Here is a 269,374-nt window from a genome sequence, read left to right on the forward strand (position 1 = left end):
CTTTTAAGGTACAGAGTGGAGTGGTTTTACTGTGCTCAGAGCTGTGCGGCCATCACTGTATTACAGAACGTTCCCACCGCCCCGAAGCGAAACCCCACACCCACGCGCTGTCACTCTATTCTGCCTCTTCCCCAGACCCCGTCGACCGCTAATCTACTTTCTGTTCCCATGGATTTGCCTATCCTGGAGGTCCGTATAAACAGAATCACACACACATGACGTTGTGGGTCTGACCTGCATGTTGCATGTTTTCAAGTTTCCTCCGTGTTGTCGCACACGTCCTGCTGCACCCCTTTCCGTGGCTGAACGGCATCCCACTGGCATGGGTCCACCACCATTTGTCGACCTGTCCGTCAGCTGATGCACATGTGTGTACAGACTTTTGTGCGGATATATGCTTCCAATTTTCTTGGATATACACCTGGGAGAGGAAGTGCCAGCTCATAGGTTTAACGTCTTGAGGAAATGCCGAATTGTTTTCCCAAGTGGCTCCACCGTTTTACAACCGCCTGGCAAATACAAGTTATAATCTCCACATCCTCACCGACCCTTGTTATTACCGGTTTTACTTTAGCCATCCTACTGGGGGATGAAGTGGTTATTAAAACCTAATTTGCATTTTGCTAATAACTAATGAAGTTGGGCATCTTTTCATGTGCTTATTAGCTATTTGTATGTCTTTTTTTGAGCAATGGCCATTAAAATTCTTTGCCCATTTAATTGGGCTGCCTTTTTGAGTTGTAAGAGCTCTTTATACATTCCAGAAGCAAGTCCCATAGAAGATGGATAATTTGCAAGTATCTTCTCCCTTTCTGCAGGTTTTTAAACTTTTCTTGAAGGTGTCCTTTGAAGCAAAAGTTTTTTAATTTTATGGGGTCCACTTTATCTAGTTTTTGCTGTTTGTGTCTCTGGTGTCCTCAGAAACCATTGCCTGATCGAAGTCATGAAAATTTAGGTTTTCTTGTAAGAGTTTTATAAGAGTTTTGGCTCTTACATTTTGGTCTATGATCTGTTTCAATGTTTGTATATGGTGCGAGGTAGGGGTCCAGCTTCATTCTTCCCTATGTGGATATTCAGTTGTCCCAACACACATTTGGTAGAAAGACCATTCTTTCCCCATTAAATGGTCTTGGCAACCTGCGCATACATTTTTGTTGTCAATTGTCCTCCAAAGAGATTGCACTTCCCCCCAGAGGAGCTGAGTGCCCGCATCTGATTGGCTGCCGACGGTTAGGAAGACCCTGATGAATGGACGCTCATCAGGGACCATCAGTAGGGTTGAGCAGTGGGCTTGAGAGAGAGAGTGGCATGAGAGCGTGGGCTGAAGGAACTGGAAATCTTTGTCTCAGAAAAGGCAAAAATGTGGGGGAATATCAACTCAGACAGGGTAGGCCCAAGTTTAAAGCCCTGCTCTGCCCCTCACTGTGGTGGCCTTGGTCGGTCACCCAAACCTCGGGGTCTCAGTTACAAAGGAGAGGCGGCTTGGCCTCGTGGGGTTGCAGTGGGGGTAAGTGCACATAAACACCCCAGCCACGACAGGCCCTCAAGGACAGTAGCTACTGTGACGTTTCAGTACGCAGTGTACGTGGCTGAGACTGTGCGATCACCGGGCAGCGTCACAGAGGGACGGTGCTGGAGGCTTTTGGTGAGTGTGAGATTTCCAGTGATGACCGATCATGTGTAGAAACCTGGATGCGCTACGTGTCACTGTCACCCAGAGCACGGTCGTACTTGGAGTCTGCTGTGACATGTCACGGGAAGGAGAGGATGTGACAGCGAGACAGATCCGAGTGACAGGGAGGCAGGCTGCGCCAGGCAAACTTGGGCGTGCCCACTAGGGGCTTCTCAGGAGTTCAGAGGTCAGGGCAGGTGTCTCTGTACCGTCCCCTCCTCCCCAGACTTTGTCCTGTTCCCTGAGAGCAAGGAGGAAAGGAGGGGGCTTTTGTCACGGAAAGGGGATTTTTTTTTTTTTTTAAAGATTTTATTTATTTATTTGACAGAGAGAGACAGCCAGCGAGAGAGGGAACACAAGCAGGGGGAGTGGGAGAGGAAGAAGCAGGCTCCTAGTGGAGGAGCCTGATGCAGGGCTCGATCCCAGAACGCCAGGATCACGCCCTGAGCCGAAGGCAGACACTTAACGACTGCGCCACCCGGGCACCCCGGAAAGGGGATTTTGATCAGAGTGCAGAAGCTACGGTACAGTAAGGAGCTGCGGTGAGAGCACCTCTGGTGTCGCCCAGGCGGGGGGAGCACCTGCTGGAAATGAGGGCAGGGCAGGGAGGGCGGAACTCGGACTGGGTTCTCCTCTCAGCTTTAGTCTTCGGAGTGCAGCCACTGTGCATCGAAACCTAAATTCCTTCCTCGTCTCTGTCCCCTGGGGGAGCGGACATAGGTGGACAGGCCACATCTCGGGAAGCGTCGAGCGCAGGCAGGCAGAGTGGCCCATGTGGGAGGCAGGCGGGCGCAGGGGCTGCAGGGAGGACACCCCTGCGTGCTCAGGGAGCAGCTGTCCCAGAACTTGGGGGCCTGCTCTGCACGAAATAAAGCCAAGGGTTAAGAGCAGAGGTGGGGTGATAGCTGCTTTTATTCAAATGCCATCAGGGGCAGAGGGACAGGAAATCGGGTGGATGTGGGGACAAGAAGGCACAAGGACTGAAACTGCGCAGAAGAGAGCTGACTCTCAGGCCAGAGTCCGGAGGGGGAGAGACGCTCCCTGTACCGTAGGAAGTGGACCGACTGAATCTTCAGCGCGCAGGGGACCCTTCCTGGCCCTGACCCAAGGTGCCTGATGCACACGCCGTGAGGCGCTGGCAGGACTGTTAGTGTGCTTATGGGAAACGACAACTCTGAGCTCAAGAAGGTACAAGGATGAAAACCATGATGAAAGCCGCAGAGTGACGCGAGGTGCGTGCTGGGGGAGAATAAATACCCGAGGGGCCGACAGACCAAACAGACCATCCGCAAGGCAATGAGATCTGAGGTTGACGGGGTCATCCTGACCAAGCCGCCACCGAGGCCAGCATTGCCGCCTGTCCCGGGATTGAGGAGCAGAGGCTGGAGGGCGTGTGGCGTCTCAGCAGCACAGCGGCCCGAGGACAGCGGGGGCCGGAGCACCCACTGCCAGCGGGAGGAGGGAGAGGGCGCCTGGCCCTGGCTTGGGCGTGTGCAGGGAGAAGGGAGGCGGAGGGAAGTCGCGCTTGCAGCACGTGTCATGCTGGGGTGACCACTGGAGGGCAGCAGCAGACACGAGAGCACCAGCCTTCCCAGCCAAAGGGCAGGCCCCCGCTTCACGCCCTACTGGTGGGAGACGGGGGGATTCTTAGCCACACAGCCAGACTCTGGGGCGAGGCTCCCATTAGCTGGACACCCTACCTGTGGCCAGGTGGGCAAGCTCTTCCCAGCTGGGGGAGGGGAGGGACTCCCGGAGCTCAGCCCCATCCTGCGCCCTCGGGGTCTGCAGCAAGGAGTGGCGAGTGTGGAGACAAGCAGCGAGCAGGGTAGGAGGGCCTCGGGGAGCCCACTGCCTCTGTCACTGCCGCAGAAGTTTCTTGTTGAGGAGGAAGATGAGAAGGTTGACGTTGACCTTGGCCTTGTTGAAGAGTTTCATTACCGCTACACCTTCGTACTGGAGCTGCAGGAGGTCCTGGGGAGAGGGCAGGGGCAGGCAGGGGTGAGGCGGCGGGTGGCGCCCAGCCAGTCTCCAGAACGCTCTCACCCTGGAGCCTCACGCACTCATCCAGTGGCACTGGCCACCGAGACCCCACTTCACAGAGGAGGACGCCAAAACCAAGAGAGGACAGCGACTTAACCAAACGTCAACTCAAGCACAAGGAGGGCTTGAAATCTGTTTTCTTGTCCAAAAGGCCGAAGAGCAGAACCAAAAAATTGGGGTTTAAAATCACTACTTCCCGGGTTGCCTGGGTGGCTCAGTTGGTTAAGTGTCTGCCTTGGGCTCAGGTCATGATCTCTGGGCCCTGGGCTCAAGCCCCGCGGCGGGTTCACTGCTCGGTAGGGAGCCTGCATCTCCCTCTCCCTCTGCCCCCTCTCCCCCTCACCCCGCTGATGCATGTACATGCGCTCTCTCTCTCCTCTCAAATAAATAAAATCTTAAAAAAAAAAAACACCGCTTCCTGAACGCTGGCCTGTTACAGGCCAGCTTCCTCTGTGTCAGCCTCAGAGCCTGTAAAATTGGGGGACCGCCGTGGGGGGGAGCGTGCGCAGTCAAGGGCACGGGCTGGGGCTTCGAGTGCTGGTCCGGCTCTGACATCACCAGCCCTCGGCGCAGCCTGCTGCTTGGCACTGGGGTCTGTCAGGGCCTGGGGACGGAGGGGCTTGGGCTGGGAGACCCTCGCCCTTCTGTTCAGGAACAGAGAATACCGACTAGGTGGGGAGTGGAGCTGGTGTCCCCTGAGGCCTAGGGAAAGGACGAGGGCCTACCGTGCTCGGGTCAGCACCCGGGCCCCATTGGCGGCTTGCGGGCCCACGGAAGGCCCCTCACCTGGTAGTGAAGCTGAAACCGCTCCATGTCCACACCCAGGAACTTGGCGTTTACTTCGAACTTTCCTGCCTCGTCTCCAGGGGTGATGTCAAAGATCACGTTTCTGAAGCTGTCAGGGACAGGATTTGAAATGGGGACTCCGTGCCTCCTTCCAGGACCCAGCCCTGTTCCTCCACTTCCTGAGGCTCGGCCAGACAGCACTGTGGGTCACTGAGCCCAGAATTACCCTCGGCGTGCCCGCGGCCATGGCGGCCTGTCTTGCCTGCTCACCACGCCGCGTATCTGCCATCTACCCGCCCTTATCAGCTGTCCACTCCTCCAGGAGGCGTCCCAGTGTCCCCTGCCGTGGGCTGTCTCAGACTGTGCTGGGCCATGTGCACTGGCCTCAGCTTTCTGCCTGGAGGCATCCCGTCTCCCCAGCATCCCCACGGCCCCTCGTCCCTCTGGCACAGCAGGGGCATGACACATACTGAGAGGTGGGAAGATGGTCAATCTCCACCAGGACACCCTTCTCCAGGAGCTGGGCGGCCGTGTAACGGAGCGACGGCTGCTTCTTCCCTTTCCCAGAATTCCTGCTTCAGAAAGGCCGCAGAGAATTCGTCTAAGACATCTTCAACACCAAACACACTAAGCCTCCGTGTCTACAGGAAGGGAATCAGAGCCCGAGGACCCTCCCTCGTGGAGGACAAGGGCTGCACCTGAGCCTGAGGCTCCGTGAGAGGCTGAAGGCCACGCTCAGACAGGGGCCGTGCTGTCCTGGGACGGATCCCTTTCAAAGCTGGTGGAGTGGGGCAAAGGTCCCATGGGTGGGGCTGAGAGGTCCCAGGGAGCCTTGGGAGTACGTGCACCTACCTGGAGCGGGGGTCCAGGTGGCCCAGGCAGGTCCGGATGTACTGGCTGTAGTAGTCGTCCTGCTCCTGGTAGAAGGCCATCTTGGCGTCCAGGCCCTGGAGTGTGGCCCGCAGCTTGCCCAGCTCTGCCTTCCGCCGCTGCCGCTGCCTACGCTGGTTGCGGATGTCCTGGGGTCAGGGGACCAAGGCAGGGGTGAGCTGGCCCCTCTGACAGGAGAGCCTCAGGCCCTGAGCAAGCCCGCGCACGCCCGGGGAGCGTCTTCAGGAAAAGCAGGAAGAGGCCGATTTCACAGCTGCTTCTCCTGGGAGGAGGACAAGCTCAAGGACTCCATCTCCAACCCTCAAGGGACAGTGTCGGGGCCTGGCCTGCACTGAGGAGTAACTGTCTCAAGGCTCCTTGCTCTTTAGGAAGAGTGTTGCAAGAACAGGCCCCTGCCTGAGACCTTCCCTCCAGAAAGGACCCTGTGGAGGCCTGTTGGCTTCTCCCTGCTGGTGACAATTTTGGGTGGACAATTGCCAGGGAGAGGCCTGCCTTCGAGGTCCCTGTGCGCCCACCCCTGCCCCGCCCTGACACACCCGCCCCCAGCCTGCCGTGCACCCCCCACACCTGTCTGTGTACCCACACCCACGCGGGCCCCCTGAGTCCCGCCTCCACACCCCACTGCGCTGGCACACCTGCACACGCCCCCACCTGCCTGCCTGTGCACCCATGCCCACCCCCAGAGCCACGCCCCCACCCCCCACACTCCTGCGCGCATGCCCACGGACGCCAGCCCCGGGTCGCTACCTTGGCCAGTCCGTCCACCAGCGCCTGGTAGCCGTCGCGGGCACTGACCAGCCCCAGGCCCTCCAGCCGGCGCAGGTTCCGCAGGACTCGCCGTCGCTTGTCTGCCAGTGGCAGGAGGGCGTGCGCGGTCAGTGAGCGGTGCCGGCGCAGGGGCTCCGGGGTCTGGCTCTCACAGGCCTGGCGCTGGCACGTCAGCCGCTTATGGGCCACTTCCTGGGGGAACAGAAGAGCTGGCGAGATGGAGCAGGCTCTGCCATTCTGCTCCGCCTCCACCCCGTCCCCGGGGCGGACCCCAGCTTCGGGGGGTGGGGGTGGGGGCAGGCGAAGCGGGTGCCTTGGGGAAGAACAGCATCACAGACACAGAGGGGCCTGTGGGTCAGCACAGGGGGACCTGGTCGGAAGCCACAGCACAAAACCTTGTGGTCGCACGATGGCAGCCACCTGCCAGGGTATCGGGGGGAGCTCCTCTCCTTTGTCCTGTGTCTAGGGACAAGCCTCTACCTGCCGGCTGTCCTCACCTTTTCCCTGGGAAGCCCTGGTGGCTTAGTCCTTCCCGCTGCTGGCCCAACGGGACCTCCACCCACTCACTACTTTCTCCTGCCTCCAGGCCTCCCGGACTGCTCCCCAGCCGGTGCCAGCCCTCCAGCGCTCTCCACGGCAGCTGCACAGACTGCTGCTCGGCCGCCCGCAGTGCCCAGCACGGTTGTCCCGGGCTGGGTCCCTGCAGAGCTCACGCTTGTTGCGGGGGCGGGGGGGCAGGGTGCGGAGGACAGGAATGCAGGTGGAGCCCCAGGGCTGTTTCCGGTAAGCACAGCTGTCTGCTTGTGGTGGGCTGTGGGTGGGGCCAGGGGAAGGAACGGGCAATGCTGGTAAGCTGGGGGGATGCATACACTGGACTGGTGAGCAACCTGGCCACGCACCTGCTCTCTGGATACGGGGAGGGACAGTATCTCCTCCAGGGAGTCTCCAGGCTGGAACTGCATGATGTCGGCCAGCATCTGCTTGGTGCTGCAGGAGGAGGGGAGGGACAGGGAAGGGTCTGGATTATGGGGCTGGCCAGTAGCTGAAAGGGAGTGGACCCTGCCCTGCGTCATGGCTGCCAGGGACGCTTGGGAGGTCTGGAGAGTGAGCAAGGAAGGAGACGCCAAGGCGGGCTGAGGGATCTCAGTGTACACACACCGTGTTGCCTCACCCCTGCCCTCCACCGACAGTCCCACAGGCTGTCGTCGGAGTCCTTGGGCTGAAGGACGCGCTTCCTCCTCTGGGAGACCTTCCCCAGCTCCGACATCCCTTCTGCTGACGGCCACCTTCCTCCTGGTGGCTCTGGCTGTGTTCTCACCTGGCCCCACCCTGCTAGAAGGCCTTCAGTGGCAAGACAAAGCTGACCACCCGGCTCACTGGTTTACTGGGTAAATGCGTGAGGGGAGGGGACTGCCCTAATGGCGTGGGATAGAGGTGGCAACTTGGCTCCTCTTCTGCCCAGATGGCTGGCCAGGCCTGCTGGGTGCCCCCCTTACTCTCCTAGAATGGGGGATGGGAAGCTCCAGGCCCCTCTCCTGACCATCACTTCCAGCAGGCCACTTACCCCACGTGTCTCTTGACCACAAAACAGGGAAACCATCCCCAACCTCGCAGTTGTCGCTCAGGTCAAATGGTAACACGTGAAAAGGCATTTGGTGAACAGCGCGCCAACACGCCAGCACCAGGTGCTACCAATGTCCCAAGTCTCCCCCAGCCATTAGCCGAAGCACAGAGCAAAGGCCAAGGGGGACACAGAGGCCCGGCGAGGGCAGTGCCAGTGAGGCCGCAGGGAGAGCTGCCCGAAGGACAGGAAGACGGTGGAGGGGCCGAGTCACCGGCCGAGGCTGCCTCACCCACCTCAGAAGCAGGCTCTGGGCACTGATGTCCCCGGCGTCTGTCTCCAGCCCTTCGAACTTGTTGGCGAGCGTCAAGGACACCTCCAGCTTGCTCAGGTCTGGGCTCCCAGCTGCAGCCACGCCCTCTCCTGAGATGGGGCGCAGGATGAGACCAGCATGCACCGCCGTGCCCGGACAGCCATGCTAGCTGCCTGCTCCGCGCACCCCCGTGCCAGGAGAGGCGGTCCACACTGCCCACGGCGCCCCAGTCCTCGGCCCTCAGCACCGAAGGGAGGGCTGTTGCCCAGAGCTCAGCCTCCGCCCAACACCCTCAGCCCAGGGGCGTGGAGCGCTCGGCTCCCAATCTGTCACCACCCCCACCCTGACCTTCCGCCCCTGGGCCGCTCCTCTCGTTTGGAAGCTCCCGGCAGAGAAACCCTTAGTGACTCAGAACAGACCCGCATCCATCCACATCTCTCTCATGCGATTTGATCGGCCATTCACACGATGGCACTGGGTCCCCCTACTGTCTGTCCCCTTTCCTCCCATCAGTCCATGTGCACGTGTCCCTCTTAGGACCCGGGGAAGAGAGGACAGGCGCGTGCAGACTGGCTTCCTAGCACACGTCCCCCCCCTTGACAAGACTCCAGATAGGACGCACTCGCCCGCCTGCCATCTTCTCTGCAGGCCCCCCGGCCCCCCGGCCCAGCACCGCACGCACCGATGAGGTCGGGGACGGTGGGCAGCTCCCCGAGGTCCTCCAGGAGCTCGTGCAGGGGGTCACCGTGGTCGGGGGCGACCCAGTCCTGGTGCTCCAGCAGCAGCTGCGGGTCAGAGCACAGCGGCGGATGCAGGTCCGAGCGGGGCCTTCCTCCAAGTGCCAGCCCCCCATCCCAGCATCCCCCAGCGGCACCCCTCACCCTGTGCGTGTTGACCAGCTCCTCGACGGTGATGTACACCACGGGCTTGGCCACAGCCACCATGTCCGAGTACTCGTCCATCGCAAAGCGTTCTTCTGGCTCCGGGACCTGGCAGGCTCGGCACACGAACCTCCTATCTCCAGAGGAAGGGTGTGGGAGGGGCGGGGCGGGCAGCACCCCCACATGTTCTGCTCCCGACAGACCCCCCCCCCGCCCCTCCAGGGTCCCCTCCAGCCCACCGGGCAGTCCTTCCAACAATCCACCCTCCGGCTCGGTAACTACGCCCTTCACCTCCGTGCAGCGCTTCCCCCAAGGACTCCAGAGAGGGAGGCGGGGCACGACAGAAGGTAAGAGGAGGAGGGGACAGGAGGGACAGGGTGCCGGGACCCAGACCTGAACTTGAGGTGTGTCTCCTCCAGGTAGTCATTCAAGACCCGCAGGTGCCGGCTCTCCCCAGAGAAGGCCTTGCCCGCGGCAGCATGCTGCAGGACCTGAGCCACAGCCCCGAGCGCGTGGCGCTGGGAGGTGGCCAGGGCGCCACCCGCTGCCACGGCCACAATGTCGAAGGCGTCGGGGGCCACAATGGCTGGGTTCAGGAAGCGGTAGTACAGGAGGTTCCCGACCACCTGAGGGTAGAGAACACCATCCCAGAAGCGCCCTGGGGTCCGCGTTGGCACCCCGCCCTGCTCCCCAACTCCCGCGGCTGGAAGGGACCACGTGGGCCAACCCCGTCATCTCACAAAAAGCACCCGCTCAAGGCCACACCGCACAACATGAGTGGGAGCCAGGACGGGAACCCAGATCTCCTGACAAGTGCAGGGCTGTCCGCCCTGTTCGCTCATGGCCCAGCTGCCTTTGCACCTGCCAGCAGAAGGCCTGCTGGTGAGCCGGCGCGGGGACGATCGTCCCACTAGGCATTTCACAGAATAGGGTTTTCTATCCTTTTCTCTCAGTCCGGGGGTTCACAGGCACCAGGACGACAAAGGAGAGCTCTGGAGTCTGGGGAGGGCAGACGGCACTTGCCTTGTAGACCTCGTTCTCCGAGGCATCAGGGAACTTCTCTGCCAGAGCGGTCTTCAGAACCTTGGCCACATACCGCATCCCGTACCTGGGGAAAAAGCGTGCGTGCACTGTGGTCCCGCCATCCCCCCCAGAGCTCAGCGCACGCGAGCGCTGCCCGCTGACTTGCCTGGGCGTGGCGCACTGGCCTCCCACTATCCACAGCCAGCTCCCTGCCGCCCTTCGGGTCAGCACCCGGGGCCAGGCCCTGCCACCCGCTAAACTGGCGTGCAACCTTCAGCCTGGTTTGAGGGCCTCGGCTTTGCCTCTCTCCAGTGTCCCCTGGGGACACCCCGGTGCCCAGGATTCGGCCTGCCTTCCCCCACAAAGGCACCTTCAGCGTGTCCCCTGGGCATGTCCCAGGACGGCCTGGGAGGCTCTGAGGAGGCCAACCTTGTCTGTCATCACAGAGCACATGGGAGGGGCGGGGCGGGGCTGGAGGCAGGACCCGAGGAGAACCAGAGATCCGAGTAGGAGGTCCAGTCCCGCCTCTACCGCAAACCAGATGGCGGCTTACGTGATGCCCTCCCCTGCGGGTCAGCCCCCCATTCTGGAAATCGGAGGCAGGGGATCTTGCCCTCTCTCTAGCTCAGGATTTTTGTGAGAATCTAGTGAGATGATGTCTGTGGAACTAGCGCTGAATGGTACCGTGATAGCCAGATGTGCTAGACTTTATTATCGCGGTTCCTACTGTGGACGTGCCACCTACAAATGCCATCTCCTTCCCCCTCCTAGGGCTCAGCGACTCAAGGTTACGGCTGCCGGGGGCCCGGCTGGGGCGGGGCTGACGCACGTACGGAATCTGGTCCACAGAGGACATGATGGCCACGACGAACTTGTCGGTCATGGCGAGGAGGCTGCGGAGCGAGATGTCCAGTCGTCTCTGGACCTCGGGGTGGCTCAAGGCCTGCTCTGGGGTGACATCGTAGGGGAGGTGGCTGTGGACAGAGAGTCAAGGTATCAGCCAGGGCCCCTCCCATGGCCTCCCCTCCCCGAAGCCCCAGACCCTGAACTCTTCACCTAACAACAGGACCCCGCCACACACACGTATACGCGCGCACACACTAGGGCAGCCCCGCATGCTCAAGGGGACCAGGCCAGAACATAAGAAAGGACTCAGAGGGAACGGAGCAACATGGGTGGACAGTGAAGAAAGGGCTGCAGGGCCCAGGGCGAGTGGGTGAGTGTGGGACAGATGGACAAGCCGCAGTCCGTAGAGGACTCCTCAGGGGAACAGGAGGCCACAGCTGTCCTGTGTCTTTGGCCGTTGGGGCGATCGGGAAGACGAGGTATAAGCCCATTGCCACGGGAGAAGCCACCAGCAGTGGCTGCTCCTCGGAGGCCCCGCTTCCTGAGCAACGCCCCGTCTACAGGGCCAACCCAGCTCTCGCTGCCCTATTGGTCTATTCATCTGGAAATCTGAGTATTCGGCTATCCCCTATCAATAAGGAGTCCATAACCCAACTCCGGGCCAATCGGACGCATCACCTGCAAGCAGGACACAGCAATTAAACACACAGCGCAATCATCTGTGTTCGTCCTGTGTCAAGCACACTAGGTCCGTGTTAATACCAGAGGGGTCGAAAAGCCTACTTCATTTCATCCGATAGGGCCGCTGGATCTGAACGGTCAGCGTGCTCGCCGGTGCGCTGCGGGGAGGGGGCGGCGAGCAAGCCCATCCAAGGGCGCTCTCCCTCCGCCGCTCTCACCTGCGCTGTCCCGTCTGGGCCTCGCTCTGGTTGACCCAGCTCTTGTAGAGGTGAACGGGGTCTGTGCGGATGCTCAGCGTCTTGTCCTCCAGCACATCCTGGATGACTCTGCCCAGGATCTCCCGCAGGGCGCTCTGGCCCCGCCCATTCCGGTAGAATCTCACCACCAGCCTCACCACCGTGGGGCTGCCGGTCACCATGTCCTGGGGCCGCTCCACCTTTGACCTATGGTTCAAGAGGTCACGGAAGCTGCTCTGCCTCCGTGTAGGACAAAGAGCTGCTTTTCCTTCTTGAGATCTTGGCCTCGAAGCCTGCTCTGGGATGGCTCCTCTGCAGGCAGGTCCCCGACCTCAGGCTGTGCTAACCCTCCGCACTGTCCTCCCATGGAGGCTGAGATAAGAGGTCTCCGACTCCCTCCACCCTCCGCGAGGAGCCCATGCAGCCATCTCGGCCTGCTCCCTTCCCCTTCCTCCGCAGGCGGGGAGCCCACCTGATCTCCTCCTGGAGCGCGGTCTTGAACAGCTGGAGCAGCAGGTAGGCCTCGCGGCGGGTGGAGGCGTAGTTGTACAGGCTGAAGATGACGGACTCCACGAACCTGGTGGTCTTGCTCTGTGGCGTGTGGAAGACCAGCCTGGCCAGGTAGGTCGGTTGAGTCTGCAAGCAACGGGGACGGGAACGGCTTACGAGGCCCCTCGAGGACTAGCGATCGAATAAAGAAAGACTCTCCTGCCAGAAGCCTCCTCGGAGGATGAACAGGAGGGGGCAGTCCGCCTGTCTGGGGTCAAGGCATTAGGGTTGGGGAAAGGACACCGTACAGGGAGAGAAAGGCCTGGGGGGGGGGGGGGGTCCTCTGCGCACCTGCAGCAGGTAGAAGAGGTGTTGGTAAGCTTCGAGCTTCTGCCTTTTCTCTTTGCTCAGTGACTTCAGTCCCTTCTGCTTGTCCAGAACCATCATGCCCGCCAGCTGCTCCTTGTTCTTCTTGGTCAGCTTCTTGAAGTGGGAGACCACTTCCTGCAGGCGGGGGGAAGGCCAGCGCTGGTCAGAGCTATGGTCAGAATCGGCGCGGCTTTCTGCTGTGTGAGGCCTTCACGGCGTGAGCGAGAGATGAACAGTTCTAGGGTGTGCAGGGCCCCCCACCCCAGCCACCCGACACTCCGTCGGGCTCCTCCACTCTCACAGGGGCAGTCCCCACAGAGAACTGGGCTGCCGGGCCCTGACGTCGTGGCCGTCTTCTGAGCCGGAGCTGTCCCTCCTCCCCATCGCTGCATGTCTGCCTGCTCATTCGCCGTCTGGGGAGCCTTTGTATCTACCCCTACGCTGGCCCGGCAAGGGGCACACTCTGACTCTCCCTGCTCCCCAAGATTACACGGGCAGCCGGTACCCACCACGAGGAAGCAGCAGAGGCTGCTTCACATTTCACATCCAGGCTTCTGTCGCCTGTCACCTGTCCCCACCGATCTCCGAAGGGCAGGGGACCGCTGGAGCAAGGACCTGATCCAGATGGTACGGTCCGGGCAGGTGGACAACATTCTGAGCAGCCGGCAGACGGTCAGCCCCACCTCCCCAGGAGTGGCCGGACGTGGCAGCAGCGCGCGGCCCCTCACCTGCAGGGTGATCCGGTTCTTTACCAGCAGGCCAATCTTGATGTCCATGAGGTTGAGGTCCTGCTGCAGCTGCTGATTGGACCGGATCTTCCGGACCACCTCTTCTTGGAGCTTCAGCAGCTCGGCCTCAGCCAGGAAGTCCTCCTGGCTTTGATTCAAGAGGTGGGCAAATCTGCATACCACGCTGAGAGGAGGATGGGGTGCATGGACTGGCGGGAAGGGAAGAAGCGTCAGGACTAGCCGTGCACTCCCAGAGGCTTCCTCGCCAGCTCCCTGCCTGTTATCAGCCCTTGGTCCCCAACCTGCTTGAGGCCAACAGGCCCCCAACACCCAGCCCTTTTCTAACTGGTTCTGCTTGTGGCCAGGGGGGCAGCAAGCTGCCTCAAGCCAGTCCTATCCCTAGCTCCCCAGGTGATATACAGGTATGATGGAAGAGGGGTCCTTCCCTTGCTCACCCCCAACTGGGGCCCATGGCAGGGACCGCCTGCCGCCAGGTCAGAGCCCTAGCTCCCTCTGATGAACCCCCTACTCCAATTTGCTGCTCAGATTGGCTCAGTGCCCGCAGTCAGAGAAGGACCAGTGGCACCCCTGTGGGCAGGACAGGCACAGAGCGGTAAAGGACATGTGGCCAGTGCCGTGCATCCTACTTGAAGCCCAGGAGTGTCACCTCAGGCCTGGAAGGGAAAGGGCCCACATCTCCCAGAACCCAAGGACTGGAGGTCAACTTAGAAATGGACCCTGGGTCCACCTCACAAAGACGAGGACCTCCAAGGCTGGGCTTCTGTCTTTAAGAACAGGACAAGAGCGGCCCAAAAGGACTTGAGTGAGGCTTTAGATGCGCACCCCACTGAGGGGACCAAGGGGCAGGACAAGGGCGCGCCGTCCGGTGCTGGCACTCAGGTCCCAGCCCCGTACAAGGCTTCACGCACAGGTTCCACAGAGGGCCAGAGCTGGGGGAGCTCCAGGCCACATGAGAAGGCAAAGTGCGAGGAGGCGGGGTCTCTAGGGGGAGAAGACCCTTCCCTTGTTTGCTCTGGTGGCAGCAAGAGGGAGATAATTGTAGCCTGGGACAGCAAGCACCTCCTGAGAGGAGCCTTCCCTGCGACCAGGCTGTTTCTGGGGCGGCGGGGGCTTTGGCTACGGCCCCTACTCGATGACACAATCTTGTTCCCTGCTGTGTGGCCCCGGGAGGGATATCTAGGGGAGTTCCTGTCTCTCCCTCCAGACTGGGAGATCCCCAAAGGCAGAGCACATGTCCTCACTCCCACATGCGCCCTGGGTCCGGAGACACGCTCAACGTTGGGGCATCAGCGGTCGCTGAGGAAGGGGCTCAAGGATAGACAAATTCTCCAAAGCCCAATTTGTAAGCCATGGGGTGACATGACTTCTGCCCCACTGACTCTCAAAAGCCACGCACTCGCACAGACAGAGGGGGCAGCACGGGCAGTTTACCCACGGCGAAGAGAGGGGACCAGGCCGCGTACCTAACATCCTGTAGTCATCCCGGGCCTTCCGGGCGCGGAAAAACGCCTGAATCTTCACAACGGACTCAACCTGCCACGAACGCAGGTGGGGAAAGGCTTGCTGGCTGCCCTCGCCTGGGTCTCCTGGGTGAAGGCTGGGCATGGGGACAGGGCAGCAGGGTACACTCACATTCTTCTGGAAGTATCCCAGACGTCTCCGGTATCGCCTCCGAGCTGCCCACATCCGGGCCCAGGCCTGGATCTGAGGATACATGCCGCCTCAGAGCTGCGGGCTTGGGCACCAGGCCTCGGAGCCAGGCCAGGACCTGGGCCGGTCCAGCCGTCTCCAGAGGTGGCGAGGTGAGAGGACAGAGGGCCCTTCAGGAGACAGGAACCCCCCTCCCCAGCGGTGGCAGCTACCTTGATTACAGCATCTGAGTTTGCTCTGAAATACCGCAGCCGCTCCAGGTACGCCTTCCGCAGCCTGTAACCCCGCCAGTGAGCCTGTGCGTCAGGACAGGAAAGGGGGCAGACCCGCTGGTCCCCGCTGGCCCGAGAGGCTGTCCAGGGCCGTGGGAAGTCGGGGGAGGCCAGAGGGGGAGGCGGAGGGGAAACCAGCCCTGTTCTCAGAGAACGTCTACCCTCACGGGGAGACCAGACATCCGCACCAGTCAAGCACACCCTCCCTGGTCCCAGCACGCACGCGTGCACACACAAACACACACGCATGCGATCAACCCCACACACCCAGGCTAGCCAGCCCCTCCCCACGGAAACCCAACTGTAAGACGCAAGCTGTGAAAACATTACCGACGTCTACGCCAACCTCACCCCACACACTGTGCCCCCCCAGACGCACTCACACGCAGCCTGGGGAGGCACACAGGGCACGGACGGGAGGCGTGTGCAGGCGCAAAGCTACGCAGCCCACCTCTGCCAATGCCACGTGGGCCGCAGGCCACGGAGGCTCCCCTAGCTCACACCCGTTTGCCAAGCCAGCACTGCACTCCTGCCTCCACTGGCCTGCCCTCCCCGGCCCTGGCTGGTCTGCCGTGAGGGGCTGGCATGACCGCCTCCTCTGTAAACCACACGCTCTCTGGTCTCTAAAACATAAACCCGGCAGCTCCCTTCCCCTTAGGGCCTCTCCCCTCTCACAGCTAGCTTGTGCAAGATCAGTTTTCCTTAAGAACCACCTGGACTAGGTCTCTCAGCCCCAGAGTTTCCAGAAATTCTCAACCACCTGACCCTACACAACTCTCCCGTGGTTCCTTCCAGTGACTCCAGCCGCTTCAGACAGGATACTTCCTTCTAAACATGCGTGGTGAGGCTCTGGCCCCAACCCTTGTTTATGCCTGATACCCTGACCCCTGAAACCTCTCCTGTCTTTCAGGGCCCCCGTGACACCTCTCCTGGGCACTCAGGCCCTGAACAATCCTCCAGCACGGACACTGACGCGGGCTGGTGTTTTCAGAGCATCCCCTTTCGACCAACTGTCCTCCCAGCCCTTCCTAAAGCCAGCTCTGTGGGCAGGTTCCACCCCCATGGCAGACCCCGCCGCTCTGTTAGGACAGGATGTGAAAGAGGCAGCGTGCCCCGGGATGGCGACTGTGCACCCTAGAGCCTGGAGGCCAGGAAGCCCCCTGCCCCCACCCGAGCCTTTCCTCAGCACTGCTTCCTCTCCTCCAGGTGCGGCTGTCCCTCTGGATAGCTGCTGTGGTGAAGAGCAGAGGGGCCCCCTCTCGGCTCCTCCCCCGCCTGCCTACCCACGGCTCCCCCTTAGAGAAGGTGCCTGCCAGTCTGGACTGGTCAGAAGTCAGGACCTGACCTTCAGGCTCAGCCAGGCTCAGAGCTTCCGGGAGCCCCATTTCTGACTCTTACTTCCCTACAGCTGGAGGACAGGTGGCCTGAGGCTCTGGGTCACCGCTCCTTTCCCTGTCTCCTAGGACCCAGGCCAGAGCCTGCACAGCTCCAGTGTTGCTGGCACACGTGCCCTCCGACCCCGTCCCCTCTCCTGTCACTGTGGCTTTTTAGGTCTTTAGTTTGTGTGTGAAATTCCAGTCCAGGCTCAGGAGGGAGGAATCCCCATGATCAGACCACTAAATGCGAATTGCTAAGGTTCTGTACTGAGTTCTGGGATCAGTGCCCTGCAATTTAACACATTCTAATGGCTGCCACCCACAGAGGGCTCACTGCACTCAGGGCCCATGTACTTTCCCGCTGAGCCCGCACGATCCACACACGAAGGGGGGGCTGTCGTTCCCCACGAATAAGAAATGGTGTTGTAGCGGGCTTAGGAGAGGTGCCCAAGGTCGTATGACCCAGAAGTGGGAGGGCCAGGAGGCAAACTCCAGCCTCTGATTCTAAAGCCTGATGTGTGCTGGTTCATACTCATGGGCCACGTGCCCGCCCCACCTGTGCACTGTCCTCCCACCCCCGGGCTCTGGGGGCTGCCTTTGCGTCCCCGCCATCACAGCATCCAACATCAGCTGTGCTCCAGGTCCTGCCAGGGGACCTGTGGTCACTCATCTGTCCCATCCGTCTCTGCCCTTGCCCCAGCCCAGGGGGCACCCTTGCAGCCCGGGCATGCAGATGTTTAGTCAATAAAGGACCCTCACACTGCACACAGCTCCGTGCAACCCGCAGGTCACATCTACCTGGGGAGGCCTCTGTTTGCTCAACTCCCATCTTCACTGGCTTGTAAAGCTGGCGGGCCCGAGCCCATCTTCCCAGTTAGTCATGGGTCCTGCCCCTCGACCACACTGGACTAGCCACAGGGCTAGCTGGAGAGAAGACAGGAGCTCTTCCCCTCGGAGCTGGTCCACCCTTTCCTGTTTACCCACCTCAGGAGGTCCTCATGTCTGGACCCCTACGGCTTACTAAATCTCACTCCCACCTCCCCGCAGGGAGGCGACAAAGCCGCTCTTGCCCTGGGGACGGTGATGGTGACGACAGTGAGCGCCTGCCAGCCAGGCACTGTTTGGATGCCCTCACGACACCCCTACACAGAGATGCTACGACGTTCCCATGCCCATCCCGCAGGTGGGGAAACCGGCCGAGAGTAAGCGCCTGTCGGGGTCGCACGGCTACCTGTGGCCGGGATTCAAATCCGGGCACTCCAGGCTCTAGATGGCACGCTTGAACCCCTCTACTCAGCAAAAGCAAGTAAGAAGAACACCCTGAAGCCCAGCTATGCCCGGCCCTGACGGCTTCGAAGGCCAGAGCCCGCCACCTGGATCTTGATGACCGCTGGCAGCCAGGTCCTCAGAAAGTGCGAGCGCTCCGCAAACTTCTGCCGGACCAGGAAGCCGCGCAGGCGGGCCTGGAGCTGGATGATAAAGCCAACATTGGCCTTCCAGAGCTGCTGGCGGTCGTGGGCAGCGGTGACCTTGGTGACGGCTGACTGCGGGTGGGAGAGAGAACCTGTGGCACCTAGTGGGTGGGAGCCCCCTCCTCGAGCCCCTCCCCCGCAGGGGCTCTGCCGACCTGGATCTCCTCCCGAGTCAGGTGGGATGTATTCAGGCGGCAGCCGGAAGGCTGCTCCCAGGTCCCCTGGAAGGTCTGCAGGTGAAAGTAGTAGGCGGAGCCGTCCTTCATGTTGTGTCGGACCCAGAGCGCAGTATCTCCTAAGCAGAAGCCAAGTAAGGAGAGGACACTGGGAGGAGGCACAGGACACGGGAGGTGGCTGGGGCGGGCGGAGACGAGGAGGGTGAGGCTGGGGCCTTACCTGGCTGCTGCTTCTTTGCCATGGCACCTTCCAGGACCCGCTGGTAGCTGTCAGCACAGTTGGGAACCACCCCTCGGAGGGCCACGGTGGGGTTCCTCAACACCCGCTCTGTCTGGGCTGCCTTGCCCTCCTTGATGGCCTGATTGATGGCGGCCACACCGAGAGCCACTGACAGGGGCGTTGGGAGCCAGGGGTTGGTCCTTACCCCTTCCCCAAGTCCCTCCCATGGGCCCTGTCCTATCCACGGGGGAGGGATTCAAATAAGGGGGACACAATCCCCCCATCTGATGGAAGGGACAGAGAACATCTGAGCATGGATGCAGACACAGATGAGAACAGCAGCATGCAGCTGTGCCTGGAGGAAAGGCAGGAGTCAGGGAAGGCTTCCTGAGGGAGGCAGCATGGGGCCAGCTGGGGATGGGTCAAAGGACAGCCCCAAGTCTCTTTACAGAAACTCAAAGGCAGAATGCGGGCAGAGAACCTCAAGACAGTTTCTTCAAAACAGAATAAAATCTAAGAAGTGTGACACCTGCCTTCATGTCAGACAGAGAGACAGACAGACGGACAGAGGGACAGCAGACACTACCAGCACCCACCACAGACACCAGTGTCTGTCTGCACCGATCCTGCCAACTTGTCCTCAGAGCCGGTCCTTCCCTGCCCCCCATGACCTGAGCTGACAGCGGGACCCCAAACTCCAGCTACTAGCACAGGACGGGATGGACCTTTGGCCACCACCTGATTTCACGGGCTCACACTTCGGGGGCGAGTACCCGTGGAAGGCGTGGACAGAGGCACGGGTGGATTGTGGGCTCTCAGCCCCTAAGACTTTCCTGCTGGGCTGTGGCTAGGAGACCTAGCGTCCAGGCCAAGCGGCGAGGCCCTGCTCTGTTTCTGGTCCGCCTCCCCACAGAGGTTGAAAGGGAGAGGGGGTGAGTGGGGAGCCCACATCCCCTCCCCCCCCAGCCCTCCCCTGCCTCCTGCGGGGACCCCAGGCCCATGTACTTCTCTGCGCGGCGTCTGTGTCCTGGTTGGCTCTAACCACGCCCTGGCGGATCTCTTCCAGCCACAGCACTGCTCCGGGGTCCCCCGTCGCCTAGAAGTTGAGATGGGGATTATGAGAGCCCGGGACAGCCGCCCCAGGCCCCCGGCTCAGCTGTACGAGGACCAAAGTACAGACAGGCAGCAGGAGCCCCAGGGAGAGCCATGCCCTTGCCTTCCGCCTGCCGCGTGCAGGCATGGCCTTGCGCTCCCTGGGCTCCTTCCCGGCCTGCTTTCAGGCTGGCCAAGCCTCGGCTCAGCGGGGCTGCAGCGCTCAGAGAGCACTCAGAAGCCCTCAACATCCTCCACCCTCCCAGCAGCTCACTTTCCTGCCCCCGGGGCCCAGCCACAGCCAGGAAAAGCCCACATCAGAGGCTCCCCCTTCCTGCCCCTGCTCCCCACTCCCCTGCGCCTCCATGCACACCTTCTCAGTCCGACCCTGACCCCGAACTCCATCCTGTCCTGTCCATTCCCGCTCCAAGCCTTTCTACTGCCCCTGTGCTCACATGTAACCCAGACTCACTCACCACAGGTCAGGCTGGGTCCCTCCGCCCCCGTGCCTCACCCAACCCCAACCCCAGACTCTGGTCCCTCCCAACGCTCCTCGTTAGCAGAGGGAAACATCTAAACAGACATTTGCATGAGCACTACGTTCCAGGCAGCGTTCTAAAGCATTTTCCAGGGGCGCCTGGGTGGCTCAGTCTGTGAGCGTCTGCCTTCAGCTCAGGTCCTGATCCCAGGGTCCTGGGATCGAGCCCCGCCTCGGGCTCTGCTCAGTGGGGAGCCTGCTTCTCCCTCTGCCCCCGCTCATGCTCTTCCTCTCAAATAAATAAATAAATACAATCTTTAAAACAAATAAAAATAAAAGTAGAGCACTTTCTTCGGAACCCCATTTGCCATGCACACAATCAGCGCCTGGCAGGGAAGCGCCCACTCCACGTTAGCTAGTACTGTCCTCATGCTGCTCGCCGACAGCCCTGACCCGGAGAGGAGCTCGTTATCACCGAACGCTTGCAGGAGAGCGACGGTGTGAGACACGCGCAGGGCCGGCGCCAGGATGCAAACCCAGGCAGTCCAGCCCAGCTGACCCAGCCCTTGACCGTGCGCTGCTGCGTGCTCAGGGCGCCACCACTCAAAACCCCGCCACACGCCCCAACGCGGGCCGGAGGGCCAGGGCACGTAGTATTTACAGATGAACAAGCAGAGCTCAGAGACACTAGGGATTTGCTGGAGGTCATGTGGTCACTACACGCCAGAGCAGGAAGTCCAGCCTGGTTCTCTGGCCCCGGGCCTGCGTTCTTGCCACACACAAGGCCCCATCATTCTCTACATGCTGGTGACTGGAGCTCAGTGCGGGGCCTGGCCCGACGGCCCCTTCCCCCATGGCCCCTCCTGCCCTCCACCCCCAGAAGGGACTGTGTCATCAGCCCTGGCTCTCCTGGGGTGCACCCTGGGCACAGCTCCACCCACAGGGGTTGCTCTTCCTGCTCTGGTGACCAACCCAGCCCACTCAGACCTCACCTGGGCCTTCTGCCTCTTGGCCGCCACGAGGAGGAAATGGTACCGAGGGGCGACAGGAAGGCTGATGTCGTCCAGGCCAGCCGAGGGAAGCAGGAGGGCAGACAGGGTCTTCTCAGGGCTGCCCTGGTCCAGAGCCTCGTTGATGAGGCTGACCGCGAGGACCTCTGGGAAAGAGAGATCTAGGTGGGCAGAGGGCCTGGACCGACGGTAAAGGACGGGCAGTGCACGCGGAGCTGTCTCCGTCTGCCCTGGACTCCACTCACGGTCGGTCTCTTCCTGGACCTGGGCGTTGACCCGGTGCACGGTGGTCTGCAGGTCGTTCCAGCTCAAGACGGCCCCGTCCAGTGCACGTCGCAGCTCGGCCAGGGCATCAAAGTAACTGGCAGTGGGGGAGGGGCGGGCGAGGAGCAGGGGCGTCGTCAGCCGGCAGTCGGCACACTTCCGAACGCTGCGCGGCCTCCCGCTCATCACATTCCTCCGGTTCTCTTCTCACCTTGCGGGTTGTTCTTTCAGAGCCCGTTCTGGCTGCTCCCTGACTTCTACACGCCCGAGCCTCCCCCGCTCAGGCGCCACACGCCTGTCCTGACCTCCTGGCTCGAGATGCCGTATCCTAACGACTTCCCAGAGGACACCCGCAGCCCACTTGTGAGCGCCAGCTGCCCCCTCGCACCTCCCCGTGAATGCCTGATGAGCACCCCAAACCCGACCTGAGCTCCTGACCCCCCGTCCAGCCTGTGTCTCCCAGTCCTGCCTGCTTCAGCCAACATTCACTCCACCCTCTGAGGACAAAGATCTCTGTGCCACATCGGACCACACTGTCTCCCACAGCCCATATCCACAGACAACCAGATCCCATCAGATCCGCTTTGGGAACAGACCCAAAACCAGACTCCCCCTCGCCACCTCCACGGCCACCGCCCTCAGCCAAGCGTGCCTCACACCTGGCCCGGAGGCTGCCTCTTGTCCCATCCAACCCAGGAGCCCGTCCTCAGCGCAGCAGGCACGGTGAGCCTGCCAAACGTAGCTCGGATCACCCCCTCCACGCCGAACCCCCGTGGCTTCCTTCTCGCTCAGAGGGAAAGCCAAGGCCACAGCGTGGTCTGCTCTGCCCTGCCGCCACTCTCCTCATTCTATCCTGCCACGCCGGCTTCCTGGTGCTACCCGGACTCGCAGAGCACACGTCCAGCTCTGGGTCTGGGCCCCGCACGCCCCCCCACAATCACAGAGGCCCTGAGGTCTCTCTCAAAGCCCCCTTGTCAACGGGGCCTTCCGAAACCCGCAGCATAACCCCACCGTTCACCCCCTTGGCCCAGAGTGGTTTGGGCCGTGGCGTCCTCCCTTCTAGTCCTGGCACGTTGGTTTCTGCCTGTCCCCCTCCACTGGCATGTCGGTTGGATGAGAGCAGGAATTTGGTTTTGTTCACTGCTGTTTCCCAGTACCCAGGGCAGGTCTGGCACTGGGGATACTCTAACCTCTGCTAGGAAGCACGGAACACGTACGAAGGGGGGAAGACTGAGCCCCACTCTCAGGACGAGTCAGGGGCTGAGGAGCTGCGAAGAGACCGAGGGGCCGGGCCCAGGAGCAGGGCAGCGCTGAAGGCGGGTCTCCACACAGAACAGAGTCATGCCTCCACCCCCTCCCTCTGGACACAGGGTTAAACCTTTCTCACCGCTGAGCGTTCTCTCCTTCCACCTCAGCCAGGCCCGTGGCGGGGTTCATCAGACTGCGCCAGAAGCCACCAACATCCCCGGCCTCCAGGGCCTGGTCGATCAGGACCACGGCTGATAGCATCTCCACTGCCACAAACAGCTCCTCGTGGCCGAGCTCCTACAAGGGCGGAGCGCCGATTCCCACGGGGCTGGTGAAGGGCTTGAGGCCACCGCTATCCTGCCCTCAAGCGCCCCTGCATTCCAGTCCCTAATCCAAGCCCCGGTGGCCTCATTCACTCACTGACCCACCATGCCCGATGCCTGAGAGCGCTCCCGCGTGCTCAGAGGGGAGTGCCTCACACATTATCACTAGTCTTCATAACAGGCCAGGGAGGGAGGGGCCGTTAAGAGCGCCCTTCCCCCGAGGAGCCCACAGTCATGGACGTTAAACCCAGCCCCCCAGTTCCAGGGCTCACGCTCAGCCCATGAGCGCCACGGGCTCCTTGCTGGTTCCTAGCACGCACCGGGAAGTGCGCCAGGCCCCGGGGGACCGTGAGGAGGACAAAGCGGCCCCTCCATGCCACACCAGACGCCTCGGAGGCCCAGGTCTCTCCTTCCAAACCCCAGCGTGTGCTGCTCCCCGTGTCTGGAGCACCGCCCGGTCCTCCAGACGGAAGCCCGGGAGAATCCCAGCACACGCCAGGCTCATAGTGAACGCATGCGGGGACTCGTTTCATCCCAATCATCCCACGTGCTAAGTATGCTACTGCTCCCACTTCACACACGAACTGAGAGGCACACAAGTAACTCACTTGCCCAGGGTCACACCACAAGGAGGCACAGAGCCCGAAGTTACCGCGTGCTCCGGCGTCCGTGGCCGGGGCGCTGTGCTTTACCTCCCAGCACGCGGCAACCCTGCACACAGCCACCAACGTGGAGACCGCGCCCTTCCTCAGGGCCACGACCAGGGTCCTGATCTAAAAATCCTGCTGTGGGACTGATTCTCCATGGGGCTCCCCTCTTCCAGGAAGGCTTCCCAGACTTACTCCCAGCTCTGCTTCCTCCATTTCCTAGTCTAGAATCCTCCGCCCCTGACATCATCCACTTCTCCCTCCCCGTGACAGTCTAGACCCTTGGGTGTATTCCAGCTCCCACAGGGACTGGGAAGTCCGTGCAGGAAGCCACCCCACTGTGGGAGGAGCCGTCTGGACACGCAGGGTCGGGGGCGGTTTGCACACAGAGCCGTGAGCAGCACAGGCTTCCGTGCATTTGCATTCACTCCCAGCGCAGCGGGCTACAGCCGTGTCAGGAGCCGTGTCTGCCTCTGCATCTCACTCTCCTGTCTCTAAAATGGGAATCGTACTTACCCGATTGGGTTCTTGCAAGGATTAAATGAGCGTGTAGAGCACCCTCTGCTCAAGAGTGCCAGCACCTAGGATCAGCTCAGGGCGGCAAGGAACGTGGCCCACCTCCCTCCCCGAACCCGCTGAGGGTACTCTGCACGGGGGTATGGTCTGGGCCTCACCCCTCCCCGCTGCTGCTGGAGCGCTGTCAGCTCCTGCTGGTACACAGCCGGGGCGCGGGGGTACACCGGAGGCAGCTGGGCTTCGGGGCACATCAGCTCCTTCACGGTAGCAGCTGCCCCTCCCCTCTGGATGGCTCTGTTGATCCTGCCCACAGCCTCGAGCACTGCAGGGAAGGAGGGAGAGGGCTGCGCAGGCTGGCCACCCAGGGCCCATCCCACTCTCCAGGCTAACTGGCTTCTGCTGGGGTCTCTGAGACGAAACGGCTTGGCAGCCGCTCTTCAAAGTTGCTCTGCCTTGGGGGCGCCTGGGTGGCACGGTCACCTGAGTGTCTGACTCTTGGTTTCAGCTCAGGTCAGGATCTCAGGGTCCGGAGATGGAGCCCTGGGTCTGTGCTCAGCAGGGAGTCTACCTGGGATTGTCGCCCTCTGCCCCTCCCCCCACCATGCACACGTGCACTCACACGCTGTCTCTCAAATAAATAAATCTTAAAAAACAAACAAACAAACAAAAAAAACCACGCAAGTGTCCTGCCTACGTTTCTAAGTGTTTGGGAGCCAGAGGTGCTGGGTCGCTTCCGGAAGAAGCAATCTGTCAGGCCCAGAGAAGGAGCAGCATGGCCGGTAACGGAGCCACCACTTCGGCGGAGAGGAGGCGCTGGGGTGGCAGGGACAAGACTGGCAGGAGGCTAAGGAGCGTGGCTGAGAAGAGGTCAGTCAAGGTGCTCCAGGGGCCAAATCTTACCAAAAGCACAGAGGAACAAGCAACCAGCCCCAAAGTGGAGCCATTTGGGCCACAAAGGGCAGGAGTAAGCTTAACGGGGACGTGGGGCATCAGTGGGGTCTCCAACGCCAGGGCTTGGAAAATACCAGGCAGATCTGGGCCCTGGTGTCAAGGAGGTGGACTATGGGGAGAAATGAGGATATGAAGACCAGCCACTCCATGCCAGCTCCACCTTCCGTCCCCCAGAGCTCCAGCCCTTGGGGGAGCACAGAAGCGATAAAGGCCACACTGGAGGACACCGTCGCCCATCCTCCACGGGTGACAGCGTGCAGAAACCCAGATATCAGAGGCCCGGCGGTGGGGCAGGCCGGGCGGCTGGGGAAGAGCAGCCCGTTTGGGCAGCTGGAACAGGTGGACGAGAAGGGAGGGGAGAACTGCAGGTCTCATCTGCCTGGCTGAGCGGATGGGACCGAAGTCTAGGCTGAAGCATGGAGGAGCCCAGGAAGGCCTGCGACGGTCAACAAAGATGTGAACGGCAGGCCTGTACACCGGCAACGGGAGAGCCGAGCGATCGCAAGCGGCCAGGCCAGCGGCCAGCACACGTGGCTTTAACAGGCCTGGTGGCCACGGGCTACAACTCAGGCCCCCACGCTCAGCTTCATCTCGCTCCTGCTGCGGGTGGGCTGACCCCCGGGAGGGACATGGTCACCAACCCACTCCTCCAATAGAGAATTGTATTTGTACACCGTGGTTTTAAGGGGAACCTTAAACTTTAAGTGGGATCACGCGTTTCCCTCTCATCTGGGAAATCGCTACATTGGAGAAGCCAGCACGTTCAAAGTGTCCACACGCAGGGGAAGTACCCTACAGACAGCCGCCTGCCAGGACCCAGCCAGCCCCACAGGACCATCACGACCCCCATGGCCTTCATGAATCTAGCTGTCCTGTGCCTCCAGGCAGCCTGGGCGGGGCACAGAGGGGGAGAGGCCGCTGCCGGCTCCACGGAAGCCAGCCAGGGTCAGAGGCGCAGCGTCAGCCCCGCCAGGCCTCGGCCTGCAGGTGACTTACTGGCGTGTTCCAGATCACCCTTCACATTGGCTGCAGCCACACCGGCCTGGACCTCCTCCTTTTCCAGAAGATCCAGCAGGCCCAGCTCCTGGGGAGGGGAAGGAATAAAGCTGAGGGGAGCCCTGGGCTGTGAACGCCCACAGGAGCTGCCAGCACGGGCTCCCAGCATCCCCCGACTACCCTGTGTCGAACCTCTGCCTCCTTCTTACCCAGCACGCACTGACATAACTACCCAGACAACACGGACGGCGCGTCCGGGAAATGCCAGCAGCCGTGAAGACAAGACTGCTGAGCAGATGCCCCGCTTCGGCAACAGGGGAGCTGTCGGGCTGCCCCTGGGTACCCCCACCCCCGCCAGGCTAGGCCGTTAGGCCTTGGGGTGATGTAATCATCTACACATGTAGTTGGCACTGCCTGAATACCAGCAGGTGACAGAGGTGATGCCCAAGGAAGAGGCGGGCATGTAGTGGGGCCTGACCTGTGCTTTCTGTTCTCTGTCTGAGCTCAGCTGTTCCAAGTACCAGTCAGCAAAGTCTCTCCTGACCCCTCGCAGGGCCAGCGCAGGGTCCAGAAGGGCCTCCAGCAAAGCGTCAGGGCTCTTTCTTTCTAGCGCATCATCAACAGCTTCTAGAGCCCCATGGACTGCAAAAGACCAAGACTCACGGTGGACAACACGTGAAAGCCCAGCCCTATTCTTCTCACCGGCCCAGAGCTCCTCGACCCTGCTCCAGCCCCAAACCCGCAGTGGGATCTTCGCAGCCTTCCCACCACACCACCCCAGACACTGAGGACGTCCTGCCCCAAACAGGCGGATGCCCCCGCTGTCCTGAGTCTTCCAGCAGCCCCTCCCGCCCCCGCCCCCCTCCCCCATCCATTCCTCACACCTCCTTCTCAAGAAGGACCCCGGGCTGGCTGCCCCTGCCCCAAGAGCTGGAAGGCCTGCCCTTGCCTCCACCCTCCCCATGGATCTCCATCCAAACAGAAACACCCTTGATGGGGCCGCATCTCTAGACACAGACGGCCGTACAGCAGGGCACACGCTTCTTCTTGACTTGGGATCTTTTCCTGAGACATGAGGGCTGGCCCAAGTGAGAGCCACCCCCAAACCGCCCGATGCAGGGACGCGCTCACTCCCAGCCCACTTCTCTCACCGTTGACGTGGTTGACGTTGCCTTGGATCTCAGCCTGAGTCAGGAAGCAGTCATAGACATCCCGGCTCTCTCCGCCACCCTGCACCGAGAGAGAGGCCTGGGACACCAGCTCCTCCTTGTCTGTACCTCTTTCCTCCCCCGGGGGCCTTTCCACCCCAAGGGCAATCTGGCCAGAAGGATTCTGGGGAACCCAGGATTCAGGCCCGCCTTTGGCAACTCCTGCACGGTCTCATCCAGTCCTACGTCCCTATCTCAGTCTGCCCCGAACCTCCAGGCCCCAGAACCCCCTCCTGCCTTCTCTGAATCCTCATTCTCCCCGGTGCCTCTCCTGTCTCTCTATGATAACCCACAAGTGACAGTTCCTCTCAGCAACTCTGGGATGTGGGACTGGACAGACAGGAGTCCTGTCCACTGCAGGTCTTATGGGCCACCTGGCTCTCAGCGACCGAGGCTCCTCCTTACGCGGGTCTGGGCACTGGCAGCCTTCTCCGCCTTGGCCTGGGCCAGCAGCTCCTGGTAGATGGCCGCCAGAGGCTCTCGAAGATTCACCAGGAGAGCACTGGGATTCTGCAAGGCAGCCAGGGTGTCCTCGACCACCCCTCGCTCCACTGCCTCGTTGATGGCAAGGACAGCTGCGTGGACTGGGGAGGGTACAGATACAAGGTCAGGAGGCCAGACTAACCCCAGACTGCTGCAGCACGGCCAGCCACAGGCACTCTGATAGCAGTCCCTCCTCCCACCCAGGAGGCCTGGCAGCCCTGCCTACCGATGAGAGGCACCCAGAATCCATCTGAGGCCCGGAGCCCTCCTGATCTCACTGAGCCCACCCCTTGCAGGGCAGAGCCCAGCGCCTACCTGCGGCCTCATCCACCGACAGCTCATTGGCCAGAATGCCCCCGATCTTGCTGAAGGCAGGCAGCTGGAGGCCGTATTTGGCCAGTTCCGAGGCCATGTTGCTGAGTTCCTCGGCTGCAACGACACCACAGGCGCTCTTCCTCAGGGCCAGAGCCCCCGAGACCCTGCCCACATGAGCAGCTGGGGAAGGAGCTGGGCTCACCTGAGAATTTCACTTTCCCATACAGATCATGTATCTGAGGGGCCAGTCCCAGCCGGAAGAGGAAGAGACTGGAAAAGAAGGGAAGGCATGGGGGCCTATTTATGTTGGTGTGCTGGACGCATGGGTCTGCACGAGATGCCACGGGGACCTGGACGTGGGGACCAAGCCCCCCGGTTCATGGGACCTTGGAAGTGAGCCTGAGACAAGTGCTACAGAAGAGAAACAGGATGCTTGAGAGGTGGGGGCGGGGGGGGGCGCGGACTTCTCAGAGAAGTGCTCAGAGCCGGGGGGGGGGGGGGGGGGGGGGGAGGGGCGGCATTGTAAGCAGAGACCTGCAGGGCCAGGCACACGGACGTGGGACATGAAGTCAGGAGGAGGTGACATGGCAGACACAGGGACAGGTCGGTCACTCTGAGATTCAGCTGCTTGTCGCTAATGGCTGGCCATGGGTAGAACCAGACAGCCGTCACCACTCACACTAAGTCACTTGCTCGCGACATTCTTGGTGGAGCCTGTTTTGACTCCTCTGTGCCCGTCACAAGCAGAAGACCCTTCCTTCCTGCCCTTTTCCTTCACCCCCACGCACATGCAAACGTGTCCACACACATGCACGTGGGGCGCCTGCGCGGCTCCGTCGGTGACGCATCTGCCCTCAGCTCGGGTCAGGATCCCAGGGTCCCGGGATCGAGCTCCACGTGGGCTCCCTGCTCAGCGGGGAGTCTGCTTCTCCCTCTGCCCCTCCGCCTGGCTTCTGTGCGCGCTCTCTTGCTCTCAAATAAACTCTTTTAAAAACATGCATATAGGGGCGCCTGGGTGGCTCAGATGGTTAAGCGTCTGCCTTCAGCTCAGGTCATGATCCCAGGGTCCTGGGATCGAGACCCGCATCGGACTCCTTGCTCAGCGGGGAGTCTGTTTCTCCCCCTCCCTCTGCTGTTCCCCCTGCTTGTGCTTTCTCACTTTCTCTGTCAAATAAATAAAATTAAAAAAAAAACAAACCATGCATATAAATCTGGACACAACTACAAAAATCTAAAGTCTCCCTCTCCTGAGCGGGGCTCCTTGGGGCCTACCCGCCGTCCTCCCTGCTCCAACATGTGTTGCTGACCGTTGTTGCATGCACGGAGAGGAAACGGGAGGACGGCAGTGTAGGGCCTCTCACCTGAGCGCGTGGATGCAGTAGACCACCCGGGGCATGTTTTTCTTGTCGTAGATGTCTGTGGTCTCCGGGAAGAAGGTCTGGAGGGGAAGCCAGCTGGTTACTGCCGTCGGAAACGTGACAGCACCAGCTAGAGAGAGAGGGGCCGGGGAACGGTCTTCCTCTCCCGCCTGCGTGTGTGATCCTTTGTTGACTGGGGCATCTAGGTCAGTCTCACCAGCCATTTACACCCAGCACCATACCCATACACTCAGTGTTAAAGAAAGGCCCTGGGGCCACATACGGAACCAAGGTCCAGCCACAGACACACAGCCCTGGGCTCACCCGACACAGGCAGGGCTATCAAGGTTATAGGACGCAGACCATACCCTCCAGGAGAAAGAGGCCCCCATCCATCCCAGAGACACAGCGAGCCCGGTGCTCCTCACACTGGACTCTCACCAGATAGATGGCCACGCTCCCACAGAGGGACCAATGAGGCACACGCTGTCAAGGACCACAAAGCGGGGAGAGCACACATCCCTGACTCTAAGCCAAAGGCCTCTGAGCAGCGGGGGCCCCTCAAAGAATCGAGTCCTCGGAGGATGGCCTCCCGTGCCCCCTGGTGACTAGTGAGGTCTAAACTCAAAACCTCTTGGCCACTTTAGATGCCTAGGAGACGGCACAGCGTTCCCGCCTCACTGAGGACAGATGTCTCCATTGCCCCTGCCTCCCACCTAGTCTTCCTTTACTGCCGCCTCCTCGTCTCACAGCTCCCCAGAAGAAGAGACACACTGTAGAATCCTATCGTGCCCTAATGTGTCCAGTTCTTTACAGTTCGCGAAGGGAACCCGCGCAGCGCCTCCGGTCCTCCCGACAACCGTCCACGATCACCACGCCCCTTTTACAGTCAAGAAATACATAAGGCCCACGGAGCCAGAGGACATGCAGCACGTGGCCGGCGGGGGTCTTGGGCCCAGGCTTCCAGGTCCACCCCAGGGGACAGGGCCTGTGGCCTCCCCTTGCTTTATATCCTCAAACTGGCGGGAAGAAGGCTGGCTAACACGAGCCCGTCTCCTGCACCACATGGGGGCCGCGCTCACTAGTGGGGACACTGCAGCTTGGGTCAGGGACCTTCACCTCCCTCCACTTGCCTCCCCCACAGGAAGAAGAGGCAGGACCAAGTAACACGGCTGAGAGACAGGCAGCCGCCATCGAAACCCTCTGATTAAGCTCGTTCAGGAGACAGGAGGGCAGGGACTGAAGGGTCCCAGGGAGACAAAGCCTGCATGCAGGGGGTCCAGGGCTGGTAGAGAGCAAAGATGAACCCCAATCTCGAGGCCCAGTATTACCGAAGGCAGGCCGATGTGGGCTATCGCAGACAGCCAAAAGTTGATGTTGTCTGTGTGCCGGAAGTGCAAGCCGGTTGCCTGAAAGGGAAGGGAAGAGATGAGAATCTATTTCCACAGTTCTCAGGGTTCCCCGTGGGCAGAGCCCAGACCACGGCTTGGAGGCCTGAAGGCCGGGAGGAGCCAGAGGACCCTGACCTATGGGTTTCCCATATTCTGTCCCCCTGCCCCACAGGACAGATGGAAACCGCCAGGAATGGCTGACCCAGAAGGACATTTGGGAAGGAAGATGTGGGATTAACAACCCAGGAAGCCTTCTGAGAAAAGGGGAGTCCAGAGGTAAGGCGGGAAGGAGACAGGGGTGGGCTGGCCAGGGCACAGGGAAGGGGCAGAGGGCCCGGGAGTACCATCATGGTGGCAAAGCCCACAAGCCTCTGAGCGTCGACTTGCGTAGAAAAGTCTGCTCAGACATCTCCTACCAGGGACATCTCAGGGCCCACCTAGCAAGAGTCCCTTGCTGCCCGCACGCTGAGTCTGGCCGGGCGGCCTCAACGGCTCCTGTTGGCAGTGATTGGTAGCACCCCCCTTCATCCTCAACCATGTCCAGGTTTGGACAATACATTATACGGTCGCCCTCCTGTCACAGCCTTGAGGAGAAGGGCAAGTTTGAGAGGAGGGAGCGGAAGGTCAAGACCTCCCTTCCCCACCTGGTACCGCAGCTGCTCCACGTCATAGATCTTCTTCCAGGGGACCACGGCAGGCACAAAACGGTGGCCCAGCTTGGCCAGCAGCACTCCGTTCCGGAGGCTCTCCTCCAGCTCCACCGGCGAAGGAAGCTCCTCCTTCAGGCAGGCCTCCATCCAGCTGAAAGGGCAAGAGCAGGACAGCGCCTGCCACCCACTCTGGCCCCAGCGCCTGCCCCTCCCCCCTGGCGCAGAGGGGCCTCGGACTCCCGCCTCCCGTCCCTGTCCTACTCCCAGCTCCCCTCTCAGCCTGTGGTCTGGCTGCTGCCACCTGATCCCCAGCTGCGCCAAGCACTGGAATGGCCAGTCCTCAGCCCCTGCTCACCCCTGAAAATCTTCCCTGACAGACCCTGAGACTGTGCGTCGCGGGGAGGCCCATGCCCGTCACACGCTAGACCCTTCCTCTCAAGTGTGGTTAGCACGACTGCCGCACCGCACCACACCTCTCCCTGCTCTCACTCTGCGTGTTTTCTAAGAACCCAGGCTTGAAGGGTCACGTCTACACGGCTCAGAACCCAGCTTTGATGAAGGGAACCCCCAGGGTGATGGAAGCAGCACAAAGGGACAGAAAGGCCAGAGCGCTTGGACTCGGAAGACCTGGTTTGCACACCATCTCCCCCCTCCCCAACCTCTCGGAGGCTCACTGTGTAACCCGCACACTGAAGAAAGCGTGGCCTGCACGCGCTGTCTCGGGGGCAGCTGCCAGGGGTGTGTGAGGGGGTGCGCGAGCTATTGAGTGTGAACACCCTGGGAGAAGGCACGTGAAGCATGTTGTTACTGATGGTGGCATGAGGGGGTCATGGGACCTCCAAACTTCTCCATGCACGGACAGCTACAGGAAAGCCTCCGTCTGCAAAGACAGCCAGTCACGCCTCACTCTATGCCCTCCCGGCCACAGACACCTGATTTCCTGTCTACCCACGCTACCTGCTTTTCTGGAGAACGTTAAGAATATACTATTGATTAAAAGGAAAGGATGGAGCATTTTACGCTGCCTTTAGAGCCAACACCCATTTGCAGGACATGCGGGGTACAGAGGAACAAGCCAGTGGACACAAGGAAGCAGAGACAAACCCAGAACATAGGGTGTCCACACGACAGACGAGCCGGTTTCTTCACCAAGTCGGTGACATAAAGAGCTGCAAAGGGGAGGTGTGCTATTCTGGGTTAAAGAAGATTTCAGAGACACAACCACCAAATGCAACATGTGAGCTTTGTTAGATCCTTATTTGAATAAGCCAACTGAAAAATAGGTTATTTTTCTGGAATATCAGGAAAACTTGAAAATGGCCAGGTGTTGAGCTTCCAAGGATTAATGGGTAACTTCCCTGGGAATTAGAATGGCGCTGTGGTTATTATGTGAGCAAATGTCCATACATTTAGAGACAGGCACTGAAGAATGTAGGAGGATAGAAGGATGTGGTGTTGTCTTTGCTCACAGATGGCGTGACCTTCTACGTGGAGAATCTGAAAGGAGGCGACAGAAGCCTCACACGAGGCTCTCAGACACAAGGGTAACACACACAAGTCAGTCGCTGTCTTATGTACTACACTGAACAAGTGGGATTTGAAATTAAAAACACAATACGGTTTCCGTTAGACCCCAAAAATGAGGTACTTAGGTATAAATGCAACAAAATACGTACAAGATCTCTGAGGAAAACTATGAAACCCTGATGAATGAGATCAAAGGAAAAGCAAGTGGAGTGGAAAGAGACCCCACACTCCTGGGCAGGAAGGTTCCATACCTGCCAAGATGTTGGTTCGTCCCAACGGGGTCCACGGATTCAGTGCAATCCCAAACAGACGCCCAGCAAGTTATTTTGTGGGTATCAAGATGCTGATTCGAAGGTTTGTATGGAGACAAAAGACCCAGAATAGCCAACCCCATATTGCAGTCAAAGAACAAACCTGGAAGACTGACATCGCCCATCTTAGCCACCGTTATCGAGACAGTGTGGTCTCAGAGATAGAGCAACGGAACAGAATGGAGAGAAACAGACCCACACATCGCTCAGCTGATCTTTGACTAAGGAGCAGAGGCAATCCAAGGGAGCAGAGCGTCTCTTGCACAAACGGCGCGGATCAACCAGACATCCACATGCAAAGGAAATAAATCTAGACACTAAATCAACTCGAAATGGATCATCAGGGGCGCCGGGGGGGCTCAGTCGATGAAGCATCTGCCTTGGGCTCAGGTCATGATCCCAGGGTCCCGGGGTAGAGCCCGGCATCGGGCTCCCTGCTCAGTGGGGAATCTGCTTCTCTCTCTCCCTCTGCCCCTTCCCCCCACCCTGCTCCTGTGTGCTCTTTCTTGCAAGTAAATAAATAAAATCTTAAATAAATGAATGAAATGAAATGAAAAACTTCTGCTCTAGAAAAGAGAACGAGAAGACAAGACACACTCTGGGAGAAAATATTTGCAAAACACATATCTGATAAAAGACTAGTATCTGAAATACACAAAGGACGGGGTTGCTGGGCTAGCTCAGTCAGTGAAGCATGCGACTCTCGATCTCGGGGTCATGAGTTCGAGCCCCACGTTGAGCATAGAGCTTACTAAAACACACACCTCAAAACTCAACAATAAAAGAACAAACAACTGATTAAAATATGGGCCACAGCCACCCATTCACAGACACCTCCCCAAAGAAGACACACACATGGGAACTAAGCATCTGGAAAGATGCTTCCCACCACATGTCATCAGGGAAATGCAAATGAAAGCAATGAGTTTCCACTGCACACCTGTTAGAATGACCGAAATCTGGACCCTGACAACATCGGACGCTGACGAGGAAGGGCGCACTAGGAGCTCCCAGTCATGGCTGCTGGGAACGCAGGATGCGGAGGCCACTTAGGAAGATAGTTCTGCGGCGTCTTACAAAACCAAACGTACGATCCAGCATCGTGCTCCTTGCTAATTACCCAAAGGAGTTAAAACACACATCCGCACAAAAACCTGCTTGCAGATGTTTATAGCGGCTTCATTCATAACCGCCAAAAGTTGGATGCAACCGAGATGTCGTTCAGTAGGTGACAGATTAATAAACTGTGGTCCATTCAGACAATGGAATATCATTCAGCGCTAAAAAGAAATGAGCTGTCAAGCCCTAGGAAGACATGGAGGAAACCTCAAAGGCATATTACTAAGTGAAAGACGAAAAGGCTCGTACTGCACGATTCCAACTATGGAGAAACTATGGAGACAGGAGAAGAGAGGAGTGGTTGCAGGGGGTGGGATGGGGAACAAAGAGGCAGAGCACCCTGAAACTACTCTAGGACAGTGAAACTGCTCTAAGACACTATAATGGTGGATACATGTCATTCACCGTTTGTCCAAACCCATAGAACGTGCACCACCAAGAGTGATCCCTAAGGTCAACCGCGGACTTTGGGAGACCACATGTCCAGGTGAGTTTCTCAGTTGTAACGAATATGCCACGTTTGCAGATGTCGCCCGTGGAGGCTGTATGTGTGGGGGCCGGGGATACCTGGGAAATCTCTATCTTCCTCTTAATGTTGAACCCGAGACGGCTCTAACAAAATACAGTCTTAAAAGAGAAGAAGGGGCCCCTGTCCTTTTGCATCTGCTGGGTGCAGGTGCCTGGGGTGGGCAGGATGGGAAACGGGGACCAGAGGCGGGCGGTCCCTCTGCTCACCGCTTGGCTTCCTCCAGCCGACACAGGTACTGATAGGCAACATTCTGCCGCCTCTGCTCATCCATTTCCTCAGCTGTGAGGCGTTCGTCTGAGGAGTGAAGGGGGACAAGGCCGAGGAGGAGTGTTAGACAAAGGGCCATAGCACCAAAGCTGCTTCTCAACAGACTTTCTTGGGTGACTCTGCCCAGAGACCTGAAGCACCTCTCACAGTCCACCCCCCTCTTCTTGACACCTCTGGCTCCAACCTTCGGCCCCCATCCCGTAAAGTTGCCCTGGTTGGCACCCCTTAACAGGGGGCTCCCCTGTGTCAGAGGTGCTCCCTCCTCTTCCCCTCCAGCCATCTCCTGACCCCTCCTTCCCATCTATTTCAAGCCCTTCCCTCAGGGCTCCCAGCACGGATGTCCAGACTCCTCCACAGCTGGGAACGTAGCCCCTTGTTTTACCCCTAATAGCCTCTGAGTTCTCCAAGACCTGGACCGGTGTCACCCTCCTCAGGCCCGCTCCCAGGGGCTAGGCTAAGAGGACCAACTGGGACTCATCATTCAACGACCATTCATTCGTGCGCTACCTTCTGTCTGTCAGGCCCTGGGCTAGGGCATCCTTACTCTCAAGAAACACAGATTAGTGCTAGAAAAGAAAAATGTGTAAGTGAAAAATTCCATCCTAAAGTGACAGGTGTGATTATAGCCACATATGATGCAAGCAGCAGACAAAACAAAGGGTTCCACCCATGAGTAGAATCTTAAAGAACGAGCAGGGAAAGTGGGGGAAGGTAGTTCAACAAAGGGAACCATGTGGAATAGGGCACTCACTAGGGATTAGTGGAAGGACAGAGAATCTTAAAAGATCGCAAAGATATCTTTACTCTCCTTTTTGGTATAAGTCCCCTGAGAAAGAACATAATCTCCAAGCTAAATAAAATGCAGACAATACTCTGACCCTCAAACTTGAGAGCAGGGAATGCCTTAGATGAGACAGCACATAGTCTGCTTTAGCCTCAGCCTCCCTTTCTCTTCCCGTTCTCCCGTCCGCCACCTCTTGAGTCTCCTTAGGGAAGACAATACAAAATCGGACAGGGCGAGACAAAGTTGTACACATACACACACAGGAAATTAACATAGAGGGCTTGAAGAGAGACAAGTCTTTGCCCCAACACTTAACGTTAATCCTACTCTTTACCGTATGTCCTTATATTGCATATCCTGCAACATGATTTGGACGAGGGGCAGGGCTTACCGGAATTGGCAGTTAAGCAAGTTCACACACACACACACACACACACACACACACACAACGTCCTCGTTCAGATCCGAAAGCACCAGCCAACTGTAGGAAATCCATCAGTTCCTTCAAGGGTGTGTACAAGGAACAAGCACTGGTTGCTAAGCACGGAAACTAAACCAGTAAGCAAATGACATCACCTCGGAGTTATGAACTGAGGGCTGTGTGAGATGGGCAGGGCTTTGCGTACACACACACACACACACACACACACACGTCTTGAAAAAAGTCAGTCCTCCTGCGCTTCTCAGGTGTGGAGCTAGCTTTCCTTCAACAGATCCGAGAACATGGACTTTGTTTTTTGAATCCCGCTGGCAAGAACGGGGAAGGGGTGGAAGAAGGAGATGCTCCCTGTCATTCAGAAGGTCAGACAGCAAGCTTTCTGCCGGGCAATCCTCCCGACCCCGGCCTCTTTCTAAAGCAGTGTCTTTGCAAGTGTGGCCCGAGGACTAGCTGCATAATTACCTGGGGCGAGGGAAGTAGCACAGCAGTGCTGGTTACAAATGCAGAGGATGGGCCCCACCCACGGGAGCTGAAGCCGCGGGCCAGGGCCGAGGAGTGTGCATTTGAAACAAGCTTCCCGGCTAATTCCCACTGGCGGCACGGTCTCAACGCGGCACCGAAAGCCAAGCTCTCGGGGCTGGGCAAGCACGCCTGCCACCTGTAACTGCTGCCTTCTTAAGGGGCCATCCAGACCACCCCCACTCGCCCAGCCCCAGAATTTGGGGACGAGGGAGAAAACTCTGGAAGCTTGAAGCGCAGCGGAGACCCGACAGGGGACTTCCTCCCCGCGGGGCTCAGGCCCACCGCCCTCCTCGGCCCCCTCTGCACTCACACAGCGCGGCGTCCGCGCCCGCTCTCCGCCGCTCCATGTTCCTCCTCCTTCCAGGTTTGAATCTCCCGCCGCCGGGCCGCCGCCCTCACCGTCGCCGCCGCCGGACAGCACTTCCGGCCCGAGCCGCGGAGGCCGCTGGGATTTGTAGTTCCAGGCGGCGCAGGCCCAGGAGCGCGGCCAGGTGCGGAGGAGGAGGCCCAGGAGGCAATAGGAGTCGCAGTCCGTTTTCTGCGCAGTGGTGGGGTGCTGCTGTTCCTCCAAGTCTCGTCGGCTGCCCTTGCCTCCATCATTTCCCCCTAGTGTTCCCACGAACCCCGCGCCGCCGCCTGTAGCGTTCTTGGCTCCCGCTAAGTGGCGGACCGGCTTGCACTGAAGGAGATGGTGCGGATGCAAAGAGAAATCAGTATAGTTAGGGGCACCTGGCCGGGTTAGTCCGCAAAGTAAAGCGTGCTACTCTTGATCTGGGGGTTTAGGCTCGAGCCCCACGTTGCGTGAAGAGATTACTGAAAAAAAAAAAAATCTTAAAAAATCAGCATAATTAAGGCCCTAAAGCCTGCTGTTCTGGAATGAGAGACACACATGAAGTCAAATATGTTAGAGGTCAGCGATATTCAGAGGGATGAGGTCACCGCTGTCATGAAGTTAAGGGCAGTGAAGGACAGGAAGACTGCCTAGTGGAGGTGACAGCTGATCTGGGTTGGAAAGGGAACAAGAATTCATCAGCCTGAAGGAGAGACATTTCAGTCCGCGGAAACAGCACGTGTGAGAGCAAGGAGGAAGGTCAGGACTGGGGCAGATGATAGACAAACAGCTCAGTCAGGGAGAGGCAGGAAGAGAGGCTGCAGGGGCCCGGCCAGCAGGCTGAGGAGCCGGGATGCCGTCTGGGGAGCAGCCACAAGCCAAAGAACACTTCACACGTAGGTCAAGGCCAGGTCTATATGTTATAAAGGTCCTTTTGCAGCAGGGGCTTGGAACAGGGTGAGGCTAGGAACAGAGGCCGACTGAGAGCTCATGGCAGCAGCGCAGGCGAGAGACAGTAAGGTCTGAACTAGTACAAATAATTATGACACCTGTCCTAAAATTTGTTTTGCTATATTATCTAATAGGCTTCCCCCATCTGGCACTTCTTCTTTTGCCCTCCCTCCCACCCACCAATGCCCCAGTCAAGAGGCAAGGCAGCCTAGGCTCCTAGCCTCAGGGGAGAGATTTGAAGGGGTAGAAAACCAAAAATATCCAAACCTTCAGAGGAACAGAGGGGCCTCAGAGCTGAGACAAAACAGTGGGAGATGTGCGGTTTGAAGAGAGTAGGCATTCCCTGAGACCAGAAGGGGTCCCCTTTGCTCTCCACGCAGGGAAGTAGAATCTAGATTCTTGGTGATAGAGGTCCCACTCCCTGCTTGCTGGGAAGGACCTGGGCAGCCCAGGGCCCTGACAGGGAACAGTTGCATAATGAGGCCCTTATGTGCAGAAACCCCCAACCCAGCCAGAAAGGAGGAACCTGGATGAGCTACCCACACTTCTGCTTGGGACGAGGGCTGCTGGGCCTGAGAGGGTAGGTGGATTGTAAACAGATGGCTGAGGACCCGGTGGGCCTTTCCTCTCGAGTCTTAGCATCCCATACTCTCTACAACTGGGGCTCCCCCGTGGGAGAAAGGAGGGGGCAAACCCAGCTGACTCACACTGTCTCCTCCATGCCAGGGCAACAGGGGCCGGACACAGGGCCCGAGGAGATGTATTTGTCGCATACGGGCGTTAGGGACCGCACAGCAACGACAGGTGCACAGTGTGAATGGTCCGCTGGAGCCACATTTAGCATCATCTTGTTCGATCTTCATAATACGGATACGGGAACTGAGGCTCAGAAATGTCACACAGCTAAAAACCAGTGAAGCCAAGACACAAAGTCCGTGCCACTCCAGGCTTGAGTTCCCACAGCTGTGCCACCTCCAAGGCCGTGGCTATGACACCGCACGGGGGAGAGGGCTCAGAGGTCAAACCAGTAGGACCGAGCATGGGAGCAGTGGGGGTCATGGATACCTCCCGCAGTTCCAGCTGACAGACTGGGTTGGTGGTGGACCAGTGAACACCGGGAACAGGGAGTGGGTAGATAGGGGGGAACGGGAACTTTGCTCGGACTAGCCAAGTCTAGAATCTACATTTAGAATAGAAATTACTGGCTTATCTGTGGTGGGAAAATCAGAGGAGTGGATGGAACATTCATGGAAATGTCTATAAAGCAAGAAGAGAGCAAAGGGCAGAGGGGTGGGGACTGTTTGCATTCAAGGGGTATACAGAGGGCCCAGCAAGGAGACGGGGAAGAGATGGAGCCAGGACACAGTGGATCCTGGAAGTCAAGTAGGGGGACAGTTGCAAGGATATGTCACCTAAAGTGGGAATCGAACAAGCTGGTGATTCAGAAACAATCCCTAGGTCACTGAGAGGTCAGTGGAACCTTGCCAGCATAGTTTCAGTCCCCGCCCCCTCCCCAAACCTCTCCCCTTAAGGGAAGCCGGCTGAGCTGCCTGTGCAGCCCTGGCCAGGCCCTGGTGGTGTCCTGGAGGCCAGGCCGTGGGCAGGCACAGTGGCCGCCAAGAAAGCCCGCCATGGGTATGGGCCCAGTGTGTGGCACCCAGCGCTATGCGGGCCCACGGCAGGCACTCGGCAAAGGCTGCCCAGTGCAGGGGGCCCAGCGACTTCCTTGTAATTTTGTTTCTGGCAAAGGCCTCTTTACTTAAAAGAGACCTCTCTGCCAGCAAATGAGGACATCTGCTTTCGGCTGCACGCCACCTGCGTGAGTTCACGCCGTAGGTGCCCGGCGTCCTGGGGCCTGCCGTCCTCTCATTAGCAGAACGTGGAGGCTGCAGATCGGCGGAGCTGGGAAAGGGATTTGGGGGCAGAGAGACTCCTCTGATCTCCAGGCCCTTCCTGACGTCAACCTTTAACCCCATTCCCAAATGTGGAATGTACCACACAGAAGCACAGAGCGTAGGTGTGTGCGTGTGCGTGTGTGTGCGTGCGTGTGTGTGTGTGTGTGTGTGTGTGTGAAAGCGTTCACTTCTAGGACAGCCCAGGCCTCATTAAAACTTGCAGTCACAGTGCAGTGGAAGGAACCCTAGGCTAATTAGCCCAGAATCAGAAAACCCCGGGTCTGATCCCAGCTACACGCACTCTGTGACCTCAGGAAGGTCCCACCTGCTTCCTGAGCCTGGTCCCCTCCTCTGTAGAATAAGAGTATGGGACAGAAGACCCCTGAGGTTCTAACTAGTAACAAGCCATCTTGCTTGATTCCTTGCTTGCAGTGAAGGACTGGGGGGAGGTGTGCAGGGGTGGGGGGTGAGTGGGGGGCAGGAAGGGCAAGGGAATGCAGGTAGTGTGCCCGCCCACTCTCAGTGATGCCACACTAAGATAGGGCATCCGAGGTGTCCATCAAAAATCTCCTAGGAGTAGAGGGTGGTACCTGGTCCTCTGGTAACCCCGGGGCTCTGAGCTCAGAGCTTGGCGAGGTAACCCAAGCCAGAGGGACCATTCTAGAAAGCCAGGTGCGGAGAAGATGGAGGGAGGTAAGGTATCCTGTGGCTAGGGCCCCAAGGCCTGGGGTGGGTAGCCAGGAATGCCCCAGGGATGAGGGCCTGGAAAGCAAGATTCCTAGGTATTCTTAGTTGCAGGGGGAATTTCTTTAAAAAGAGAATCACCTCTGACTGTCTCTCCTATAAAAGAGGCGGAAGGACAGAGGGAAGGGGAGGGGCTGAGAGCCCAGGCCTGAGGCTTTGCCACCCCTTCCCGGCTCCTGGGAGGAGAGCTCGGGAGAAAGCTTTGCCTTTCCAGGGGAGAGGATCCTAATGGGGAAAAGCACATTTGAGACCAGAGCAGGTTGCTGGGGGACCAGAACCAGCCAGCCATGGAGAAGGAGGTCCCCTGAGATAGGGCGTGGGCAGCGAATGGGGAGACAGCACCCTCTTTCCTGAAAGCTGACTCCTTGCCAATTCGAGAGCCTGTCCAGCTCTGTGTCCCTAGTGTCCTGTGGCTCCTGGTACGCAGCAGGCTGGCACCCAGCGTCTGCTGAGCTGACTTGATCGACACCTTGGGATCGGGCAGCGGGAGCACCCATCCTTGTGAGTGTATGGGCGTCCGTGGAGGAACAGCGTGAAGGGGTGATGGGGAGAGGCCCTGCATGTGCTCTGTTTGTCTGTCTGTTCATTTACTCCTTCATGTGGGATTTTGGACTCCAGTAACATAGATGTAACGTGCCTTCCGCCAGCCAAGCCGCTTCCAAGTGCACGGCTCAGTGCCGCACGGTACACTTGCGTCATCCGGGTCCCTCTCGTTCGATGAACATTTATGGAGGACCTACTATGTGCCAGCCCCTTCACGCTGCTCCAAATCTAGTAGGAGAGATAGACAAAAAGTCAGCAACTTCAGCCCGGCGTGGTCAATGCTGTGAAAGACACGGGCATAGGTGCCCTGGGAGTCCAGAAGGACCCAGACGGTGGAGGGAGGAGGCTTTCTGGAGGGCAATGTTACTTGAACTGGGGCCTGAAAGACTAAGAACGAGTTGGGACGTTGGAGTAAGGGTTGATATGGCCCCAGGAGGACCGATGAAGCAAAGTAAGGTGGCAGAGAGAAGTCCTTGAAACTCTGAGGTCACAGCAGGGCAGGGGTGGGGCTGAATCACCCCTGAGGGATCCTGCTTTGGAGGAAGCCAAGGGTGACATACTGACCGCTCTGCTCCCCATTGTCAGCACTATGTCTTTCTCCAACCCTGAGGATGCCCCCCAAGAGCTGGAGCCTGAGCCCTCAACCTCCAAGAAGAAGAAAAAGCGGCCACGGCAAGAGCCTGGCATCCAAGCCCTCACCAGGGCTGGCCACAGAGCCCTACTGGCTGGCCGGAACCACGAAGCCTTGACCAGCTTCCAAAGGGCCTTCATCCTGGCCTCTGAGGCCCCACAAACTAGGGGTACCCCTGTTCTCCAGGCCTGTGCCTTCAACCTGGGGGCCGCCTATGTGGAGACTGGGGACCCAGCCAGAGGCCTTGAGCTGCTCCTGAGAGCCCAGCCTGAAGAGAAGGCACAGGGCAGGTGTCATGGCGACCAGTGTTTCAATGTGGCTTTGGCCTACCAGGCCCTGGGCAACCTGCCTCAAGCTTTGGCCTGGTACCACAGGGCCCTGGGTCACTACCGGCCACTGGGTGACCAGGGGCAAGCCCAGGCAAAGATGGGAGCCTGCTACCAGGCTCTGGGACAGCCTGAGCTAGCAGCCCACTGTCTGCAGGAGGCAAGCCGGGCCTACGCCCAAGCAGGGCAGCCCCAGGCTGCAGCCCTGGCCTCGGGGGCTGCGGCGGGCTGTATGCTGAAGAGCGGGCGGCACGGGGTGGCTGAGGTGCTGCAGGTGCTGGAGGAGAGCCGGAGGCTTGCGGAGAGGAGCCCTGAGCGGGGACTGCTGGGTGAGGCCTTTGGGCAAAGGCGGCATGGGGTCTGGGGACATTCAGACCAGGTGATGCTCTGAGAGCTGGGGTGCAGGCAGAGGCTCCTCTGAGGGCCGGGGAAAGGGATGGAGGACCCTGGGAGAGTGGGACAGGGGCCGTACCCATGCAGCTTCAGCAGCATCTGACCTGGCTCCTGGTGACCCTGCCCATGCCCTCCAGGGCAGCTCTATAATGACCTCGGCCTGAGCTACTCCCAGCTCCAGCTGTTCCCGCTAGCAGCAGAGGCCTTCCTGCGGGCCCTGCCCCTGTGCCGGGGGCCAGGAGAGGATGCCACGGTGCTGAGAAACCTTGGGATGGCCCACAGTGCCCTCGGCAACTATCAGGAAGCCCGGGACTTTTACCAGAAGGCCGCTGACCTGCACGGTGGGTACCAGGGCCTGGGGAATGGGATAGGGATCAGAGGGGCTCCAGCTGGGGCGCAATGCTGAAGAGTGGACAGACCTTCAGGACGGGGTATAGGGCCGGGAAGCCCAGAACCGGGGGTGAGGGCTGGGGGTGCAGGAGATGGGGTAGGCAGACAGAACAGGGGGGTGAGGGTTCAGAGGCGAGGCCTGGGGCTGGGAAGGTGGCAGTGGGCAGCGGAAAGAGCCCCTGCTAGGAGACAGGCCTCCTCCAACTGAATGGTTGTGTGACATTCAGTGAGTGGTTCCGGGTTTCTGAGCTTCAGTTTCCACACGGGTAAGAAGGGAGCTGGTGACACCTGCCTGGCCGGCCTTTGTCCATGTCTCCAACTAGCGGGGGGCGGGGGGGATGCATTCAGGCCAAAACTCAGGCCTGTGGAGAGGCTGGCTATTGAGAGCGCCTGGAGGTGTGCTGGGGCTGAGCGCCAGGACTCCTGGGATCCTGCCCCTGGTTGCTGGGGGACGCCTCCGCAGCCAAGGTCCCCTCTTAGGATGGGGCTGGCTCTGTTGTCAGGCTCTGTGGGGCAGCGGCGGGAGCAGGGACGGAGCTTTGGCAGCCTGGCATTCGCACTGAGCCAGCTGGGGGACCACAGAGCAGCCCGAGACAACTACCTGCACGCCCTACAGGCTGCCCGGGACACCGGTGAGGGCTTAGCAGGTGCCCTGGCAAGGGGCCAGGCCAAGGGTCCTGGGGGCTAGCGGCGAGACCTCTGGACGGGAGGGTCAGTGGTGCGGGCACCCATGAGAGGACCTCCCGGGCTCTCTTCCCCAGGGGACACGAAGGGGCAGTGGCAGGCCTGCGAGGGGCTGGGGGCTGCGGCGGCCAGACTGGGGCAGCACGACCAGGCCTTACGGTACTATAAGGAAGCGCTGGCCCGGAGTCAGGTGAGATGGGCCACCCCAGGACCAAACTCTTCCTGCTACGCCTCCAGGAAGCCTCGTCTGTTGACCAGCCTGCCTTCTGTCTTCTCCTTGCCATCCATCCACTCACCAAACATGCATCGGGCACATCGTGTGCTAGGTCCCAGGACACTGTTGTGAGGAAGAGCTCGTCTCTTCACGGTTCCGGGCAGGTGGTAGCAGGATCCTGGCAAAGGCGCGGGGATGGGGTAGAAGAGAGGGGAATACAAAGCCCCCTTCCCTCCTGCCTATCCAGTTTCTTGCTTCCCCAATCCCCAGAGGACCGCATAGCCCAGATCTCCCCCATTCCCCCATTATCCACCCTCTCCCCAGAAGGAGCCAGACTCTGTGCGGGACCGGCTGGTGGCCAAGCTGGCAGACGCCATGAGGACCCACTTGGCCCAGGCTGGGCTTGTCCCGATGTACACCCTGGTGAGGTGACCCCTGAGACGGGGAGCTGGGGGTGGGGAGAGGTGACCCAGAGAAGGAGGTGGTAGCAAGCAGAGCTGACCCCCTAGGGATGCTGCACTGGAGCCTGCGTAGGGGACACAGATCATTCTTCCAAGGACACCGGGGCGGGGGGGGGCATTCTGGCATGTCTCCCAGTGCTAGGCTGTGCCGGCTCTTTGCCTGAGTGGTAACCAGCCTAACAGTGAGCACAGGGATGCAGTCAAGGGTGGGGAGCCCTACTCAGAGGGGACAGAAACCAAGTTCTTGGCTGCAGTTCTCCAAAAGGCCACAGGGTGGGGGCAGTGCTCCAGGGAGGGTCCTCTCCCTGGCCGCCTTGTCTGGGGACTTTCTCTGTGTGTCTCCACTGCCCCCTCCCTCTCTGGCTCCCCCCAACCCTCTGTCTGCCTCCCAGCCTCTCAGCTGGTCCATGTGCCTCACACTCTGAGAGACCCTCAGGCAACCAACCTCCCACCCAGGAATTAAAATTATACTTAAATATTTATTCTATTTATTTAGTGGGGTTTATGTCTTCTCTTAAAGACCAGGACACTGTACTTATAATTTGCGAGCAAAATTAAATTAGTCTGGTCCAGGCAGAGGACTGGTGGCCATCACCTTGCTGGGACTTTGCCCCTGGAGGCGCCAGGCAGGGTGGGGTGGAGGCCAGGCTCTGGCCAGGCCTGATAGTCAGGAGCCTGATTCTAACTCGAGAGTCACTAACAGAGACCTCACCACGGATTTCCACTCTCAGATGGGTGGCACGCCCCAGTCTGACTGTAGCACGTCTGTGTCTCTGTGGGGCCATAGCGTGTGCAGAGAACATACACTCGTGGATACACCCCTAGCTGGTTTCCTTTGCTCCCCACCATTCCCAGACTTCGGCGCCAGGGAGGCCCCAGGCTCAAGGTGGGGCGGCTGGGCACCCAGCCCAGGCAGGAAGGGGTGGAGCAGAAGTGCCGTACAGGTGAGTGGAGCAGGGCTGGGGCTCCAGGGTTGGGCGCACTGAAGGTGCACAGCTGCCAGGTGGGGGGGTGGGGGTGGGGCTGGGGCCTGCAGCCACCCCAGGGAGGAGAGGGTGGCCCGGAGCCGCCGCTCTCCCCCTTGCTCCCCGCCCCTCCAGGTCTTCGGGTGGGTGGAAAGAAGAGTGCGTGGAGGGCCAGGAGGAGAGAGAGGACCAGCCGCTGGCATCTTGGGCACAGAGACTGGAGTGTGAGTGGGAGCAGACTGTCCCCAATGGTGCATCTCCTCCCTGAAAATGGGAGCGCTCTCCCAGCCCCTTCCCTTCCCAGATGCCCCTGCCCCAGTCTGCCACTGAGGCTGCCCAGCCCTCTCCCCTGTCCCGTTCGCGTCTCAAGACCCTGGCCAGTTTCCCCAAACCCTTCGGCAGTCCCCTCTCCTCCTGGCTTGCGTGGCTTCGCTAGCCTCTAGAACTTTGCGTCATAGAGCACCAAGTTCTACTGAAAGCCTGCTACATGCCAGGTACCGGTGCTATCTTGCCCCAGCTGTTCACCAGCTTCTCCTGAGGCTTCAGCCTCTGGGGCCAGAGCTCCCGGCTACTTGCTTTTCCAACTGGAATCCTGTTCTGTTTGTAGTGTGTTTGCCTCCAGAAAGCAGTGAGTTGTAGTCGAACGCCCGTCCTGTACGAGTGTAGGCTTTGGTGCACCCTCTGTGTCCGTGACCGGTGCACGCATCCCGGCACCCACCACCCTCGGTCTTCTCCCAAAGCTTTCTCCTTCCACCATGTGGTTCTTGGTGCAGAGAGGCCTATGATGGATGTGCCTGTCCCTCTCCATCTAGGTCCAGGACCCGGGGCCCACCTCCTGCTTGGAGGCCAAGGCTCTCTCCGAATGCAGCAGCCTGGCATTCTGGTACCCAATGGCCCCCAAGCCAATAGGTGAGTCCCTGGGGGAGAGGAGGAGGCCTGGAGAATGGATACAAGGAGTAAGAGAGGATGTGGCTTTGGATGGCTTTAACGGAACGTGATCACCACCATTCAGACTGGGGGAAGATGTGGTCCAGTGCTTGGGGGTCTAGTGCTTGGAGCCTCTCTGTCTTTGGCCTTGAGCAATCTGAACAGCGCTCACCTGGGGCGTCCCCCGTCTCCTGAACAGCCTGACTGGAGGCCTCCCAGAGACGGAAAATCCTGCTGAACGAACAGGGTCCAGGGTGGGGGCATGCGCTCAAGCCTCCCCCTCCTGCCCTGGGGCCCAGCAGCCAAGGTGAGGGCCAGGGACGGCCACAGGAACTACAGCCAGAGCAGACTGCCCTCTGTTCTCTCCCTAGGCACCCCAAGGGCAAGCCCCTCCCTGCCTCCCGCAGGTCGTCCATCTGGCCCAGGGGAACCCCCAGCAGGAACCCTCAGAGGAGACCCATGGAGTCTGGCTTCTGTGTGATCATGTGACCCCACTCCGCTGGCCCTGAATGTGGCCTCTGTGTGACCCCCCCCACCAACACACAAACGTTAGGGGTTTCTGCGACTAAGCCAGTTCCCTGTTGCTCAGTGCCCTACAGACACATAATGGAACACCACCGACAAGTGGGTCAGCTGGACAGGGCCTTTGCAGTCTGGGCACTGAGGTGTACAGTTTGCTCCTTGTTGGGAGTTTTGGACTCAATGGGCAAAAGCAAAAGGGAAAATGAACAGTGAATTTCCCCTTTTTCCTTCTGGATCCAGCCCTCATGATTGCTAAGGCCCTTGCCAGTTCTAAAAGCTGTGACATCTTGGTCAGGAGGCTTTGCAGTCATGGACTGTCTCCAGACCTCCACCTTCTCGAAGGGGAAATGGGCATCTAAACTACAGAGGACACATCTTAACCCCCTGATGGATTCTACCGCAAGTCCCAGGCTGGGGAGGCAGCCCCTCGAGCCTGTAGGATGCCGCTGCCTGCGGCCACATTTTGTAAGGGGTACTGACCACTCGGTGCACACCACATAGTGCTCTGAGCGCTTCCCGAGTGTTTTCTCCTGCAGTCCTCGCAGCAGATGACCCCCTTTCACAGACGCTGGAAACGAGTGCGTCCTCTCTGGCCACGCAACTAGTAAGTGGGGAAGCCGGGATTCGAACCCGGGCAGTGAGCACCTTCCAGAATGCCGTGCCGTTCTGCTCCCCCACTGATGCTAAGGAGTTGATTGTGTTGGTACCAAATGTGCTTGTGCCGGGTGTATGTGTTCTTGTAATTCGTGATTTAATTAAATATTACATAAATTGATGAACTAAGTGTGAAAACAAGCACTGTTTGTATGAAAATAAAGTTGAATCCTTGGAAGTCTCGATTAAGGTGAGTCAATTCAAAACCATTTAAATAGATGTGAGCAAGATAATTATCACATTTTGGGGCAAAACAGTAAAAATCTAGATGGATTTTGCACTCGGACTGCTTCAAATGCGCCATTAACTGTTCCACGTCAAGGAAGCAAACTGGAAATCGCAGGTGGCCCGTGCCGAGGTCCACGAGGAAGGACGGAGAGCTCCAGTCATGGGCTCAAAGAGAGACCCTGGCCCCACTTCGACAGATGGCAAATGAATGCGTTTAAGTTGAAATAAGATAACCCATAGAAGAGGGCTTGTACTACACTGAGAACTACTTTGATGAAGGAACAAAAGGCAAGCTGAGGACAAAGCAGAAACTGACACCACGCAACCCCCCCCCCATGGGATGTAGGTGACATTCCTCAGGCACTCCTGGTTGCCCTAAAGGAAAAAGAAGTACTTAACCTATAGAGACCACAATCCTGCAAGATTTCAATCTCCCGCAGTTTACAAATGTCCTGGTGGCGATCTACATGAACAAAGCATTTCTTTTCTTTTTTTTTTTTTTTAAAGATTTTATTTATGTGACAGAGAGACAGCCAGCGAGAGAGGGAACACAGCAGGGGAGTGGGAGAGGAAGAAGCAGGCTCCCAGCGGAGGAGCCTGATGTGAGGCTCGATCCCGGAATGCCGGGATCACGCCCTGAGCCGAAGGCAGACGCTTAACGACTGCGCTACCCAGGCGCCGGGAACAAAGCATTTCTATCAATAACCTAGCTTCCAGAAGGAAATGTAGATACAATTAAATGTCCTTATAATCTGCAGCCTCCAGGAAGTTCCCAACGATCCTCATGTTAATGCCTTACTAGAGGGGGAAACAACCTAAACTTGACAAAGGCCAGGCCTCCAGTATCCTGTGAGTCTTTAACATCTAAAAGAATTTTCTCAACCTCGCTTTTCCTTACCTCCCCCAACCCCATAGTGTATTATCAGCCACCCCTCACAACCCGGGGCAGCAGCTCTTTCTGCCCAGGGGTCCTGTCCCCGTGCTCTAAGAAACCACCCTTTTGCACCAAGGACGCCTCCAGAATTCTTTCTTGGTCATCGGCTCCGGACTCCACCCCAGTGAACCTCACTGATATCCCACAACCTCATCATACTTCGTGAGAATTTGAGGATTCATTAAAATACCCGAAGAGGCCCTAGTCTGTGCCGAGCCCAGAACTAGCGGCTGGGGACACAGCTGCTCCCCTTCCTTAGCATCTGGTCAGGCATTCAAGAGGTTTGACCGGGATGCAGGTTCCCTAACCAAGGCCAATGGAGCCCTGCCTTTAAACAGAGACAACTCTGTTCCTCTCTCATGAAAGCAGACCCGTTCACGGAGCTCAGGGAATCCGCAGGGCGCTCTGCAGTCCTCGACACGGGATTCCCACACCCTGGTCTAAAATGGCTGCCCGGCCACAGCAAGGCGCCTTCCCTCCAGCGGGGAAGGGGGAAAGAGGAAGTGCAGGAAAACAAGCTTTTTTACCAAGGGGAGGAGCTGGCAGTTTCACGTCATCCCTGCTCAGACCTCATTGGTCGGCATGTAGTCACATGTACAAGCCTAGCTGCTGCAAGGGAGAGTGGGAAATGTAGTGTTTGGCTTGGGCAGCCACGAGGCCACATACAACTCAGGGTTCTGTTGCCAAAGGAAGAGAAGAGAATGGATTTTGAGGGACAGGTAGCAGCACCTGCCACCGGGGAATATTGCCACAGGGTCAGGCCAACTCCATATCAACCGTCACCGGCTCTACCGTTTAATAGCTGTATAATCTTTGGAAAATTACTTGACTTCTCTGTGCTATAGGGAGAGGATAAAACTACATCATAGGACGGACAGGATGAAATATGTAAGCATCTGGCACTCAGCAGGGGCTCGATCCCTATGCCCTTCCTACATTGGTTTTAAAGGCATTTCCCAAAGAAAACTGGAAGTCTGAAAGGCAGCAATAAGATGGAGGAAGTCTTCAGCTCCACCTTCCTGGGGACAGCCCTCGGGTGGTTGTCTTATAAATTCTGGGGGCATGTGATGGGGTATGTGTGTGTCACTGTTTTATTGTCACATCTCGTCAGGATGAAGTCAGCTGTGACAGCACTTTACCTATTTCTGCACTTGCAGAGAGCAGTGCCTTACAGAATAATGCTTTCGAGTACAGACGCTAGCTCAAGCTGCTTGGACCCTAGCTCCGAGGACGGCTATCCCTATGCATGTCAGTCAACATCTTGGAGCCTTTGTTTCCTCATCTGTAAAACGGTAATAATAACAGCGTTGCCACAATGATAAAATGAGCTGATTCATGTTAGCACGTGGCACATGCTCAAAAAAACATGCTTCAGGGGCACCTGGGTGGCTCATTCCTTAGATGTCTGCCTTCAGCTCAGGACCAAGCCCCCTGTGGGGCTCCCTGCTCAGCGGGGAGGCTACTTCTCTGTCTCCCACTCCCCCTGCTTGTGTTCCCTCTCTTGCTGTCTGTCAAATGAATAGATAAAATCTTATTACCCCCCCCCAAAAAAACATGCTTCACATTGTGTTTTAAAAATGAATCTTCAGTGGGCTGGATGGCTCAGAAGAGCGTGTAACTCTTGATCTCAGCGTCGTGAGTTCAAGCCCCATGTTGGGTGTAGAGATTACTTAAATAAATAAAAGTTTAAAAAAATGAATCTTCAAAATATCCCATTTAATGTTCTCTAACAGGCCTGCAGGGAGTCTTGACTAATAAATATACACAAGTAGAACTACCTAGGGGTACCTGGCTGGCTCAGTCCAAAGAGCCTGTGACTCTTGGTCTCGGGGTTGTGAGTTCAAGCCCTACACCGACTATAGAGATTATGTAAAGTAAAATCTTAAAAAAAAAATAAAAGTAATCTCTGCAGCCACAGTGGGGCTCAAACTCATGACCTGGAGTTCACCAGCTGCGTGCTCCTCCCACTGAGCCAGCCAGGCGCCCCACCATGGGTATTATCTTGATAAAGGGGGGTAAATATTACATATGATCAGGGAAATGCAGCACGCTATCCTGGTAAGCAGAGGTAGGTAGAGGCAGCTAAGGTACTTGGGACAGGGGTCCTAAATTACGCTGTCGACAGCAGTCCAGCCGGCCTTGGGGTTAACTTACTTCAAGCTTCTGCGCTCCTTGCTTGCTGCCCTAAGTCCCTTGGTCTGTAGCAGAACACCAGACTCTCCCAAGACTAGGCCTGCTCAGGGTCATGTGCGCAAACGATTAACTGCCTGAGCACCAGCTTCTCTGGCATGGAGCCCCCACATTCCTTGCGCCCCCCCTCAAAACGGTCCAGCCTCGCCCAGATCGAAGATGGCTTTGCGGTGTTCGTCCACCCCGTTCCCAGGTCGCCCGCTTCCTGAATAAAGCCACCCCTCCTTTCCCACCCGCGCTTGTCCCTCTAGTATGGACGGGGCAGCGGGAGCCGCCCAGCCTGAGAGGGGAACCGCCGGCTGCGTAAACCAGGACGCGCGCTCCGGTCACCGCGCGTGGCTCGCGGGCGCCGGGCCGGCTTTGCGAGCGCTGGCACCCGTGAAGCGCGTGCTCGCAGGACGCTGAGACCAGGGGTGCCCCCGTCCACTTAGCCGGGAAGCGCAAGGGCAGGAACCCGTGGCACCCCCCAGAGCGCTGAGCGATTACTACCCAAGCGGCCGGCGGCGAGGCCCCAGCCCCCTGGAACTTGCGGCCCGACGTCCGCACGCTCGCGAAGGGGCGGGGCAAGCCCGCGGCCCCGCCTTCGGGGGGGCGGGGCGGGCGCCGCACATGCGCGGGGCGAGCTCCATGTCCGCGTTGCGGGCGCTGCTGGGGCTCGGGGTGCTCGCCGCTGGCTCGCACCTGCGGCGCGTCCCGGGCCAGGCCGGCGCCTGCCGCGCGGGGCCCGCGTGGTGGGGGACGTGGCGGCCGCACTCGGGCGGCCCCGGGGAACCGGCAGGCATGGCGAGCCCGGCGGTGAAGTACCTGAGGTAGGCGAGGCTGGGGCGGGCTCGCTCGGGGGCGGGAGCTGGGACGGGCCGCGCGCAGGGCGCCGGGACTGAGGCTGTGGGTGTCCGCAGCCAGGAGGAGGCCCAGGCGGTGGACGAGGAGCTGTTTAACGAGTACCAGTTCAGCGTCGACCAACTAATGGAGCTGGCTGGGCTGAGCTGCGCCACAGCCATTGCCAAGGTCAGTGGCCTGGGCACAGACGAGTGGCGGGGACAGCGGGCCAGGGTGGCCCCGGGCCGCCCAGAGCCCCTCTGACGGCCCTCTGACTCCGCCTCCAGGCCTATCCCCCCACGTCCATGTCCCGGAGCCCCCCCGCGGTCCTGGTCATCTGTGGGCCCGGGAATAACGGAGGAGACGGCCTGGTCTGTGCGCGGCACCTCAAACTCTTCGTGAGTATGTGGGCGAGGGCCAGGGCGGCGGGGCTCCTGGGATCCGGGCTTGGACGACCCCTCTCCTGTCCTCTAGGGCTACCAGCCAACCATTTATTATCCCAAAAGACCGAACAAGCCACTCTTCACCGCACTGGTGACCCAGTGTCAGAAAATGGACATCCCTTTCCTTGGTGAAATGCCCCCAGAGGTAAGTGACTCCAGTGGGGTGCCTTCCTCCTCCCCAACCACCGCCTGTGTCCTGCTCTTCCTCCTGTCCCCAGGGTGAGCTCACTTTGCAGTGGGGCGGGGCGGGGAGGAGGTGCCTGAACTGTGCTGAGTAGGGGGAGCCCTTGCCAGAAGCCATGCTCCATCAGTGCTGCCCCGCCGCACAGCCCTTCAGGCCCAGGGTCACTCCTTTCTCCCCGAGGTCAGGACCTGTCCTGCAAGCAGTAAACACTATCCACTCTTTTCAGAGACTTCATTGACTGCCTCTTCCTAAACCATTTCTGCAGGGACAGGGACAGGGACTGAAGGATGGGAAATGAGATTTAAGTTTAACGCATTCTACAGACGAAGAGACTAGGACGGTACAGAGAAGGCAGGTGGCTAGTCCTGACTCCCAGCCTCAGGCGGTCCCACACGGTGCTTCCCCAGTGGCAAGCAGGCACTCAGAACAGATGTGTCTGGACTCAGTCTGGCCTAAGTCAGTGACCAACTTGCATGGAAGTCTAGGCCCCAGAATGCCACCTGAATGAGATGAAATGATGCTTGTGCCTCTGCGAGTGGTGTGTGCAAAGGATACCCTTCTCCCGTTGAGGGCCTTCTATGCAGCTGCTGGCTCTGAAGTGCTTTTTCCTTTCTGCCCCACCACAGCCCATGCTGATCGACGAACTCTATGAGCTGGTTGTGGATGCCATCTTTGGCTTCAGCTTCAAAGGTGATGTTCGGGAGCCGTTCCGCAGCATCCTGAGTGTCCTGAATGGGCTCACCGTGCCCATTGCAAGCATCGACATTCCCTCAGGTGCCGGGTCCAAGGAAGTTGGCTGGGGCAGGTGGGCAGGGGGAGGGGGAGGAGTTGGAGCTGGGACCCTGCCCTGTCTTGAGACAGGTACCTAGCAGTCCTTGTTCTTGACCCAAGGCTCAGACCAAGCTTAAAAGTTGAGTCTAGAGAAGCAGAACACAGCTTTATGGATTCCACAAAAGGGCCAGGGAGCAGAGTTCAGGACCTCCCTTACATGTTGGATCCAAGAGACCAAAGCCCAGGAGTACACAGGGGTTCAAGGATGCAAGTTCCTCAGGCGGGGACATAGAGGGCCTCCCACTCCTTCAGGACTAGGGTAGGACAGGGCATGGAAGAGGAATAGACATCTTCCTCTCTTCCTGAACACCACCCTCTTTTCAGGATGGGATGTGGAGAAGGGAAACTCTGGAGGGCTCCAGCCAGACTTGCTCATCTCCCTGACAGCACCCAAAAAATCTGCCACCCAGTTCACCGGCCGCTACCACTACTTGGGAGGTCGTTTTGTGCCACCTGCCCTGGAAAAGAAGTACCAGCTGAATCTGCCACCCTACCCCGACACTGAGTGTGTCTACCGTCTGCAGTGAGGGAAGATGGGTGGCCATTCTCCCCAATAAAGACTTAGTGCCCCTCTCCAGAGCTGTGGAGTCTGGGAGCTTTCCTGGCAATGGTTGTTCACAGGTGGCAGGAGCCACAGAGCCGCAAGGCAGATCCAGCACCACTTCTCCAGGGGAACAGGACGGGCAAGGGAGGCGGCTGTGGCATTTAGGGGCACAGACTTTCGGTTTGTGAAAATGGACTTCAGACACTGAAAAAAGCCTCCCAAGTGAAGTTCTCGGAGCTTTCCCCTTCCACTCAGCAGTGTAGCAAGACTATGGAAGCTTAACAGAAGGAATTTCTTTGGAGGCATCCAAGAAAATTCTAATTTGTATTCAAGATGTTCCCAGGCTGGGAGGCCGCATCTGCAGCTGTGTCCCTCCAGAGGGCATGTGCACGCCCCTTCCCACAGCCCCAGCGCTCTACATCCCCCCGCTGCCTGGCTCCCACAGGCACCTGAGCCCTCGGTCGCTGGGTTAGAAGCTGCCAAGGACACTCCACACCCAACTCTGACCAGCTGGAATTCAGGGGTCAGCTTCCTCCTTGGGAGGGGCTCCTCACTGAGAGGGTGCAGGAGACCCATCGACTTAGGTCTGAGGCTTCAACTCCTCAAAAGGGGTGCGTGGAGCCCGACCTTCAGGCTCTCTTCTTCTGTTTCTTCTTTCTTGCTCTCTGGTCAGGGCTGACTCCAGCTCTTTCCCGCTGCCTCCTCTTTGCCTTGCTGCTTGAGCTGGCCTGCGCCCTGCTCTCTGCCTCCCTAGTCCTGCCGCCTTCCTCATCCCCGTCATCCCTTACATCCTCCTCCTCCTGAGGCCGCGGTCTTTTCTTCTTGCTTCTGCTTCTCCTGTCAGCATGCGCTCCACTTGCTGCTTCCCCAGCCCCACCGTCTACAGCAGCCCCCTCCACTGATTCCTCTGTGTTCAGGTCCCCCTCCTCTGGCTGCCGCCGCCTCTTGCGTCTGTGGCATGACTCCGTGCGTGCCCCACTCTGCACCTGCTCTGTCCCGGCACTGGCCGCAGCCTCCTGGCCTCCTGCCCCTCCGTCTGGGCCCCCCGTCTCCTCTGCATGGTGCCGCCTTTTCTTCCTCTTCCTGCGGGGCTGATCAGCTTGCTCCCTGCTCTCCCACTCTCCCGATCCACTCGTTCCTGCAGACTCTCCATCCACATTCCCGACAGCTGCTCCCTCCCGCTCCTCTGCCACTGTTTGTGACTTCTGTCTCTTCTTCTTCCTGCTTTTCCCACTGGCCTGGCCAGCGTCTTCCGGCCACTCCTCTTCTGCACTCCCAGCGGCTCCTGCAGCCTCACTCTCTGTCTGCTTCCTTTTCTTTTTCTTTTTTTCGGGGGGCTTGCTCTCAGAGTGCAGTTGAGGGGTCCCAGGGTCCTGGCCTTTGAGGCGAGCCAGGAAGGCCTGCTCCTGGGCCTCCAACCGAGCAAGCTTAGCCTTCATCGTGATCCCAAGTCGAGCAGCCCTGAAACAGACGGGACCCAGGTCAGAGGAGGTAAAGGGAAAACAGGTCTAGTCCTTGCAGTTTCAGGCAACAACAGCAGGGGAGGTGGGCAGGGGGATCCCTCCCCTGGGGTGAGAAGCGTACAAAGGGGCACAGAACATCCTCAAGGGCTTGTGATGGGGAGGAAAGAAAGGACCCCCAAGGAGTGAACCACTACTTACTTGTGTGCTGTGCGCCCCTCACAGGCTTGGAGCAGCATCTCATCGGTCAGACTGTTGGGGGGAGATCAGGTTTCACAAATAGCTCCTGCAAAGGCCTGACCTCTCCTGCCCTCTAAAACATCCCTTTAGCACGTTCAGGACCTGGCACTCTCCAGGTGCGAGGGAAGCACAGATTAGTACAACACGGCCCCAGTCAGGCCTGACACTTGGTCCTTTCTCTTAAGATTCAAAGGCCTCTCCTCCCACATGCCCACAGCACTAAAATGAGGTCTCACATCTTTGGAGGCTTGGGCCCCTGGTTGTCGTCATCACTGTGGCTCTCCAAGTCCTTGTCTGGCTTCTCCCCACCCGAGGTCAGTATGGCCATCTAGAAGGAGCAATCATGGGGGCGAACAAAGCCCACTGAACACCACTGTCAACCCCTTTCCTCCCGGAACCCCCCAGAAATTGGTAGCCACAGGCACAAATTTGCCAGCCCCCGACACAGTTCCCCGCAGACCCACAGAGAGATGGGCCTCTGTGTATCTCCAGCTGGGCACGGGGGGAGCCACCAGTGGGCAGTACAAGAAGGGAGGGGGGAGTGCTCCGGGTCATCAGGTCCTCCTTGTATCCCCCGTGTTCATCCCATGGTGCTTCTCACCACCCTCCCCCACACCGACCCGCAGTGTTTGTATTTAAGCAGACTGAGAAGCTACTCTGGGCCAGTGGGCTGGGATACAGAGTGGGACTGGAACAACCGGTCACCCCAGATGGAATCTACACGTGGGGCAGAGGCTCACAGAACACAGGCAATCGCAAAGTGTTGCCTGCACTGGAGGAGGGATACTGATCTGACTTCAGGGTTTGGGGACGTTTCGGGAACGCAGTGAGCTCTGGAAGACCACCAAAAGTGGGCAGGGAAAGGGGGAAAGGCAGCAGAATACTGCAGGCGTGAGTGGGGAGAGAACATGCAAAAACCTGCAGGTGAAAGAAGGTGGTACCTTCCAAACAGTCCGATCCCATCTGGTTTAAAGTGTAGAGGCCCTGAGCGGGGTGAGTGCAGGACAAAGCCTCACGGCCCTGTGAGCCAATCTGACACATCGGGACGGTCAGCCTCGGTCAGGGACGAGCCAGAGCCCCAGTGAAATGTGTTAGAGAGCTCTCTGGCCGCTGTGGCGGTGAACTGAGTGAGACGGGGCAGGAGGCTGTGAACAAAATCCGGCAGGAGAGGACAATGGCCACAGGGATGGGGAGAAATGGGAAAGGCTTGCTACAGAACATGGAGAGCCCTTAGCACGCAACAGATGGTCCCTGGATGTGAGCTCCCTTCTACTTACGCTAGAGAGTGCGAGTCTGAAGACCAGGATTCTAGTCCTGTCTGCAAGCCACTTTTCCCTGCTTGGGGCCACAACCACGAAACAGAGGATGGGTCAGATAATCTGTCCGGTTTCCTCTGGATTCTAAGTCCTTTGCACTGGACCTCCCCTCCTGCCCTGCTCTGGCGACACCTGCCCGTGCCCCACCACCCACTCCCTATCCCCACACCCACGGGACCTATTCTGGCCGAGGGTCTGGGCAGTCCAAGCAAGCGAGAGCAAAGCTGCCCACAGGATCTGACAATGTTAGGATGGTTCTAGACTATGTAAGGACGGGTAAGGCATGTGAAGCAACTGTTCTGGCCCTGGGGGAGGCCAGGAAAGGAGAAAGATGGACTCTCCCACCCCTGGCCCCTAATACCTTCACAAACTTCTGATACAGCATGTTGGGCTTGGGATGGTGACGACGGGTGGTCTCCTTAGAAAGATGCTTTATCCGTACTCCATCCTGTGGGGAGGTACCAGTGAGTGGGAGACATGGCGTGCCCCTCACCCTCACACATCCCAGGCCCTCGTGGTCCACACACCCATCGATTAGCACCCCATACCTGCCCAGTTTCCACAACCAAGCTGGCCGCAGTCTTGTTGAAGAGCTCATTCCACCAGTGGTCTGTGAACTCCTTGGCAGGGTCATGTCCCACCTGTCAGAGGAAGAAGTATGAACTCCGAGGACCTGTCCCTGCCCTGTCCCCGGGGTCTCCTTCTCCATCCACATGGACCTCCCTCAGCCTGCCCAGTCTTACCCCGTGAGTGTCCTGCTTCAATGTCACCCTGAGGGCCTGGGTAATGCCATTCTCCTTCCGGCCCAGGCCTTTGCCTGCAGGACAGTGAGTTACTTGGTTTATTCTGCCGCCTGTCCCAAGCCCTCACAGGCACCAACACACGCCACTCCTTGCCATGCCACACACCGAGGGTTGGGTCTACACCATCCCCGGGGACGCCCTCCAGTCCCCTTTCCATGCGGTGTCACTGCCTTTGAGTCCAAGCTGTCTCCTTCATGATTCTCTCAGAACATAGGTCGTGACCCTTCCTCCCTCCCCCAGTCCTCCCAACCACTTATTTCTCATGACCCACTGTCAAATTTCTTCCACTCATCCATTTTCTGGAAAACTAAGAAATTTTCTTCTGCAAATTTCCCTTTATTTTATTTTTTAAAGATTTTATTTATTTATTTGACAGAGAGAGAGAGACAGTCAGTGAGAGAGGGAACATAAGCAGGGAGAGTGGGAGAGGAAGAAGCAGGCTCCCAGCGGAGCAGGGAGCGCGATGCGGGGGCTCGATCCCAGGATCCTGGGATCATGACCTGAGCCAAAGGCAGACGCTTAATGACTGAGCCACCCAGGTGCCCCTGCAAATTTCCCTTTAAACTGGCTTTTCTGGCTTGTGTTCCCTCTCTCGCTGGCTGTCTCTCTCTGTCAAATAAATAAATCAAATCTTAACTAACTAAATAAAATGAACTGGCTTTTCCTCCTCCAGCTGAATGGACTACATACAGGTAGCCCAGGATGACACTGCTCCCCTGGACACAAGGTGGGCAGGGAGCTGGGGGGACATGGAAGCCCCCCCCCCCCCGGGATGACCTTGAGTCCATCCATGCTTTAGCAGCTGCTCCTCAGCAAACTTCATCCCACGACTCTTGACCTCTGGGGTGAGGCTCATGGTGAGAGAAGAGTCCCAATCCTCAGGCCCTCACCAGAGAAGAAGACGCCGTCATCATCCCTTTAAGAGAAAAGGAGAAAGTGCCCAAATCATCCATCAGATCCAACCTGACTGCTCTCATAAAATTCTTTTCTGAACCTGGGGCAGAGACAGAGGAAGGAGGCCTGGTCTTTCGGTGGAGGGGGAAGGGTCCTCTGACCACAGAGGTCATCAGCATGTCCAAAGGTCAAGGAGGACTGGTGTTACTACACCTAAATTTACAGACAGCTCACCACATGATTATTTCATTTAATTCTCCCAGCTCAGGAGAAGTTCCTGAACGTTCCATTCGGAAAATATTATCCCTCCTTTACAAATGAGGAAACAGGACTTGCTCTGGGTCACACAGCTAATATGTGTAAGAACTCAACAAGACGGCTTGTCTGCAGAACCCCGCTCTTTACCACCACATGGTAACAGCTCCCGCGATGCAATGCCTCGCAAAAACAGAGCGATAACCGGGTTTTTAACCGAGTTATGAGAATACTCGACGGAGCCCAGGTCTCACACCCACACTCCAGCACTCTGTCCTCTGAGGTGTGGGAGCTCAGCACCTCTTCCCCGTTGCTGCTCTTCAGTCTTGTTGGTACATCCCTTTTGAAACTGTCCTGCTTAGGAAGGGCACCCTTACTGAGCATTTTATGCATAACAGGTTGATCACACACATTGTTGTACTGTCTTATTTAATTCTGATCGTCCTGTGGACAGCTATTATCTTTAATTTACAAACAAAGAAAACAAAGCCTGGGTCACATAGCTAATAAGAGACGGAACTGGAATACAAGCCCAGGCTGCCTGCCTCCCAAGTGGCCTCTTTGTATCACATCAGTTCCTATTTGCATTTCTTTATAGTCACGCAGGTGCTCCTCCCTTTGGAGCCCAGGATAGAATCATCCAACTTATACTCAATCTGCCTCTGAAATGGCTAAGCTGCCTTATCACACAAGACACAAAACTAAGACCACCACTGCTGACTTAACTCACTAAAGTTAACTGTATTAAGATAATTTCTTATAGGGGCCTGGGTGGCTCACTCGGTTAAGCGTCTGCCTTCCGCTCACGTCACGATAGTAGATCTGAGCTCAGGGATTGAGGGCTCCCTGCTCAGCAGGGAGTCTGCTTCTCCCTTTGCCCCTCACGTGGCTCATGTTCTCTCTCTCTCTCTCCCCCTCTCTCTGTCTCTCTCTCAAATAAATAAATAAAACTTAAAAAAAAAAAAGATAATCTATTACAGGGATTGCAGACTCTTTTTAAAGATTAATGGCACTACTGGAGTAACCCTACGCCTCCCAAAGTGACAACTCTTCATGGTAAAACTTGCATTTGTGTTTAAGAAGGCCCAGTAAATATGCTGTTAAAAAATCAGGCACATCACGAAGTCACCCCTCCTACAAATATATGTGTAGACTTAGGAATGATGACCGGTCTGGTTAGGTATGAAGAACAGCAAATTCAGGATGACTTACATTACTGTTCACACTTCTACTGTGAAGGACGATTACCCCAAAACCTGATACCTTGAGAGTCCCGAGAGAAAAGAACTGAGTGAAGAAATGGCTCTATCTTGCTTCTTGAATTTGGAAGAAAAGTAAAATTCAAACACTGGGGCCTTCAAAAGACCACCTCAAAACCTGGCCTCCTCCCGGAAGTTATCTCTGATGTATCAGTCCCCAGATTTTAATAACAACAATAACGTCTAACACTAAGTCATTTTCTCGATGCCAGCCCGCTAATTGCTTTACACAGACCATCTTATTTCATCCTCCCAACAATCCTATGAGAAAGTGTTATTACCGACATTTGCAAACAAAGAAATCGCAGAGTTTATTCCTTGCCCAAATCCAACAGCTGGCAAGTAGAGGACTCAGGATGGCAGGCATCCCAGAACGGGTGTGTGTGTGTGTTTTAAGATTTTATTTATTTATTTGACAGAGAGAGACACAGCCAGCGAGAGAGGGAACACAGGCAGGGGGAGTGGGAGAGGAAGAAGCAGGCTCCCAGCAGAGGAGCCTGACGTGGAGCTCGATCCCAGAACGCTGGGATCACGCCCTGAGCCGAAGACAGACGCTTAAGGACTGAGCCACCCAGGCGCCCCCAGAACAGGTGTTCTTAGTTACCCTTCGGCCTCTTACAGCTTTTTGTGCTTCCCGACCTAACGTTCACCATCGCAGTCGTTCGAAACTACACGCCCTGGAACTGACAGTCGGGCTTTCTTCTCCAACCCCACGCACTTACTGCAGGAATGAGAACGCGCTCAGTCGATATGACACGGGTGCTTTCACCGACTGACAATGGTAACTGTGCACAGAAGCAAAAAAGCCCCAGGCTGTGCGCCGCAGTCTCGTGAAGGCTGCGAGCGCGTTTTCTGGAACCAGCTCCTCTCCGGTCAACCTGAGCTTTCTAATGTTAAAGCGTACCGGACCACTCTTCTGACAGCGGTTCCAAAGGGCCAGTACCCTGCCTCGGGCCTCTGTCCTCATGAGATCTAAATGCCAGCCCTCCTGCCGCAGTTCCAGGGTAAAGCCACTGTCCTGCTCCTGCCTTCACTCCTGAGCCCGGCCTCCGACTGCCACCGTCCTGGGGGCGGTAGCCGCTTACCGTCACCGCTGGGCCCTCTCCGCGTGAACACGTGCATTCTCCGGCCTGCGCGCCGCCATCTTCCCGGAAGTTTCGGATCGGTCCCTCTAGGCTGCCAACACCATAGAGGCGCACGCGGACCCGGAAGTGCATGTAGGGGGAGGCTGTCTTGCCTGCACTGTGGTCGCGGAAACTCGCCCGCGCGCTCTTGTTTCCGGGGGTTCGGGGGTGTTCTGCTTCCAGCCGTCCTGCAGCCGCCGGGCGGCCGAGGGACTCGTCCTGAACAGCTTTGGCTGCGACGCTGCGCTAGTCCCAGACCCAGAGATGGGGAAGGAAGCTCCCGGCAGCGCTTAGGGGCGGCCTGAGCTGGGCGTGGGGGCGGCGAGGAAGGAGCCCCTCGGGGGTGGTTTGCGGGGATGAATACTCAGCCGGGGGACAGTCGTTTGGTGGTTTCAGTAGGTTCACCAAACACTGTGCGGGCACCTATCGCGTGGAACCTTTGATGCGAAGATGCGGAAGACTCGCGCCCGCGGGGAGCACCTGCTCTGGCCGGGTCCGCAGAGGCGCTGTGTGGGGCTGGAGGGGTGGGGGGGCACGGAGCTGGACGCGGATCTGGCGCGGGGCTGGGGACCTTGCACTTGCCTGGTAAGTGTGAGGCTCTTTGAGCAAACTTGGCTAACTGCAGAGAAAGAGAAGTTGCACGTGCCCCATCCACACAAACTGTGCCTAGGCCTCTCCGAGCCACCCGAGAACTAAAACCTGAACACCCCCCACCCACCTCCCTGTCTCAGTATTTACGGTAACTCAAGCGCGCACCTCCCCCAGGAACCGCAAAGAGAGAAACCAGCATTTCCCGGTAAAGCTTTGTCACATTGTTCAGCTTATCACACTCATTCATCAAATTTTTACCGTAAAATTAACTTTACTTTTATTTATTAACTTATTTACTTTTAGGGAGGGGGTAAGGTCAGAGGGAGAGAGAGAATCCCAAGCCGGTTCCTCGCCCAGCGCCTGCAGCCTGGGGCTCCATCTCCCCATCCTGAGATCATGACCTGAGCCCACATCAAGAGTCTGAGGTTTAACCAATAGAGCCACCCAGGCGCCCCTAACTTTACTTCTACAATATGCTACATGGGGACACAGGTTTAAACAATGGATCTTGCTTAGTGGAATCTAGCGGTATCGGCCATGTGGGATGCTTGGAAGGTACTCCTCAGAGGCTGCTTCAATAGGGGAACGTTCTGTGAATGGGAGTCCCATCTGAGCCCTTTTCCCATTCCGCCACTGACTGTGAGACTTTGAACAAGTCACTTCTCAAGAGCACCCTTTCCCTGATCTGGAAAATTGGACTAGTTGGATCATTTTTTTACAAACTTGGCCTTATTGTGGTAGTTCGGGCTGCTGAGGGAATTCCACAGACCTGGCTTCAGTCTCCACCATGTACCCCTCCATCACTTCTGTCCCCTCCACCTCTTCTGTCCCCTCCACCTATCCAATGTCATGTATCATGTTGTGGTCATGGCAGACGTCTGAAAGCTCGGGAATGAGGCAAACTCAGGGGTGCTTTCCAGCTCACAATTTGTGTGTGGCACACTTTGCAGGCCTCACCACAAGCCTAGTGGACACAATCTTCTGACTCAAGGTTCCTAATCTGGCCTGGGGTCGTGAGCTCCTTGTTCTGCCTGAATCATTCATTCCAGAAGCATTTATTAAGGGTCTGCTGTAGACCAAGGGCTCGAGGTATAAAAATGTCCAGCCCTTGTCCTGTTGGGTCTCACAGTCTTGTGGGGATATAACAAGTTACCAAGCATTTATGGCACTGAGAGCTCTGGCCAGTTTAGGCCACAGTGCTGGGGCTCCGGTGCAGGGCCCCTGGGAGGAACTTTCTGAAGGAGTACCCCTTAAGGGTGCAAGCCTGGCCCTGGGGATTGTGTGGAATTGCAAGAGAAATGGGCCTCAAGGAGTTCCAAGTTGTTTGGGTCTCACGCCTCCTTACAAGGGTGGGAATGAAGGCCATTAGGATGGAACAGCATACATGACCACGTTCATGATCTGGTATGCAGACGGCAAGATGCATAGAGATACTTACTGCAGTAATAGTTAAAAATGGAAAAATTGTAAAGAACCTAAATATCCCGCAACAGGAGAATGACTAAATCAGTGTAACTGTACAATGGACTAATACGTAGCCTTAAAAAAGGATGTTGAAGAAGGACTTTTAATAACTCCTATGTTAAAAATCCACACGTAATAACATAAATTATAAATACAGCATAGGGTAAAACACGTAAGAATTTGATAAACTATAACAAAAGAAGTGTAAGACTTGTGCATGAAAACTGCAAAATGACACTGAAATTAAGAAAGATCTCAATCAATGGAAAGATGCCTGTGTTCATGGATGGGAAGACTTAACTGATGTTTTGGGTCACAGTACTCTCCAACTTGGTCTCCAGATTCCATACAGTCTCCATCACAATCCCAGCTGGCTTTTTTTTTTTTTTTTTTGCATAAATTGACAAGCCAATCCTAAAATTCATATGGAAATTTAAGTGGCCCAGAATATACAAAATAATCTCAAGAAAGAACAAAATTGAAAGACTAACGCTAGGGGCGCCTGGGTGGCACAGCGGTTAAGCGCCTGCCTTCGGCTCAGGGCGTGATCCCGGCGTTACGGGATCGAGCCCCACATCAGGCTCCTCTGCTATGAGCCTGCTTCTTCCTCTCCCACTCCCCCTGCTTGTGTTCCCTCTCTCGCTGGCTGTCTCTATCTCTGTCAAATAAATAAAATCTTTAAAAAAAAAAAAAAAAGAAAGACTAACGCTTCACTCTTTCAAAATTTACTACAAAGCTACAGTAATCAAGAGAGTGGTTCTGGCACAGGATAGATACATAGATCAATGGAATAGAATTCAGAGTCCAGAAATAAACCCATACATTAATGGGCACTTAATTTGCAACAAGAGTCCAGGACAGTTCAGTGGGGAGAGAATACTCTTTTCAACAAATGGTGCTGGGGGCCGCTTGGGTGGCTTGTCTAACCGTTTGCCTTCAGCTCAGGGCGTGATCCCAGAGTTCTGGGATCAAGCCCCACATCAGGCTCCTTGCTGGGAGCCTGCTTCTTCCTCTCCCACTCCCCCTGCCTGTGTTCCCTCTCTCGCTGGCTATCTCTCTCTGTCGAATAAATAAATAAAATCTTAAAAAAAAAAAAAAAAGGAACCAGAAACGAAGGCCACATACATGCCATGTCCAGAAAAGGCAAGTCCATAGACACAGGTCAGTTTGGGAGGGGGTGATGGGGAGTGGCTGATACGGGTACAGGGCTTCTTCTTGGGTTGATGAATTTTCTGGAATTAGTGGTGGTGGTTAAATTTGGGGATATCCTAAAAATGACTGAATTGTACTTTAAAAGAGTAAATTTTATGATAGGTGAATTGTATCTTTAAAAAATGCATCAGCACACTAGAACAAGGGAAGAACACTGACTTGTATGCAGTGATTCCCAGGTGAAGGAATTGCAGGTAAGTGTTTCCTCTTTGTACCTTTTCCCTTAGTTAAAAAAAAAAATTAAAATCTATTTATTTATTTGGGGAGAGCGAGAAAACACGAACAAGGAGGGGCGGAGGGAAAGGGAGAGAGAGAATCTCAAGCAGACTCCGCACTGAGCAGCACTGAGCACGGAGCCCCAAGCCGGCTGCATCCCAGGACCCTGGGATCATGAACTGCGGGAAACCGGACGCTTAACCGCATGAGCTGCCCAGGCGCCCTAAGCTTTTCTGCAATTAGCATATATTATTTTATCAGGGAAAAGAGTGTAAAACAGTAAATGGGTACAAGTCAGAGTTAGTGCTGAGGAACTTGGGTGGAAAAGAGAAGAAACGTCATCTGCCGCAGGAGACGTGCGGAAGGAAGTAAATGTGGCCCTGGCATCACCGGCTCCGGTTCCTTTCTGCCTTCCTGGGGCGGCATGAAGTGCGCCAGGTACCCGGTTCACTGTCGTGCTGGGTTTAAATCCCGGCGCCGCGTTCCCACAATCACAGCGCCGGCAAGGCCTGTGGCCGGAACTGTCCCCTCCCCTTCCCGCGCTCCTCGCCCCGCGCCTCTTCTCGGGTCTGTTTTTCTGCGGGTGAAACGTGAGGCTGAGCCACAGAAACTAGTCTGTGGTCGCACCTACGACGAGCGGCTTTCAAAAGCCTGTGTCACGAGCACTGGTCGCTCCGTGTAGAGAAGAAGGCGCCTGCGCGCAGACTGTTCCGAGACCCGGGCCACTTCCCAGGGCTCCGCCTCGGCCGCCGCTCCTTTTCCTGCTACGTTGACCGCACGGTAATAGTACAACCCTCTGTGCGCGGTGGTTAGAACCGCGGCTTACGGTTTAAAATCTCATCCTCACAAACCCTCCTGCGTGATCGTCACCGAGATCCCGCGTCCTATGCAGTTGTCCCTACTCGGAGAGGCGTTCGCGGGGGGCCAGACGGCGCACAACTGGGGGGGGGGCGGGGGAGGGGGAGGATGCGGGGGTGCGGATGCGGGGACACAGTCCCAGCCACGGCCCGTGTGCGGGTTCGGGCCCCCCACGCGTGCGCCACCTGCGCTTGCTGCCCCCTTCCTCTCCCTTTGGGGTCAAGGCTTGAGTCCCAGTCTCTATCCCTCCAGCGCGTGTGTCTGTCTCTCTCCGGCCTCGGTGTCCCCCTTGAAGGGCTCGAGGCCGCGGTGGGGATGCGGGCCACGGCGGAGGGTGGGCGGCAGGGTCTCCCGCCACCTCCAGAGTCACCCTGGAGGAGGACAGTCCTCAGGGTAGCAGACGCATCCATTTGGGTGGCTTCTTTCCCATTTTTAAAGAGCAGTACATGCAGATACTTCAGTAGAATTGCCGTGGGACCGTCTCTGCCCCGACGCGAGTGGCGGCGGAGGAGCGCGCTCCAAGGGACCGCCCGGACCCCGGCATCGCGCTTTCTTCACGCACTGCCGCCCGGAACCCGAGGAAGAGGCTGCGAGAGGTCGAGACCCCGCGCCTTCCGAACTAGAGCCCAGGCGAGCACCCGAGGGCCGCCCGGGGTCCCCGCCGCCCAGCGCCAGCCTCTCCGAGCAGCACCCGCCGCCCCGCGCGCGGCGGGCTCCGCGCGCCCCCTGCTGGACCTCGGGCGCACTGCACGTCACCGCCGCAGTCAAGGCTCCAAACTCCACCCACGTTCCCAGGTTCTTCAAAGTTGGAAAGGACAAACAACGAAATGTTAAAATTTGCTCTGTGTGGTGGGACTGAGGGAGATGTTCACTTTGTGATATTTTCATGTTAGTTAAATTGTCTACAATTAAGTATATCATCCTGTAATTGAGCTTATAAAAAGCAATACAAGTTGACTTCAAATTGAACAAATTATTGCTCTGTGATTCATTTTAGCTTCATTTTTACATTTCCATCTCTAGATTCCTGGAATTTATTTAGTTGATGGGAAGGGTAATGGATCGCTTTTTGCTTTTCTTTTTTGGGTTTTTCCCCCCAAGATGTCTAACTACTTGTCCCAACGTCTCGCACCCTGAATATCCCACAACAGGCGTCTGGTTACATAAGGTGCACGGCAGACAGACACGGGAATGCTACGCAGACGCAGAAGGGAATGAGCAAGCTGTTCGTCATGTGCTCATGAGACAGAGGCTCACCACATATTATTAGGTGAAAAGAGCAAAGTAGGGAACAGCTTGTATGTTATGATCTCAACTGGATTAAGAAAGAACATGGGGCGCCTGGATGGCTCAGTCAGCTAAGGGTAGGATTCTTCATTTCAGCTCAGGTCATGGGCTTAGGGCACCCTAAGGGCCCCTGCCCCCCATCACGCCCTCAGAATAGAGATGGTCAATGAACCTCAACACTGGCTGGCTTGAGATGAGGACAAGGTGACCCCCCCCCCATTCCACTGCTCTGACACTTTGCAGAGCCAGGAGGAAGCTGCCCACACAGACAGCCAACTCCTTCCTCTGGACATGTTCAGCCCCAGTTTCAAGGTCCGGTTAGTCCTGAAGTGGGCACCGTGATGCCCACTTCTCAGGAGCCCCAAGTAAAGGGACTGGAGTGAAGGCCAGGAGGCGGAGCTCTGTCCAGGACCTCCAGGCAGGGCAGGGGCCCGGGAGGCACAGTCTCCTTCCGGAGCTCCGTGAGGCATCTGAGGCACGGGGGTGAGTCCTCATACTCCGCACAGAGACAGTAACAGTGGGAGAGAGAGGGAGCAGTCCTGAGTGCAAAACGTGCCTTTCCTAAAGGCTGCCTTCCCCAGCCTCACCCCACATCCTCCTGCAGTGACGCTGGGATCCAGCCCCAAGGATGCCTCAGCCTGGGCCAGGAAGAATCATGGCCTGGGGCTTGCAGGGAGGAGGAGAAGCTGAGGCACCTCTCCCTCCTCGGGGAGGCAGGACGGTGGCTGAGGCAGCTGTGTGTGAACTTCATGAGAAGGAGAGGAGGTCCTGCCAGTCACCCCCAGCCTCTCCCTGCACCCCCCTAAAGTGCCATTTTGCCAACCTTCCCCATCCCCATTGCAACAATCCCAATAGTAAACTGGGACCAGCTAGCCATCAGCTGGGATCAAGAAGATTGGTCAGCTGACCCTGCCTGGAGGCCAAAGCCGAGTCTGGGTATTAGAGGAAGAGAAGTCAGGACTCCATGCTTGTGCCAGATCACCCCCGTACCCCGCGGTAGCCGCAATGGTGAAGACCTCCACTCAGAAGAGCAGGCCCAGCAGCCTACCCTCCCTCTCTGTTGAGTCTTGGGGGGCGGGGGGATGAAAGTGCCCTTGATCAGAGTGAGTGCAGCCTGGCTGCCTGGCACACATTTATTCCTGGTCCTGGTCCTGGTCCTGGTCCTTCCCAGCTCCATTCTCAAAGCGTTCTTTCTGCCTCTATCAAATAGTTCCAGGCCTTCCCCCTTGCCACACTCAGCCTTTTATGGATTCACATACCTGAGACTTCCACACCTGAGTTCAGAAGCGACCTGGGGAGAAAGGAGGGTGGGAGTGAGCCCGGGGGGGGGGCGGTGGCAGAGCCTCTGCGCCCCCCTCTCTGTGAGAGGCTGTTTGTCTGCGTTGGGTGGAGGCCAATCAGATGCACGGGATCAGGGTGTCCTGGCCCTGAGACAGGGGCTGTTTGTCTTCTCTCCTCTGGGAGGAGGAGGGAAGGGCTCGGGGACAGTGATGGAGGAGGGGGAAGACAGTCCATCAAACCCCAGAGGAGCACATGCAGGTGGGGTGGGCTCCCTGTTATGACATGTGGCCCCAGCGAAAAACCCTGCAGCTCGGTGACTTGGAGAATCCAGGAGAGACGCTGACAAGGGATGAGTGGGAACAGCGGCAAGTTCCAGGCATGACCGCACAGCAGCCTTCTCTGTGGGCATGTCCCTCTCCCACCCGGCTCCTCCTTGTCCTCGGGAGCCTGAAAAAGCTAGGTGTCCCCAGGGCCCCTCCGGTTCCAAAAGGGCATGATCTTAATGACGTGAAGCTACTGATGTGGGGCTGCTGGGTGGAGAAAAAGGAAGGTTAAGAGGCGATTGGAAGCTGGAACCGTTTCTAAATGGTTATTCCCTATGGGAGTCCTCCCTCTGCGCTGACAGCAAGCAAAAAAGAAACAGGCTTATCCTGGGTGTTGAAATGTGCTGTGTAAGGGGTGCCCGGGTGGCTCAGCCGGTTAAGCGTCTGACTCTTGGTTTTGGCTCAAGTGCTGACTTCAGGGTGGTGGGTTGGAGCCCCGTGTGGGGCTCCGTGCTCAGCAGGAGTCTGCTCGAATATTCTCTCCCTTTATCCCTTCCCCTACTGCTCTCTCTCAAATAAATAAAAAATCTTTTTAAAAAAGACTTTATTTATTTGAGAGACAGAGAGAGCACACAAGGAGGGGGAACAGCAGAGGCAGAAGGAGAAGCAGGCTCCCTACTGAGCAGAGAGCCCGACAGGGAGCTCGATCCCAGGACCCTGGGACCATGACCCGAGCTGAAGGCAGACTCTTAACAGACTGAGGCACCTGGGCGGTCCAATAAAAAAAAAAAAATCTTTAGAAATGTTCTGTATGTTGATCTGGGGGTTAGTCCCATGTTGTGTACACATGTCGATATTATTGAGCTGTCTGCGTAAGATCTGTGCTCCTTGTATGTAAATTGTACCTTGGCAGAAAGGTTTGAACCATGAGTGTGAGCTCCAGCAGGAGCTTAGACGCCAGGGGAGACTGTGGAGAAGTGTGTTCCCACTCAGGGAGGTTAAGGACCTCCCTTCTCTTGAGAATTTACACTAAGAGGAGGCGGGACAAATAAGCTGTCCTCTCTGTTGGAGAGCTTTTCAAAGTCCTTCTCAGAAATTCCCATTTTCCTCCCAGGCACAGAGACCCCTCCTTGTTGCCAGCCCGTCGTCTCTCCCACTGCAATTCCAACCATGCACTCTGCCCTCCGCGGAGCCCAGCCATCCCTGGCCTCACACCAAATCCCTCCCAGGCTTGAAGCTTGGGGATGGAAGGGGCCCCATTTCACCCTTCTCACCAACAGCTCCCGCACCCCACTCTTTTCCTTAGGGATGTCCATCCTGTTCGGAGCCTGCCCCTACCCAGGCCCTTTTTCCGGTGCCGTGTGCCAGCCGGTCCTGCATCCCACATCCCCAGCTGTTGACATTTCGTTGCCATTGCCCACGGGATAAAGAAAGGGCCCCTGTTATTCAACAATAGGGGGAAAGACAGAGACAATGGGAAATTGTGCTTCCGATGGGGTGGTGCCAGAGAAGGAAAGGACAGACAGACGGACAGACAGGGGGCTGGACAGAAGGGGTCCGGTTTCTTGAAGCCGCTGGAGGTCCTGAAAGCTGGTTCCCTCATTAAAAGCCTCTTCCTACAGGCAATGCGCACCCAGGCTCCGGAGGACAGAGGTGAGGACTCTGTGGGGCAAGGGGTGGGGGTGCTGCTTGGATGAGGCCCATGTGGAAATGCCGAGACCGCGGGAGCTTGACCATGGGTCTGTGAGCTCATCCGCCGTTCATCCCCACACACAGCGGCCCAACGTCTTCATACCCACCAGTCCATCTGCTCCTTCTCCGGGCCAAGAGCATCTAGAAGAAACGAGGCACCCCACCCTCCACATTCCTCCGGTAATCCTTCCTGGGTGCCTCCTTTCCTCCACCCCCTCTCGGGGTCCCCACGCCTGGTCCCAAGCCCCACATCTTCCCCAGGCTCAGGACAGCGAGCAGGGCAGATATAGTGCCAGGTCACAGGCTGGACACCGGTCGTGTAGCCTGGCCTAGTGGACTGACAGGTGGAAACATTCTCGTCACCTTGGCTGCTTCAGTGAGTTCAGGGCAGAAGCCTTTCCTCAAAGGTGCAAAAGGAGCGACCCCACTCATCAGGAGCCCAAGTCCCAGGGCTCAAAGGTGCTTGCACCTGCCAGGGGCCCAGGCAACTCTGTCACCGGAACCTCTTCCTGGAGCAGGAGAGAAAGCAGCCAGTCCCCGTGGCTCCCATCGCTGTGAAGAGACCGGCTTCTAACAACAGGTGGGCACCGGGGGCTGCTGGCTCTCTCGTTCTCTGCAAGGGCTACAGAGAGGTGTGTGTGTCCGCTCTGAAACACAGAAAGCAGACCAGCGGGTAGGAAAGAGCATGAGCCTGCGGTCAAATCCGGGTTCAGATCCCAGCACAGCCTGGTCTTACCAGCTATGTGACCTTACTAGCTTTGCGCATCTTTGAGCAGGAGTAAAAGGGGACGCGTGATCATTCCTACCTCACGTCATTGCTGAGAGGAGTGAATACAAGATACACGTGGGAAGTGCAGGGCCGGTCTCACATCGCCAGTATCACGGGGTTCCCACCGCCTCTCCGCTCACCAGGCGGGCCTGCACAGGGGCCCAGGTACTTTCCCTGAAGCCCCTGGGAAGCCCTCGGCGCCCAGCCCCCAGTTCTCCTGCCGCCAGCGGGGCGTGGCCTTCAGTTGGAGCAGGAGGGGCTCAGCCCCTGGGCTTCCTGCTCTCCCTGGCTCCCAGCTCTCCTTCCCAGAATCCTTAGTGTGGGCTCATTCATTAAAATGCACACACATTTATTTAGCACCTACTGTGTGCCAGAAACTGTGCTGGGTGCTGCAGATAATAGCCGACACATACACGGCACTTACTACCAGACACGATTTTAAGCATTGCACGCATGTTCCTTTGGTGAGATACGTGGGAATTATTATCCTCATGTTTACTGATGAGGACACTGAGGCAGAGAAGTAAATAACTCGTTCAAAGCCATACATTTGGCACGTGCAGGAATCAGGGTTAGAAAACGAGTAAAGCTAGGTTAAGGGGCCCTCAGTTCAATTTTTTAAAAAATGGTCAAGTTGATAAAGAACAGATAATAATAAAAAAGGGAAAAATCGGGGCACCTGACTGGCTCAGTCCACAGAGCCTGCGCCTCTTGATTTCAGGGTCGTGAGTTCAAGCCCCACATTGGGCGTGGAGCCTACTTAATAAAATAAAAGAAAAAGAAGGGGGAAACCCACTACTGAAATAGACAGCTGTGTTTGGAATTATTCTATGACTGTATAATCACCGGGAACCCCCTGATACAGTCGACACATGCATGGGTATTACTTTCAAATCCACACTCCTAGTTCAGCTGCTAATAAAAGTGCTTCCAAGAACGAGTGCCCAGACCGGTGCAGCAGGGGGCCCAGAAGAGCAGGTCAGCGTGCACTACAGTGCGGCCAGCCAGGGCAGAGGAAGGCTTTCCCAGAGGAGGTGAGGCCCACAGTGATGCCTGGGAGAAGGAGGTGAGAGTGAATTTGGACTCCTTTGGAGCCAGAAGCGCAACGTGTCTGGGACATAGTGCTGAGGGCACAGCAGGTGGGGGCGATGTGGAAGGCACAGGGAGAGGCAGGATCCCAGAGGGCCCTGGAAGCTGTGGTTAGGAGACCAGACTTTATCCTCAGGGCAAAGGGAGCCAGTGCGTTAAGCAGGAGAGTGACAAGATCGCATCTGTTCTGGCTCCCCTGGAGGACGGTGCTGGGAGATGAGAGAGACTGCAGGGGCCATCCGAGTGGCAGGACTCTGTGATGGGAAGGGGAGGGGAGGCCGGCCAGCTCTGGACCTGAAGGGAGGGGTGGAAGAGGGACGACCCAGGAGGCCTGGGGGAAGGGAGTTTGTTACTGCCCCTTCCCCCACCACTTTCCTTTTGCCCCCCTTCAGCCCCCTGCTCTGCCCGCATACTCTCCAGCTGGACAGTCCCCTTTGAGGGATCCCTGAAGGAGGGGAGTTCATCTCCAACCCTGCTCCCTCCCCCCATTCCTAGTCCCAAGAAATGCCTGTTCTTTGTGCCCTGCAGACGGCGCTGGGTTGACTGGCCATTATGCCAGGCCTGCTCAGTCTCCCAACACTCTGCCACTTCCTTCTCCCTTGGGCCTTCGCCATCTTTCACAAAGCCCTGGGGGACCCAGGTAAGACCTCAGCCCCACCCAGAATTGGGGGAACAGGGGGGGGGGAGAGGCTCCAGGTGTGGGGAAAGTGGATGGGGCAACTGTTGGAGGTGCTCAGGGAGGGCCATTGTTGAGTGCGCAAAGGAGGAGAGGGTTGGGGGAGTCTGGATGGGCACTTGCAGTGAAGGTCAGGGGGTTCCTGCCACTGTGGCCCCCTCTGCTCAGCAACCCACCCCGGCCCCCACTACCTCCTGCCTCCCATCCACGAGGTCATTCACTCTCGTCGTGGGGCCACGGCCACGCTGCCCTGCGTCCTGGGCGCCCCGCCTCCCAGCTACAAGGTTCGCTGGAGCAAAGTGGAGCCCGGGGAGCTCCGGGAAACGCTGATCCTCATCACCAACGGCCTGCAAGCCCGGGGCTACGGGCCCCTGGGGGGGCGCGCCAGGATGCGGAGGGGGCATCGGCTGGACGCGTCCCTGGTCATCGAGGGCGTGCGCCTGGAGGATGAGGGCAGGTACCGCTGTGAGCTCATCAACGGCATCGAGGATGAGAGCGTGGCGCTGACCCTGCGCCTGGAGGGTGAGACCCTTGGGTTCCCGGACCCCTCCTCTCCTGCGGGGCTTTGGCCGCCCCAGCTCGAGTCTCCCAGGGCTCCCCCCGCTCGCCGCTGGGGTCCCCCAGCCCTCTGCCCGGTCAGCCGGCCCTCTCCAGGATGGATATCCGCCTCCCGGCAGGTGTGGTGTTTCCGTACCAGCCCAGCCGGGGCCGGTACCAGTTCAATTACTACGAGGCGAAACAAGCGTGCGAGGAGCAGGACGGGCGTCTGGCCACTTACGCCCAGCTGTACCAGGGTGAGTGACCGGCCCGGGCACGGCCCAGGCCTCTCCGGGATGAACCCGGCCCCGCGGGGGCGAGCTCGGGTCAGGCTCCTGCGGGGACCCCTCTAACCCCCGACCCTGTGTCCCCCTGCCGGCCAGCGTGGACCGAGGGCCTGGACTGGTGCAACGCGGGCTGGCTGCTCGAGGGCTCCGTGCGCTACCCGGTGCTCACGGCGCGCGCCCCGTGCGGCGGCCCGGGGCGGCCGGGGATCCGCAGCTACGGGCCCCGCGACCGGAAGCGCGACCGCTATGATGCCTTCTGCTTCACTTCGATGACCGCAGGTGAGGGCGCGGGGTGGCAGGCGGGCGGCGGGGCGGGGATGAGAGCCCGCGCCTGCGGCTCGTACTGGGACGTGGGGCGGATCTGGAGAACCGGGCACGGAGCGAGATGCGCGCGGCCGGAGGGGTCCCGGCCTCGCGGTCGAGACGGCGCGTGGTGCCCTCAGTCACCGCGCCTGCCAGGCTCCCCTCACCCTGACCCCCGTACGCCTGCCTCGGTCCCGGGGAGCCTTCGGCCTGGCGGGTGGTGACGCGAGCCTCTTCGCAGGCCACGTGTTCTTCGTGCCCGGGCGGCTGACGCTGTCTGAAGCGCACGCGGCGTGCCGGCGGCGCGGGGCCACCGTGGCCAAGGTCGGGCACCTCTACGCCGCTTGGAAGTTCTCGGGGCTGGACCAGTGCGACGGCGGCTGGCTGGCGGACGGCAGCGTGCGCTTCCCCATCACGTCGCCGCGGCCGCGCTGCGGGGGCCTCCCCGACCCAGGCGTGCGCAGCTTCGGCTTCCCGCGAGCCCAGCAGGCGGCCTTCGGGACCTACTGCTACTCGGAGTAGGGCCTGCCACCGTGCCTTTCCCGCTGCCCGCCACCGCCCGGGGTCCTGGGGTCCCGGCGGGCCGGGCGTGGGAGGGGAGGTGGCGGCGCCGGGCGGGACCTCGGACGCGCGGATGTGCCCAGGCCGGCGGCCGTTCGCGTGCTCCCGCGGCCGCTGCTGAGGGCGGGTGGGCGCCCGGGGCATTAACCGACTTCTGTGCCTAGCAGCCCAGTAACCTGAGGACTTTTGGCGTCGAGGCGTCGGGCGGGGGTGTCTCCGGCCCAGCCGGCCGACCTTGCGCCTAGGGAGACGGTCAGAGGTGTGGCTCCTGCCTTGGGGGGCGAGCCTGCCGGACGGTGGGGATTGCGGGGAGGGGACCCCACAGGCAGAGGGGAGACTGCAGGCACCGCGGGCGGCCTAGCCCCGGGTGGACGCGGGAGAACGCGGGTGCTATTGCGCCGGAATCCACGCGGGGGCGCCACGCACCCACCTGAGACTGTGGTTCCTGTCGCCCGGAGCGCTCGACACCCGCAGGCTTACCCGTGGGGCACAACAGAACCAACAAAGATGGGCCTAAACACACTTCAGAGTGTGTTTGTATCCTGCCAGTCTCCTGTCCTGTATAGGAAACTCAAACCCCTGTTCAGCTGACGGCACACTGACCCTGCGCAAGGAGGAGGCGGCCAGCCCGGCCACGGAGCCCACCGCGGGGCTGGCACCTGACCTGCGCTCGCCAGCCCCGAGGCGAAAGGGGGACTGGACGGGGCGCATGAACATCTGGCTAAAGGAAACAGTCCAGCAACTCAAGAGACAAGCTCAAATGTCATTAGTTCGTTTTCCTTTACTATATATATTATTTTAACTAATTACGTAGTTTGTTTATTCATTTTACTGTTCAAGCAATGTAACCGCTCCACAACAAGCCTGGGCTAGTGAACGATCACTGGAGCAAAGGGCACGAGCTTTCTAGGGGTGCTGGATACCTGTCGTGACATTGCTTTCCACGAGGGTTCTTGCGGTAATTACTATAGAGAATTCATCCGTGGGGTCGTATGGAAAGGAACCAACGGCATCTTCAGGAACTCCCACACCGCCAGTGGAGTCGTGTGGGAGCTGCTAAGCTCGGCTTTCCTCTCCTTGGCTGTGGGATGCGAGTATCTGCCTCCGGAGTTTGCTCGGAGGGGTAGCGGAGACGAGCGTGCGGGGTGCCACTGCCTGGCGCACGATAAAGGCGCTGGGTGAATGGTACCTGTAATAACGGATGATTATTATGATAACACTAACGGAAACAGAACGTCGACAATAATGATTATCCCGGTTCTTCCCAGGTAGCCTGTGGGATTGGTTGCCGTGCGGCGCTGTGTCCATCAGGATACGCTCAGCCGTGCTGGGGTGACGGACAGCCTCCAAACAGCAGTGGCTTAAAACAAGATTATTTCTCCCTTACGCTACCTGCGCCTTGTGGGGGTCCTTCTCATCTTAGTTATTCAGGGATCCAGGCTGATAGAGCAGTCACCATCTCCAATGCTGCCAGTCGCCACCAGAAGGAAAAAGTAGACAGAGCTCTGGAAGGTCTTACACCCGCAACTAATAGCTGCCGCCCAGAGAGACCCCTGTCCTGTTGACAACTGTTTTCTAGAACTAATTGCATTGCATCGCTCCTCCGCAAGGGGGCAGGAAAGAGCAACCCTCCTCGGGCCCCGACGTAAAACCGCAACTGTGTGTACCGGACCAGCCCCAGCGCCACCACAGGCACCAGGGCCGGCAGCCTAGATTCTGGAAGATGCTGGCAGCCACCTCCTCCCCCTCGGCCCTTCTGAGTTTTCTAAGTTCTGGTCTGTTATGGAGTGAGAGCCCCGCAAAGCCAAGAAGCTGGGCCCAGCTGCTTCCCCGAAGGAAGATGGCTTTCCTTTCCTACGATGCCCTCAACTTTGTCAAGAGACCAGATGCGAAATGGTCACAGGACTTTCCATTTGCTGCAAAGCTTCGTTTTTTCACCCACGAAAACACATGCCCACTACTTTTTACAACTACTCTCCACATTGCTATTACAATTTCTTTTTATTACAGAGAATATGCAAACACATGCAAAAAGAGCGAGAATAGGATAGCAGACCACTTCACCATCCAGCTTGACCATTTCAAAACCCCACCCTTCTGGTTTCATGAGTTCCCTCACTTGTGTTCCTTTCTGCTGGAGTAATTTAAAGCAAATCTCAGACAGCCTATTATTTCACCTGTTAATTCTCACTATGTATTTCTAACATATAGTGACTTTAAAAAAATAACCATAATTCCATTATCACACCCCCCCATTGGCATTATTTAATACATACTTCATGATTGATTTCCCTTGAATGTCTAAAAAATATAATTTTATAGTTGGTTTGCCCAAACCAGGATCCAAGCAAGGGCTATACACTGCATTTGATGAATTCTTCTTGGTTAATATTTATTTTTTGAAGATTTTATTTATTCATTTAGAGAGAATGAGAGAGAGTGAGCGCAGGCAAGCAGGGGGAGGGGCAGAGAGAGAATCTCAAGCAGACTCCTTACTTAGCTCAGAGCCCCAGGCAGGGCTCCTTCTCAGGATCCTGAGGTCATGACCGGAGCCAAAATCAAGAGTTGGACGCTCAACAACTGAGGCACTCAGGCATCCCTTGCTTAATTTTTTAAAAATATCATTTAGGGGCACCTGGGTGGCTCAGTCGGTTGAACGTCTGCCTTTGGCTCAGGTCATGATCCCAGGGTCCTGGAATCAAGTCCCGCGTTGGGCTTCCTACTCCACGGGGAGCCTGCTTCTCCCTCTCTCTCTGCCTCTGCTGCTCCCCCTGCTTGTGCTCTCTCTCTCTCTGTCAAATTAATAAATAAAATCTTTAAAAAATATCTTTTAAACTGTAATACTTCTTCTTCCTTCATGTTTTCTATGTCGTTTTGTTTGTTTAGGAAACAGGGTTGTTTTCCTGTCGAGTCTCCCACATTCTAGATTGGGCTGAGTGTATCCTTGTAGTGTCATTTCACATGTTCCTCTGTCCCCTGTCATTATGTTTAGGAGTTTGGTTAAACATACGTTCCCTTTTTTCGCAGGAGGATTACATAAGTAAGACTGTCTGTTTCCTCTTTCATCACATCGGGAGGCGTCTGGGTGTGGATGGCACGGCTGACCAGTAAATCCTGCCTGATCCATTCAGTACAGAGCTCCTCATTGTGCCTGTTGCCTGTGGCTGTTGCAATGGACGTGTGATGGCTCCCGACAGCAGAAATGTATTCTACTGTCCTGGAGGCCGGAAGTCCAAACTCAGGGTGTTGGCAATGTGGCCCTCCCTCTGCAGACTCGGAGGAGAATTCTTTCTTGCTTCTTCTGGTGGCAGGCCGCATTCCTTGGCGTCTCTGGCTGCACCGCGCCTATCTCTGTGTCTGTGGTCACGTTGCCTGCTCCTCTTCGTGTGTCTGGGTCTCCTCTTCTTCTGTTTTTCCTGAGGACGCTTGTCATTGGATTCACCCCACTGGCTAATCCAGGATGAGCTCATCTCAAAACCATTGACTGAATTTCAGGAATAAATTTGTGTAATGAGTTCCATCTACGAAGACCCTTTTTCCAAACAAGTTAACATTCATGGGTTTCAGGGATTACGATGTGGACATATATTTTTGTGGCCACTGCCTGACCCAGTATACCCCTCACCTTTTTATCTAATGGCTACTGGTGTTCACTGTCTAGATGCATTATTTCATTAGAAGCACAAAATGGAGACATTCTGATGTTGTCATTCCTCCTTCCTTCATTATTAGCTGTGAACTCTTCCATAAAGAAAAATGTCCCTCATCGATGATTGTCACCCTGACTTAGAACCCATTCAGGAAAGTTAGGATTAATGTCTGAATCTCTCCCATTTGTCTTAGACAGGTGCCTATGGAATGAATGTTTGCATCCCCCCAAATCCATATGTTAAAGCCCTAATACCCAGTGTGATGGTTTTGGACATGGGGCCTTTGGGAGGTAATCCCATGATGACATTAGTGTCCTTATAAGAAGGGATTCTGGAGAGCTTTCTTCTCTCCCCATGTTCCCCCACGTGCGACTCTGATGAGAAGGCTGCCGCCTGCAGGGCAGGAAGCGAGCCCTCACCAGACACCAGTCGACTGGCCTCCAGTGCAGAGAGAAATACATGTTTGTGGTTTAAACCATCCAGTCCGTGGTAACTTGTTACCGCAGCCTGAGCTACTAAGACAGTGGGGTTCCCGAAAACCAGATGTGAGTCAAGGCTTTTGGTGAGAGCAGTTTATTTGGGGGGGTCATGCTAAGAGGCTCCTGAGGGGGTCTGGAGAAGCGAGGCAGGAGGGGAAAGGAAGCCAATGGAGGGTGTAAGGCAGAGCGGGGGGGAAAGATGAGCCCCATCCTGCCGGGGAGCCTTGGAAGGCGGTGTGAAGCCTGTCTCAGAGAACCCCACCTTACGGGCAAAGACAGCAGGGTCATATGTGTCAGCCTGCTGTCTGAAAGTTGAGGGCTGGCTGCCTCTGGGAGCACTGACCCATCAGCCTTTCTGGCTAGCTCAGCGCACTCGGGCTCCCACAGCCAGAAAAAAGCCCTCAGGTGGAGTCACAGATGTTACCGTCTGCCAGTGGAGATGGGTGCCGAAGGGTCGGGTTACAGCCTCGGTCCACCCTCCGCACTGCTCAGGTCCAGATGTCCCCCTGTCCACTCTGTCCCGTCACTGAGGCTTCAGGGCGGCGGCTGGGCTGTGACCAATATCAGTATTCCACATCTCCTTCCTCCACGGTTCACCTGTCATCTGCGGGGCTCTCACCATAGAAAAGCCCAGACCTTCACCCCCGAAGGTCTTTCCTTCCCATGCCCTGGACAGGCCAGCACGGCCGCGCCTGCACGCACGCTTACCCCCCGACGTGGGCTAATCGAGAACAGAACTCTTCGCCAGGGTCGTTCCTTTCTCTGCCTGCTGGTGAATTGCCATGAGGTGCACAAAAGGACCAGAGGCTGCTAGCACCGTAGGTCTGGTGGTACCCTTACTGTGACCCCTGGCAGACACATCTCCCACCCTAGGGACTAGGGCTTCTAATCCTACAGAACCTAAATGGATAGGGACAGGAAGCACGAGTTCCCTGAGCGGGTCACTGGGGCTGACGGTGAGAGGATCGTTGCTCTTTCCATCCCTTGGCTCCCGTACCCACGATTTCTAGCTATCCGGCTATAGCACAATGCAATGGCCAACGGTTCAAAGTGTAGACTGCATTTTGAAGTCTAGTACCCCGATCCCAGAGGATGTTTCCCCCCAGCTGGCATTTAGTTGTGCCGTAAAGAGGCCATACTAATGTCCTCCCAGGCTGGCAGCTTCGAGGTGACGTGGTATCCGGCAGGGCCAATGGATGCCGTGGTCTTGTGCCCACTGTCACATTTCCTTCAGTGTCCAGTGGATCCCCTTGGTTAGAGGTGATACCATGTGGGATCTCATAGGGATAAACCATTTCTTTTATGTCCTTGGATATTGGTACTGGCCAAGGCACTTGGGCAGGGAAGGCAAATCCATATCCAGGACGTGCATAAGCCCAGGAAGGAGATATTGCTCCCCCAACCAGATAGAAAGAGGTACACGGTAGTCACGGTGCTTCCCAGGGGCTGATCTCCTTGAGGGACGGGACCCTGTGAGGGCCCAGCCCCCCTCTGTGGGGCTGACAGCTGAGCATCCAGTTGCTAGATTAGCCTTGGAGAGAGCGAGCCGTGCCGACTTCTATCCATGGCCATAACCACACCATTCATGGACCTCGTGAACGTGCTGGCACGGGGCGGAGGACAAAGGCTGTGACCCCCTGGAGCTCTTCTGTCCCCCTGGCTGTGAATGCTTGTGAATGGGACTGCCTAGAAACAGTGCCCACTCCTGCAAGGCCATCCACTGCTCTCCCTTAACTTCCTTGTCTCCCACCTTCCCGTCATGACCTTTCCTGGCCTGAGCAGACAAGCCATGGGACATAGCTCGAGAGTCCTACCTACCTCTCCCCCTGCAAACTAGGGTGGCCAGCGTGCTGCCCAAAACCTGCCCCTGGTCCGCTCGCATCGGAGCTCAGAGTGCCCCGTCCGTGAAGCAGGCCTGGGCTTCTTCCTCCCCTGAAGCCTGATCACAGAGGCACCCCGAGAGGCTAGGGGTGAGCTGAGAGCGAGGCAGGGGTGCCACAGAGCTAGGGCCCCCGGGAGTACGGCTTCCTGCTCTCATGGCTTACTGAGCCCTCTGAGCACACCCACACCTGATCACAATCGTCCCACTGGGGATTGCTGCTGTGCCCACCACACGTGCGTGTGACTTGGGGGCTCTGAATCCCCAGATCTCGATAGCACAGTGAGACGGGGAAGGAATCCCAGCGATGATTGAGGAAAGAGTCCACACACCTGGGACAGGTCCCAGCTGTGCCCAGCTGGTGCTCGAAGCTGCTGGGAGTGAGGGGAGACCAGGGGGCTTGCCTCACACTGCTCCCACCTGAGGGGGGCTGGGGCTCTGGTCTACCGGCTTCCCCTCTGTCCCTGCCTGAGGCTGTTTCCAGGCCATCAACTCCCGCACACGTCAGACTTGCTGTCCACCTGTCCAGCAGAGAAAGTCCTCAGGCGGTCAACAGCCTCTGGCCTGTTAAGGTAGCTGCTAAGGGGACACAGGTGGGCACCCACAGGGTCCCATATACCCTCTTAATTTTCACAATTGTGAGTCGGCGCCCCATGAATGTCCAAAGGTGACCAGGGATTTTCTTCATTAGTATCATGACGAACTCTCGGACTTTATAGATCTGACGTGCTTCAGTCTCTTACGGTCATTATTCATTTTAATGCTGACATGTCATCCTGGCCAGTGAGCGTCTTCGCAAGGTGGCTACCGGGTCCTCTGGACATGAAACTGACCTGAGTCTCAAAACTTCCTTGATTCGCAAGGTGACACGCTGTGCAGCCCCTGACTGGGGCGTTTCCCAAGAGGCCCGGGTCCTGGGAGCAGAAAGCCCACACTTCTGGACCCCAGGAGCACTCAGCGTTACTGGGGGCGGGGGGTCACTGCTTCTCAGCCTTTTCTGCAGACATACAAATCGTGAGTTCACACTGTTATCTTCAGTTCACGTGAGAGATTAGCAGTTTGGCTTAACTTTGCTTTTCTCACACTGAAACTCTTCGTTCCGAACACCGTTCCCATAATTACTTATTTCCTTTATCGCATTTTGCAATACCGATGTCGACATTATGATTTCGTTGTGGTTCTTTTCGTTCTGAGGGATGAATAGTCGACATGCTGAGTTTCGTAATCGCTTGAAAGAAAATTCCTCCGTGCGGCTTCGCCTCCAGCTTCACGTGCAATCACGGGCACTTATTTCACCTTGTTTTAGATTTTTAGGAATTGTATCCCTGTTCTGCTTATTAATTTAGTCTAAAATTAATTTAAGTATTCTGAATTCAGTTTCATGTTTCAATTATATAATATGTTTACGTGGTTCCAATGTCAAAATCAGAAAACAAGGGGCGCCTGGCTGGCTCAGTCGGTGAGGCGTCTGCCTTCGGCTCAGGTCATGATCCCAGGATCTTGGGATCGAGTCCTGCATTGGGCTCCCTGCTCAGCGGGGAGCCTGCTTCTCCCTCTCCTCCCCACTCGCGCTCTCAGTCACTATCTCTGTCTCTCTCTCAAATAAATCAATAAAATCTTAAAAAAAAAAACCCAAACGGACAGAAAACAAGATGCTGTTGCCACTTTATGGATGAGGCACCTGAGGCTCGTAGACAGCGCCTGCCCCAGCACCACAGAAAAGTGAGTGGTCTTTCGCTGCCCGGCCGCAGGGAGAGGGGCTGCGAGGGGCCTGCAGATGGGACGGCTTCCTCCAGAAGGAAATTGGGATGGTCTCAGGGTTGAGCCCTCCCGTTCCTTCAGCTGTTCTTTGGGGAACAGTCTGGTGGTCCCCTCTGAACTCAGGACTTTGCTGCCCTGGCAGCAAGGGTCTGTCCACTCCTGCTCAGGGCTCCCCGAAATGCTGTTCAGCCTATAGGTCCCACCTCTGTCTCCTCACCACACCAGCTCCCACGCCCCCCCTCCTCCGCCTCCAGCTGCAGGAGCCCTCAGAACATCGCTAGCCCCTCCCCCGTCTGGGCCGGGGTCCCGTGCTTCCTGGCCCCTTTCAGAAGTTATCAAAGCCACCATTCTCCCAGCACAGCTGTGCCAGCGTTTGGAGCCGTGTGTATACAGCCCCGCTCCCACGTCCCTGTCCCCATGGCAGAGGACCCAGGTGCCTATCAGAGACGAACTGAGCTGCCTGGGCCCCACCCCCAAGTCTGGAAAAGTGGGGACAGGTGCTCAAAGGGCCGGAAGGACAGGCTCTCCCTGTGGCCACTGTGGCTGGGAATCCAATGAGGAAGGCCAGGGACTAATACTGGAGGTGGGGGAAGCCAGGGACGCAAGGACCTTGGGGGGGTGGTTCTCTTTCCCCAACTTTGGTCATGGCCTCAGCATTGGATGGGGGCGCTGGTGGGGGAGGGGAGAGGGAGGAGATGGATTGCTCTCCAGAGAGACTGGAAAACTCCCCACAGCCCAGGATGTTGGGAGGCAAGCCAGCTGGGCTGCCCCCACCCTCCCTCCTTTTCTCTCTCTGCCTCCAGCATTTCTGTCCCCTGAGAGACAGTCGGGGCCCTGGCAGGCACCCTGGCCTGGGCGTCCGTCCGTCAGGAGACTTGCTTTCGGTCATGGCCAGCCAACTGGATGCTGTGTGACCTGAGACCGTCGCTTAACCTCAGGGTCTGTCTCCTCGTCCAGAAGATACTACGACTCCCTGAGACTTTCTCCTTCAGTTACTGGGGCCGGAAGTTCTACTTGAAATCCGACATTAATTCTTCCTGCTTCCATTGATCCTGTTTGCTTTCAGCCAGTCCCTGAACGTCCCTTTCTGAGACCTCAGCGAGGCCTTGGTTCTTGTCTCTTCTTAGGAAGGGATAGAAATGGGTGGCGGTGGGTGTCGCATGGCCAGGGACCAGGTGCAAGTAAAGATACCAGCAAGTGCCAGTTAGACTGCCGTATGAATCGTCAGAGCTGGAAATGGCGCACGTGTCTTGGGGAGGCACTCGTTGCCTTCCCCGGGAAATCCTCAGGGCAGGACTCCTCTCTCAGATAATGAGCCCTCCATCTCACCCACGGGGGAGTGGCCCACCAGCCTCCCGGCCAGGAGATCTGTGCAGACTGGGGTGTGTGTGTGTGTGTGTGTGTGTGACTAGCAAAGGAAAAGAACTAGATTTTGCTGAGCTCGCCCACGGGCTGGGTACGCTAGACCTTACCCAGTACCATAGATATTCGGCAGCCTGTTGTTCAGAAGAGGAAACAATTTCAGAGAAAGGAAGCCCTTCGCAAGGTTTGGCCGCTGCAGATGGCAAGCCAGGGCTCCGACCTCAGGGCCCGCGCCTCCGGAGTCCTGCCTCTCATCAGTCTTCACAGCGTCATACCCCGTTCCCACACCGCGTCTGGTTTCCCACCAGGGGGCTGCCTCTTGGAACAGACTGTCTGGTACCAGCCCTGGTCCAGCCCCAGCTGCTGCTGGCCTCGGTCAAGGTCGGACTCGCCCAGGGCACCAAAATGTGTGCCCACACTTCTAGTCATGAGTGAAGGTGGCCAGGAAGGTCACTTTCTCCGTCTTTCCCCATCACAGCCAGGTTTCCCTCGGCAAGGACCGTGGTTGCATGCGAGCCACCACCAGGATTGAATTTCAGCCACTTGGCTGCCTGTCTGGGCTCAGGCCCCCGGCGGAGCTGATCCCAGCCCAGGTGCGGGCAGGCTGGAGGCAGGTACCCATGCTGAGACTGTCCTGGGGGAGGCGGGATCTCTTTCAGCTTGGGTTGCAAGGTCTAAGGGGAGCAAAGGGAGGTCCTGGGGCTATCAGATGCTGCTGAGATCTGCCCCAAGGCCAGATCCCCCTCTCCACCGGAGGACTTGGTGCTAAAATAGTGTCTGGTCCATAGTGGACATCGAGTTAATAGTTACGTAACAAAAGGAGTAAACCGAGGTCCCTCCTTCCCCAGACTTGCCAGGCACCTTGTTCTGTCCTTTCAGGCTCACATCCCTGAAGGGGTCATTTCGTTTACTAAAGGACCCTACCACCCACCACCCCCAGGTCTCCACACTCTGTCTCTCCAGTAGATGGGTGTCCGGGGAGGGGCCAGAGTTCTACCTTTAGATCCTCAAAGATTTGGGGCGGAGTTTTTTGTGAGCTTCTCCAAAGCCCTTTGGAAGCCAGCACACAGCACGGGGAGCAGAAGACTGGGGCAGCTGGGGCATCAACAGAGGGCAGTCCAGAGTCCCATACAGGAGGGAGGGACTCGGGTGCAGTCTGAATGGAAGGACAGGGACCTGGCCTGAGGATGATTTGCACTGCAGGCACCCTGCGTTACTTGGGATATCTTGGGGGTGGTGCTGGAGATTATGGGGATCAAATCCCCTAACAAGCTATCCTTGGTGCCACCACTGGTATCCAGGGGAGAGATTCCAGGCATCTGGCTCTCCTGCCCGCAGTTTGTGCCAGGCGCTCTGCTTCAAGTCCCGGCGGGGGGGTGGGGGTGGCAGAGAGAGCCTGGGAAAGCAGAGGGAAGGGGCGGCGCTGGAGAGGGGGCATCATTGGTATTCTCAGGAGCTCCCCACCGCTGGGCAGGACCCAAGCCCCCCCCCCCCAGCACCAGGCTGCACATTCATCAGCAACAGCTCTGGCCAGTGGGCCCTCTGGGCTCCCAGCAACGCCTGTGGTTTGCACATTGCTTTGCATGACCAGTGTGCCCATTCACAGTGCCGCCCCTCCTCCATACCACCTCTCGAGAGGTCCTGACTTGCTTTGCTTAACCCATGAATCTGCTGTCTAACCTCCATCCCTCCAGCTGCAAAGTCAGCTCCTTCTCTGTGCAGGCAGTGGGAGCACCACCAGAGACAAAACCCAATCAGAGCTTCCGACAGAGAGGTGGCTATGGTCCTTTGCCCCTCATCCTGCCTCCAAAAAAGAGCTTCCCTCCCCCATTTTTTATGCTCCCACCATCCTTTCCCTTACTGTCCAAGTCTGAGGCCCTCCTCCTCGCCCCTTGCTCAACGGGAAGTCCCTCCGGCTGTCTAACTTCCATCCCTCCAGCAGCAACATCATCCTCCAGCTCCTCGAACGCTCCCTCCCCGCCCCTTCTGCCCTCCCTCCAAGTCCCCGGCTTCTCCTCCCCAGAACGATGTCCTACTTCGCACGTCCTTGCTCTTGCTGCTGCTGCCGCCGGGAACGGACGCAGAGGAGGCAGCGGGTCGCGTGACCTTCCCGAGCCCCTCGCGTCCCCGGCCAGGGGGCGGGGGCGGCCCCAGGGAGGGGCGGGGCGGGGGGGCGGGGGGAAGAAAGGGGGTTTTGTGCTGCGCCCGGCGGCTCGGCGCCCTCTTCCGAACGTCCTGCGGGCCAGGCCTCTCCCTGCGCCCGCGCAGTCCCCGCCGCAGTCGCCTGCAGCCGCAGGACGGAGCGTGGACCCGGAGGAGAGCCCGGAGGAGAGCCCGGAGGAGGTGGCAAACTTGGCGGTGCCGCACCCTCGCCCCGGCCCCCGGCCGCCTGCAGGTAGGCGAGCGCGAGCGCAGCCGCGCAGCCGGGCCTCGCGGACCCGAGAAGGGAGCGGGGTAGGGGCCGCCCGCCGGCCGCCCGCGGTCCGCGCCCCCCGGCCACGCAGCCCTGGCCTCCCGCGGCGCACCCAGCCGGCTGACCGTGCCAGCCCCCCGAGCGCCCGCCGCCGCCTCCAGCCCTGCCTCCCGCACCCCTCCGCCGCTGGTGGCCCGACCTGCGTCCCCGAGTCCGCGGGCTGATGGGAACGCCCCCCGGGTCCCCGCGGCCTCCCTGCCGCGCGCTTCGGTGCCAGCCACCCCCCCCCCCGCCCAGACTTCCGACCTTGTGCGGGGCAGGCGGGGAGGAGTGGGAAGCAGCCCCTCTTCTGGAGGCCCCTCTCCGGAGCCCGCGGGACAGCCACAGCCGGTGGTCAGGGCGCCCACTGGCGCCGGAGTCCCAACTCTGCCACTTACTTGCTGTGTGACCTTGGGCAAGTTAGTTGACCTCCCTGAACCTCGGGGTCCTCATCGGTGTAACGTATAGACAGTATTTTTCTTAAGTTAAGGTTGTCCATGGGAAACATTTTTAAGAGGCCTGGCTCAGATAGATGGTCAGTAACCCTTAGCCGGAATTCCGGCTACCAGTCCTGCTTTCCTTTCTAGCACTGCGGGTGGGCTGGGGACACCCCCCCCAGGTCCTTTCATGTCCCGCTCCTATCCTCCTATCGGAATAGCTCTGCCCACATGCTTCCAACAGGACCAAGAGGTTTACCATCAGTTTTGTTAGCACCGTTAACATCTGCATGACTTCCATTCCTGAAAAAAGCAGTAAGACCAAGGGACCCTGTTACCGTGGCCCGCCCACCCACCCACCCCTGCCCCACAGCACTGCCGGAGCCTGAGGCTAACTTGGCATCATCCACCTTACAGACTCTGAGCTCGGAGGAGCTGCAGGCGCCGGCTGTGACGCTGCTAATTGTATTACTAGTTGTGCCTCCGATAAATAGGACTATTTATGCATTTCTAGAGCGGGTCCTGCAGGCCCTGCTAATTCCTGGCTGCTGTGGTGTGGGTTCGGGGTGCTGCTCACATGGCCACTAAGGGGACAGTGACAGCTTCTCTCCTGCTGCCCCTGCTGAGTACTGGAGCCTGGTTCCTATGGGGCAGACCTTGGACTGCCAGCAGGGGGGCGGGGGGGGGCGGGCGGCATGGAGATGGTGGGTGTTGGGTGTGTGTATGCATGTGCACACGCACACACACACACACACACACACACACACGGTCTGGTCTCGATCTTAATCCTCTGTGGATTGGATCTATGATGCCTGTGAGGCAGCTCCTGGATGTCTGCGGTCAGGCAGGAATGATAATGTAATAAGAGGGAAGTTTCCTGAGCAGCTTGGGAAACGCAAGGCAAGGGCAGAAATCCTGGAACTGGAGCAGGAAAAAATGAGCTGAAGAGAGGAATGCTGTGGCATCAGCGGAAGGGACAGGAAGCCTGCCCTGATGCCGAGCTGTCCAGGTTAGAGATGGAGAGAGTGTCCTGCTCAGGAGGACGGCAGACGGAGGTGGGGAGGGGGAGAAGGCCAAGGCTCCCCACCCCAACCCCAGGTCTGAGGCTAGTGCCCAATGAAGGGATCCCGTAGTTTCCCTAGGACACCTAGCTGCACCAGGACGGAGCTGAGGCCCAAGCTCGGTGGGATTGGCAGTGGGGTGAGGGGCAGTGCGGATGTCTCCGATCATGAGAACCATGTAACCCAGGCACCCTCTTGGCCCCTCTGGCCAGTGACTCCCATTCCTGGAGGTGGAGGTGGGATGACCCCCATATTCCAGTGTGGCCAGGTCTTCATCAGCATCAGACCTTCTCCCTTCATTCCCTCACCATCAAAACAGACGTGAAAGGGGTCCAGGGTCTGGGTCCCAGAGTGGCTCCAAATATATGGGTTTCTGGGCCGCCTGTCAGAGAGCTGGGACCCAGGTCTGTGAGCAGCTCCAGCTCCAGCCCGAAGAGAGGGGAGGGAGGACGCCAGAAAGGGGCCTGGCCCAGGACCTGGCACAGCTCAAAAGCCAGGCAAACAGTCTGCCCAGCACCCGGCAGGCCCTGGCTGTTCACGCCGACGGGTCCCCCTCCTACCCCAGAAAGCAGTCCTCCCAAGTGCTCCTATGCCCAGAGCTGCTCTCTGCAGCCTCTGATCGATCTGGCCCCATTGAAAGACCCTAGACATCTGACTCCTGCCACTCCTTCCCCAAGTCTGACCCTGAGGAGATGAAGCCCAGCTGTGGTGGGGGGAATGGAGTTGTTGTTTGTGGGGAGGCATTCCAAGGAGTATCTGAGATCCCCGGGAGAATTTGGGAGAAGAGAGAAATTTCCCAGCCGCTCAGGCTCAGGAAGGGGCAGACATGCACGAAGGCAGAGTCTGAAAGGGCAAAGAAGATGGAGGTTGAACAATGGGCCTGGAGTGGGAATGAACCTGATCGCTAGGAAGTCTTGCATATAGTCTAACTTGCATCCCTCCTGCTGCACCATTGGCCTATTCCATGCCAGACCTGGGTCTTCATGCTTTTCTACTAGCCTGATCCTTACAGATGTTGTTGGACACTAGCTCTGCAGCCTTCCCTCCTGCAGGCATATTGATTGTCCTGGTACCTGACTGGGCTTTGCTGGGGACCAGGGTCAGCCCTATCCCTCTCTGGCTCCCATTTCTCAATGTCACCTCCCCCCATCCCTCCTTATGAGAGTGTAAGGGCTTTGAGATCTTCAGAGGACTATTCTGGGTTCTCAGAGTGTCTGATAGCCAAGGGCAGGAGGGACACGGCCCCTCCCACTTAGTCTCACCCTCCTTGAGCCCACCCCCCAGCCTAGGGCTGGAGTGGGGGAAGGGAGAGGCTGGATGGAGGCCAGACTGGCAGAGACAGGGGCTTTGTCCCAGCTGGTTTCTGAGCCAGGAGATCCGGTGGGAAAGCCCGTGCCAGGCAGAAAGGAAGGCTGGGAAGAAGAAGGGAGAAGGCAGCCAAGGAGGGGGTGGAGGATGCTAGGAGTAAAGAGAAGACTTTCCTTATAAGTAACCATGGGGTAGGGGGAGGTCAAGGAGGGGTAGGGCTAGAGAGAAGTTACACATTGCCCAGGTTCAGTCTAGGAGGCCCTCCTGGAGGAGGCTAGGTGGGTATGGTACTCAGGGAGGAAGGGACAGGAAAGGAATATTGGAGGGGTACTAGGGGAGGAGGAGGCTCTGGGTTTAAGGAAAGAGTCTGGCATGGGAAGAACACAGGGAATTGTTAAGTATAATAGCACCCACCACTCATGCTATAAGCATTTATTGAGCTCCTATGGTGTGCCTGGTGCTGGGCGTCTGTACAGGGGTTTTAGGATAGAAAGTGTTCTAAAGCCTGGTAGTCTCATCACAACCGCGGAAGTGGTGGTAATGGTTCTTCTTCACAAGTCAGCAAACAAAGGCCCAGATTGGTTAAGGAACTTGCCTTAAGTCACACAGCAAGTTGACTAGAACCCAGGTCTTGGTTCCTGGGAAGAATTCCCTGGTGGGGAGACAGGATCAAAAACAAGGGAGTTAACAGTAAGGTGGGGACAGTGGGCTTTTTGGGCAACGATATGTGTGAGTCCACACAGATGTGGTCGGGAGCCAGGGGAAGTCCATCTTGAAGTCTAACCCTGCCTTTCCTCCTCCAGTATCTCCACCAGCCTGAGCATGGCCCCACTGTTCCTGCCCCTGCTGGCAGCTCTGGCCCTGGCCCAGGGCCCTGCGGCCTTAACTGATGCCCTGGAGGGGGACAGCTCAGGTAAGCAACCCCACTCAGGGTCACTGTCTCTGTCTCCTCCATCGCCCCTGTGGAAGGGGGTGGCCTTGGAGGACCCAGGGAGAGAGAGGACTGGGGACACTGTGGGGAGAGGTCTGGTCTGGGACACTTGGAAATAAGGGATGAGCTGTGGGCTCTGGGTAAGGCAGGGAAAACCTGGGAGGAGGGCCAGGGAGGGCCAGTAGGTGCAAGGCTGCTGATCTCTAGGGTACCGGACCCGTGGAAGGGGCTGGGAGGCAGGAAGGGGTAGAGTGGGGAGAAATCCTGAAGGTGAGTCTGAGGGAAACAGAAGGGAAACTTTGAGGCCAGGGCTGGAGGACCTGGGGACCAGGTTAGACCTGGAGTGGGCCCCGGGGATCCTGGGGTAGTACTGGGCCACTCCCGGGAGGAACTGACCAGGAAACTTGGGGATAGATCTGGAGAGGGCCTGGGGTGGGCCTGAGGTCCTACAGGCGGGCGTGCAGGGCCCTGGGGGTGGGCGGGCAGGATTCAGGGGCAGGCTTGGAAACCGGTGGGACCCTGCGGACCCATCCGCCAAGTTCCAGCCACCCGCCCACTCACCCATCCACAGAGGACCGGGCCTTCCGCGTGCGCATCGCGGGCAACGCGCCACTGCAGGGCGTGCTGGGCGGAGCCCTCACCATCCCGTGCCACGTTCACTACCTGCGGCCGCCGGGCCGCCGGGCCGTGCTGGGCTCCCCGCGAGTCAAGTGGACCTTCCTGTCTGGAGGCCGCGAGGCCGAGGTGCTGGTGGCGCGGGGACTGCGCGTCAAGGTGAGCGAAGCCTACCGGTTCCGTGTGGCGCTGCCCGCCTACCCGGCGTCACTCACTGATGTGTCCCTGGCGCTGAGCGAGCTGCGGCCCAATGACTCGGGCATCTACCGCTGCGAAGTCCAGCACGGCATAGACGACAGCAGTGATGCTGTGGAGGTCAAGGTCAAAGGTGAGGGGCAGGACAGAGGGAGGTTCTCACAGGGAGGGAGCCCGCAGTCCCAGGGGGAAGCAAACACACGTAGAAGGCACCCATTGAGCTGGAAAAGGAGTGAGGCCTTGGTTACCTCCTTTCTCCCTTTAGGTGGAGGAAGTCCTACTCCCAGTCTAACTTAAGCCCCTCATGCTGTAGAGTAAGCGCAATTTGGACTTGACACTCTGTGCAGGGGAGTGACAAGGAGGGTGAGGGGAGGCCAGTGTGGGGCTCCGCCTTAGGGCTCCTCTCTGCCCCCAGGGGTCGTGTTTCTCTACCGGGAAGGCTCTGCCCGCTATGCTTTCTCCTTCGTGGGGGCCCAGGAGGCCTGTGCCCGCATCGGAGCCCGCATCGCCACCCCGGAGCAGCTCTACGCCGCCTACCTCGGGGGCTATGAGCAGTGTGACGCTGGGTGGCTGTCTGACCAGACCGTGAGGTGGGTGGGGGGCTGTGGACCGGGGGCTGCTAGTTGTGTCTGAGGTGGCGGCGGGCCCTGGTTTAGCAGGGGACTGCCTGCTGTCTCAGGCTAGCCATCCGGGGCCTCCTGCCCCCGGGCAACGAGGTTGGCCTGCCCCAGGGGGTGTCCCTGCAGAACCAGGAAGAGAGCCGGCTGTGTTGAAAGGCAGAGTGGTTCAGGAGGGGCATCCCTGGAGGGCTCCCTGATGAAGGCGTCTGTACTCGCTCCCAGGTATCCCATCCAGACCCCACGAGAGGCCTGTTACGGAGACATGGATGGCTTTCCTGGGGTCCGGAACTACGGAGTGGTGGACCCGGACGACCTCTATGACGTCTACTGCTATGCTGAAGACCTAAATGGTGATTGGGGGTGAGGGGTTCTCAGGTTAGAGCCCCTTCTCCAGTGCTGCCCAGAGGGCCTCCTCGGGCCTCTGCTGGACCTATCGTCCCTCATGTGTCCGAACGGGCATCCAGGGGGCATCCAAAGAAACAAGTCGGTCCCGCCCTCTGAACACTGTCCTGGACGCAAGCTCACGGCCGAAGCTTGGGGCAGGTGGCCGGAGACGTTTGACTCTGCGGCCACTTGCCGCACGTCTCTCCACCTCTAGCATCTCTGGGCCTCACTTTCCTTATTCACAGATGAGGAAGTGGAGCCAGGCCCCTCTGAATAGTAACGTCTATCCCGACGTTCTACCCGAGCTTCGACCCTGAGAGAGGGTAGTCACCTCTGTGTCACCCATGCAGAGCCTGAGGCCTGGAGAAGCCAGCCTGGGGTCTCTGCGGGGGGCCAGGGTGGAAGGGGCTCCCAACGCCCTGGTGACCCAGCCTCCTCTGCCCTCCAGGAGAGCTGTTCCTGGGTGCCCCCGCAGACAAGCTGACATGGGAGGAGGCACGGGCGTACTGCCGGGAGCGGGGTGCGGAGATCGCCACCACGGGCCAGCTCTATGCAGCCTGGGATGGCGGCCTGGACCGCTGCAGCCCGGGCTGGCTGGCCGATGGCAGCGTGCGCTACCCCATCGTGACACCCAGCCAGCGCTGCGGGGGGGGCCTGCCTGGTGTCAAGACGCTCTTCCTCTTCCCCAACCAGACCGGCTTTCCCAACAAGCACAGCCGCTTCAACGTCTACTGCTTCCGAGGTGAGCGGCCTCCCTGCAGAGGCTGAGCCCAGCCCCTCTGTCAGACACCGAGCTGAGCTGCAAGTCTCGGCGCTGCTCTGACGGGCGTTCCTTGGGTCTTTGCCACTTGCCTGAAGGAGCCCTGGGTGACGCTCGGCTTGGCCCTAGGGTTCTCATCCTGGTGATGCCCCCTGGCTTGGGCTGTGTGGCCTCGGTGAGCGCTTGCCTCCCTGCACCCCCTCACCTGCCTTCCCTTCAGCCATCCACGGCTTGCCTCTCCAGTGTCAAAGCCGCCTCTTCTGTATTGGGCGGTTGGAGAGGTTTCCATTTCTGGTCAGCTCATTAGTAGAGCAGAGATGACAGATTCTCTGAATCTAATGAATGGTCTGCTCCAGTTAACCCATGCTCCAGTCATGCCCTCAAGAGCCCTCATATGGGGTTCCAGAACCTTCAGCTTGAGGGGGTCAGATCTTTAATGACAACTATTGATGGACAGACACAATTCCCCCCACAGGGAGCAGGTCCTCCAGGACAGTGGGTTGTAGAGATGGCTTTCTCACCACATCTCATATTGGGGGCTGACGGAAAGGCAGTGCCTGGGACCCCCCAGAGCCACAGGGCCCAGACCAAGGGTGACTGACAGTCACGGGGCATCTGGGTCCTTGCCGCACTTGTGAGCCCGCAATACTGGTTACAGGGCTGGAGGCAGAAATGAAAGGAGAGTGCACAGCCCTTACCTTCAGGGAGCTCCTAGTCTGAAGGGGAGAGACACTGCTTCTGCCGTGGGCGCTCCCGGTCCAAAGAAAGATAAGACGCCTTGCTCCCAGCATGAGGAGAGACTGAGAGAAAAGCATTACTTCCGCTGGGACAGATCTCCAAACATCTTTAGCCCGGGCCAAGGAGCAGTGGGGAAGTGAAGTCCAGTCCATCTGGGAAGGCCGACTGGAAAAGGGATGACAGTGGTGATCATAATTACAGTGAACGTGTCTATACACCACTTATGATTGTGTGCTGAGCACTGTTTCAGGAAGACATGGAAAGAGCAGCTGAATGGAGGGGGGGAGAGAGAGGATGACCGGTTGGGAACAGGTGGAGGGAGGGCAGAGGCGGGCAAGGGCACAGCTCTGCTTGCCTGGCAGGAGCAAGGCCCACTGGAGCAGGTGATGGGGACAGGACGTGCTGTGCTGTCACGTCTAGCTGATCACAGACAGCCCTCAGGGCTTTTCTTAGCCCAATTCCACCATCGCTTCATTGGTTTTCTGATCTTGGTTCTCTTCTCCAAAGACAAGGTAATCTTTTCTAAAGCTCCAGTTGTTCGAAGGGAGCAGTTCACAGAAGGATGGGGAAGCCCCTCCCCTTGTCCTCCTTCCCTGATGCTGAGACCCTCAGGTGGTGACAGTTGAATGTCCTTCCTGCACTCCACCCTTCAGCTCTCCTGGGTGATGGCCACCTATCCCCTTCCATTTCAAAAGTCTTAGGAGCCCTGGAAGCCCTTGCACCTTGCTCCAAGAGCAGGGTCCCGAGCGCTGAGACCACCTGTCCATCTTTCTGCCTCCATCCCCTTACCCAGGGGACTGTCTCTCTCCTGAGCCTTTCCTGACCACTCTAACTGAAGTAGTACTTCCCACCATCCTATCTCCTCGCTCTGCCTTTTTGTTCTTTATGTGATAACATTAGAATGTATGTTTGTTATTATCTGTAGCTAGGCTGTAAACCCTTAGGGCAGGAAGCTTTCTGTCTTTTCTCCACTGTATCCTCAGTACCCAGAAGAATGTCTGGCAGGGCCCCTCATGGGCCCTTGAATAATGCTTGAGGAATAAGTGATGAACTCCTGCAGTGCTCCCTGGGTCCCATGGGTCCTCCACAGGAAGGATGAGTGAGAATTGGGGGAGTCTCATGGTCTTTGAGTCCAGCCCAGAGACCGTGGGTCTCTCCCATGGCTGTGTCTGGAGGGCAGAGCTACCTGTCTAACCTCCCACGGGCACTTCCTTCCTGACACAGACTCTGCCCAGCCGTCCGCCATGCCTGAGGCCTCTGACCCAGCATCGGACCCAGCCTCTGATGGGCTGGAGGCCATTGTCACGGTGACAGAGACTCTGGAGGAACTCCAGCTGCATCAGGAAGCTGTGGAGAGCGAGTCCCGGGGGGCCATCTACTCCATCCCCATCGTGGAGGGTGGAGGGGGTGGAAGCTTCACTCCAGAAGACCCAGCAGAGGCCCCTAGAACCCTCCTCGGTAACTGGAGTCCCTTGTTAGGAGAAGTTGGGGGGAAGGTGCAAGCCTGGGGTGCTGCTCGGCTTATGGCTGGCATGATTGTCCTGTCCTTTCTCAGTGTCTCGGTGATGCAGGGCATCTCTCCAGGACTCTCCCAACCCTTGCCTTTCCAGCACATTCCACTCCCAACTCTCTGGGTCTGGGAACGAGGGTGCTCCCTCCTTTGTTCCCTCCTCCTCCTTACCTACCCAAAATAGACTAGAGAATTTCAAGCCTAAGAGAGATATGACTGTTTTTTCTGGGCTAATGACAGCTCACAGAGCTTTCTCCAGGTAGTCTCAATATTGCTCCTCAAGTTGAAGGTCTTCTGGTGGGGAACAAACACAGCTTATCCCAGGGTCAGGCTTTCCCCTGCCCCCAGGCCTCACCCCCCCAGCCCCTCATTCCTTCCCCTCCCCTGCAGTTTTCCGGTTGGGGGCTGGTGCTGTCCCTGGTGCTGAACCATCTGTGCTTTGTCTAGAATTCGAAACGCAATCCATTGTACCTCCCCTGGGGTCCTCGGAAGAGGAAGGCAAGGCTTTGGAGGAAGAAGAGAAATACACGGATGAAGAAGAGAAAGAGGAGGAAGAGGAGGAGGTGGAAGATGAGGCCCTGTCGGCCTGGCCCAGCGAGCTCAGCAGCTCAGACCCAGAGACCCCTCTCCCCACTGAGCCAGCCATAGAGGAATCGCTCTCCCATGCATCCCCACCACCAGCGAGTGCCGTCCTACAGCCTGGTGCATCGCCACCTCCCGATGGAGAGCCAGACGCTCCCAGGCCTCCAAGGGTCCTTGGACCACCTACTGAGACTCTTCCCACTCCCAGGAATGGGAACCTGGCATCCCCACCACCTTCCACTCCAGTCGGGGAGAGAAAGGTGGGGGAGGAGGCTGGTGGTCCTGAGCTGTCTGGGGTCCCTCGAGGAGAGAGTGAGGAGACAGGGAGCTCTGAGGATACCCCTGCCCTGCTTCCAGCCACACAGGCCCCTGAGGGTGCCAGGGAACCGGAGGCCCCCTCTGAAGAGAATTCTGGAAGAACTGTCCCAGCAGGGACCTCAGTGCAGGTTCAGCCAGTGCTGCCCACTGACAGCGCCAGCCAAGGTGGAGTGGCCGTGGCCCCCTCATCAGGTAACTTTGCCCAAGGCTCGACCTCCCTCTTTCTCCTCCTTCCCTTTCTCCCCCTGAAGCTCTGGGTCACATGACCTATGGTCCTTTAACCCCCATTTTCCCAGCCTCTCTTGTCCTTTGCCTTCATTCTCTTACACACCTCTACCTGTGGGTTCCCAGTCTTGGATGCCGCACCTGTGACTTCCATCCCACTCTCTGATTTCTCACCTCATGACCCCCAACTTCATGGCCCCACCCTATGACTCTGCCTCACCACTGACCACCTGGGACCCTTTCCTGCCCTTGACTCTCCACCTGTGACTCGCAGCCCCACAGACCACCCCCATCCTCAGGCACCGTAGGTGCCCTGGGTGCCTACTGTATTCTTCAGGGCCCAGGCCCCTCTCCTGCTGCCCCCTCCCCATCCTGTGTGCTATCCCCTTCAGCCACCCCACTGATGTCAGGCAAGCCTTGGATTCCATCCCTGCCCTCAGCCTCTGGGGTCTAGGAGAGCCCTCATCCCCACAGAGCCTTAAGCGACTACTTCTGTGAAGTATTTTTTCGACTGTTTCATGGAAAACAAGCCTTGGAAATAAATCTCTATTAAACCACTTTATAACCAAAACTCTGGCACCCTCTGTCTCCACCCCCAGCTGTCTGCCCTCTTCACTCCTTGGATTTGTGTTGCGGGCAGCTCTCTGATGCTCTCCTTCGTGCCCTATCTCTCCCTCTCCTCTCTCCCTTGCTCTCCGCGCCTCTCCGCCTCCTCCTCTTCATCCTCAGCGTGCCCTCTCCTCTCCTCCTGTCTAACACGCTCACTGGTCCCTCATCCTCCCCTCTCAGGCTCTCCTCTGCCTTCCTTCCTGGCCTCCAAGAGCCCAGATCTGACTTTGCAGAGGAGACACTGTCCCTCAGCCCGCGGAGCTGCTGGGAGTTGTGGTCCCTCAATCCTGATGGGGAGAAACCTCTGCCAGCCTGAGAGCGTGTGCGTGCATTTGTGTTCATTTCTGGCCCATCCTGATGGCTCCCATCTAGAGCCATACATACAGACTAGTGATGGAGAAGGTCATCTTAGTGTAGAAGCCCATCCCTGGCAGCCGGCTGCCCCAGGATCCCGCACCACAACTCAGCAGGGGGGTGGGATCTAACTTTCATCCTACTGCCCACAGCCATCCCCTCCTCCACTGACCCCTGCACTAATGACCACCTCACCCCTCGGAAGAATGGTCTCACCCTCCCTGAACCCAAAGGATCTCAAAGTCCCTAATGCTGGAGAAGACACAAACCAGGAGGCGAGGATGGAGAGGAAATGTAGAGGGGAAGGAGTGGGGAGTTAGGTTCTGGGGTCTGAGAGAAGCCCCACTGACTGAGGGCAGGTTGAGCTTCCCAGTGGAGATTCTGGAGAAGGCTGGGGTCCTCCCAGGCCCAGGACTGCCCTTCCTAGATGGTCCATGGTGGGATAGGGGCCCCTGCATCACACCCAGGCTCGCCCATTTCAACCACTGGCTCCCTGCCCAGCTGGCCTCAGAGTTCAGTGCTGTGTGGGTCGGGAGGGGGTTTGGTGGGAAGGGAAGTGGCAGTGGAAGTCTCTGCAGTGTCTTAGTTACCCCACCTGGAGGCGGAGGGATGTCCTCTGGCCTGAGATTGCAGCAGCAGGAAAGAACTTTCTGGGTGTGTATAGTAGTTGGCCCTAAGAGGGGGAGGAAGGAAGAGCAGAACGTCTCAAGAGGAGTTCCTTCACCTCTACTCTGTCTGTCCTGGGTCAGGTTCTGCCACCACAGCCAGGGGAGGGACCTCTTGGGCTGGGTGGGGAACCAGGTTTGGAAGTCTCCGTCCCCCAGGAGAGTGTGAGGAATGGAAGGGGCTTCAGGACACCTACCTTCTGTGGGGCCTGGTGCTTAAGGGTTAATAAAATACCTCCCTCCCCCTTTGCCCAGGGAGCTAGTGTTAGCAGCTTGGAAGAAACTACCGGGGGAGGGGAGATGACAGAGTGGGAGTGTTGGAACAGCTGATTCATTTCACCCCAAAGAGCTAGGTCATCCCAGCAACATTCTTGGAATCACCTCCAGCTTCTCCTCCCCCTACCAGGCAGATGGAAGCACAGTGGGCCTTGCCCTTGGCTGCTAGGGGTACGGCATGGTCTGAAGAGTCCCACTGAGGGATGATTTCCCCTCCCAAGCTGAGAGCCCAGCCTTGCACTGTCAGTCTGTGGGGTCATCTTCCCCTTCCTGGACCAGAAGGAGTGAAATCTGCCCATGCAGCACCCAGGCCTGGACTAAGGGCAGCCACCTCCCATCCCAGGATCCAGAGGGAGAGAGTCCAGAGGAGAAGGCAGGTGACCCAGCCAGACAGCAGATGGCAGGCCTTCAGGGTTGTGTATCAGTCTAGGAAGACTGCCTGGAGGAGAAGGAAGAGAGATGATCAGAGGGTTTTCTAGTCTGGGGAACGTGCAGAAAGCCCAAAGTGGAGGGGAGTCTGGAGAGATAAGAAGGGGAGGCAAGAGGCTGCACGGTGTTGAGAGAGCGCGAGGAGCCGGCACTGCAGGACAGTGGGAACCCTGCAGCTTCAAGGGGGGGGGGGCGATTAGGGTGTAGGGTGAGGAAAATACATTGGTTCTTCACCGTGATAGTGCTTCCCATTGGTGCTTCTGGGGTTGACTCTACCCGATAGATAGCAGGACCAATAGCTAGCTCCCCCCCAACCAGGTCCTAGAAGCGGTAAAGGACCCACCACAGCTCTCTGCTGCTGTGGTGACTGTCCTCTCCTCTGGTTTCACCCAGTCCACCTAAACTGTACAGAACTGTGCAGGGCCCTGGCCCCAAGACAAGGGGGTGGGGGCTAACCTCCAGGCCCAGAGAGGTAAAGTGGCCTGCGCAATGTCACTCAGCAGAGCCAGGAGCCAGACGAGAGTCCAGGCCTCGTGATCCACAGCCCAGTATCTTTCCCTTTTGTGCGGTTGAGTCCTGAGGGCCTTCCTGGCCACATTCCCCCAGCCCGTTACGCTGCTCCCCCCCCCCAGTGGCCGTGGCAATGGCCAGCACAGGGCTGAGTTGATGCTGAAGAGGGGGGTGCTGAGGAGGGGTCAGCGTGGGAGAGAAACCCAGAACTTAGGGCTGGGTTGACTTTAAGGGGCTATGATAGCTCCCAAGACAAGGAGGTTGGGGCTGTGGACTCTACTCTGAACCTTCTCCTGGGGGGCTCAGGCTGCAGAGCTGTGCTCCCCTGCCCCCCCACCTCACTTCTCTCCCCCCTCAGGTGACTGTGTCCCCAGCCCCTGCCACAATGGTGGGACATGCTTGGAGGAGGAGGAGGGGGTCCGCTGCCTGTGTTTGCCTGGCTATGGGGGGGACCTGTGTGATGTTGGTGAGTGTGTTGAGGGGCAGGGAGGGGTGGTAGATCTGAAGCCTGGACTGTGCAGTGTGCCAGCTCTGCACCCAGGAGGGAGGGCACTGCTTTGGGCCTTGTCATTAACGAATCTCCATTTTAGGCAAACCACATAACCTCTCTGAGCCCTACCCTCGATTTCCTTATCTGTTAAATGGAAGCACACATACCTTTCTCAAGTGGTCTGGGAGCGCGGAGCGAGGAGTGCGTAGCATACCCCCGCGTCTGGCAGGCGGTCCCAACTAGCTAGTTCTCTCCTGGGAAGAGAGGAGGGCACAGCCCTTCTCTAGGACGGAGGATTGCGGAGACCCAGACTGGGACTCCAGCCCTGTCGTTGGTCCCTGGCGCTCAGAGGACGAAACCATCAAGGCCCCCTGCACCGGGGCCCCTCGGGGCTCCCCCTGACCCCCATTCCCTGCCGGTCCTTGGGCACCAGCCTCCTGCCCCTTAGTCCCGCCCCCTGAGGCTTCTGCGGCGGGAGGCGCCCAGTCCCTTCCAGGGGACGTGGCCCCTCTGGCCTCAGTGAGCCACCCCTCTGTGCCCCAGGCCTCCGCTTCTGCAACCCTGGCTGGGACGCCTTCCAGGGGGCCTGCTACAAGCACTTCTCTACGCGGAGGAGCTGGGAAGAGGCGGAGACCCAGTGCCGGATGTACGGCGCGCACCTGGCCAGCATCAGCACGCCGGAGGAGCAGGACTTCATCAACAGTGGGCTGGGGGCGGGGCTGGAGGGGACGCTCATCACCTGCTCTCTCTCACTCACTCATTAACCGATCATTAATCGTGAGTCTGTGAATTAACTCCCTTTTCCATTAATCGGGTACGCCTGACTTGGTTTACTTCATGCATCCATTCCCGTTTCCGTCCTGCCTGCCTCCCGCGTACTCCACACGTGCTGGGTAGCGGGGCTTCAGCAGGACCGGGCTGAGGCTGGCGCAGGGTTCCAGTTCTCAGCATCAGCCCGACCAGCGGCCCCTCCCCGCCTCCATCTGCTTCCCCGACTCTTTCTCCAGTTTCCCTTTTCTGGCCCTGCTGACATTTTTCTTCTCCCCACCCCTTCCACCCACCCCGGGCCCTGCCTTCTATCCATCCGCGGGCAGAGGCTGGACGGACCGAGAGGGAAAAAGGGAAGCGCGGGCTGGGTCTGGCGGGAAGACTGCCCCCCGCAGGCCGCCGGTAACGGGGAGTGGCGCCACCTGCTGGCAGCGGGGCTCACTGCACACCTGCGTCCCCCCGCCGCGCTTCCTCCCCAGGTCGATACCGCGAGTACCAGTGGATCGGGCTCAACGACCGGACCATCGAAGGCGATTTCCTGTGGTCAGATGGCGTCCCCCTGGTGAGAGGCTCCACCTGCCCCTCAGCTGGCTAGGTCGCCTCTTCCAACCCCTTCCGCCCTCCACCCCCAGTGGCTTCATCCCTCGCCCTCATTTTCCGGCCCCTTCTCAGTCCCTCTTCTCCCTGGTCCGGAATCCCTTCCTTGCGTTCCTCTCTCTTCCCATTATCCCTCCCCCCAAAGCCCGAGACCTGTCCTTTCACCTCCTGGGCCCCCATTCCCCGTCCCCCTTACCCCCTGTCTCCTAGTGCCCCTCCCACCCTCCTTCTCAGGTCCTCTAGGTCCACTCCTCCCCCTCACCCCTCCTCCACCCCGTCCCCCCAGCTCTATGAGAACTGGAACCCTGGGCAGCCTGACAGCTACTTCCTGTCCGGAGAGAACTGCGTGGTCATGGTGTGGCATGATCAGGGACAATGGAGTGATGTGCCCTGCAACTACCACCTGTCCTACACCTGCAAGATGGGGCTGGGTGAGGCTGGGCAAGGGGGAGGAGGGGAGGGCCAAGGGACCTGTGACTGATGTGTGTGTAGAAGGAGGGGGCAAAGCTACAGAGGAGTCAGAAATGTGTCCCAGGCCATGGGCAAGGGGGAGATAACAAGTGAGGTGGGTCCACCAGGAACCTCTGCTCTTTTTTTGCATCACATTGTGACCCTCCCCCCATCCCGATTCTGGGAACCGTCACCCACAGAGCTAGGCTCCCAGTTCTTGACTGTGTCCCCCTTGCAGTGTCCTGTGGGCCTCCACCAGAGCTGCCCCTGGCTCAAGTGTTTGGCCACCCACGGCTGCGCTACGAAGTAGACACAGTGCTTCGTTACCGGTGCCGGGAGGGGCTGACCCAGCGCAACCTGCCGCTGATCCGCTGCCAGGAGAATGGTCGCTGGGAGCCCCCCCAGATCTCCTGTGTGCCCCGCAGGCCTGTGAGTGCCGGGAGGATGCAGGTGGGGGGCTGCCCTGCCTGCCACTGGCTGTGTGACCTTGCAGCCATCGCTGCCACCCTCTGAGGCAACGGGAAGGAGGTGGGTGCTCTGGGGTCCCTCTCAGTGCTGGAGTCTGGGAGCACTGGCCACACTCTGGACTCTGATGGGCTGAGCCGGGGCAAGGGTTTTGTGAGATCATAAGCCCAGAGGGCCGGCTCTGAGAAGAGACGCTAGGAGGAGCCCAGCATAGAGGGTAAGTGCGTGTGTCTTTCCCAGGCTCGAGCTCTGCACCCAATGAAGGCCCCAGAAGGACATCAGGGGAGGCTACTGGGACACTGGAAGGCACGGCTGAGCCCTCCTTCCAGTCCTGCTCCAGGTCCCTAGAGAGCAAGGCCTTCAACACCGCAACCCTCAGCACTGCCCTCCCCCCACCCTCTTCCCATCACAGGAAGTGACAACAGGAGGGGAGTGGAGCTGGAGTGCAGGTGACAGCACCTGAGGGGTTCGTGGGAAGTACCTGGGCAGCCCCAGCCAAGACTAGACCCTCCCACCCCTACCCTGGGCCTCAGGTTTACTCCCCAGGGCCTCAGGGAAGTCCCTAAGTGCCTCAACTGCCCTCTCCTTGCCAACCATCCTCCATTCCCCTGGGGGACACTTGGCCCACTCACTCTCGGATTTCCAAGGGAATGGGTTTGCAGGATGGAGTGCCTGTGTAACCAGCAGGAAATAAAGCTGCATTTGAGCACAAGCAGGTTTGATGCTTCTGTGTGGGAGGGAAGGAGAGGAGAGTGAGGTTGGGCCGGGCCTCCCAGGGTACTGACTAGCTTCTGAAGGTCAGAGTGGTCGCCAAGATGTCAGTGGAGAGAACAGTGCTGGCAAGGCATAGCGGCCCAGTCGGATTTATGGACCGAAGGAGCTCGCGGGGCCTGGGGGACAGGATCAGGGTGTTTGGAAGGAGCTGGAGTGCCAGAGTGTCCAGTCAAGCAGACCTGGCCGTCTGGGGAGGGAGAGGGAAGGAGGGCCCAAGAGGAAGGTGGGGAGGCTGGTGCCTTGGTGGCTCAGTTCTGAGGTTCCCAAGGGGGGGGGTTCTCTCGAGGGTGAGGGTGAAGGGAATGCAAGTCTGGGGGCCAGACTGCAGGAGCGCTTACTTCCAGCAGAGGAAGCAGAGAGGCAGGAATGGGGCAGCAAGATATGGGCCCGGGAGAGGACCCTGCTGTGCTCTGGGCTCCGGGAAGGAGCTGATAGGGCTCCCGGCTGTGACCGGCAGAGGGCGCTGCGGACGCAGGCACGCCGGCCTGAGAGTGCCGTGTGCGCGTGCGTGAGTGGGGCCGGGAGGGAGGAGCCGCAGGAGTCCGGGGAGGCCGCCAGGGGGCGCCGCGACCTCTGGTTCGGAGCCGCCGGGGTGTGGGGAAGGGGGTAGCGGGCTGCCGGGCGGAGGGTGACTTCCGGCCAGGCGGGGCTGGCTCCGGGGGCTGTGAGTCAGCGGAGGTCGGGATGGTGAGGTCACTCTCAGAACTGGACGGGGGATGACGGGCCGTGAGCGCGTGTGTCCCTCGCCGCAGGGCTCCGCAGCGGGCCTTGCTGTGCCTTCGCGGTGGGGGCGACTTGCTGCTGCGGAGCCAGGCACGCACCCACACGCAGTCACACACATGCACACACTGTCGCGCACGCACGTCTGCTGCCTGCCCCCAGTCGCATGCACCCACGGGGCCAGTCTGAGTCCTTCTCCTGGAAGTCGGGAAAACCTGACAAAACTCGGAGACAGGCGACAGATCCGAGGAGCAAGGGGGCTGAGAGCCATCGGAAAAGACCCGGAGACAGCGAGGCAGGGCCGGACGGGGGGCCGCGCTGCCCAGCTCCTGGGCCTTCTCCACCCTGCACGGAGACCCCAAACCAGCCGTCTCTGGGACGCCCGCATGACGTCCCAGACCCACCTACCCCTGCCTTCCTCTCCTCACCAGGGCTCACCTCCCCACCGTCGGCCCTCCCCACACGACCCAGCCTACCATGGCTAAGGAATGGGGCTCTTTCTTCAGGAGCTACAGGGAGGAAAATGATCCTGTGGCCAGAGTAGACCCCCACTCTATTCTGTACTACCCTGCAATTGCCTGTCAGTGCATTGTGAAGGATGTCAGGCATTCGGCTAGAATTGTAAGTGGATCAAGCCCACGGTGGGCCTTTGAAGGTAGGGCCTGGAGAGAAGGCTGGGGAGCGGGCAGTGTCTGTCCCTGGCTGCTAAGGGAGGTTCTCTGAGAAACAGGTCCTCACAGAGAAGGAGTTGAGACAGCAGGGTGCACCCCCAGAGGGCTCCTATGAGGCGGAGCTGGAAGGGGCTTTGGTTTCCCGGCCAACATTTCCTCACGGAATCTCCCCCACAGCTGTAGGCGGGGGTCCACCGTCTGATGTGTGCGTGAGGAGGGTTCCAGAGGTTGACTGCAGGGCTGGAACTTGAATCCTCTCCCCCTCCCCAGCACCTGCTGGCCACTCTAGCAAGTGTGCCGGAAACGGAAGCCTGCTCCTGGCTTTGTTGGGCTTCCTGGAGGAGGGGGGAGCTGGTCCAGGGATGACTCAGCACTGTGAACGGAATCCAGCCCTGACCCGCGCGCACGTGTGTGTGTGTGTGTGTGTGTGTGTGTGTGTGTGAGCACGTGTGTGTGCGGGGGGGGGGGATGGCTGGGGAGGGGATCGGCACCTCGTGCCCATGCGGGGCCCACCCTGTCCCTCTGGGAAGAGCCCGGGCCGGTGCACACCTGTGTTGACCAGGTCACCCCTGCCGAGCCCCCGTGCGTGCTTCCGTTCTCGGCCTCTTTCTCACATGACCCCTCAGGGTTTCCTGCTCTTGGGATGAGGTCAGAGTGAATGGATATAAGTAGACAAGGGGGGCCTGGCCATCGCAGAGCAGAGGGGCCATCGCAGATGCCCTCCAACTACCATGGCCCCCGGCATTCCCCCAGACTGCTCTGACCCCCACCCCACCTCCCCATTCCTCCCCCATCCCCGCCTCTGCAGCCCAATTCCCACACACTGCCCTGACCTCACTGCGGCCTTTGTCCTGCCCCCAGGCCCTGTCTGTAGGACTGTCTCCTGCACAGGGAGAGAAAGGGCCCCATTGTCCTGGCTGCCCAAGGACTTCCAAAAATGTTCAGCCTGTCAGACCCCCGGGGGTGGGGGGGCTCACCCTGGGGGCTGCACTCAGATCCCCGCCTGACGTGAGGACCCATCTGCCTTCCCGGACAACACAGGTCCTTCCCGAGATCTCACTTCCACTCCCCTGCTACAAAGCATCTGGCTTCCTCTGGGGAAGGAAGAGCTGAAAGATTCGGGGGTGGGGGGGGGATGAGGAAAGAGGGAGAAGGAGGAAGAATGTGAGGACGCTCGCCCACCAACGGACTCTGACCTCTAATCGTCCAAGTGGGTGGATCTGCTGCCTGTGTTTATTCCCTGATGGTTTTCCCTCAGTCTTCGGCTAACTTGTTGGGGGGGGGGGTGCTGTTGACCACTTGGGACTGGAGCATTTAAGGGGAGCGGCTCCCAGCCCCCTGACCTGTGTTCTGTGGAACCCAAGAGGTGTCTAGGGACTCTCTGTAGCATTGGCAGGGGACATCGCCCTGTGCCTCAGTTTCCCCATCAAGGTGAGCTGAGGTTCTCTGTGACATGTGAGGTGAATAGAAAAGGAAGGAGCCCAGGAGAGACCAAGGGATTTGGGAGTTGGCAAGGAACCAAGGAGAGGGAGAAAAGCAGATAGCAGACAGTGCCGAGGCAAAAACGGGGCACCCAGGAGGGAGCGTGGGCTTGTGAGTGGTGAGCAAGGCTGACCAAGGGCGGGAGGGGCCAGAGACGGTGAGGCATCTCCTCAGCCACGAAGCCTCCCGCCACCCTTCCCGGGATGCTGGGGCCCTGGCTCCTCGGCAGCTGAGCCCACAGCTGCTGGGAGCTGGTTCCTCGATGGTGGCCCCCTGGCCTCTGCCTCGGTTTATTTCTGGAGCCGCAGCTGAGTCATGGGGGTGGGCAGGGTGAATGGGGCTGGAGGAGGGGAGCCTGCGGCTGCTGGAGAAGCCTGGAGGGGGGCCTCTGGGGTCTGGGCCCCCTCCCGTTGTCAGGTTACAGGAGGGCCATCCATCCTGGGGGCCCTGAGATACTGGGGCTTAGCGAAGGCATGGAGAGCAGGAACCAGAGTCCACTGCTCCTGGAATTTGGAGAAGACACAAGTGTGATCTGGGTGTGGAGGTGATAGGTTGGAAAGGGGGGTAGGGAAAGGGGCCCCCAGAAGCAGGGCAGTGGATGTGAGAGAGGAAACAGTGCCCCGTTTCCCTCTGCTTCCTGCCACAGACTCAGGGGGCCTCCCCTTAGGCTATTCTGTCCCTCCCCCTTCATTCAGTCCCTTCCTGGTTCAGTCCCTTGAGACTCTTCTGTCTTTCTAAGGTGGGCCCGTGGACTCAGGGACAGGTACTGGGTCCTTTCTCTACCCACTCGAGCTGTGTGCTCACAAGAAGCATCTCTTTCCCCAGCTCCCAGGGAGACCATCCTGCTGTGGGACCGTCGGGGGAGCAGAGCCTCCGCTGCAGGGTGGGGGCGGGGCCCAGGGGGACCCAGGGGCCTGTCCCCAAGCCCAGAGTCCTCTTAGGTTTCCTGGGCTCGGGTGGGCTTGGTCTCCGTCCCCTCCCCTCGCTGTGGGCAGCCCAGAGGGCACATTCCAGCTGAAATTAAACCGCATTCCTCCTTCCCTGCCTGCCTGGGGTGGCATTGCAGACGCAGCAGCTGGGACACCACAGGGTCAAGTGGCAGCAGCTGGTCCCCCAGGAGGGGCTGAGGGGGGGCCGTGGGGAGTGAGGGGCCAGGGCCTTTAGAAGCAATGAATGAACTCAAAGCATTTGATCTGAAGAGGCCCCCCATGAGAGGGGCAGCCGGCAGCGGGAGGTATAAGGTTAGACCATGGGGAGCCACAGCCACGTGGAGCCTCCAGCCGTGGGGCTCTGAGGGGAAGAGTGGGCCCCAGCGCCACCTTCTCAGAGGACCCTGGCCGGACACCCTCCCCACCCTTGCGCTGGGCGGGCGGGCGCGGCAGGTGGGAAGGCCGACGGCCCCTTTAAGAGGCTCCATTCTGAGCTCCCTTGGCCCAAGCCCAAAGCTCAGGCCTTTGATCCCCTCGGAGACCCGGCGGGTGGCCCTGTGGTGGCCCCATGGTGGCAGCAGCGGGGACAGCATCAGGCTGGCTGAATGGAGAGCTCAGCCCCTGACCTCACCCTCTGGCGCCTCTGCCTGCCCGGCCTTATAAGGAAGTGCCCCAAACAAACCGAGGAAGCCACCTCCGGCCCCCCACCCCGCCCCCACCCTGTTCCAAGGCTATATTTACCCGGCAGAGGCCCCAGAATAACCTCCGCTTGTCCTCGTGTTGGGGGGGTGCTGGAGGGATGGGTGCTGTCTCCTCGCTCCCTTCTCTGGGGACTCCGCCCTCCGAAATGCTTCCTGTCGTCTGACCTCATCACAGTTCCTTCCTTCCTTCATTCGTTCCTTCCTTCATTCATTCCATACCTGTTTGCTGAGCACCCTGGGGCCCCCAGAGGCCCTGGGCTGGACATAGTCCGTGCTCTCCTGGAACTTTCTGAGAGGAGGGGGTCCGCTGCGGTGCGGGTCCCGGGGTCCTCCCACTCTCTGACCTCTCCTGCGGCTCCCGCCCAAGCATGGCCTCTCTGTGCATAGGTCCCTGGGGCCTCTGTCCTGGACTCTCTCTGGGTGACCCCCAGGCCACCCACCCGCCTGCTCTTGTCTCCACCCTAGCCCTCTCTCCTGAACCCCCAGGCAGCTCCTCCGGATTCTCCAGCTCAGAAGACGGGACCCTCCTCTTCCAGCTGCCCCGGCCAAAAGCCTGGGAGCCACATGCCCTCCGTCCCCCACAGCGGGCCACCAAGAGCTGAGGTCCTGCTTCCCTTACTTCTGTCTTCTTCGTGCCTGCTGCCACCAACGCCCCTGCTCGGACCACTGCAGTACCCTCCCCGAAGCCCAGGCTGGCCCAGACACCAGAGGTTATATGGGATGCAAACCTGGTCATGCCACCCGTGCCTTCAAGCCCATCCGAGGTTCCTCATTCCCACGGGAAGACGTGCACATGTCCTGGCTGCCTGGGAAGGCCTCGGCCCAGAGATTCTGACTCTCCTTAGCCTCCCCATGAACCTTCTTTCCCCTCAGCCTCCACCTCCGGCCACACGTGCCTTCCTTCTGCTCCTCAGCCTCCAGGCTCTCTGGTCTTGCCCTAGGATTTTGCATATGCTGTTCCCTCTGACTAGGACCCTTTCCTTCCCCCTCCATCCCCTTCCACCAGGTCCTCCCCAGCCCAGATCAGGCAAGGTCCCCCACCTCTGCGCTCCCACACCCTCCTCCTCGGCTCTGCCTTCAAACGTGACTTCCCCTCAGAAGCCCTTGTTCAGTTAGAAGGGAAGCTGGATTCTCGGGTCTGCACAGTGGCCACGCACAGCGGGTGCTCAGCAAATATTTGTCGAAAAGTGACACTCGTCTTACCACCTCCCAGAATGACCCTGCTACCGTCCAACCTTCATTTCTCTGCTGCATTGACAGACTGCCATTTCCAAAGAGAACACGCCTCCCTTTATGGAAGTCCTGACTTCTGTCTAACTCACATCCTTCCCCCTGTTCAGGATTGTGGGGATGACTCCATAGGGGACCAGGGATCCCAGTGTTGGGGGCAGGAGGGACACCCGGGGACAGGGAAGGACTGCTTGGCCTGGCCTCTGTCCTTGGCCCCTGGCCCAGGCGGCGGTGCCCAAGGGCCTGGGGAAATCAAGCACAGGGCTCCTCTGTCCTGTGAAGAGGGGCAGGGGTGGGCCCTCCTCGCCTGGATGCCGAAGAGCTGGCCCCGGGGCCCGGCGGGCTGGCGGGATCAGACCAGGCCTTGTCAGCAGTGGGTACAGGAAGGAGCGCGGCGGCCTTGGGCTGCCAGAAGGGTGGGGACAGACAGGATCCTGCACTCAAGGGCAGGGGTGTGTGTGACATGAGTGCCTGGCTGCCCAAAACAGAGACTCCCGAGCGGAGAGGGAGACAACAGGAGTCCATCAGGGCGCCTCCTGTCTGTCCACCCCTCTTTGGCCAGAGGACCTGAGTGAGAGCCAGCGGGGCTGGGACTCCATCCTCTCATTGTCCCCCTGCCCTCAGCCTTGGGCCTGGGGAGAGGAAGAGCCTGCTCCCGGACTTGGGCTGGCCTCCAAATTTGGAACATTTGTTTGGCGGCCCCCGCCCCTCCCTCACCCGCACACTTAGAGGGGCTGCCAGCCCTTCCTTCCCATGGAGCTGAGCCAGGAGTGGTTTCTTTCTGGGTATCCTGACTTCAAGGCCTCGGGCCCCATCTAATCCGGGAACCCCTGGTCTCTCCCTGCCCCTCACAGGGACCCGGAGCACTCCTGGGAAGAGAGGTGGGGGCGGGGGGAAGCTGTGGCTGGGGGGACCCCAGGCCGAAGCCCAGTCGACAGCACAGCCCCTGGCTCCTTCACACCTGACAGCTTCATGTTACCCCCACCTCACGGCTTCATCCCGTCTTCGGGACGCAGGTCCTACCGACGATCTAAGCTACAGCCCCCGGCCTCCCCCAGCCTCCCCCAGCTCTTCCTGCCCCCAAGGCACCCCCAGCCCCTTCTCCATCACCCAGCCCAGCACCCCTCACTGGGCAGCTGAGTCTGAGGTCCAGAGAGGTTGAACACTGACCAGAGGCCACACAGCCTCCCTCATCCTGCTCTGACCCAGCCCCTCGGAGCTGACATCGTGGGCCAGACGACTGTTTGGGTTTGGAGGCAAGGGGCTCATTATACTGGCGGCACTGAGGGGCTGGGGGGAGGATGCATAAGGTGGGGTGGCCCCAGGCCTAATTCCTGTCATCAGCGCTGTGGGCAGAGATGATGATGGGCCTGGCTTCTGCTGGCACTGGGGTCACCTGGACTGCCGCCCAGCCCTCCCTAGGCCCCATGAGGCCTTCCAGTTCCTTCTCTCCTTGGAAGGCAGCCTCTCCCCAACACTAGCTTCTTCTCCAGTCACCCCATCTCCTCTGCCCCGCTGGCCCCAAGGACCCCCCACACTGGGGAAGGAAGAGGCCAGACTTCCAAGGAGGAAGGATGACTTTATTCAGGCGGGGATGAGCCACACACAACAGGGCAGGAACACGGGGGGTCGGAACCCAGGAGCACCCCCTCACCCGATGGCCAGGCACCCCAAGAGGGGGCAGCGAGGGGGGGACAGGGCGGGTGAGCCGGGCGGTGAGCCCCCCCGCCCCGGGAGGAGCCCTTCCCAGAGGACAGGAGGGGCGCAGGGGTGTGCGAGGGAAGGGGCCTAGTCCTACAGCGGTGGGGGCGGCAGGGTCTGAGGGGCTGGGCGGTGTTCTGCAGCCTCGTTCTGCCAGCACAACGCCAGGCCACACCCTGCTTCACCCTGGCCCGCCAGGCCTCTGGGACAGAAACTGCAGGTCCGGAGATCATAACTTAAGGCCGCTGCCTCTGAGCGGGGAGGGGACTTAGGGACGCCCCCCCCCCCACCCAGTCCTCAGGGAGGGAGGAGGAGCTCTCTCTAGTCCTCCCCTGAGGACCAGGAGTCTACATCTCCTTCCCTCGGAGTGAACTTCAGGAACTGGCCTGCGCCCAGGTGAAGAGGAGGTCCTGCCCAAGGGGACTTCAGGGCACCCCCCTCGTCCTCCTCCTCTTCCAAGGGGCTGCCTTGGTCCCCCTCGGGGCCCCCCAGTTTCCCCTGCCCTCCTCCCTCAGACTGCTGCAGCCCGTTTACCACCCCCCCACTCACGCGCTCTAACTCCTCCCTCAGGCTGGGGCCCTGGCCATTGACACCAAGGGTGTCCCCTACTCCCAGACCCATGTCTCCCACCCCACTGAGGGTTCCCAGAGGGTCAGGGACCTGGTCCTCCCTCTCCAAGGGAACAGGGTCAGACTCCGAGCCCGAGGGCTCTGTGCTGTCCGGGGACTCAGTCTCCAGGGCAGCCATGCGGACATCGGCTGCCATGCCCCTCAAGCCGTCATCCCAGGGGACGCTGACATCTGTGGTCTCAGACCCCAGGAAGTTCCCTCTCTGAGGGCCACTCAGGGCCGGGAGGGTGCCGACAGAGGCCCCCGGGGCCCACCGGCCGGCCCCTGGCTCCCTCCCATCTTCTTCCTCTTTGTCTTCCTCTCCCTCCTCCCCACTTTCTTCCTCATCTGCAAACCCATCAGACTCCCCATCCCCATCCCAGGCTGCAGGCTCCAGGAGCAGCTGAGGCACGTGGCCTGCAGGTGCCACAGCCTCCCCAGGGACCCCAGGCAGGAGAGAACCCTCGGTCTCCAGGTCCTCAAATTCCTCTGACAAGTCAGAGTCCTGACCACCTTCCTCCTCCTCCTTGTTCCCGACCTCCTCCTCCTCCTCTTCCCCCAGCCAGGCCCCCTCAGAGGTCTGGACAGAAGGATCCCAGCCTTCCTTTCTGGCCTCCCCTTGAGGGAAGGGCCTCTGCTCTCCAGCCAGGTCCCCCCTGGGGGAGGCCGGGGACCGGAGATAGAGGCCCAGGGGCGTGGAGTCAGGAAGAGTCTCCCCAAGCTCGTCAGCCTCGCTGTCTTCTCTGTTCTCCTCCCCCTCCTCCTGGAGACCCTCAGGGCTCCCCTCAGAACCCAACTCCTCCCGCTCCCCCTCCACCCTTCCCAGAGCCTGCACTCTGCCCTCCAGGCCCCAGCCAGCCTCCTGGCTCCCCTCAGCCAGGAGCTGGAGGCCAGGGGCATCTCCAGGGATGGGGGTGGGCACCCGGGGCTCAGGGGTCCTTGGGCTGGGGGCCGCCCGTGCTAGCTCTGCTTCCTCCCCTGCTTCCTCTGACCCCAGGGGCCTGGGCTGAGTGGTACCCCTACTGCTTCCACCCTGAGAGGGGCACTTGGTCTCGGCAGGAAGCCTGGCCTCTGCCCCCCAGGGGGCCTCGGGCTCTGCCTCCTCCCAGCCCCTGAGAGGCTCTGGGGGGGCTGTGCTCTTCCTGGACAGGGTGGAAAGCTCTGGGTCCAGAGCAGCTGTGTCCTCTGGGTCCTCTCTGGGCCCTTCCAAGCCCTGCATCCTCTCTGCCTCCAAACATTCCTCGCCCATAGGTGGTGCCACCCCCTCCTCTCTGGCCAGGCGGCTTGGGTCTTCCAACCCTACCATCTCCTGCTCTCGGCCCCGCCGGCTTCCCACACCAGACTCTCCCACAGCTGTCTCTAACCCCAAAGTGACCTCTTGGGAGGCCTGGCCACCCCCTGGGGACTCGTCTCCACCTTCCAACACTGGCTCTCTGGCCTCTGACACTCCCCGTGGAGCTTGGAGGCCTGGCGCCCCCACTTGCTCTGACTGCCCTTCAGGGTCCCGGAAACCCTCAGTGCCTCCCTCCCCACTGGCTCCCTCAACTGGGACCCTCTGCTCTTTGGGCTCAGGGCTCCCTGGGTGGCCCTCGCCTGTGCTCCAGACATCCCCGGTGGCCGCCAGCTGCCCCTGTCCATGCCCCACAGACTCCTTCCCGGCGAAGCCACCCCACTCCGTCCCGTCCAGCTTTGCCTCAGCCTCCTGTCCTGCTGCCACCCTGCCAGGGGGCAAATCCTGATCCAGTTCTCGGTTCCCCACCATATCTTCCCACCTCTGCTGGTCGGCAGATGGTGGCAACTCCTGTCCTTCCTCTTTCAAAGGCCTTGGCGACTCTGGATTCTCCTTCTGCTGGGGGGTCTCTTCCTCGGTCAGGTACCCTTGACTTTCCTGAGCTAGCTCTTCTGGAGGTCTCAGATTCTCTAGGTTCCACCCGCCCAGAGATCTCAGTGATTCCTGATTCTCCTTTTCTAGAGGCCTCAGTGTCTCTTGGTCATCTTCCACAGACTCCAGTGGTTCTTGGGCTTCCTTTTGTAGAGGTTTCATTGTCTCCTGATTGATTTCTTCTGGAGACCACAGTGCCTCCTGAGTTTGTAGAGATTTCAATATTCCCAAGTCTTCTCTTGCAGGCTTTAGTGGTTCTAGATCCTCTGTTTCTGAAGATCTCATTGCCTCTACACTCTCTTCTTTTAGGAGCCTTGATAACTGTTGATTCTCATTTTCAAGAGGTCTAAAGATCTCCTGGTCTTTTCCAAGAGACATTTGTGGCTCTGGTTTCACCTTTTCTAGAGGTCTCAATATTGCCTGGTCTTCTTCTACTACGGACTCCACTGGCTCCTGGTTCTCTTTTTCTTGAGATCTCAATGTCTCCTGGTTTTCATCTTCTAGAAACTTCACTGGCTCCTGGTTCTCTTTTTCTAGAAGTCTCAGTGTTGCTTGGTCTTCTTCTACTAGAGACCCCACTGGCTCCTGGTTCTCTTCTTCTGGAGGTCTCATTGTCTCCTGGTCCTTTTCTTCTAGAGACCTCAAGGACCTCTGGTTCTCTTTTTCTAGAGATCCCAATGTCTCCTGATTCTCATCTTCTAGAAACTTCACTGGCTCCTGGTTCTCTTTTTCTAGAAGTCTCAATGTTGCCTGCTCTTCTACTAGAGACCCCACTGGCTCCTGGTTCTCTTCTTCTAGAGGCCTCATTGTCTCCTGGTCCTCTTCTTCTAGAGACCTCAAGGACCTCTGGTTCTCTTTTTCTAGAGATCCCAATGTCTCCTGATTCTCATCTTCTAGAGACTTCACTGGCTCCTGGTTCTCTTTTTCTAGAAACCTCGATGTCTCCTGGTCTTCCTCTAGAGACCTCACTGGCTCCTGGTTCTCTTCTTCTAGAGACTTCAAGGACCTCTGGTTCTCTTTTTCTAGAGATCCCAATGTCTCCTGATTCTCATCTTCTAGAGACTCCACTGGCTCCTGGTTCTCTTTTTCTAGAAACCTCGATGTCTCCTGGTCTTCCTCTAGAGACCTCACTGGCTCCTGGTCCTCTTCTAGAGACTTCAAGGACCTCTGGTTCTCTTTTTCTAAAGATCCCAATGTCTCCTGGTTCTCATCTTCTAGAGACTTCACTGGCTCCTGGTTCTCTTTTTCTAGAGACCTTGATGTCTCTTGGTCTTCTTCTCCTAGAGACTTCAGTGGTTCCTGGTTCTCTTTTTCTAGAGGTCTCAAGGTCTTATGCTTCTCATCTTCTGGAGGGTGTAGAGACTCTTGGTTCTCTTTTTCTAGTAGTCTCGATTTCTCTAGATTGTCATCTTCCAGAGACCTTAGTGGCTCTTGATTCTCCTTTTCTAAATCTCTCATTGACTCAAAATTCTCTTCTAGAGACCGTACTAAGTCACGATTTTCCTTTTCTGGATACAAAGATGCCTCTAGATTACTTTCAAGAGACCTCATTAGTTCTTGATTCTCCTTTTCTAGAGATTGCAATGTCTGTGGGTCCTCTTCTCCTACAGGTTTAAGTAGTCCTAGAGTCTCGTTTTCTAGAGGTCTCACTACTTCTGCATCTTTCTCTTCTAAAGATGTCAATAGCTCTTGATTCTCCTTTTCTAGAGCTTTTGATGTATCTAACCTCTCTTCTTCTAAAGACAGCGGAGATTCTGGATTCTCCTTCTCTAGAGATCTCAGTGTCTCATGGCTCTGTTTTTCCAGAGACATCAGTGGCTCTTGAATTTCCTCCTCCACAGACTTCAGAGTTTCTTTTTCCAAAGGACCCTGGGAATCCTGGATTTCCTTCATGTTCAGACCCCCATCTTCTTGCCGTGTTTCCTGCTGCAAACTGTTCACCATTTTGACCTCTATGGCTATTTCTTTCTCTGCCAGCCCCCAGATTTGCCCTTCACCTTCCTCCTGGAATCTGCTGGCCATTCCAGACCCACTGGGCTCTCTCCCTTTAGCCTCTAAACTACAGGGGTCATGGCTGAGGGGTGGGGCCGAGGAGGTATGATCCTCAGGGGACTGGCCAGCACTGGCCTCTTGCTGCTCACCCCCCCGGCTCCTCTGGTCCTGGCAGGACGCTGGAAGGGATAGCCACTGTGGCTTTAGCCCGCATGGCCTCTGGAGCCTGCTGCTTCCCGATCTGTGGCTGGAGCAGGGAGAGGGGGGCGTCCTGGGCTCTGATCTCTGCATCTGTAACAGCGCAGGGAGCCAGAAGTGTGGGCGGGATGGGGGTGCTGGCCAAGGTTGGGGTACGGGCCTGGAGGAATTCTTGGTTCTTCAGAAAGCCTAGCACAGGTGTCTCAAGGGCATCAGGCAAAGGCAGGGAGAGGGAAGTAGGGCTCAGGGCAGAGCGCAAAGGTCCCAGATGCCGGCCCTCTGGGGTCCCAGGGAAATGCAGCTCCAGCTTAGGGTCTGGAAAGGCAGAGGGGAAGAGACAGTGTCAGTAGGGACTGGTGGTGGCCGGGAGCTTCAAAGCAGCTACCACTTCTGGCAAGAGCGCCCATGAGCCCTGCCCCCACCTTCCACTGGCTGGGCTGAGAGTAGGCTCACTGCTACTGGAGGCCAAGGAGTCAAGACCTAGACTGGGTCTCCCAGGAGTTGAAGCACTCTGGGATATAAAGAGCAAAGAAGGAGAGGTGTGTGTGGGGGGGTCTGGCCCCTCCTCTTACCCTGGAAGCCGAAGGAAGCCTTGGAACCACTGCCGGGGCTCTGCAGCCGGGAGTTCTCAGCCTCTAGGAGGGTCCTGGGGATGAGGGAGGAAACGCGGGGTCAGCTGTCTGCCCTCAGGCCTCTGGCAAGCCAGCCAGGGAGGATTCAGCTGAGCCGGTGTCTCGGCCCCGTGGGGTTCCTCTTCATTTCCACTGCCGCACATAAGCCGTGAGCGGGGAGTCCCACTGACACGCCCCAGAGCTATCACCCGCTGGGTCGCACAGCATCACACACTTATTTGGGACACAGCAGATTCCCACACAGTCCACACAGTGTACGCACACCCACACAGCTCCCCCCACCCCAGGCCAGTGATCTCATCCTCCCTGTGGGGCCGATTCTCATGCTAATTGCTGCCTTTGTCCACAGTGCCTTCTGGAGGGTCTGAGGAGGGGGCTTCCCGGGGGAAGTGGGAATTCTCAGGCCGTTCCCATGGGATAGGCTCCCTCCTTCTCCCCCAGGGCCCCCAAAGCTGGTCACAGACAAAAGCAGATGAATTCCACTCTCTCTCTCCAAATCCTTTTCATGCCTCAAAAACCAGTGCTGAAGCCCGCCCAGACCCTCCCCTGAGCGGTCTGACTGGGGGTCAAGGCCCTTATCCGGGGATCTCTAAGCACTCTGGGTCCCAAGCCTTTCAGGGCATTGGAGGTCTTTGTGTCCACAACCCTGCCTCTGTGCCCTGCAGGGAATGAGGAGGGGACGGGGGCAGGTGGGGGGATTGGGGGGGCGGGTTATGCCGAACATCTACTCTCTGCTCCTCTCACGGACTCTGAGTCTGCTTAGTGTTTGCCATGGTCTCACCTCTGTCCTTGCCGAGGGGGCACCTGCTCTCTGAGCTCTGTGCCCTCTTCCTCATCCCAAGACCCTCACTGACCTTCCCTCCAGGGGCCCTGCTCCCGTGCTCTCCTGATCCTGTCCCAGGGCCCCTGTCCTCGGTGGCCTGTGAATTCTAACGGTAGTGTCTCGTGGCGTGCCCAGCCCTGGCCCCCACCCTGTGGCAAAGCACCTTCCTCAGGCTCCATCCCTGAGTCCTCAGGCCGGACAGGCCAGTGTCCCAGAAGGGACTGTGGCTTTGCCCAAGGCCACAGAACTGAGAGGCAGCACTTCCTCGGTCTCAGCCTTTCTAGAGCCAACAGGAAGTGTGACCAGCAGTGGGGCTGGGCAAAGCCAGGGCCCTAGGGCTCGAGGGGAGTCAGGCCCATGACATTCAGGATGGAAGGGGCCTTGGATGTCACCCAGCCCATCTCCCATCTCCAGACAAGGAGACCGTGGCCCAGGTCAGGTACCCCCACCCCCAACCCGCAATTCCTCCTTTGTGGGGCTGCCCCAGGACATCATCCCCTCAGCGTGCGCGCGTGCGCGCGCACACACACACACACACACACACACACACACACACACACACACACAGACTGGGCTTTTCAGCCCCTTGGTGGCGGGTCTGGATGGAGAGGCCCCTTGTGTGTCCAGCTGTCTCTCCTGAGGCCGCCCCACTCAGCAGCCTCGCCTCTCCTGGGGGATTTCCTAGGCACAGGAGACTTTTTTGATCCTGAACCCACAGGGGAGCAGGTGGGCTCCGGTGGGACATGTCCTGGTATGGCAGGAATCAGCCCAGAGTCACAGAACGCAACGGTAGCCCAGTTGCCACTACCCATGGCTCTGGGCCCCTGCGGCGGGGTCTCTGCCTCCCACGGTGTGTGCGCATCCGTGCGCCTGGGTGGCTCAGAGGGTCCCATACCTGTAGGTGGCCACCTCCAGGCTGAGGGACATCTTGAGGTGTGCCAGCTGCTGCCGACCTTCCAGGACCTGGGCAATCTGGCTCTGCAGGCCCTGCTTCTCCTGCTCCAGAGCCTCCACGGTCAGCTGCAGAACAAGGGAGACAGGCCGTGAAGGGGTGGGCTCCCCCTCACCGCCCTCCCTCTGCTCCCCTACTCCCTGCCCAGAGCAGCCCCTCTGGAGCTCGAAGATGGGGGGGGGCTCCAGGGCCTCTCCCACGGGCTCCTTCTCTGAGGATGCTGAGCGAACGGGATTTCAGCTCCCACAGGAAGGGGGAGGTGAGGGAGGAGAGGAGACGGGTTACAGAGAGGAGAGGGGGAAAAAGTGGACGCAGAAGGAAAAACGATTAATCAAGAGGCCTGGAGCCCGCAGGACTGGAAGGCCAACAATCCGTGTCCCAATCACTGTCTCCCGGTCCTCACACCAGGCCCCCACCCCCTCCACTTCCCACATGTTCTGGAATCTTTCTCCTCAGAGAGGAGGGGTGGGAGGTGACCGTGGCCAGACCTCGGTCTGGCCCAGGCGGGAGGCTGTTTTCTCAGCTGCTGGTCCCATCTGCGCAGTGTGAGGGCGAGCAGCTGTCCCGGCCTCTGGAATGTGCTGGGGGGAGCTGAGAAGCAGTGACATGGGAGTAGGGCTGGTGGCCGCACATCGAGGGCCCCTGACCCCCTCCTGTCGGGGAGGAGAGCAGTTGGGAACGGGGCAGACTCAGCGCGGCGGGGTGGGGGCTGGGCTGGGGGCCGGAGTGGTGACCTGCGCATCTTCTGAGCCGCAGCAGAGCCCAGGGAGAAGCCCGGGGGCCCCGACGACAGTGTTGAGGCTGCGACGGTGGTGCGCCTGTCCACCCCGGCCGGCCAGGGGTGTGCTTTGACAGGGCTCTGAACCCCGCCATCCCCACCCTATTCTAGACAAAGTTGGGAAAGTCACGGGCCTCTGGCACCAGTATGGCTTTCTAAGAAGCGGCCCCTGAACGGGCAGCCACCTCCACCCCCACCCCCACTGCCCTCCCTAGGTCCCCGAGCCCCGCGGGGATTGCTCGGCTAGCCGACCCTTCCCGGTCACCTGGAACTTCTCGGTGGCCAGCAGCCGCTCCTGCCAGCGGCCCTCCAGCCTCTGCTCCAGCGCCGCCCTGCGCTCCCGGAGGCCGCCGCGCTCCGCCTGCAGCTGCTGCAGCTCGAGGCGACCCTCGCGGGCGCCCTGCACAGCGCGGCCCAAGCGCTCGCGGGCCTGGCCCAGCGACGTCTCCATGCGCGCCACGCGCTCCTGGTAGCCGCGCACGGCCCCGCGCCACGCGTCGCCCAGCTGCCGCGCCAGCTCCTCCAGCTCCGGGGCGGGCGCGGGGGGCCCGCGGGGCGCGGCGGGGCGGCTGGGGGCGCGGGGCCGGGCGCTCAGGACTGCGCGCTCCTCCTCGTGAGCCGCGCACACGCCCTCCAGCTCGCGCTCCAGCTCCGCCGCCCGGGAGCTCAGCCGGGCCTGGGCGCACTTCTCGGCCTCGGCCGCACGCCGGATGCGGGCCGCCTCCGCCGCCGCCCGCTCCCGCGCCAGCCGCTGCTGCTGGCACTGGCCTGCCACGCCCTCCACCTCTTCCGCCAGGTTGTCGCGCGCCACCTCGGCCGCGTGCTTCTCCCGCCAGCGCTGGTCTACGAGGGCCCGCAGGGCCGCCAGCTCGTCGTCCGCGCGGGCGCGCCAGGAGGCGTCCCCGGTCTGTGCCCGGAGGCCCCCGAGCTCCGCGCCGAGCAGCTCGTTCTGCTCCTCTAGGGCCTTCACCCGCGCCAGGTAGGCCTCCAGGCGCCGGTTGAGCTCCCACATCTGAAAAGATTCCTCCCCCAGGCAGCCCTCCATCTTGCTCGCAAGTCTGACCCACCGAAGGTGGAGAGACGCGGGGCAGCGGGAGAAGCCAGCAACTCTCAAAGCTCTCAGGACGGACTGGGAGGGAAAAGGAGACCGGCGGGGACAATGACGGGGCGGGGCGAGGAGCAGCCGAGCGACTGAATGTCGGGAGTGGGAACGAGGCTATTCATACTCCCGCCAGCCGGGCGGGAAAGGGGGCGGGACCCGGGCCTTAACCCCTGGAGTTCGGGAAGTGGGGCGGGCCCGCGTCCGTGCGCCCCGCTGTGCTGGAGCCTGGAGCCTGGAGCCCAGCAGAACGCCTGCCTGGGAAACCCGATCCCACGGAGTGGCTTTCTGAGGGAGGAGGCCGTGCCCACTACTGAGCCTGGGGAGGGGGCCCGGGGACCTAGGCCTGGGGGGGCGGGAGGCAGCGGGGCGAGTCCCAGTTACTGAGCACACCCAGGAGGGGTACCACTCACGGAATTCCTCTAAGACTCGGTGTCTTCATCCATAAAATGGGAGCAACGATGGGCATCTCACGGAGCCGCTGGACATTGGCTTGTTTTGCAGATAGAGACGCCGGGAGAAGGCGGCATTGCAGAGGACAGAGGGACCCCGCCTGGAAAACAAGAACAAATACGTTCTGTTGGGAGACGCAGCACGTGCACACACACCGGGAAACCGGGAGATGTGGGCAGGGGGTGCGTACCCCACTACTCACCTCCGTCCTTCCTACCGCTCTTCCGGTCGACCCGAGGCTCACAAACCCACTTTGCAGGTAGGCCGAGGCCTCCCCCAGTTCTCGGGGAAAGGGGCCCCATCCCGCCCTCCATGGCAGGGGGGGTTTAATGGGCAGAGGGTGCCCCCTGGTGGTGAGCGAACCAGGCCAGGAAGAGGAAGCAAGCGGAAGGCCCCTCTTCATCACCAGCAGCCCCACTTTACTGAGCCTCCGTAAGGTGCCGATGGTGTTCTAACATCTCACTGGCACCCTGCGACTGAACCCTGAAAGCATCCCTTTGAGGGTCCAACGGGTCTGGAAGCCGAGAGCTCACTGGGTGGGAGCAGGGGGAAGGCCTTCTGGAGGAGGGGGTCTTTGTGCAGAATAGTGAGGGACAGGTACGGTGTGGAGAATGCAGAGTAAAGGGCAGTGGGGCCAAAAGGGGATGGAGGGGATCTCTGGGGAAGGATTTGGTTTTTTAAGATCTTATTTTATTTATTTTTTAAAGGTTTTATTTATTTCTTTAACAGAGACAGAGACAGCAAGAGAGGAAACACAGCAGGGGGAGTAGGAGAGGGAGAAGCAGGCTCCCCACTGAGCAGGGAGCCCCATGCGGGGCTCGATCCGAGGACCCTGGGATCCTGACCTGAGCCGAAGGCAGCCCCTTAACCAGCTGAGCCACCCTGGGGAGGGAATTTCTGCTCCGGTAGATCCAGTTTAGGCTAGGAAGTGTTAACTCGTACCTGCTGTGTCAGCGCCCAGCCCCAGGAGCTCCTAGTCTGGTCTGTGAGGGCCGCAGTGACAGGCATTCAGGGTCTGCTGGTGGAGGTAATTAGAGAGAGATTATTACAGTACTTAGCTCCCAAAGTGTCCACGGAGAGCTGGGGGAGCACAGAGCATGGACAGGGTTTCCGGGTGGGGGGTGAGCAGGGTCTGTGACCAGAAGGCTGTCCCATCAATACCCACACCCCTGTCCCTGGGCCAGCTGGGCTTTGGAATTCACTACCGATCGTGGACTGGAGGCCCGGGAGGGGCCGGTGGGTGTAGAATGGGGGGTCAGCGCAGACCCGAAGCTGAGGCTTCTCCATCCTCACGTTACCCCACAAAACCTGCTGTCCGGCCCGGGCTGGGCTCCCGAGACCCGTGTCTGGGAGAGAGCACCGCCTCTGACTCTGCACTTGCTGGCTAAATGACCTTGGGCAGACGGCGTAACTTCTCTAAGTGACCCTCCTCGGTGTGCCGGGATGGTAAAGGAGGTTAACACCCATTCCCGAAAGCTCGTCCCGAAGATCAAGCAAGACCACATGGGGGGAAGTCTTTGACAACCATCCCCACGAATGAAGGCCATTACCCGGGAGCAAAGTCTCCCATGAACGCTGGTGGTGAGTTTGGGGGTCACGGGGCACAGACATGCTCTGGAATGCTGGAGAAGAGTGCAGGATTGATTTTCTTAAGGCGGGAGACGGTGGGTTCCAGCAACCCCAGCTGGGAGAGCCATGCTGACGCGCAGCACATCGTAAACGGATAAGTGATGTCTGAAAGGATGACCAAGTCAGGAAAAGAAGGCCTTCCGTGGGGGCCGGCAGGCACTCAGCGGGCACAGGGAGGGCCAAATGGCCTCCTCTCCTCCCCTGGGGTTACACTGGATTACCGGGATTTTTGTGAGGCCTTTGGGTGTATTTCTTCTGTCCCGGGCCCAGGACGCAGGGACCACGTGATACGGCAGTGGGCAGATACAAAGTTCAGTGGCCATCCCTAGAGATGTCTCTCAGAAAGCGGAGGAAGGCTCTGTGGGCAGCCCTGCACGGTTCCGTCCTCCGCCTTGACTGTCACAGATTTTTGTTAAAGACTGGGATAAAAGCCTAGAAGCCCCATGTGTCCAATCTACAGATCACGCAAGAACTGAGAGTTAGATTCTGACCGGACAGAAAAAAATGAACCAAATAATTGGGATACATGTAAAAATCTGTTTTGGGTTTCAAAGGCAACAGCCTAAGGAGGGAACAGTGAAAAGGAGAGCTGATCCACTGAAGACAGCCTGAGGGTCCTAGCAGACCACAGCCTGTCATGAACCAACACTGTAAAATGGCTGCCTAACCAAGCAAGCGATTAATGGACGCAGGGTGTGCAGACCAGAGGTGGTGACGGCCCCGTTGCCCTCCATGAAGTGGAGGATAGTTCTGGACACCATATTTTAAGAGGGACCTTGAGAGGTTGGAATTGAGCCCAGAGGAAGAAGACGGGGCGGCAAGAGAACTTGGAACAATGTTTGCTGAAGACCTTCTCAATCAGCTCACGCCCCAGCTAAGCTCCAAAGCTAAGAGCAGCGGCCTCTGAGCATCACACACCCCTGAAGAGCGTTCCCAGGGCCGCTGGGAAGGCCTCTGCGGCCCGTCTTCGTGGGGAAGGCCCTGCTGGGGTGCAGGCCAGCCCTGGAAGGCAGGCTGCAGCTTCCCCTCCTCGGCTCAGAGGGGAAGCGTGACGCCCCCCAAGGCGAGTGGGTGTGGGCTCTGGGGGACCAGTCCTCAGGGGTGGGGGTCCCCCTGAAGGGCACCGTGGTGTCCCACTCCTGGGTGGGTAGCTTGCTGAGTAAGGGGAACAGACTGTGGGGAAGCACGCGGGGGGTAGAGGGCACCGCAGCTCGGAGGGACAGGTGAGGTTTGGTGTGCCAAGAGGACCTGGGAAAGGAGCCCCCATGGGGCCGCAAGCGCCCGGCCCCCGGGGAGAGGTCCACAGCGCTGGGTAAGCAGCACTCAGCCCTGTTTCCCCCTCCTGCAGAGGACAAAGGAGCTCGGAGGGGTCTGCCAGATGTCCTGAAGGGACCAGAGAGGGAGATACAGCAGCATGTTATCCCGGGCCGCGGTCAGGGAGGTGTCAGACGGTCGGTCGCATTCTGGTTACCTCTCCTCTCCTACCTTCTTGCCTCAGAATGCAGAGGCCAGGGCATCTGTCGCTGACTTAGCCCCTCTTCGCCTCCCTGTCCTGCTCCTTCCAACCGGCTGCCCTGGGGCCAACATGGGGCCCGCGTGGGGCCAGCATGAGGCTGGCTTGGCCATCTCTCCTCCACAGCAGGGCAGGCGGCCTTCCCAGCCTGCATCCTGGTCACGTGGCTGAGGGACTGCAGGTAGGGTGGAAAGAGCACTGAGCAAAGAGCCTGCCCCTCTCGGCCACTTGGGGGCGTCAGTGCATCCCTCTGGGTCTTGGTTTTCTCAGTGCATTGGAACAGTACTCACCAGCCCCTCTTGAATGCCCAGGGCACCGTACGCACTGAATAAATACTGCGAAGGAATCACAGAGGACTCGTGTGGACCCCCGTCCCCGGGAGCGTCTGGGCATATGGGACACGTGCGGGCCACAGTGTGATCCCTAGACGAGCAGGGAAAGCAGGGGGCAATGTGGCTAAAGTGGGGCCTTTGCCTCGAGGCAGTGAGGAGCCATGGGAAGGTTTTAACCTCGGTCGAAGGGTAACCTGGTCAGATGAGTATCTTAGGAAGATCGCTGCGGAGAACTGGGGTGGGGGGCGGGAGAGACAGCAGCATGGCTGGTCACGAGGCTGTTGCCACCACCAGGGCTTGACTTGATGAGACCTGAGCCAGGGGGTGGAGAGGAGGAAAGAGACGTGGGAATACTTAGAATGTCAGTTCCAGAAAGAGTGAGATGTGGGGATGGAGGGAGGGGACTGGGAAGACCCCGTGCTTGTGCTTGTGGCCTGGGGAGGGGTGCAGGGCGAGGCTCTGATTTAGAAGGGTGAAGCCCGAGCGTGGTGGGTGGGGGGACCATGAGCGTGCATGAGGCCGCTCCGGGAGAGAAGGTACAGAGATGCGCTGTCCCCTTCTGCCTCTGGCCCTCCGGGTCTGGGGTTCGGTGAGCCCCCCGGAGACAGGCGGCCATCCCGCTCCTGGCTCGGTGCGGGGCTGTACCCTGTGGCCGGCCGTGGCCACCAGGGGCCGCTGTGGCCTCAAGAAGGGCTACATCCTCCCCCAGAGACGGCAGATCTGAAAGCTAAGGTTGAGGCCGTGAGGCAGGTAAGATTATGTGATGGTCCATGGTTTCCGCTGGAGGAGACAACTCAGAGAGGTTAACTAACCCAGCCAAGATCACACAACCAGAATTTGGACTCAGATTCCAGACTCGGCGTGCGTGTCCCTCTCTCCGGGAAGGACGCTGATGGTGGGGTCACAGAATGAGTCGGAGGGGCGTGTGGGGAAGTCTCGTCTCTGTCGTCCCTCATGCTTCCCCCGTCATCTCACTTGGGCCCACCGTAGGCCGCATGGAGCCAGGAGGTGACCGACTTGGGACTCAAGGCCCTCTCGGACAGAGAAGAACCGGGGTGCTGCTGGGGGCGCACTGGAGCTGGGGTCGGGGGCGCGGGCTGGGCCGCCAATGCCTGGATGCCCTGCCCACACGGAGCCCCCGGCAGGCGTTTGCTGCCTCCCGGACCACACCCGGGGGCCAAGTTTGGGCCGAGGCAGCCCACTGACGGAGGGCATGCCTGGTGGGCGCACAGGCCCCTGGAGCAGTGGGACAAGGCTGTCCAGAGCACTCTCTCGAGGCACACCTGAGTTGGAGTCCCGCAGAGACACCTAAACTCTCCGAGTGTCAGCTTCTCATCGAAGGTGGGACAGTAATACCTCCGGGCCTGAACCCAGAGGGCTCACCTCCGCCCGCCCTGTGCGAGTTCCTGGCGCCCAGTCCTCCTTCCCAGGAGCTCTTCGAGGTGGAGGACTGGGCGAGGGAGGTGGGCGCTGGGTCCTGGCGCCCAACGCCCCCCCCCCAGCATCCTCCCCCAGTCCTCCCGGCCCACAGGCACCGTCTGGGAGGGAACACACCTCTTCACCTCCACTGGACAGAATGCCACACCGTTCTCTAAGGGGGGCGTGTAAGTTTACGCTCCGCCAGCGGGGCACAAGGAGGTCCCGTTGCTCCACGTCGTCTTGGCGAGGTCAGGGGTTTAATGTTTCCCGGCCATGACGTGTGTTTGTTTGATACGACCCTGGAATCACAGCCGCGTGGATAACGCTCAGGACCCTCGTGCAGAGAAGGACAACGGCAGAACTCGACGTTCAAAACTCTGCAAAACAGGGTGTCCTTTGGCCATAGGGGCGTGTGCAGTCCACGTATTTTTGGAAAGCAAATGGATGATAAAACTGAAGCAGAGGACCGTGGGCCCCTCTGGGTTGAGGGACGGAGATGGGGGGGGCGAGAGGTGTGTGTGAGGAATTCTTGACTGACAGAGTGCATGAAGCCTTTGAAAATAAACACGGAGCATGGGGTCATCTTGGGCATCTGGGGGCTCTTGGGTCAAAGGGCCCAGACTTTTCTTCCGTGGATCCAGGGAACAGTTAGGCCTGTGAGGCGGAAGCTGTGGGGCCAGAGGCCAGCCCGTACAGAGGTTACCGTCACGAGACTGGCTTCCATACTGCAGCAGGTGTCACCGAGGGACAGAGTGCCCTGTTCTAGGTGCACAGACCAGCTGCCTGCCGCAGGCTGATTCACTTGGGGTCTGTCCTAAGGGCCTTGGTGGCTTTCTCCGTCCGGACTCCAGCCATCTAGGAATGAACAGCAATCCATCCTGATCCCTGGCTCCCTCTTCTGCCCTCCCTGGAGAGCTGCAGTTTCTGCCCTGAACTATTGCCAGAATGTTCTTTGGACCAAAGCAAGAGGCCTAGAAGCCCATTGCAAGTAGAACTTGCTTGCATTGTGGGACCAACCAGGAGCGGAGTGGGATAAGAGAGAAGGCGGCGCTGGACTCCACCAGCCTCCCCCACTCCCACCCCGGGCATCTGGCCAAGTAGGAGAGGGGCCCCAGAGCCCAAACTGCAGGAGCCACAGCTGTCCAGTGCCTCCTCCCCCGGCTCTGGGAGGCCTGCCCCAGCCTCCGCTCCCAGGGGGAGGCTCTCTTGGAAGCCCTTTGCTGGGCACAGATCTCAAGATGGCATTAGGGGGAGTCAGGACACCTCCCTCCTCATCTATGGGATTTGGGGCCGTGCTGTCTCCCTGCTGGGAGTCCAGGGCCAAGGGGGACCCACTAGGAGGGCATGTGAGCGGAAGGCCTTAGAGGCGAGTCCGGTCTGAGGAGCCTGGGTGAATGGCGAAGGAGGGACTCTGTCTGGGCAGCTGGGGGGAGGGGAGGTATATTTATCTTGTGAGCTGGTGGCATTAAAAATAACTGCCCCCCCCTGCCCAGTAACCGTAACCAAAGCTCCCCAGCCCTCTCTGTCGGTGGAGGGAGCGTGAGGAGGAAGCGGAGCCGGGGACCAGCAGTCCTGATCTTCCCCCCCCCCCCCCCCCCGCCCCAGCCCCAGCCCCAGGCTTGCAGGGACCAGGCAGGCGGGTGCCCAGGGGCGGCCCGCCTCCTGGAGGGCAGGGAGGGAAGGAGGAGGGGAGCAGGGAGCGGGGCAGGAACAATGCTGGCTCCCAGCCAGGAGCTGGAGTTGGGGGCTGAGGCGAGGGGAGGGCCTGGAGAGTGGGGTGGAGAACAAGGACAGAAGGGTGAGGGAGGAGGCAGCAGCGTCCCCACCCAGGTGCACCCACACACTCTCTGGTCCCTGAAGCCACCTAGGACAGGGGTCTATCCTCTGGGTTTCATCCCCTGAGATGCTGACGCTGCAGGGGGAGGCACTTAAGTTAGCCTTGAGGAAGGACTTCCCTGGAGGGGTGGGGGCAAAGGGCAGGAGTGAGCCAGAGAGGGCTGGGAAGGATGAATCTACCCTCTGCTGAGTCCCGGGACTCGGTGGGGCTGTGGCCCCCGTTTGTTCTAGCCCCGAGACAGGCTGCTGGAGGGGTGATCTCTCCTTTCTGCCTGTGCGTTTCCACCGTTCTTTGGCGGGTTTCTGCATGGGGAACTGTGATGACAGAAGGACAATTACAGGAAAGCTTGTCTGAAAAGTTCAGCCTCTGCGTAGCCGGGAGGAGAGGCCCGAGCTAAGCCCCAGGCAGCCTGAGGGTGGCAGAGGCCACAGGGGCAGGAGAGGGCCGTTCTTCTTGGCACCCTGTCCCGCACAGCGAGCTCCCAGGGCCCATCCTGGCTCCGGAACCAAGGGGGCCTGTGGAATGACACCCTAGGTGCCTCGCAGGGGCCAGAGACTATTTCCTCGGGGCGGGGCTCACCGAAGCCCTGTCAGGATTGCACTGGCCCCGCCCACCGCGGGGTCTGCACGGAGCTGATGCTCCGCAATGTTTGTCGGGGGATAAATGCTGCCCATATGCCAAGGGCCTGGCCTGGCTCCGGCCTTCGTAGGGACCCCTGAAAACAGCGCTACCACCTTCCCTGTGTGTCCCAGGTCAGGGAGGCCCCCAGGCGTGCTGATGCTCGGACACATCCCTGGGTGGGCTGAGATGGATGGGGGCTGGGTGTCCGCCCCCTTGCCGGGCCAGCAGACGTGGCCCTCCCTCCGCAGGCCACTCTGGGCTGAGCCCGGGATACCCTTGCCTCTAGGCTCCTGCTGAAACCTTAGCTTCTAATCCCCCACCTGAGACTGAAGGGCCCGGCACCTGTCCTGGCCTCATAATCTGTGGCCCGGAAGAGAGGAGAGGGGCCCCGCAAGAAAGCTGGAGAGCAAGAGGGTGCGGAGGGGCCCAGCTGACACCTGCTGGGACCAAACTGTTTGTACTGGACCCAAGTAGCCCCCTTTTGTGGGACCAGTGATTTCCCTGCTGCCTGAGCGACCCCCTAAGCAGGCCACACCCCTTTCTGGTCCTCAGTTTCCTCTTGGACAAAGGAGAGGCATGATTCCTGAGGGCCCTTCCTTCTGGGACTCTGTTCTCTTCTTCTAGAATTCCCAGCTTCTAAGATTCCACCTCGGGCAGCGGAAGGGAGGGCTGGTTGCTGAGGACTGTGCAGCTGTCTGCTCCGGCTTGAGTCACCAGCTCGACTCCCAGCCTGGCTCGACACACCAGCTCACCTCCAGGGCTGGGGGTGGGAGCCAAGACCTGAGTCCTGTCTCCTCCAGAGCCCCCAGGTCTCCCCACCAGCTGCCCGAACTGCCTTCCTCCCTGCCTTCTGATCTCCCACGCCCCTGCAAGCGGAAGGCTCCCTGAGGCAGCTGGGAGAGGCTGGCCAAGCCTGCTGAGGCCTGGCTGAGGCGCTAGGAGTGGTCTGAGGTTTCTGGGGCGCTGGGCAGGGGCAGAGGTTAGGCAGACATTGGACAGAATGTCAGAAGAATGGAGGAGATGGCCTTTGACTGGAAGTCCCTTCCAGTTGATGGAGTAGGGGGATGAGAAAGGGACCAGAATGTCCTGGGGCTTGAGTGATGGTTCAGGAGGAGACCATGGGCTGGGGTTAAGTGGGGTCAACCCTGTCTCAACCTGACCCCTTCCATGCCAGTGACTGGGCCAGGGGCTGACCCTGCTGTGGGAGTGATTGTCGGGGCCCTGTGGGGAGTCTGGGGGAAGGGGGGGAGGGGGGCAGGAGGAGAGGGACCCAGCCTCTGGGACACCCACGGGAGAAGGCAAGGGAGGCCCCTGCCCCGTACAAGGCTGCTCGGAGAAGTCTCCCTCGAGGGGAAGGAGGCTGGGAAGAGGTGGCTCAGGCAGCCGCCAGGAGTGGGGAGACCCCGGCGGCCCTGGCTGGGGGTGGGGATGCTGTCGGCCTGCCAGGTTCCTGCCAGGTTCCTGCCGCTGCCTGGGAAGCGCCCAGCCCAGAGATCCTTATCCAGGACAGGCACAGAACTGGTTTCTCGACTGGCAGCGCCAAGGGGGACAGGGACAGGAAGAAGCGAAGAGGTCAGGAGGGCAGCAGGCCTGCAGGAGAGGTGGGAGGGCCCTCCCGGGGAACCCCTGGCCCTCGCTGGAACCAGTCTCACCCAGCTCTGAGGGGGCCTCGCTGGCGAGGGCACGGACTCCGCATCTTACACCGATTCCATTTCTTTTTTTTTTTTTTTTTAAAGATTTTATTTATTTATACGACAGAGATAGAGACAGCGAGCGAGAGAGGGAACACAAGCAGGGGGAGTGGGAGAGGAAGAAGCAGGCTCATAGCAGAGGAGCCTGATGTGGGGCTCGATCCCATAAGGCCGGGATCACGCCCTGAGCCTAAGGCAGACGCTTGACCTCTGTGCCACCCAGGCGCCCCCCGATTCCATTTCTAAACAGACCAAAGGGCCACCCAGGCCCCCACTGTCCTTCTGCCTGCCCCCCATCTTTCTCAGGTAGGGCTGGCCCAGCCAGGGGAAATACCTGGTTGGACTCAGCTCCTCCCACCCCACCCCCCAACACTCCAAGGCTCCTGAGGTCACTGGGGGAGGGGCAGTGGAGCCAACAGGGCATGGGGGGTACCCGGGGGACGCTCCTTTGGAGCCTGGTCCCTTTCATCCCCCGCCACAAAGGGCCTGGCCGCCCCAGTCCCATCCATCTTGCGCCTGCCTGTGGCGGTCCTTAGGCGGCCCTTTGTCGGGACCTGGGGTCAGAGGGCCTGACCAGCAGGCCCCCCTCCCCTGACTCCCACCCCTGGGGCCCTCAGTACCCTCTCCTCCCTGCTGGAGTCCCCCTCCTCCCTGACCCCTTGGTCCCCTCTGCCAGGCTCCTCCCCGCCTCTCCCTCTCCTCAGCACCCTCAGGGTTTCCGGAGTCTGGCCCCACTCTGCCCGGCCTCCCCTGTGGGTTCCTGCAACTTGGCTCGTCTTGCCACACACGGGCAGGGAGCTGCCTTTGGGTTCTGGGGCCTCCGTGGCACCCAGGGCCCTGGTCCCACAGGCTTTGTCCTCTTGGGTCTGGCTGGGCCCTGAATGTCTCAGTTTTGACGTTGCTAGGTCTATGTCAGCCCGGCGCTCCTGTCTCTCGCTGAGCGTGGGTGTGTGTACCTCGGTTTCCCTAAGATGTTCGTGCGGGCTGTCCCAGTGCGCAGCAGCCACCCCACCCCAGGGGAGCGTCCCACACGCCCCCTCCCTTGCCCCTGCCCTCCTACCTTCTCTGGATCTCACTGTGGGAGTCCTCTGCTGCCCCCTCTGTGGTTGAACTCTGAGAAGCCTGACTGGAGAGAAGGTTCTGCCCACAGAATTTTGGGGATGAAAGCAGGGGTAAGGGGCTCCTGTGCATTTTCTTCTAAAAGCACTGCTGAGTAATGAAGGCCCGGGTAAGGGTAACGGAAGAGGAGGAAGAGGGCTTTCGGGGTGGGAGGGGCAGCTGGAGGGACTTTCTCACGGGTGGGGCCAGGCTGGGCCAGATGGGTGAGGCGGCCTCTCCCTGATCTCATCTCTTGGGTCCAGGACTGTAACTTCCCTGTCGTCTCAGGCTGGAGGGCGGGGAAGTACAGAAGCAGAGCCGGGGGAAGGGCCTTACCCTCAGGGGGCCCCAGTCTCAGGGGAGACACACCCCCATTACCTTCAGGGAGCCCCAGTCTGATGGGGGAGACCCAGCCCCCGCCCTCTGGGGCTTCTTGGGAAACAGACACATCCCTCTTCTCTCTCCTCAGCAACTTGATTCCAGAAAGAGCCAAATTGGTTAGAAAAACAAGAGCAGAAGCCCCAGCCAAAAAGGTGTGAGAAGGGACAGGGAGGGCTTGAGAAAAGGCCCTCCAGGGTGGGTGTGGGAGTCAAGTTGAGGTGGGAAGGGTGGGCTGGGGAGTCCACAGCCTGGATGGGCATCCCCGGAGCTGAGGTCAAGGATGGGGTGGAGGGGAGGAGGTGATGCGGAATGGAGATGAAGCCAGGCCTCGGAGAAGGAGTTAGGATGCTTCTGCATTCAAAGGAACACAGCTGGTGTCCAGAAAGCCCAGATTTATTTCTCCGTTTCTGAAAACAGCCCCCCAGGACCAGAGCCAGAGAGCCACCCAGGACACCCTCCTTTCTCTCACCCCTCATTCCTGCCTCATGCATTACCAGGTCTCCACAGTCCCTGACTTTCTCTCCAACCTCTGCTCCAGCCTCTCCCTGGCCGCCTGGGGGCTCCCCCTCCCCAGCCCACCCTCTACTTTTCTCCATCCATCTTCACCTGGCAGCCAGAGGAGACTCCTAAAGCACAGGTGAGATGCCACCACCTTTAAATCCTTCACTGGCTTGTCGTTCTTGGGAGCAAATAAGAACCATGGACTGTGGCCCTCAGGTTCTGTGAGCCCTGGCCCCTGAAGGCCCCCGCTGCCTGCACTGCAGTCCCCAGACCCTGGGCAGCCCCAAACTGTCCTCAAGGCCTTCACACTGTGGTTCTCCCTGCCTAGAGTACTTCCCCCTCTGCGTCCTTCAGGCCCCCCCTAAGTTCTTTGTCCTCCAAAACACCTGCTTTCTCAACATGGCCGCCCACCCCGCATCTCAGCTGGGTCTCCCCTGGTGCTCTCTCCCTCCTTCTGCCTCCTTTCCCTCATTCCTGCACGGGGTGTACTCGGGAATTGAGGGGTGCATTTATGGTTTCATCATCTCTTCCCACTAAAGGGCTGTGCCCTCCCGCAGGCCCCAGGAGGACAGGGATCTTGTCCGTGGGATACATTTCTGCGTTCCCAGCACCCAGCACGGTGCCCAGCTCCCAGGAGACTCTCAGGAAACCATCTACCCCGCCCCACATTCAGAGAGGGGACCAGCTTGCCCGTCGCCCCCACTCCTTGGCCCCGACCCCTCTGCCCTCCGCTGCAGCAAGTGGCCTCTCCTGGGGCAGGAGCAGGACTCACTGGCCCCAGGGCACCCTGGTCTCGCAGGGAGAGGCTCACCTGCCACACACAGGCCGGGAAGCGTGACCACTGGCTGTCAGCACCGCTGGCGGGAGAGGCCGCTTCGGGCTAGGTGAGAAGCCAAGCTCTGGAGCAGCGCTGGGTGCCCATGGGCGAGTGGGAGGCAAGCGCAGGGGAGGAGCCACACGGGAAGGGCTAGGGGCCGCGTCTGGAACGGCCACTGATACCAGTCTGCGTTGTATTCTGCACAGAGGGGCTGTGGCTAAGGCGAGTTTTGGTTTATTGTTTCTGAACAGGGCACTGACATGATACCGTTTTGTTTTGAAGGACCCCCCCTCCTGCCCCCTGGCAGCATTTTGGAGGGTGGGTCAGAGAGGTAGGGCCTTCGCTTGTGGGGGCTGGCAGTTGCTAAGGGCTGTGTACTTACTGAGATGTATTTAACGACTACGAAGCCTTTGCAAGCTGGACGTTCTGCAGTCGCTGTATTATAGACGAGAAATCGCGGACAGCAGCCCTTCCCACAGGAACACGCTCCTTCCCAAGCCCTGGGGCTCTGGTGGGCTGTCAGTGCTGCAGCTGTTCCTCAGCCACGAGCTGGCCGGCCAGTTGCTGGGCCCCTTGCCCTGCCACCAGCAAGTGGGCCAAAGGACAGCCACGCAATCCTGCAGAACCAAACCCCTTCTGGCATGAAGATACGGACCCTAGGAGAGTCTTTCTTTTGGGGGGAACCCCAAGGTATAAGCACGTAAGCTTGGAGCATCTGAAGTCAGTTTCCCATGATGTAGGGAAGAGTTCTATTTGACAGGGTTGAATGTGGCCCCCGCACAAAGGAAACGGAGATGAGCAGGATGGGGGGCCAGGGAAGCCGCTAGCCACCTTGGCTGGCTCTGGCTGGCCCCCACGGACAGCCCCCAGCACACAGGCCATTCGGTTACAGAACAAAGGCTCGGAGAAACCGATTAGCTTGTCTGAGGTCACAAGCAGGTGATAGAACCAGGACAGGAAACTCTCTCCCGACACGGTGCTCACTCGTCCCCACAAAGCCATGAAGACAGAAGAGCAGACCAGGCGGGCCAGTTAGAAGGCGCTACGGCATGAGACCAAGTGGGCCGGGAGAAGGCCCGGTCGAGGGCGTCAGCCTGCGGGAGGAGGACCGGCACTGGGGAGATGGCCAGGGAGCTTGGGAAGACGCAGTGTAGCCTTGACCTGAATGTGGAGGCATGGAAGGTGGGAGAGCCGGCAGAAGGGCTGTGTGGGTCTCAAGGCCGAGATACTCCCATCTCAGAACTGGAGGACGGGCAGGACGTCTCATCAGGAGACATTTTTTTTTTTTTTAAGATTTTATTTATTTATTTGACAGAGACAGCCAACGAGAGAGGGAACACAAGCAGGGGGAGTGGGAGAGGAAGAAGCAGGCTCCTAGCTGAGAAGCCTGATGTGGGGCTTGATCCCAGAACGCTGGGATCACGTCCTGAGCCGAAGGCAGACGCATAATGACTGCGCCACCCAGGCGCCCCTCATCAGGAGACTCTTATCAGGGAGCAAGGCCAGCCCGTGGGCATCAGTGAGCTCATCTGGAACCCTGTGGGAGGCCAAGGCCAGGCCTGGGGTTGCCCACAGATTGGAGTTAGAGGAGAGAAGGAACAACTGGAGGGAGGTGTGGGAGAAGGTGGGAATCAGTTCCCCGGTGCCCCGCGTCCCTGCCGAGGTCCAGGACTACAGCCTTGGAAGCCAGGGTGGCACAGGAGGCCGCAGGGGGGTGGTGAGGTGAGGGGAAGCCCCTCCCTCCCTGCGGCCCAACTCCCCCTGCTGCGGATACCCTTGTTTCCCACACTGCACTTCAGGGGCAAAGTGGAACTCAGGTGACTCACCTGTCCCCTTCCCAAGGAGCCAGAGACAGGTTGTATTTTTTTAAAACATTTTAATAAAATTAACCAATAAATATTCTACACTGTGTAGGCTACAGGGACAAAGAGCAGAAGCCAGAGGGCCATCTCTCCCACTGGGGCCCTTAGGTCCCTTCGCAGAAAGAGAGGCTGTGCTCTGGGCTGGTTCGGGACTGCTGGCTGGGGAGGGGGAGTGATTCGGGAACAGGTGATCTGGGCTTTTGCCATCCGTCCCTCTTTGTTGGGGGAGGGGTGGAGGAGGGGCCCCCAAAGCAGAGCCAAGCTGGAGGCATCCCAGCATCCCCAGGAGTGAGGGGGGTGAGGGGAGAGCTAGCCTAGAAGGAAGGGGGGAGGGCAGGGAGCATGGGAGTGTGGGCTGGGGGGCTCTGGCAGCTCTTGGACCCACAGCCGCTCACTCTCGGACATAGACCCTGGTGCACACGATATCATCCGCCGTCATGGTCTGGAAGGACACAAGTCAGAAGTCATCGTTAACCTGGAAGGCCCGTGGTCCTGTGGCCTGGGAGACCAAACCTCCTTCTAGGTTCAGGACTGGCAGCAGGAGCTGGTCCCCACAGGCCCTGGTGTCATGGGAGGGAGGATAGCAATAGAGCCCCAGGGATCTGTCCTCTACCCTCCTCCCCAGGCCAGGACTATCATCACCCAGAGAACTGCCAGGCCCCTCAGTGCCCGTCCACTCCACGCCGAAGACCGTCTCCTGGTCACAGAGTGGCACCGTGTGGGATAGGGACAGCTTCGTCCAGCCCAGCAGCCCCCTCGGGAGAGGGGCGACCGGTGCAGTTGGTCTTGACCTCCTGTGCCCTGGAGCGTCCCAGAAACCCCCCGAACGTGGCCCTGGGCTGGCGCTGGGCTGGCAGGAGGCACGCCTTACCAGGACCAGCTCCCCGTCGTTGGTCAGCTCCCTGGTCCAGGAGGTCTTGGGGCCCTCTCCCTTCAGGAGCCTCTGCTCGCAGACCATTTTGTTCTCGCTCTCCCATTTCACCAGGCTCTGCAAGAGAGAGGTCGCGTGAGCAGGGCCCGCAGCCGCGAGAGGGACGTTCTCCACTGGGAGTGGGGCTGAGAATCCAGGAAAAGACTGGAAAATGGCACGTTGGGTGGCCCCGTGGCACTGTGACCCCGAGGGACTCACCTTACAAGGCCTCCCGTCCACAGTCTGCTCCTCGAACTCTTCCCCGATCTTGAAGTGGATTTCTGTGGTGCGCACCGTGGTGGACGTCTTGATGTAGAAAGTGTCTCCCTCCTGTTTGATCTCCACCGCCGGCTTGGACGCTGCAGCCACGGCGATCTTCCTCAGCATCACATTCACCCCTGCACGCAGAGGAGGGAGGCTCGCCCCGGGCCCCTGCCTCACCCCTCCCCACAGCACCGCTTGGGCAGAGTGGCGGCCCCCAGCGGCCCCACCTTGCTGATCAGTAGGCCTGGACCCCAGCGTTCTCGGGGGCAGCCTCTCCCCATCCCCCTCACCCAGCGGGCATCCTCACCTTGGCCCCATTCACCTCACCCTTTGTCCACCCTGCTTGTGAGCCTCTGTGGGGGTGGACCCATCAGAGTCACTGTGTCTTCACAGGGACGAGTGCAGGCCAGACCCTCCCCAGCCAGGCCTCGCCGCTCCTGTCCGGGAAGTAGGGCCCCGCTTTCCTTTCTGCCCTATGCACCTTCCCTGTCTGGTGCTAGGTGGGCCTTCCTTCACCCCATCCCTGTCGCTCTCCGCAAGTGAAGCTGGAGCGCCTGTCCCCCCTACAGAGTGGCCCCAGCGCAGGGAAGCCACAGGCCCTGCAGGGAGATCCACCGGACCCTGAGGTCCGGCCTCCCTTGCAGGCCGGGTGACCCCGGGCAAATGGGTGGCACTCGTGGGACCCAGAAACACAGCGCTGGGCACGCCTCTTCTTATTGCTGCTGTTATTTTTACTGGGAAAAGGAAACCAGAGAAAAGGCCAGAGCTGAGGCTCAGACAGAGTTCCCTGCATCAGCCCCTTGCTTGCTCAGCCTCCTGGCAGGCTCCAGTGCCCTTCTCCCCTCAAGAGACAGACAGGGACCCTGCCCCCTCCCCAGTATGTTCCCTACTCTAGAATCACCCTGACCTCAGGCGATCAGTTCTTCTTCAGCCTCTGTGGATTCAAAGTCCCTCAGCCTGTCCCCCATATCCTTCTCCAAACTGGGCCCCTCCTCGTTGCTCCCCAGTCATGAGGAAGGCTGGGGAAGCCAGGAGAGCAGGAAGACAAGCAGGCAGGAAGGACTTTCTGGCCCCAGCCTGACCTAAGCATCACCACCCCACTTCACCTGCCTGGTGCCCCCCCTGAACTGGAGCAGAGATGTTTGGGGAAGCAATGGGTGGGAATGAGGGGGCCAAGCAGGGTTGTGTCAGGCAAGGGGACTCCCTGGCCCTCCTCAGACCTGGGCTCCTAGAGAAACAAATCCTCTTTTCCCTTGGCACTAAAGCAGACCCACTTTGTTCCAGAAAGAAAGGAGTGGGAGAGCAGGAGGACTCCCCCAGAAGCCCCAGGAACCCCCTTCTGGGCTGTTGATCTCCTGGGTCCTGAGAGAGGTTCTCAGATCCAGTGGCCTCGGCAGAGGGGACACGCCCACCCCATCTTCACCTAGAAGTCCACCGAACACTGTCCAACTTTCACCTTCCCTGTTACAGGAGCAGAAACTGCTCACACGCACTGCCTACAGCAGTGGGTGGGAGCTATTTCCCAAACACCTGAGCATTCGTCACCAGGAGAGGGGTACTCGACTGGGCACAGGGGGCCAGGAGGGGCTGAGGTTCCCGCAGAGGCAGGGCTGCGCTCCGAGGAGACGCCACTCCAGCCAGGGCTGTTTGTCTGCTGGGTCTGTTTCCAATCTGCCCCCAGCAGGGCCTGAGGAGGGCACGTGGCTCTGCAAGACCCCGCAGGGAGGACAAACAGACCAAAGACAGACAACAGGGTTGGGCTTTGGCCCTTATTCTCCAGCTGGGCCTGTGGCTGCGCCCGACCACCTCCTGCTTCATCTGCTGGGGAGAGGGGCCGGAATCCAGAGGTGGGGAGGGAATGGCATCTAGGCTTTCTGAAGGGAAAACGTTTTGGTGTGTAATTGCAGCAAGGGAAGAGCGGGAAAAACAGGGCTTAAAGAAGTCTTGCAGTTAGACGCAAGAACTAATGGCAAGGAATGATGGAAAGACAGCATTTCCAGACCGTTCCTGGGTCCAGACGCACTCCTGCACTCCGCCCTGCACAAGGTGTGCCTGCCCCATCCCCCACCGCGTTCAGTCCAGAGATCCAGGGCATGCTTACCCTCAGTCTGCAGGGCTGGGGGGGGGGGCTTCCCAATTGCGGAGGTCCTTAACTTACCTCCCTCTCTTCCCAGAGCCCCTCCCAGCAGTCCCGCTCTCTGCCCCTCCCCACACGCCAGAGGGCACACAGAGTTGGAAGAGGCCGAGTCGGTTTAACTTCCCCCACCTGCAACCAACACACCCAGCTGGACTGCCCCAGGTCTCCGGGGAGGGAGGAAGATGAGAACTGGGATTTTCGGAAATGGGGGGTTGGGGTTTCACACAAAGCCATTTGTTGAAATCTAAGAAAGTGATAATTATCCACAGCGACTGAGGACTCTGGAGCTGCCCGCTGTAGGAAATATTTGTGTCACAGATGGAGGGTTTGGGCACAGCGCGGAAAGTGCTGCAGGGGGAGGGAAGGGGCAACCGTGGGAGCCGCGGTGGCCGATCACCTGGCGGGTGGAGCGCCACGCAGAGGGATCAGGAACCTGCTCTGGGCCTGGGCTCGGGCCGCGGGGGTGGAGGCTAAGAGGCTGAACGGGCTCCGAGGGGCTCGGCTGAATAAGGACCCAGGCCCCCAGCCTGGGTGCAGGGTTTGCAGCTTCTGAACTGCCCAGAGCTCCCCGGCCTCACCCCCGGGGATACCGACCTCCTGTTTCTGGTTTCTACTTGATTCACAGGCTGGTCACTGCAGGAGCTGGCCTTGGGGGGGGGGCACCCCGCCCACGAAAGTATCTAAATGTCCCGGCCCCAAGCCCCCCAACCCAGGCGTTCGGCCCCTTTTCTTGGGGATGCAGACACCCAGCCTCCCGCGCTTTGATCCTCCTTCCTTTCTCGTGCACCTCCGAGGACTCCGGCGCCGCCCTCCGCTCCCCGGGAGCTCGAAAATCTCCTTACCCAGCACTTTGAGCAAATCCTCGAAGTTTTCCGATCGGATGATCTTCCAGTTGCCGGAGAAGTTGGGCATGATGGAAGCGCGAGTGGCGGTCCCCTTAGATGCTTTGGTTGGAGCACTGGACGCTGAGTCTTTTAGTCAAAAGAGATGTCGCCGTCGCCTTCGCCTGGTGGTGGAACTCAGGACAGGACACGTCCTAGGACAACCCCAGAGCTGGCTTGGGCTCCCGCGCGGGCAGCTTTTATACCCTGAGCCGGCCCGCCCCTGCCTGAGAGAGGGAGAGAGGGAGAGAGAAAGAGAGAGAGAGGTGGCCCCGCCTCCCGCCCCGCCCCCACTCCACCTGGGGGGCCCTGAGCCCCGGCTTCCCGGCCTCTGGATCTGGCCCCCCGTGGGCGGGTCCGGGTCTCGCCGGGGCCGAGGCAGCTGGCCCCGCGCGAGGGGTGGCTGGAGAGGCGACCCGGGGCGAGCGCTCGCCTTGGGCTCTCTGCCGAGAGGAGGGGGCGCCGGGCCCGGGGCGCAGAGCCTCAGGTCTCACGCCCCACGGTCACGGCTGGCTTGGTCCCCGCCCCTCCCCAACCTGACTCGGTGCTCTCGACTCCTTGGAGCCGGACACCCGGCGACACTACCAGCGGCCGCACCCCGCTCCGAGCCGGCGCTGGGGAAGAGGTTGGCGGCCGGGCTCGGCTCCACCGAGGCCTGAACCGGGTCCCGTGTGACCGCCCCGAGCTCAGAGAGCGGCCGGGGAGGCCAGGATCGGCTGGGCCTGGCACCCGAGTGGGGCAACGGCGCCCCCTGCTGGAACGGCTCGAGGGGGTGGGAGGGAGCGGCCCCCGGCCCGCGCCGGCCTCCCGGGGGTTCAGGGCTGCCGCAGCGCCGGGGGACTCAGGAAGTTGGCGCGGGGAGACTCTTTCCTCTTAAGGAGTTGGGCGGGCATCGAAGGGTTAAGCAGGAGCCCCGGGCACAAGGCTGGGGAGGGCAGAGGTCACAGCCAATCACTTGACACGAGCTCTTTATTAAGGCGCTTTCTCTGTCGCCTGGCTCCCCGAGCCCCCAGGGGATCGCAGCAGGCGGCAGGGAGGGGAGGCGGGACGGAGGCGTGGAGTCCCGGCGCGCCGCGCTGCCACCCAGGTTGGAGGGAGTCTGGGTGCCCCGGGAAGGGGTGGAGCGGGGTCTCAGGTGTCACCATCCCGCGCCATCCAAGGGGCCTTAGGAGCGGCCGCCCCTCCGCCGGCGGCTCCGAAGCGGGACATCAAAGGAGGCGGCAGGGCCCAGCTCCCCGCCGAGACCCCTGTGGGGAGGGCTGGGAGCCTGAAACGATGCAGGTCAAGTGGGGAGCCCCGGAGAGTGGCGGGGAGATCCGAGGCCGCAAACCGCAGAGCGGCGGAGGCGGACGGGCCGGTCCGCGTACAGGGATGCTGCAGCCCAGCTGCCCTCGGCGCAGGCGTGCACGTGGCCCCGCTGCCCGCACCGCACCCCACCCCAGCTACCGGCCCAGGAGTGCGCTCCCAACTCCTTGGCGAGGCGAGGAGGAAAAACCCATCTGGTCCCAGCGCTGGCCCCTCCCTGCCAGCGTGGCCGTGGGTGGAGCAGAGGACAGGCTCACTGAGATCCTGAACCCTTGTCGTTAGAGCCCTGGAACGCTCTACCGGGTTGGGGGCCTTGGCTGGGGAGGCGTCGGAGGAATAGAGCCAAAGCAGAGGGGCTGGAGGCTTCACCAAGGACTGGAGAAGGCTGGAGCCTCTGCGCTGTAAAGAGGGAAATCTGCATAATGCATGTGTTTCTGAAAGAGTAAAGCAGCTAGGGTGCCTGTGGGCAGGACGGATGGAGGGTCTATGATAGAAGGGACTCAACGGCCCCCGCAGGGGAAGCCGATCCACTGTCAGGTTTGCAGAAGGGAGCTGGATGCTTCCGCCTGGCTTTAGGGTTCAGGGTTTGTGTGGGAGGGCTTATCTGGGGGTGGGGGTGGCCTGGGCTTCTGGAAATAGGAGGGCAGCAGGTCGGAGCTCTTTGAAGGACAAAAGCAGAGGTGGTGGAGGGAAGGGGGTGGCCCCTGGGGGTGCTTAGGGCCTGGGGTTGCAGCTGGCCTGTGTTCCTCCCCCACCGGCTCTCTCGCTGCTGTAGGTAAAGGGAGGGGGATTAGGTTCTGACAGTGAAATCAGGCTCCTGGCCAAAGGGATGAGGAGAGGCTTGGGGGAGGGAACATGGCAGGAACTCCCGCACCCCTCCTTCCCCCCTCACTGCTCCCCACCTCTTCCACCAGCATCAATCTGCCCACCTCCTCTCCACACCAGCCCTCTTGAGCCCCCAGCCAGAAGGGTCCAGTCCCCTGCTCAGTGGGTATCTTTCCTACTGCAGAAGAGAAGGGCCAGCACAGGCCCTCTCCCCACAAGCATGGTGACTCAGGGTGTTAAAACCTCACCCAAAAGACAGTCATCAGGAGGCCAGACCTACAAGAGCAGAGGGGGGATGTGGTCTGGCTGAGGATCCTGGGGAGGCTGAAAGGGGGGCTCCCTGGGGTGGGGGCAGGGAGGCCTGGGCCCACTCCCCTCCCTTCACTTCCTCACTCCCCCCACTGGCCTGGCGGCCAGAAGTTCCAAAGAGACAGAAGTAAGACAAAGGGAAGTCGGGCTGGGAGGGGAATTTTTTCCAGATGTGAGTGTTTGTGGTTTGGCAGCTCTGGGCCTGAGCTCCAGCCCCTGCACCCCAGCCCTGGCTAAGCGAGGTGGGTAGAGGGTCTGGAGTAGGGTGCCGGGAAGCAGGTCTCCAGCCCTGTCTGCCACAGGAGCACGCGGGCGGGCAAGTGGAGGGGGCTTAGGAAAGATGCAGGGAAGGGGGTTGGGGGACACTGTGGGTGGGACAAGAGGATTGGGGGATGGGAAAGGGGGCTAACAGTGGAGGATGGGGGAGCCTAGGGGCAGGGACCAGGCCTGGAGCCAGGCGATGGGGAGGAGCTTAGCCCCTGTCTGTCACTCACTTGGTCACAAACAACTGGCTTTAATTTCCCGCCAGGATCAATGAGAAGGAATTTCCTAGTGTCGCTGGCCTTTTCATTAAGACCAAAGCTGACACAGGTCAGCCCCGGGGCAACCCATTCTCCCTTTCTAGGAACCTTGGTCATATCCCTGTCGGGGGCTCCCCCAGGAATTTGGAGACTGGGGAAGGGTGCAGAGTTGGTGAGAAAAGCTGGGGCAGCAGAGGCAGAGTGGGGGTAGGGAGGAAACAGTCCTGAGAGCTAGGCAAGGAACCTTCTGGGGCTTTGTTCCTATGGCAGTGAGGCTAAGAGGAAAGTGTCTGGCTTTAGCAGCAGAAGGAACAGAGGTGCGCCCCCTTCTGGCTGGGGGGAGGAGCGCGCGCATGAGTGCACGTGGATGGATGCACGATGGAGGGGGGGGGGCTGGGGGAGAGAAGCTGCCCCTACCTCTCTGCCACTCCCTTGAGGATGGGGCAGGAGGGACCACCTGCCCAGCTGGGGATGAAGAGAGGGGCAGAGTCATGAACCCTCCCCCTCCCCCTCCCCGGGACAAGGAGATTCCCGGCCAAGTTCAGCACTTGGAGAAGAGCCTCACCCTGAGCAGTGTTATTGCGTCTGCCGGGTCACAGAGTTTGTTGGCTGGGAGTCCTGGAGAAATTAAACCCAGGTCAGGCTGGACACTGGGTCTCTGCCCCTCAGCGGAGGGCAGCGGACCAGGCAGAAGTTCTGCGGGATGGGGGGGGTGTCCGAGAGCAGAAAAAAGGAGCTGGGAGTGGCGGGGGCAGGACAGTGGTGTCCCCTCGTCCCCACGCTCTCAGAAGTCTGTGTGGCGCAGTGTCAACTCAAGCATCCTGCCTCCTGGTCTGGTCTGACCCTCAGTACAGAGGGGACTGTTCCATTCTTGTCTGTCTGCCTGGGCTCAGGGACCCAGCACTTTTCACAGCTGGGAAGGCCTGGCCCCGGTTCTCCCCACATCAGATGGCTGTTACAGCAGGGACTAGGGCTTCCCGCCAGCTGGGAGACAGGGTCAGAGACCTGGAAAGCAGCCAGAGTCCCCTCAAGCCAGGGAAGGTGTGGGCAGAGAATCCTGAGTGACCCAAAGAAAGGGGCAGCTGGACTCGAAAGGAGGGGATGTCAGGGACCTCCAGGGCCACCCCAGGCCCTGGTGAAGGAGGCAGGTGTGGCTGGGCAGGGTCGGAACCTCGGGTGGGAGGAGGGCTGCCGGCTCCGGGGAAATCACAAAGCAGGCGAGGGTCTGTGAGGCAGCCAGGCAGCTCCTCTGTTGTTTTTGGCTCTGCTGTCTGGTTCCCAGCTGCCAACGCTCTCCTCGGGGCTGGGCCGGGCGCGCTGAGCTGGGCAGGCAGGAGGGAGGAGGTGGGGATGCCCTGGCCGAGGACGTGTCCAGACTGAGTCTTGTCCCCTGAGAGAGGCCCCTGGCTCTGCTGGCCTCTTCAGGGGGCAGCACAGAGAGAACCTGGAGACCCTGCCCATGGGGAGCAGGCGCACGGCTCTTGCTCTCTGATCCGGGGGTGCTTGTTTCTTTGTCCCCCAGACTACTGCTTCCTGCTGGTCTGGTGGAGGGCATCCCCTCTTTCCCCACTCATGCCACTGCCGCCCGTTCCCCTAGCTTGCTGCAGGGACAGGCACCAACGTCCCGCTCCCCCTACTCTGGAGTCCTCCTGCTTTTTAGAGAACCTCCAAGGCGGAGGTGGGGATCCAGTGTGGCCGGCACTGGGCACTGTTGATGGCAACTGCCAGCATCAGACACCAGAGGGGCCTGGCCCTGATCCTGGCCAGCTGCGGCCCCCATTTCCTCTCCTGAAGGACCCCCCCCGCCCCCCACCCTCTCCCAGGGCAGCATTGCTGGATGGAGAAGTCAGGCAGCCCGGTGACCTGCAGTTAAACTCCTCTCGGCTTTTATGAGCCTGTGAGGAGGGCCAGACCCCCCTGCCACTCCCACCCCTTGCCCTGCACTGGTCCCTTAACCCCTGACAGCCCAGGGCAGGAAAGGGAAGGCCGAGCCGTGACAAGTTCAGCAGGCTGAACACCTGGGTTTGCAGGGTACCTGGGGACGTGGCCAGCCTGGGCAAAGAGGGACAGCCTGCAACCTAGCCCAGGACCTGTTCTGGGGAGCCCAAGCCATCCCCCAGAGGCCTCCTCTCCCCCTCGCTGAGGATGGAAAATTGAAGAAGAGCCAGCCGGGGGTCCAGGGAATCCCTGTCCCCATAGAGATGATCTGGAGTTTCTGGCAGAAGAAAGAAATCAGCAGGGCTGCAGACTGGCTGGGTGCTCTGTTCCCTCTCCAGCCTGAAGTGCAGAGGGTGGGCACCAGGCCAGAGCAGCAGACTCCGGGATTGAAGAGGAAAAGGGGCAGGGGGGAGGGGAGAAGGCCAAGGTTCCCAGAGAAGGGGGGGCGGGGGGGTTGAGGTACTGGATAAGCCTAGAATGAGGGCATCGGCCTCACTGTCCCTGGGAGCAGGGCAGGGTAACAGGAGCCAATGGCTCAGCCTTAGGAAGGAGGTCAGTCCGTTTAGGGAGGAGTCCTCCTCCAGGCTCCTCCGTGCTCCCAGGGCAGCTGGCCTCCAGACCAGGATACCCAGCAGTCTGGGCCCCCGCCTGGCTCCAGGGAGGAGGCCAGCTCCCCCACCGGCAGGGCACTTCCTGCTGCAGACCAGGCCCAGGCTCCCAGGTCCTCAAGGCCAGTGGGCCAGACTCCCTAGAGACAGAGCCAGAGGTGCAGGTGCGGGGGATCTGAGCAGCGTGAGTGAGGGCCCCAGAAGCCTGGGCTTGGGGTCTCTGCCCCCACGCCCCCATCTTGAGTGGGCAGGCAATTAATGGATACAAGAGTTCAGAGTCGTTGGGGCGCCTGGGTGGCTCAGCCATTAAGCCTCTGCCTTCGGCTCAGGTCATGATCCCAGGGTCCTGGGATCGAGCCCCACATCGGGCTCCCTGCTTGGCAGGAAGCCCGCTTCTCCCTCTCCCACTCCCCCTGCTTGTGTTCCCTCTCTCGCTGTCTCTCTCTGTCAAATAAATAAATAAAAAATCTTTAAAAAAAAAAAAGAGTTCAGAGTCGGCCCCCTTCGCAGGCTAGAGCCTTGTCCTTCCAGTGACCCTCCCCTCCACCCCTGCCCCTCCTCAGAGCTGGCTAGAGAGATGGGCAGTGGGGGAGGCCCCAGACTGACCTAGCCCTAATGGCTTTCCCTGGGCAGCATGAACAAAATGGGAAAAAGATGTGCGAGGTGGGAAGCTCTGATTTCCTTTCTCCTTCAGGCGCCGGCTCTGGAAAATGTTAGCTGTCAAAGAGAGACTGAGCAGTCTCCGGCCTCCCCCTGCCTATTACCCCCTGTCCCACCTCGTCCACCAGGGGCCCCGGCCTGCCCGGATTCCCAGGGGGCACCGGGCTAGCACCTGAGAATTTTGGCCAGGCTGCCCTGACAAAGCCCCACCTCCCCTGCCTGTGTCTCCTCCACCAACCTGGGGAAGACATCCAAGGGGGAGTTTTGGCACTTGGGGATCCGCAGGGACACGTCCCTGGGGGATCAAAGGAGCCAGCCAGCGTCTCCTGGATTTTGTAGTCTCCCGCCTCCTAAACCCCAGAGCTCTGGGACGGTCAGCCTCAGGATTCCAGGGCTCCAGATGACCTGGACTTTTGGTGGGCCTGTCTTCCTGCTGAGCTCGTAGGACCTGGCCCAGAGATGGAGCCAGCCTGGGTCCTGGACACTCGCAGGCCTTTCTCGCTGCTGTGGGTCTCTCTCGTTACTGTGGGCCAAATCCCCGTCTAGATCTCCCAGACCGCTGGGGCTAGGCCTCCAGGAGCCCCAGGGAACCAATGCCAGAGCTGGCAGGAGTCGCTCTGTGCCTTGGTTGGAGGGCGTGCATGGTGGGGGGCAGTCCCAGCCTAGGAGGAAGCCGCCAGTACACTCGGCCCTTTCTCCAAAGGCCCCTTTGCTCCTTCTGCGGCTCCACCCGCTCACCCTTCAGGAAAGCTTCCCAGATCTACCCACTCTCCCAGCCCAGCCCAGAGCCCCAGCCCCCGCCTCGAGCTGCCAGGCTGGATTATCTGCCCCTGCCTCCCTCCGGGTCCGGGGTGTGGGCTCCATCTCCCTCCCAGGCTCCCAGGGCAGGGGCAGTCCCCCTTCTTCCTCTTTGGTTATGGTTGGATCCGTCTCATGGACTCTTTCCAAAGAAGCGACCGAGCAGGATTCCTGAGGGGAGAACCGACCCTTCCTTTGGAATAGCTGCCCTGACTGAGCAACCGGGCTCCTGGCGCTGCTCGGAGCTGTGACAGAGGGGCCGGGGTGGCAGGCCCGGCCGGACACGAGCTGCAGGACTCAGCCGGGTCCTTACGTGAGAGCCGCCCCTGTGCTGTCTCCAGTCTGGCTGATTCCAAAGCTTTGCTCTTTCACACTTCAGAATGAATCTGCTTGAGCCTGGACGACGATTAAGGTGTTTGTCTTTCCATGCCAAATCCTTAAAAACTACCTCCTCTCTCCCCTCCTCTCCCCCCACCCCCACCTCTCAAAATCCGATGCCTCACACACACCCTTTCAAAGAAAGCCCAGAGTTGGTGGCGTCCCTGAGCGAGGCTGGAGAGCACACACGTTAAAGCAAGCAAGCAAGCCTGGGGGGCAGCCCAGCCAAGTGGCGGGGGCAGACAGGGGGATACAGGGCCTGAGCAGGGGCTCCACAGGGGGGCTGAGGCAGCCAGGGCCTGGGGGGGGCGGGAAGCCGGCTCACCAACGCCACTAGATGTTCCTTACCCATTTCATCATAGCCTGGAAGAGATCTCGCAGTCTGACTGCGCAGAGGCTGCAGCCAATCCCCACCCTCAACCACACTAGGTCCTGACCCCCGAGGGTGCGAGCGCTCCCTGAACGCTCCGTGGTGGGTGGGCCGTGTGTACAGAGCTCAGATGAGAGTTCAAAGGCCGAAATGTCAGCCTTGATTTAAACGTTCGTTCAGGGGGCGCCTGGCCAGCTCAGTCGGAAGTGCATGTGACTCTTGATCTTGGGGTCGTGAGTTCGAGCCCCATGTTGGATGTAGAGCTGACTTAAGAAAAGAAATGAAAGGAAGTAATATAAAATAAACATTTGGTCAGGATCAACCCCACCAAAGTTCATCGTGTGGGAAGCTAATCTGTCCCTAATTAGGGCACTTAGCAGCTCTGCTGCCCCGGCTCCTGGCATCTCTCGCCTAGGCAGAGCTAGCCTCCACGGTTCTCTCTGTCCCCACTGTCTCCCTTCACGGCAGCCCGGGGGTTAGAGCGGGGGGATCCTTTACACCCTAAGTCAGTTCAAACCACTCCTTTGCTCAAAACCCTGCAGTGGCTCCGGTTTTGTGTGGATAGAAGCTGAGGCCTTACAACGGTCCAAAGGCTCTGTAGTTTCTGCTTACATCCCCCTGCTCACTGACCCCTTTCCCCTCGGCTCACGCTGCTCCAGCAACACTGGCCTTGCTGCCCCTGAATACGCCAAGTGTATGCTTGCCTCAGGGCCCTTGCACCTCCGGCCTTCTCTGGAATGTTCCTCCCCAGATGTTTACGTGACGCGTTTCCTCACTTTGTTCACGCCTCTGCTCAAACGTCCTGTCCTCAGAGAGATCATCTCTCAACAGCCCATCTGCAGTCCCGTGTCCACACATATCTGCCTGCCTCCTTATTGCCCTTCGCAGCGCTCACCAGCCCCCCTGCAAGGAAGCCCATGTAGCCTTTGCTGGTCCTACAACAGTCTCTGGCCATGGCTGGTTCTCAGTAACTGCTTCCAGAACAAATGAATGGAAAGCAAGCACACGACTTCAGCCAAAATCAGTGACCATTAGGCTGAAAGAAAACTACTGCACCTTTCATTAGTAGTCTTGTTCTTTTTTTTTTTTTAAGATTATCTATTTATTTGACAGAGAGAGAACGCATACAAGCAGGGGGAGGGGCAGAGGGAGAGGGAGAAGCAGGCTCCCCGCTGAGCAGGGGCCCAACGCAGGACTTGATCCCAGGACCCCAGGATCATGACCTGAGCCCAAGGCAGACCCCCCACCGACGGAGCCCCTCAGGCGCCCCAGTGCTCTTGCTTCTTGATTTAATAATTTATTTAACTCTCCTGGATAGGCGCATGAAAGAGGTACTCTGCAAAAATCAGGTCTGCACCCAAGAGTGGCCCTGCCAGGCTGGGAGAGGTCAGGATGCACCCACTCCTCCACAGCCCCACCCCCCCACCCCCCCCAGGTCTTAGAAACAGAGCTTGTCGATTCAGCTCACGCTCGCCCTTACTGGGTCTCTAAGCCTGCAGCTGGCCACCGATCCCCATTCAGCAGCTCAGCCTCTCAGGGCTGCAGGTCCAGGGACTCCAGCGCACCCACCCTCCTCTCGCTCCAACCATGTCAACTCTCCCCTTCTGTATTTGGGCTGCCAAACAGGGCCAGGAAAGACCTGACGTTCAGCTTGCAGCACTGCTGCAAACCCAGGCTCTGACCTCAGTCAGGACCTCTGTCCTTTCTGTGTCCTCCATCAGCCTGTTCTCCCGCCTCCGCGGCTGCTCCCAACTTCTGTCCCCTGGCTTCTGGCTCATACTCTGCTCCGATTTCACGAGCAATCCACGTCACCAGGTGCCCAGAAACATAGCCACCTGCCCCACACTCTCCTCCTTCCTTTTGGGCCCAGAAGACAAGTGTCCCTATTGCTGGCCAAGGTGAAGCTCACCTCCCTGTCTTTCAGGACCCACTGCAGCCTCCCCAGGACCTGCGGTCGATGGCTTTGCCAGCAGCATCTTCAGACCCCTCGGTCCTATCGTGGCCCTCAGCAGTCCCTCTCCAGAGCCCCCGGAGAGCGGTGCACACCACCACCAATTCATTCTGTAGCCCACCTCGGACGAGCACCTGCCACGCTCCCCGCCCCCACCACAGGCACTGCCCAGATGAAAGGCACTCAATTCACACCAATGCCAGAGCCTTTCCCTGGCTCTCATCTTACCTGCCCTCTCCGTGCTGTCGGCTGCTATCCCCGCCCTCCTGGAGAGACTCTTCGGCCACCCTGTGGCCCCCTGGTAGCCTCCGTCAGGCCTCCCTCCAGGCCTGTAAGAACGGCGTTCCCGAGCCTCTGATCTCGACCCTGTGCTCTCCCGTATACACCTTCCTACAGGAAGCCCTCCTCCCCGTCCAAGGTTCCCCCACTGCTGCCCTGTGGTCTTTAAGCCCCCAGCCCCAGGTCTCTCATCTGCTAAGCTGCAGGCAGCTCGAAGTCCACCCAGCAGACTTCCTCGGAAACCCACCCTTCTGCCTGTCACTCTCTCTGTTGGTGAATGACACCACTCTATTCTCCGCAGGTCAGAGATACCGAGGCCGTCTTTCATCTTCCCGCCCTGATCTCTAGGTCTTGTTCATTCTACCTCCTCAGGGATGCTCATTTGCATCCTCCCACTTCACTGATTCAGCCCTCCACCTGTGCGCATCCCAGTCACCCCAAGAGGACTCGCCTCCCGGCCCATCGCCTCCTGGCTCAGCTCCAATGCAGCATTATCTTCCTACTGCACACGTGGGAGCACAGAGCTCCCCTGATTTAAAGTCCGCCACGGCCCTGGACAGCACTTGCCACAGCACACTGAAGTCGGTTTGTTGGTGTCCCTTTCTCAGATGGTAAGCAGCCAGAGGACCAAGACCGTGCCACTTCCCTCGTGTCTAGCTCAACACCTGGCATGTAGCAGGCACATCCTCGGAGGCCGCGTGGCTGGGCCAACAGTAAAGCAGGGCAGTGGGGAGAAGCAGAGGCTTCCCATCTGCAGACCGGCTCTTGGGCCTGGGCGAGATGGATTTCTTATCTTTTGTCAACCTAGGCTTCTTCAACCATCACGTGAGAATACCGGCGCCTACCTCATCCAGGACGGCACAAGGCACCCGGAGGACCCAGCACAGTGCCTGACCCAGGGAGGCCCTCAAAAAAAGGTTGTCATTGTTACTGACAACAGCCGTTAACATCAAGGGTAGAAAAGAATCCCAGGGTTTAAAGGCTGGAACGCTTGACACCCCAAGGAAAGTGCCACACATTTAGTATGGGGCAGAGTCCAACCCCAACCGTGGGGACAAGGTCACTGGCTCTCACGCCACGGGCTGTTCTGCAGCAGGGGGTGAACCGAAGCGCTTTGGGAGCCGCACGCTGTGGACGAAGGATACTCCAGACCACCTGCGGATTTCGTACGTGGGTACTCGTCTTGCTAAACTTGGACCCGGGCTCCCGTGCCTTGAGGCAAGTTCCTAATTACAGCACGGTTGAGCTTTCCTATTGTCCGCTGTGATCGTCTACTAAACCGGGAATCAAATGACTCCTCCTTGCTGGTTTGCTGTGGCCATTGGGGGGGGGGCAGCGCCACCCCCGAAACTTGTACACCCACTCCTCTTCCCCCATGGAGAACCACTTTGTTCAATGAAGTCTCAGACCGCTGAGATGATGTCTGGCAGGATTCATCTCTCACACGCCTTGCCCCCTCCTGAGCTCACCTGCGGAGGGGTCTCTGAATCACAGCACCTCCTTCCGCCGTGAAGAGCATCATCGGAAGAGCGTGTTTTGTCGTGCGCACGCTCCATCCGAAGGACGGACAGGTGTTCAGGCAAAACACTTGCTGGTTGAGATTCAGGCGGCAATGTGCAGGGGGCTGGCCACCCTCGGAGGCCAGGACCCTGGGGACAGAGGGGCAGATAAGGAAGGGGACTTGAGTAGAGGGGGCCCCAGGCAGCCTTGCAGGGCGAGGTGGGCTCTAAGCAGGATGTGTGAGGAGAAGAAACAGTAAGGAAATGGTTGCAAGGTCCTCTGGGCCACCCACCCCCCCGGTCCTTCCTGATGAGCAGAAGACGACTCCTTCCTGCCCTGCACCAAGACCAGGTGGCTTTCAGGACATAGGCAGGGTGCGTGAGGGGGGCATCAGAGCCGCGGGCTATTTACCAAGACACACCCTCAATGCTGACCTCGAAGGAGACTTTCCCAGGTGATCTCCCAGTCTACTGATTACGACGTAACTCAGACTCGCTTTCGCGTGTAGTCCCAGTTTTGGGTGCGGCCCTCTGGGATTATTCCCACCTAGAGGTGTGTGAGGGCGCCTGGCACCTCTCCGAAGTGTCACGGACATTCCTTAGGTCGGGCTCAGCAGGAACCAACTTGCTCAGAGTGCAACGGCTCAGAGTGCAAGCAGGTCCTGCAGTGCAGGACGGGACGGCAAGATCGCGGCCGAGGTCCGGTCTGGCAACAGGAAACTCCCTGCCACCGGCTGCCGTGACTCTGACGCTGACCCTGCAGCCAAACCAGCCACTCAAGAGGGCACGAGCCCTGGTGTAGACGTGGAAGCTGCATTCCCTTAAGACACAGCACACAGGGATCCCAGACATAAGGTCAGACCTGTGACTCACCTTCCCAAGATGAGGGTGTGTACCACGGAGGAAGAGCTGGCAGGACCAACCAGGGTGGCGTCACCAAGCACCCTTCCCTCCCTCGCCCCGTCCCTCCTGCATGCCCACTCTGAATCATGCTGCTGGTCACATACCCTCTGTATCAAGGTGTCCGTGTGGTTTGGGGTATCATTTTAGGTTTGCTCGGTCTGTGGTGGGGACGAGGACAAGGCAGCAGAGCGCGTGGGCTACACGCAAGGCTTGGTCAGTGCTTCTCGATGGCTTCTAGCCAACAGGGGCCCAGCTGGTGCCATCCACAGAGATCCGGAACCCCTCACACAACCAGCCCCGTAAGACCTCGTGACAAGGTTATTTCTTCCTCGAGTAAGCTCTAGATCCACGCCGGGCTTGAACTCAACTCCCAAGCTCAAGAGCTGCGGGCTCTACCGGAGCCGGCACGCGCCCTCCGAGTGACCGCGCGCCCTCCGAGTGACCGCGCGTTCCAGTGTGAAAACAGCAGCAACAGCAGCACACGAGTGTTTTTCCGTTATAAAAATTTATCGAGGGAATAATTTGACTCTTTAGAGGCTTGGTTTAACAAAGTAAAAGACTAAAAACCATGAAAACACTTTTCTTTTTTAACCTACCAAAGAGAATCTAAATTAAATAAATTCTCTATTACTTTAGGAAAGAGACTGCTTTCCTAAATCAGAAAAGTTGATTTGCAAATCACGCTCTTACCTCTGCTGCCTTGTAACCCAAAGGAGAATGGAACCTCCCCAGGGATGGCGCCTCTGGAGGTCAAGGTGGGAAGGAGGAGACAGGCCAGCACAGACGAGGTGGAAACTCTGAGCCAAAAGCTGAGTCTGGAAAATGCTGTCATCCAACCAGGCTTCTTATGAGAGTGAAAGAGGGGGCTGCTAATTACTTGAGAACAAAAGGCATAAAATGGGATCTGTGGCCTTCCTGGTGATAAGGCAGTCTGGGAAACTACGCTTGCCAGGGCGCCCTGCCCCATGAAGGTCTGAAGGCCCGCCGGAGCCCAGCACCCTGGGACCTGTGGTTAGCACCATTTAAGAGGTAAACAGTGTAGGGCTGCTTCTGACGCGGAGGCTTTCTCCTTCCTCGGAAAATGTAACCAGACACACAACACAACACTGGAGGTGAGATTCCAATGACTATTAAGCCGGGGGGGGGGGGGGAGCCTCTGCCTCCCTCACAGCTGAGCTCCCCAGGAGGTAGAGCGGGGGAGCTGTCCACCGGTCCACGGCCCTGTGTTCCTGTGTGCGCTGCGGCCTCTGCCTCCCCACGTCGCCAGCGCCCCCGCTGCCACTAGTCTTCTGGGGGACTCTGGGCCAGGTGCTGCTCCCACTCGGCTTCCACCAACTTGTACAGCTCCATGGTGGCCTGGGCGTCCTCTACGGAGGAGTGTCCGCTTCTCCCCACCTGAACGCAGCACGAAGACAAGAGCATGAAGCCCCAAGAGACTATCTCTTTCCTTCCCGACTGGCTCTCCCTGCCCCCGACACGCTGCTGCTGCGGTCACTGCCTGCAAAGCTAGGACTCTGGTGGGACCTAGTCCTATGCTCCTGTTCACCTCGGTCCTTTCCGTGGACTGTACAAGCCACGCTGTTCTGCACTCTGCAAACACAACGTTCCAGATCACTGACAGGCCTTCCGAGTCTGGCACCTTCCCCACCTCCACAACCACTCCCTACACGACGTGCGCCCGCCCTTCTCCCAGTGCATATGTGTCGACTGCACAAGAGGCCCGGGCGCCCCCTCTGCAGACTCTCAGACCACCACAATGTGCTCACTTCTTTTCCCAGCTAGGGTTCTGCATGCACTTGAAGACTTTCCCTCTCCCAAGCACCCCCTGGGACACTCTATGAGGCAGAGAACAGGAACCATTACCCTACGTACAGATGGAGAGACTACTGGGCCGCCCTGCCCAAAGCTCTTCCCATTAGAGCAGCCTGCCTGCATCTACGTCCAGAGCCATCTGGGGCCTGAGTCTGCAGTGAGGCAGTAAGGAGCCCCCCTCCCCGGGTCCGAGCCGGGGGCCTGAGAGCATCTGGGGAGACATCACCTGGATGTCCCGGTTCAGAAGCTTCTTGGTGAGGGTCTTCAGAGACATGGTGGCATTCTCCGGGCAGTCGGCCTTCCGGTTGAGAGGGGGGATGTGGGAGGTGTCGCGGGTGAGGGACTTGGGGTGGAAGTACTGAAGGGCTTTGAAGTCGTTGTGGATGGCATGCCCCACCACGATCTTCCCTGCGAGGATCTTCAAGATCTGCAAGGGAGCAGAGGATGCGCTGGTGAAGAGGCCAAGCTGGCGGGGCCGCTGCATCCCAGAAGTCCGACGTGGCCATCGGTCCGTCCAGACTCTCTGCACCATGTGCTCACCTACCTCGCCCTCTCCCATAGGTTTCCTCCATCTGAGCTCCATCTCCACTCCCCGAGGTGAAAGCAGCTGTTGCCGGTGGTGTAACCCGGTTTGGACTTACCAATGGCTCCTTATCTTCTCATTAATTTCCACCCGAATGACAGATTAATTTGCCTCAGTCCCAAATCACACTCATGTGTGCGATGTTCGCTTACTATCCAGTTCGGTTCTGGCTTGCTACGTGAACTTCTCTAGCCATTCCCACACGCTGGCCTTAGACACGAGGCTTGGAAAAATGCAGTCAAAGATGGGCTCCAAGGAGGTAACAGAAGCCCCACATCGTATGCAAACAGTTACGCATATAGGGCTTTTTTTTGCGGGGGGCGGTCTATGATTTCCATGACTTTGGAAGGGCCTACAAGCTCCAAAGCTTAAGAATCACTTGTAGAGTCGGGCTGCAGAGGGAAGCAGCCATGCAGCCCAGAAAGTCCGCCCCACTGCTCTACTCACTCGCTGCATCCGTTCACCAGCTGCTCAGGAACCTTACTCATACTAGTCTTGAGACCAAGTAACCTCTCACTATTTCAGTATCTAAAAGCAAAAGGACAACCAAAGAGTATGCCACAAGCTCTGAAGGCCATTCCCCAAATGGACTCCAAACAGGTTGCGAACAAGAGCGACAGTCCTATGATCGATCCGTGCATAGCCAACAGGAGCCCCGGGGACCGTGCATAGCCAACAGAAGCCCCCGGGAGGGGCCAGACCCATGTGAACATCCCCCTGGTCTCACGCCTCAGCGTGGGCACCGGGAAAGCGCTCTATCATGAAAACCCGATGGAAGTCCAATCAACTAGGTTCCTGTGTGCTCCAGACCGCAGCTGCCACTCACCATCCACCAACACCCCCACTGTGTGCTCATTCAACAGCCCTCGGAGTCACGGGGATTCAAGATCTCAGACCCATCCCACCTTCTGCCTCTCCCAAGCCCTGCTCACCGGTGCCCTAGCACACAGAATCTGCAGCCCTTCCTCTCAAGTTCTAAAATCCAGCCCCTTCACCTCTAATGAAGCTCCTCCAACTGTCAGGGCACGAACAGAATTAGTGGAACACCGCGAGTCCAGAGAAGAAAGAGAATGTGGAGCTGAAGTGATAGACGCAGACCACAGGCGCCCTCTGGAGGCCACCCAAGACCAGGCGGCTTCCTCTCCGCCTCCTCCCTGCGCCTCCCAAGTCCACCCTCCTTTCCCTGTCCCTCTGTGGTGCTGCCAGCGTCCAGCATCCAGTATGGGGCCACCATGAGGAGGTGTGCTCAGTGAGTGAGGTGAGAACCCCGACAAGCCAGCCCCGTGTCTTTTACCCCCCCCCCCCTTTAGGCTACTTGTCCCAGGTACACACATCACCCTGCTCCTGCCCCCAACACATCCCATGCTTGCCACACTTGCTTGGGCACCCTCTCCCCCTCTCCGTGCTCAACCCCAAACTCCAGCTCTACAAGGCATTCCCAGATTGAGCCCTTTCCCTCGCCATTCATGCCTGCTGCTCTGCCCCTCAGCGGCTGTTATTCCTCTGTGTGGATTCCCAGTTCCCCAGATGAGGATTCATTTCGGGAGCTCAGGTAGATCTCAGCTAGCCTAGTTCATCACAGCAGCTAACCGTAACTTTCTGGACTCTCAGCACACCTTACTCCAGCAGGAAGCCCCCTTCACCTGGCAGTCCACCCCCCTTTCCTCCTCCACGATCCTTCGGCACCTTCCTAGGGTGACCTCGCTGCCTCCAGTGTCCCCCCCGCCTCTCACCTGGCTCCGGGCGGTCTTGAAGGGTGTAGCGTTCACCATGTGCTGCTTCCGGATGCCACTCCATCTGGTCCGGTAGTCCACGATGTGGCAGGGGGGCAGGATGTACTCATCATAAAGCACGTCTCCGTGGTAGTTGACGATGCTACATCGGGCCAGGGAACTGACGTGCCCCTTGGGTCCCGTGCCCACCATCTCACAGTCAATGGCCACCATCTTCCTTGGCATCTTCTGGGATGCTCCGGAACATTTATTGTCTGAATGAGATTGGGTGGAGCTCTGTGGGGCATTCTTCTGAGTAGGGTTCTTCTGGGGGCCCTTCTTGTGGGGGCGAGTTGGGTGGCTCCTCGTCTTTGGAAGGGCGCTCTGGAACTCCCCCAGCAAATCCACTTTAGCCACTGCAGACCCCGGCTTCTGTGCAGGGGCAGGGGTTAGCCACGGCACTGCTGCCTTCTTGTCCAGGGCCTGCTCTGGCCCACTGCTGGAGGCAACGGTCTTCTTTTTTGGAAGGGGAGAGACCTTCCAAGTGCCATCTATGCTAGAAGTCTCCCCTTTCTTTGGAGGTTCTGAGTGCAGCTTAGATGCCTTGCTCGGGGGCTGGTTCTTCTTATTCAGAAAGCCTCTCCGTTCCAAGAGCCGCCGCTTCCGGACAAATTTGCGGTGCTTGGCATTCCCTTCAAATGCTTTTTTGGGGGGAGGTTCACCAAAATCCAGATTGAGGAGTAAGGTAGACATGAGGACAGTGGATGGCGGGAGAGCAGGTGGGAAGAGTGGCTTACTGATGACAAGGAGACAGAGGATTCATCCTCTGTTGAACCCCACAGGCCGACATCTGGAGGTCTGGGGTACACCCTGGGGAAGAAAGTGATCCTGATAACCGAGCCCGCCGGCCGGAGAAACGATAAGACCCATCTGCGTGGGGCTTAAAGTTGGAAAGGCATCAGAGCTACCGCCCAGAGTGGGAATGAATCTGTAACGTGAAATGATGTTAGGAGCACTGTCTGAGCCAGGAAGCCTGGATTCTGGCACGGCCCAACAATTCACGAGCTGTAGGATCTTCACAAGAGTCACCTGCCCTCCCCTGAGCTCAGTCTCATTCGGAAACTGAGGGGGCTGTAGGGCCAACCGGCTCGAACTCTGAGCCTGGAAAGCCAGAACAGGGGAGCTCCATTATCCGCACGGGGAGGGGAAGTCTAAGTGTGCTCGCCAACAGTGGCGGGACCGGCCCCCAAGGCCTCTGGGTTACCCCGGCACCCCTCGCGTGGCTCCCTCGGCTCCAGGCGGGGAAACCCTGAGCAAGCATCTCACTCCAGCCCTGTTCCCGAGACAGGCCCTCTGACAACACACATCCACCGGGAGAACCAAGGCTGGGGGCCGCCTACTTCGGCGAGCACGCCAAGGTTGAGGGGGATCCCCGCCACGAAGGGCGCCCCTGGAGCCCACACCTACCTCCCAGCGGGCCCCGCTAAGAGCGGAAGCGCCCGGAGCCGGATGCGGAAGTCGGCGCGCGCCGGCGAGGCCCGGGCCGGCAGGCGCGCGGATTGGACCGCGCCGGGGGCCGGCGTGCGCGCGCCCGCAGCGCCCCTGCCTCCGGGAGCGAGGCCAGGGACTCCGAGTGCGTGAGCAGCGGCAGCGGCGGCGGCGGCGGCGGCGGCGTGGGGGGCGGCGGGGGCGGGATGCGCTCCCCGGCCCCTCTAGCCCCGTGGAGGTACAACTCGAAGGTGGGGAGGCCGCGCCCCGCGGGAAACGCCGCACGCGGGACTGGCCTCACTTCCGGGGGAGGAGGGAACTGCGCGGGGAGGGGCGGGCCTCGGCGCCGCGGCACGCCTCTGTGACGTACTGCCCGGCGCCCCGCCCCACATGTGCGCCCGCGCTGCGTCGCGACCTGTGACGTTAGGGGGCGCGTCCCGTCTTCGTCCCCAGCCGCGGGCCGGGGAAGGGGGCGTCGGGGGTGAGGGAGCCGAGGGGCCCCCGCGTGGGACTGGCGCTGGCCCCCTCCCCGCGCAGCGCGCTCTCGCTGCTGACGCCACCGGCTGCCCCCCGGGATGCCGGGCGTCTCAGCGCGCGGCCTCTCTCTGGAGCAGAGGAGGCAGCTGGCTGTGAACCTCACCCGTGTGCTGGCGCGCTACCGCTCCATCCTGGACGCCTACATCATCGTGAGGCCACGGGGGTGTGGGGGGGTGCTCCCGGGGGAGCGGTGGGCTGGGTGCGCACGGCAGGCGGAGAATCCGGAGAGGTGGCTTCTGCCCTCTCCCGTACGCGTCTGTGCAAGAAAGGGGTCATCCCCCTCTTGCTTTTCAGTTGACGTACATATTAATATTCCTAACCTCCGGGTGGTTTCTCTCACCTTCCCAAGTCCAAAATAAAACGCGTGGACGATTGAGCCGTGCCGCGGCTACGTTGATCTCTGCTGGGAACATGCGAGGTGTTCCGGAATTCACCCAAGCTTTGACTAAATCCCTGGCTCAGCAATGTAATGGACAGTTAGGGCTTTGGAGTCTGACTTTCTGCCTCCTTTACGGGGTCAGCCTTAGGCGTTTAAAGAAACTCCTCCTAGCCCGGGTTTCTCAACTGTAATACTGATCCCTCTCTGAAGGCTCACGGTGAAGAATAAATGAGATGATGTATGAATGGCACCAGCACCCACTGACCCATTCAGCCCCCAAACCCAGAAGCGTCCTTGATTCAGCTTCCTCCTTTATTGATTTACACTCCAGTCCTTCCTGCAGCTCTACCTGCAGAATGGATACCAACTGATCTCTGTCTACCTCACAAAACAGCCGATCTCTTTTAAAACGTAGATCTGATGAGGGGCGCCTGGCTGGGTCAGTGGTAGAGTAGTAAGTTTGAGCCTCACGTTGGATGTAGAGTTTACTTATTTAAAATAAATAAATGTGATCAAGGCACTGCCTTGCTTCCTGGGTGCTTTGATGAAATCTTAACTCCTTACCATTACGTAGAAAGCACCGCACGATCTGTCCCCTGCTGTCTCTCTAAGGCCATCACCTTGGTTCTCCCACATTCACTCTCCACACCTACATTGGCCTGATTTCTGTTCAGTAACATGGCAGGCACCTGGGCCTTTGCACTTACTAGTGTGCCTGGAATGTTTTCCTCCACAGGAAGAACCAGAGGGGTTAGGAGCAAGAACTAGAGTAGAGTTGGTTTCAGATCCCAGCTTTGCTACTTACTAGCTTTTCGGCTTGGACAAGTTACTTAATTGCTGTGCGGCAGTCTTATGTGTAAAATGAGAGATAAACTAGTACTTAACCTCATAGGTTTGTTTGAAGATTAAATGCATTAATGCATGGAAAATGTTTTGGACACCGCCTGGTGCATTAAAGTATTTTATAAGTATTTGTTATTACTTGAATTTGTTAAAGACTTTGTTTCAGAGAGAGAACAAAAGAGACAGGGAGAGTGAAAGGGAGAAGCAGACTCCCTGCTGAGCAAAGAGCCAGTCGCAGGGCTGGATCCCAGGATTGGAGATCATGACCTGAGCCGAAGGCAGACACTTAACCGCCGGGCCACCCAGTCCCTCCCCCCCCCCTTTTTTGGATGAGAACTTTTAAGATCTCTCGCCGGCTTTCAGGTATTTCAAATCCAGTGTTATTAGCTACAGTCACGTGCTGTACGTTACATTTCCGTGATCCATTTATTTTATGACTGGCAGTTGGTGCTCTTTGGCCCCCACATTTCCACAGCTGTCCCCCCTCTGGCAGCTACAGCCTGGCCTTTCTTTTCTGCTGTTGTGTGTTCATCATTCATGTCTCAGCTGGAGTGCCCCTCTCCTCAGACGAGGCTTCCCTGGTTACCCTCTCTGAAGCAGTTCTCTCAGACTCTGTCGTGTCGCTGTTTCGTCAGTGTTTTAGCGTCTATGTGACATTCGATGTTACCTGAAGTTATCTTTTTTTTTACGTAAACTTTGCAAGAACAGGAATCTCGTTTATCTAGTTTGTCGTTGTATTCTCTGAGCCTAGACTAGAGCTTGGTGCGTGACCAGAGCTCCAGAGTGGGTGATGCACAAACGCAGGAATGAAAACACATTCTATCACGTACAGCGTCTGGCACGTAAAGTGTCTGGGGCACATAATGGTAGAGTGTTAAATGGCGACGTGCTGGCGCCTGGGTAGCGCAGTTGTTAAGTGTCTGCCTTCGGCTCAGGGCGTGATCCCAGCGTTCCGGGATCAAGCCCCACATCAGGCTCCTCCGCTGGGAGTCTGCTTCTTCCTCTCCCACTCCCCTGCTGTGTTCCCTCTCTCGCTGGCTGTCTCTCTGTCAAATAAATAAATAAATAAAATCTTAAAAAAAAAAAAAAAGGTGACGTGCTGACAACCCAGGCCAGTCACTGTGCTGTTGGGGATGCAGAGGTGAAGACGTCTGTCCTGTCCCCACCCCCAGGCTCAGTTGTGTGGAGAAAACACACAGAGCAGCAGGCAGGGGAAGTGCTGCAAGGAGAGGCGTGTCCAGAATGCTGCCTGGGCCCCGAGGAGGGAGCGGGAGGCTAGAGCAGGCTTCAGAGAGTGGTGACTGGGATGGGGAGGGGGCACCTGCTGGCTGCAGCCAGGGGCCCTGTGTCCAGAGGGGCAAGGAGGAGTGGGGAGGGCAGTGGCCAGGTGATTGCTTCTCCCCTTCTCCTGCAGGAATTCTTTACAGACAACCTGTGGGGCACACTCCCTGGTTCATGGCAGGAAGCGCTGGATGGACTGAACCCGCCACAGCTGGCCACGCAGCTGCTGGGGATGCCCGGGGAAGGGGAAGTGGTCAGGTATGGGCAAGAGGGGCCCCATGCCGGGGGACTTGGGCTCAGAGTCTCCCCAGGGCTTCCTGGGTTACAAACTGGCACGGTCAGGATGCAATGGAGCTTTTCACTGGGGTCCCGGGCCGGCCTATCTCAGGTACAGGTCGGTGTGGCCACTCACCCTGCTGGCCCTGAAGTCCACAGCCTATGCCCTGGCCTTTACCCGGACACCTGGGTTTCAGACCCCCTCAGAGTTCCTGGAGAACCCCAGCCAGAGCTCCCGCCTGACAGCTCCGTTCCGGAAACACGTCAGGCCCAAGAAGCAGCACGAGATCCGGAGGCTGGGAGAGGTGAGGTGGCTGGCATTCGGGTGGTGTCTGTGGGCCTCTTATGTCACCTGCGGGACCACCCTCGGCAGGCAAACCATAATCCTCTCTCGATGCTGCGTCTGTGTTACGTGTTTGTTCTTTTGACGGGTTGGTTGGTGGCTGTGTCCGAATCACTGTCTTCTTCCCGTTTTCCACCTGCACCATCTGCTCTGGGCTTCACGGGGCGGGGGGGGGGGGGGCTCCTCTCCTCGTTCATGCTGAGAGGAGCAAGGAGAGGAGCCTGAGCCTGGGGTCAGCACCCTCCCTCCTGGTTTCCGTGTCGCCTGTCTCTTCCGTGGCACCCCCTCGCCATCTTCCCCTGCCCCTGTAGCTCCTCCACCCACATTATGGCTGTTTGCTCTGGGAGCCAACAACCAGTGGCCAGGAGAGCTTTGTTCCCTCCTCTTGTAGTTGGTGAAGAAGCTGAGTGACCTCACAGGCTGCACCCAGGTTGTGGATATAGGTTCAGGCCAGGTGAGTCAGACCCCTAATATTCTAGGATTTGGGGTTTGGGGTTTCTTTTCTTGAGTTGTGGGGATAGAAAGCTGGAGGCAGGCTATGAGGCCACAGGCCCCGGGAAGCAGGTGCCAAAGAGTGGTGGAAGTTGTCAGGGCAGATAAGCCTTGTGGGGGCCTGGGCCACCGCTAGGGAGGCTGACAGCAGAGGGGGCACTGAACAGGGCTATCTCCATCCTCCCTCTTGTGACTCCAGGGCCATCTCTCCCGATTCATGTCCCTGGGGTTGGGGCTGATGGTGAAGAGCATTGAGGGGGATCAGAGACTGGTGGAGAGAGCCCAGCGTCTGGACCAGGAGCTCCTGCAGGCTCTGGAAAAAGAGGAGAAGAGGCACCCACAGGTAGACCAGCTTTTCCTGTAGCCGGGGCTGCGGGGCGAGGTCTGGTTGGCTGGAATGGGGCACTGAGGCTGGACCCACTCTTTTCAGTTTCTGGAGTTGAAATGGTGTCATCTCTAATCCTGCTGCCCCTTTTGCCAGAGCCTCCTCACGTCTTCAAGGCACTCTCTAGTTCCCGAGTGCTTTCCACACTGCTCTGGCTTCCCCGCCACCTGCCAAGGGCCGGTCGGTTACCAGGCCCCTGACGGAGGAGGAGGTTTGCGGTTCCTGACGAGGAGCCCAGAGTTCAGCCCGTCTCCTGATTCAAGGCCCAGCTGTCCCGTTCCCCAGCTTCTCTCCCTCCTTGGCAAGGAACGTAGAGGACACATCCTCTCCTGTGACCTGAGGTGGACTGGGGGACACGGGGACTGCAGACAGACTTCCCACCTGCGCTTGTCCCATCCCGCCTCCACAGGTGGTCCACGCCGGCCCTCGCCACTCCCCACACCACGTGGTGAGGTGGGTAGAGCCCACGGCCCTGTGCGAGGAGCTTCTGCTTCCCCTGGAGACCTTGCCACAGAGCGGGGCCCGCTTGCTGCTGACAGGCCTCCACGCCTGCGGGGACCTGAGCGTTGCCTTGCTGAGGCACTTCTCCCGCCCTGAGGTGGTGGCGCTGGCCTCGGTGGGCTGCTGCTACATGAAGCTGAGTGACCCCGGCAGCTACCCATTGAGTCAGTGGGTGGCCGGGCTGCCCGGCTGCGAGCTGCCCTACCGGCTGCGGGAGGGAGCCTGCCACGCCCTGGAGGAGTATGCCGAGCGGCTGCAGAAAGCAGGCCCTGCCCTCCGCACCCACTGCTACCGGGCAGCGCTGGAAACCGTCATCCGGGGGGCCCGGCCTGAGCTTCGGCGGCCCGGCGTGCAGGGGATCCCCAGGGTCCACGAGCTCAAGATTGAAGAGTGAGGTTGGGGGAGGTGGGGGGGTGGAGAGGGGGCATCACTGCCTGAAGGCCCGAGTCCCCCCGGCCAGCCTCATTTGTTAGCTTACCCTAAAGAAGTTCTCCATGTGCCCAGGGGGGTGGTGTTGAAGCCTCGGGGGCAGCTTCCCAGAATTGCTTTAGAAGGGTGTTGTCGTTCTCTTATCCAGGAACTATCGGGTTTTTTAAATGCTGAAAATACAGCCGAATAATGGGACAGATCTGGCTGAGAATGAATTTTACGATTGATTTACTATTAGACAGGTCACAGCCAGAGGAACGTTTGAAAATGCACCCTAGGGTAGCCCAGGAAGCCAAGTGGCAATCGAATTAGGACTGGACGGTTTTGAGTGGGCGGTGGGGGTTCCTAAAACCGACCTGAGTGCCGTCTGTGGCTGACCCCGCAGGTACGTGCAGCGGGGGCTCCAGCGCGTGGGGCTGGATCCCCAGCTACCGCTGAATCTGGCTGCCCTTCGGGCCCATCAGGCCCAGGAGAACCGAGTGGTGGCCTTCTTCAGCCTGGCCCTGCTTCTGGCCCCACTAGTGGAGACGCTGATACTGCTGGACCGGCTGCTCTACCTTCAGGAGCAGGGTGAGGGTGGCCTGTAGTGGGGACCAGGGTGGGTGGGGCTGGAGTCCTGAGGCTCCTCCAGGCCCCCAGCCCCCACACTTGCTAGGCAGCCTGGGTTCCTCCCTGTGGTGATTCTCCAGCCAGTCACCGGTGGGGTCGGAGACGGGTCAGTGCAGATTCCTACTGAATTGGACTCCCAGCCCTGAGCTGCATTTTCAGCCAGAACCTTGGGCATGGAGAACCTACAGTGGGCACCTGTATTCCTGGTAGAGAACTGGGTCTCCTTAGACACCCTGAGGCCTCCCCGTGGAGAACGTGGCTGTGCCCATAGGCTAGGCAGGGAGCCGCTGAGAGTTGGTGGTTTCTTTCTGAGTAGCCCTGCCTTTCTCCCAGGCTTCCATGCTGAGCTCCTGCCCATCTTCAGTCCTGAGCTCTCTCCCAGAAACCTGGTTCTGGTGGCTACAAAGAGGCCTCTGGGTGAAGCCTTCTCTCTTCTGGAGACTGAAGACAACTGACAAACCCCATCTGAGACCACCCAGGCACCACTCACCCAGAGAACCAGCATCCTCTATCCCTGGAACCCTGCTTTCTCCGTGTGTTAACGTAATAGGATGTAAAAGTTTATTTTTAATTTATTGAACACATGAAATTATTTCCCTGTCGTTACTAGTCTGTAGAGAAGGACGGTGTGCAGCTCCACTGCAGAGGTGGCCCAGCTGGGCCTCACACCCAACCTCCTACCACCCTCCCTAGCGGTTAGCACCCCGGGATGGACCTCCCTCTCAGCACCTGCAGGCCCTGCCCCGGGGAAGGCTGGCAAACTTCCTTCCAGGCTCTGTAGGTACATGAGGACGGATGCCCCTTCCTTCAATCCCGGAAACCGGTGTGCCAGGGTCAGGCGTGCCCGTCTACTGGAACACGAAAGCTGCACACACGGGAAGACTCGTGGCTCTTTATTGGGGTCTGGAGAAGAGGTGGCCCTGGCCTTTAAGCTGAAGACAAGGAGGGGAGAAGCTGCTCCCCCAGGTTCAATACCAGTAGACCTTCTTGTGTCTCCGAGTCTCTTGGATCCCCATGGCCTCCATCACTTCCTCCTCCAGTGTCTTTAAACGGGGCACGTAGGTTCTTTCTAGAGCATCTTCCACCGATGTGTCTTTGGGACCATCTGTTGGAAAGGAGGAGGAAAGACGACGGGCGGGGGGGGGGGGGGCTTCTTAACACCCCTCACTCCCACTCCTACCACCCCAGCCCACCTTCCTGCCCCTCAGCCCGCCTCACCGATCCACGTTTCAGGGACAATGCCATCCGCTCTGGGAAAATCAGGTTTGGGGATAATTCTTCCTGATCTTGAGGAGACACGTACCCGCTCTCCAGCCTCCGTGAACCTCCATTCCACCTCAGTGGGTTTCCTAGTGGATGGGAGAGAGAAACCCAGCATGGGAACCAGGTCTTCCTGCTTCGTTCCGCCCAAAAAAGTCAATGGCTGAAAACATTACGGTCACCATCTTGTTGCTGTTCCATCTGTACTGGGGTGAGCTAGAGGGAGTCATGTCCATCAGATGGATGGTTCCTCTCAAATTCCAGAATTTCCAGCCCACTACTCCTTTTGTACAAATGTGATCAACACCTACATGGACGCTCAGAGTGGGAAACCCTCTGACCGGGGCCCCGTGTGCTTGCCTGTCCACGGGGTCCACAAGTTTGACCTGGTTGTGGAGCAAGGGCGCTTCGCTGGGGATCATGGTTCCCCGGTACTCCCCGGTCTTGCCAACATAGCGGTAGTGCTGTACGAAAGAGAGGGGACATGATAACCTCCCCAGCTCGTCATATTCAGCCCCAGGTGAACAGCAGAACGGTCAGCTGTGTCACTGCCCCTGTGGCTCGCCTCCTCCCTCCCTGGGCTGCTCTCCATGCAGAGTGACACGGGACAGGCTTCCTGAGCAGCCCCATCTCCTCCCTCCACTCACCGTATTCAGTCCCTCCAGGACCACCCAGTTGCGCTGCCGGATAACTTGAACCACTTTGCCTTGCTTCCCAGCATCCTTGCCTTCTAGGACCTCCACCTGCAGGAAGACATGGGTCAGGGAGGGGATCCTTGCCCAGGAGCCCCCCAACACTCTGCCCCATCTGAGGCTCTCACCATGTCCCCACAGAACAGATGCCATTCTTCATCAGAGATGGGTTCCACAGCCACCCGGCGCCGCCTGGTCCCTGGAGGGTTCTTCCTCCTGTCTGCAAGAGAGCCTGGGCGGCTCATCCCATAGCGGTAGTCGCGGGGCAGAGTGACCTTGGATGCCAAGGCCAGCAGGGCAGAGAGACGCATGGCTGGAGGCTCTGAGAAATCCCCTGGCCAGGGAAGATCCAGAAACCTTCCTAGTCAGCTCTGAAGTAGATAGATAGATGGGCACTTGGCCGGCTCAGTTGGGAGAGCATGTGACTCTTAATCTCAGGGTCCCTGAGTTCAAGCCCCCCATTGGGTGTGGAGCTACTGTAAAAAAAAAAAAAAAGATTAAAATCCAAAAACCATACAGAGTAGACAGAAATAAGTGGGCAAACAAGGAAGGGAAGGAATTTTTACACTCAGTCCGTTGCTAAATCTCATTGAAACCCTACAAATGTTATCTTCACTTTATAGATGAGGAAGGACTTAACTGAGGTTTGGTGACTTGCCTGTGGTCATGAAGCTACTGTGTGAGAACTGACATTCAAATCCACATGTATCTGACTTCAAAGTCCAAAAGGTTCCCCCAGGCCAGGGGCCATGCCATCTAGTTCACCCCTAAGTCCCATAGATCCAACCAGGGCGTGGCACACAGCAGATACTCAGTAAACAATTATTACATACATGCAGGATAGGAAACACACATGTAAGGGGAACAAACCAGTGGCACAAGGCCAAGGGACAGGCAGTTATAAAGTAAAATATAGGAAAAAAAAAAAAAGGATTAAGATGTCCCTACACCACTTCTAATTCCTAAACTCATTCGGGAAATAAGCACTCCTCCCTAAGACAGCTTCTTTTCTAAAGGCAAAGGCCCCCAGAGCAAGACTCCAGGATGACAGAGTCCTGGATTTCCCAACTATGTAAGCAAGTACTGGAAGCCTTCCAACTTGGGATAACGGACTAAGTCAGTGGCCTGATGAGAGAACTGAGGCAAAAATAGTACGTGCTTCCACTTAGCACTTGCTACCTGCCAGGAGCCACGTGGCTTCTTGCATCATGCACTAAAGGAAAGGGGTGGAGGGGGCGCCTGGGTGGCAGCTGGGCAGTTAAGCATCGGAATCTTGATTTCAATTTCGGCTCAGGTCATGATCTCAAGGCCATGAGATTAAGCCCTGCATTTAACTCCCACTCAGTGGGGAGAGATTCTCTCCCTCTCTCCCCTTCAGCCCACGCTCTCATGCTAATAAATACATAAATCTTTTTTAAAAAGGCAAAAGGGGAAGGGATGGAGCAGGGATCGTTAATCTTATTTTATAGCTAAGAACGTAGTCTATCTTCAAAATATAAATAAAGTGCACTCTTGTGGCTCCTGAGTGGCTCAGTAGGTGAAGTGTCTGCCTTCAGCTCACGTCATGATCCCGGGGTCCTGGGATGGAGCCCCACATTGGGCCCCCTGCTCAGCGGGGAGTCTGCTTCTCCTTCTGCCTCTACCTGCTGCTCCCCCTGCTTGTGCTCTCCGTGTCAAATAAGTTTTAAAAAAATAAAAAATAAAGTGCACTCTCATGGCACAAAGAGCTTGCCAGGGTCAGAGACCTTGGTGCCCCTCCGTGCTCACCATCCTACCCAATGTCTGAGCTTGTTTCATCATCCTTAAGATACCACAGTTTTACTTTCAATGTTTTAACAAAGCAAAGTACAGAATAACGTGAGTGGTATCGTGTCGTTTAGGCAAATTAAAAACATACGTGTTCTGGCACAGACTTAAATATTTATGGGAAGTAAGGAGCCCCAGGACTTGTTTGGGGTGAGGGAACTGTTTGGGGGCGCGGTTCCTTTCCACAACGTTTGTTTAGTTTCCGACTATGTGCACTGGTAAAAACCACCACCACCACCACCACCGAACGGGTCTGTCTGAACAGTCAGTCATTCTTCTTTATACTTCTCAACGTGAAAAACACGACGCCTAATGTTCTCCCCAGTGAACGTCGGCCTCAGTGTCCCCATGCAGATCCAACACGCGCTCAGGAGCGCAGCTCTGTGACAGGCAGAACGCGGGGAACCTCACCGCCGCCGCCCTGGGAAGGAAGCCGACAGGTGCGAGGACCACGAGGTCGGTTCCCCAGTCGAGGAGCTAGTTCACCTGCTGGATCGCTGCGAGAAGTCCTAGCCTCAGCCACTCTCGGTCTGCAGCTCCAGGAGAACACCCCAGAAGCCAGCCCCTGGACCCTGCCCTCCTCTCCTGCACATCGTGGAGGAGCTGTCCTCGGGGAGTTTCCGCCGCGGGCTCCGGCAACGCGCCCGCCCTCACCCCGCCTCCAGCAGTTTTCAGCACCCACCCGCTCCAAGCAGCCGACTAAGTCACGGCCGGGGCAAACGAAGGCCCTTCTCGCCCTCGGCTCCCGGGCGAGCCCAGCGAGGTCACCACCACCTGGGTACCGGACGCTCACCTCCGCTTCCTGCCGCGCCGCCGCGCCGCCCGCACATGCGCCCTGAGCCCGCTCCCCCCAACGCCCCCCGTCCGTTGGCTTTCTGGGAAATGTAGTCCAAATGCAAAGCGGACGCAAAAGCCAACCTCGCTCTGCAAGCTGGGAGTTGTAGTCCGCCGTTACGAAGCGAGCTGGAAACAGGAAATTTGGTCGGGTAAGAAATCAGGAAGCGTAAGAACACCGAGAGGCACGTCGGGAGTTGAAGGCAGGGTGGGATAGGCTTCGGCTCCCGGCACGTTTCCTCACGCACTCTGCGTGGGGGCCGCTGGGAATTGTAGTTTCCAGAGAGGAGGGCTCCATTTTCTAGGGGATTGTGGCTTCCTATTCGGAGCAGAGGGCCTCCCTCTCCAGGCTGGGCTGCGGCCGGTCCTCTCCCCGCGCGTCCCAGTCTGCAGCAGGGGGCCAGGGCAGATTAAGAAACTGCCCTAGGGCTTCTGCACGAAGGGGCGAAACATGGGCCCTTCCAAGGGTAGTCGACGAGCTTGTCACAAAATGTCAGCTCTGGGAGGCACGGGAGATGACCTGCTCCGGCCCCTCCACGCAACCCGGGGTCGTGGGAGGACCCCACGCTACCAGCCTCCCGGCCCTTCCCCACCACTTACGGGTGGCGGGCACCCCTAGCTCTGACCCGTGGCAGCAGCATCCTTCCCACACCCAGCCCCCACACCTCCCCTCCCGTGGCCGGTGGGGCTGGGGCGGGCAATGCTCGCCTCCCGCTTCTTGTGCAAGCCTCCGTTCTAAGGCCTCCCAGGTGACTGTGGGGTGAGCTGTGCTCCCCAGTGGCTGGCAGGAGTGGCACGAGGGGTGCAGTCTACGCTGACTTGGACAGGCTGGCACCGCCCACCTCCGTCCCAGAGGGGAGCACTGCATTCGCGGTCCCGGCCCACCCCTCCAGTTCACCGACAACACCCCCCAAGAAGCATTCAAGATCCAATCTAGTAATCAACGGGTTTTATTTTCCTAGAACTGAAATCGTCTACGGTTCTCAGAGCTAAATTCCCAAAGCTACAGTCAGCAATTTTTCATCAGAGCCCAAGGGAGAGGGGCGAGGGGGAGACAGGAGACTGGAGAGAGGCAGAGAGACCGCGCGAGAGGCTGGGCGAGGGCACTTCTTTCCCTGTCCTCTCAGTGGGTTTCGGGTCTGGTGACGACACTGAGGAGACCGGGTGGGGGATGTGAATGGGAAATGACACCAGAAGGAACAACCAAAGCCCCAGCTACAAAAAGAAGTCATCAAACCCCACATTGAAGGGGAGCCTCCCAGTGCACCTCAGAAATGGGGGCAACAGTGGGGAAGGAGGAAGAGGGGGGCACACAAAGGGATAGGGTCTTTAAAATTTTTTTTGTAATTTTCTTTTATTAAAAACATTTCCTAAAAAATGTGTCTTTTCCTTTATGTCTGGGTGACATATATGACTGTAGGCTGGCCTTGAGTGGATGGGGAGAGAGGACACGGCAGCTAGGGGACTCTCCAGGGCAGAGATCAAGGGGGGACAGATACTCAACACTCCCACCCCAGCTGGGTGAAGCCAACCCTTCGGATCTCAGGAGGCCCCAATCTTTTGATGATCAACTACAACTCCCAGAACTCCTGGGGTCAGCAAAAGGAAGAAAAGGTGTTGTCAATCATCAAGGATTTCTGGAAGGGAGCCCCTCCCCCACAGGCTGTCCCACTTTCCCTGAATCTAGGCAGCTGGGATAATAGGTATGGGAGGAAGGGACAGGAGTCCAAGAAGATGCCATCCTCCTGCCCACCCCCTCCCCAATTTGAAGACTGCCCCTCTCAGACCCAGTTTATTCTCCATCCTTTCCACTCCTACCTCTGATCCCAGCTAACCCAGAGGTCCAGAACACTGGGGGGGTGGTGGGAGCGGGGAGGAGGTGTCAGGAGGTGAAAACAGCCAGTCCAGGCCCCAACAGATACCCTCAGAAACAGCTCCAGGCAGGGAGGGACACGATGGTCTCATCTTAGCCCATGAAGCAGAAGACAGGGCCCTGACTCAGATCACAGGGGTGTTGGGGACATGGAGGTGAGGGCCAGGTGGCCTGCCCCATCCAGGCCAATCGCCAGGGGATGGGCTTGGAGTGGGAAGAATAAGTGGAAGAGAGCACGGGGAGTGGGGGAGGGGTTCCCAGTTTGCAGGCCATGGCCAGTTTCCCCAGTAGCACCCAGACAGCAGCAGGAACGGGGCAGGGGCTCCTCTTGAAACATTGGTGGCTACAGGCTGCGGGGGAGGGTTGGAGGGGAGAAGGGTTATCGGTGTGGCCTTGCACTGGCCACACCCCAGCCAGTGCCAGTCTCCTGGGAGAGCCCACCCTGCCTCCGCTGCAGGCCCTCCTCCTCCTCCTCTCCACAGGTGGCTGGGCCCCCCCAGCCCAGCTGCCTCAGGGCAGGGGGCTCCCTCACCTCTCATGATCTCTGATGCCTGGGGCCTCAGCATCTTCCTTGGCAGCCTCTTCCTCCTCTTCTTCCTCTTCCTCCTCCTGAGGAGGCCCCCGGCCAGAGCTGGGCTCAGAGGGGGTGCTGTTCTTCTCCACCTCCACGGGGAGGGGCCTCTCACCCTCCAAGGGAGCTACTTCCTTCTCCTCCCCTTCGGGGTCTTCTGCCTCCTTGGGACGTTTAGGGGAGTCCTAGATAGGATTGGCACAGATGAGGCAGACTGAGGCTGGAGAGGGAGGACACCAGCCACCTCGCAGCGCCCCCCCTTTCAGAGAGGCTCCTTCCTGGGCACACCCACAGTCCCCTTCCCCAGCCCTCTGCCAGCGGAAAGGTCTAGGGACCCCAGACTAGGAGCTGGTCTCCCCCAGATCAAGATGTCCCTGAAGAAGTAACAGCTGCCCCTCCCCCCGGGCTCGCCCCTGGCCCCAGGTGGTGGTCAGTTACCTCCAGCATGTCTCCCGCTCTCCTCTTCAGTGCCCCCTTCTCGTTCTTCTCCTTGGCTGGCTCGTCGATGACCAGCTTCCCTTCCTCGTCACTGCTACCCTCTGCGCTCCCCTTCTTGTCACCATCCCCCTCCGTGGCTTCAGGCTCCGGCTCAGGCTCGTCCACAGCGCTCTTCTTCGGGGTGGACTGCGCGCAGAGAGAGCAGAGGCTAAGTGGCACCAGCGCGGCCTGCAGGGCCCCTCCCCAGACCCGCCCGCGGCCACTCACTCCTTCCTTCTCCCACCTCGCCCCCACCCCCTCCCAGGTGCCCAGTCTCACGAGTGATTTGAGACCCACCTCTGTCGGATTAGCCCCGGGCTAAACCCACTGGCCGGGCAGGCAGGGCTCTGTGCAGGAGGGGGGAGGGCTGGAGCAGGAGGCAAAACCTCGGGTCAACTTCTCCCGAAGGGAGCTGGGACCCTTTCCCCGCCGACCCCCGCCCCCCACCCTCCCGCCTCATCCTGCCCGGCTCACGAGCACCTCCTCCTGGAAGCCTTTGTGGAAAGAGTTAAGGCCAAGTCCTACACTCACACTAGGCCCCATAAAGGGCTGTCCCCACTTACCGCCTCCGTCCTGTCCTTGCCTCCCACACCACCACCTCCCACCGTGACCCCAGCCCTCCTGCAGGGCCCCCCACCCCCACCCCAGAAGCTCCTGCCCGGAAAGCCCTGGTCTCTAGGCCCCATTTTCGAAAGCTAAGCATCCCCTGCCCTGTGGGCTCCGGAGCCAGTGGCCACACTTGCTTCCCAGGGGGTCTCCGGGGTGGACGGCTGCTCACCTGGTAGCCTGAGGCCTTGACAGTGGGGTTGTTCTCGATCTCCCAGAGCCCCTCGCTGAAGCCTTTCCTCTTGTTGGGCTTGCCAAACTTCTCCTTGGACTCCTCGTACGGGAAGAGGTCTTTGGGGCCCAGGAATGCCCTGGGGAGAGATGGGAGACTGTGCTCTGGGGCCCTCGCCGCCTAAGCAGCGCGGAAGGGTCGCCGGCACGGCCTCTGGCCCGCCCCACCTCCAGCCCCTCACTCACGTCTCATGGGTCCCGAAAAAAAAGACTTGGTACTTGTTGGCTGTGGATTTCACGGCGGCCTCAGGCATCTCGTCAATCTGGGAGCAAGATGAGGGAAGCAAGTGAGTGGAGTCCTGAGGTCATGAATCTGGGGCTGAGGCCGGCCGGCCTCCAAGACACATTTGTGTAAAACCAGACCGAGAGGGCCCCAGGAGATCCCCAAGGGGGTGTTTAAACCCTTTTTAACAGCGGAACTTTGTTCAAAGTCAGACATGAAGCCCAGCGGAAACCCGGAGTCGACCCCTCTCCTCCACGCACTAGAGGGCAGCTGTTCTGCGGCTCCATCACCCCAGCCCGACCAGGGTCACTTCTCTCCTCAGGCTCGCTGGACCACAGCCTGCCTACAAGCCACCGTCCCCACGGCTGCCGAGGGGGCCTTCCAAGTGCTGCCTTGAGCACTTTGTCCCTCTGCTCAAACCCTTCCAGTGTCCACTCCCTCGAGGGCCCACCCAGTCACCTCCTCCTGAGCATCGAGGTCTGAATCCCCACGCTGCATCAGTCCCTGGATGACCTGGGGCAACTTACTCAACTGTCCTCTACCTCAGTTACCCATCCGTAGAATGGAGAACGTCACGGTACTTAAGTCGTAGGGTGGGGAAGGATTAAATGGCCACAACCGGGCCCACAATCCAGCCTACAGCTGCTAGCTCTCCTCTCGGCCATATGCTGCCCTTCCCCGGCCTGCTCCGGCCACACTGGTCTCTCGTCTCCCACACTCATTCAGTCCTGGTGAGCCTTCCCGCCCCCCAGCCCGGCTGGCCCCCCACAGAAGTCTCAACACCTCTCCTTCGGGGCGCCAGCCTTACGGTCACCCGCGTGAGCGTCTGAGCGCTGCCTGTGTGGGCTCTCAGGCTTACACCAGCCCCGAGATCTGAGAGCGGGTCTGTCTGTACCACCTGCTCGGTGTCTAGCACACAGTAGGCTCACAAGAAAGATGTGCTGAAGGAAGCTAAGGGGCAGGTAAGGGCCAACTGCGCTGGTGGAGGGGGAGGGGTAAAGCCAAGGGGCCGCGTAGCCGACACCCCCTCCGAAGCAGCGCCAAAGGCCTCTGCAGAACACTCTGAAAGCCTCTCAATGTAGTCAGATGCTCTCGTTTTACAGATGAGGAAACAGGCCCCCAAATGACACGGGAAGTTAGTGAGGGTCTGAGTTGGTCTCCTGACTTGACCCCCTGGCCCCCACGTCCTGGGGACACGAGGAGTGCCGTGGTGGGGAAGATGCAACGTCTGCAGTCAGGGAAACAGACGGGCAGTGGTCCCAGAAGCCTCCCCAGATCAGGCCCTGGACGCCCAGGCCAAGCTGAGCTGGGGGGGGGGGACTACAACTCCCAGCAACACTTGCAGCAGCCCCGGCAGCCTGGCTTCCCGCCGGACACAGGCCAGGTGGCCATGTTGACTGGGGCCCCAGGCGCATATAGCACAGAGGCCGCCAGGCCAAGGCAGTGATTAACACAGAGACTGGGACGCAGTGCCTGACCTGGGGAGCTGGGGAGAACGAGGAGGCTGGGTGGTGGGAAACCCGCTGAGACACACCCAGGGGACGGGGTGGAGCCCTGGGCAAGAATCGGAGGGGCATCTTCTCCAGGCGTGGAGTCTTCAGGTTCCTGGGCCCCTCCCCCCTTGCCCTGTGGCCTCTGGGGACAGAAGTCCGGCCCCTCCCCCCAGGAAGGCCCAGTACCAACTGGGCCCTCCCCATGACCAGAGGTTGGGGTGTGATAGCAGGGGGTGGAAAGGCACGCGGTTCCCCCCCCCACAAACAGGATCCCCATCGCCATGACAACCCACCCCGCCCCCAGGGCCACTCAGCAACCAGGAATGTGACCACCCCTCCCCCCAGGCCCTCTCTCCGGATTGGGGAGGAGGGGACACTAACACACCCCACCCCCGAGTCTGGAGTCTGGCACCTGGGTCCCAGGCTGAGCTTGAAACCACAGCTAGGGCTGGAGGGCCCAGGCCCTTCTCAGGAAGCCAGACCTGGGGTGCAGGGGGAGGAGGAGTCAGTCCTCGGCCAGGACACCTGAGTCTTGTGACCAGCTAGCTCCCCACCCTCCTCTCAGAGGGGGGCAAGCAAAAAACAAAATTCGAGCCTCCAGGGCTTAGAGGTCCCAGGAGACAGGCTCGGTACAACAATAGCAGAAGGCCCAGGCCTCTGCTCCCTGGATCTCAGGCCCAGACACAAGGGGCAGGGCTGGGGAGCTAAGGGTCTGGCTGGGAGCACAGCAGGGAACCTCGAGCTCTGCATTCCTGCGCCAGCACCTGAGCCAGGGCATTAACATACTTGTGGGGTGAAAGGAAGAAACTGAGGCTCAGGTGAGGGGGTGGGATGAGAGAAGGGTCAGAAAAGAGGGGCTAGGAAGTTCTCTCAAGGAGCACAGCCATGGCAGGGCTGCTCCCAACCACAGGGCCATGGGAAACCATGGAAAGCAGAGGCAGCTGAACGGTGTGACAGGGGACCCAGGAGGCCACCAGCTGCCCAGCCTCAGGGGCGGAGGAGAAACAAAAGAATGGATGGGAATTAAAAATAGAACGACACGCCAGATATACCCGCCCTGCTGACTTCTCGCCAAATAAAGGGTGGGTCTGGAGGAAAGAGGGAAGCCGGGGCCGGGCAGATGGGCATCTACCCCGAAAGGTCACCCCATCCCCAGCCTCCCCTTGACTGTAGGTACCTGTGGGGGAGGTGCCAGGAGAGGGGTGCTCCTTTCACTTAATTAAGTCCCAACCCCTCACCTCAAAAGGGGAAAAATCCCTTCCATCCTTCAAGCTACAAAGGAAATGTCGGTTCTTGCATTCTGAAGTGAAGGGCGGCTCTTCCTCCACATAGAGGACATGAGGTCTCAGGGGAGGCCTATACCCCCAATACAGACATATGTCTCCCAGGCGGTGCCTTTATATCCAGGCTGTGACTCAGAACAAGTGAGTCAAAGCTAAGTGGGTCAGGGTGGGGCCAGAGGAGTGCTAGGGACCCCACACACATACTGGCCAACAGAGGAGGGGGCTCTGCTGTTTCTCAGCCACTCCAGGAATCCAGAAGGTCAAGTCTCCCAGGCTGGGGCCCATCCATTCCACGCCCAGCCCTCTGCATTTGCCTGGCTCCATCACACAGACACGAGCGCATGAATCGCCGTCCTCCCTGAGCCCACGGCCACCTCTGAGGTCTGAGGAGGGAACTGGAGCTCCCAGGTGAGCAACGCGGGAGAGCACTGAACACCTCTCCCCAGCCTCAGACCAAGCCAAGCCCAGGGCCGCCGGCCCACAGAGGAAGGCAGCAGGGAAGGCTAAGCCCACAAGGACTGCCAGCCAGGGTTCTGACCACCACACCCAGGGCCAGGCGCGACCTGACCCAGGAACCGGAAAATCTGGGGCAGGAGACAGTTGGGGCCAGGAAAGTGTGGCAAGCCCAAGAGGCAGAAAAGAGAAGGTGGTGCCTGGCCGTAGGGGAGGGGGGCAGGGGGAGTAAAGCTGGGTGAGGCCCTCCGGCTGCTCAGGTTTTCTGGGATTGTGAAACAGGAAGCAGAGAGACGAGGAAGGAACCTGGGAGGGAAAAATCCCTGAGTCTTGGAGGTTAGCTGTTAAGGGCTTGGAGATCCCCCAAGAAGTCAAGCAGGAAGAAGAGGGAAAGGAGGTTAAGATGGAGTCACCCTACACTCCAGGCAGGTCCTGCCGACCACGTGGCCCCTCCGGCTGGGCCTCTCCAGGCACCGGGCTGTTTCAGCCTCACCCACAGCCAGCCACCGTGCCCAGAAGCAGGGGCCTCATCACATTAGATGAGGTGGGGCCCTCCCTGAGCCCCCCTCCCTCTCAGGAGGGGCCAGGCCCCTTCAGAGGCTGCTACTCTAGTGGCTGAGGTGGCATCCAAGCACGGTGAGGAGGCTCGGATTTGCCTGTTCTGGCATGCAAGGGGGGTCCACCTGGGAGATAAGAGCCTCGGTGTACCATTCCCCAGATGTCACAAAAGCCAAAGCAGAGGCAAAGGGTGGTGCCTCCTTGCGATCCAGTCTGACCTCCCCTCCCCAAGCCTAACTCTATCTAAAAGGTCCAGGCCTCAAAGGGAAGACACCGCGTCCCTGTCCCCACCTTCTGTCCTGGAGGCCCAGGGTGAAGACAAGACGTAAGGGCATCCCCAGTCCCAGGGGCTGCCTACCCTGAAACTCTACCTCATGGGGGCCAATGGAGGCCCATTTGTGTTCCCCCTCCCTTTTCTCTCTTCCCTGATCTGGAAAGAGTTCCTGCAATCCACATTCCAGATGTACCCCCTCCCTGGGCGACCCTCCGGACTTTGTCCCACCCCCAGGAGGCAGGAGCAGTAGAGACCTGGGCTCAGTTCTTGCCCTGCCCAACAAGGGCCTTAGCGTTGGGGCCAAGAAGCCAGATGGATCAAAGGTGCAGGGTAAAGTACACGAGTGTTCACACGCCGCATACACTCTGCACACACCGGGCCGTGTGGCTGCTTCCTCACGCTGCTTCCAACACACACACCCCAACCTGGCCCAGGCTCTTAGGCCCTGGAGGCTGGGAGAGCCTCACTTCTCCCTGTACCGCATTCCCATTCAGAGGCTGGACATCTACAAGCTTCAGGGAACAAGGAGCTCAAGGGATGTAGGATTAATAAGCACACTCCTTGAGAGAGGGTAGAGTGAGAAAGGGGCCTAAGTGGGCCGTGGGGCAACTTCCCAGGCCCAGAGCAGGGTCGGCCACAGATGAAGACAGACTCACGTGGAGAGCAGTTCTGCACTTGGCCCCCTCGCCTGGAAAACTCCCTCCACCCTCTGCTCTCTGCCCTCCTATTCGATTCTCTTGAGTCCTACCTCTAGGGGACAGTCACACCCGCACCCAATTCCAAAGGCCTCTCCAGACCAACTTTGAAGTAAGTTGCCAGAGGCACTGCGCCCCCCCCCCCACCCCGCCGTGACACCCCCGACCTCCTCCAGCAACCTCCCCCCGCCTCCTTACTTGAGCTGACCCAGTCCTTAGGGGAAATCTGATGAACACACCAGGTTGGGCTTTGGGGCCCCACCCTCCCACCTGGCCAGGTGCTGGAGTGGGGGTGGGGGTGGGCAGGCCCTCATATTGGCGGGCTAACTCAACCACATGGCAGACTGGGCCGTTGTGGCGGGAGGATCCTATCTGAGGGGGAGCAGTAGCAGTTCGGACTCCCCCCACCTTCAGGAAGAGGCAGCCTGGACTGCACTTCCCGGCCTCCCGGGGCCCTGCCGCCCTCAGCCCCCAATCTAAGTTGCCAGCATATGGAGGAATATTTTTGTGGGGCTTTGAAGCGAAGGGTTCTGGCGGATAATTTCCGAGCCAGGTAGATCCCCTCTTACGCCGCCCCCAAACATTCCTCGACCCTCCCAACTTCAGACCTCTCACGGCCGCCCCAAACCAAAGTTTTCCAGAAGCGAACTCCGCCTCCACACATCCCTCCCCAGGCTGGGACCCTTCTGCTACCTTTCGGTCCGAGAAGGGTCTGACCAGAGCCAGGGATTAGGGACGACACCGGGGGTCTCTAAGGGGGTCCCCGGGCGCCCGGGAGGGGTTCCCGACGGCCCCAGGCCGCGCGCCCCACGCCGCCGCGCTCCGGGGGCCCCGCGCGGACACCGCGCTCACCGGCTCCCCCCGCCCCCACCATTATGTAACCGGCGGGGGGCGCGGAGGCGCTCGCAGCGAGTCGAGGACTCGGCCGCCCCCCGCCCGCGCCCCTTCGCGCGGGGCGCCCGCGTCCTCCCGGGTGTTACGCAACCCAGCCCGGGGCCGGGGCGGCGGGCCGCGCTGCTCACCCGGGCCGGCCAGTGCGGGTAGCCCTTCATCTTGGCGAACACCAGGTCCCCGCACTTGTACTCCTTCTGCCGGTTGGAGCGCGACATGGCGGGGCTCCGGGCGCCCCGGGCTCCGCGCCGCGCCGGCGAGCGTGAGCCCAAGTTTGCGCGCGCGGCGGTGGCGGCGCCGCTGCGCTCCGGCCCTCGCGCGGCCCCCGCCTCGATGGCGGCCCCCGGCCCCAGCTCCGGCGCGGCCACGGCTGTGCGCCCGCGCCGCTCGGACGGGGCGGGCGCGGATGCGGCGGCGCGGTGCTGCGCGCTCGTGCGGTTGTTTGTGTTTGAAATTCAATTGCTCCCTCCTCGGCGCGAGGCCTCTTCCTCCTCCCCCGCCGGCCCCCTCCCCCTCCTCCCCTGCTCCCCTCCCCCTCCCGCGCCGGTTCGATGCGCGCGGCGCTCGACGCCCCGGGCCTGCCGCGGCCCGACGCCCAACCCGGGGCCGCCCGGCGGCGCGCGGCGGCACAGGCATGAGGAGCCGAGCGCCGAGCTCGCCGAGCGGGCTTTGTGTGCTGCTGTCGGGGGGCGCCCGCCCGCCAGCCCGCCGGGAGGAGCTGGCGCCCGGCTGGACGGAGCAGCCTAGAGCCCCTCCCCTGGCCCGGGGGTTGCTCGCACGCGGGGCCCGACACGGCCGCGGGTGCCCATGTGGGCGCGGGCTGTCCCTGCCCTCTGCTCCCTCCGTGTCCCCGTGCGTGCGGGGCACCGACGTGCAGACACCCGGGGATCCGAGCGGCCTCGGCGGAGGGGAGAGACTCGAGTTTGGGAGCCGGGAGGTGTCCGAGGGCTTGTGGCACAAAGCGGCCACGTTCTGAGCGCTACTTCCTGGCAAAAGCGATCTGGGCTCCGCCACCCGCTAAGCCCGCAAAGATGAGCCCTGTTCTCGGGGGAAGACACCGCGCAATGTCAATAAATCCCAAACCGTCAATAAACCAAACCGTGAAGCCTAGGGAGCCGGGCACTACCTCTCTGGGGGTGGGGGGTGGGGAATAGGGGCGTGGGACTGGGGCAGAATCTGGGAAGACTTCACAAAGGTGGTGACTTGGAACTGGGCGTTAAAGAATGAGAGTTTTTGCTGGATTCCAGAGACTGCGTTTTAGCCAAGCTTCTAGGCTGACAAGTGGTGGAACTAAAACATGAACTCGGGTCTCTTCCCGTTAAGCCAAACAGTACAACTGTAGTTACTTCTTTGATTTGTTGTCATTGTTGATCTTGAATTTGCTGAAATCCGGACACCTATGGTCTCTTAGAAATAAAATACTTGGATCTCTGATGGCACTTCCAGATCCTTAAAATTCTGCGACTGGATATTCTGGATTTGAATAGGTGAAATCAGCATGCATGCTTTTCTTCCCACAAGTTTCCTGATCCACTTAAACCATATGCAGAGTCATCCTGCAAGGAAGGGCAGGATGTAGCCCAAAGACCCAGGTCCACATGCTGCTCCTGAGAACAAGGATCCCTTGAACTTCCCTGACTCAGTTTCCTCCCTGGCAAAATGGGCTAGCACTCCTGCCCTGCAGACATCAGAGGCATGGGCTGGCTGCTCATGTTAGTTGAGGCTGTTGCCTACAGTGCTTCGTGTCAGCTGGCTGTCCTTATACATAATGTCTTTATGGCAATGCATTTCACAAGTTTTGCCTTTATAACTATGGCCTCTCAGCATAATCCCCCCTTGTGATAGGAGTCCCTCTGGCCCTGTCCACAGGGGCTGCTGGCACAAAGGGACACTCCTGTTGCAATAAAAGAGGCAGGCATGGCCTCAGCCACAGACTTGTCGATTTGTTTCAATAGCAAATCCAAACTTGTTGCGACAGAGCAGCTAGATTCCAGTTGGTGTTTACTCTGCAAGGAATTCCAGTTTGAAATGCTGTCAGTGTGATAGTCCAGATTCTGTGCTTTTCTTTGTTGTTATTGTTGTTAGCAGAGAATCTGGTCACAGATTCTTAAACCTGTTTCAGTAAATCCTGTGCCCCTATAGGTTTCCTTTAAGTGTCCAGGCCAGTGTTATAAATACGCAGTGTTTCAGTGCAACAAACGTGTTCTAAACTGTTTTCCGATTAGTGCACCCCGTTCAGTTAAAACCGAGAGCCCTATCCATTTCTCCACTCTGTGCAGCATAATAGCCTGTTGGGAGGTGGCAATAAGGCTTGAGAATTCTTCAACAAACCTCTCGGGCCGTCATTCTCTCCATCATGCAGATGCTGGTTGCAGTGAAACTAGCAGGATTCCCTTTGTTGCAGTAATCTCCCAGGCCTTGGTTGCAATTTAATATCCAAGTTCTCCTTACAGTAACATGCTCAACCACCGCACAGCTGGCCCGAACAACCCAGCGGAGCGCAGAGGGTCAGTTACACGGGTGGCCGGGCACAAGCCTGCCTCCCCTGGGAGTCAGGTCTAACTTAGTGCACTGCCAACGAATCATCTGAGAATCCTCTTAAAAAGCAGATTCTAACTCAGTGGGTTTGGGGTGGCTGCCTTTCTAACAGCCCTCAAGGTGCTGCTTCTACTTGGGACCCACCATTTGAGTGGGGGGATCTGCAACACACAGGTCACAGGCCCCCAGATTCCCAGCCCAGTTTGGAACCAATTCACAAACGTCTCCGTGAAATCATTCCGTGGATGCTGGTGTTTGGTTCAACTTCTGTGTGGGAGGGAGGTCAGGGGATTTGGGGCCCCACAGCAGAGAACACTGTGGATGCTGACCTGACTCTAGGGTTCTGAAGCCTGTCTCCAAGCCTGTCTCCGGAGGAGCAAGGTCAGGGGGATGGTCCTTATGATCCCTATGGGGAAGGGGGAGTTAACACGGCAGCTGGAGAGCTGGTTCTCAGGGTGCTCGGGAAGGGGCCGTGTGGTCTGGTGGAAACCACCTGCTTCTGCCTGTCAAGGAAACTGGTTTTTAGTGTTTGTTTGTTTTAAGATTTTATTTATTTATTTGTCAGAGAGAGAGAGCGCGCACAAGCAGAGGGAGCGGCAGGCAGAGGGAGAAGCAGGCTCCTGGCTGAGCAAGGAGCCTGATGTGGGATTCAATCCCAGGACGCTGGGATCAGGACCTGAGCAGACAGCAGACGCTTCACCGACTGAGCCACCCAGGTGTCCCAAGGAAACTGGTTTGAATCTGGCTTTTGGCAAATGACTTAGATAGAATTTCTAAACAAAATTCTCTTCCACTGTAAAACCGTGATACAGATACTACTTTGTGGGGTGTTGTGAAGGGAAGAGGAGCTCGGCCCTGTGAAAACCTCAGATGCTTCGTAGGTTCAAAAGAAAGTTCAGTTGCCTTCCCTTGGACTCTCAAGTTAGGGGCTCAGCTCCTGTGCTCAGCTCTGTGGGAAGCCCCCCCCCCACCCGGTCCCCCAGTTACGCTCTGGAAAATGGAGGTAGGGAGGGTGGGTAGTTCAGACCAGCAGTTGGCACTACAGCATCTGCATTGCCCCCTCCCACTAGCGCCACCAGATGTACAAAAGGGGAAGTGCATTTATCCGTTTTACCAGGCGTCTAAGTGGCCCAGTGGCCTCCTCCTCCGAGCTCCTCTCCACCCCTGCTACCCTAGCAGAGCTACCTAACCACCCAGTCTCCGTCTGCATGTCTGTAAAGAGGGCTTTTGAAGAGAGGGGAATGAATAAATGTATCTAGGTGTGCCTGGGTGGCTCAGTTGGTTGGGCATCTGCCTTCGGCTCAGGTCCTGACCCCAGGGTGCTGGGATTGAGCCCCATGTTGGGCTCCCTGTTCAGCGGGGAGTCTGCTTCTCCCTTTGCCCTTGCCCAGCTCCTGCCCGGCTCCTGCGCTCTCGCTCTCTCTTGCTCTCTCTTAAATAAATAAATAAATCTGAAGCGTTTTGAGCAGAGCCTGAACATGGTCAGTGTCTGCTCCATCTGCCCTCGCAGTATTTCTTGTTCTACTAGACTTCCAGTGACGTGCACTTTGAGAAAGTGGGTCCCTCTGCATCCGGCTGCTCGGGCACCAGCCTGTGCCCGGTCCAGCTGGGGGAAGTGCCTGGCTCGGCTCGGGTTTGAGTCCCAGCCCCACCACTGACCGACTGGGACCTGCTTCCAGTTAGCAACCTTCCTGTGGGGAGGGGACGTCCAGGAATCCGTTCATGTATGTGCTCTGTGTGAACGCTGAGAACAGTGGGGGTCTGGTATGTCATTGGCTGCCCTGTGTTAGCTGTTAGCTGCTGGTATAATCTTAGCTGTTTTTCTTGAAAATGCCTCTGTGTTATAACTCTTCCATATGTATAATATCCTTCCTAATAAATAAATATGTTTTTAAAGATTTTATTTATTTATTTGACAGAGAGAGAGGCCGAGAGCCCAAGCAGGGGGAGTGGCAGAGGGAGAAGGGTCCTGGGATCGTGACCTGAGCTGAAGGCAGACACTTAACCATCTGAGCCACCCAGGCACCCCTAAAGAAATATTTTTTTGAAAAGAGGGCTCTGTTTTACAAAAAGTGACAATCATTGGATTCATATTCTAAGACTATACTGTCCAATAATATGTGACTATTGAAACTTGATTAATATTAAGCACAATTAAATATTCAGTTCCTCAGTCATTCAAGCCACACTCAAGCTCTCAGTAGGTAGCCTCGCATGGCTGGTGGCCCGTGTATCAGACAGCACAGACATAGAACATCTCTCTTATCACAGAAGGTTTCTTGGACAGCATGGCTCCAAGGCAATGACTTTCCACTTGAGCTCTCCGTTAGAGTCAGCTGAAGAACTAAAACAATACTAATGCGGGGGTGCCTGGCTGGCTCCATTGGTAGAGCATGTGACTCTGGATCGTAGGGTTGGGAGTTCAAACCCCATGTTGGGTGTAGCGCTTACTTAAAGAAAGAAAGAAAGAAAGAAAGAGAGCTAATGCATGGGCCAAGTCCCCAGAATTTAGCTTTAATTGGTTGACAGTGGGAGCCATTAAAGGGTTTGGGCAGGAGAGAAACATGAACAGAGGTGAACTTCTGGAAGCTTCACCAGGTGGCAGCACGGAAGTGGAGGGGCCAGGGATTACCAGGTCAGGGGAGAGGGCACCGCCTGGCCCCTGCTGCTGCTGCGTCCCCTGTGGGGGCGCCGCAGGGGCCCTGGGGTTCTTCTCTCAGCTCTCCCCAAGCATGGCAGAGGGGACAGCTCCATAGCTCTCAGGGGAGAGACCTCGTGCCTTCCAGAGCGGGAAGGGGCAGAGCATCTCAAGATCTCTGTGAGGCCACATCACCATTTTAAAAACTCAGTGTAATTTTTCTGATAAGTAATTGGTACATGCATATGATACAAGATTTAGGAGATAAAGAAGGTGACTTTGAGAAAAGCAGTCTCCATGGCACCTCTCTCTCCTAGCTTTCCCAATTTTCTTCTTAGAGACAACAGATATGACCAATTTCCCCCTGAGTCCCTGGGGTTTAAAGGAAGGAGGTCTGGGGCCAGGGTCAGGGCTACAGAATTGTCAGGGCTCTAACCACATTTGGCCACACTCCGCAGCCAGGGACAGAAGCCTGGGGAGGAGAGGAGCTGGGAGGTGATGGGCGAGGAGGGGTCAGGGTCCTTTCCTGGCCTGATATGATTGAGCCCCCCCTGGACTCGCTCCCTGTTCCTCCCTCTCAGGAGCGACAGCATCCCTCCAAGTGGGGCGTCAGGATTGGCCCTGTGGGAGGAGGCTGATGGTGGCTTCTGTGGGGACAGATGGCAATGGAGTACTGCAAAGTCATTCCCGCCACCACATTGCCTATGGCTTGGGACTTCATTCATTCACCTAGTCATTCATTCCTTCACCCCCACACATTTCCTCGGGCATTGTTGGTTGCTGTGCCAGGCCCCCAGTGAGTTTGCTGGGGGAAAGGGGTCGGTCTGGAGATGAACGAGACAGGTGGCTGGCTGTGAATAGTCTGGGCTCCAGCCTTGGGTCACCTGACGCATGCACCCTGGTCCTGCCCTGACTTCATGTTTCAGTTTGGAAGCTTCTAGTTTTCTCACTCCAAATTCACCTTCCCTCCTTTATTTTTTGGTATTTGTTTTTTCAAAGTATTCATGCAAACCAACCTAATAATGTCAGGACTATCTATACAAAGAACACTCACAAACACTTAGTAGAGGACAAATAACCCAACTGAAGAACGGGCAGAGTACAGGAACAAGAGTTTCAGATAAGAAAAAAGACATACATATGGCCCATACATGTGAGAAGATACTCAACCTCATTAGTGAGCCGCAAAACTCAAGACCACTGTAAGAGACCACGTGTGCTTGTCTGATAGGCAAAAATTAAGAAGCCAGCAGTAGCAACAGCTGCTGGGCTTGTGATCGCTTCTGTGTTGCTTTGGAAGTCAGTTTGACAGCAAGTTGTAAGGTCTGACTTTCCCATATTCTGTGACCCATTATTTCCACTCCCAAGTGTGCACACAAGAGAAGCCATTGTGTGTGTGTGCGCTCAGCGATGTGGGGAAGGAACATCACAGCCTCGTGCATAGCAGCAGAAACCCGGAGCAGTTCAAAGGCTCGTCGGCAGGAGAATGGATAAATAAATTGTATATTCACACGAAGGAATTTCAAAACAAAAGACAACAGACAACGCTCAATGTGGATAAATCTAAGGAATATACTATTGAGTGAAAACGAAATCGTTAATACCCTTCGATAAAGTTAGAAACAGCTAAGAATGACCAGTATATTTTCAGGAGTATGTATGGACGTGAGAAAGCTGTATATACACAGAAAAGTTTTCAGGACCGTGGATAGGAGTGTTGGGGGCGGTAGGGAGCGTGATGGGACGGGGAGCCCAGGACAGCATGGTCAGCGGGAATGGCTGGCAGGTGGGTACGTGGGTGTTGATTACATACATACACATTTTTCAGTAGATAAATCAAAGAGGGTCCTGTGTGGACCAACAACGAAAGCAAATGAAGAACCAACCAGGGGTTACGGTCACCCCACTTCCATGCACTAAGTTTCGTCGCCGCTGTTGATTCATGAATGCACAGGGTTCAGAGAAACAGAGTTCTAGAAGTTTTCATCCAAAACAGCGGTCCTGGCCCCTACTTTTCTCTATTCTCTCTCCAGAGACAACAACATTCAACATGCAAAGTATTTTAATTCATTTTTGGTGATTTAATTCTGTATTTCCAAGCAGCATGTTTTTATGGCTGTGTCTTGATTTCTTCAGTTGTGGGCATTATCCATTGACAACCTTCTGGAATACATTCGCTCTTTCCTCTGTCCATCTCAGCTGTAGGGACTCGTCCCATCCCCCCAATTTCCCCCATCCCGGCAGAGTCACATGATCATTTCTGTCGCATTCATATTCAGTGTTCACATATCGTCTACCTCCGAACCATGATTATTTTTTCTCTTATGTGTAACATTCTGTTTTCCCTAAGTTGTTAACTATTTTTGGTTTTGTTTGTTTGTTTGGTAGGTTGGTTTTCTAGATTCTCACTCACCAAATCAGCCACACATCCCTACTATTTCCATCTCTTCTCAAAATATTTGGACACCTCAGACACACTACCAATTTCATTGCTGATGTGGCAGTTAAAGCCCACTGTCCTGAACCAGACCATGGGGGAGGGGGCCCAGCCGCCCCATGGCCTGGACTCTCCCTCCCCAGCACCCAGGTCCCCGCCCCCTCCATGTTGTAGGGTGCGTATTGTAAATCCTAGGTGTTTCTCTTTCATGATTTAATCCATCCCCCAACCCAGGCTTTTGATGGAACACATCCGCTAGTAGCTTCCTGAGAAAAGGTGCTCTTAACAGACATTTTTGGAGAACCCCCATGTCCGAAAATGTCTTCATTCTCCCCCTGCCCACTTGGTTGATGGGGTGTTGAATTCCAGACTGGAAGTGTTTCTCCTGCCTCGCTCCCCCGTCGTTAGCTTCCAGTGTGTTCTTTAGGATGTTTGCCGGCATGCTCTCCTTACCCGGCTGGGTCTTGTCTTCCGAAGCTTGTAGGATCTTCTCTTTGTCTCCAGCGTTCTGAAATTTCGTGATGGTGCGGATCTGTTTTTATGCATTATGCTGAGTGGCTGGTAGGCCTTTCACTCCGAAAACTCCTGTCCTTCAGGTCTGGGAAGTTTTCTGTAAACATTCCCTCAGGGGCACCAGGCTGGTTCAGTCGGTGGAGCACCGTGTGACTCTTGGTCTCAGGGTCGTGAGTTCAAGTCCCACGTTGGGCATAGAGCCTACTTAAAAATAAAATTCCTTTAATCATTTCCTCCTCTCTGTTTTTTATTCCCCCCCCCCGTTCTGTTTCTGGAACTCTTATTATTCAGATGTCGGACTTCCTGGGAAGGTTCTCTGGTTTTCTTGTGTCATCCAACTCTCTCAGTGAGAACTTTATTTATGCTTTTACATTTTTATATCTCAGGAGCTCTATTTTATTTTCTGCATATTACCCTTTTTTAGGGGGGGAGGGGCAGGGAGGGAGAGAGAATCTTAAGCAGACTCCACACCAGCGCAGAACCCCACACAGGGCTCGATCTCACAACCCTGAGACCATGACCTGAGCCAGAATCAAGAGTCAGACGCTTAACTGACTGAGCCACCCACGCGACCCAGCATATTACTTTTTATGGCTTTCTGTTTTGTTTCATGGATCCAGTATTTATTTGTGCTTATCTGGGAAAATTATTGATAGGTTTTTAAAGTTTTCTTTTCCTTACACTTTCTCTATTTCGGTTGTTTGCTTTGTCCCTCCTGCTGGAGGCTTTCCTCAGCATGTGATCCTCGGAGCTGCTCCTGTTTAAGAACCAGGGACTGAAAGGCCTTCTCCCTCTGGGTGTGTTGCAGCCCAACTGAGAGCCTCACAGCTGGCTTGGCTGGTTGGAGCATTGGTAGGGGGAGTCCCTGATATCACACTCCATGGGTCTTTCCTCTCTGGCTGAACAGATTTTCCCAATATCTAGCCTGGAGGGCAAAAGCCCAGTGGCCAGTCTTCTGGAAGAAATAGGGCTGGGGTCTGGTATTTCATGTGCATAGTGTTTTAATTCTCCTCTTTTCTATGCAGTGCCTCTGCCCCTGTGCCTGGTTTTCCCCACAGCAGAAACCCTCTGTTTCAGTCCCTCTTGAGGGAAAGGGGAAAAAAAAAACAAACACCTTTGATTTTTTCTGGGGTTGGGTAGAGGCAGTCTCCCACCAGCATGAAGTGGGGGAGGGGATACAGGGATCTGTTTCTTTCCTCTAAGATTTTATCTTAAGGAAGCTCTATACCTATACCGGGCCTGGGGCTCGAACTTACAACCCCAAGATCAAGAGTCCCATGCTCCATGGACTGAGCCAGCGGGCGCCCCTGGATTGATTTCTTCCTTCCTTCCTTCCTTCCTTCCTTCCTTCCTTCCTTCCTTCCTTCCTTCCTTCCTTCCTTTTCTTTCTTTCTTTCTTTCTTTCTTTCTTTCTTTCTTTCTTCCTTTCTTCCTTTCTTTCTTAAGATTTTATTTATTTATTTGACAGACAGACACAGCCAGCGAGAGAGGGAACACAAGCAGGGGGAGTGGGAGAGGAAGAAGCAGGCTCCCAGCAGAGGAGCCCGATGTGGGGCCCGATCCCAGAATGCCAGGATCACGCCCTGAGCTGAAGGCAGATGCTTAACGGCTGAGCCACCCAGGCACCCCTCTTAAACAGTTTTTAACTGGTCTTCACTTTTGTTCCCTTCCCTTCCCCTTCCCTTCCAGAGGTACATGCTGTCACCACTCCTGAGCCTCCGGACACTTCCACAGCAGATCAGTAATGATTCGCACCATTCCCTGAGGCCGGCGTGGCTCTCAGCTCCCCAGGGCACGCCCTGCTGCCACCGTGCTCTGCCCGTCTCCCATCTTTGTGGGTTGAAATCTGTTCAAAATGATCTTTAATGCCTTGTCCATAAACATGCCTTTGTTGACGTTTTAGTCACTTTCAGGAGGGAACCAAATTATATGTCTGTTCAATTCACTATCTATTACCGGAAGACTTTATTATTGTAATTACTACTTTAGGATAGGTCACATATGTACAGGTTACACATTTCTGAAGGTATAAAAGAAGACACAGAGAGAAATAAATCCCCTTCCCATCCCTGCCATGTAGTTTTATCATCAATTTTTGCGTGAAAACAACTTTTGAGGGCAGATATATACCTAATAAGACAAATCGTTAATCTTTACAGTAAGAGGACCCAGCTCAGACAGTATTTGGGGCTTCTCTTCTTTGCAGGACAGCAAGATGTACGGGTAAGCAATGATAGTCATTTTCCTCTGAAAATTTCTCATTCTCTTAGGTTCTAAATCATTTCATTGTGTGTTGATATGAGGTGTTTCTCACAGAAGTAAGACAGGACTCCTTAATACTCTAGCCATTTTTCAAAGAAAATTGAGACTCAGAGAAGTGACTGCCCAAAGTCACCAGAAAGCAGGCTCAGGAGCCTAGATTTGTTTTTTTTTTTTTGTTTTTTAAAGATTTTATTTATTGGGACACCTGGGTGGCTCAGTCAGTTAAGTGTCTGCCTTTGGCTCAGGTCTGATCCGGGGGTCCTGGGATTGGGGTCCCGGGATCGAATTCCGCATCAGGCTCCCTCTGCCTGCAGCTCCCTCTACTTGTGCTTTGTCTCTCTCTCTCTCAAATAAATAAATAAAATAATAAATAAATAAAATAATAAATAAATAAATAAATAAAATTTAAAAAATTTATTTGCCAGAGAGAGCAGCAGGCTTCCTGCCAATGCGCGGCTCGATTCCAGGACCCTGGGATCATGAACTGAGCCAAAGGCAGACGCTTAACCATCTGAGCCACCCAGGCACCCCTGGGAACCTAGATTTGAAAAGCAGGTGTTTGAAGTCAGCATTGTGCAAAGCGTGCCAGATGTGAGGTGGGACTGGGAGGTCTAACTTCTCACTGTGGTCCTCGGTGCACCTGCTTTGCAATCAAATAGGGAGTTTCTTAAAAATCCAGACTTCTGGGCTCCTCCCCACACCTATTGAATAGGGATCTCAGGCTGGGATTCAGGGATCTGCATTTTTAAGAAGCTTTCCCAGTGATCTTGGGCACATTAAAGTTCAAGGATTGGTACACAGGAAAACTGCTCTGTGCATCCAGAGCAGGGAGCAAACAGATAAGGAGGCTTCATGGAGAAGATGGCATATGAGTTTGTCTATAAAGGCAGAGTGAGATTTTAGACCCATCGACAGGCTGGGAGAAGGGGGCCGCGCACGCTTATTTGAAGGAAGAGTCACTGTCCCTCTTGGTTGTTGCCATCATCATCGCCCCCCCTCAGGAGCCTTTCCATCTTCCTCTTGGGCCTCCTCCCCAAACCTCAACAGTCTCCAGGGCTGAGCTCCGTGGAATCTCCTGCTCTGGGAGCACAAAGGCGGTGCCCACCGAGGTGGATCAGCACGTGAAGGACATGCACAGAGTTGACAATAGAGGACATCCAGTCACAGGCGGACAGGAAGGGGCCGAGATGGGTAAAGAAGAAAGGGAACAAAACCACAGGTGGACAGGGACGCAGTCGCGGGCAGCCGTCCACGAGCTGGAAAAGGCTGGACATGGAGGTCACACGACCACAAACACCGGGCCACGAGGCGCAGAGAGACGGATGCAGAGGGTGTACGCAGATGGACAGGTGGGAGGCTCTGGCGGACAGGAGGGGTTAAGGTGATGCCTCAGATCCCCCAAAGCGCTGCGGGGAAGGGACTAAGCTCAAGCACCCGGCTCTGCCTTCCAGGCGCTGCCCATCTTCCTTCTCACTGGCCTCTGCAGAGAGGGGCCAGGCGCCAGGCTGGATGAGCCAGGTGTCCTCCTGGATGTGCACCTTGGTCAGGGCGACGGAGTCACCCCCCCCCCTCGGGGTCACATTCACTTCAGCTCGCAGACGTGTATTATGAGGTCTGAAGTCTCGCTTCTTTCTCACTCATCCCCCACTTTCGTACACGTTTCTCGGGCCCCGGCTCTTACTGGGGTGTTTTATTCCAACACCCGGTTTCAGGCGACTGGGGAGCTGCGTTTATTCAGAGATCACTTTCCCTTTAAGGGATTTTCCCCATCCGCCACCTTCGCAGGCTCCCTCTCCTTCCCGACACCGCTTGCAGTTTCTAAGAGCACTACATCTCCCATCAACCTTAGCGCCCAAGTGGCTACCCCAAGGAACTTCAAGTACGGAAGTGCCCTCCTACCCGCCTCCGTGACTACCGCGGTGACCGATGGAGCTTGTAGTCCCCTCCGAATTGCCGAAAGCCCAGAGAAACTACTCATCCCAGGAGTCCTCGCGTCAGAGGCGGGTTTCCCTCCTGGCTCTCTGCGCGACACTTAATCCTTCCTCGGACTCTAACTCCCGCCGTGCCTTGCGCTAAGCTCCCGGCGGCGGAGAATGGAGTTGTGGCCAAAGTGTCCTCTGGGAGTTGTAGTTTCCGTGTTGGTGAGGCGAGGAGGAGGCGGAGTGACTCGGCGGCCATTAGCTGTGTGTAGTTGCCCGGGACTGGGAGCTTAAGTGAAGAGGGAAGCCTTACTCGGTGGAAATCAACCGTGGCCATGGGCTCCTACCGGGGCTAGCCCCAGAGTACGGAGAAGGCGGGCTTTTCGGTGCCCCGCCCAGTGGCGGGGCCCACTAGGCCTCCGGGCATCCCCGGTCTCAAGTAGGCCTCGTCTGCCGGCAAGGGCGCCCCAAAGGCGGGAGGCGCCATGTCGCTGGTTGCTTACGCCAGCAGCGATGAGAGTGAGCCGGATGAGGCCGAGCCGGAGCCGGAGGAGGAGGAGGCGGCGGCCCCTACAGCTGGGCCCACTTTAGGGGGCTTGTTCGCTTCTCTTCCCGCACCCAAGGGCCCGGCCTTGCTGCCTCCGCCCCCCCAGATGCTGGCCCCAGCCTTTCCCCCGCCGCTCTTGCTGCCCCCGCCCGCCGGGGACCCCCGGCTCCAGCCTCCGCCGCCCTTGCCCTTCGGCCTGGGAGGCTTCCCCCCACCTCCGGGCGTGAGCCCGGCTGAGGCGGCGGGAGTCGGGGAGGGGCTGGGGTTGGGGCTGCCCTCGCCCCGGGGCCCTGGCCTCGGCCTGCCCCCCTCCATGGGCGGTGCCGGGCCCCCGCTGGGCCTTCCCAAGCCAAAGAAGAGGACCGAGCCCGTGAAGATCGCGGCGCCGGAGCTGCATCAGGGGGATGTGAGTATCCGGGGAGGGCAGCCCCGCACGGCCCCTCGGTCGGGCTTGGGCCGGGCTGCGCGCGGGACCTGGGAGGCTCCGGGACTGCCTCCCGTACCTGTGGCCGGTGCTGCGGACCGCGAGATTCCTGCTGCCGCGAGATCCGTGGAGCAGGTTCGTCAACTCTGGGATCTGTCCGTGCGGGTTTCTGGAAGCTGGGCCCGCCCTGGCCCGCCACCCTGGGTTCCGCTCCCCCTGTTGCATCCGCACGTCGGGCCGCTTCTCACTCGTCTTCTTACCTTGTGAACAGCACGAAATCCGGCGCCAGAGGAAGCGACAGGAGACAGGATTCCTGAGCCCCTGCTGGACATTTGGGGCGCACTCTCCCCTGGCATTCAACTTAAAACCATCGGAGTATGAAGGAAAAGAATAGGGGTCCCAGGTTCTGTGTTTGAGGGTGGTTAGGGAAGAAATGGAGCGAGTGTTGAGTACAGGGCATTAGCCAGGTGTCGGCCCTTCCCTTCCGTTATTGTTAAACTCGGAGAGAACATTCTAGTTTTTACACAGGAGAAGCAGGCGTGCAGTGTGTGAGGTCTTACCTGGAAAATGACACAGTGGAGGTGAAGAGCTGGGAGGGTCATCTCCAGGCCTGTGCCTCGGTTTCCCCATTTAGGTATTGCTACGCCACGAGTTAGGCCACGTGGGTCCTGTTTTTAGAAGAGGCAGCCAAGCTTACGTTGTTTTCTGTATGTTGGAGGAGAAGACAGAAGGCCTCTTCTGGGGTGAGCGCTTTGGGAATAAAGGAGACGTGAAGCCTGGCGGGCAGGTGGTGTGTTAGGTTATCCTGAGTTTGTTCCTTTCTCTCTTGTGTGAAGCTCATTGGTCAGGCCTTCGCTCCCCTTTGGCGACCCTCGGTGAGAAGCTTATTTTTGCTCTTGCTTTTCTGCAGGCTTCCAGCTCTGGCTCGGGGCCGGTTCCATGTTTGGTCTCACTGGTCCCTCAGCTTCTTCTCCAAACAGCCTGCCGTTCTCTCCCTCACCTCCTTCTTGGACAGGTGCTCGGTGAGGACGTCCTGGCCTCCTGTTGCTCCTTCCGTGTCTGCGCGCACTTGCCAGCCATGTGTCTGCTTCTCTTTTTCGGCTGTTGTGCAGGCCCCGCGAGGGCAGGGCCGGCTGCTCATTCTGTCCGCTACTCTATCCCTCGCGGTTGAAACTGCTTGGCACCCGCCGGCACTACCTGAATATTCTCTTGAGTCAATGAGCTCGAATGAATGTGGACTATTGATGAAAAGGAGGTTCCAGAATCTCCCTCACTGACCTGTTCCAAACCTTCCACATTATTTCCCCCTTCTTTCTCAACTGAGTCTGTCGTTTCTACGTCTAGGATCCAAAGCAGCCTTCTTTCGCTCCGCTGAAACTGATTTGGGCCTTGATTTAACCACCAGCAAAGAAGAGTCCCTGAATAAGGCAGAAAGAAATAGGTTCCTTTCCTCGGCCTTTTCTTTTTCCTCCTCTTCGCGTTCCTCCGCCGTGTTTGCATCGGAGTAAGCGAGCCACCTGGGGGAGGTGGCACTTGGGGCCCGCTGGCCCCCCGCACCGTGACAGTGGAGAAGCTCATTTCCAGGTCTGTGAAGGTGGCCTTAGAAAACATAGCTGGAAGAGATCGTAGAACCTTCCGTTCAGGCTGGCTCAGGTGGCGGATCACTCTGAGGACTCCGCGGTCTGGCCTTCCTCTGTCGGTGGAGCTCACAAAATTCCTGAGGTGAACGGTGCCGGGATCGGTAGAGGAACCAGATCCGAGCCCTTAGCTTCTCCTGTTCCTGGTTTCGTCCTGCCTGCGTTGGTGGTGGTCTGTGCGGGAAAGCAGCCTCGGAAGGTTCAGGACGGCCAGGGGCGGGCGGCCGTAGTCCCTGCAGGTTCGGAGTGGTCCTGCACCTAGTAGGCCCTGAGTACGCGTTTGAAGAAATGAATGAGGTTTCCTTAAGTGACTTCCCCTCAGGGTTTGGTGTGGAAGTAGAGTAAGTAACTCGGAACTCTTGTTTGTTCGTTCGTTCCTTCCTTCAGTACGAAGCTGCTTGTCTGTGCCAGGAGCCGAGAGTACAGGGGTGAACGTGATCGGCTCTGCCCACAAGGACCTCACGGTCTACTGGAGGAGACTGACAAGGAGGTAGATTTTAGGTCAAGTCAGAAGAATTGCACGAGATCCGGTGCCGTGGGCACACCTGGAGGGCGCTAATCCAGTCTAGAAGTTGGGGAGGCTTCCGGAGGGAGGAGATGTCGGAACAGAGAAGAGATAAGTGAGTAGGAGGGAGCCAGAGAAAGGGGGGTGCTGTGCGGAGGAGCACGTCAGGTCATGGGGCAGACAGTTGTAGGGAGCCCCGCAGTCAGAGTGACAGTGCCTCAGGGGCACCTGATGTGAGTAAAGCGCAAGAGCCGGGGATGGGGAAGGGGGTGCGGAGGCCAGAGGGTGTGGGCCTTAGGCGCCATGCAGAGGCCTTTGTACCTGATCCTGGGGTAGTGAAGTCGCCTTAGAGGCCAAGCAGGGATTCTCCGGTTTCAGAGTGGCAAACACCTTCGGGGAGCAAGACTGGCGGGCACAGTGTGAGAGAGGGTGCCGGCCTGGGCACAGGGGGGCAGGTCTGTTCAGGAGGCAGAAGTGGCTGGGCAGTCTAGGCCGTTGATGGGATGGCCTGGATGAAGGCCAGGATTCGAGGTTGACCCCCGCCTTCTGGCTCAGGCAGCTGGGAGGGTAGTAGTGCCATTTATTGAAGGGATACAGGAAACCGGGCAGATTGGGGGTTAGGTGGTTAGATAGGGGGTTGGTTGCAAGTATGAGAAAGCACTTTAAGCTAGCTTGAATAACATCTCATCGTAAACATACCGAGGTGCCTTGGAAAGGGCCTGGAGTCAGGAATTGGAGGTCTCTCGAGGACCCGCATAGGTCTTTGCAGATTTGATCCATTCTTTTTTGTCTGCAGAGCGGTTTCCTCTGATCCTCAACCTTTCCTGCAGGGGAACGATGGCCACCCACACCCCCCCCCCTTCTTTTATATTTCCTTTTAGCGAGCAGCCCAGATGGAACCACATTCTTAGTCCCAATTCTGGTTTTCCATGAGCGAGCACATGGTCTGCTGTGGGTCAGTTCCTCAGCCAGCCGCCATCAGGGGACAGGCAGTGCCCAGTTCTTTGTCCAGGTCAGCTTTCCAATTACATGAGGAAGTAGGAGTGACCCACAAAATGGAGGATCGCCTCCTCCTCTTCCCTTCTTACCTCCTTGCTCCAACCCAAGCTACCTCGGGGCCTTGGTCGACTGTTGATCTTGTGGACTTAGGGGATGCAGGCATCTAAAATCAGAATACAGAAAGTCAGAGTTAGAAAAGTGAGACTGCTGTTAGAGTTTTCAGTCTCAGAATGTGCATTCCAGAGCAAACACATTTCAGGGTTATCTGGTTTAGTATTACCCATACTTTCAGATCGTTTACCCAGATAGTGGAAAATTGGCAGCTGTGAGATGGGAGGTTTCACTCATTTTGGTCATTTCTGTGAAGCAAGTAAGAGTTGACTGCAGCAGATAGAGCACAGTCTCAGCCCTCGGTCGGGACGGAAGACATTTGTGGGGCACCTGCCACATGGCCGAGATGCTGCCAGCTCAGCCTCGGGCCTGGTTTACAGATGAACTGGAGTTGAGAGAACAGAGGTGATGGGTCTAAAATCTCGGTTTGGCAGTGGCAGAGGAGTCCTGTTTGACCGCAGGGCTGTTCTGTTCTGTCGTCGTGCCTGTGGAAGAGAGAGCCCCGAGCAGCCGCTGGCGTGGGGCGTAGGCACGGGGCGCAGGCACGGGAGAGGAGGCGCCGCTCTGAGGGGCACATGTCCGCACCCGATCCCGGAGACCAAAGAGGGAAACAAGTTGATGAATCTGACTAATTGAGATAATAGCGAGGAGTGTAGTAGTGATTCGAGTTTGGAGCCCGCGGGGGTCTGTGCCTGGGCCCTTATTTCCTCCTTGGCTCCTGGCCCTGGCAGCTAGTGATTGCTTTTCAGAGAGGGAGTCTGTCAGAGCCAGAGCTGGAGAAGATAAGAGGGAGGCTGCCACGGGGAGCGAGGCTCCGATAGATTAGCAGATCCCACCGGGCCCGACTTAATGGAAAATGTCTGTTTCCGTTCTTGCTCAGCAGTCTCCGGTGTGTGTGTCTTGTCACTCTTGGCAGCTGGAGCGGAGAGGACAGTGGTGGTCATCGAGGCCCAGGCTCTTGCGAGACCAAGAAGAAATATATTACTTTCTTCCTAAGGCACAACCAGTTTGTGCCTCTAGAGCCCAGGAGGGCCCGTTGTGGCGGGGCCCTGGTGCCCTGGGGTCTCGGACATCACCTGTCTCCAGGTCTGACGGCACAGCCCCGACTTGGTCCGCCGTTGGCCGGTGATGTGGCCTCCAGGAGTCGACTCCGGGCCTTCACTGGATATCCTGTGGAAATCAGTTTGGCAGTCCCTCAAAAAGTTACTTAGAATTACTCTGTAATGCAGCAGTTTCTTTTTTTAAAATTTTCCTTAAAAAATTTTTTTTAAGTGAACTCTACATTCTCCTTGGGTCTCAAACTCACAGCCCTGAGGTCAAGAGTCGTGTCCTCTACCGACTGAGCCGGCCGGACGCCCCTCTAGTCCTGCAGTTTGATTCCTAGGACTCAGCCCTGCACACCTGCGTTCCCAGCAGCGCTGTTCACCGCAGCCAAAGGCGGCGGCAGCCCAGGTGTGCGAGCACATGCGCCCGTGCGGTGGCCCGTTGTCCAGCCGGAGGAAGGAAGGAGATGCTGGCATGGGTACAGACGGGAGCGTGCTGCGTGGCCCCGTCGTGTGTGTGTTCACAGACACGGAGGGGAGAGGGGTGGTGCCTGGGGGCTGGAGGGCAGGGAGTGGGCCACGGGTGGCTGTTGTTCAGGAGGTACAGACTTTCTGTTTGGGATGCTGGAAAGTTCCAGAAATGGATGGTGGTGATGGTGGTACAGCCCAGTGAGTGCACTTGATGCCACTGAGTTATACACTTAGAAATGGTTAAATGGTTAAAATGACGTATTTTATGTTCCATGTGTTTTGCTGCAATAAAGGAGAAAATTTCAATATACTTCTGTCCCTGTCACGGTCAAGGTCTAAATTAATGGGGTCTAAATTAAATACTGTGTGCTGGGGCTGAGCCAGTCACCTCCAGCAGGGTCTCCAGGGAAGCCGAACTGACGTTCCTCTCCAGGGCTCTGACGGGTGCCCCCGCCCCGGGCGACTGGGGGCGATGGCACATCTCTTAGTGTCTCCATGCTCTCTGGCGCTCTGCATACTGAAATGGATTTTCTTTGTAACTCTCCTTCAGTTTCCTGTTACTGTTTAGTTCACCCCCCGCCCCCCACGGCCACGAGGGCTTCGCCATGGCCTCTGAGCCTCCACAGTGAGCTTGGGAGCTCCGTGTGGCCGCCCTCTTCTAGGGCAGAGTTGGCGCGAGTTCGTGTGAGGGGCAGGCCCAGTTTCCCTCCCTCTGCGCCCCCAGACCCCCTGGACTTGCCCCGATGCGGTTCCAAATGTCTGGGTCCTATTGGTCAGTTTTCAGGGGCAGAGACTTCACTCCGTCCCTCCCTCAGAGACGGATAGTCGGGACTCCACGGAGTTCAGGGCTCAGCACACTCGGGTGGTTCTGACTTGGGTGCCGTGTTTTGGGGGGGTCTGCCGTAGCTCGGGCGTGTCGTGAGATGGTTTTTAAGGCCATGCGGTGGGTTAGAACCAGGCGTTCAGAGAGAGGGGGTGATCGGAGGGCCCGTCGTAGCTTCCTGAATCCAGAAATAACAAGCCATTCCTAAAGTCTGTACAGGCGTGTGGTTTTGTGCTTTCACACTGGAAACTGAGGCTGTCAGTACAGTGGAAACAGTGTGCCGTTCGGGAGAGAAATGGCATTTCCTCGGCACGCCCCTGGCTTCCAGCTCTGTTGGCCACGGGGCAGTGAGGCTCACGGTAGCCTCGTTCTGTTCATCACGGGAGCTGAAGAGCAGGATATGCTTGTGCGGTTTGGTGGATGTCGTCGTCTTAACTGGACTACAGTTTGTCTGCAGGTTGTTGCAGTTGGACCTGTTGCGTGCGGTGTGGAAGCGAAGTTGTGCCTCTGCGCCCCGCAGTGACATGGTTCCGTGCCGTCTGCGGGAGGAGACGAGGCTTCACGGTCAGAAGGAGGGGGTGGTCAGGAGTTTCTGGGGCACTGGGAGTTGGGGACAGAGAGAACAGGTCAAAATGTGAGGTGTTCTGGGCTTCGGGCTGTTTTCTTCAGTTGAGTTTGACATCTTACGGGCCAGAGACGGACAATCCCTGAACTCGGCCTAGAATTTTAATTATGTACGTCTTCATGGTCAGTGGCTCATGCAGTCTTAGTCGGGACACGGGTTTTATTTCCTACAGGCTTGGGGGTGGCGGATGAGTAGCAAAGCCGAGCCTCAGACCTGTATTTCTGATTTTGTGCCCATGCTCTCGTCTGTATCATGCGGGGTCTCGCGGGGCCTGCTAGGAGTCGCACTCGGGCCGGGCAAGTGCGGACAGCTGGGCGTGGTGTCTCGGCGGAGACGTGGGAGCGGAGCGGGTGCAGGGCCTGGTTCTGCTGTGTTCTAGCTGCCGTTCGACCTCGGCAAGCCTCACGTCCCTCACCTGCAAAATTGGGGTGATAGCGTCTGCCGGGAAGTGCTGCCGGGAGGACTAAGTGAAGCACCCTTGAGTGAGCTGCCTGCCACCTAGATGACTGTCCTTCCCTTTACCGCTGCTTCCCTCGTCCCCCACATTTAAGTACCAGGACAGGCTCCCCTTACGGGATTATCATACGTATGCGTTTGGCAGCAGTTCGTAATGGAAATCGCTGCGCACAGACTCCTACCCTGTAAGGCAGTCTCGAACTCTGTGGTGGAAAAGGCAAGGATACGAATGAGAAAATGTCACTTTCAGGGGCGCCTGGGTGGCTCTGTCACTTGAGCATCCAATTCTCGGTTTCAGCTCAGGTCATGATCTCAGGGTCGTAAGATCAAGCCCCACGTTGGGATTTGCAGCGAGCATGTAGTCTGCTTGAGAGTCTGTCTCTCCCTCGCCCTCTGCCCCCCCATCACGTGTGTGCTCTCAAGTAAATAAACCTTGCTTTAATATTATTTTTAAGAATGAAAGAAAAATGTCACACAGAGCAAGCACAAGTGGACCAGGGTTAGCGTGATGCCCCCCCACCCCACAAGTGAGTATGCAGGGACACGGCCAACGAGAGCAAGGTAGGAGTCACCAGGAAGATTCCCGGACAGAGCGCAGACCTAGGAGGGCGCCCCGCGGCTGAGATACAGGCCCAGGGACAGGGTGCTAAGGCAAGGCCCCCGCGGCTGAGATACAGGCCCAGGGACAGGGTGCTAAGGCAAGGCCCCCACATGAAAGAAAGCAGTGTAGGACCAGCAGATCTTTGAGGGGATGTTTGAACCACACTTGAGGACCTTGTGTTTGTTTGTTTAGTTATTTATTTACTGAGACAGAGAGAGAGTGAGGGAGGGAGGGGCAGGGGGAGAGGGGTAGAGAGAACCTCAAGCAGGCTCCATGCTCAGCACGGAGCCCGATGGGGGCCTCGATCTCTTGACCCTGAGATCTTGACCTGAGCTGAAATTAAGAGTTGGAAACTTAACCGACTGTGCCATTCAGGCTCCCCTTGATGTCCTTATGTTTTACCGCCTTCACTGTGGTTACTGGGGTGCTGGTCATTCTTCTTACTGGACCGTAAGTTCCTTGAGGGCAGGGAGTTCTTTCATGTTACAGCACACACACAAGATCTGAGACACTGGGGTGAATGGTCTGGAGGCTCTCCTTGCTCCAGGCCCTACCTTGTGCCCGTGGTTGTCGTCTTGTCCATAACGCAGCCTGGGGCAGCCGCTGGGAAGTTCTGTCTACGTACGGACACTGTGTCGCATAAAGTAGGATCTCGGTTACTGTGAGGTCCTTGTAGCCGATGAGCCCAAGAAGGAACTTGTGGGATAGGAGGGGGAGCTGAGAAGGTCAGGCAGAGGGTTTGAGTTCTTGCAGAATCTTGGAGATGAGCGGGTCTTAGAGGCCCATGATGTGCAGATGCCCAAACCAAGGCCCCAAGAATAAACGGAAGGCTCTCAGGGTTCTTGACTTGGGGATTCACTTATTAAAATCGAGTGGTAGAGCTTGCTGTCCATATGCCTGGCAGCTTTCTGACAGTGGACGGCGCTCAGGAGCTGTGCCGAGCCGCATATTCAGGTGGTTCAGTGTGAGAGCTGGTGTGAGGAACGGTCCTGGTGAGTCAGAGGGGTGACACAAGTGGCCTCCTGTCTTGCCCCAAGCTCTCCCCGTCCCCACGGGCTCGCCTTCTTCCCGGACATGACCAAGTCTGGCAGACAGTAGATCATACTTGGAGAGAGAATGGATTTCCCCAATGGCTCTGACCTTTAATGCTGCGCGGAAGAGTAGTTAACACACCACGTACTCCCGCCGGACTTCCCTGGCCGTGTGGTTATGTAGCCTGGATGAGTGGTTTCAGAAGTGAAGCTGAGCTGGGGGGCGATTGTGGGCCAAATCCCATTCATCTTCTCGTGGACAGATTTATAAGGAGAAGAATGGGCATAGCCTTTTCTTTGCACCAAGTCTCAATGGGAGGAAAGAGTTCGCCTTTGACGGAATAGAAATTGATGGCAAGAAGGCCGTGCAACAGGTCTGGGGCAGGAGAATGAGTGGCCTGGGGAGGTGGGCACATCCCTCTTCCTCTGACGCAGGTTGCGGGCGGGAGGGGAGCTCTGCTCTCAGGCCGGTGCGTCTCTCGCACTGGTGGGGCAGGGACAAGATGCTGGTGTGCTGGGCAGCCCTCCTCCCAGGCCCCTCGTCTGTCCTGGTTGCTTCCTCCACTGCTGTCATGCAGGAAGGCCTTATTCCGTTTCTTTTTCTCTTAGTCAGATTCTGAGGAAGATGAGCCCTCAAAGAAGAAAACTGTCCTTCAGGTAAGCTTCGCGACGTGGCAGAAGCCGCCTCTTCTCTTCCCATGCAGCTTCCTGAGAGCGGGAGTCACGGCGCCCAGCAGTTTCCGCAGCGCGCTTAGAGCAGATGCAAGTACTGGAGGACCGACTGTTTCCGGGTGGTTTTGTGTTCCTGGGTGACGCCAGCCCTGGTGCTCTCTGCCCTCCCCTCACCACTCCTTGGGCAGGCCTCGGGGGTGGGGGTGGAAACCACTGGATGTGTTACATTTCTGCTCCAGGGATTATGTAGGAAGGGTAGAGCGGAGGAAACAGATTGGTCGAAACCATGGAGGGAATGTCTTTATTTTAAAATTCTCCATCTTCTCATCTCATTTTAACCTGGAAAATAAACACTTAAATAGCATTTACTGTGTACCAGGCACTGTTCTGAGCGCTTTACCAGCATTTATTTGATTTAATTCTCCCAAGTGGTGCTGAAGGCCTAGTGGCCTCATCACGCCCACATCCCACTTGAGGAACCGCGGCTGCAGGAGCGTGCCCCGGGTCAGGTGGCAAGTGGGGCAGGGCTGGGGGTCCGACTCGTGTTCTGACTGTGGAGTCCAAGCCCATCCCTGCTGCACCTGGCTCCTGCTCCAGAATTGTGACCAGACTCCTCAGCTAGACAATGCCGGGAGATGACCTCTCTGCCCTTTGCCCTTTCCCCCCTTGTCCCAGTGTCTCGATTCTGGCCCCCGGGGGTTTCTTCCCGTTTTGCTCCGTCCTCGGGGACTTAGATGCTCTCTGTTCTCATGGATTGTATGTCTCTGGAAAAACAAAAGCAAAAGCGGTCCTTCCTCTCTGAGATTGTCGTCCCGTGATTCAGGTGTATGATGCCGAAGCTGCCCCTGCCCTGAGTCTGCCCCCGAGTCTGCTGAGGTGTCGCTTCCACCACTGGGAGGTCTCATGACCCAGTCATGTGGGAGTGAGACACGGGACCGGGGGAGTGACGTCGTGACCCTGTTTATAGGGGGTAATGGAGGAGGAATCACACACTGGCAGCTGAGGCTGGAGGTCAGCTCTCCGTTACCAGAGTGGCTTCCTGGAGGAGGTGGATGGGCAGCTCTAGTCATGGAGGACACTGGCTCAGGAGTAAAGAGCAGCCTTCCCAGCTGGCAGGAGGGGGTGGGTGGATAGAGAGCTCAGTTGGGGGCAGAGTGGGGACCCGGCATTGCAGGGGTGTGCGGCTGTGACCCTAGATGTCATCTGAGAAGTCAGACACCTCAAGGTAGCCTGAGCATGTACTCCACAGGGCACCTTGGCCTGATCCCTACACGCTTGAGTCTCTGCGGTCTGCCAGGACGCACAGCGGGGAGAGGGGCCCACTTGCCAGATGAACGCTCCTGCCTGCCTGACTCAAAAGCCCTACTTCACTTGCTCCGGGTGTTGCTTGGCCAAGGGGCTGAAGTGTACTGGTCCTCCAGGACAGAGGCGTAGTGACCTTATTCCATCCTCCCTCCCTCCCTCCCTCCTTCCTTCCTTCTTTCCTTTACTTCCTCCCTCCCTCCATCCCTCCCTCCTTCCCTTCCAGATTTTATTTACTTATTTGAGAGAGAGAGAGAAAGCATGAGCAGGGGAGGGGGCAGAGGGAGAGGGAGAAGCAGACTCCCTGCTGAGCGGGGAGCCCGATGTAGGACTCGATCCTAATACCCTGAGATCATGGCCTGAGCCAGAGGCAGATGCTTAACTGACTGAGCCACCCAGGCACCCTTTCATTCTTCTTTTTCAAATGGACACCTCCCTCAGCCCTACAGTTAGGCCAAGCTGGCCCTGTAGCAGACAGAAAGCAGAATCGGATAGATTTTTATGTGTAGTAGGAACTCTGAATGGGCTGAGCCAATTAGCTTACAAATTGAGAAGTTAAATGCTTGACTGGGGCATAAGCTGAATGTACCACATCTGTAGGGCTTTCCTTGGCTAGGGGAGATGACTTTGGGCAACAGGAATGGATGTCTTTTGGACAGAGCCTTGTTTTTGAGTAGCAATTGAAAGGAAGCGGAGGGTTCCTATGTTAAAAGGAACCTTCAAGACATGGAGAGGGTAGAGCAGTCAGCTGGAGAAAGCCTTGGGCTGTTTGGGGAGAAGAATGATGTGGAATTAAGAGCATCATATCTGAGATGCTGAACTCTAGGAAACAAACTGAGGGTTGCTGGAGGGGCGGGGGTGGAGGGATGGGGTAACTGGGTGATGGACAGTAAGGAGGGCACTTGAAGTAATGAGCACTGGGTGTTGTATGCAACTGATGAATCACTAAATTCTACCTCTAAAACTAATACAGTATATGTTACTTAAATTGAATTTAAATAAAAATTTTAAAAAGCATCATATTTGCCAAAAACACAGAATCAGGGAAGGCTGTGTGGCAGAGGGCAGTGGAGCTGGCTTGGTACGGAGCCAAGGAGAACAGGGATGGCATCTTACCTTGGGAGAAGCAGCCAGTGGAAGGGCCTGGGGTGGGAGGAGTCAAGCCCAGTTGGATGAGCCAAATGGGCGGAGGTAAGAAGGAGCAAGGGCTGGTGAGATTGTAGGCTGGAGCGCCTATCTGTAACTTCTGTTCTGGATGTTGGTAATAGAGATCACAAGATCTCACTTGTCCCATTTCTTCCCTCCTTCCCCAAACCTGCGCTCACCAGGGATCCGGCGAGGGGACTGGTCTGTCTGCCCTGCTTCCCCAACCTAAAAACCTGACCGTGAAAGAGACTAACAGGTTGCTCCTTCCCCATGCCTTCTCCCGGAGACCCTCGGATGGCTCCTCTGACGCTAAGCCCTCCAGGCAGGCTTCTAAGACCAAGCCCTCTCCCCTTGCCTCTGTCGTGGGCACCACGACCACCACTCCGTCACCCTCTGCCATCAAGGCTGCCGCCAAGAGTGCTGCCCTGCAGGTGACAAAGCAGATTACGCAGGAGGAGGACGACAGCGATGAGGAAGTAGCCCCCGAGAACTTTTTCTCCCTCCCTGACAAGGCTGAGCCGCCTGGAGTTGAGCCATACCCTTACCCCATCCCCACTGTCCCTGAAGAGCTGCCTCCAGGCACGGAACCAGAGCCGGCCTTCCAGGACGATGCAGCCAATGCTCCCCTTGAATTCAAGATGGCGGCGGGCTCAAGCGGGGCCCCTTGGATGCCTAAGCCTGGGGATGACTACAGCTACAATCAGTTTTCCACATATGGCGATGCCAATGCCGCTGGTGCTTATTATCAGGTGAGTAGCCGGCATGGCGGGCAGGCCAGGGCATGCTGGAGCTGGCGGCCAGGGAGAGCTTTGAGCCAGTGATACAGCCTCTGTGGTATCACTTCAGCTGAATTAATGCCTTCTGGCGTCTTGATTTTCCTGTACATATCAGGCCTCAAAACATGCTACCTTTGTTCTGAACCACATGGGTCTAAAATTGCCTATGTCTAGAAGTCTGATGGAACTGATAGAACCTTTGTTCTGAAAACCAGCCCTCATTGTAGGAGCTGGTGAGAGGGGAGGGAGAAGGTGGAATAGGAGGGGCCCCTAGTCTGAGAGCTCCAAGGTGGCCTCGCGGGTGTGGGTGGTGAGGATGAGGGTGTGGGTGGTGAGGATGAGGCCTCTCTGGAGGTGGGGTGCACCGAGAGCAGGACAGGAGAGGAGGGCTGAGGGCCGGGGGCATCTGGAGAGTTGACACAGCAGGGAAGAGGGAGAAGGGAGAATGTAGGAGGCAGCGCTGGGAGGTTGGAAGGGTGGAGGCGCCTGCCCTGGGGAGGCAGAGGGCCATAATTTGTGCTGTGAGAGAGTGGGGTCCGAGGGTAGTTTGGGCTTTGAATCACGTGCAGCTTCCTCAGCTGTGCAAGGGGCGGAGTAGCAGTGGCCTCCTGGTGTTGCTAGGCCATCCCATCCACTTAGCGTGGTGCCTGGGACAGCAAACGCCCAGTAAATGGTTGCAGTGACCTTTTATCTAAGTGCCATTTGGAGGAACTACTTAACTTTGTTGTGGGTGGCGTGAGAGTGAGAGTATGGCATTCCAGGTTGTGAGTGGGTTTAGGAGACTTTCCTGGCAGCCGGAGTGACCTGGATGGAGAGGGCTCCAGGGGCTCGGGGACTCTTGGCGGGGCTGCAGGTTGAGCAGGGCAGGTGGCGGCAGTTTTCCTTGCAAGACTTGGACCACTTTGATTCTCTGAATGGCCAGCGTTCATCTTCAGCCTGGGCATGGGTAAGGACCCATAGTGGGTGGGCTCTGGGGGGACCCTGTTCTTTTTTTTTTTTTTTTTTAAAGATTTTATTCATCTGACAGCACGAGCAGGTGGAGCTGCAGGGCGAGGGAGAGGGAGAAGCAGGCTCCCCGCTGAGCAGGGAGCCTGATGCGGGGGCTTGATCCCAGGACCCCAGGACCATGACCTGAGCCAAAGGCAAATGCCCAACCGACTGAGCCAGCCAGGCGCCCTAACAATTTCTAAATATTTGTATTTCCTAAATATTTGCTCTTGAGCCTTGATGTATCGTGTAGGCTGATCAGGGACAATATATCTCCCTTCAACATTGTTAGAAGGAAGGAGGAGGAAGATAAAGAGTGTTTTGACTTCTTTAGCCAAGGGGGAAAAAAGCCATTTAAATGAGTAGCAGGCATTCTGTATCCATTTATAAAGTCCACTGAGGCAGCCTGTGCACCTGAAGCATGTTACATACACTCGGGGACCCTGCAATTGCATGTATCTTACTGTGAATACTTTTATAGAAAATCGTGGGGCGCCTGGGTGGCTCAGTCGTTAAGCGTCTGCCTTCGGCTCAGGTTATGAAATCGGAGTCCTGGGATCGAGCCCCACATCAGGCTCCTCTGCTGGGAGCCTGCTTCTTCCTCTCCCACTCCCCCTGCTTGCGTTCCCCCTCTCGCTGGCTGTCTCTCTCTGTCAAATAAGTAAAATCTTAAAAAAAGAAAGAAAATCATGCTGCAGTCACTCTGGATTTTCATGTATTTTCTTTGGTTGTATTAAACCTTACTTTCCATTTAGCTCACCGCGAAGTGAATGTTCTTAGAGGGGCATTTTTTTGGAGCTTGCCAAAGGGGAAGAATTGGGAGAAAGTATGCCCAGGGAGGAAACAGGTTTCTCAGCCCAAGGGCCGCCTCTCCTGCTGGCCTCCCGGGGGCTCGCCCTGCCTGCGCCCCTCTTCCTCTGGGACCCACAGTGCATGTGACAGCTCACCTCTCGGGCTGGTCCTCAGATTCCTGAGCTGAGTGTGTGGTAACACACACCTGGCTTGTTCCAGCCTTGTAACTTCTGTACCACCCTTACAGCCAGTGATTATATCCCCTGTCTTGATGCAAGTGGACTTGACACACAATGTTATGTTAGTTTTAGGTGTATGGTAATTTACTTTCTGTGCGACGTCTGCACCCTTCCGGCCTGTTGCAGGCAGTCTCCGTATCCAGAGGCCCTAAATAAGACCTCACACCTCTCCCCTTGCTCTCGGGGAGCTTGTCTCTGTCTCAGGCTGAGGAGAGGCGGGGCTGAGGGAGAGGGGGCGGGGCTGAGGGAGAGGGGGCGGGGCTGAGGGGGAAGGGGGCCCTGTAGCTTAGGGCTGGGAATCCGCTCTGGAAGCGGCTGAGGGAGCAGGGTGGAAACGGAAGCAGGAGAGAATGCCTTTATTTCTCGTCACTCTTCCCGGACAAATGTCCGCCTGGCTGGGTGGTGCAGATCGGCAAAGCCGCAGATTGTTCCTTAGCCGATGGGTCCTCGGGAACCTTGGGATCCGCCTTTCCCGGGTGCGGAGCCCGCTGCCTCTTGCGCGCGGGCTCTCTGTTGGCCGCCGGCCGCTGTGCCCTCAGTTGGCCTGTTTTCTTCCCCTCTCGGCTGCAGGATTATTACAGTGGTGGCTACTATCCTGCACAGGACCCGGCCCTAGTCCCCTCCCAGGAAATTGCCCCAGACGCCTCCTTCATCGATGACGAAGCAGTAAGTTGAAGCACGGGTCACTGTCTCCGATTCATGGAACCAGGTTTCAAATCAAACTAAAGGAAAAAGCGTTTTTAACTGTATTCGGTCAGGATTCGCGGCGGCAGCATCTAAGTGGGAAACTCCACAGCATAGTGGCTGAGATCAGAGAAGCTGATGGGTTTCCTCATAAAGAAGGGGAGAGGCAGGCCGGCCGCGGATCCAGTCCTCTCCTGATCACTAGTGCGGTCCCCAGGTTGTGGCCCGCATTCTTCTGGCCAGTGATGGCAGCTGAGGCGGCTGCGGGGAGAGATCCGGAGGAAGGACCCTTTCCCCCTCCGTTAGGAGACCTCCCCAGAGTTGCCGCCAACACTCTCACTTCTGTCTCCTTGACCAGAATCTGGTCACGTGGCACCCGTGGTGGCAGGGCAGCCCAGCGGTGTGTTTGGGTGGGGGTCACCTGCCTAGCCAAGATGTGGAGCTCGCTCGCATGAAAGGAGAAGCAGCGGAGAATGGATGTGGGGAGGGAACAGCAGCCGTGTGAATAATCCCCGTGTTCCGCACTCCTGGGTCCCCTGCAGCGGAGCTCCCTAACCCCAGCCCAAGGAGAGGTGAAAACCCCACGTCCTGTGCCATCAGGCTGTGCAGAGGGTGTGAAGTATTGTTCTCTCCGTAGGGAGGTCAGGGCCCGTTAGCAGGGGGTTGGAGGAATCCAGGGTGCTGCCTCTATACAGGTTCTTACGAAAAATAATTGTCTGCTCACCCTTTCACAGAAGGTGTCCATCCCTCTGCATTTTTCCTCTTGTGGTTCATGTCGTGTTCATCACTCCCCTGTGGGTGTACCCTTGGCAAGTTCCCCAGTCAGGCCCTTTGCCTCCCACCTGGGAGGCGGCACAGAGCTCATCCTATGGCGAAAGTTGTTTTTTTGTGGGTGGAGTGCCCCCCAGGGCTTCACTAATAATGCTCAACCAGGACCCGGGTTCCACTCAAGTCTCTTGAGCGTTTTGTTTTGTTTTTCCCTAAATGTTTTTATTAATTTTAAGAGAGAGAGAGAACGAGCAGTGGGGAGGGACAGAAGAGGGAAGGAGAAGCAGACTCCCTGCTGAGCAGGGAGCCCGACCTGGGGCTCAATCCCAGGACCCTGAGATCATGACCTTAGCTGAAATCAAGAGTTGGACACTTAACCATCTGAGCCACCCAGGTGCCCCGAGTGCATTTCATTAGAGTCCTCCTCCACACTAACTTCGGGCACATCTTTGGGTGACTTTGACGTGATCTGTGTTTTTGGTGAAGAGGGAGAGGAGAGAGTAGCAGTCTCCTAGAAAATTTGCCAGGCCTTTCTTAGGAAGCTCCCTCTCTCCAGCTCCCTCTCTGGGTCCACTCTGGGGTGGGTCTGCCAATTTTGTGATACCAAACCAATGAGAAGGAGCAGACGTGTGAAAACCAAGTTCTAGAGGAGGAATCCTACATTTTTTTTTTTTTAGCCTGAATTTTAATCTGAAAGTTCTTTACAGTCCTTTTAAGTAGATACAATGTACATATAATTTGAGTACAAATTCTAGCAGGGATCCCCTGCACTCACTCATGTTTGGGAACGCTGCCTTGACCTCCCTTTCGCTGAGGGCAGGAGAACTGAGAAGCCGCCTTTCATCTGGCATCAGGGGAACTTGGTAGTGGTGGGGTGAAAGGGGGTATTGCACAGGGGAGGTCGGGGAATTGGGGGTGCAGGGAGACTGGGGAGTCACAGAACCATTCTGTAGATTCTGGATCCCCTGATCTCCCACCCAGAGCCCCTACTCCTGCTTTCTTTTTCCTTTTCCAGTTTAAGCGGCTGCAGGGCAAGAGGAACCGAGGGAGGGAGGAGGTCAACTTTGTGGAGATCAAAGGTGACGACCAGCTCAGTGGGGCCCAGCAGTGGATGACCAAGTCATTGACAGAAGAGAAAACCATGAAGTCATTCAGCAAAGTAAGTGGGAAGGTCTGTTGCGTGGCCCCAAAGCAAAATCTGGGCCTACCTCTGTCCTGACCCCACACCCGATTGTTACTGTCCCAGCACCTTTCACACGTGCCTGCTGCCCATGCTGTGGGGTGTGCGCTGAGCCTCACGGATGCAGCCTCTGACTTCCAGAACTTTGCAGCACTTTGCCTCCCATCTGGTTGCTGAGATTGAGCCGTTGGAGCAGTTTCCCATACTGCACTTGGGAAGAGCTTTGATATGTTGTGGCTGCTTCCCTGGCTGGACGGAGCCTGCAGCTGCTCTGCCCTCTGCCTGTGGTCAGATCCGTCCTCTGTCCTGTCGAGCTGGGGCCTGGCTCAGCACATCTTTGAGGTGTGGGCGTAACAGCAGAGTCCTGGGGGCTTAGCTTCTGTGTGTGCAACCCCTCCTCTCTGCTTGCTTTCTGTTATTTATTGTAGCCGCCTGTGGGCTTTTCAGATGCTTTATTCCTCACACTTCCCACACCGAGCTCCTGCCTTTCCGTGCTCTTTTTCTTCAGTGTGATGAACCCCTCTCCACCTAATAGCTGAGTACAGCAAATGTGGACATTTATGAGCCTGCCACGGCGGGGGGAAATGTGGGGAAGCCCTGGATTTGAGCCCAGCACCAGCAAGGCCAAGGTCGGGCATCTTACTCCCTTCTCCTCCCCCCGACTTTCTCTGCTTTGTTCTGTGGCCACAGATGGCCATCTGAGCCCCAGCCGTTTGTTTTAACTGAATGCTGGCGGTCATACAGGACAGAGCAGAGGATTGTGGTTAGATCAGCATAGATCCATCACTGTTTCCTGGAAAAACCACTCAGGAGAGCATGCCTCCTGAATATGGGTTGAGAAGCATCATCGCGTAGTAACGGCGCTCACCGTGGGCCGGGGGTGGTTCGTGTTTGCTGTCTTTGACGGTCACGTTAAGTGATGTCGCCCAGCAGCAAGGAGTTGGGGTTCGCTGTTTTCCCAGGTCCAGGTTCTTTTTGCACCATCTCATTGATTAAAGCTAGATTTTTTAAAAAGAAGAAAAAAATATGGTTCCTGTCCTTGAGGCATTTACAGCAGAGCTGGGAGAGAGAGAGCAGACGCTCGAGTGTTGACGAAGGATGACAGGCCTGCCGAGGACACTCCAGAGAGGAGTGCTGGGAGCTGGGTGGGGCTGATTAGGAAGCTTCTGGTCTGAGACAGTTCTGGCAGAGGGCAGGAAGACCGCAGGACCAATATAGATTTTGACAGTAAAGCATTTGCATCAGAGCTCGGTTAGGGCTTCAGTGCAGTTATGGGTGGAAGTTGAAAGATTGGAGACAGGTGGGATGACGGTGGAAATTCAGATTGCAGGGTTGCTGTGCGCACTGACGGGAGAAGGGAACAGAGATGGAGGGGTACGGGGAAGACGGGCAGGGTTGTAGAGGGTCTGGAGGGACCGAGGTCGCTTGTGCCTTGGAACTGACGCTGTTTTAGACTCCCTGCAGGCAGTGTAACTGGCATCAAGTGTCCACTGTGGGCAGAGCCCTGTGCTCGTTGCTGGGGGTGGGGTGGGGTGGGGTGACCAAAGAAACAGAAGACAGTCCTGACCTCAGAGTATTTCCAGTGCAGTGGGGGTATTAGCTGGCTATTTCAGGCAGACCTTCTGAGCCTGGGGTTTTCACATAATGGCTTTCAGAAAAATAACTGTTTTGTAATTATATAGACATAAAAACAGCCCCAAGCTGACTTTTCTCCCCCAGGATTTGGGCTGTGTGGTTGGTTTTTCATCCCCAGCCTTGTACCATTGGGCACGTGAGATACTTCTACTTTTCTTCCTGTGGCTTAATGATTGTGTTTTCTTCCCTTGCAGAAGAAAGGTGAGCAGCCCACAGGCCAGCAGCGGCGGAAGCACCAGATCACGTACCTGATCCATCAGGTGAGAGGGCTGGGGACCCGGTCCTGGGGCCCGTGGGGCCCTGGAAGAGCACTAGCCAGGCCCAGGCACTGAGGCTTTGCTGCCTCGCCCACGGCGGGTTCTCCAGGTGGCCACTAGGGGGGGATGTGTCCTTCAGAATCACACACCCGGCTCCTGCCTCGGGGGGCCTTGAGGACTCCAGCGCAAGGGCCTGGAGTAATTAAAGGTTGAAACAAACGCAGAGGGCAGTGGGCAGTGAAGTGCTTTCTCCTATGGTTCTTTTATTTTATTATTTTTTATTTTTATTATTTTTTTAAGATTTTATTTGACAGAGAGAGACAGCCAGCGAGAGAGGGAACACAAACAGGGGGAGTGGGAGAGGAAGAAGCAGGTTCCCAGCAGAGGAGCCTGATGTGGGGCTCGATCCCATTACGCCGGGATCACGCCCTGAGCCGAAGGCAGACGCTTAACCGCTGTGCCACCCAGGCGCCCCTCATATGGTTCTTTTAAAGAGCTAGTTTATAAAAAATAAATACACAGCACGTTTATCTAGGGATTTAAGAAACTATTTTAACGACTGAGCCACCCAGGCGCCCCCTTAAGAGAGACTATTTTAAAGAAAAAGATTGGTTTCCCTGCTTTTAGCAAAACATCCAACTGATAAGGAGGTTGGTTTGTTTCGTTGTTTTTTTTTTATTTAAAGATTTTATTTATTTGAGAGAGAGAGACAAGTGCGCCATGGAAGGGAGAAGCCGAGGGGGAGGGGCAGAGGGAGAGAGAATCCCAAGTTGACTCTGTGCTCAGCACGGAGCCTGACACGGGGCTCGATCCCACGACCTGAGATTGTGATCTGAGCTCAAACCAAGAGTGGGACACTTCACTGACTGAGCTGCCCAGGCGGCCCGGGAGGTTGGTCTTGTATTCTCTACTTCTGCGGCAGGAAATATCAACACAAATAATTAAAAATCACAGATAACCCAAAAATCTCTTTTGGAATTAGAATGTTACTTATCTGATAGGACCCAGCAACTTGGAAATACTCATTTAATCATTAAACAGACACGTTTTTGAGACCTGCTGTACTGCCCGCTGTCAGAGACCCTGGCAGCAGCGTGCCGTCCCGGCCCTTTCCCTGGGGGCGCACATGCTCCCCGAGGATTTCAGTGGGAAGTCTGCTTTCATTGTTCCCCTCATGGTTTCACCTTCCTTTTCAGGGACCCCCTTGTGTCTTTACCCTATCTTGTTTTTTGTAGAAAAAGGATTTGAGGGTAGGAACTTCTTTCAAACCCAAACTCTTAATCCCTGCCCCCCTTCCAGGGGAGATGAGCAGGCATCCATTAACTCTTGCAGGGTCAGCGAGCCCTTCTGTGGGGTGATGCTTGTTGACTCCCCAAGTGCGTTGTTGAGGTCAGCAGAGGAAAGTCTCAGTTCTGGTACCTTCCATTTCGTTTGCCACAGCTTCCGTTTGTGCTGGAAAGTGGTGCGAACTTCTTGGGAACCACATCCACTGTATTCAGCACGGCAGTAACACTGCATCCCCTGATGCAGCTGTTGTGGGGCGGTGTCCTTTGTGGCTCTGCCCACATCTTTGAGGCCGTCCTCCCCGGTCCTCCCCCTTCCTCTCCATCCTCCCTGTCCTCTCCCAGTGGCTGGTCAGGCATCCAGGGCAGCTGACTTGTCTTCCTTTCAGATGCACACCTAACCCTCCTTTGCCCATCTGCCACTTGAGCGATTCAGTTTTAATTCCAGCAGGTGAGGGACCAGGATTCCTTTTTTAAAAAATTATTTTATTTTTATTTATTTTTTAAAAGATTTCATTTATGTATTAGAGAGAGAGAGAGAAAGCACAAGCAGGGGGGAGAGGTGGCAGCAGAAGCAGACTCCCCACTGATCAGGGAGCCCGATGTGGGGCTCGATCCCAGGACCTGGGGATCATGACCTAAGCCAAAGGCAGTTGCTTAACCAACCGAGCCACCTAGGGACCCCTGTTTTATTTTAAAGTAATCTCTACACCCCACGTGGGTCTTGAACTCATGCCCCTGAGATCAAGAGTGGCGTGCTCCACCGACTGAGCCCGCTGGGCGCCCCAGGACCAGGGTTCCCGAGTTTTTGTTCTGCTTCAACCCTGTTAGCCCCAGAGAGATGCTGTCAGTTCCCCGAGAGAGGGTTCTTCTCTGCTTCCCCAGGGTCTTGCCCTTCTACTTAAATAAGAGAAAATGACGTCTTTCAGGGGATTTGCTGTTTCCCCATCACTGTTCCAGGGGAGAAAGATGTTAGATTGGGAAGCTCGCGGAGGCAGGGAGAGGGGCCCCTGAGCGCCCCGTTGGCTCACCGCGCGCGTCTCGCTCGCCACAGGCCAAGGAGCGGGAGCTGGAACTAAAGAACAGCTGGTCGGAGAACAAGCTCAGCCGCCGGCAGACCCAGGCCAAGTACGGCTTCTAGGGCCCCGGACCCGACTGCTCCCGGGGCTCCTGCAGCCCGGCGCCCGGCCTCACCTCGGGGACCCTGCTGCTCCAAGCCCAGGGCCTCTGTCCCTGAGGACCCAGCCCTCGCCTCTGCGAGAATGGACACGTTTGATAGAGTTTTCTTAACAAAAGTTAGAAAATTCAGCTCCTGTCTCGGAGCTGGCACAGACTCGAGCGATGCTTCACGTGGGGCTCTGAGTTCTGGACGGGGGTGGGGCTCCCTGGTGGGTGTGATGAAATGGGGAGCCCCTCCCTCCACGCTTTTTTTTTTTTTTTTTTTTTAAACCAGGGATGTCTGTTGAAATAAAACATTCAGTCTGACAGACGTTGCCAGCCCTAACCCTTTCCTACTTTTTAGTGTGGTCTCGTTTTTCCATCTGGATCTTTCTCACTTGTTTTCCTGTTCCTGGATCTGACGTTACCCTTGTGTAGAGCACCCTCAACTGTCATGAGCTGCCTCAGCGATGGCTTTGCCTTTCCCTCTGTGCCCACCTTCTAAGCTGGGTTCATGGCCATTGAAGACCCTAGGAATTAATGTACAACTTTGTGTGGGACAGAGGCCTGTGGTCCCAAATCTGGAAAGTATTGCTGGTCTCAGACGTCTTTGAAGACGAGAGGAAGTCAAGGACGTTCTTTCCGTGACACAAAAGAGTCGTTAGCAAATCCAGTCCAGCAGGAGAAGTGGCAAGTGTCTGTCCCTGAAGAGGATGCACGGTCACACTGATTGCCATTGGCCTCGACTGGTTTGGAAGCTTTGCAGAGGGCTTGGGGGCTAGACACATCTTGGAGACTTCTGTGCCCCGACCTTTATGCTAGAGAGGGAGGGGGACGGCGGGGTCACGGGCCTCAGTTCGTGCTTCTGCGCTGGGATGCCCACCAGCAGCACGACAGCCGGCATGACCCCTCCCTCTCAGCGCGGGGTTCCCGTAGGGGCGGGAGGTCCACACCCTGGGCCCAGAACCGCACCAGTCCTCGTGCACACTGCCACGGAAGCATGTCGCCGAGGGCACCGGGGCTCCAGGACGGCTGTGCCGCAGCGGCTTCCTGCTCCTGCGACGCGGGTGTTGGCGGAGTCCTGCGGAGAAAAGCCTGGTGCCCAGCCTGAGGGAGCTGCCCTGGGAGAGCTGACTGGGGGCCCCGAGAGCTGACGGGACGCAGCAGCTCGCCTCCAGCTGCTGCAGGCTTCTCGACGGGGAAGCGCCTGGAGGAAGGACTGACAGCCCTGCTGACGGACAGAAGGTTCCGGCCCCGGGGACACAGTGGGAAGCGTGTGGTGTGGGGACCTGGGGGTGAGGGGAGGCGGCAGGAGGGAGGGTCTCGCCATGCCCCCAGTCGTGTGTGCTGGGTAAGTCGAGGAGTCTGTTTCTCATTAAGTACACGGGAGGCTTTCGTCACTTACTGGAAAACCACCCACTTATCTGAAATCTGACCTACTTGGGGTTGGAGCCAGACAGGGCTCCTGCATCCCGCAGGGACACAGGGCTGTAGTTGTCCAAATCCGTGCATCCGGCCAGTGTTCAGGGAGGAGCGGCAACCCACCGCCACTTCCACGGTCCTCAGAGGCACCGGGGGCGGAGGCCGAGGTCACCCTCCTGGGGTGTCGTAGGTGGTGAGGTAGGCTCCACAGGGGCCAAAGTCTGAGGTCCCCAGGAGCCAGAGGTGCCACACCCAGGATGCTGCAGAAGCAGCCCTGCCCCCTTGGTGTGCCGCGCCCCAGGGACTCAAGTCCCACATTCTCGTTCAAGGGGCTGCATCATGGAGCCATGGAGGGGCTCTGGGCTGGGAGCCAGGACATGCCAGGCACGGAGGGTCCCAGCATCTTCTGGAAATGGATGGACTTAGGCCAGTCGTCTGTAGGCCTCTGGCCTCCCGCCTCTGCTCTGCGATAGCCTTACACCACTTTTTTTCAAGCCACTTTTTAGTCTTTCCAAAGGTGACATTTTATTTGGTGGTTGGAATTTCCTGGTCACCAAGAGAAGTGCAGATTAGAAATGGACAGTCCTCATTTGGGAAGGCTTCCTGGAGGTGGTAGCCTCAAGTTCTGGTAAATAAACATCGAAGGGAAAACAGACCAGGATGGCGGAGAGAAGGAGGAAGAGGAATGATACTTGGCTAAAGCTGGTACTGTGACACCAGCTGAGGGGCACAGGGAGGCAGGGCAAAGGCTTTGGTCAGAATGGGTCCAGGTCTCCCCGGGGGGGTCCCCCGGGAGGGGCTGACCTGTGCCTGAGGGTGCGGTGTGGCATTGACTAGGAGAGCAGAGCCCAGAAGCTGACATCCCTAAAAATCAGACTTAGAAACTGCACAGCAATGGCAAGGCTGTCACAGGCTCCCTCCCTCAAGGCTCTGGCCCCAAGAGAGGGGCCTGCTCAGGTCTTCACCCCGCTAGAGTGGACAGTGCAGCCTGCTCCTAGCCTTGTTGGCTTCCTCTTCCTCCACCCAGCTTTGTTGCAGGTGGGGACAGATGTCCTAGGTAGAGGTGGCTGAAGGTGGGGCCTCAGTGGCGCTTGGCCCCTGGTCCTCCGCTGTGCACCAGGACAGACGGGGTCACGGTGTTAACTGCCGCTCGCCCCTGTCCTGGAGCCAGCCTCCCTGAGCGTGTCCTGCGTTAGGTTAGCTGGGGGAGCACGCAGGATGAAGGGGACTGCTCAGGGGGACAGTGCAGAGAGCTCGGCCACGGTGCTGGAGGGAAGAGCTGTGCCCCCGCGCGCAGGGAGCAGGGAGCCTTCCTTAGGCTCAGGCTGGGCTGAGACGCTGCCCTCTATCAGCTCTGAGTGTGCCGAGTTCCAGAAAGCCCTGTGTGGAGGGCAGGGAGAGGGCTGGAAGGACCACGGGAGATGGAGCCGGCTGGGAAATGCCCTTCGCCTGTGCCACCACGGTCCCTGGCTGGGGAGGAGCCCCCTCCGCACAGACTGCCCGGCTCCTTCTCCTGTACCGGTTGGTCAGCTTCTCCACCCGGCCTGGCTGGCCACACCGCAGCAGCCTGCCTCAGCGAGGGAGTGGAGTGGGCGGGATGGTGCAGGGGTGCCGGTGGGTGTGGCGAGCAGGGGTCACTTCCCCCGCCCAGGTCTTCAGGGCTGGGCCTGCAGCTGGAGCCTTATCCTCTGGCCTGAAGTGGGTCTGGGTAGAGAGGAAGAAGCCTCTCAAGAGGGACAGGGGAGGGGACGGGGTCCTGACTGGGGCAAGGCCAAAGCCCGAGGGGCTGGGACGACACAGACCGTCAGCCACCACAGGGGTCCCCCAGTCCTCTACTGGTAGGGGTTTGGGGAAGGAGGTGTAGGGCCTACCCCTCTCCTTCCTGCCCCTTTCTTTCCTGGTGCCCGCAGGTGATGCAACCGCCCCTCTGCCCGTGGCTACTTGCCAGCCCAGCCAAGAAAGACTTCGCGGCTCCCTACCTTGCAGTCCCTCAGCCCCCAGATTTGTGACCTTTGCCCAGGTATCTTGAAACCCCCAGAACCGCTGCCCCCACTGCACTGGCAGTTCAACCCCTTGCCTTCCACGATAGGAGAGAGAGAGTGTGAGACAGAAGGAGACTGGAGCACTCGGATCCCTGTGGGGGGAGGTGGTTGGCGATGATTTATTAGCCAGACAAGAATCAACAAACAAGTTCTAACATCTGTTCTCGCCAAACCATTCCTCAGACAACAGCAGCATTGGACCAGGGCCCAGACCCAAAGGCTCAGAGGGCCAAGGAAATCGGACTCCGGGAGGAGAAGCCAGGGCAGTGGGGGGCAGCAGGGCCGCCCTAGCACACTTCCTCAGAGGCCTGTGGGTCACCGAGCTGCCGGATTCTCGGGGACTTGGGACAGAACCAGTGTGTGTGTCCCTACTAGGGAGCCAGGTCCACCTTTGCTCCTCGAACTCCAGGCTTCTCTGGGGGGCCCAGACCTGTCCAGAGAACAGGGCCGAGGTGGGATCTGGAGGAGGGAACTGGCACCCAGACCTCCGTGCTGTGGAACTCTGGAAAGTAGCCAGATTTCCTATCTGAGGAAATCTCAGACATTTCCTGTGGAGAGGAGGATGCGGGGTAAGAGACAGAGTGCCAGACAGGGGAAGAGGAAGCCTGGGTTCTAGTCCTCGGCTTGGGCCAACTATCCCCCTCAGGCTTTGTCTCCTTATCTGCACGGCCAGGGACTTGGCCTGGATCAGTAACGGCAAAGGACACACTGCTCCTCTTGCCTCCCTGCCCGTGGCAGACATCACTAATCAATCATGATGCTCTTTTCTGCTGAGTGCGGAGATGACCAGAACATCCTTCCCAGTGCAGGGCTCCAGGCAGCCACGACCAATGGATGGCAGTTGGCATGCAAGATGACACCTTTGCGCCATCTTTGCAGTAGATGACGGCTGAGGTCCTTGCTAGCTCTGATGGCCTATGGTTTGTTCCACACACACTTCCTGAGAAGGGCATCTGGTGTGCAAAGGTCTGTGGGCCTGGTGTTATCCTTCTAGGTTATCCTCCCCCAGCTCAGACTCACCAGGCTATTGAGGAGGCCCCAGGGGAAGCCATGTCTGTCCTTTGTCCTCTGTCCTCTGTCTAGAAAGCTTGTGGGGGAGGGTGTGCCCCCAGCAGGGCAGGGGCTGGTGGGGCACGGGAGGGCCTTGTCCGGTCACAGAGTTCTCAGCGTGCGGTTGCCGGGCACCTGGGTTCTGCGGAGAGAAGGATGATCTGAGGTCACACCCTCTACCCTCTGCCTCTCAGGCCCATCTGTCCCCTCAAGGGCTGTTCTCTGGTCCTAATGGGTGTGGGCCTGCGCAGGGGAGATCTAAACCCCTCACATTCACTCAGCAACCATTTCCTGAGCACCTGCTCTGTGCCAGGCACGGTACTGGGTGTTCTGGGAACAGATGAGTAAGTCTCAGCCCCTGCTCTCAGGCAGCTTGCACTCTGCTGCGGAAGAGGGGAGACAGGTGTCCCAGGGGACCAGTGGCGTGGCGAGTGTGTCGAAAGCACAGTGGATGGCCACTGCGGTCATGTCTGGGAAGTCTGGAGGGGAGGGGAAGGGCAGGCTGGTCTGGAGGATGACTAGAAGGTCACCGGGCAGCGGGAGGCGAGGAGGTGGTCCCCCGCCTCCGCCAGTATGGAGGGCTGCATGGGCCAGGTGGCTGTTGGAGAAAGATCGTTCTGGCTTCCTTGGGGCAGAGTGGATCAGAAGTGGCAAGATTGGTGGTTAGACCAGCTAAGAATCTCTGGGAAAATTCCGATGAGCAATGATGAGGCTGAAACTGGGGAAAGGGACCCACCAGGAATCAGGGCCTATGAGGAGTCGGGGTGGGGAGGGTTCTGGCTTGGATAGTCAGGTGGCTGGGAGATAGAGGAGAGTCCGGGGAGAAGGATGAGATCAGGTTGCTGTGTTGCGTTCAGGAGGCCGTGGGTTGCTGGGGGCTGAGCGGGAGCCTGGAGGGCAGTGGACACGGACGGGTGGGCTGCTGGCTCGTCTCTAGTGCCACAGCAGGGGAGGGGGTGAGGGTACACGCTCAGGGGCTGAGGCAGGCCTGCTGCATCGCAGGGAGGGTGGGGATGGGCCTGTGGAGGGGGCAGAAGCCCAGGGAGAGGCTGGGAGTGGCCAGGAGGTCAAAGGCAGCCCTGGACTGGGACACTGACTTGCACTGATTGGAGGGAGGTGGGAGGGGTGGAAGTGGGAAGGGGGAGTGTGTGGAGGAGAGGCATGCAGGTGCCCCCTCCCCTGAGCTCATCTGAGATGACACCAGGGACTCCAAGTGCTCTTCTCTTCAGGATGGTGGGGCTGTGAAAGGGAGGGTAGGGAGCCAGAGCCGGACAGGCCCAGGTTCCAACCAGGGAGACAGGATGACGGCTGGAGCCAAGATTCATGGCGCAGAACGGGGTATAGGTGGCCCGGACTGGGTGAGAGGGACAGAGACCAAAATGCAGGCTCCGCTGGGGGAGGGCTGAGGTGAAGGCCTCATTGCCTCTGAGAAGTGGAGGGGGTTGACGCAGAGGAGGCCGGGCCCAGTGACTGCAGGGAGAGGGCAGGGAGACACTTCTGGGCCCGGAAAAGGGCCCCTGGCCGACGGAGCCTCTGTCTCCCCCATGCGACCTCAGACCTCGGACCCTCACCCTGAGTCCGGCATCCACTCTGAACACCTTCGCTGCCCTCCCCAGTCCGGCTTTCAGGACGTCCTCCCAGCGGCCCGCCCCCTCCTGCACCCCGTTACCTGGCCCCCCTGGACCGGCCTGGACCTGCACTTGCGCAGGGCGGGATGCCCGAGGACGCAGGGCGGGTCCGCAGGGCCCTGAGGCACCTGCGCCTCTACCTCCGCGTACACGTTGCTGGGGGCTTCCCCGGGGCTGCCCCGCCCCATGGCGTAGAAGGCGATGGGTTCGTCGGGCTCCTGGTAGATGGGGTTGGAGGGCTTGGGGGGCGGGGCCGGGCGGGGCCGCGGGGCCGGGCTCGTGTAGACTTCGGGGGGCAGCTGAGGCTTGGCGGGCACGGGAGGCTTGGGCCTGGGCGGCTGGGGAGACCGGGAAAGAAGGCCCGGCCGGGTAGGAGGGGGCGTCAGAGCCTCGCAGGTGGGGCGGAGGCTGCAGCCCCCGGGGCCCCGCCCACATACCGAGGCCCCTCCCCTCCGGAAGGCCCCGCCCCGCGCTGGACCCGCCTTTTGCCGCACGCCCTTCCCCTCCCTCAGTCCCTCCAGCCCAATACCTCCTTGGGCTCCCCGGTCCCCTCCTTCTGCGTTGGGGTCACGTTCTGCAACTTTCTGACGATCGGGCTATACTGAGGGTGTGGATCCTTGTTTCCAGAGTCTGGCATTTCAGAGCTCAGGGAAAGTCCTGCAGGCTCAGGCGTCTGCTGGGAAAGAGGGATTTGGTACAGGAGGGATGGTGGGGAGGGGGGTGGCCAGTGGGTGGAGGAGGACAGAACAAGCCAGTGCTGGTGGAGGATGTGTGGGGGAGGGGCACAGAAATGTGGGCTGGTGGGGTTCCCTGGGTGAGGAACCGGGAATGGAGATGGCAAGGGGACCAACGGGGGTGGGGGGGAAAGTAGCTCTGTTCGCATGCTGTGTCTAGCCTTGACCTTCATTCCACCTGGAACATTGGCCAGGCCAGGCTCTGTTTGTGCCTGTGTTTGTAAAAATGCAACAAGGCTTCACAAGGCTTTAGCGTAAAAATGTTCAGCATGGGGACAGATCCCCCAGATGGCCATGCCCGTGTTTAGTTCTGCAGGAGCCAGAGGAGTACTTTATGGAGGTTTAAGCTGTAAATTTTAGGGGTGGAGAGACCGCCTCCAGGAGGATGAACCTTACAGTGGGAGGGTCCCTTCCTAGGGCAGCTGGGCTGTAGCTGAGAGTTTAGCTTTCCACAGGCCCCCCGGCTTCTGTTCAGCCCCCAGTTCAGCTGTCCACAGGCCACAGTGCTTTCCTCATGCTCCTCGAGACCCAGCAAGTCCATGTCCACGTCTAGAGGTGTGTGAGCACTGTGGGCTTCATGGATCCACGTCAGAATTCTCTTTCCCTGCCCCTCCTCCCTCCCCTCTCTGCAGTCCCTTTATGACCCCCACCCTGCTGCTGAGACAGCCCCTTAGGAGCCAGCCCCCCCAGGTCTCATGGTGCGCAGGCCCTGCTCCCTCCACTGCCTCGACAACTTGACAGCTGCACACTTCTCTGAGTGCCACTGCCACGACCCCAGCTCAGGCCTCCGAAGTCCTCCCCTGCCTCATCTCGCCCTGCAAGGCAGTCTTCACTCCAAGGCCAGAGTGAGCGGAAGAATTTCCCCTAGCAGTCCTTCGGTGGCTGCCTGTCCTCCAGGGGGATGTCCAGACTCCAGAGGAGTGCAGTGACAAGACCCTTCGAGACCTGGTCGGACAGCCGGCACATGACAGCTCTGCCTCCAGCTCTCCAGGGCAGCGGCTGCCCTCACCTCCAGACTTCCCTGCCCCTGTTCCCACCGCTGGGGAATCTTCGTGTCCTCCATTCCTCACGAAGGTCCACACAACACTTGCCCACAGCACAGTCCCACAGACACGCTTCCTTGAGCTGACTCGGGTCCCCAGGGAGCTCCTCCTGGCCAAGGCTGGTGGTCAGTGCAGGACACTCCCTTCTGTGGGGCATTTTCTTAGCTTGGCTTCCGGAGCACCACGAGCTCCTGGTTTTTCTCCTCTTCCGCTGGCTGATCCTTCTTAATTTTTTTTGTAGGTTTGTCCTCATTTCTGCAAACTCAAAATGCTGGACACTTGGTATTCCTTTCTTTTCCACCAACACTCCCTCCTGAGTGAGATTTCATCCCTCCTGCTTTACAATCAATCCTTCTATATGTTGATGATCTCCGGCCCAGACCTCTGTCCCAGACTCCAGACCCACATACTTCAACTGCCTGCTGGACATCCCCATTTGAAACAAAGATTTGGGGAGGGGGGAGGGCAGAGGGAGAGGGAGAATCTCAGGCAGACTCCCCGCTGAGCATGGAGGCCAATACGGGGCTCGAATTCATGACCCTGAGATCATGACCTGAGATGAAATCAAGAGTCAGACACTTCACTGACTGAGCCACCCAGACACCCCGACATGCCCATTTTTTAGAGTAAACTCTATGCCCAATGTGAGGCTTCGACTCATGACCCCAAGCTGAGTCACATGACCTACCGACTGAGCCAGCCAGGGGACCCTTGACATCCCCATTTGAATATTGACCCGGTATCTCCAACTGTGCATGTGGCACTGAGCCCCTGATCTGCAGCCCACCACCCCCCCGGGTTTGCCCCTCCCCCAGCTTCCCTCGCCTCAGTCAATGGCAGCACCATCTCCGCACACTCCTCACCCAATCCTGCAAAAACTCTGCCAACTCCTCCTTTAGAAGACACCCTGCAAGGCGCCCGGATGGCTCCTTAAGGTGAGCGTCCGACTCTTGGTTTGGGCTCAGGTCATGATCTTGGGGTCGTGGGATGGAACCCCACCCACTCAGGGAGGAGTCCGCTTGTCCCTCTCCACCCCCCCCCCCGCCCCCGGCTCTTGTGCATGAGCTGTCTCTCTCTCTCTCTCTCAAATAAATAAACAAAATCTTAACAAAAAGCCCCACACTCTGCACTCCGCCCCCTGGCCCAGGCTGCTATCGGCTCACCCAAAGTACTGTAGTCACCTCTGTCTGTCCCCTGTGTGCCTCCCTTGCCAGGTCATGTCCCTCCTCAGCATGACGGTCTGGTGCCATCCCCACCTCACTCAGAATAAAGTCCAAAAGCCATATGAGAGTCTACAGGGCCCCCTTCCTTCACCTCTGGTCTCACTTCCTACCTATCCACCCAGGCTACTTCCTGGCTGCTCTCACTCGTCCTCAGACACGTCAGGCAGCCTCCTACCGCAGGGCTTTTGTACCTGCTGTTCCCTTTGCCTAGAACGTTTTTCCTCTAGTTGTCTGCACGGTTCCTTCCCTTCCTTCATCCAGACCGCATTCAAATGTCCCCTTACTGGAGTAGCCTTCCCTGATGTCCCTACATAAAATAGCCCCAACCCTGTCACTCCCTGTCTTCTTAGCATGTGTTTGTCATTACTGGGCACATTATGGATTATGTGTTTATCTGTCTCACGGCATTGCTGTCTCCGCACTAGAATGTAGGCTCCAGGAGGCAGGGTTGTTTTGGTCAGTTGTTTCGGCTGGATTTCCAGTGCCCAGACCACCGCTTGGTGCATGGTGGTCCTCGGAACCGCCTGGCCACCCTCGGGGAGGTACTCCCTGACACGCTGCCCACCATGTGGGCCCAGTGCCACTCACTCCGCATTTCCTCTCTCATCACACTTGATTGCTCTTACTATTCTGTCTTTGCTGCTGGTAAGTGAGCTCTGTGGGTTTGAGGCCCGTCTGTCTTGTCCACGGTTCTATTTCCAGGGCCTGCTGTGTACTCAGTAAATAGTCCTGACCCCGTGTGCCTGCTGTCTTTGTGTGGGTGGGCTGCTTCCTGGAGGACCCATCCCCTGGCATTCATCCCTCTCGAAGGGATTCCTGGGAGCACAGGATGGACAAGGGACCTATGGCTGGGTTGCAGGTTGGGATGAGAAGGCGGCTTCTGCAGCCGGGGTCCCTGGGGCTGGGGGCTGGGCGTACCTGGCGGACGAGAGGCTCTGTGAGCATCTCCCCGTAGGGGCTGAGCGGGCACGCCGTGTAGTGTTGCAGCAGGTCCTGCAGCCTCTCGTGGGCACTGTCCTCGCCCAGCACCATGTGGCGCCCGTCTCGGAGCTGGGCCAGCAGGAAGTGGCGGCAGCGAGTCCGGCTCCTGGAGGGTGCCGTCGGATCAGAGCTGCTCACCGCTCACCGCTCACCGTGCCAGGCCCTCCCTCCCAGCCGGCCCCGCCCCTCTTGTGTCAGGAGCACCCAGCCCACCGGCCCGCCGCTGGGCGTTGCCTAAGCTGTCCCTGCTCCCACCTGTAGGTCAGCACGAAGGTCACAGCGCTCTCACTGAACCGGACCAAGTAGCACCCCTCGGGCTTGGGCTCCAGCAGCCTCTCAGCCTCCCTGTGGGCCATGGAGAAGGCTCTTCCAGCCTGGGGCATGTCCCCTCTCTCAGGCAGACCCCAACCCCCAGCCAGCGGGCTCAAGTGGGGAGGAGGGAGGGAATGGCAGACAGGACGTGGGTCTGCTGTCTCAAGCAGGGTCTGGAGAGCACAGCGGCCAGGGGTCCCACCCAGGAGATCTCCCAGCCCTGCATCTTCCTGCAGCCTCATCCTGGAGGGCTGCCTGGTGGGGGTGCCCTGGAGTGGTAATAGACTTGTAGATTTCCGAAGTCACAGGCTGAACTGGAAGAAGAGAAGCAAAGCTGAGAAATGCAGGAGGGACAGCCTACCAGGGAGACAAGGAAGAGCAGAGGCTGGAGAGGCAGGGAGGCTGGGAGACTGGGGGAAACATGAGACTGGAAGCCTAGAGATAGGAGTGAAGTGGAGGCCCCAGAGCAAGTAGGCTGCAGCCTCTGCAGGGACATGCCTCAGGACAGATGCCTCAGACACGGGCCGGGGAGCCTGCAGGACTCGGGGCTGGGCTTGCAGCCTCCATGCACTGCTGCTGGCCCCGGGGCCCAGGACTTGCCCTACGCCTCTCTGGGCCCCTTTCCGCCACTGTGACTCACCTCCGGGTGATGAAGCCGTGGAACCAGGCGGGGGCTGCCCCGTGCTGCAGGAGCCAGTGGGCCTGGGTCTTCTGGAACCAAGCCCGGGTCTCAGCCTGCAGGGACTGGCCTTCCTCGAGCACCTCCTCAGCTTTCCCAGCATCCTCTGGGCTGGAGGCAGCCCCTGGGGGTTGAGGTGATGCCTGCAATGGGGGAAAGTTCAAGAAGGGGGAAATAGCCCTGATTCATGGGCTTCCTCCTGATGCCAGCCAGCCTCCAGCCCAGGTGCCCATTTTAGGCTATAGCTGCCCAGAATGTGCCTCTCGGGGTCCAGCTTAAAACCCCTCCTTCAGTTCCACCTGCTTTGGTTTCCAGGGAATTTCTGTCCACTTCACTCTGGGCCTGAAGGCCTTTAACCCAGTCACAGTGAGCTCTTAACCTGAGCTTACACGAGGGTGAGGCCTTCAGAAGGACAGGAAATCATTCCCTGGCCTGCAGGCCGAGGCCCATGATGGTGCCTATCAGCCCAGAAGACAGAATGAGGGAGGGCTCACCCTCCCCTGGGAGGGGCTGGGCTGGATCATGGGGAGGACTTCCTAACGGCCCGCTGGGTGAGAGGGGCTGAGGCCCGGATGCGCTGGGCAGGTGAACACCACGGACAGAGGTGCAGATGCCTGCTTCTGGGACTCTGTACCCTGTACCCTGGTCACCCGCAGACTCGGCCCCAGCGTCCGAGGGACAGTGAGGGGACACTATAGCGTGAGGGAGATGCTCCCCATCTCCCCACCCCACCCCCCGGTGCCCTAGCCCTGGTGGCAGCCCCAGATCAATCCTGCTTTCTCCCTGTTGGTCTTTGTCCATCTGCAAATCCTCACCGGTGGGGGGATGGGAGCCAAGGTGGATGCTGTGCCAGCCGGGGTCCCACTCACAGCAGCGTGGACGGCTGGGACCCTGGGGCCGAGCGGGGCCTCCTCAGCCTTCAGGGCCTGGAGTCTGGGCCCCTGAAGCAAGCCCACGTCCTGGCAGCTCCTGTGGGACAGTTCCACGGGCTGGAAGGTGCTGAAGGTAGGCGCAGGGGCTTTGCCGCTTCCTGTTAGCACAAAGAGGACAGCTGGGGTTTCTTGGGACGGACTGCCTCTCCCCCAGCCTCCCAGGGGCCTCTCGTGCTTCTGACCAGGGACCTAGAGGACAGGGACAGTCACCAGAGGAGAAATGCAGGGAGGGCCACAGGGGGTCTCTCAAGGGGGAGGAGTAAGGAGCCCAGGAGTCCCTGGCTGGCCAGGGAGACGGGTGTGGGGGAGCAGAGATGCCCACGGTGAGGGGTGCGGGGTACGGGCGGTGGCGTGACCTCTCTCTGTGGCCAAGATCCTCTGCCCCCCGGGCCTCGTCGTCCTGCTCCCTCCTCTCTGAGAAGCACTCAGCAGACCCAGCCACCTATGCCCCCAGGGCGGAGTGGACTGGCGCCGGAGAAGGAGAAGGAGCCGTGGGCACCCTGCCAGTCGGCTGTGCCAGCTCTGGCTCGGGGCGGGGCCCTTCACCCCTGAAGTGGGAGCTCAGGCCTGGAGACGGCAGGGGTCGTGGGGGTCTGGATGTCCCTCCACCCACAGTCTCCGACCTCACACTTACCTTGGAGGCATATCTGGGCCAGGGGGAACTCCATGGGGCCCGGCCTGGGAACGGAGCCCCCACAGCAGGGTGTGTGTCTGTGCTCTGGAAAGATGTGCACACTCAGCAACTCATCTCTCTCACCCCGGGCCCCGAGGGCAGGAAATGTCGCCTTACCCACAGCCCTAGCCCTGGCAGAGGACCCGCGTCATGGAAAGCCGTAAGACACTTGTCCCTCCCCCGGAAGCCAGACCGCTGCAGGTGGTGGTGGGTATTTGTGTCATTCTGCGCTCAGGCTTTGGGAAGTCCTGACTGCCATCTGACTTCAATCCCTCCTGTTTCTCCCTCCAATCCTTCACTCCAGACCAGGACTCCCTTTTCTCCCTCTGCCTCCCTCCCTGTCTCTCCCTCAGCTTCGGTTCTGAGCAGTAGCAATGGGGATGTCAGCCTCAAAAGGATAAGCCCTAATAAGGGACTGGGCTTTGGGCTCCTGGGAGATTCCTACACAGGATTATGCTCTTAGGATACATGAGGAGTGAAGGGGGCAGGGTTGCAACAGGAAGGATGTGGGGCAGACCTCTGGAAGACTTTTTGAATTCATAGGAAATCTGTGAGATAAAGGGGTGGGAGGGAGGGGGCCTGGCTTCCCCTTCCAGCAGATAACGAAGCTGGGTTAGGGCAAAACCCAGCAATCCTGGGGGAAGGAGGGACAGTCCTGGGGGAGCAGGTGCTGATCAGAAGCAGCATTAGTAGCAGTAATTGTAACATCGATGCTGACTTCTTAAAGTCGCGGTGTGCTTATACTTCCTGCCACACCAGAGACCAATCCCATTGCTGTCTCATTTGATGCTCTCCAGTAAAGGGACAGGGAACATTACCCCCATTTCCCAGAAGGGTACACTGAAGCTCAGAGAAGTTATGTGCCCTGGCCAGGTGTTCCAGCGTCTCAGAAGTTGAAATTAGAAACTAGATCTTCCTTTACTAATTTCACCATGATTTATGCCAACGGTCCAGGACTAAGTGCCAGGCACTATTCTTGGTGCCAAGAACCCAGAGAGCAAAAGGATCTTGCCTCAAGGTGTCAGGTGGGGGAGCCGGGCCTGCCAACAGATGCTCCCCGTGAGGACGCGGTGGTGAGGGCTGGCGCTGCGGGAGCCCGGCTGGCCTGGTGCGCATGCGTGCGTGGGGCGCTGGGACCTCAGAGGAGGGTGAGCGGAGTCATGGAGGGAGAGTAGGGTGGAAGAAGGTGGGCAGAGGCGTTTCTAGAAGTGGCACTAGCATTGCAAATGCGTGTACGAGGGAATGGGCACGGCGTGCGGGCAGGTGCAGGGGAGTGTGTGGTCGGGGCTGGGCTGGCTTCGGGGCTGCCGCGTTGGTTCCTGGAGCTTGGTTGTCTGCTGCCCTGTGCCCAGGAAGGAGCCTGGACGCCTGGCTTACAGCCCGAAGAGCTACTTGCCCACCAGCTCCGGGCAGGGGAGTGCTTTCCGGCCCAGACCCCAGGGCCTCACCTCCCCCAGCTGCCTGCTCCCTCCTCCTGAAACACTGTGGCCTTAACCAGCTCCCAGACCCCAGGGGTTGGCGATGAGACTGAGAGGTGCCCTGGACATCTTCCCCAGACCCCTCCCTGTACTGTGATGGCCCATCGGAGGCCGGTTCTCCGCTCCGAGCTGCCGCGTGGCTGGCTCTGCTCAGCACAGCCCCATCCTGGAAACCCTGCCCGCCACTCTGATGCGCTTTGCGACAATTGCAACAGAAGCATTTTTCACCTTTCAAATGGAGTCCCTCCCACGCTCTTTGTCTGGAGGCCTGGGCCCAGGCAGGTGCAGGGATCTCTGAGACCCAGGTACAGCTCACCCTCCCACCGCAGCTCTGTCCCAGTGCAGACCGGCTCTCTCGTCGGATGGAGGGTGTTGGGAGAGGCTTAGTCTCTCTGAGGCTGTGACTTTCTGTCCCCTTTACCTGTGTGTTCGTCCCCCTCTACCCTCGTGCCAGGGTCAGCCTGGGCAATCGCTCCATCCCTCCAAGCTTCAGGCGCCCCATCTGGGAACTGGGGCGAGAACACCTCTCTGGAGGGGTGGCTGTGGGATCCCCCCAGTAAGCAGGTGCTGAGCCCGCAGAGGGTCTGTCTGACACAGAGGAGTGGCTCAAGGGCGGCTTCCCGTCTTTCCTGCCAGCTCCTGGCACTGTGAGGGGCCCCGTCAAGCACTGTCCCCTTCTGCTGGGGCAAAGTCAGGCTGCAGGCCTCCCCTCTGGCTGGGCTTGTGGAGGCTGGGGTCTGGGAGCCCCTCAGCCCTGCACGCCGCTGGGCAGAGATCAAGATGGTTTGTATGGTGCCCCCCGCCCCCTGCCCCAGGCCGCTTTCTCTGAGGCCCCACATGTATTAGTCTGAGCTGTCGTAATGAAATACCACAGACTGGGGGGCATAAACGACAGAAGTTGATTTTCTCACTGTTCTGGAGTCTGGAATTCCAAGGTCAAGGTGCCAGCAGGGTTGGTTTCTGGTGAGAACTCTCTTCCTGGCCTGCAGATGGCTGCCTCCTTGCTGTGTCCTCACACGGCCCGTCCTCTGCACACGTGCAGGGCAGCTGGGGGACTCTCCCCGGTGTCTCTCCCTCTCCTCACAGGGACGCCCATCCTAGCCAATCGGGACCCCACCCTGATGACCCCTTTTAACCGTAATTACTTCTTTAAAGGCCCTACCTCCCCATATAGTAGCAGCGGGGGTTAGGGCTTCAATATACGAGTTTTGAGGGGACGGGATACCGTCCACACACCGAATGTCAAAGCCCGTCCTCTCCCCGCGAGGAGCTGGCATCCTAAGGCGGGCAGATACTACTCGGCAATTCAAAGCCGTCATGCCCAGAGCCATGTTCATCCTCCAGGGCCTCAGGGGACAGAGCTGCCTTCTGACAGGGGTGACAGGGCGTGGAGGCCAAGAGGCGAGGGCAGGGGCGCCTGGGTGGCGCAGTTGTTGAGCGTCTGCCTTCGGCTCAGGGCGTGATCCCGGCGTTCTGGGATCGAGCCCCACATCAGGCTCCTCTGCTAGGAGCCTGCTTCTTCCTGTCCCACTCCCCCTGCTTGTGTTCCCTCTCTCGCTGGCTGTCTCTCTCTCTGTCAAATAAATAAATAAACTCTTTAAAAAAAAAAGAGAGAGGAGGGCAGTTTCAGGGGGCATGCGGCTTGGGCTGTGCTGAGAAGGCGTGGGTGAATGTCCTACTGCCCAAAGCCGTCTGTGGATCTGGTGCAGGCCCATCGAGATTCCAGTGGCACTTTTCACAGAAGTAGAACGAACAATTCTAAAATGTGTACGGGATCACAAAGACTCCGAGTTGCCAAGACAATCTTGAGAAAGAACAAAGCTGCAGGCATCATGCTTCCTGATTTCAAACTGTATCATGAAACTGCCGTGATCAGAGCAGAATGGTGCTGGTCTGGCACAGACGCCCAGCTCCAGGGGCAGAAGAGCGAGGCTGGAGGTAACCCGAGCACTTACGGCCAATCAGTGTATGACCAAGGAGCCAAGATACGCACGGGGTGGGGGGGCGGTCCCGTCAATAAGTGATGTTGGGATACTGGACAGAATGAGACTGGACCCCGATCTAATGCCATCAACAAAAATTAACCCAAAATGGGTTAAAGAGGGGCGCCTGGGGGGCTCAGTCGATGAAGTGTCTGACTTCGGCTCAGGTCATGATCCCAGAGTCGTGGGATCGAGTTCCGCATCGGGCTCCCTGCTCTGAGGGGAGTCTGCTTCTCCCTCTGCCCCTCACCCCTGCTCGTGTGCTCTGTCTCTCTCTCAAATAAATAAATAAAATCTTTAAAAAAATGGATTAAAGACCTGAGATTAAAAGCATAGGACTTGAAACCATGTAACTCCTAGAAAACTGAAGTGCTAAGCTCCTTGACATCAGTCTTGGGGATAGCTTTACGGGCTTCACCCCCAAAACAGAGGCAACAACAGCAAAACCAACCACGTGGGACTCAGCGAACTAAAAAGCTTCTGCACAGCAGGAAACCACCAACAAAATGAAGAGGTAGCCTACTGGATGGGAGAAAATATTTGCAAATCCTATCTCTGCTAAGGGATTAAGATAAAAAATATATAAAGAACTCCTAACACTCTACAGCAAATAGCCAAGCAATCTGATTAAAACATGGGCCGAGGATCTGGATGGATATTTTCCCGAAGACAGACAGACAGTCAGCAGCGTCCGTGGAAAGCTTGCTCCGCGCTGGAGCCCGTGAGATAAGTAAGACCGAGGGCGGGGGAGATACACAGGCAAACCAACTCCTGTGATTGGGAATGATAGGTATAGGGGCGCCTGAGTGGCGCAGTCGTTAAGCGTCTGCCTTTGTAAGGGCGTGATCCTGGAGTCCTGGGATCGAGCCCCACATCGGGCTCCTCTGCTGGGAGCCTGCTTCTTCCTCTCCCACTCCCCCTGCTTGTGTTCCCTCTCTCACTGGCTGTCTCTATCTCTGTCAAATAAGTCAATAAATAAAATCTTAAAAAAAAAAAAAGAATGATAGGAATTAACTAGAAGCCGGGGTGGGGGGGTGGGGAGTGGGCCACTCTGCCTGTAGCCAGGTTTCACGAGGCCAAGAAAACTTTCAGAGAGGAGGTGGTCACTGAGGGAGTGGGTTTACGGGTGAACAGGTGATCTTCAGGATAAAGTAGCAGGGATGGGTAGAGGAGGGTGGAGGGGGAAGTGGTTGAGGATGTGGGGCCCTAAGCCCCTGAGTCCTCTGGACATGAGTGAGCGGGAAGGGTAGGGAGCCCCGGGGGACCAAGTGGAGGGGTGCTAGCTGGGGCGCTTTGTCTTTGGCTACTGGGCACTGTGGAGCCATGGGGGGCTCCCAGCCGGGGAGCGGTGAGGTGGGACAGGTCCTTGCTCAGCCCGTGGCAGCTGTCCTGGGGCGCTTGACCAGCACTGTGCGCCCCTCGAGGGCAGGGCGCGGCCTCTGCTCATTGCTGTGAGTCCTCCACCCACGGCAGGACCGACTCTCCCCGGCCCGTGGATTCCGCGTGTGCTTAAGGGCGTTTGACGCTGGGGCCAGACGGTTGTACCAGACACCTTCCTGCCCCTAAGGACCTCCTCGCAGCCCTCCCCAGGGTCCCCCAGCGCAGGGCGGGCCACCTGGTCCACAGCGAGTCGTGGCGGGGACACGCGACGATGGCTTCGGGCTTTGAATCCCAGCTCTGCCATTTATTAGTTACGGGACTTTGGGCAAATCATTTCACTTCCTCGGGCCTCAGTGTCCCGATCTGCCCAACGACAGGCGTAGTATGAAGCCTGTCACATTGTTCCCTGTGCGAGAGCGCGGACCGCGTGTAGACCTGTAGTAGGTGCTCAGTGCCTTTTAGGAACGACAGACAACCACAGGAGATGATAGCCACCAGGGGAGCCGCTCACTCACCTCTGGCCTCCCAGCCCCCACCCCTGCTTGTTTACTTGGTCGCTGCAGTCCGGGCTTCAGCTGCAAACCGCATTTCACAGACTTCTGTGCTAGCGGGTCTCTGTTAGTTTCTGCCGATGGGGAGGTCCACTGGGGGGGGGGGGCAGGGGACCGGCTTCTTCCTGTTTGCTTGCTTTCCATGTTCCTCCAGCTCCAGCTGGACAGCACGGCTGCGCCCAGAGCTGGACCCCACCTCTGAGTTTCTAGACCTTGACAAGCCCCACCTCACCTGCTCCTTCTCACAGCCTGGAGGTGGGAGCGTCTTCCTGCGGTATCGGGGTTACTTAGTGTGTTCCCTTTTGGCTTCCGGCCTCCCATACCAGTGAGGTCAACCCCTTATCTTCAGCACTGCTTGTGGAAATACAGAGTTTTTTTTTCCCGAGGCCACCCCTGATGGCAGCGCCCTGGTAGGCTGGCCGCAGGTGCGGAGTGCGCCGCGGATGGTGCCAGGACCAGAAAGGGCGTGAAGAAGAGCTCAGCCCACAGGTGGGGCCAGGGGATGGGTCACACGTGGAGGCAAGTCCCAGGGGCACGCTGGTGGGAAGAGTCCAGACCGATCGAAAAGTGGGGTTTGTACTGGGTTTGGCGGGTCAGGATGCTGGAAAAGCAGGTTGCAGCGAGACGTGGAAGGCTTCCATGCAGGGCAGATGAAATGTAGAGAGGAAGATGGGGACCCTAGGATGGGATGGCAGGGACAGTTGCTCTCAGCCCTTGGCAGGGTGAGGGTGGAAGAGGTTAGACCTCCAGGAACTGGCTGTGTGAGGTTGGGCAGGTCCTCTGGCCCCTCAGATCATTGATGCCATCCTCTCTTTTAAACACACACACACACACACACACACACACACACACACACACACACACTCTTGCTCTCTCTCTCTCTTTTCGAAATAGAAAGTTCTTTGCCAGTGTGAGGACTTAATGGTGTTAGATGCTATTCTGAGTAAGTGAGAGGGGAAGGAGTTCCCCCCCTCCCCCGCCACTGAGGGTATTTCCAAACTGGGAAAGAGAGGAGGTCGGGAGCCCAGTGGGGAAGAAGGTGCGGGGGGGCCCCAAGGGGTGTGTTGGCCCACACTCGGCCTGGGAGGAGAGGGTGGGCAGGGCGTGGGAAGCCACGGGAGAGGAAGTCACAGTGGGTCTCCCTGGTGAAGAAGCATGGGAAACCAGGTGGGGGAGGTCCTGTCGGGTTGAGGGGGGAAGGTGCCCTCACTTTTTGTGGCCCCAAAGTCACTGCGAGCGGAGAGCTGTTGGCGCAGAGTTGCCCAGCGTCTCTGAGAAGTGCTGCTTTCTCCATCTCCTGCCATTTTATATCTTTCCAGGTAGAAGACGTCAGGGGGCTAGAGAAGCATGCCATCATCCTAAATTCATGAAGCGGACCTCGGCCCCGCCCAGACCATGGAGGAAACAATGTTCGTGGAGAATATGTATGGCTCAGACGTCGTGGCGCCCGAGCAAGTAGAGAGAGGGTGAACCGGGCCGCAGGTCCGACCTCACCCATCCCGAGCCTCGGACCTCAGACCCCTGCACCGGGAGACTCCTCTTAAAAGGAAACTGCTTGTTTTTCACTATGTACGTGATGTATGTTCTTTAACAAACACACGGAGAAGATACAGATAAGCAAAAAGAAGACCTGCCCTCCACGACCCCATCTCCCAGCTGGATATTGGCACTTCCAGGTGTTTTCTGGGTTGGTACACGGAAATGCAAGACACGGCATTCGCACAATTTGTCACCTGGGCTTTTCACTCTGTAGCTCCTCGTGGCCACCCTTCCGTGGCACTAAATGTGCTTCTGCAGCGGCTTTCAAACGATACCGCGATGGGACAACAGTGGCCATTGGTGTAGGGCTCTCCAGCTCACCGGGCGCTTGGCGTTCGTGATTTGGTTTCAGCCCTCGACCCTCCTTCCCTGGGGGCTCTCCCTTAGGTAAGGCTGCTGCCAAGAGGGGCCACCTTGCCTCCTGTCCCAGACTTTCACAGCCCACCTTCTTTCGTCCTGCGTCAGGGGCAACACGGGCTGCGCCCCTGCCCCCAGCTCCCCATCTTCCTGCCTGACCAAGATGCACGACCTTTTGCGCACACTCTCTCCTTCCTCTGCCTCCCGGAGAGGAAGAGGCCTCGTCTCATTTTCTTGAGAGTCCTTCTTCAGAGTCTCGGGATGTCTTCCCTGCTGCCACCTAGTCTTCTGGGCACCCTCCATCCGCCCCCTCTCCCTGCACCCCTGCCCACTTCCCCTCCTCCAGTTCTGCACAAGGAACAGTGTGACACCGCTCGGGAGGGTGGGGACCCGAGAGGCCCTCTGCCCCTGCATCTCTGGAAGTGACAAGGCAGAAAGTGTCCCTGTTGTTGCTCAAAAGTGGAGAGGGGAGGGAAGAGGTCAGGGGTAGCCCCTAAGCTTATACTGCGCGCAGAGACAGGTTCAGGGCTCCCGTCCCCAGCCCCCCAGCACCCATCCTCTCCCATCCTGACATGTGAGAAGGCCTCTGTGGTTCAGAGCCGCAGCCGCCGGGGGGTGTTGGTGGGGAGAGAGGCAGGAAGAAACATCTCGTGCCCTGAAATGAGCGCCCCCCTCCTAGGATTTCAGTCACCATCTTTGTGCTGATGGTGAAGAAGCACTTGCTTCCTCCCAGGGCCCCCCTCTCTTCTCTCCCGTGCTGCGGCTGGAGCAATACAGGTGGGGAGAGTGGCTCCTGGCCTGCTCAGTCCAAGAAGCCAAACCGTTCACATGTCCTGGCTTCCCAGGAACCGAATGAGGGAACATCCAACATCCAGCACTGGGGCCAAGATGACTACGACATCTACTGTGGGCCACCATTCTGGGGCGGGGACTAGTCTCCTGGCCTTGGGGAAGGGCAGATACCCTTGAGGTAGGGCGGGGCGCTCCCCTGCCCCTCACCGCACCCACTCTGAACCCCACGGCCCACGGCCACAGCAAGGACGTTGGAACTCTGCCATGCAGCCCCTTTGAGACCCCTTCTTCTGTCAGGCACCAAGGGGTAGCTGAAGACTTGTTCTCAAGCTCCTGACCGTGCTCCCATGGGCTCACCAAGGGCCTCCACCTGCTTGTCTTTGGACGTGGAGTACAGCGTTCTTGTGAAGCTCTCTTTCTTCAACTTTCAGTCCCTTCGTTCAGCCTGTCCACAGCCAGATGACCAGCACTTGTGGGGCAGGCAGTACCCAGCGCTGTGCAGTGTAGGGGTATGGGTGGCGGGGAGAGGGCTTGACTCCACTGCGGCCGTCGGGGCCTGTGTGCTCTGTGTGAGGGTGTGGGTCTCCCCCTGGGGCTCCTGTGTGGAGCGTCCCTCCCTTCTCCTCTGGGGGAGGCCGGCATAGACCAGCGCCCCAGGGGAGAGAACCCCCCCCCCCGCCCCCGCACTCCCTTCCTCCTAAGCTGTGGTTCTACCAGCAACCATTAGGGGTCACTGTTGCTTCAGCCACCAGGGACAGGCAGGGTCAAGGCAGGCGTCCAGCGGGACTGGGGGTCCTTGCCGCCCACCCTGACCCTGGCAGGGCAGGGCACAGGCGTTGTAATCGCTATCGCAGAAACGGTGTCACACCGACTCTCCCCAGGCTCCGCGTGTGTGGCAGTGCGTGGCAGCATGGGAGCCACGGCCCCAGGGCTGGACGCAGGCGACGCTGGTGCAGAATGCGGAGCCGTGCCCAGCCCCTTCTGCCGCCATCCTCCCCATCAAGGTTCTAAGTCCTTTATCTGCAGCTCTTCCCCTCAAATGCCGTGGCGGCCTTGGCAGAAGAGCCTGGAAACGGACTCCTCGGTGCTCCGGCTCTCCGGCAGCGTGCCTCCGGGGCATCTGCTCATCCAAGGGAGCCAGACACACAGACTCTGCTCTGACGCGTCCCAGCCTGGCTGGGGGGTCCAGAGCGGATGGTCATCGGGGCCCCTCCCCCACTCCTGTCCGCCCACATCGTCTGTCCTATGATGCGCCGGCTGGGAAACTCGAGGGGCCACCCAGAGATGAGGGTGGGGGCCGGGGCAAAGCTTTTCGATGTAAAGCTTCCCTGCCGGGACGACTGCCCGAGCAGCAGGTGAGCAGCAGGTAACAGCGGGCTTGTCCCGCTCCACCACCTTGGCGACCCTGGCTGTTCAGGTCCTCCAGGAGGTGCTGTCTGACAGCCGTGTGCTTATCCTGTAAACCCGCCTCAGGGTCACGCGTCAAGTCCCCAGGGAGGAGGGAGGAAGTTCAGTCCCTGTTAACACCATGTAGATGGAGAGATAATGGGCTGCCCGGGACCAGGGCACAAACAGACCTGAGCATTTATTGTGTCTTCTCAGCCTTCCCCTGAGAGGCAGGGGTGGGGGCAGGAGCGAGGGCAGGGAGGAGGCAAAGCTCTTACAGCCTTAATCATCCATGGGCAGGCGGGAGGTCGAGGGGAAGGGCCTGGGAGAAGGGGTGAATCTGCACCAAGGGATGCCCCTGGGGACGAGGGAGGAGGAGCACCACACTTGGGGTTCCTGAGCATGGCAAAGGAGAGGAAGGGGTGAGGCGGGCCGCGGGGCCGGGCTGGGACCGTGTTCACCCTGGTGTCTGGGTTCTCCCCCACCACCTGATGCATGGGGCGGGGTGGGGGGGTGCGCTGAGACACCGTGCTAAGGGCAGTGCTGTGGACCCCCATCCCCAGCATCCCAGACATGGGCAGACAGGCTTCTAGGCCTGACGCAGGGTGCTCTTCTGTTTTGAGTGCGTTGATGGCCCCACATGTCCACAGGAGACCCAAAGCTGAGGATGGGGTTCTCTGGACCCCGCCTTCCGGGTGGGTGAGCCCCTCTTCCCAGTCTGAGTAGGGCCCCCACTCTGAGAGCCTGGACCTCTCGTCCAGTCTTCCTGCTGTGACTTTGCTCACTTTCTCGTGGAGAACTCAGACTCCTGAGAAAATCTTCCTTACAGCGAGTCCACTGTGACCCCCCCCACCCCATCTTTCCTCTCCTGCTCCCTGGACCAGCCTGGGCCACCCCCTGGCCTTTCTGAGCATGGGATGGGGTGTGAACGTCTGCACACTTCACGGCCACAAAAGTCAGGACCCCTCCTCTTTGCCAGTCATGCAGGGAATAGGGTGCCCCTCAGTGCCCTGGACCCCCATTTTGGGGGCTGCAGTCTGAGGAAGCCCCTTCTGGGGTGGGTAGGGAGTCGGGTTTGGCATCAGGCAGCAGGGCCCCCTGGTTCCCCCGGCACTCTAGGCTATAATAGAAGGAAAAGAGGCGGAAAGAGGGCCGCAGCTCCCCCCGAATGCTGTCCAGGATGTGGGTGAAGGTGGGGCGCAGGCGCGGGTTCTGCTGCCAGCAGCGGCTCATCAGCTCCTGCCTGGTGGGGTGGGGGCAGCGTGAGAGGCCAGCTCATGGGGGATCGTGGGGCTACATCTGGGAGGGCCACAGGGGAGTAAGCAGGGTTGTAGGCCAGGTGGACATGTGAGCATCAGGGGAGGCGGGCCGGAATCGTGGGGGCAGGGCAGGGTAGAGAGAGCAGGGGTGGGGAAGGGGTGGGGTGACTTACAGCTGAAGGGGACAGCTCTCCAGCTCCTCCAGGACCCCACCATCCATGACAAACTTGAGCACCTGCTCGTTGGATAAGCCCTGGTAGGGCTGTTCGGCCAGGGTCACGATCTCCCAGAGCACCACACCGAAGGACCTGGAGGACACGCAGAAGAGCCTGAGCCCAGCACCGTGCCTGCTGCTCAGCGCACCTGGGCCTCTCCCCGGACCCCACCTCCACATCCCCCGAGCCCTCTGCTCCAGCCGGGACCCACCAGACATCCGAGTGCGTGGTGAAGATTCCATCTTTGAGGGACTCGGGGGCCATCCAGCGCACGGGCAGCAGCCCCTTCCCGCCCTTGCGGTAATAGTCTGTCTCATAAACGTCTCGAGTCATCCCGAAGTCTGGAACGTGAGGGTGGACAGGTATGGGGGCAGCAGAACCACACGCCAGCCCCCGCCCCAGCGATACCTCTCCCGGCCTTCTCTCCCTTCACAGACTCCAAGAATTCTGGAACGGAACGTGAGGGCTCAAAAAACCTCAGAGATCATCCCATCCCAGCCCCTCTGGCCTCAGACGGGGAATCTGAGGTGGGAGGAGCTGTCAGGGACTGAGCTGTCAGTGGGGCCTGAGTCTCCTAGCCTAGCTTGGGGAGAGTCCCTCTACTCCTCAGGCTGCCCCCCCACCGGGCGCCCACTGTACCCCCGATCTTGACGGTGAAGTCCTGGGACACCATGCAGTTCCGGGCCGCCAGATCTCGGTGCACAAACTTGTTGGCGGCCAGGTAGGCCATGCCATCTGCGATCTCACCAGCCATCTGGATCATGTCTCCCAGCGCAGGCCGTGGGAGCCCCGGGTTGTTCTAGAGCCAAGAGAGGGGGCTGGTGAAGAAGCAACCTAGAGGTTGGACTCCTGCCAAGGACTCCCCCCCACAACTGGGCCCAAGTCTTCTCTAACTCCCCAGTCCTTGGCCCGGGGTCTTCCTGGTCTCCACCTCTGCCTCAGGCCGCAGGGATCGAAGATGGCTCTTGAGGTCCCCACGGGTCATTAACTCCATGATGACCAAAGTTGGCTGGCCCTGAGACACCACACCCAGGAGACGTACCTGGGATGGACAAAGAGCCTGGTTGCAGGTCTACCCTTGACCCACCTGGCCAAAATATTGATCTGCTGTGACCACAACCTGACCCTGACACCAACCTGACCCTAGACCCAACCGTGACCACAACCCTAATCCCAATCTAACAATGACCCTGACCTAACCCATGATCTTGATCATAACTATCATCCTAATCATCACGATTCACCCAGTTCTGACCTTAATCCCAGTGATGACCCTAATAATGGTCTGGACACTCAGTACTGACCCCCATCGGTGACTGATCTCAGCCCCAGCCATGATTCTACCATGGCCCCACCATGACCCAGTTTTGACTCTAACTCTAACCATGACTTTTACCTCAGTCCCAGCCTTGACCTTGATGGTGCCCTGACCTCATCCTTGATCCCATCCTTCTTATCTATGACTTTCACCGTAATTATGACCCTACCCTGGCAACGTCCCTGATCCCCCCTTACCACGTGGTGACACTTGAATGCCTTCATAACAGAAGCTTCCTTGAGGAACTCAATGCGTTCTCGTGGGCTGGCCAGCTCATTCACGGTCTTCAGGGCCACGGGTGTGGACTCCTCTCCAGCCTCTAGTCCTTGTGCCAGTCCCTCGTATACCATCCCGAAGGAGCCCTGGCCCAGTTCCCGGATTATGGAGATCTGCTCCCGAGGCACCTCCCACTCATCAGGGACGTACACTGAGAGGAGGTGGGGGTCACGAGGCAAGAACACTGCTCTCGGCCACGCCCCCACCCGCCTCTCTCCTCTTCAGAAGGGCTCTGGTCCCAAGGCTGCCTTCTCTAAGAACACCTCCTCGAGCGTACCTCTCCTTTCCTCCTGTCTCCCTTTCCCACGCACTTGGCCACCCTCTCCCAGACCTACTATCAGAGGCGCTGAAGTACTCCGGGTTCACAGAAGCATACAGGGTGCTGTTTCTGCAATGGGAGGTGAGGGGGTTAGGCTGGAAGGGTCCTCAGGAAGGAAGGAGCAATGTCAGAGGAAAAGGAGGAGGGAAGTTACTGACCACATTCCCTCCCATCCCTGATCAAGGTGTCCCTGGGGAGCCCTACACACTTTCCAAGCTGGCCTTGGTCCTAGTCCTGGGATCTGGGCTCTGACAGGCTGGGAATAGGGAGGACAGGTGGAGGGTAGCTCCTGCCTCCTCAGGTAGTCCTCAGAAGCCAGCTAGTCGAAATCCTGTCCCCATTTCCCTCTTGCGTTCAGCCCTAGGGGCATCTGGCATCAACTATCGCAGGGCACACGGTGAGGTCTCCTGTCTCTTCCCCTGCTTTACTGGCTGAGAACGTGGTGACCAACCGTCCCAGTGCGCCCAGACTGGGGAGTCCCAGAAGGCAAGACTTTCACTGGAAAGGTCAGGGAGAGTTGGTCCCCCAGACTGAAAGGTGTGTCTCCTCCATGCTGCCCTCGGGGGTTGAGTTATTGTTTCTAAGGAACGTGCTCGTGCTGTCTCACAAACCGCCCTCCAGTGGCACTGACCTTGGAGGAGGGCTCAGAGGGAGAAGGGAGATGGGAACCCGTAGGACTCGGCATTGTCACCTCTTCCTGCCGTAGAAGAAACCCAGGGCAGCAAGGATGATGAGCAGCATGAGTCCCACGGGGGTGACGGTGAGAAGGACGTGCAGCCCCCCGGAGTCTTCCTCCTCTGGTGGCCAGAGGGCAGCGGATGGTAGGATCAAAGATGGAGAAGTCAGAGGTTAGAGGACACTTCTGTTTTCACATGGGAAGTGAGAACAGGGGGAGGAACGGGGTGGAGTGGCCACCACGTTCCCGTGGTTTCCACCACAGGGACGTGGCTGGGGACCCAGGTGGGGCTGTGGGGGGTGCAGGTCTGGGACAGAGGCCGTGTCTACCTGGGCCGGGGACGTAGAAAGCGATGCTTTCTGTCCAGGAGCCATTGCCAGCCAGCGAGGTTGCCCGAACTCTGGCGGAGTAGTTTCCAGGGGGTAACAGGGCCAGCTGGACACCCCCAAACTTGGCATAACGTAGGCGGGACACACACAGCACTGTGGCCTCCTGAGGGCAAGATGGAACAGCTGGCTGGGAAGAGGACAGAGGCACTATTTGGATCCAGGTTTGGGGGTCCCGGGGTACCTACCTCTCCCAAGCGGCGGTACTTGATTTCATACTTGAGGATGAGGCCGTTGGGGTCCGGGGGCTCCAGCCAGCGCAGGAGGACGCTGCTTTTGCTGGCTGCTTCCCAGGCCACCTTCCCTGGGATGCCATCGGCTTCTCCTGCGGGAGAGGGCACCAGGCAGCCCAGCCCCAGTATTTCCTCTCAACTTCACCTTCAGGCACAAGGGGCTAAACTCCGAGGGTCCAGGGGGCTCGGGGGTTATGGGGACTGGGGGGGCAGTGAGCAGAGCGAGACCCTGGAGGTATGAGGAGGTCGAACTCGCTAGTTGGAGCACGAATGGGTAGAGTCCTCGGGGTCGGTGGCGGGGACGGGAGGGGGGCGTCACGTACTGTGGGGCATGGTCCGCGCGAAGACGAAGGTGGCAGCGCTGCAGCCCACGGTGTGCGCCGCGTGGTTGCAGGCGTGGATGTCGATCCGGTATTCCGTGAAGTGGCGCAGGCCACTCAACACTGCGCGCTCCCGGGGCACTTTGTCCTCCTGGATCTCGAAATCCGAGTTGTTTCCCCCAAGCCGGAGGGCCCCGGCGGACCGGCGGTGCCTCCCCGAGTCTCTGGGGAGTGCGCGAGTCAGAGCCGCGGCCGCGCCCCAGAAACCCCCCCCCCCCAGTCCCGCCCGGCTCACCTTTGAGGGCTCTTATGGATGGACGTCACCTTCCAGGGGGATCTGGGGAGACCCGGGAGGGCCGGGTCAGGCCCCGCCCACACCCCCGCCCTGCGAGACCCGCTCCTCCCCGGCCTCGCCCACCAGGCCCGCCCCGCCCCCGGGTCTGGCCGCACTTGGGGATGGTGATGGCGTTGTGCAGGAAGTTTTCGAACTTCTTCTGAAACGAGGCCTCTTGCGCCTCCAGCGGCGGCAGGACCTGCCCGGAAGGGGTGTGCTGGCAAGGGCAGCAGCCAGGCTCCATCTCGGTCTCCAGTTCCCCGTCTTCGCGGTCGAAGCGGGGGTCGCTGTTGCTGGTGGGCAGCCTCAAGCCTGGCGCGGCGCCGGGGGAAAGACGCGGTCAGACGGACAGCGCCCCGGCCCCGCCGCCCCGACCCTCCGGCCTGCGCCGCTGCCCTGCGCACCGCGGTGGCAGTAGTCGTTGAGATAGAGGTCGCCGTCCTCCGCCAGACGCTGCCACAGCACCAGGTAGTAGGTGATGTTTCCGTTGCGCTGAGTCGGTGGCTTCCAGCGCACCAGCAGGTGGGACGAGGAATTGGACGTGGAGATGACGTCCTGGGGCACCGTGGGCGCTGGGGACCGAAGCAGGGTACGACTGAGGCGCCGCGGATCCCCCTTTCTAGTACTGTCTGGTAATGGCCCCTCTCTGGGGTCCAAGCCCCTCGTATTTTCCCAAGGAATCCGTGACCCTCAACCCGCGCTTCCTGGAACTCAGAATCCTGGCCTTCCCATGTCCGCCGGAGGCCCTTGAGTTGGCTCAAGTATTCCCCCTGCACCCTCCGACCCGCAGCCTCCCTAGGACCCTAGGCCAATGAATGCCCCCTGTTCTTTCTAGGTCTCAAACATCTGGCTTCCCAGTCTCTAGGGGTCTGGTGTTCGGCGACCCAGCTTCTCTATTTCGGGTGCCTGCGTTCTCTCATTCCCATTAGGACTCAGACATCTAGCTCCCACCCCCTTCGACGTCTTCAGCCTACCCGCAGGCAGGGTTCGGAGGTAGACGATGGGGCTCTGGGCTCCTTGGTGGGGGCTGTCCTCAGCAGTGGTCAGTGTGATGGCCCGCACAAACACTGCATACTGTGTCCAGGGCTTGAGGGGCGCTAGAGTCACCCCGGGTTCTTGGGTGCGGCTTAAGGGCAGCTCCACATCCAGGAGGTTCCAGCTCTGGGTCCCACAGGCATCGGGACCTATGTGCTCTGTGGCATTCTGGAATGGGCTGGACATCCCATCCCTAGAGCTGAGTGAGGGGCACCTCGGCCCCACCCCTGTTTCTAGCACCCCCCTCCTCTCTGAACCCCTCTAAGACGGTCATTGTCATTCTTCTTCCAGTATGCATGAAGGAATCCTGCTCTTTGGGGGCACTCACTGAGTGGGTCTGCTCAGGGCTGGGATTGAGCCGGCATAGCCACAGCCACGCTGCGAGGCAGTGATGCTAGGGGAGCTTCCTGAAGGACCCCTGAGGTTCTCTACTTTCTGAGCCCAGAGGCCGCTGGGTACAGTTGTGTGGACTGTGAACTGCACAAGCCAGGCAGGGGGTGCTGTGCACACTGCCAGCCCATGTTAGTGCTCCTCAAAGTGTGGTCCGTGGACCAGGATTCCCTGGGAGCTTGTTAGAAATGCAGATTCATGGGCCCTCCCCAAGACTAACTGAATCGGAACTTGTGGGGATGGGGCCCAGGAATCTGTATTTCGCAAACTCTCCAGCTTCCCATTCTGGAGACTTTCACCTACCACTGAGGCCCCGGAGAGCCTTGGCCCTTTGAGCCGGCCTCCCACCATTGACTTCCCCTCCTTCCTCCCAGGCCAGGCCCTGTGCTAGCCGGAAACTAAGACCTGTCCATTTTAATTCACAGGAGTGCTTCCAGGCCAGGTGCCCCCCCCCCCCGTCTTCTGTGTACTGTAGAGGGGAGTACTCCCCATGGCTGCCCTCCCAGCCTGCCATCCCGAACCCACCACTCTCCTCTAAGAATTTTAGTTTTGATCCCTAGCCATGCTTTTGGAGAAATCCTTCCTGTGGTCTAACCACTACCCCTCCTGCTATGGTCAGTACACTCTCTCCAAAGACGAGAGCAGCCCGTCCTTGGCTGTCCCTGCTCCCTCCCCTCCTCAGGCTTTAATGAAATGCTGGCAGAGCTACGCATAATACCGGCCAAATGAGTGGGTACTCCCCAAACCGCTGCTGGGGCAGGAGCATGCGGTCAGTCCAGAACATTAGCATAGAGAATTGAAGTTTAATTATCCAAGCCTTCCCAGCGGGGCGCCTCTCCTGGTCTCTCAGAAGTCCTGACTGTCCTCTCCACTTCACTGGGGAGGTGAAACTGAGGCACGGAGGGGTGAGTAAAGTGAGGGAGAGCCAGACGTGGGCCCTAAAGGGAGTGAGACTTGGGGGTCCTGGCTTCTTGATTCTCGGTAGCCCCGCGGTGCTCTGCCCTCACCCGTCACCCCTCCCCCGACTGCGTCTGTGAACAGTTCGGCCCGGTCCGGTTCTGACCCCGCCCCCGGGCTCTGGCCCCGCCCCCGATCCTAACCCCGCCCCTCGGGGCTCTGGCCCCGCCCCGGCCCACTCTGGCCCCGCCCCCGGCACTCACGACTCCTTGTAGTACACGATGAAGCTGAGCAGGTCCCGAGCCTCCAGCGGCTCGTAGCGCTCCCAGCGCAGCAAGATGCTGTCGGCCTGCGTCACGTTGGACACGAAGCGCAGGGTGCGAGTCTGACCTGGGCGGGGCGAGGGGCCAGGGGCCGACACCTGCCGTCAGCCGCGTTCGTCTCCACCCGAGTCGCCTACTTCCGAGCCCCCACCCTGACCCCGCCGATGCCCCCACAACGTGGCCTCCGGAGAGAACCTATCGTGTTGTCCGCGTCAAACGCCCCCCCGCCCCCGCCCGGGTGCTTGGCTGTATGTTTCAGTACGCGTGCGCATGTCTGGGGCTTCTAGGGGTCCTGTCGCTCTGGGGTTGCGGTGTCGGGGCTCACAGGCGGCGCGGTCTCCGTTGGTGCGGGGGTTGATCTCAGCCTTGTTTTGCCGTCCCCGCGTGCCGGTCACCTCCTCCAGGCGGTAGATGTGCTCCAAGCAGAGGCGAGGGTTGAAGGCGAAGTATATCTTGCCCACGGGAATGGTGAGCCCCGCAGCCACCCAGGACCCCAGCTGCTGCAGGTTCTGGTTGTCCAACACATACAGAGTGTAGTTCCTGGGGACGCCAAGAGACCTTGCGCTGCAGGGGAGGTGGGGGCAAGGGGTGGGGAACCGGGGCGCCTCATGGGCCCCTCCTGGAGGGGCTGTGCTGGGGGCACAGGGAAGGAAGGCCACTCAGCCTGGGGCTATGCCTCTCCAGCTGGAGTGTGGGTACCCCTGGGGTCCGTGGCAGTTTGGGGAGACATGAGATACCACTCAGCTGGATGATAATTTAATACATTCTCTGGGGGCGACTGGGGGGCTCAGTGGGTTCAGTGCCTTCTTGATTTTGGCTCCAGGTCATGATGTCAAGGTCATGATCTCAGGCTGGTGAGAACAAAACCCCTCTCAGGCTCTACTCCGTGCGAAGCCTGCTAAAGATTCTCCCTCCCTCTGCCCCCCCACCGTCCCGCTCACGTGCGCACAGCGCTCTCTCTTTCTCTTGAAAATAAATAAATAAAATAAAATAAAACATTCTCTGTATTTTGAAAAATCCTAGCTATGTTACAGGTAGGTCTTGACTAGTAGGTGGCAGGGATGGGTTTCAAACCCAGGCGGTCTTGCTCTGCAGTTGAGAGCATCGGGGAGCAATGGTAGCCAGCCTACGTGGAGTCAGACGTCACTGTAACTTACATAGTGCATACTGTGTTCCAGGCACTGTTCTAAGTGCTTACACAGAACAACGTAAGTAATATTCACAACAGCCCAAAGAAATTAGTGCTATATTAACCCCATTTTGCAGATGAGAAAACTGAGGACTAGAGAAGTTAAGTAACCTACCCAGTGTCACACAGATAGTATGCAGCAGAGCTGGTTCCAGAGCCCATGCTCTTTCCCCCTGTTTGGGGAGTGTTAGGGAGGACATGTGATAGAGGGAGCTGGTCAGAAGCTGTTTCTGACCCCTTACCCATCCACCATGGCGTCCCCCCGGATTAGTTTGAGGTTCTTGAAAAAGCCCAGGGACACGAGGGCAAAGGAGTGCTTGATTTTGAGGAAGCCGGTGATGGTCTCTATCAGCCCCAGGCTGTGCTGCAGTTCCAGCTCTAGGTTATCTGGAAATGGGGAGGACAGGGCTGCAGCAGGGTGGGGAAAGTGTATGGCCAGCAGGGGGGTGGGAGGGGAGGTGCTGACGGGGTGCAGGGAGGGGGCCCTTAGGACTGGGACCCAGGGTGATGGAAAGCAGTGCTTTAGCTGGGTCACTGTCAGGGTCATGGCCAGAAGGAGAGGTGTGCCCCGAGGAAGGTACTGACAGCCCTGGCGAAGGTTGACGATGAGGCTCCCCTCCACATGGGTGCAGCCCACCAGGTCCTGTGCCGCCTGGATGGAGTCGATGGTCTTGGTGCCCACCTTGCACTCTTTGGGGCACAGCCCCTCACACTTGTGGCAGAATATGCTAGCAGGGGCAAGGGGAGGGTCTAGAATGAGCCCTGGACCAGTGTGGACCCCTTCACTGATCCGAGAGTGCCCCCACCCCCCTACACTCACCTGCTGCCATTGCGGGTGAAGCCCGGGGGGCACTGGGCCAGGCAGCTGCCCCCGTGGATGCCGAAGGTGGAGGCGCGGCCGGGCACGGAGCGCAGGCTGGCACAGTGCTCTGCCGTGACACAGCGCCAGGACTCATGCTGGTAGGTGCCTGGAGGGCAGGCCCGGTGGCAGGCGCCCTGGAAGTAGAGGTGGCGACAGGCCACGCAGGCCCGGGGGTCTTCTGGCCGGCTGCAGCCCCCCAGGCATTCAGTGTGGCAGCACTCACCCCCAGCTGTGCAGGCCAGCCCATGGGGACAGGGACACACTGTGGACAGAGTGCTGAGTTAGGCCTGCCCCCCTCCCTCATCCTGGCGCCACCCCTTCCCCCTGGGAATAACACTCTTAGACAGCATCCAAATTCCTCCAATTCAGATGACAATGGTTGCTGGCTCACTTGTCCCCAGATGGGGCTCTTGAGAACCAGGACCGTGGCTCCTCTCTGTGGCTTCCCATCACCCACGGCGCCTGGTCAGGGTTCAGAGCTCAGGACAGAACAGTGACCTTGTCCACCAGGTCTGCCTCTCCCCAGCCTGCTGTCCTGTCTGGGCTTGGTGCTCAGATCATCCCTGGGCATGGCGCCAGGGGGAAACTGCCAGCTTCTCCTGGGCAGTGAGGCCTGGGGCCGGTGGGCCTGGGAGTGTGTGCAAGGAAGGGGGCGCCACTGGTCATTGCACCTGCCCATACCTCCACCCTCCAGCAGCTGTGAGTGGGTTTGGGGCTGGGGGCTCCTGGCGTGCGAACTCTGCAGGTGGCAGCCTGCTGTCTGTGGGAGCGGGCGCGTAGTGGGGTCGGCTAGGGCGTGTTGATACTGTACACGAGCGAGGACGTGCGCTGCCGTGTTTACAGCCAACACGGAGGCATGGGGACGTGGGGCCCAGAGGATACAGAAGGGATCTGGTTACTCTTGTGCTCTGATGCTGAGGCTTATGGGCGAGGGAGCCCCAGGTTGGGGACTCCAGATCTGCTCCTAGCCTCTGGAAGGTCTTCCTTTTCTCCTCCGTAACTTCTGCTTCCTCCTCCCATCATCCGCTCCTTGTATCACTTCCCCCCTTTGCTGTGCTCCCTTCTGTTTTCTCTCCATGCACCTTACTTCCTAATGATCGCACCTGTTCTGTCCTTTCTCTTTCCCACCCAGCTCCCTCCCTCTCCCAATACTGCCAGCCCGCCTGACTGACAAGAGGACCTGACTCACAGGACCAGTGAGGGTCAAGGTGAACAGCGCCGCAGTATGTGGACCCACGCCATCCTGGGGCCGCCCAGCCCCGCCCGCCCCTGCCCTCCCTGAGCCCGCCCCCCCCGCTGGTGTTCTGGGTTGGTGCCCACCTCTCTGGCAGTGGCTGGAGGTCCAGCACCTATAGTCGGTGTGCCCACTGAAGGTGGTCCTGGCGCAGGGCTGGCCCGTGGCGCCCAGCACGCCGGGGCACACGTCCGCACACTCCTCACGCAGCTTGTTGCCCACGATGTGGTTGGCGCCAGGCGAGGGCTGCAGCAGGCCCCAGTCGATGGTGGAGAGGTGGCAGAGCTCCTGGTTCTTCTCCACCCGCACGGCCCCGCGCAGCACGGCCCCCAGCGCCGGCAGCCCCACGTCCCGCAGGTGCGGCATCTCGTAGATGACCAGCGCGTAGCCCAGGAAGAGGCGGGCGCCGCGGACCACCGCCAGGTTGGGGAAGAGGTCCCGCAGGCTCTCCAGACCGTAGACGCGGAAGAGTAGCAGGTAGTCAGTGACCTGAGTGAGGCGCGGGAAGCTGATGCCGCGGAAGTCCTCGCCCGTGGCCGTGAACATGAGCAGGATCTGCAGATGGCCCTCCACCACGCTGCAGTTCTCCAGCCGGCGCAGCTCTGCCACCTCGGAGCGGACGTCCAGGCTGGGGCACACTGCGGGCACAGGCGGCCACGGCCGTCAGCTTTGGGGGAGGGGCGCCTCTCTGGGAGTGGGACGTGGCGTGGGAGTAGGGCTCTGCTGTGGCCTCCTCCCTGGGCCTTCGAGGCTCCCGGCAGCGTGAAGGGCCCCCACCAGATGGGCGACGTGGCAAACCTGAGCTCCCCTTCCCTCCCCAGCCTGCCTCCCTTCTCAGGGGACTGCCATTGCATTTCCCTGGTGAGACTCCGAATCTAGAGTCTTCTTTGACTCCTTTCCTCTGATCCCCGCACACCCTGTGGACTCCATCTTTAAATCACAGCACATGAGCCACTCGTCCCCAGCTTCCCTGCTGGCACCATCCCTTCTCCTGGATTACTGGCAGTGGCCTCTCAGATCCTCTCACCACCGCTGCCGCCCTGGTCTCCACCCCTGTTCTGCACTGTAGAGCCAAAGGGAGCTTCTCAAAACAGGCTGGATCCCTCCACAGCTTTAACCCCCCAGCTGACCCCCATCTCACTGATCGAAAGCTCGAGTCCTTACCCCAGCTGTCAAGGCCTCTTCGGCCTCTCTGACCCCATCCCCTTCCCTCTCTTCTTCAGCCACACTGACCTTTTTGCTGTTCCTCCCACAAGCCAGCCAAGCTTCTGTCCTGGGGTCTTTATACCTTCTTCTGTTCCCTCTGGCTAGAACACTGTTCCCTCTAAATCGTCCCTCACCTCCTTTAAGTCTCTGCTCAGATGTTCTCTGCTCAGAGGTCCCCTCCTCAATGAAGCCGTCTCTGACCATTCTTTTAAACCCTCTGTACCCCGCCTTCCTACTTAATTTTTCTCCTTAACTCTTAACACTGGCTAATATATAATTTACTTGTTCTGTTTACTGTAAGATCCAGAAGGGCAGGGATCTGTGTGTAAGTCATTGCTGTATCCTTAGTGCCTGGTATAGTGCCCCACACAAACTCGGGGCTCAGTCACTATCTGATGAACGAATGAATGACTTCATGGCTGAGAGGCAGAGCTTCAAACACCCCACTTCCCTTCCAGGCCTAAGGGGGCTCGATATCTGGTCCCCGCATTGCTTTAGCCTGGGAGGGACGTTCCATGGCTCCCCATTGCCCGAAGTTCAAACTTCAGCTCCTCAGCCTGACGTCGCGGGGTGTTGATACACAGGCCCACAGGAATACCTCCAGCCTCAGAGGGGTTCCTCGGCCTGGTCACATGCTCAGCTCTTATCCCGCAAACCACAGGTCAAGCCCGTCTCCCCTGACCCTCTGACCTGAGTCCATCCCTTCCCCCTCGGGCTGGGCAGCACCTGCCCTAGCACTGCCTTTTCCCGTTTTTGTCTCCCTCTAAGGAGGGGATCTGCTGAGGGTGGGGCCCTTGTTGGTCCTCACCGTGTCCCTCCATGGCGCTCAGTTCAGGGCTGGAGCACCAGGCCCTTGGGGACCATGGTTTGAATCGATGGACATTTGGTTCCCAAGTCCACTCCTCTCCTGGGGACCGGGGTGTGTCTGGCTTCTTCAGACCCAGGCCCCAGGCCCACTTTCCTTTCTCTCCCCGAGGCACTGAGGACCTGTCCCTCGAGTGGGCTGGGTACCTGGCCCACATGCTCTTACTCTGCTCCCGGGGATACCTTGCTTCCGTGGCAGGAGATGCAAGTCTTAATTCTTTAGCTGGCCACTCCAGCCTGCTAGGCTGTCCAGCCTCTGCTCCCTCGGTTCCTGCCTGGCTCTGGACACTCTCCACAGACCCTGGCCCAGCCCCTGCTCCCTGGGGCTTCAGTCACACCTTCTCCCTGCTGTGCTTAGTCACACCTTCTCCCTGCTGTGCTTAAAGGTCCCCGTGTTTGGCTCTGCCCAGTTGCTGTGTGTGTGTGTGTGTGTGTGTGTGAGAGAGAGAGAGAGAGAGAGAGAGAGAGAGAGCACACGCAGGTGCACACGCACACACACACGCACAAAGAGAAAGAGAGAATGAGAAAACACTTCTAGCCCTCCAGGCAAAGGCCAATCAGGGCCTCCAAGGCGCCCACATGCCACTTCCCATCATGCCCCTGCCTCTCTAGGGCTCCCCTGATGGGAGTCATTTGGAAAAACAAATCCACGACCTTCACAGATTAACCCCTGCCTGCCTCCCCTCAGGACATGACCCTGTGCAGAGCTGCACTGGGAACAGGACATCTGGGTCCCCTGTGACCAAACAACCAAATGAAACCCCCCCTCCCCTTGCCTCCGCTCCTCCCAGGGACGTGCTCCCCTCCTGACAACCATGCCCCTGGCTGGCATCCGCTGTTCCCTGTCCTGGAGCAGCAGTGGAGGTGGGGGAGGGGGCGGCGGAGGGGCTATTCCTTGCCTGCACAGCCTTCCTGACTGGCACTCTTCAGGGGACCCCATACCCCAACCCATTTGCAGTTTTCCTCTGTCTCTGATCTGCTCCTGGAAGCCCCTAGTCTGAGGGCATCACAGAACCCCTCAGTGGGCACAGGGCCCTGAACCCCTGAGCTGCCTCAGTCTGGAAGGGGATGGTGGGTTTGGGGAAAGGCACGCTCTTAATCCTTCCCCTTTTGAATCTTGCCCGCTCAGCTTCTGTTCCTCCTCCTCCAGGCTTTCCGCACCCCCACAAGGGCCACCTGGTCTATATGGTCCTCCCGTCCCAAACTCTGCACGTGGGAAGTATCTGGCCTGGAGCACTAGTGAAAGGCAGCCCCCAGCCCAGTGGATGGGCCCTAAGTGTGGGGGCCACGGGACAAGGCCCAGGGGCCGGTGCCCAGAGCCGCAGGCTAGCTTTCCCTCCCAGTCCTCTGAGCCTCAGTTCCTTGTCTGCACAGTGGGGTTCAGTTACCTCATGGTGCCCAGTTCTGAGCTACCCATCCCATCCCTGTACCTGTCAAATTCAGTGGCCCTGGAAACGACCCCTAAGACACTCCCCCTCATGCCCTTCTCTTTCAGGCTTCCTGAGATCAGGGTGTCAAAAGTGGGGGTGGAGGACATCTCTTCATCCCTGTGTTTCAAGGTCCTTCTCACATCCCAGGGAACTGAGAGGAAACCATGCTTCTGTGGGGAGCTAACCGCCCTTGCTGGTGGAAAGTCCTTCTGAGAGCTAACCCCAGTCTTCATGCTGCAGTAGGTAAACACATATGTCTGGCTGGAAGCTCAGTTGTTTGCCCCCCAGCTGGCTGGGGGCTGAGGGAGGGGTGGAGATGGGGCTCCAGGAGACAGTGTTGGGGGACTCACCCTCTAGTGTGTCCAGGCGAAATCCCAAGAAGAGGAGGGTCACGAGCAGGCGTGCTCCCCACCCGCACAGCCTGGGTGCTGCCATTGTGCCAGCCCTGCCTTCTGCCCAGTCCTGGCTTCTGCAGATGGCTCCGGGGAGAAGGGTCTGGTCTGGCAGGCCCTAAGGGACACAGAGAGGCAGACTTCAGGGGGGAGGGAAGAGTAGGGGCCCACCGAGGGGGAATCCCATACGGAGATAGCAGGAGACACAAAGACAGCCACAGGCAGCTGGAGACACACTCAGTCCGAACCCAGAGACAGAGAGATGGGGACAGAGATGCAGACGAGACAAGGAGAGGCCTCCAGAGGGAGAAAGGCGCCCAGGGTGCGGAGCAAAAGGCAGTCCAGGAGGCCTGCCAACCCCCAGCAAGCGGCGAACAGAAGGCGGCGGAGCCCGCCCGGGACAGTGGCGCGGACTCGCCGGGAGAGCGTCCCAGATCCTCTCGGGAGGTCTGAGCTGCAGGAGCTGCAGGTGGCGGCGCGGGGCCGCGCTGTCTCCGGGCTGGTGGGGGCCGCGCCCAGCTCCCGCCCTCCCCGCCCCAGGGCCGAACGGATTGGCTTGTTGGGACCTCCGGCTCCCTCCGCCCTTCCCGCCAAACCAAAATATTTAGCCTGACAACTGAGAGGGGACAGGTCTGTTGGGGAAATAAGGCCAAAATACAGGGGGCTGGTTGTCCGGGAATGGAGCTACCCCATCGCCCCTGCGGACTCACTCACGTGGGTCCGCGCTGCCGGCGGAGGAGGGGGGCCGCGTGGCGGAGTGGGGAGGTGGAAGTTCTGCCCCCTGGAGCCCTGACACCTGCTGGGTGACTTCTAGCAGCCACCACCCGGCGGAGCGAGCTTGCGGAAACCTGGCGGGAACGCGAACCGGGTCCTGAACACGCAAGCCGTTCGCCTCTCCGAGCCCCTCGCCGCCACCCGGGGGCCGCCACCTCCGCTTTCGCGCGAGGCTCCGTCCCAGCCAAGTCTCTCGGCCACAGCCAGGATCCTGTGGGCTCGCCTCTGTCCGGTTGCCTTCCCAAATCAGTCTGTCTGTCCCCGTCTCGGGGCTGGGGGTTTGGCGGAGGGGCAACCGCGCGCCTCTTCTTCTCGGGGCGCTAGCTTCGCGCGCTCCCTGCGGCTCTCCCTGCGCGAGAGTCCCTCCTCCGGGACCCTCCTGCTCGTCCTTACCGCACCCCCCCCCCGCCCCGGACTGAGACTGGCGGGCTCCTGCAGCCGCCGAGGCCCGCGGGGTGGGAGGCGCTGGGGATCCCGGGGCTTTCCGGGTGCGCGGCCTCCGAGGACCGACGGGTCCCCAGCTCCACCCGCGGGCGGCTCCCTTGTCCGAGGAGCTAAGAGAAGATCTATTAATTTCTCCGCGCAGAAATCGATGCTCTTGTCAGTGCGGCGATCGATGCCAGCCCAGCCCGGCGGGGCCCCACCCGGCCTGGGGCCTGGCGCTGGCCGGCCGGGGTCAGGGGCGGTCGCTGGGGCCTGGGGCGCAACTCCGTGGGGGCTGCAGAGCGCGCCCCCCTCCCCGCAGAGCTCACACCTCTGCGCGCGGGCCTCTAGCGCCACCCTGTGGTCTTTCCTGAAAGCGGGCATCTCGGCTTCCTGGGCTCCCTTCTCAGGTTGTTTTGGGGCGACGCCTTCCTTCTGCTGTTTTCTTGCCCCAGGTCCTGCGTTTGGTCCTTTTGGGGTCTCTTCCCCTTTCTTCCTAGGGTTTAGAGAGTGTTTTACCTCATTTACCCCAAGTGACATCGTACACTCCCTCAGGGGCACGCACCGCGAAGAGGGAGATCTGAGGCGGGGGGCTGACTGGGATGACCCCGATGGTAACCTCGCCCCCGCCCTGTCATCTCCCCGCCCCCTAAAGGCAGCTGCTTTAGGCTGGGAGAAATAACGGATCCACTTCCCAGCCACCGCCCCCCACCCCAGAAGACAGCTCTAAGGCGTTCCCTCTGGAGCAGGGGGTTTTGGGGGAGAAGGGGTGCGGGGTCCCCCGAAAGCGGTGGCGGCAGCCTTGGGGCTAAGGACGGGAGCGGTGGGGGTGGAGCCGGAGGGGGCAGGGCGGGGCGGGGCGGGCCGCGGGCCCCGCCCTTTCCCGGCGGCCGGGTCTTTAACGCGGCGGGCGCACGTGTCGGGGGAGGCCCGGCGGCCGCGGCTGGGAGCGCACGGACGGCTGCCGGCCGGCGCGATGCTGCGAGGCGGACCGCGCGGGCAGCGGGGCGGGCACGGCCGGGCGGCGGGGCCGGGCAGCCTGCTGGCCTGGCTGATGCTGGCGTCCGCGGGCGCCGCGCCCTGCCCCGATGTCTGCTGCCCCCACGGTCCCTCGGGGCTGCGCTGCGCCCGGCCTGGGGCCCTGGATATGCTCCGCCGCCTGCCGGGGGCTGAGAACCTGACGGAGCTGTGAGTGTCCGGAGGGCGAGCGGGCGCGGGGGGCGCGGGGGCGCGCGGGTGTAACGGTGCCCCGAGGGTGCGCACTCTCGTCGGGCCGGCGGGGTCGGGAGAGGAGGGCGCGGCGGGAGGCTGCACCTGGGCCTGCCTCCGCGGCCGCGCTCCCGGCCGGCAGCCACCGCAGTGACCAGACGGACGGTGCTTGGTGCTCGGTGCAGCTGGGGCAAAGGGGGCTGTCCGTGGACCAGGTCTGAAACAGCCCATCCATCTGGAAGCAGCCTTTGAAGATCAGACAGGAGCCCAAGCTCTGCCTCCTGGGGGGGGGGGGCGGTTGGTTAGTTGTGGAGAACTCCTCTGTTTGGCACCCTTACCGCCTTAGCCCCTTTCCAGGGGAAGCTAGCCCCTACCCCGTTCCTTGCCATGACCGGGCAACACCAGCTCTTACCTCTGGAGCTGGGGACTGAGCTGGAAGAGGTGGGAGGTGGTGAGGAGGCATAGCTTGGTGGCTGAGCTCTCTTCTCCCTGTTGCCACCATCTCTTGTCCCCACTATCCCTTGATTTGGGTGTAGAGAACGAGACTCCTGGCTTCTCTGTCCCCGCCCTGTCTCCCTTTCCACCCTGGTCCCCCTACTTGGGGCAGAGAGCCAGGCTCTTGTTGACAGACTCTCCTCTTTTCAGGGCCCCAAACTGGGAGAAATCTCCAGCATTCTGTAGTACTCTGACAACCTGCAGTAATTGGTTACAAAATACTGGAGTACTTGTTCTTGGCTGGTGAAACCTACGAGAGTATTCTGTAGTAATTGGCCTAGAGGCACTCGGGCATCGAGCATCCCATGGCGATGCCGGGGAAAATACTTGAGTATTCTATGTAGCTGATGGGGCCAGCAAGACTTCTAGAAGAGGAGAGGGACTGCTAGAAAAATCCTGGTCCTGCCCTGCTGGCTGGGGCTTAGAGGGTGGGCAAGGAGCTGTGGCCTCATGCGGTGACGGTGACGGGTTGGAAGGCGTCTGAGGTGGGAACCCTCGCTGTCTGGAAGTTACTTGAGCAGCCTGCGATAACTGGCAGCGAGGTACTCCCGTATCTCATGGTAATTAACGGGAAGGTCTTCAGTCTCTCTCTTTAATGGCCCTAGGGAGACCAGGAGGAGAGGAGATGGCCTTGTCTGGGTCTGGGCCTAGGGCCCTGCAGGATGGGAGGGGCTGTCACCCCCAGCCCCGTCCCCCCACTCCCCTGCACCTTCACACCAGGGCCTGGGCTCCAGAATGTTCCCCATCAGAGTTCTTGTCCCCGTTCCCTTACCCAGTGGGTCCAGCCCCCGAGGGGTGGGGGACATGGGCAGGCTGGGCTGGGGAGCAGGAGGCATGCAGGGTGGGGAGCTGTGAGGTCCCTCTGGGTGGGGCAGCGGCCTGACCCCCTGCCTCCGCCTGCCCGTCCCCTCCTCCTCCCTCACCCGCAGAGCTAACGAGGAGATAATGGACTCGAAAAGACAGATTGATGATGAATTCAAACGAATGAGGCAGCTTTGAGTGCGCTGCCGACAGCTTGCACACGGCGGGCGGCCGCCACCCCTCCCCAGGTCCTTCCAGCTCTAAACCCTGTGAGCAGGGACGCGCTCTCCCAGAGTCGTGAGGGATTGCTCCCTAGGCCTCCAGGGACCAAACGCTACCTGGCGGTGCTGCTGGGCCAGCGCTGGGAAGCGGGAGGGGGAGAGGTCACGAAGGCTGGTTGCGGTTCCAGCCAGGGAAAGGGAGGAGGGAGAGTTCTGAGAACAGGCAGTGAGTCAGGGGCCCAGGGGCCCCTGACGAGTGTGCACGGTGCGGGGGGGGGGGTACACTGACGTGCCACTGCAGGGCACCCGAGTTCTCAGGAACTCTGTGGGGTGCCAGATTCCAAACCTGAGCAGGGCCCAGGGCCTCAGCAGCCTCCATCCCCGCGTGCCCTCCTTCTGTCCCGGCTCCCTATCTGGCTTTCTCTGGCGCTCTGTCCTTATCTCTGTGTCTTTCTTTCTCCCTGTGCTTATCTGTCTGTCCCCTTGCCTGTCTCTCTCTCTCTGCCAGTCTCTTCTTACTCATTGTCTCTTTCTCCGAGTCTCTGTTTCACTATCTCTGTGTTTTTATGCCCCTCCTTCTTGAGCATTCCCACCACTCTCTTGCCACGTAAACCACTGGTCTGTGCCTCTCACCCCTTCTTCTCCAGCCTCCCAATGCCCCTCTCCCCCTTCTCGGGTCCCTCTTGGGGCTGGGGGGGGGCTCAAGGGGTCCCTGACTGACAGCCTCTGTGCCTCTTGCTTGCTCTGCTGAAGGGTGGGGGGGAGTAGGGCGTGCTGCCTGAGTGTAGGGAGGGGCCGTGGCTTTGAGGGTGGTGTGTGTGTGCGCGTGCGTGCGTAAATGAGGGAGCGAGTGTGCAGCAGCGTGGGTCGGCCCAGATAGGGACTGTGTGTTTGGGAACACACATATTTGCACGACAACAGGGTTCCCTCTGTGCTGAGAGAGCTGTGGCTCTGGTGAGCCTAGGTCCTCCGTGGGAGCAAGTGTTCCAGCGTGACTCCCATTTCTGAGCACGAACAGGAGAGGCCCCGTGTAGGAAAGCAGAACCCCAAGCTGAGAATGGGCTTCTGTGTGTGTACGAGTGTGGATCCATTTGTGCCCATGAGAGACATGGGAATACCCATGTCCGTGTGTGAGGGTGGAAGTGTGCGGACGTGCCCACAAGTGTGTGTGTGGACCTGCGCAAGGAGGTGTGTGTGCACGTGTGTGTGCACGCGTGAGGGATGTGAGTGTGCCTGTGTGATGGTGATACACGCATGCACATGCGTCTCTGTGTGTGTGTGCACAGGTCTGTGTGTGACTGGGGGATGCGTGCAAGTGCGCACGAGAGTGTGTGTGTGTGTGCGCGCGCGTGCACCTGCATACGTGAGAGTGAGGGAGGCGGGTGGGTGGGTGTGGGAGCTCGGGTGTGGCTCTGGGCCCCTGTGACCCCCGTCCCCTCTCCCCACAGCTACGTCGAGAACCAAGAGCAGCTGCAGCATCTGGATGCCACTCACCTGAGGGGCCTGGGGGAGCTGAGAGACCTGTGAGGGGCTGACTGTCGGTGTGGGGGTCAGCCCGGGGCCTGGGGGACCAGTGGCTCAGGGAGGCTGACAGAGGGGCTGGAGGAGATCAGAAAGCTCAGGGGTCTCAGGGCCCAGGGTAGCTGGGGAGGCTGTGGGGATTGGGGGGTCCAGGACTCACACTGGAGTCCGGGGTCTGGTGTGGGCAGAGGGGCGAGGTCCAGGGTAGCTGGGGAGGCTGTGGGGATTGGGGGGTCCAGGACTCACACTGGAGTCCGGGGTCTGGTGTGGGCAGAGGGGCGAGGTCCAGGGTAGCTGGGGAGGCTGTGGGGAGATGGGAGGGGTCCAGGACTCACACTGGGGGCCGGGGCTGTGGGCAGAGGGGCGGAGCCCAGGAGAGGAGGCCCTGTGGGCTGACCCTGCTGCACCCCCCCCAGCACCATCGTGAAGAGTGGACTCCACTCCGTGGCGCCCGATGCCTTCCGTTTCACTCCTCGGCTCAGTCGCCTGTGAGTGGCCGGGGCTGGGCAGAGGGAGTGGGGGGACCCCTGGACATGGGTGGCTGCTGGGCTTGTGCCCCACCCCCAGCTGTTGTGAAGACGGCCCGACCTGGGCAGGGACGTGGCCTCGCTGTTCTTCCAGGGCTCTTCCGCCTCTCCTTCAGGGATGCTGGTGCTCTGGGCGCCCCTTCCCGTCGGCCACAGGGTCCTGGCCTCTTGCTTCCATGCTTCCTGCTACAGGGGCGGGTCTCATGGGTGCCTGCCCCGTTTTTCTTCCTGGAGTTCAGACACACACTAGTCAAAGGGAGCAAGGGACAGGGGTGTGCTCCAGGTTCCGGCTGGGGCTCCTCTCCCAGCTCTTCCCTGGCCCCCGGGATAGCCTGGGGGCCGGGTATCAGATCCGTGGCTAGTCACCCTGCCCATCCCTGGGAGTCACCTCTGCCCCTCGGGTAGACGGTGGGAGGGGGCAGTGGGGGGCAGGAGAGGGAGACTCTTGGAGTCGCCAGCAGCCCCCCTCTGGCCTTCTGGGGCCAGGAGTTCAGCTCCTCCTTCTTACCATGGTGGACAGACAGACGGCAGGGTGCTGGGTCTGCCATTCGTGGGATTGTGCGGGGTCCTCTAAAGTCTGTACTGTGTCCAGTGATGAAGCTACGACAGAAACGGTGATGTTAGTCACATCACTCACGACATGCCGGGGCTTCAGTTAAAAACGTGTACCCAGTGACACCTCATAACACTTACGTCCGTGAATCTTCACAATCAACATGGTGAGGGAGTGTGAGCCCCATTTTATAGACTAGATACTGAGAATCACAGAGGTGACGTTTCTGGGCCGCGGCCACACCCAGCCGTGTCTGGTGCTGGACTGGGCCTCCTCTCCAATCCCTGCGTGGTAGTGCCGCCCGGCTCGGCCCCCCCAAACTGTAGGACAGCCGGGCAAGGAGACGGGCCAGGGCAGTCCCCTTAGACGGAGAGCCCCCAGAGCGGCAGGCGGGTGTGAGGCTCCTAACCCAGCTTGCTGTGCGGCCTTGAGCTGGCACCTCTTGGGGCCCTCTCTCCAGGTCTGCCCTGAGGAGGGGAAGGAAGGAGGCGGGTTGCTGAGGAAGTACTCGGGATCCTGGTCACCGCCCCCCTTTTCCTCTGGCCCGTTCTGGCTCCACGTGTAGGGGAGCACAGATGGAGTCCCCTCCCCCAGCCGGGGTCTCAGGGGTCTCAGCACTTTGCCAGCTGGGGCCGAGAGTGGGGGAGAGCAGAGCAGGCTGTTCCCTGAGACCCCCTCCCTGGGCTCTGGGGAGGGGGTTAAGTGGGGTTAACCCTCACTGTCCCAGCGAGAAGAGGGGGACTCCAAGAGCCTAACCTGTCCCGACCCCAGGGCCTCCCCTAGGCTTCTAGTTGCCAGGGCTGGGGAGGAGAAGCCAGACGCTGGCTTCCTGTGGCCCCTCCCTCCCTCACCCTGGGTCAGAGCAAGGTCGGTGGTTCCAGGCTGCTGTCTCTGTCTCAACTCCCACAGGAATCTCTCCTTCAACGCTTTGGAGTCTCTCTCCTGGAAAACCGTCCAGGGCCTCTCCCTGCAGGAGCTGTGAGTAGGGGGCTTCCAGGGGCCAGAGCAGCGTGCGTGTGCGTGCCTGGGCACGTGGGTCTCCGTGTGGAGTGGTGGCGGAGTGGGGGGCTCTTTGGGGACTGCGTGTTGGGCAGTGAGCTGAGATGGGGACGCTGCCCACGCCCGTGACCCCCATCCAAGAGGCTGCAGGCCCCTGGGGGGGACTCCTGCCCTGGGGGCAGCTGGGTGTGGAGGCAGAGCTGGCTGGCTGATGTCCCGTGCGCTCTGGTGGCTGGGGGCCCGTGCGTGCGCACATCTGCCCATATGGCCAGCCCCCACACACAGGGCCCCATGGGGACAGTAGTGGTCCGTGTGTGTGTGCTGGGCCCCTGAGGCCTCTGGGTCACTCGGAACACACCGCCCTTCCCTCTTGTCGTCCTGTGCAGAGTCCTGCCCCCCCTGTCCTCCTGAGGAGTCTGGTGGGGCAAGGGAATGCCATGTGGCCCACAGCCGGCTCCTGGGCTTTCTGGATTCTGTTTCCTGTAATAACGTCTTGTTCCTGGGGTGCCTGAGAGGACCCTGTCCTCTGTCCCCGCTCCTCCCCCCGGGTCTCCCGCCCTGTGGTCTGACTGACCCCCTCCTACATGCTACTTCATCCTCTGTGGTTCCTCAGGCCCGACACCTGCCCTGTCCCTGACTCTCTTGGTGTCCCCCAAACCCACAGGGTCCTGTCGGGGAACCCTCTTCACTGCACGTGTGCCCTGCACTGGCTGCTGCGCTGGGAGGAGGAGGGGCTGGGTGGCGTGCGCGGACAGAAGCTGCAGTGCCCCGGGCAGGGGCCCCTGACCATCTTGTCCAATGCCAGCTGCGGTAGGTGCCAGGGGTGCACAAGGGGTGGGGGGAGCCGCATGCCTGCAGAGGGACCACTGAGCAGGGAACTGGGGAATGGACGTTGGCGAGAGCTGGGGGCCTGAAGGTTGGAGGGCATTGGGCATCGCCAGCAGGGGCTCAGGGTCACTGAGGAGGGTGGGGAAGGAGGCACTGCCCTGGGGTAGGGCTCCGAGGCCACCCCCTGCTCTAATGTCCCTCGGCCATCCTGGGCTACCAGGTGTGCCCGTGCTGAAGCTCCAGATGCCCAACGCCTCCGTGGATGTGGGGGACAATGTGTCACTGCAGTGCCTGGTGGAGGGGCGGGGCCTGGAGGGCGCCGGCTGGATCCTCACCGAGCTGGAGGAGTTGGCCACAGTGACGGTGAGAAGCCCTTCACCACCCTGTCCCTGTCCCTCTTCTTCCCCTCTCCCCGGGAGAGGCTTGGACAGGACACAGGGCCAAAGACAGGCAAAGAGAGACAGTAAGGAAGAAGCACATAGAACGCAGGGGAGGGACAGATATGGTTTAGACCCACGGGGCTCCAGCTTGTTCTGTGGAGCAGGCCCACGCATGCCCTTAGGGTGGGCACTGGACCAGTGGGGATCCCCAGGCCCCTCTCTGGTGCTCGCTACCAGAGAGACGGTCCCTGGACCCACAGGCCATCCCTCGCATCCACAGACTTTCTAGACAAGGGAGCAAGACCGGGGAAGAGTGCACCGTGTTTGCAGTCCTGCCTCCAGATGCATTCTCAGGGTCCTTCCCGTCTTTGGAGGTTCTGGAAGCAGCATCCTCGTGGGTGTGTGATGAGCTTATTAGTAAAGAAAGTCTAGGTCCGGGTCCAGCTTTCTCACTAATGAATTTTTGGACTGACTTTCGGAAAAATCCCTTAATCTGCCTTCACTTTGGTTTTCTTATCTGTCGACTGAGGAGGTGGACGTGATGACCTTTGATGTCCCAACAGCCTCTGGGCACTCTCTGGCTGCTATCTCTGTCGTGCAGATGTGTCTTTGGGCGTCTTCCCTCGCCTTGCCCTTTGTGCTCAGGCTGACGATGGGCAGCCACAAGTAGCTACAGCTGGCGAGGGCCACAGAGGCCAACAGTAGGGCTGTGCCACCCAAAAACCTGGCCCCATATGGATGGACACCCAGGGTCCAGCCCCTTGGAGGAGCCGGGCCAGTGTGTTCACTTTGGGAGGAGCCCAGTCCCAGAATAGCTGCAGGCTCTGGAACAATATTGAGAGGACGAGGAACCACTGGAGCCGGGGCTGTAGACATGGTGGGGGGGGCCATGAGCCACTGAGCAAAGCCACTGAGAGTGAGTGATAGAAAGGGAACAAGGCAGAGGCAAGAGGTTGGCCATGACCGTGGGCGAGAGACCTCTGCTTGGCTGTCTTGGGAAATTCCAGGGGTTTGCTTTTCTCTTTGGGAGGTTTACATGTTTGCTACCACTTCTGTTTTCTAGAAACTTCCTATAGAAAAGTCACACCCAGCTGGGGTCAGTGGAAGGCAGGGGAGGCTGGTCACCCTCAGGAGACTGGAGGATGGTGGAACAGCTCAAAGGGAAGAGTTGATGGGCTGCCCGGCACTCACAGGGATTTGGGGGAGACGGGATAGCAGACAGAAGCTTGGGGCAGGGCCGGGCTTCCCCTGGAGGAGGCTGGAACCCAGAGCTTGCACGAGAGGCTATAGAGCTCTTCTGGAACTTTGAGCTTCCATTCCAGTGGAAGCCCTGGGAAACTTCACCTCCTCTGGCCCTTAGTCAAAGAATTCTGCATTTCTGAAATTTCCAGATAAATGAGGTTTGTCCCCTGCTCCATTGACTTCCATCACTTTGTCTACCTACTTGGCTTACAAAGCAAGAAAGCCATGGTTCAGCAAGATTCGGGATTGTCCTAAGGTCACGTAACTGGCACACATCCACAGTTTCTTAGGAAGAGAGCCTGAGCCTGATTCAGTCTCTTGATGGTGATTCAGAATCAAGCCACTTTGCTGCTAGCTTCCCTCTCCATGTTTATCTGCCAGAGGGGGTCGGGATGCCGCCGCTGCCGCCTCTACCCGCCGCCCTGCCAGCAGCGCCAGCTCCGTATTTCTGGTCTCCCTGGGGCCGAGACTGTTAGAACAGCATGTAAAGCAAGACTGAATTGTGTCCGTTTGGGTCTTGGCGTTCTTGACATCTGTTGAGCTGCTCAGATGGCGGTCCTGGTTCAGGGTTTTCTGCGCCTGTTGTGAGGTTACTGGTTGTGTTCTAGATTTTTTCGGATCATTAAATAAATGGTCCCGGAGATAGTCTGCAAACAAGCTCTAAAGGTGGGGGGCCATTCTCCTGCTATATTCTCTCCTCTACCTCTTCCCTTCCCCCACTCCCCCACTCCTCCTTTCTTTTCCATCTGGAGCCACAGGGGTGCCCCGGAGACATCAGCTCCAACCCCCTGCCTCCATACCCACGCCTGCTGACCCTCTTCCTCCTTTGCCCTTCTCTTTCCTGACCCAGCAATCTGGGGGTCTGCCATCCCTGGGGCTGATGCTGGCCAACGTCACCAGCGACCTCAATAAGAAGAATGTGACGTGCTGGGCGGAGAATGACATGGGCCGGGCCGAAGTCTCCGTGCAGGTCAACGTCTCCTGTGAGTCCCAGTGACCTCCCCCCCAACCCCGCACCCCCCTTCTTCCCTGGAAAGAGGCTCTGAGGGTTGGGGGCTGAAGGAAGGGGCTGGGATATATATCTCCACAGCTGCTCCCGCCCAGCTGTTTCCAGATTCCCATGAAAACCTGATCCTGTGGGGGAAATCCTGGGGGCTCGTCAAGGCCAGAGGGGTGGGGGTGGATTTCTTTCTGGCTCCTGCCCAAGTCTTGCTACCTGAGGCCCTCGGCGCCAGCTGCTCTCGCTGCCTTACTCCACTGCCCCGGCCTTCGGAGCACTTTTGTTGTACATCCGAGTTTTAAAGGAAGAAATTCCCCTCCCGAGCTTTTCTTTAGGCTCGCTGCCTGATTTCCCTAGGTCTGCCAACAAATTACATCAAATCTTGTACGTTATACAATTTTTCTCCTTTAATTGTGAAATATAATGTAGATATCTGCATAAAACACAAACACTTTAAATAATAATTATTCTTTGGCTTTTCGGAACACACTCCCTTCCTCTCCCCATCCTTTTTCTCTGCACCATCCCGACTTTTGGGATAGTCGTTTCCTTGTTTTTAAAAACAATTTTACATGCGTGTGCTTCCCTATCAGTGTGGTTTAGTTTTCCCTGTTTTTGTACATTATAGAGATGGAATCCTCCTGCAAGTATTATTCTGGGCTTAGTTTCTCTGTGCAGCATTGTGTTTGCAAGATTCCCCCATGTCGCTGGGAGCAGCTGTTGTTCCGTAGGTCCTTTCCTGCTGAGTAGGTTCCCCTGCGTGACATCTACGTATCCATCATCAAGAGGCTTTTGCTTTCCTTAGATTGGGTCTATTTCAATCCCATACGTTTTTTCCCAAAAGCTTTTTTTTCTTTTTAAGATTTTATTTTTTTATTTGTCAGAGAGAGAGAAAGAGAGAGGGAGAGAATGAGTAGGGGTGAGAGGCAGAGGGAGAGGGAGAAGCAGGCTTCCCGCTGAGCCGGGAGCCTGATGCCTGATGCCGGACTGGCTCCCAGGACCCGGAGACCATGGCCTGAGCTGAAGGCAGACGCTCCACGGACTCAGCCACCCAGGTGTCCCTCTCCAAAAGCTTTTTAGCTACATATTTTTTGCCTGTTTGATACTTAGGCCCTCTCCCGACCTTCTTACACTTGATCGCACTGCATTTTTCTGGATTCCTTATCCAAAAGACCACGTGTTTCCTTTCCATAGCCGGCACCCCGTTTCCCTGGGGCTGCCTGGCCGCCACGGGAGCTCTCCAAGCCTCCGAGTTATACACGCCGGCTACCTGGTTTATTTAAGATCCACCGCCAGCGCTCTTCGGAGGGTCCCTCCTTGTGCATTTCTTCGCCCACCAGCCGGTTTCTCTTAGCCACCCCCCCCCGCCCCGTGGGTCAGGTCTGCGCCGGGCCCCCTCCGCGGCCGCTGATGTGCGGCCATGTCTCCGCCCGCAGTCCCGGCCAGCGTGCAGCTGCACGAGGCGGTCGAGCTGCATCACTGGTGCATCCCCTTCTCGGTGGACGGGCAGCCGCCGCCCTCTCTGCGCTGGCTCTTCAATGGCTCCACGCTCAACGAGACCAGCTTCATCTTCACCGAGTTCCTGGAGCCCGCGGCCAACGAGACAGTGCGGCACGGCTGCCTGCGCCTCAACCAGCCCACCCACGTCAACAACGGCAACTACACGCTGCTGGCCGCCAACCCCTCGGGCCAGGCCTCTGCCTTCGTCATGGCCGCCTTCATGGACAACCCTTTCGAGTTCAACCCCGAGGACCCCATCCCCGGTGCGAAGGCCACCCGAACCCCGGCCCCCTCCGGGGCTGCCCCGGGCACAGATCCAGGGGCCCCCTCGCTGCTGTGGTCCTGGCCGCAGTCGGGGTGCCTAGTCCTGGACGGAAAGGGGCCTGGAGTTCTGGAGTCCGGCTCTGCGCTGGCCTCCCTGCCCCGCATCCCCTAAGCCCTGGGGGCCCTGAACCCCTGGGCTGCCCCGCTCCCTGGGCTGGCCGAGCAGGGGGCCGTGCACCAGGGCACCGGTGCCCAGCCGGACAAGGGCCGCATGCCTCTTCTCCTCGAGGTGCAGCCACCCCACCTCCCACCCCACCCTCCTGCCCCAGGAAGGGATGAGTCGGGGGTGGGGGGAAACGCACTGCCCCCGCCCCCCATCTGACTGCTTTCTCTCCTCCTCCTGCTGCAGTCTCCTTCTCGCCAGTGGGTGAGTAGCCCAGGCCGGAGGGCAGGTTCTGTCTGGTCCCTGAAGCCGAGGCTGGGCAGAGGGCACAGCTGACCCGGTCCCCGAGGGCTCAGCGGGGGGGGGGGGGCTGCTGCAGGAGACACCGCGTGTGCCGAGGCCCACTCTCCATGCCCTGTGTCCTCACAGACACTAACAGCACATCCGGAGACCCAGTGGAGAAGAAGGATGAAACACCTTTTGGGGTGAGCATGAGATGGTCATGCTGGTCTCGGCCTTGGGATCGGGAGGCTGGGCTTGCGGCTGGTCGGCGTAGTAGTCTCTGGTCGGAGCGTGCCAGTGGCTACGGTGTGGCCTCAGCCACCCTCACAGCCAGGGGCTGGGGCCCCACTCTGGCTCCCACGCAGGACGGGGAGCTGTTTGCTTGGGGGCACCCTGAGGGAGTAGGCGAAGCTCGGCTCTGACCACCCTCGCCCCCAGGTCTCAGTGGCTGTGGGCCTGGCAGTCTTTGCCTGCCTCTTCCTTTCGACGCTCTTCCTTGTGCTCAACAAATGTGGACGGAGGAACAAGTTTGGGATCAACCGTGAGTAGGAGTGCGGCTGCCGGGCTGTCCGTTCGTCTGTCCTGCTGGCTTTGTTTCCCACTGGCTCTCCCTGACTCTGTCCTCCGTGGGGGGGGGGCGGGGGCTGCACACAGTGGAGAGCCGGGGGTGTGTATGGGGGTGGGTGAGGGCCCGACTGCGGGGCTCGTGGGTGTGCATGTGTCTGTCGGGGCCGCGGCTGCGAGAGTGTCAGGCAGGAGCTGCTAATTGTCGGCTGGATTGTAGTCAAACACTAAGTGGGTCTGGGAGGTCTGAGCTCTGCAGGGGAGAGGCAGGCAGTGGGGGAGTTCTTTGGTGGCCCACAGGGCCTGGGGTTGGACAGGAGCCAGACAGAGAGAGGCCATAGTGCCTCCCCTTCCCCTGCTGGCTGACTCACTCCCTCGCTCTTCTGCCCCTCCCCTGCAAGTTACCGGCTGGGTGGCCTGATGCCCTGCAACCTAACAGGGGCTGGGGTGTGTACCTGGGTCGTGACCCCTCTGTAAGGCCGTGTTGCTTCCCCAGGCGCAGCTGTGCTGGCTCCAGAGGACGGACTGGCCATGTCCCTGCACTTCATGACTCTGGGTGGCAGCTCCTTGTCCCCCACTGAAGGCAAAGGCTCTGGGCTTCAAGGCCACATCATCGAGAACCCACAGTACTTCAGTGATGCCTGTGAGGAGCTCTCCTGGGTCAAGGGCGGGGGTGAGCCTGGGTGTGTGCGTGTGTGTGCGTGTGTGTGTGCATGTGTGCCCGCGTGTCTAGAAGCCCCTGTATCACCACCTTTGCCCGCCCCAGGCCTGCACCAGCCTTCCCCCCCATCCCCCCTTCCCTGTACACACCACAGCATGGGGCTTCGGGGAAGGCACCAAGCCTCCCTCTCAGTCCCCAGCCACCCCCTTGGCTGGCAGCCTCACGCCGCACGCAGGCCTGCGAGCCGGTCCTGGCCTGCTGCCCCCCCCTTCCCAAGACGGGCTCCGGTCTGACCCTGCACGCCTCCCGGCAGGTGTTCGTCACATCAAGCGCCAGGACATCGTGCTCAAGTGGGAGCTGGGCGAAGGCGCCTTCGGGAAGGTCTTCCTGGCGGAGTGCCACAGCCTGCTGCCTGAGCAGGACAAGACGCTCGTGGCCGTCAAGGTAAGAGCCCGTCCACGGGCTGCCGCTCGCCCCTCGCTCCAGGACCGGGTGCTCCGGCGGGGGTGGGCCGCGGGGTCTGGCCCCGTGGGTGTGGGCCAGGGAGGCGGCGGGACGCGCGCTCAGCCCCGCCGCGCCCGCGTGCAGGCGCTGAAGGAGGTGTCGGAGAGTGCAAGGCAGGACTTCCAGCGGGAGGCGCAGCTGCTCACCGTCCTGCAGCACCAGCACGTCGTGCGCTTCTTCGGTGTCTGCACTGAGGGCCGCCCGCTGCTCATGGTCTTCGAGTACATGCGCCATGGCGACCTCAACCGCTTCCTCCGGTACGACAGCCTGGCCACCCGTGCTGGCCTCTGGCTCTGGGCCCCTTGCCCCTTCCCGACAAGCGCACCCCCGACCGTCTGTGGAACTGAGGGGAGATGCCAAGAAGCAGCAGAGAGCCAGGGCTCCTGTCCCCCCAGGGGCGCGAGGCGGACGTGTGAAGGGGGGGGCATCTGTGCCAAGGACAGGGTGGCGGGAGTGGGGGGCAGGAGCAGAAGTCAGGACGGTGGCTTGCAGAGAGTGTGTTCCCACGTGCGGGGCAGGGGGCACCCAGAAGCCAGGCTGTGGGGGGACCGCGTGGAGAGCTACGACGGCAGTAACAGGCCCTCCAGACACTCTGCTCCCACTCTGCGCCATGGCTGCGTGCGCGTGGACACGCTTATCTGTGTAGTAACGTAAATAGGGGCGCGTCCTTCATCGTCTCCAAGCGCATATGGCAATTCATACTTGAAGAAAGTCACTGAAAATTCATTTCTTTTGCTTTGGACAGAACAACTCTGATATGTTTACTAATGTGTGCCGATGATTTTAATAGCTTCAAGAAACGTGCCCATTTCACAGATGAGGCTTACGTGGCTTGCCCAAGGGCACAAAGGGGGGAATATGACCCCAGGTAGAGCCCTGCTCTCAACCTCTGACTGTGATGATCCCATGTTCCCTTTGTTGAGTCCTTGGAAGAGAATGTCCCCTCCCCAGGACAGCGCAGTGTGAGGTGTGAGGCGGGTGGGGGAGGGCCAGGCTTGCACTCAGCTGGGACCTTCCACTCTGACCTCAGTTTCCCTGCCAGTAAGAGGGACTGTGGTTCTGGATGAGAAAGCGCTGTGTGGCTGTCCAGTCGATGGCTGTGATTTCGTCTCCCAACACCCTCTTGGGAGTGAAGGGTCATTCACACCATCAGGTTACAGAATTCGGTTGGAAGAGACCTCTGAGTCTAAGCTTATCCTGTGGAGGAAGAGGAGCCGGTGGAGGGTGGGCGGCAGCAGGGAGGTGATGCCAGACCCCATGTGGAGTGTGGAGGTGGTTGGGCTCAGGAGACTGGAGTCAACGGGAGGCCAGACAGGAGGCCTTCCTCTGGCTCAGCAGACACCATGTGGGCTTGGTGCTGAGTGCCGGGGATGTAGGCCAGGGACAGGCTACCATCTGGGGCCCAGGCTGTGGGAGCAGGGGCTCTCTGTGCTGGGTGGAGCACAGGGAACCAAAGGAGGGAATCGTAAAGGCTCCTAGATGAGTCTGGAAGACATTCCCTAGGAAGCCCATCTGCTCCTTCTTGCCTCGGGGCCTTTGCACTTATAGTCCCCTTTGCCTGGTACATCCAGTCTCCTTCCCAGCCACCTCACCTACCTCTGTCTCTGACCCTTTTGAATGGCTTACTCACCTCTTTTTTTTCAGGGTTTGAGTCTCAGTTTAAATGTCTCTTCCTCCAAGAAGTCTCCCCTGACTTCATCCCTAGCCTGAGTGCCCATCAGGTGCCCCAGTTGAGCTGTATCCTACTCTCCGCTGTAGCTCTGGTGATTGGCACCCTGGCGGTGTTTAGTAAGGCTCTGCCATAAATGAAGGAATAAACAGATGAGGAGAAAGTTGGCCCATGGGAAGGGGCAGTCTGGACAAAGCCATTGGCTCGGGCAGGGGTCAGAAGAAGGAATATCTGGGGAATGGAGCTGAGTGACCAGGGACTGATCTGGAGTGGTGGCTGTGGGAGGTGGAGGGTGTCTTGGAAGCCTTTGGAAGGAAGAAGGACCCCATGGGAGGCTGAATATTGAGGGCAAAGGTGAGAGAGACAGGAGGAGCCCCAGGTTCCAGGCTCAGAGCCTGGGTGGGAAACTTCCCTTCACGGAGGCAGGGACAGACTTGGGGGAAGAAGCTTAGCTCCTAGAGGCCTAAGTGCGGCGTGTCCACGGGCAAGAGATGCGGGGGGCCAGGGGGCAACTGGCTGCTGGGCTCAGAGTTCAAGGGGGCTGCCTAGGGGCTGTGAATGTGGAACATGTGGGCAGTGGTGGAGGCTCTGGAGGTGGGCACACCTGATGGGCCCCCTTCCGGGCCCTCCAGACACCCACCTCCCTGTTCCCTCCATCCTCCAGTCTCCGGACTCCCCTCCCCCCTTCCACCCCAGCTCCTCTGCTTCCCGGTCCTCAGCCTCCTGGGGGCTCTCCCCCCCACCAAGCCCGGCCCTCTCTCCGTCACTCTTTGGCAGATCCCACGGGCCCGACGCCAAGCTGCTGGCAGGCGGGGAGGACGTGGCTCCGGGCCCCCTGGGCCTGGGGCAGCTGCTAGCCGTGGCCAGCCAGGTCGCTGCTGGGATGGTGTACCTGGCCGGTCTGCACTTCGTGCATCGTGACCTGGCCACGCGCAACTGTCTGGTGGGCCAAGGACTGGTGGTCAAGATCGGGGACTTTGGCATGAGCAGGGACATCTACAGCACGGACTATTACCGCGTAAGGGTCCTTGGGCCCCACCCCCGCGCGCGGGCACGCCCTCCTCTTCCTGGGCGGCGTGGGGGCCCAGGCTGCCCGCTCTGGACTCTACCCCCCTCTTACCTCCTGGGCCCCGAGGAGGGTCTGTCTCCTCTCCGGGACGCACAGAGACCACCATCGCTTTTCCCCTCTTAGCGCCGTCCCCCAGAGCCACTTCCATTCATCTTTAATGACGGGGCGGGTTTGGGGGCGCGGGGCGCGGCCCGGGACTGCCCCCCCTTCCCCCCCCCCCCGCAGTGACGCGGCGCCGCCCGCCCGCAGGTGGGGGGCCGCACCATGCTGCCCATCCGCTGGATGCCGCCAGAGAGCATCCTCTACCGCAAGTTCACCACCGAGAGCGACGTGTGGAGCTTCGGCGTGGTGCTCTGGGAGATCTTCACCTACGGCAAGCAGCCCTGGTACCAGCTCTCCAACACCGAGGTCAGCCCCGCGCGCCGCCCCCGGCCCCGCCCCTCGGGTCCCCTGGTGCCCCCATCCACTGCCCCCGGCCCCAGGCCCCATCCAGTGGGGCGCTCCTGTGCCTCCTCCACCCCGCCCCCTTCTCTCCTTGCATTCTTCCTGCTCGGATTCTTGCCTCCGCTCACCGTCCTAGCCCAGGCCCAGCTGGCTCCTGGGGGAGCCGCAAAGCACTTTACAGATGGAGTCCAGACCCCCATCCTTAACTGCACTTTATAGACCCGGTAGGCGTTATCAGGAGGAAGGGAGAGGCATGGAAGACACAGAGGACCTAGAGCAGAGCACAAGAGCAGAGCACAAGAGGGCCTGACACTGCAGCAGGAAGGCTGGAGGTCAGACTGCAGGAAGGACAGACCCGTGGCTCCCGCTCCCTCCTGGCTGGACACGGCCAGAGCAGGCCCCAGGTGTTCCGTCTCCCAGAGCAGCTCCCCCCACCCCCTCCTTGGCTCGCAGCTGTCAGTTTCCATTTCTCCTCCTAATGCAGTCTGCTCCCCGGAGGCTGCTGGGGTGGGGGAGAGGGTTATAGATTTTAATTTTCTCAAGCACAGAGAGAAGGAATGGAATTAGTGCTGCCCATAACCCAAGTCCTCTAATGGGGAGGGAGGGAAGAAGGGGGGGAAGAGCCTCCAGGCCCCGTCACCCATCACCCTGCCACCATCTCTCCTTCTTTGGATCCCTGAGCTGCTCTAACAGTCCTTCCTGGAGTCTAACCTGGTTCTTTCCTGCTGCAGTTTCTGTTCAGAGGTGCTAGGTCCCCACAGAATGGTACCTACAGAACACAAAAGGAAGTGGGGCTGCCCTCTACCTTAAATGGCCAGACAGCCAGTTTTCAAGGCCTTTGCCTGCAGTCCTGCTCTACTTTCCTTCTGCCCTCCGGAGCTGAGAGGTGGAGGGCCCTTCCCTTCCTCTATTCAGCCCTCAGCCCTGGCTGATGGATTTGGCAAAGCCCTGAGCCCCTCCCCTTCCTCAAATCCCCTGGCAAGTCTTCTGAGGGTCTGATTCCAGCCCTTCGGGAAGCAGTCCTACCCCCAGCCCAGCCTTCCCAGCCTACCTAGCTTTAATCCTTCCCGCTGCTCCGTGTTGGAGTGGAAAGGAATCTTGGGGTTCACTGCATCCTTTTAGATTTTTCATAGCCAAGAGGCCCAGACATCTGTGGGACCCACCTGGAGAGCCTAAGTGGGGGGGGGGGGCTTCTGGCCTCCCTCCCCTGCTCCAGCGCAGTGCACCCTCTTCTCTCTCCCTCTGGTGGCCCCAGGCGATTGAGTGCATCACGCAGGGGCGGGAGCTGGAGCGGCCCCGGGCCTGCCCACCGGAGGTCTACGCCATTATGCGCGGCTGCTGGCAGCGGGAGCCCCAGCAACGCCACAGCATCAAGGATGTGCACGCCCGGCTGCAAGCCTTGGCCCAGGCGCCTCCCGTCTACTTGGACGTCCTGGGCTAGGGCCCCGGCCAGGGGCTGGGCAGCCTGAATACAGGGGCCTGCCCTCCGTGACCCCTGCAGCTCCCAGCTGTGGTGATCTCAAAGCATCTAACTCGCCCTCAGCATGCCAGAGGGGACAAGTGGGGTCGGGAGTGGCCGTGGCAATTATATTTATTATCCCTCGGCTGCGTGTCTCTTGCCAGTTCTTGGGATGACGTCACCCTGGGAGTGGGGGATGGAGCTGCAGGTAGGGGTTGCTCCTCCCCTCGCTAGTTCCCCTCAGTGGTAGTCCTACTCCAGTCCTACTCCAGCAGCTGTCACCTCCGGCCGTGGCACACCCTCCTTCCTGGTCCTGGGGCCATTGTGTCCGCCTGGTGGTGGGGCGGCCTCAGGGGGGGCTTCCCAGAACCTCAGGGAGGCCGTTGCTGTAGCGGGAGGGACAGAGGTTAGCTGTCATGGTGGACAGGCTGGAAGCACTGGTGGTGAGGGTCTTCCTCATGTTCGTGCGTCCAGAACAGCGCAGGCACGTGGTAGAACACGGATGAGAGAGGGAGAGCGCGCTTGAGTGTGCATGTGTGTGCGCATGTGTGTGCCTGCGTGTGCATGTGTGTGCCTGCGTGTATGTGCATGCATGTGTGCACGTGTGTGCATGTGTGCACGCACACGTGTGTGCATGCATGTGTGCATGTGTGTGCCTGCGTGTATGTGCATGTGTGCACGCACACGTGTGTGTGCATGCGTGTGACAGGGGCAGGGAAGGAGCAGGTAAAGGAACGGTGAGGGAGGCAGGACCCGTGTTCCTTCCCCTCCGTCACTCTTCCTGGCTCTGAGTGCTTTGAGATCAGCGCCTGGACGTGGGGGCCTGGGCCAAGTGGTGCTTTCCTGAGGACAGAGCCATCTCCCTGTCCCATTCTGCCCAAGGAGGAGGTGAGCTCTCCCTTCCCTCTGCCCCTTGGAACACCACCGGCCTTACTGAGTGGCCCCAGGCTTCTGTAGGCTCCGAGGCTGGCTCCTCCCCGCCCCACCCCCATCTTCCTCACCAGGAGCCCCAGAGGAGCGGTTCCCCCCACCCCCACTCCGGTCCCATCACTTCCAATCTCCTGCTCAGCTCCCGCGATAACCCACGCTCCCCATGGCTCCTCAGGGCTAATGTCGTGGCTGTCTCATGTCCCTGGGTGCCCGGCTCCCCCCACGTGGTGATTCAATATGGGTCTTATCACCCCTAGGCCTCGCCCTGTGGTGTCTGCCTCTTGTCCAGGCTGGTTAGTGCTAATGGAGGTCTGACCAGGGCTGCAGGCTGATTGATGGGGTGGGGGGGTCTGGTCCCTGAGGGCCAAGTTCACAGGCCCTCCTTCCTGTTCTGACCTGGGAGGGGTAGGGTGGGCGCGGCCCCGCCCAGTGAGGGGGGGCTTGCAGCAGGTGGAGTAAGGGGGCCGTGGCAACGTGGTGGGAAAGACAGGGTCAGTGATCAGATCCAACAGGTAGGCCAGGGAAGGTGCGAAGAGAGAGACCATGCAGAGACACGGGCAGGACCTACAGACTCGGAGACACGCAGAAAGACTGTACAGGGGGACGTGGGGACAGAGGAGAGAGACAGATGGACACCGATGGACAGACAGGGGCCGGATGAGTAGCAGAAACAGATACAGGCCAGCCAAGCAGCTGAATCAGAGGCTGTCCTGGAGAACAGCCTGGGAGCTTGGGGGGGCACTTTCTCTCTCACCTGCACTCCCACCCTCCCCCCTCCTCTGCCCCTTGAGCCTCTCTGCAGGGCTGAGGAGGGGGTGGGACTGGAAGACTCTGTGGGTGGAGGCTTGGGGAGCCCTCCCTGAGCAGGATTTGGGCCCTCCCCGGAGCAGAGGGGTTGGAGGTCCGGCAGTAGAAGGGACCTGCCAGGGCAAGTGGAACATTTCCAAGGTCAAGAGTATCAGGGCGTCAGAAGCTCTTAAGACCACAGCCAGAGGTATTGCTGGAAAAGTGGGGCAGGTAACGCGCGAGGGGTTCTGGGAACAAGGTCAAGATGGGGAGGGGAATGTTCTGCGAGAGCGTGGGAGAGGCGACTGGGACAGGAGCTGAAGCCAGTCCCTGGGACCCCTCAGGCAACCCGTGGCCTTGTCCTGTTTGGTGAGGAGGCTTGCTTGCACCCGCATGGCCAGTTTCATGGCCTAAGAGCCCCCCTGCCCTTCTCTCACACGTAGATGAGCAGATCTCACAGGCACACACACGCCATACACACAGCCCCCACCCCCTCGCTGTGGCTGCTGGATTCCTCTGTCATTCACGGTGCCCCCCTCCACCCTAGCGAGGCCCGTGCCCCTCCCCATTAATTACTCCTGGCTGTGCCAAGTCCATTAGCTGCCCCCCTCCCCACACACACCAGCTGAAATGCATGCCTGCAGGGGGATCAATGGAATGGGACCCTGAGGACCCCACGGGGAGCTGGGACCCGGACAGCAGCCAGAGGCTGTGGGGGTCAGACATCTGGGTCCCCTAGACCTAGTATAAGTCCCACCCTCTCAGAAAAACCTGTCTGGACTGTAGGACAGAGGCTCAGACCTGGTGGTGGGCTCTGCAAGCACACCCAGCATTGAGGGGAGCACGCAGGACCCTCCTTGTAAAGACCTTGTTGCCAGCTCCTCCCTACCAACCCTGGAGAGAGGGCATCAGCAGTGCAGAAGCCCGTGGGGCTCCCCCAGCGCTACCCCAGGGCAGGCATGGGCTCTCTGAAGAACCCTGGGGTCCAAGCCCTCCGGACACCCCCAGCCTTCGAAAGCAGCCTCTGCCTCCTTTCTGCCCTGCTCCCGCAGGGGCTGGGCTCCCAATGGGAGCCGGGGGAGTGGGCATCTGTTCAGGTTTCCAGGAACAGTGTGCACAGAGGGCTGGGGCAGCCTGGGTGGGGGTGTGTCCTGGCCTGCATCCCTATGAACCCCCAAGTTAAGGGAGACCCCACAGAGAATCCCAGACTCCGGAGGCCCTGGGCTCTCTAAGTGCCAGCTGGAGAGCGCCTGTCTTGCTGAATTCCTAAAGTGGCCTTGGACGGGCTGCCCAGCGAGGGAGGGGGTGACAGTCCCTGGAGGAGCCAGGACCCAGGAATCTTGACTTCACAGCCAGTCTGAACCCCTGGCTGTGCAGCCCCCCAGAGGCTCCAAGCTCAGCTCAGACAGACTGCGTGGCTACGGTGGAGCACTGCGGTGGAGCACTGCAGCGGCTCTGGGGCAGTGGGGAGAGAGGGTTCTGGAGCCGGGAGAGACAGAGGCAGGAGGAGCCCGCAGAGAGGCCTCGAGGGAG

General features: G+C 58.8%; 16 protein-coding genes across 33 annotated transcripts; 7 read left to right on the plus strand and 9 right to left on the minus strand.

Annotated features, from left to right (window-relative positions):
• Positions 1 to 988: 988 nt before the first annotated feature.
• On the minus strand, positions 989 to 37,310 carry IQGAP3 (IQ motif containing GTPase activating protein 3). Of its 4 annotated transcripts, XM_045784091.2 has the most exons (39): positions 37,210 to 37,289; positions 35,662 to 35,720; positions 35,094 to 35,181; positions 31,396 to 31,552; positions 30,692 to 30,769; positions 29,364 to 29,440; positions 28,205 to 28,272; positions 28,003 to 28,116; positions 27,610 to 27,788; positions 27,148 to 27,226; positions 26,475 to 26,638; positions 25,997 to 26,084; positions 24,208 to 24,371; positions 22,703 to 22,860; positions 21,297 to 21,412; positions 21,034 to 21,197; positions 19,477 to 19,567; positions 18,472 to 18,639; positions 18,231 to 18,370; positions 17,977 to 18,147; positions 15,168 to 15,251; positions 14,938 to 15,009; positions 14,769 to 14,838; positions 13,285 to 13,493; positions 12,539 to 12,691; positions 12,171 to 12,334; positions 11,681 to 11,905; positions 10,769 to 10,909; positions 9,936 to 10,020; positions 9,306 to 9,538; positions 8,913 to 9,045; positions 8,714 to 8,816; positions 8,015 to 8,141; positions 7,057 to 7,144; positions 6,137 to 6,349; positions 5,351 to 5,517; positions 4,969 to 5,073; positions 4,499 to 4,607; positions 989 to 3,643 (listed from the first exon to the last, which is right to left on the minus strand). In XM_045784091.2, the coding sequence occupies exons 3-39, from the start codon at positions 35,156 to 35,158 to the stop codon at positions 3,530 to 3,532; spliced, it is 4,836 nt and encodes a 1,611-aa protein (XP_045640047.2). In that variant the 5' UTR covers positions 35,159 to 35,181; positions 35,662 to 35,720; positions 37,210 to 37,289; the 3' UTR covers positions 989 to 3,529. The 4 variants fall into 4 exon arrangements, with proteins under 4 accessions (XP_045640047.2, XP_045640046.2, XP_045640045.2 ...); XM_045784090.2 differs by lacking the exon at positions 35,662 to 35,720 and having other exon boundaries at positions 4,969 to 5,070; positions 37,210 to 37,310; XM_045784089.2 differs by lacking the exon at positions 35,662 to 35,720 and having other exon boundaries at positions 37,210 to 37,310.
• A 4,642-nt stretch (positions 37,311 to 41,952) lies between these two features.
• TTC24 (tetratricopeptide repeat domain 24) lies at positions 41,953 to 46,843 on the plus strand. Its single transcript, XM_045784073.2, has 9 exons — positions 41,953 to 42,649; positions 42,851 to 43,054; positions 43,607 to 43,735; positions 43,865 to 43,977; positions 44,326 to 44,424; positions 45,318 to 45,406; positions 45,563 to 45,651; positions 46,240 to 46,336; positions 46,762 to 46,843. Exons 1-9 carry the CDS (start codon positions 41,953 to 41,955, stop codon positions 46,841 to 46,843), a joined length of 1,599 nt encoding a protein of 532 aa, XP_045640029.2.
• Positions 46,844 to 51,476: 4,633 nt separating this feature from the next.
• On the plus strand, positions 51,477 to 53,738 carry NAXE (NAD(P)HX epimerase). The gene is made up of 6 exons (XM_045784205.2): positions 51,477 to 51,691; positions 51,782 to 51,890; positions 51,989 to 52,099; positions 52,176 to 52,289; positions 52,955 to 53,102; positions 53,484 to 53,738. The coding sequence occupies exons 1-6, from the start codon at positions 51,492 to 51,494 to the stop codon at positions 53,684 to 53,686; spliced, it is 885 nt and encodes a 294-aa protein (XP_045640161.2). The 5' UTR covers positions 51,477 to 51,491; the 3' UTR covers positions 53,687 to 53,738.
• A 275-nt stretch (positions 53,739 to 54,013) lies between these two features.
• GPATCH4 (G-patch domain containing 4) lies at positions 54,014 to 61,082 on the minus strand. Of its 2 annotated transcripts, XM_045784192.2 has the most exons (8): positions 61,016 to 61,082; positions 58,300 to 58,438; positions 57,463 to 57,536; positions 57,268 to 57,360; positions 57,081 to 57,167; positions 55,640 to 55,731; positions 55,365 to 55,415; positions 54,014 to 55,164 (listed from the first exon to the last, which is right to left on the minus strand). In XM_045784192.2, the coding sequence occupies exons 2-8, from the start codon at positions 58,376 to 58,378 to the stop codon at positions 54,333 to 54,335; spliced, it is 1,308 nt and encodes a 435-aa protein (XP_045640148.2). In that variant the 5' UTR covers positions 58,379 to 58,438; positions 61,016 to 61,082; the 3' UTR covers positions 54,014 to 54,332. The 2 variants fall into 2 exon arrangements, with proteins under 2 accessions (XP_045640148.2, XP_087711334.1); XM_087855208.1 differs by lacking the exon at positions 58,300 to 58,438 and having other exon boundaries at positions 61,016 to 61,076.
• Positions 61,083 to 72,268: 11,186 nt separating this feature from the next.
• HAPLN2 (hyaluronan and proteoglycan link protein 2) lies at positions 72,269 to 76,671 on the plus strand. Its single transcript, XM_045784249.2, has 5 exons — positions 72,269 to 72,416; positions 72,621 to 72,974; positions 73,130 to 73,246; positions 73,373 to 73,555; positions 73,821 to 76,671. Exons 1-5 carry the CDS (start codon positions 72,329 to 72,331, stop codon positions 74,099 to 74,101), a joined length of 1,023 nt encoding a protein of 340 aa, XP_045640205.1. The 5' UTR covers positions 72,269 to 72,328; the 3' UTR covers positions 74,102 to 76,671.
• An 8,841-nt stretch (positions 76,672 to 85,512) lies between these two features.
• BCAN (brevican) lies at positions 85,513 to 101,368 on the plus strand. Its single transcript, XM_045784244.2, has 14 exons — positions 85,513 to 85,666; positions 89,333 to 89,442; positions 90,032 to 90,403; positions 90,686 to 90,860; positions 91,113 to 91,240; positions 91,723 to 92,016; positions 93,997 to 94,230; positions 94,730 to 95,374; positions 98,609 to 98,716; positions 99,284 to 99,442; positions 99,988 to 100,070; positions 100,392 to 100,536; positions 100,794 to 100,984; positions 101,261 to 101,368. The coding sequence occupies exons 2-14, from the start codon at positions 89,352 to 89,354 to the stop codon at positions 101,366 to 101,368; spliced, it is 2,733 nt and encodes a 910-aa protein (XP_045640200.2). The 5' UTR covers positions 85,513 to 85,666; positions 89,333 to 89,351.
• Positions 101,369 to 109,086: 7,718 nt separating this feature from the next.
• On the minus strand, positions 109,087 to 118,298 carry NES (nestin). Its single transcript, XM_045784088.2, is given in 5 exon segments — positions 109,087 to 113,863; positions 113,865 to 114,223; positions 114,481 to 114,554; positions 116,259 to 116,383; positions 117,359 to 118,298. Coding segments are annotated over 5 exon segments (5,652 nt in total). The 5' UTR covers positions 118,139 to 118,298; the 3' UTR covers positions 109,087 to 109,549.
• Positions 118,299 to 132,343: 14,045 nt separating this feature from the next.
• On the minus strand, positions 132,344 to 137,864 carry CRABP2 (cellular retinoic acid binding protein 2). Of its 2 annotated transcripts, XM_045784232.2 has the most exons (5): positions 137,075 to 137,864; positions 136,500 to 136,765; positions 133,476 to 133,654; positions 133,218 to 133,334; positions 132,344 to 132,788 (listed from the first exon to the last, which is right to left on the minus strand). In XM_045784232.2, exons 2-5 carry the CDS (start codon positions 136,567 to 136,569, stop codon positions 132,738 to 132,740), a joined length of 417 nt encoding a protein of 138 aa, XP_045640188.1. In that variant the 5' UTR covers positions 136,570 to 136,765; positions 137,075 to 137,864; the 3' UTR covers positions 132,344 to 132,737. The 2 variants fall into 2 exon arrangements, with proteins under 2 accessions (XP_045640188.1, XP_045640189.1); XM_045784233.2 differs by lacking the exon at positions 137,075 to 137,864 and having other exon boundaries at positions 136,500 to 137,050.
• Positions 137,865 to 149,368: 11,504 nt separating this feature from the next.
• On the minus strand, positions 149,369 to 154,596 carry ISG20L2 (interferon stimulated exonuclease gene 20 like 2). Its single transcript, XM_045784202.2, has 4 exons — positions 154,457 to 154,596; positions 153,011 to 153,859; positions 150,921 to 151,121; positions 149,369 to 150,277 (listed from the first exon to the last, which is right to left on the minus strand). Exons 2-4 carry the CDS (start codon positions 153,740 to 153,742, stop codon positions 150,164 to 150,166), a joined length of 1,047 nt encoding a protein of 348 aa, XP_045640158.2. The 5' UTR covers positions 153,743 to 153,859; positions 154,457 to 154,596; the 3' UTR covers positions 149,369 to 150,163.
• METTL25B (methyltransferase like 25B) lies at positions 154,577 to 161,132 on the plus strand. Of its 3 annotated transcripts, none has more exons than XM_045784179.2 (8): positions 154,577 to 154,715; positions 157,651 to 157,775; positions 157,991 to 158,098; positions 158,528 to 158,590; positions 158,828 to 158,971; positions 159,423 to 159,904; positions 160,329 to 160,513; positions 160,886 to 161,132. In XM_045784179.2, the coding sequence occupies exons 2-8, from the start codon at positions 157,692 to 157,694 to the stop codon at positions 161,005 to 161,007; spliced, it is 1,188 nt and encodes a 395-aa protein (XP_045640135.1). In that variant the 5' UTR covers positions 154,577 to 154,715; positions 157,651 to 157,691; the 3' UTR covers positions 161,008 to 161,132. The 3 variants fall into 3 exon arrangements, with proteins under 3 accessions (XP_045640135.1, XP_045640133.1, XP_087711350.1); XM_045784177.2 differs by lacking the exon at positions 154,577 to 154,715 and adding an exon at positions 154,868 to 155,163 and having other exon boundaries at positions 157,906 to 158,098; XM_087855224.1 differs by lacking the exon at positions 154,577 to 154,715 and adding an exon at positions 154,869 to 155,163.
• Positions 161,133 to 161,430: 298 nt separating this feature from the next.
• On the minus strand, positions 161,431 to 165,235 carry MRPL24 (mitochondrial ribosomal protein L24). 5 transcript variants are annotated; one of them, XM_045784217.2, is made up of 6 exons: positions 165,104 to 165,235; positions 162,633 to 162,980; positions 162,460 to 162,555; positions 162,173 to 162,276; positions 161,771 to 161,901; positions 161,431 to 161,657 (listed from the first exon to the last, which is right to left on the minus strand). In XM_045784217.2, exons 2-6 carry the CDS (start codon positions 162,813 to 162,815, stop codon positions 161,521 to 161,523), a joined length of 651 nt encoding a protein of 216 aa, XP_045640173.1. In that variant the 5' UTR covers positions 162,816 to 162,980; positions 165,104 to 165,235; the 3' UTR covers positions 161,431 to 161,520. The 5 variants fall into 5 exon arrangements, with proteins under 5 accessions (XP_045640173.1, XP_045640174.1, XP_045640175.1 ...); XM_045784218.2 differs by having other exon boundaries at positions 164,993 to 165,147; XM_045784219.2 differs by having other exon boundaries at positions 162,633 to 162,977; positions 164,993 to 165,133.
• An 843-nt stretch (positions 165,236 to 166,078) lies between these two features.
• On the minus strand, positions 166,079 to 175,279 carry HDGF (heparin binding growth factor). Of its 4 annotated transcripts, none has more exons than XM_045784207.2 (6): positions 174,904 to 175,279; positions 169,089 to 169,165; positions 168,844 to 168,982; positions 168,027 to 168,212; positions 167,550 to 167,773; positions 166,079 to 167,367 (listed from the first exon to the last, which is right to left on the minus strand). In XM_045784207.2, exons 1-6 carry the CDS (start codon positions 174,988 to 174,990, stop codon positions 167,361 to 167,363), a joined length of 720 nt encoding a protein of 239 aa, XP_045640163.1. In that variant the 5' UTR covers positions 174,991 to 175,279; the 3' UTR covers positions 166,079 to 167,360. The 4 variants fall into 4 exon arrangements, with proteins under 4 accessions (XP_045640163.1, XP_045640164.1, XP_045640165.1 ...); XM_045784208.2 differs by lacking the exon at positions 174,904 to 175,279 and adding an exon at positions 174,575 to 174,723; XM_045784209.2 differs by lacking the exon at positions 174,904 to 175,279 and adding an exon at positions 174,080 to 174,102.
• Positions 175,280 to 187,279: 12,000 nt separating this feature from the next.
• Positions 187,280 to 209,563, plus strand: PRCC (proline rich mitotic checkpoint control factor). The gene is made up of 7 exons (XM_045784176.2): positions 187,280 to 188,032; positions 196,962 to 197,009; positions 199,655 to 200,221; positions 202,837 to 202,932; positions 204,734 to 204,877; positions 206,728 to 206,793; positions 209,128 to 209,563. Exons 1-7 carry the CDS (start codon positions 187,565 to 187,567, stop codon positions 209,212 to 209,214), a joined length of 1,476 nt encoding a protein of 491 aa, XP_045640132.1. The 5' UTR covers positions 187,280 to 187,564; the 3' UTR covers positions 209,215 to 209,563.
• A 3,226-nt stretch (positions 209,564 to 212,789) lies between these two features.
• SH2D2A (SH2 domain containing 2A) lies at positions 212,790 to 222,026 on the minus strand. 2 transcript variants are annotated; one of them, XM_045784194.2, is made up of 9 exons: positions 221,912 to 222,026; positions 221,161 to 221,375; positions 220,307 to 220,488; positions 219,610 to 219,699; positions 219,292 to 219,460; positions 215,903 to 216,046; positions 215,415 to 215,711; positions 213,716 to 213,887; positions 212,790 to 213,243 (listed from the first exon to the last, which is right to left on the minus strand). In XM_045784194.2, the coding sequence occupies exons 1-8, from the start codon at positions 221,943 to 221,945 to the stop codon at positions 213,720 to 213,722; spliced, it is 1,299 nt and encodes a 432-aa protein (XP_045640150.1). In that variant the 5' UTR covers positions 221,946 to 222,026; the 3' UTR covers positions 212,790 to 213,243; positions 213,716 to 213,719. The 2 variants fall into 2 exon arrangements, with proteins under 2 accessions (XP_045640150.1, XP_045640149.1); XM_045784193.2 differs by having other exon boundaries at positions 212,790 to 213,887.
• Positions 222,027 to 229,807: 7,781 nt separating this feature from the next.
• INSRR (insulin receptor related receptor) lies at positions 229,808 to 247,060 on the minus strand. Of its 2 annotated transcripts, XM_087855238.1 has the most exons (23): positions 246,932 to 247,060; positions 246,532 to 246,691; positions 242,768 to 243,319; positions 241,406 to 241,709; positions 241,171 to 241,313; positions 240,828 to 240,972; positions 239,722 to 239,936; positions 239,337 to 239,463; positions 237,726 to 237,964; positions 237,156 to 237,323; positions 236,868 to 237,063; positions 236,713 to 236,754; positions 236,421 to 236,641; positions 236,053 to 236,189; positions 235,808 to 235,970; positions 235,494 to 235,599; positions 234,819 to 234,871; positions 234,405 to 234,634; positions 233,821 to 233,931; positions 233,529 to 233,688; positions 233,101 to 233,230; positions 232,848 to 232,982; positions 229,808 to 232,658 (listed from the first exon to the last, which is right to left on the minus strand). In XM_087855238.1, the coding sequence occupies exons 2-23, from the start codon at positions 246,614 to 246,616 to the stop codon at positions 232,418 to 232,420; spliced, it is 3,903 nt and encodes a 1,300-aa protein (XP_087711364.1). In that variant the 5' UTR covers positions 246,617 to 246,691; positions 246,932 to 247,060; the 3' UTR covers positions 229,808 to 232,417. The 2 variants fall into 2 exon arrangements, with proteins under 2 accessions (XP_087711364.1, XP_087711362.1); XM_087855236.1 differs by lacking the exon at positions 233,821 to 233,931 and having other exon boundaries at positions 246,532 to 247,028.
• A 1,686-nt stretch (positions 247,061 to 248,746) lies between these two features.
• NTRK1 (neurotrophic receptor tyrosine kinase 1) lies at positions 248,747 to 266,264 on the plus strand. Of its 2 annotated transcripts, XM_045784124.2 has the most exons (17): positions 248,747 to 248,958; positions 251,945 to 252,019; positions 252,434 to 252,505; positions 254,007 to 254,075; positions 254,761 to 254,906; positions 255,145 to 255,287; positions 257,397 to 257,529; positions 258,983 to 259,309; positions 259,720 to 259,737; positions 259,903 to 259,958; positions 260,194 to 260,296; positions 260,816 to 260,962; positions 261,294 to 261,424; positions 261,569 to 261,741; positions 263,931 to 264,171; positions 264,472 to 264,630; positions 265,922 to 266,264. In XM_045784124.2, the coding sequence occupies exons 1-17, from the start codon at positions 248,747 to 248,749 to the stop codon at positions 266,105 to 266,107; spliced, it is 2,391 nt and encodes a 796-aa protein (XP_045640080.1). In that variant the 3' UTR covers positions 266,108 to 266,264. The 2 variants fall into 2 exon arrangements, with proteins under 2 accessions (XP_045640080.1, XP_045640081.1); XM_045784125.2 differs by lacking the exon at positions 259,720 to 259,737.
• Positions 266,265 to 269,374: the final 3,110 nt, after the last annotated feature.

Source organism: Ursus americanus, chromosome 2 (assembly GCF_024610735.1).
Source record: "Ursus americanus isolate L20-20 chromosome 2, mUrsAme1.1.p, whole genome shotgun sequence".
Lineage (NCBI taxonomy): Eukaryota > Metazoa > Chordata > Mammalia > Carnivora > Ursidae > Ursus > Ursus americanus.

Bases quoted from the DNA above. Each gene is read 5' to 3' on its own strand.
- IQGAP3 (XM_045784089.2), bottom strand. From the start codon at position 37,246: ATGGAGCGGCGGAGAGCGGGCGCGGACGCCGCGCTGT. The intron at 18,148-18,230 runs GTCGGCAGAGCC...TCCCACCCGCAG, and splicing joins TGACTCGGGAGGAGATCCAG to TCAGCCGTCACCAAGGTCAC. The intron at 10,910-11,680 runs GTGAGAGCGGCG...CTCTGTCCACAG, and splicing joins GCCCAGACGGGACAGCGCAG to CCACCTCCCCTACGATGTCA.
- TTC24 (XM_045784073.2), top strand. From the start codon at position 41,953: ATGTCTTTCTCCAACCCTGAGGATGCCCCCCAAGAGCTGGAGCCTGAG. The intron at 45,407-45,562 runs GTGAGTGGAGCA...CCGCCCCTCCAG, and splicing joins GGAGCAGAAGTGCCGTACAG to GTCTTCGGGTGGGTGGAAAG. The intron at 46,337-46,761 runs GTGAGTCCCTGG...TGCCTCCCGCAG, and splicing joins AATGGCCCCCAAGCCAATAG to GTCGTCCATCTGGCCCAGGG.
- NAXE (XM_045784205.2), top strand. From the start codon at position 51,492: ATGCGCGGGGCGAGCTCCATGTCCGCGTTGCGGGCGCTGCTGGGGCTC. The intron at 52,290-52,954 runs GTAAGTGACTCC...GCCCCACCACAG, and splicing joins TTGGTGAAATGCCCCCAGAG to CCCATGCTGATCGACGAACT. The intron at 53,103-53,483 runs GTGCCGGGTCCA...CCCTCTTTTCAG, and splicing joins AAGCATCGACATTCCCTCAG to GATGGGATGTGGAGAAGGGA.
- GPATCH4 (XM_045784192.2), bottom strand. From the start codon at position 58,378: ATGAGCCTCACCCCAGAGGTCAAGAGTCGTGGGATGAAGTTTGCTGAG. The intron at 57,537-58,299 runs GTCATCCCGGGG...ACTGTCCTGCAG, and splicing joins AAAGCATGGATGGACTCAAG to GCAAAGGCCTGGGCCGGAAG. The intron at 55,165-55,364 runs GTAAGTAGTGGT...CGTCTGTTTCAG, and splicing joins GAGGGGCGCACAGCACACAA to GGCTGCTCGACTTGGGATCA.
- HAPLN2 (XM_045784249.2), top strand. From the start codon at position 72,329: ATGCCAGGCCTGCTCAGTCTCCCAACACTCTGCCACTTCCTTCTCCCT. The intron at 73,247-73,372 runs GTGAGTGACCGG...CCTGCCGGCCAG, and splicing joins TTACGCCCAGCTGTACCAGG to CGTGGACCGAGGGCCTGGAC. The intron at 73,556-73,820 runs GTGAGGGCGCGG...GCCTCTTCGCAG, and splicing joins CTTCACTTCGATGACCGCAG to GCCACGTGTTCTTCGTGCCC.
- BCAN (XM_045784244.2), top strand. From the start codon at position 89,352: ATGGCCCCACTGTTCCTGCCCCTGCTGGCAGCTCTGGCCCTGGCCCAG. The intron at 98,717-99,283 runs GTGAGTGTGTTG...TCTGTGCCCCAG, and splicing joins GGGGGACCTGTGTGATGTTG to GCCTCCGCTTCTGCAACCCT. The intron at 100,071-100,391 runs GTGAGAGGCTCC...CCGTCCCCCCAG, and splicing joins GGTCAGATGGCGTCCCCCTG to CTCTATGAGAACTGGAACCC.
- CRABP2 (XM_045784232.2), bottom strand. From the start codon at position 136,569: ATGCCCAACTTCTCCGGCAACTGGAAGATCATCCGATCGGAAAACTTC. The intron at 133,655-136,499 runs GTAAGGAGATTT...CTCTGCGTGCAG, and splicing joins GGATTTGCTCAAAGTGCTGG to GGGTGAATGTGATGCTGAGG. The intron at 133,335-133,475 runs GTGAGTCCCTCG...TCTCTCTTGCAG, and splicing joins TGGACGGGAGGCCTTGTAAG to AGCCTGGTGAAATGGGAGAG.
- ISG20L2 (XM_045784202.2), bottom strand. From the start codon at position 153,742: ATGTCTACCTTACTCCTCAATCTGGATTTTGGTGAACCTCCCCCCAAA. The intron at 151,122-153,010 runs GTGAGAGGCGGG...GCTCCCTTGCAG, and splicing joins TCAAGACCGCCCGGAGCCAG to ATCTTGAAGATCCTCGCAGG. The intron at 150,278-150,920 runs GTGATGTCTCCC...TGCTGCGTTCAG, and splicing joins TTCTGAACCGGGACATCCAG to GTGGGGAGAAGCGGACACTC.
- METTL25B (XM_045784177.2), top strand. From the start codon at position 155,053: ATGCCGGGCGTCTCAGCGCGCGGCCTCTCTCTGGAGCAGAGGAGGCAG. The intron at 158,099-158,527 runs GTGAGGTGGCTG...CTCCTCTTGTAG, and splicing joins AGATCCGGAGGCTGGGAGAG to TTGGTGAAGAAGCTGAGTGA. The intron at 158,591-158,827 runs GTGAGTCAGACC...TTGTGACTCCAG, and splicing joins TGGATATAGGTTCAGGCCAG to GGCCATCTCTCCCGATTCAT.
- MRPL24 (XM_045784217.2), bottom strand. From the start codon at position 162,815: ATGCGTCTCTCTGCCCTGCTGGCCTTGGCATCCAAGGTCACTCTGCCC. The intron at 161,902-162,172 runs GCAAGCACACGG...CCCATCCACTAG, and splicing joins CTTGTGGACCCCGTGGACAG to GAAACCCACTGAGGTGGAAT. The intron at 161,658-161,770 runs GTGAGGCGGGCT...CCTTTCCAACAG, and splicing joins TGTCCCTGAAACGTGGATCG to ATGGTCCCAAAGACACATCG.
- HDGF (XM_045784206.2), bottom strand. From the start codon at position 170,702: ATGCCCCTCCGATTCTTGCCCAGGGCTCCACCCCGTCCCCTGGGTGTG. The intron at 168,213-168,843 runs GTGAGCAGCCGT...CTCTGCGCGCAG, and splicing joins TCAAGGCCTCAGGCTACCAG to TCCACCCCGAAGAAGAGCGC. The intron at 167,774-168,026 runs GTAACTGACCAC...AATCCTATCTAG, and splicing joins GAGCGGGAGACATGCTGGAG to GACTCCCCTAAACGTCCCAA.
- PRCC (XM_045784176.2), top strand. From the start codon at position 187,565: ATGTCGCTGGTTGCTTACGCCAGCAGCGATGAGAGTGAGCCGGATGAG. The intron at 197,010-199,654 runs GTAAGCTTCGCG...TGCGCTCACCAG, and splicing joins AGAAGAAAACTGTCCTTCAG to GGATCCGGCGAGGGGACTGG. The intron at 206,794-209,127 runs GTGAGAGGGCTG...CGCTCGCCACAG, and splicing joins TCACGTACCTGATCCATCAG to GCCAAGGAGCGGGAGCTGGA.
- SH2D2A (XM_045784194.2), bottom strand. From the start codon at position 221,945: ATGGAGTTCCCCCTGGCCCAGATATGCCTCCAAG. The intron at 219,461-219,609 runs GTGGGAGCAGGG...GGCACCCTCCAG, and splicing joins ACCTTCGTGCTGACCTACAG to GAGCCGGACTCGCTGCCGCC. The intron at 216,047-219,291 runs GTACGCCCAGCC...CTTTCCCAGCAG, and splicing joins CAGAGCCTCTCGTCCGCCAG to ACGCCTGAGCCTGCAGGACT.
- INSRR (XM_087855238.1), bottom strand. From the start codon at position 246,616: ATGGCAGCACCCAGGCTGTGCGGGTGGGGAGCACGCCTGCTCGTGACC. The intron at 243,320-246,531 runs GTGAGTCCCCCA...CTGTGCCCGCAG, and splicing joins TCGCCTGGACACACTAGAGG to TGTGCCCCAGCCTGGACGTC. The intron at 237,965-239,336 runs GTGAGTGCCGGG...TGGGATGTCCAG, and splicing joins ATCGTGTACTACAAGGAGTC to CCCATTCCAGAATGCCACAG.
- NTRK1 (XM_045784124.2), top strand. From the start codon at position 248,747: ATGCTGCGAGGCGGACCGCGCGGGCAGCGGGGCGGGCACGGCCGGGCG. The intron at 257,530-258,982 runs GTGAGTCCCAGT...CTCCGCCCGCAG, and splicing joins CGTGCAGGTCAACGTCTCCT to TCCCGGCCAGCGTGCAGCTG. The intron at 259,959-260,193 runs GTGAGCATGAGA...CCTCGCCCCCAG, and splicing joins AGGATGAAACACCTTTTGGG to GTCTCAGTGGCTGTGGGCCT.